At 51.7% G+C, this 275,442-nt stretch overlaps 14 protein-coding genes across 21 annotated transcripts in view; 5 read left to right on the top strand and 9 right to left on the bottom strand.

Moving 5' to 3' along the window:
- The first annotated feature begins 13,219 nt into the window (after positions 1 to 13,219).
- On the top strand, positions 13,220 to 56,203 carry Zc3h18 (zinc finger CCCH-type containing 18). 3 transcript variants are annotated; one of them, XM_059263882.1, is made up of 19 exons: positions 13,221 to 13,387; positions 20,320 to 20,924; positions 23,027 to 23,111; positions 23,994 to 24,065; positions 34,676 to 34,824; positions 35,123 to 35,215; positions 35,946 to 36,103; positions 38,297 to 38,414; positions 39,842 to 40,110; positions 44,980 to 45,171; positions 46,118 to 46,243; positions 48,976 to 49,080; positions 49,385 to 49,528; positions 49,763 to 49,828; positions 51,256 to 51,416; positions 51,527 to 51,726; positions 52,146 to 52,239; positions 54,910 to 55,006; positions 55,316 to 56,203. In XM_059263882.1, the coding sequence occupies exons 2-19, from the start codon at positions 20,334 to 20,336 to the stop codon at positions 55,512 to 55,514; spliced, it is 2,919 nt and encodes a 972-aa protein (XP_059119865.1). In that variant the 5' UTR covers positions 13,221 to 13,387; positions 20,320 to 20,333; the 3' UTR covers positions 55,515 to 56,203. The 3 variants fall into 3 exon arrangements, with proteins under 3 accessions (XP_059119867.1, XP_059119865.1, XP_059119866.1); XM_059263884.1 differs by lacking the exon at positions 48,976 to 49,080 and having other exon boundaries at positions 13,220 to 13,387; XM_059263883.1 differs by lacking the exon at positions 23,994 to 24,065 and having other exon boundaries at positions 13,222 to 13,387.
- Positions 56,204 to 61,087: 4,884 nt separating this feature from the next.
- Positions 61,088 to 62,520, top strand: Il17c (interleukin 17C). Its single transcript, XM_059263047.1, has 3 exons — positions 61,088 to 61,114; positions 61,274 to 61,662; positions 62,114 to 62,520. The coding sequence occupies exons 1-3, from the start codon at positions 61,088 to 61,090 to the stop codon at positions 62,370 to 62,372; spliced, it is 675 nt and encodes a 224-aa protein (XP_059119030.1). The 3' UTR covers positions 62,373 to 62,520.
- A 1,167-nt stretch (positions 62,521 to 63,687) lies between these two features.
- On the bottom strand, positions 63,688 to 73,945 carry LOC131910619 (cytochrome b-245 light chain). The gene is made up of 6 exons (XM_059262511.1): positions 73,774 to 73,945; positions 67,409 to 67,478; positions 66,930 to 67,004; positions 66,662 to 66,745; positions 66,064 to 66,145; positions 63,688 to 63,947 (listed from the first exon to the last, which is right to left on the bottom strand). The coding sequence occupies exons 1-6, from the start codon at positions 73,829 to 73,831 to the stop codon at positions 63,738 to 63,740; spliced, it is 579 nt and encodes a 192-aa protein (XP_059118494.1). The 5' UTR covers positions 73,832 to 73,945; the 3' UTR covers positions 63,688 to 63,737.
- Positions 73,946 to 74,568: 623 nt separating this feature from the next.
- Mvd (mevalonate diphosphate decarboxylase) lies at positions 74,569 to 85,152 on the bottom strand. The gene is made up of 10 exons (XM_059262510.1): positions 84,904 to 85,152; positions 80,767 to 80,837; positions 80,211 to 80,325; positions 79,809 to 79,955; positions 78,611 to 78,810; positions 78,174 to 78,248; positions 77,726 to 77,944; positions 77,195 to 77,310; positions 75,928 to 76,036; positions 74,569 to 75,179 (listed from the first exon to the last, which is right to left on the bottom strand). Exons 1-10 carry the CDS (start codon positions 84,974 to 84,976, stop codon positions 75,099 to 75,101), a joined length of 1,206 nt encoding a protein of 401 aa, XP_059118493.1. The 5' UTR covers positions 84,977 to 85,152; the 3' UTR covers positions 74,569 to 75,098.
- A 14,708-nt stretch (positions 85,153 to 99,860) lies between these two features.
- On the bottom strand, positions 99,861 to 106,103 carry Snai3 (snail family transcriptional repressor 3). The gene is made up of 3 exons (XM_059262508.1): positions 106,028 to 106,103; positions 101,211 to 101,816; positions 99,861 to 100,042 (listed from the first exon to the last, which is right to left on the bottom strand). Exons 1-3 carry the CDS (start codon positions 106,101 to 106,103, stop codon positions 99,861 to 99,863), a joined length of 864 nt encoding a protein of 287 aa, XP_059118491.1.
- Positions 106,104 to 112,134: 6,031 nt separating this feature from the next.
- On the bottom strand, positions 112,135 to 123,411 carry Rnf166 (ring finger protein 166). 2 transcript variants are annotated; one of them, XM_059263879.1, is made up of 6 exons: positions 123,178 to 123,411; positions 116,997 to 117,153; positions 115,216 to 115,328; positions 114,825 to 114,939; positions 114,533 to 114,640; positions 112,135 to 113,250 (listed from the first exon to the last, which is right to left on the bottom strand). In XM_059263879.1, the coding sequence occupies exons 1-6, from the start codon at positions 123,330 to 123,332 to the stop codon at positions 113,185 to 113,187; spliced, it is 714 nt and encodes a 237-aa protein (XP_059119862.1). In that variant the 5' UTR covers positions 123,333 to 123,411; the 3' UTR covers positions 112,135 to 113,184. The 2 variants fall into 2 exon arrangements, with proteins under 2 accessions (XP_059119862.1, XP_059119864.1); XM_059263881.1 differs by lacking the exon at positions 116,997 to 117,153 and having other exon boundaries at positions 123,178 to 123,284.
- On the top strand, positions 123,178 to 129,572 carry Ctu2 (cytosolic thiouridylase subunit 2). Of its 2 annotated transcripts, none has more exons than XM_059263877.1 (15): positions 123,178 to 123,587; positions 123,843 to 123,917; positions 125,240 to 125,318; positions 125,485 to 125,544; positions 126,565 to 126,625; positions 126,961 to 127,070; positions 127,242 to 127,528; positions 127,603 to 127,738; positions 127,904 to 128,035; positions 128,476 to 128,567; positions 128,682 to 128,785; positions 128,867 to 129,005; positions 129,118 to 129,184; positions 129,260 to 129,318; positions 129,389 to 129,572. In XM_059263877.1, exons 1-15 carry the CDS (start codon positions 123,520 to 123,522, stop codon positions 129,531 to 129,533), a joined length of 1,614 nt encoding a protein of 537 aa, XP_059119860.1. In that variant the 5' UTR covers positions 123,178 to 123,519; the 3' UTR covers positions 129,534 to 129,572. The 2 variants fall into 2 exon arrangements, with proteins under 2 accessions (XP_059119860.1, XP_059119861.1); XM_059263878.1 differs by lacking the exon at positions 123,178 to 123,587 and adding an exon at positions 124,083 to 124,827.
- On the bottom strand, positions 126,711 to 195,134 carry Piezo1 (piezo type mechanosensitive ion channel component 1). 2 transcript variants are annotated; one of them, XM_059263875.1, is made up of 51 exons: positions 194,900 to 195,134; positions 160,632 to 160,727; positions 154,360 to 154,482; positions 153,390 to 153,429; positions 153,123 to 153,270; positions 150,191 to 150,356; positions 149,861 to 150,074; positions 149,601 to 149,772; positions 149,391 to 149,480; positions 149,225 to 149,312; positions 148,206 to 148,306; positions 147,686 to 147,943; positions 146,577 to 146,688; positions 146,310 to 146,488; positions 146,080 to 146,228; positions 145,756 to 145,938; positions 145,382 to 145,512; positions 144,774 to 144,934; positions 144,456 to 144,632; positions 143,953 to 144,078; positions 143,669 to 143,869; positions 143,043 to 143,247; positions 140,791 to 140,895; positions 140,109 to 140,262; positions 139,776 to 140,019; positions 139,601 to 139,697; positions 139,336 to 139,507; positions 138,687 to 138,776; positions 138,511 to 138,611; positions 137,985 to 138,056; positions 137,526 to 137,626; positions 136,812 to 136,917; positions 136,682 to 136,741; positions 136,425 to 136,597; positions 136,183 to 136,292; positions 135,763 to 135,969; positions 135,299 to 135,557; positions 135,045 to 135,233; positions 134,581 to 134,890; positions 134,115 to 134,247; positions 133,879 to 134,026; positions 133,546 to 133,760; positions 133,243 to 133,401; positions 133,010 to 133,157; positions 131,292 to 131,480; positions 131,091 to 131,183; positions 130,827 to 130,999; positions 130,639 to 130,761; positions 130,485 to 130,564; positions 130,184 to 130,400; positions 126,711 to 130,099 (listed from the first exon to the last, which is right to left on the bottom strand). In XM_059263875.1, the coding sequence occupies exons 1-51, from the start codon at positions 194,961 to 194,963 to the stop codon at positions 129,850 to 129,852; spliced, it is 7,662 nt and encodes a 2,553-aa protein (XP_059119858.1). In that variant the 5' UTR covers positions 194,964 to 195,134; the 3' UTR covers positions 126,711 to 129,849. The 2 variants fall into 2 exon arrangements, with proteins under 2 accessions (XP_059119858.1, XP_059119859.1); XM_059263876.1 differs by lacking the exon at positions 137,985 to 138,056.
- A 14,433-nt stretch (positions 195,135 to 209,567) lies between these two features.
- Cdt1 (chromatin licensing and DNA replication factor 1) lies at positions 209,568 to 214,975 on the top strand. The gene is made up of 10 exons (XM_059262507.1): positions 209,568 to 210,493; positions 210,994 to 211,137; positions 211,214 to 211,365; positions 211,869 to 212,066; positions 212,159 to 212,304; positions 212,455 to 212,555; positions 212,970 to 213,158; positions 213,502 to 213,657; positions 213,740 to 213,941; positions 214,324 to 214,975. The coding sequence occupies exons 1-10, from the start codon at positions 210,278 to 210,280 to the stop codon at positions 214,482 to 214,484; spliced, it is 1,665 nt and encodes a 554-aa protein (XP_059118490.1). The 5' UTR covers positions 209,568 to 210,277; the 3' UTR covers positions 214,485 to 214,975.
- Positions 214,976 to 216,120: 1,145 nt separating this feature from the next.
- On the bottom strand, positions 216,121 to 218,137 carry Aprt (adenine phosphoribosyltransferase). Its single transcript, XM_059262506.1, has 5 exons — positions 217,970 to 218,137; positions 217,732 to 217,838; positions 216,627 to 216,760; positions 216,406 to 216,484; positions 216,121 to 216,293 (listed from the first exon to the last, which is right to left on the bottom strand). The coding sequence occupies exons 1-5, from the start codon at positions 218,047 to 218,049 to the stop codon at positions 216,151 to 216,153; spliced, it is 543 nt and encodes a 180-aa protein (XP_059118489.1). The 5' UTR covers positions 218,050 to 218,137; the 3' UTR covers positions 216,121 to 216,150.
- A 1,745-nt stretch (positions 218,138 to 219,882) lies between these two features.
- Positions 219,883 to 254,483, bottom strand: Galns (galactosamine (N-acetyl)-6-sulfatase). Of its 2 annotated transcripts, XM_059263871.1 has the most exons (14): positions 253,908 to 254,483; positions 249,349 to 249,472; positions 248,499 to 248,573; positions 247,694 to 247,796; positions 238,677 to 238,820; positions 236,436 to 236,502; positions 236,204 to 236,331; positions 235,659 to 235,798; positions 233,104 to 233,207; positions 229,623 to 229,759; positions 228,827 to 228,929; positions 224,628 to 224,749; positions 222,431 to 222,548; positions 219,883 to 220,739 (listed from the first exon to the last, which is right to left on the bottom strand). In XM_059263871.1, exons 1-14 carry the CDS (start codon positions 254,025 to 254,027, stop codon positions 220,653 to 220,655), a joined length of 1,572 nt encoding a protein of 523 aa, XP_059119854.1. In that variant the 5' UTR covers positions 254,028 to 254,483; the 3' UTR covers positions 219,883 to 220,652. The 2 variants fall into 2 exon arrangements, with proteins under 2 accessions (XP_059119854.1, XP_059119855.1); XM_059263872.1 differs by lacking the exons at positions 238,677 to 238,820; positions 247,694 to 247,796; positions 248,499 to 248,573; positions 249,349 to 249,472; positions 253,908 to 254,483 and adding an exon at positions 243,333 to 243,483.
- On the top strand, positions 254,000 to 258,271 carry Trappc2l (trafficking protein particle complex subunit 2L). 2 transcript variants are annotated; one of them, XM_059263874.1, is made up of 5 exons: positions 254,000 to 254,285; positions 256,087 to 256,259; positions 256,944 to 257,031; positions 257,149 to 257,228; positions 258,079 to 258,271. In XM_059263874.1, exons 2-5 carry the CDS (start codon positions 256,144 to 256,146, stop codon positions 258,122 to 258,124), a joined length of 330 nt encoding a protein of 109 aa, XP_059119857.1. In that variant the 5' UTR covers positions 254,000 to 254,285; positions 256,087 to 256,143; the 3' UTR covers positions 258,125 to 258,271. The 2 variants fall into 2 exon arrangements, with proteins under 2 accessions (XP_059119857.1, XP_059119856.1); XM_059263873.1 differs by lacking the exon at positions 254,000 to 254,285 and adding an exon at positions 254,447 to 254,566.
- A 3,596-nt stretch (positions 258,272 to 261,867) lies between these two features.
- On the bottom strand, positions 261,868 to 265,023 carry Pabpn1l (PABPN1 like, cytoplasmic). Its single transcript, XM_059262505.1, has 7 exons — positions 264,781 to 265,023; positions 264,325 to 264,460; positions 263,970 to 264,037; positions 263,293 to 263,399; positions 263,106 to 263,193; positions 262,518 to 262,660; positions 261,868 to 261,992 (listed from the first exon to the last, which is right to left on the bottom strand). The coding sequence occupies exons 1-7, from the start codon at positions 265,021 to 265,023 to the stop codon at positions 261,953 to 261,955; spliced, it is 825 nt and encodes a 274-aa protein (XP_059118488.1). The 3' UTR covers positions 261,868 to 261,952.
- A 7,723-nt stretch (positions 265,024 to 272,746) lies between these two features.
- Cbfa2t3 (CBFA2/RUNX1 partner transcriptional co-repressor 3) overlaps positions 272,747 to 275,442 on the bottom strand; it is a 20,931-nt gene continuing 18,235 nt past the window's right edge. Inside the window, exons 10-11 of the mRNA XM_059262504.1 lie at positions 275,106 to 275,296; positions 272,747 to 273,238 (exon numbers count right to left, since the gene is read on the bottom strand). Of these exons, the coding sequence (XP_059118487.1) occupies positions 272,969 to 273,238; positions 275,106 to 275,296 (461 nt within the window). The 3' untranslated portion in view covers positions 272,747 to 272,968. The remainder of the gene's footprint in view (positions 273,239 to 275,105; positions 275,297 to 275,442) is intronic.

Genomic DNA, 275,442 nt, shown 5'->3' with positions numbered 1-275,442 from the left:
TATGCTGCCAAGCTCTCTACCAAGAAAACTGAGGGCCCAGCTGCTGAGTCTACAGCATCCCTGAGCCTCAGCACACCCACCCACGCACAGAAAGGATGGACACCTGCTTCTCAGGGATGTTAGGAGCATAGAAACAGTGAAGCCTAAAATGTCCCTGGCCTTCACCTTGATACGCGATCTGTGTCTGTTCTTTAATATTATTTAATTTTTTCCTTTTTATTTTTCTATGTGCATGGTGTTTTGCCTGAATGTATGGCCATGTACCTAATACCTCTAGAAGCTGTAGGAGGGCATCAGATCCCCTGGACTGGAGTTACAGACAGTTGTAAGCTGTCGTGTGGGTACTGGGAATTGAACCTGGGTCCTCTGGAAGAACAGCCGGTGCTCTTAACTGCTGAGCCATTTTTCCAGCCCCCTTTAAAACTACTATTGTGGAAATCTAAGTCTCCGTTTCCCCATCAGTCTAGTGGGTGGTGACAGCAGCTTCTTTGCAGGGAAGGGTGTTGGACACATTACATTATGGCTCCAGGATAGATACTGGGTGACCACTGCTGAGTGAGTAAGCAGGGAAAAGGACCAGTTACAGCTCTGGGAGTCTCACAGGCCCAGGGGTCTTTTGCCGCAGGAGTCACCAATGGTTTTAAGCAAAGGAGCAACATGCTCTAATATGCAGCCTTAAAAGGGCTTCAGGGGACCCACAGATCCCAGGGAAGTCAGTAGAGGCACAGGTAGAGGTGAGGGGGCCAGGTTGACAGTCAGGTGGGACGGATCAGGGCTCAGCCAGGCAGTAGCTGGGGAGGGGATAAGGACAAATCAGGGTCTCTCTCAGGAGATGGCATGACAGGACATTAGATAGCATCAGGGCAGTCTATAGGGAGTGAGGAGATGCTAGGACAGGGCTCAGATGGAAAGACCAAGAAAGGAGTCGATGTGGGTCAGGTGGATGCATGTTTGAGAGACCATGGTTAAGGCCCTGTGGACCCTCACCGAGACGCAGAATGGGGAGGCATCGGGGAAGGTTCTAGAGTCAGGGCTGGAAGTGGAAATACAGCAGCCATCAGCATAGGGAGATGGATGGTTCTGCCACCATGTGGAGAATTATCTTGGGATGCAGCTGCTGCTGCAGTCCTATAACGTTCTAAAATGCACCATGTGTTCCCAGCCTATGACTGAGTGTGGGAGAGCTTGGCTGCCGAGCCTGAAGCCCAGAGCAGCAGTACCAGCCCTTGAGCCTCACGGACTCTGGGTCTTATATTTGCCTGCAGGAATGCAAGTGTCTGAGGCTGAGGGCATAGAGACTCAGATGAGCCAAGTGCAGGAAGTGGGTGTGAGTTCTGAGAACAATGGAGTACCAGCTCCCGGGGATGACTACGAAGGAGTTGGGCTGGGATCCAGAGAGGGCAGCCACCAACCCAGGAGCAAAATGAGCGTTCAGCTTGGAACGCACATACACATACATGCCACATGTGACACACAGTACAAACTACAGGCAAATACCACACTACATATACATAGAACACAAGATACAACACACTCAACAGACACAAACACACACCTTATACAACACATCTAACATACACACACAGTATATAATATACAATATATCCAACAGATACACACATACTACACCACACACTATACTCAGCCCTACATACCCACACACCTCAACACTTGTTCCCCATCAGGGTGATTGGCATGTAGACAAATGCGAAGCTCCCCATGGCATAAACCCTAAGATGACCTGGAGCAGGCAGCAGATCATCTCACCCAGGGGCAGGTGCTTATCCACTTCTGTTCAACCTGATGTACAGTCCCACAGCACTACTGGTCCAGGACAGGGACCAGAGCATCAGAACAAGGCAGGGCTTAAGGAGAAGCATTGTCTCCACAGATGCTACCCACATACAACACACAGTTGTACACAGGACACATGTCACACACAGCCATACACATGCAGCACAGAGCACATATCTGTACCCACATAGCGCACATACACACACAGTGCTCCTGTGCTTACACACATGCAATGCACCTGTGCTGAGCATACATCCAGGTATACACATGCACACACAAAAATACAAACCAAAAATTTTACCTGGCTCACAATGACTGCCCACACAGGCATTACAAACCTTACACACATGTGCAACATGCCTTCTGTGTACAGACTTGACATTCAGCTCTGATGTGCATGCCCTGTGCCCACAGTACAGGACACACACACATACACATACACACACACACACATCACAAGCTGACTTTCCACGGCCCAGGCATATACACTGATCACTTTCACATTCTCACATGGAAACATACATGATATTCCTGCCCCTACAGACGTTTCCACATGGCTGGGACACTCTTGAAAACCAGCCCTTTCCGGTTAGCTGGAGCAGAGGACCACAAGATCTGCAGGATCTGGCAGCTGCTTCAATCTGGCAGCTCTTTCTCTGCAGTCAGCAGGAAGCTGGTAACCAGGGCGGAATCCAGAGACCTCACAGGGCTCTTCCAGATGTGGGAGCCAGAGCTGCAGAGGTCCATTCTGACGTCTTGTCTCCAAGGACTCTCATCTGCTACTACACCTGTTCTGCAGATACCTCCATGGGAACCACTGTATACAGTCTCCCAGCCAGACCCCTCCCCTCCAGTAGCCCTTACACCTCAAGAGAAACTTCTAAGGTCAGAGAACTTACCCAGTGAAGACTCAATGCATTTTCCTCCTTCCTGGTTGGGAGGGGAGGGGGAAGAGAAGGGGGGAGAGAAAGGGAGGAGGGGGAAGGGGAGAAGGCAGAGAATGAGGGAAAGAAGGGAGAGAGAGGAAGGGAGGGAGAGAGGAGAAAGAGAGGAGGGAGGACTAGACAGAGAGAGAGAGAGGAGGGAAGGGAGAGAAAGAGAGAGAGAGAGAGAGAGAGAGAGAGAGAGAGAGAGAGAGAGAGAGAGAGAGAGAACAATGCCTGAGCCTCAATCATTCCGTGGAAGGAGGCTTTATGTTCTGCCGACTGCAGTATCATACATTATGCGGGTGTGCACCTCACACAGACACACACAGCCCCACCAACTTCTCCTGGCTCCTCAGCTCTCCTCTCCCCTTCCCTCTGCAGAGCTGAGAGCCCCAATGCCAACCTGCATCCACATCAGCAGCCTAGGCCTCTCCAGCAGGGGGACCCGGGAGAAGGAGCAGGGATGCTGTCTCCTACCCAGCTTGGGTGGGAGTGGTCCCAGGAGTTTATCTGGCTGGCAGGAACCTCCGCTAGCCAGCAGAGCAATCCTCTGCCTGACAGGAAGAAGACAAAGAGCCCAGAGAGGAACCTGGGGAGTGGAGCCAATATCCCCAGTGGCTAGATAGGACTGCAGCTCCAACCTGAGCCCTATGGATGAGCTGCAGTGTCCCTGAGAGAATGGACTGGGAAGGGGCTAGGCCTGGAAGGACTGTGGGATGGGGAGGGAGGACTCCATCTGTGTGACTTTGAGAAAGCCATTATCACTGCTGGGTAAAGACTTTCCAGTACAACCCTTTGAGGCTGGAAGAGAAAGCACCCACATCCCAGTGAATAACTCAGTCACCTATGCTCTGTAAGGAGGCCCAAAAAACTGAACCCCCAGAGTGAATTTTGGTGGAACTGTGCCTCAGTTTATCCTTGGGACCTGCAGAGGAGGAGATGTTTACCTCTCCTCCCAACCACCCTAAAAAGGAATTTTAGCAGCACAGGTGGGAGTTTTGGAAGAGCAATGGTATTGTCCATAATATGGGAAATGAAACAAACTAAAAAGTCAAGTTGCATGGAGGAGGGGAGAGATTGTTTACAGAGGACATTTTGACATGGTGGATATCCATATAGGGTTTGCGGGATGGTGACAAGGGGGTGGAGACTGAGATATCGAAGGTGAAGCCGCCTAAGTGATGGAGCCTGTCTGGGGGGAAAATCCCAGGCCGGTAGTCCTCTGGGTGGTGTGGAGCGGCATACCTGCTTGGTGGGTGGGGTTCACCCATGGAGTATGGAGATGCCTTGAAAACAGGCATTACAAGCCCAGGAATGGTGCGTGATGGGCAGAGATCTCAGCAAATAGCTGCAGAGGCAGCCTGGCCTCTGCCATGGGTCTACTCAAAGCTGAGGTGGCAGCCTGGAGGGAGAGAGGGAGAAGAGACTGGCCCTTCAGCAATGGCCGGAGACTTAGCAGGTAAGTTAGATGAAAGAGAAGCGTAATTGGAGGTACTGGTCCATTGTTTTTATGGTTGGGGGCCAAAAGGAAAGAGGGCCAATATCAGGCTAGTAATACAGAGCCTCTCCTAGAACCCCCAAACCTGGACCCTGTGGTAAGGGAGCAACCCAAAAGTGATAGAAGACATTACTTGAGTGCAAAGCTTCAATATAGAGAAAGGAAAAAAAATCTATGCTTTGGTGTGCAGAGGCCTTGATAATGGTCAAATGTGGAAGACTAAGGCAATCAGAATAGTGAGTGATTGTACCAGGCTTTTTCTTTTAGGCCGTCAACCAGCTCCCGAATCATGACACAGAGACATTAGTTTTGAATGCTCGGCCTAGCTTAGGCACGTTTCTGGCTTTTTTTTTTTTTTTTTTTTGTGGTTTTTCGAGACAGGGTTTCTCTGTGTAGCTTTGCACCTGTCCTGGAACTCACTCTGTAGACCAGGCTGGCCTCAAACTCACAAAGATCCGACTGGCTCTACCTCTCGAGTGCTGGGATTAAAGGCATGCGCTGGCCTCAAACTCACAAAGATCCGACTGGCTCTACCTCTCGAGTGCTGGGATTAAAGGCATGCGCCGCCGCCGCCGCCGCCGCCGCCACCACTACCTGGCACTGGCTCTCTTTTAACTTAACTTAACCTGTTTCTCTTTATCTACCATTTGCTTCGGGGCTTTTTACCTTTTCTTACTTTCTTGCTGTTTCTATGGCTGGCTGGCTGGCTGATGGCTACCTGGCTGTAGCCTCAGGCATGCCCCTCATTCTCTCCTCCTCCTCTTATTCTTTTCTTTTCCTCTCAAGCCTAGGTTTTTCCTCCTGTTTATTCTCTCTCCCTGCCAGCCCTGCCTATCCCTCTCCTGCCTAGCTATTGGTCATTCAGCTTTTATTAGGCCAATCAGGTGCCTTAGGCAGGCAAGGTGAAACAAATGCAACACACCTTTACATAATTAAACAAATGCAGCACAAACAAATACAACACACCTTTACATAGTCAAATGTTCTGCAGCATGAACAAATGTAACACACCTTTACATAGACAAATGTTCTGCAGCATGAACAAATGTAACATACCTTTACATAGACAAATGTTCTGCACTGTGAACAAATGTAACATACCTTTACATAGACAAATGTTCTGCAGCATGAACAAATGTAACACGTCTGTACATAGTCAAATGTTCTGCAGCATGAACAAATGTAACACATCTTTACATAGTCAAATGTTCTGCAGCGTGAACAAATGTAACATACCTTTACATAGTCAAATGTTCTGCAGCATGAACAAATGTAACATACCTTTGCCGAGTTAAAATCATATTCCACAACAAGTGACAGGGCTGTGGGAACTAGGGAAGACTTCCAAATGAGCAATGTAGGAGCCCCTTGTCACCTGGCTTGTGAGGCTGTGGGATATGGGACAGACAGATCAGCCTGAGTGCTGCTGAAGCATAGAAGCTGAGTAAGGAAACCGCCCGTCCCTCCTCGAGACAAAAGCTTCACATTATAGGGCAATGTGAGGGATCAGTCCCCAGTGGAGTGGCTCATAGGAGCCACTAGGGACATCTGGTTATCTATCTGTAGCTGAGGTCTCCCTGAATATCAGGGACTGGAAAACAGTAAAAGGGCATGCCCTACTAAGGGAATTGAGCATATGGGAAGTGGTGTTGGGTGCCCACTTCACAGGCCCAGACAAGACTTTAGTTCATGGGAGACCTAAGAAAGAGAGAAATGGATTCAGCAAAGACCGTGAGAGCGGTATGGAGCATTGGTAGCAGGTACTGAGCCTCATAGTAGGTAGGGACCTATACCTACCTACAGGAGGAGCTTTGGCCAACCTAAACGACTTAAACCTGAGCATAAACCCTGTTTCACGGGTGTTAAAGCCAAGTAGGAGCAAGTGAGAGGGGAGGGAGCCAGGCAGAAGGGCCTCTCTGTATCTCCTGAACACAGATGTAGCTGGACTTGTGCCTCACAGGAATCCCTAGGGACAAAATTGATGGGCAACCAAGCCCTGTGCTGGTTGGTTGATCTGTGGAGAGCTTTGGGGCAAACCAGCAATTCACCAGAGGAGTAAAGGGAAAAGTGACCAGGAGGTGCAGTTGATCCCCACTGCAGCCCTTGCCGATGAAGGTTTCTTGGGATGGAAGCCTCCCCGGCCACTCCTCTGTAGGGGTGGCCAAAGTTGAGCTCATAGGTGAGGGCCACACAGGGCAACAGGAGGCCCCATGTAGAGTTGATGATTTATTGATCTCTCACCAATAAATATACAGAATACACGGGCCCCAGTGGACATTGGAGCAGAACATACATTGATTCACGTTACCCCCAAAAGCACCAGGGTCATTGGGTAGTGGTGGATGGGTATGGAGGATAAAACCATATAGTCTAAACTCATTCTGAAGGTGGGTAATTATCCTCCCAAGAGAATATATTATGTGTGCATCTCTTCCCTGTGAAGGAACATTCTAAGGGTGCATGCCCTGCTATGTAGGACACACTCTGCAGATTACTGTCTGGAGTTCTGGCTGAGGGTTGAAATGGTAAATGCATTCGAGGGTGAGGTGGAAACCTGTACAGTTACCCATGGCCCAAACAGTGGTGAATACCAAACAGTCTAGGCTTCCCAAGGGCCAGGATGAAACTAAAGAAACCACCCAGCAGCTAGACAGGGTAGAGAGCATCTGCCTAGCCCAGAGCCTTTCAACAGCCGGTATGGCCAATAAAAAGGCTAGATATGGCTCCTGGAGAGTGACGGTGGATGACAAGGAGTTAAATGAGGTAGCACCTCCCATCCCTGCAGCTGTGCCTGCATTGCTCTGCTAGCTGAACAGCTGCTGCAAGTAGTGGGGTCTCCCCACAGCAGTGGACCTTGATAATATAGTTTTCATAATCCTATAGCTGCCGAATCCCAAGACCAGAGGTCCCCAAAATGATAAAGTCTATTGCCACTGCTGATAAGACCCTATTGCTGAAGACACTTCAGGCCGTGGGGGCAGAAGAGGGAGAAATCAAGCTAGGACCGAGCTGACCTGACCTGCTGAAGTCTGGTACATTGATGGCATTCACAGGGGCTCCAAGCAGGAATGGGTCCCTGTGGCAATACAAACGAACAAGGACACTATGTGTCTGGATTGTTCTGTTGGGTAAATATGATGCACCCACCAAGGTATCTTCCAGGAATGTGTGTTTACATCCACAGACTACCACCACAGCCACTGCTGTGCATGGCTACCCTCGCCAAACAACTACCATCTTTGAGAGTTCAGCTGTGCCTACTTGCAAAACTCATCCCAGCTGGGCTTGCTGACTGTTTAGATTTCCTCATAGGAGGAGGGACTGGGAGGGCCATGGGACCCTCAGCTGAATGTGCAGCCATTCTATGCTGCCTGTTATATACAATTCTGCCCTAAATTGCACGTGGCCTCGGGGAGGAACTCGAGTTTGCCAGCGTGAAGACTGAGAGTGATCCATCAGTGCAGCTATGGGAAAGCCATCCTCCTGCTAGATAGACTTTCTGGTGTGGCCTTTTGCAGAGGGAAAACCCTTACATCCCTGCAGCATGAACAAATGTAAACAGCTTGTCACCTATGCTCAAAGGAAGTCCAGTAAATTCACTGGGTCCCCAGAATGAACTTGAGTGAAATCATAACTCAGTATGTTGTTGAGAGCTCAGGCGTAGAGGGTAGCATTGCTTACATCTCCCCCTAGGAAGGAATTTTAACAATAGGTGTGCAGTGAACCTATCTGTGGGGTTCACATCCTTCTGTGAGAGCACCAGGATGCAGGGGAAATGGTAATGTGCCTCAAAGCCTGGCAGCTTTCTATGCCCTCTGGAGCCCAGCGGAGCTGTGTTACAAGTCTAGCTACTCTACTGCAGAGACCACGCAGACAGGCCAAGGCCCCCACACATCCTGGCCTTATCTCGTGGAGAAGAGCCACCTGCTGAGCCCGGCAACCCACAGTAAAGTGAGAAACAGGGATGTGGTTTGGGGAGGCTGGCTCCCCACAGCAGAAAACCAGCTCCACAGCTGACTGCAGAGTCTTCAACAGATTCTCCACCCACGAGTCTGCCCAACCTCTGTTAATATGGTCCCCACCCAAATATTAATTTCTCGGCAACCCAGTCTGCCTGGTGTCTTTATGCCGACAACTTTATTTCCCTGTATGCATCTGTCTTACGTAGCCATCACTGGAGCCTTGGTGAGTACATCCTCACAATTTGACCTGGAGCTGACCATGCCTCCAACAAGGGTTCAGCACAGCATACTTCCAAATGCATGGGGAAGATGTTCACAGTTCTTAGCCAGACAATAGCCGCTGACCCAGCTATAATACTCAGAGCTGTGGGACAGACACTAGCCCTTTGTCTTGGGCCTATGGAGATCGAGAGAGGGCTTTTTAAACGTTCTGCTTGCGATCTCTAAAAGCCCAAGACAATTTTATATGACCCCGGTTTGTAGGTACATAAAATACACATGTAAATCATTTACTGAAAATCTCAAGTTTATTTTTACAAAATTATTTGGAGCTGGGGGATGTAGCTAAGTGTGGTAGAGTGCTTGCCTAGTGAATGCATGAAGCCTCAAATTAAATCTCTAGCACCACTTAAAACAGGCATGGTGGTGCATACCTGTAATCCTAGAAACTTGTGAAGGCAGGAAGAGCAGAAGTTTAAGGTCATCCTAGGCAACATGGTGAGTTCAAGGCCAGCCTATGCTATGTTACTTGCAACCTTGCATAAATTAACTTCTGAATATGGATAGGAGCTGGCCCCACATAGGTCTTTTGCCTCAGTCACTGGCTCACCCAAACTAGTGGCTGAAGCTCTGCAAAGCAGAAGCGAGAGAAAAAGCCAGCAGAGACTTGGAGGTCTGGAGATCCTCTGTCCAACCTCCCTGGGGTGAGACCCTTGTAAAAGTAGGTGGGATCACAGCTGGGCACAGAGGATGACCAAGACCTAAAGCTGACAGGGCTGATAAACTCCTCCACTCCAGAGATCAGGCCCCCTGCTGATCCAGCCTGGCTCTTTCTTATTACCTCAGAAGTGGAGGTCCTACACAGTCTGAGTGAGTCCTTTAACAAGCTGAGTTCACAGCTGGCCAGCCAGATCAGGGCCAACCACAGAACAGGAGCTGGATTGCTCTGATGCACCCTCTGGTGACCACACGAAGAATCAGCAAGACTGTCCTTTCTCAAATGCTACCTTCAGACAAAAATGCTTTTTAGATATTCTTGACATTACAGACAGTAAAGGCTAGGCAAACCTGTATGGATATGTCCATGCATGCCTTGAGAATGTGGAGAGCAACATTTTAGGCCTGGGAGCCCATGACCCTGGAGTGAGGGGAATAGGAAGTGAGTCCTACGGTTTCCAACTTTCCCTCCTCTGGGGTTCAGGTAGACAATAGGTAGAACTCCAACCCCATGGTGTTTTTAGAGTTGCTATGGTCAGAGCTGGGGCCTTGTGGCCACATTAACTAGATCTCTTTTCTCTGCTTTTCACTCACTGTCACTTGTCTGATGAATTGGCCTATTGAGGAGGAGTGGCTGAGTCTATTGTTAGGGCTGCAAGACCCAGGCTTCTGACTCCATGTCTCATGTCCTGAGATGTGTGCCATACATGGCAACAGGTTGGGAAATTTTCAGCCAGGTGGGATTGTTTGGTGTAGACTTGGCAAAACTCAGATTGTACACTGTAGCACGAATCTTAAAAGTTCTTATTAATAAAAACAAACTCAGGGCCTGGTATTGGGGTGAATGCTGGAAGATCAGAGAAGCAGAACAAGCCACAGCCACCTCACCTTGCCAATTCCTCGGCTGATCCTATTTCTTCAGACTGGAAGCTTCTGAGTCCTCATCTGAATGGATTTTAGCTGCCTGCTGCTAAAAGCCTAAAAGCTTAACCAGGATCTAGATCCTCATCCTCACACCCTAAATACTTTTCTGCTTCCTGCCATCACTTCCTGGGATTAAAGGCTTTTGTTACCATGCCTAGCTGTTTCCAATGTGGCTTAGAACTCACAGAGATCCAGAGGTATCTCTGCCTCTGGAATGCTAGGATTAAAGGCGTGAGTGCCACTATTTTCTGGCTTCTATATCTAGTGGCTGTTCTGTTCTCTGACCCCAGATAAGTTTAGGGTGCACAATATTTTGGGGAACACAATATCACCACAGTACACTTTATATGACTTTTATCATTTGTACATTGTCTCAGTATAGCCCACAATTTAGAAACCAATGTCTCTCTCTCTCCCTTCCCACTCTCAAGAAGCAACTATTTTCCATGCTTTTGTCTTTCCAGGCATTTTTCTTAGCATTCATACTGATAGTTTTCCTGTGTTGTTTCCAAGATATATTCACTCCTGGCTGGCTTCGAACTCATCTTCCCGCCGAAGCCTCCCAAGTACTTGGATTATAGGCATACACCACCATTCCTGTTCATACTGATGTTTCTTGCCTTCTAAAATGACTACACCATGTAGACCCCTAGCGGCAGTATGTGTGTTTCACTTGCTCCACACCTCCAAAAATATTCATGATTACAATCTTATGTGAGCATGATTGTCCTGGTTGGTTGGTTTGGTTTTGGCAACTCGACACCAGCTCGAATTATCTGAGAAGAGAAACTCCAACTGAGAAAATGCCTCCATCAGATTGTAGACAAGTCTGTTTGGCATTTTCTTGATTAATGACTAACACAAGAGGGCTCATATCACTGAGGCAGGTGGCGCCCCTGGGCAGGTGGTCCTGGGTGCTATAAGAAAGCGGGATGAACAAGCCATAGGAGCAAGCCAGTAAGCAGCACTCCTCCAATGGCTCTGCTCCTGCTTTTGCCCTGACTTCACTCCACGATGGACTATAAGCTGTAAGCCGAAATAAACCCTCCCCCGCCCTCCAAAGTTGCATTTGGTCATGATGTTTTGTCACAGCAAAAACAATGATCATCTGCGTTGTTTTTTCTGCCACTTGACTTTTTGTTCAACATCATTTTTGAGCTTCGCCCCTACTTCCAAATATTATCTTTATGTATTCAAGATTTATATAATTTTTTAACCATTGCAACATGCTAAGTAGTGTATAATATTAGTCTTTTGATAAATATTTGGGTCATTTCCAGGATTTTTCCCTTTATTTTCCCAGTTGTTACTATAAGATCTCTGTGACTATTCTTGTCCATGTCTCTTGGAGCCTAAGGTCATTTTCCAGTTTCACATGCTCTGAACATCAGAATCACCTGGGCCTGTTAAAAAGACCAACGGGATTTCTGGTGTGGAACACACTGCCAAGGACATATACCCTGACTGGCAGGACTGAGTGGTACACGCAGGTGACACTTAGCCCCAGTGTGTCTGGAGTGTGTCTGGAAAGAAAGCCAGCCTTGGTAAGACCTAAGGATGAATAAATGTGAATCAGGCAAAGGAGTTTCAGGTAGTTGGAGAGGCTCATGTGAAGACTTGATGTCTTAGGGTTTTTATTGCTGTGACAAAACACGATGACCAAAGCAAAATGGGGAGGAAAGGATTTATTTAGCTTACACTTCCACAGCACTGTTCATCATCGAAGAAAGTCAGGACAGGAACTCAGATCAGGAACCTGGAGGCATGCTGTGGCCCAGCTAATTCAACAATGGCTGTCTACCAAGAGGAAGTCCAAGAATCCAGTAGGCTGGATGTCTCAACTGGTCTTCAGTATTCATTGAAATCGGGAAAGAAGACCCTAATGCCAGTGAACCAATGAACTTGCCAGAGTGAGGGCAAGCAGGCAAAGAGCAAGGGCTTCCTTCTTCCATGTCTTTTATATAGGCTGCTATCAAAAGGTGTGGCCCAGCCGGGCGGTGGTGGCTCATGCCTTTAATCCCAGCACTCAGGAGGCAGAGCCAGGCGGATCTCTGTGAGTTCAAGGCCAGCCTGGTCTACAGAGTGATATCACCAAAACTACATGGAGAAACCCTGTCTGGAAAAACAAAACAAACAAATAAAAAGGTGTGGCCCAGATTAAAGGTGGATCTTCTCACCTCAAAAGATCCAGATTAAAGGTGGGTCTTCCCACTTCAAATGATTCAGTCAAGAAAAATCCCTCACAGACACACTAAGCCACTCAGGTTTCCTGACTGGCTTCTCTCAAGCACCTTTCTTGAGTTCCTCTGTGCTTATAGCATGTGTCAGACCTTTATTCCTTTCTGTGGCTGAATTAATGTTCCACTGTTAAGAATAGGGCAGTTTATTCTTTCATCAATTTATGGGCATTTGAGCTGTTTTCACCTTGAGGTTGTCTGAGGAAGACAGGCAGCTCCCAACTACGTAAGCCCAAGATCAGCTCCAAAATTTGCAAGGGGCCAGTACCCAAAGATCTACCCTTTGTCAGTAGCGATGAGGGTGTTTAGGCCAGCAGCAGCAGCAAAGCCCCGCTGGATAGATGGAGGGGGCTGAAAAATGTTCCAATCAGCTTAAATCCTCCCCAGCAGTTTTACACTGGGTCATGGTAATCATATTTAAGGAGACCAGGAATATTTAGCGCCACTCTAAAATCTACAAGTATCTCCAAAAATCCCTTTTTTTTTTGGGGGGGGGGGCGGTTACCAGGGCCTCGAGCATACTTGCCAGGTGCTGTCTCTACTTCAGAGCTACACACTCCAGTCCCCAAAACAGTTTCGGTCAAGCATTGATATTTAATAAGACAGGAAATTCGCAACTGACGAAAACGAATCCCAAGTTTTCGGGCCCTGGAGTGTCCATACGCGCACACCAAGAGCCTCAAAGAGTTTTCTGTGCCCGCCTCACAATCCGTCCTCTGCCATCCGCTGCCCATTCCGAGAAACTACTATCAGAGGGCCAAAGACTCTGCGCACGCGCCGCTCGATGGCCCGCTAGAGGGAGGGCGGACCTGATGGGCGTGCGCAGTAGCGGAGACTTGCGAGCGCGCGCCACGGAGGAGGGACCCCAGAGGCCGGAAGGAAGCGCGAGGAGGGCGGGGCTAGCGAGGGAAGCCCGCCGGCCCGCAGTACGGCCGTCGCGGCCTGATGACGTCGCACAATGGCCGGCCCCCGCGGGTAGTGGAGCCCGTTTGTTCCGCCCGCGTCGTGCCTGAAGCCTGAGCCAGTGAGAAGCGGAAAGGCTGAGGAACGTCCTGTCCACGTTGCCCCCATCCCAGCGGAGCCGTGGCCGCCTCCCGTCCTCGCGCTGAGGTAAGTGGGGCTGGCAGGCGGTGAGGAAGAGGCCGCCCCAGCGGCGGCGGGAGCGAGGCCCGGGAGCCCGGCGCCGCCTCCCGAGCTCGGGCGCGCCCCCGGCTGTGCGCAGCCGCGGGCCGAGGCGCGACCCGGGACAGCGGGCAGGCGCGAGCCCGCTGCGGCCTGGGACGTCCTGGCGCCTTAGCGCGCCGCGGTCTGCCATGGTGAAGTTGGTTTTCCTGAAGCTGTCATTTCCCTTCCGGGCCATTCGGCGTGGCACATGTTCTCCGCCTACAAAGGGGAGAGAAGCACGCAGGTTGGCTCGAGAGGAGGCCCGCCTGGACTGTCGACGGGCTCTACGGGGAACTTTGAACTCTCGGGAGCCACCTGCAACTTGCTCTCGCAACTTCAAGTGTGCACAGATTGGACGTACCCACTGTACCCCGAGAGGCCTGGATCTCTTAGGAAGCGTAACCGCCTCGCCTCTTGGACTGGGAGCTCAGAGACACCGAGTCTTTGGCGTAAAGTTAGCCAAACAAGTGTAGTGCTGAAAGGAAATTAAACTAAGACTTACAGCCTCGCTATTGCTGGAAATTTAGTTTTCCTTGTTTACATTGACAGCTGAGTTTACCGGGCACAATAGTAGCTCTAAATGAGCCTTATTTAGCATTTATTTGCAAGAGTAGGGATTTCTTCAGACCCATTTGAGGATAATGAAAGAGGGCATTTGGTTTATCTTCACATTACCTATCCCAAGGCAGGGGTTGAGATTTTCAACCCCTAGGCTGATTCCCATTTCCTGGCTCCTGAGATGAGAATGTGTATGATCTGAGCACTTACGAAGCCCAGCCAGTTCTGGAATCAATTTAGTATGTCCCAAAGCCTGAAACTCCTCTCCAGTTGTAGGTGGGGAATGCTCAAACATTTTAAGAGAACTTGTGGATTTACTGCACAACACCCAACAGGTAAGCTCTTACCTTGCTTGTCTTTAAAGAGATTACCTTGTCATCTACAGACCATCTCAAGGTGACTACTCCTTATCAAAGAGTTTTTGGTTGAGCTTAAGTCGCTTTGGAGTGGTGTTTATCAACAATCCCGACACTCTTGCTGTAGACGTTGAAGCTATGAATGAGGATTTTAAACAGGCATAGTAGAACTTAGACATCAACATAGAATCTGCTCTGCTAATGGTAGTTTCCCACAGCTGGGCATGGTATCTCAGACCTTTAATCCCAGCATTTGGGAAGCAGGGGTAAGAGGATCTCTGAGTTTGAGGCTAGCCTGGTCTACATAGTGAGTTCCAGGACAACCAGGACTACACAGTGAGACCTTGTCTCAAGAAAGAAAGAAGTTTCCCAGGAGTTGTGTTTGTCTGTTATTGATCTTCCTTTGCTGAAGCTCACTTGGAACACCTGTCTCAATAGTAAGTCATGTGAAGAAATTAATAGTCACACCCCCCCAAGTTTGACCAAGAGTTGTTTTGTCTGTGTTGGCAGTTTACCAGGTCAGGCTCTTTTTTTGTTTGTTTGCTTGTTTGTTTCGGACAGGGTTTCTCTGTGTTGTTTTGATGCTCGTCCTGGATCTCGCTCTGTAGACCAGGCTGGCCTCGAACTCACAGAGATCCACCTGGCTCTGCCTCCCAAGTGCTGGGATTAAAAGCGTGAGCCACCACCCCGCAGCCAGGCCAGACTCTTAAGTAGTTTGTAGCAGTTCCTCAAAGGGACCCAACTGTGAGGAGAACGTGGCATTATTATTCTGCCATTAATAGTGTGGTTGGAGTCAGTTTGGCCTCCCAGAGCTGTTGCTGAGACAAGAGCAAAGGACACTGTTCTGGAGCTCTGGTTATAGTGTTTTACAAATTAGACAACTTTTTTGTTGTTGTTTTGTTTTGTTTTGTTTTTCGAGTTTCTCTGTGTAGCTTGGGAGCTTATCCTGGAATTGCTCTGTAAACTAGTCTGGCCTTGAAGTCACAGAGATCCACCTGCCTCTGCCTCCCTAGTGCTGGAATTAAAGGCATGCACCACTACGCCTACCTGAATTAGACAACTTTTCTTTCTGGTATGCAACAGGTAGTTCCCTGATTAATGAGATTTTTGTCAATTGTTTAACAAGCATTTTTCAGGTATGTCAAATGCAGCAGGGAAATGCAGCAGGGGACAGAAATAGTGAAAGACTTGTGTTATCCCATCCCTGAACAGGTTTACCACTGTGGATTGGAGGACTAAAGATTAGCTCTAAACCTTATGAAAATTCTACGTTACTGGGTGACTAAGACTGGTTGGTCAAAGATTGTGAAAATGGGAGTTTAGTGAGTTGGACTGGAGGATCCTTAATTCATTGTTTACACTTAATAGGGCATGTATTTCCCTGCATCCAGCATAGGGAACACACAAATTAGTCTCAAAACAGAATACTGGCACCTAGAGAAACAGTGACCCTGCCTAGAGCAGGCCTGGAGATCAAGCCATCTCCTGATTCCCAGTGTAATTTCTGCTTTAAAGGTATGATTTAGAGTGCTTCTAAAAAAAAATAAAAATGTGTAGATTTGTGGTTGTCCCTGAAAGATCCTCACCTGAATGTGGCCTCCAGTAGTGCACTCCCAGGAGGTCCCATGGGAAAGAAGACAGTGCAGTGCCTTTTCTCAGAAAACCTGTCAGGGCCTCTGCAAGGGAACCCTGCACCATGGCAGCTTTGGCCATGCCTCCTGTGGATGCTAAGAGTGACCACTGTAGTCTGAGAAGTGTCCCAGCCAGGTAGTGCAGTGTGTGGTGCATAGGCTACTGAGTGCCAGCCTTTTGAGAGCCTCCATCCTTTCTCACTCTGTAGGAACAGGAAGAGCGTGTGATTTCCATCACTGTGACAAATACCTGAGGTGATGAACTCATACAGAGAAAAGATAAAAGTTGATGTAGTGGCATACACCTTTAATCCCAGCAATCATGAGACAGCAGGTGGAACTCTGTGAGTTTGAGGACAAGCTGATAAGAGTTCCACACAGCCAGGGATACATAGAGAAACCCTATCTCAGAAAGAGAGAGAGAGGGAGGGAGGGAAGGAGAAAAGGAGAAAGAAAGAAAGAAAGAAAGAAAGAAAGAAAGAAAGAAAGAAAGAAAGAAAGGAGAGACTTGGGGGAGGGGTATATTTTGGCTCTCAGTTTGGTATATTCTAGAATCTAGACCATATTCAGTTGGTAAGGTAGACACCATGGCCAGAGTGTAACAAAGCAAAACCACTCAACCTCTCATTAAATGCCAGACAGCAAAGACTGGACTCCTCCTAGGCCTAACCTGCACCTCTTAGTAGTGTATCCCTAGGGACCAAGACTTTAACACTTGGGCTTGGGAAATTCAAGATCCCCACTTATAACAGAGGTGAGGAGACCTCCCAAAAGCCTTCAAATAAAAAAAAAAAAAAAAAAAAAACAGTTGGAGTTTGTATGGTAGGTGCAGTTAGATAAACAGAATAATGTACAGTGTAAGAAATAAGATTCCTAATGTAGAGTGGAATTTGGGGGTTTTGAACTGCCAGAAAGGAAGAGAGATTTTGTATGTCCGGGCTTGTTTATTCCTGTCATTGGTTGCTCAGAACAGCCTGTGGTCCCAAGAGTTATCTTGCCCCCACCCCCTACACACACACCAGGACAGCCACAGGTACTTTCAGGCCCACTCACCCCCACCACTTTATGACATGTGCCAAAAACTGCCTTCACAAATCAGAAGTTGACTTACTCCTTGCAGTTAAGGTAACTAAATTCACCTGGAGGGCATGAAGGCTCAGTGGGCATGTACACAGCACACCAGCCTTCCAAATTTCTCAAGCTAGTCAGCCCAACTATGTCTTTGTGTAAAAATGATATACTGTAATGAGTGTCTAGTGCATTGATATTTGGAGGGAAGAAAAGAGAAACAGAACCCGCAGGATTGTGGAGACCCTAGTTTATTTGTGGTCTGTACCAAAAAGGATTTGTAGTAGAAACTTCAATGGCTAGGAATAGAACTAATTCCGTCTATGGTCTGGGAACACAAGTTCAGAAGGCCTGACTGACAGTCCTGAGACATACACAGTACTCAGATGAAAGACAGCCTCCCTTCCTTTACCAGCCTGCTTCTTACTACAGTTCATGTTTAGTTGGGCATTCTGTCTCCACTTCTTACCATAGGATTTCATTTCAAGATTTTCAAAAATGTGAAAAATAACTCATTAACCAAATTTTGACTGAAACCAAAAGCAAACCAGCTTGTACCAGGACCCCAGAAAAGGGCTGTGACCTGGTTAGAAAGTCTTGTGAACCATACATAGATAGCATGTTACAAGGACAGTAGCATCTTGGAGCTTGGGCTTTGTCTTCTGTGATATCGGTTATATGACTTCCAAATTAGACAGGACATTTGGTTTTGCATAATGGTTGATTTAAAAGATAACTTTGTTTACAAGGTTGCCTTTAGCTATAAAATACTAGAATAGGAATTTGTCAGGTTTCAAGTAGAACATAAGACACTTGGTAACCACTTCAGCAGGACTGACTTCCTACTCCTAGGCAGCTGGAGAGATGAAAAGTCCCTGGGCCTCTATGGAGACTTAAAAATATACAATGTAATAAAAACTGTGCATAGCTAAGGATCAGATGTTACACACTGAGGAATTCATGTATTCCTTAATGTTGGTATATTAGGGGTGTTATCTTTGGCATTAGCTTGACTTAACTAAAACTCTACCTACCACACACACTAGAGCTTTGCACCAACTTTGCACAGAGCCCCCATCTGGCCATTGTCCTATATGATATTCACCATTGCCCCCTGCAGGACCCTCACAGCACTCCATAGAGATCAGAGGCTGTGCACATAGCTTCTGAACTTGCTCTTACTGCTTTTTGCTCTCACTCTTTAAACCCAGATGGGCTGCAGTTCACCACGTAGTCCAGGTTGGCCTCAAACTGTCAACAGTCCTCTTGTGTCATCCCACAAATCCCAGGATTCCAAACTGGCATGTGCTTACTATGCCCAGGTAGGACTGACTTCTTTTTTTTGGTTTTTCGAAACAAGGTTTCTCTGTGTAGCTTTGATGTCTGTCCTGGATCTCACTCTGTAGACCAGGCTGGGATTGAACTCACAGAGATCCACCTGGCTCTGCCTCCTAAGTGCGTGCGCCACTGCTGCCCAGCTTAGGACCAACTTTTTTTTTTTTTTTTTTTAAGATTTATTTATTTATTATGTATACAGTGTTCTGTTTGCATGTATCCCTGCAGGCCAGAAGAGGGAGCCAGATCTCATTACAGATGGTTGTGAGCCACCATATGGGTGCTGGGAATTGAACTCAGGACCTCTGGAAGGAAGAACAGCCAGTGTTCTTAACCTCTGAGCCATCTCTCCAGCCCAGGACCAACTTCTTAATATTCCTTTGATATTCCTTCCTCTGAACTGATTCTAGATGACCAGAAAATCTTGACTGCTGTGTATTTTTAGTGACCTATGATAGTTTTGGTTTTTTAAGACAGGGTTTTTCTGTGTGTTCCTTGCTGTCTCAAAACTTGCTCTGTACGCTTGTGATGGTGGCACACCCCTTTAATCCCAGCACTCGGGAGGTAGAGCCAGGCGGATCTCTGTGAGTTTGAGGCCAGCCTGGGCTACCAAGTGAGTTCCAGGAAAGGCGCAAAGTTACACAGAGAAATCCTGTCTCGAAAAACCAAAAAAAAAAAAAAAAAAAAAAAAGAACAAAAAACAAAAAAAACCTTGCTCTGTAGGCCAGGCTGGCCTCGAACACACAGAGATCCACCTGCCTCTGCCTCTTAAGTGCTGGGATTAAAGGCATGCACCACTCTGCTGCCCGGCAGGCTACAATTTTTTAAAAGTATGAATTTGGGATCTGAACTGAAGCTTGGAGATAGCGCACTTGCATGGCATGTGTAAGGTCCTGAACTCCGTCTTTAACGCTGTGCTCCCCCACAACGCGTGTAAGTTGAAGTGTACATTTTATCTTTAATAGATAAATATAAGTCAGATAAACTCCAAACCCTTCTTCCTTCATGTCATAAGTTGGTATCTGTTACTGATTTGATAGAAATACTGGCTACTGAGTGCTATACATGATGTCTACACTTACTCTCTAACCCCAGCTTAGGTGGCCGGGTTTTAAATCCAGGTGCAGCGGTGTGCTTTTTTTATTGAGTCAAGGTTTTACTGTGTAGTGTGGGGTAGCCTCCAGCTCCCAAGTGCTGTGATTACAGGCATGTGCTGCTACAACACCCAGCAGAGCAAAGTGCTTTCTATGAGCTGTGGAGGTGGAAAAACCAGAAAACATTTGCTTTGATTAAATCTGGATTTTTAGAAATAGAAGTGAGTCTTCTAAAAAGAAAAAGGTCTTTTATATAAGTATGTGACTTAAATGTCTAAAAATATTGTCATAGTCCATTTGTACAACAGATACCTGGATAGCTTTGGTTGTTTGGGCTCTGATATCACTGGTCCCAGAGCAGTGCCTTTAAAGAGCATGCTGGAGGCTGGATGGAAGGTCTGAAGGAGGTCTTGGAGTCTGAACCTTAGAGTACAGGGGAGGCATTGAAGAGGTGACAAGAAACTGTGCTTGAGAGGCAGGGTAGGAGAAAAAGGCTCAGTTGGAAACTGCTGCTGACCTAGGGTGCTACCTCATTCCACTATAGAAACCTTATCTTCAGAAGTCAGTTCCTGTGAATCCCAATAGCTGTCCTTTGCAGTCCATGGCTTATTATTGTTCACTTCTCTTCACTTGTGCTGGCTGCAGGCAAGAGGAAGAACTAAGTGGAGGCCAGCTGTAGCCTGTGGAGTTATGCTCTGGCACTTTACAGGGAGTTCTGTAGATTTGGGAGGAGCTGTATGGAGCAAGGGCAGAATGGGTCTTCCTTCCTCAGGGCAGAGGGCATATGGACCAGGAGGATAGACCCATGCTGAGTCTGTGCTGTCTGTCTTTTGCAGATCTGCGGGTCCTGATGGATGTGGCTGAGAGCCCTGAACTGGATCCTCACTCCCCAGAGGATGAAGAGCAGCCAGCGCTCTCAGATGATGACATTCTGAGGGAAAGTGGATCTGAACAAGATTTGGATGGAGCTGGGGAAAGGGCTTCCGATTTGGAGGATGAGGAAAATGCACCTAGGGTACAAAGCCAGGAGGAGACTCACTCGGATGAGGAAGACCGAGCCAGTGAGCCCAAGTCCCAGGACCAGGACTCAGAGGCTCATGAGCTGAGCAGGGGCCCAGCGGGATCTCTCTGTGAGGAGGGGGATGATGTTGAGGAAGACCGGACAAGTGACCTCAGGGATGAAGCCTCCTCAGTAACCCGGGAACTGGATGAGCATGAGCTAGACTATGATGAGGAGGTCCCTGAGGAGCCAGCTCCTGCTGCCCAGGAGGAGGAAGTTGAGAAAGCTGGGGCAGAGGACGAGGAGGAGAAGGGGGAAGGTGCTCCCGGAGAGGAAGGGAAGCCTGATGTTCAAAGTGTGGGAGAAAAAGAATCCACAGAGGCTGCGAAGGAGAAGAAGAAAGAGGATGACGATGGAGAGATTGATGATGGGGAGATAGATGTGAGTATGGAGGAGCAGGCAAGAACTTTGGCCCTTCAGCAGGCACATCTGATCCAGGAGAAGCAGGCTCAGCAGGGTTTTCAAGCTCTCTTGTTCCTAGAGAGATGGTCAGTGGTGGGCTGGGCCAGGCATGCAGGAAAATGAGAGCTTGTGTTGAGGCAGGCAAGGAAGTGCTCACAGTGGAGAATGGGAGGTAGACTCAGAAAAACCTCAGACTGGAAAGCTTCTGTCAGTAACTGCAGAGTTTCTGTGGACCCCAGAAGATGCCTTCTTTAAATCTGGCCTTTAAATCATGGGATCATGAGTGTGTCTGGGAGACTGGGTTTTCTTTACGTATGATTCTGTTGTAACCTTGAATCAGGAGGTTTTAGGGGACACAGCCCAAAGTTCAGATCAGTTGTGTTCAAAGCAGGCGAGGGAGGGGCAGAACAGATCAGCCATCTAGGGATTCTCAGGTGCCTCAGGAGGGGACTGCTCATCCGAGTCCTTCTGGTGGAAGATAGGTTAAACATCTGGGGTGATCGAGGGAGACTGGGCCACTGTCTGGGGATCCCACATTTCCATATACACCCAGTTCATTTTAGAGTGTCATGGATGGAGGATGACTGGCTATACAGGGTGGTTGGTCGTAGGGCTAGACCTGGGTGGATAGGGTTTGTGCGGCTGCAAGCATGAAGTAGCAGGTGTTCTCACCTCCTCTCCCGGCTGTGTAGTATATGGTCTCCGGAGTTAACTTTCTTAGTTCACCCTCATGAAGGACTTTGCTGTGCAGATTTTCTTGTGTTTTGCCATCGGTGCTTCCACTATGGGGAAATTGATCTCTACCTCAGTGTCGGTAAAAGGGAAAAGGTATGATGTTCAAGTTGAGATTATTGGCTGTGTTTTAGGTGTGCCTGGTGTCAGATGCTCCCTCTTAAATGCCCTTCCTTTCCTGCAGTGAAAGGTCAAATGGAGTTGAGAGTCTTCATAGGAATTATAGAGGGCCTTGACAGTGAGGGCGCTGGTAACTCTTACATTGTGCTGTGGGTATGAGCAATGGGGAAATGGATTGAACCAAACCTTCCCCAGACAGTACCCATCGTCTTCATCTGCTTGGTTCCCTTGGAAACAGAATCTGGGATGAATCTGCCAGTTGACTTTCTGGCCCAGTACAGTTCTAAAGTATGATTTTGTTTTTGCCTACTCTGCATGGTAACCCCATGTGAACTGTCCTACACTCCCTGGGAAGCAGCATGTTACTAAAAGACCCCAGCCCAGCATCCTTCAATAACAGGAGAGGCTGCTTCCTTCCTACCAGACTGTTCCTCTAGCCCACAGCACCCTACGGGTCATACTATTTAGAAGCCCTGGGCATCGGGGTCCCAGACATGTACCAGGTTCACAATAACATGCTGAAGATATAACAGGGCAGGTAGGCAAGTGGGCCCTGTGGATGATAGTTTGGGCCCAAGAGAGCACAGTAGCTCCAGGCCAGCAGCCATTTTCCCTGGAAGCTCCTCTCCTAGACCCTGTCTCTTCACTCCACTATATTGTTTGCGTGTTGACCTTTGTTGCTGCCTCTAGACTTATGGACCTCCACTGTGATTCTTGCTTAGTACGTGCATTGTTTTCATCATAGTCTCAGATGCATCCTGAACACTTAATGTAGGGGTACTGCCTGAGAGATGCTCATCCTCCGGGGCAGTCTGAAGATAAGTAGGTCTTTGGCCTAGGAGACTGTTCCTGAGGAGGGAGTCTGGTGATGTTCAGTTGCAAAGGGCATGGAGTAATAGGTTTATACACTGTTAGTGTACAAAGTAGTACAGACCAAAGTGTAACCATTGCTTGCTCACAATTCATAGAAACAGACCAAAGCTCTGTCCTGAAGTGTCTGGTGGAGCCCACTGTTCCCATAGTACTCTTCTGAGGTTTTAGGTGATCGAGAAACCATCTGTTGTTGTAGCTGAGCGTTTAAGATTGGGAAATGGAGGGTGAGCTGGTGAGGACACACCTTTGGGAAAGGTGGATGCTCCCCACACCCAGTTCTCTGCTTCTGGCCCGGTGAAGAGGTGTGGCGGGCAGGGTGGGTCGACTCACCTCCAGATGACTGTCCTCTGTTCCAGGATGATGACTTGGAAGAAGGCGAAGTGAAGGACCCCAGTGACCGGAAGGTGAGGCCTCGTCCCACCTGCCGATTCTTCATGAAAGGTAATTGTTTGCCTCCAGCCTTTTTGCAGCGATCTGTGTCGCCTCTGCTTTCCTGGGGCCGTGGTGGTAATTCATCCTCATGTCAGTGAGGCTTCATGGGACTAGACTGCAAGAGTTGGTGGTAGTGATGATGGTATTGATGGTAAACAATAGACCTTTTATTGGTTCTGTCCTCATTTTAAAAACTGCCTTAGACGAGGGCTGCCTGGTGTTTTTTACCCTGCAGGTTTCGGGTCCACTGTTTACAACAGACCCAAGGCTGTAACAGATAGTGGCAGTTTCTGAGTGTTCCAATGTTAGCATTCCCTACATCTGTAAGAAAGAACTACTTTTTACAAGAGGGATCAGAAGCAGGTCCTTTGGGATGAGGGGGTGGCATTGAAAAGACAAGGGAGAGCCTCTGAGGGCATTCCTGCAAAGGGTTAGCACAGTTAAGCGTCTTCAGCAGGGGTATTTGAGTCTTGCTTACTGATCAGGGTTGACCACATTACAAGTAATGTGATGCTCTGGTTTTGTAAAGCCTGGGCGGGATTCAGAAATGGAAGTAAGGCCAGGCCATGTTGGCGCACGCCTTTAACTCCAGTACTCTGAAGGCAGAGACAGGTAGATCTCTGTGAGTTCAAGGCCAGCCTGGTCTACAGAAGGAGTTCCAGGCCAGCCAGGGCTACACAGAGAAACCCTGTCTCAAAAAAACAAAGAGAGAAAGAAAATGGAATTAAGAGTCTCCAGTCTGCAAGACTTGCTTGGATGTTCCGCAGTGTTTTGGGTATATTTCTTGTTGAGCAGTTTCCTTGGACAGATAGGAAGGTGGATGACTTTGCTCACTGGCCAGCCTGTGTATGCAGTCTAAGTTCACAAGAGCTTCCTGTACTTCTTTTCCAGATGTTGTGACACCATTATCCACTCTTCTTCCACCAATACCAAATTCCATACCACTCAGAGGCCAGGTTAAAGGTACAAAATATCCTGTGTTCACTCTCTGTTGTGCCTTAAAGTCCCCTGCGCCAGAGGCCAGACTTCTTTCTCCTGGATCCAGAGCACAGCTAGGATGCCAACAGGGAGGAAGCTTCAGGGGCAGAGCTGCTGTTGCCCTTTCCTCCTTAGTGTCATTAGAGCTGGGGAGGAGATGCAGGTTAAGGCCATGGCACTATACTTGAAGAACAGGAGCTTCTACAGGTGGGCAGTGGAATCCTGTCTTATTCATGGGGAAGGCTGTGTCCAAGAGTAATCCACAAACAGCCTTGTCCCTAAGGCCAAGAGATGCCCTGTTGATGGGATATTTATGAAAATCCCGCTCAGGCTCACTTCTCTGGGAATATGCTTTTGGGATGCCAACAGAAAATAGTTGGCTGATCTAATTTGCACAGTCTATTGTGTACATTGGGGGTGGGGATTGCAGGGCAGTGTGCAGGTGACCTTCACTTGACATTGACCCAAGCACCCTAAGAATGAAAGGCTGTGACGTTATATCTTAGTTCTTCAAAAATTTTGATATTTAAAGTGCTAGTATTTCAAGAAATATAAGTGCAAGCAGGAGACTGTTTTGAAGTAATGGCATGAGGAATAAATGCAGTCATCCCCTGCAGATGGGTAGATTACAGCAACAAAAACCTGCGTTCAGTGTGTATCTGTACTTGGTTCTTATTAGTACTGCTCTCAGACTGCTGCACAATGCCTTTGCAGCTCAGAAGCTTGCCAGCTGCTTGGGACAGGCCGGCAGTATCAGCATGGAGTCTCTGGAGCAAGAACCAGAGGCTAACACCTTACGTAGTTCTCAGACCTTACCAAGCACAGAAGAGATGAAATGTATTAGAAATGCAGACCAGCTCTTTGGGAGACATCTGCGTACACTGGGATAGGATTGTTGCCTCACACTGGGTGGACACCTGTGGTTACACTAAACTGTGTTTGGGTTTTCGTGAGTGAAGCCATGCCATAGGGAGGTTTCTGCAGTCAAGAAATGGAGAGCAGCTTAGGTGTCTTAGAGTTTCTATTATTTTGATAAAACACCATGACCAAAAGCAACCTGGGGAGGGATGGGTGGTATCTCAGCTTACAGTTCCACATCATAGTCCATTATTGAAGGAAGTAAGGGTAGGAACCTGCAGGCAGGAAGTGGAGTAGAACAGGTAGATCCTGGAAGTAGTAACATTTCCAGGTCATTTTTAATCAGTGCTTCCCGTTCTCTCATCCTGTTATGGTGTGCAGAAAGAAGGAAAATGATGGAACTTGCAGTTCTTTGGGATGTCTTTGTCATCAGTACAAGAAATTTATTTGGATGCAATTTTTTTTTTGTTTGCCTACAAGTTATAAGCTTGGTGTTCAGTTGAAATCAGTTGATTTATCATCCTTATGATAGGGCTAAAGAGACAGTTTGTTAAGAGCAGGTACAGTTCTTGGAGGGCCCAGGTTCAGTTCCCAGCACCCATGTCAGGCAGCTGACAACTCCCTATAAATTCAGCTTTAGGGGGATCTGATGCCCTCTTTTGAACTCTGCAGGTATTGCACTCACATGTGAGAGTGTATACATACCCGCCCTAACCCCTCCCCTCTACACACAAAATCTTTAGCTGGATATGATGGAGTACACCTTTAATCCCAGCACTTGGGAGGCAGAGGCAGGCAGATCTCTTGAATGCCAGACCAGCCAGGGCTACAGATACTGACTCAAGAAAGAAAAGACCCTGTCAGTAATAAGATAAGTTACTTTAGAAATAAAACAAAACTTGCTGTATTATTAGCAAGGATGTGGACATACTGGAACCCTTGTACACTGCTGGTAGGAAAGTAAAAAACAGTCTGGCAATTCCTCAAAAGGAATAGAATGGCTGTGTAGCTCAGCAAGTGTCTTAGTTAATTTTAAGTTGCTCCCAAGGCAACTTAAAGAAAAAAAGTCTGTTGGGGCTTACAGTTTGAGAGAGTGAGTCATGAAATTAGTGGCCGAGGGAATGGCAGCAGACAGGCATAGCTCTGGAGCAGTAACTAAGAGCTTACATCTTTATCTGCAAATAGGAGAGAGAGGCGTCAACCAGGAATGTTTTGGGCTTTTGAAACCTGCAAAGCTGCCCCCAGTGACACACCACCTAATCTTTCCCAAACAGTTCCACCAACTGGAGACCAAGCATTAAAAGATGTGAGCCTGTGGGGATCATTCTCATTCAAACCCCTCATTCCATCCATTTGATTTGTGGCCATATCATAATGCAAAATGCATTTACTTCAATTTTAAAAGTCCTCAACAGTCTAAAGCAGCGGTTCTCAACCTGTGAGTGGTGACCCCTGGAGCCAAACTACCCTTTCTCGGGGCTTGCCTAAGACCATTGGAAAACACAGACATTTACATTACGATTCATAACAGTAACAAAATTACAATTATGAAGTAGCAACTATGCTCCGCATCCTCTCCAACATAGACTGTCATTAGTGTTTTTGATCATAGCCGTTCTGACAGGTGTAAGGTGGTATCTCAGAGTCGTTTTGATTTGCATTTCTCTGATGACTAAGGATGTTGAACATTTCTTTAAGTGTCTTTCAGCCATTTGAGATTCTTTTGAGAATTCTGTTTAGCTCTTTAGCCCATTTTTTAATTGGATTATTCAGTATTTTGATGTCTAGTTTCTTGAGTTCTTTATATACTTTGGAGATCACCCTAGGATGACTGTGGCTTATAGTAAGTTTTGGTTTTACTCAATCACTGGGCGAGCCTCAGTGAAACATTTCACTATTAGGATAAGAATTTGTACTATATCAAGCTGATAATAGGAAAAATAGATAAATAAAAATGAAAAAAAAAAAAAGAAGTAGCAACTAAAATAATTTTATGGTTAAGGGGATCACCGCAACATGAGGAACTGTATTAAAGGGTCACAGCATTAGGAAGGTTAAGAACCACTACATAGTCTATGTCTGATGTCAGAGAGCTCAGTTGCCTCTGCCCTTCCAGATTTGCTGACTGCAGCACACATCTCTTTTTTGGGCTTGTTCCACTCCCTGTCTGCCCCCAAAGCTTTGGTACCTCCGGCATCCTGGGATCTCCAGCACAATCCAGGCTTCACTTTCACAGCTTCATGCAATGGTCTCTCCCAGCCTCCATGCAGAGGCTCGCCTACCACATGCCTGGCTTCAGCCACTCTTCCCTGATTGCTAAGGAACATACCACCACCCCTTTACTGTATCCTTCATGACTCTACAGCCAGAACCATGCTGTCAAGTTTGGCTGCCTGCATGGAATGAAACCTGGTCCCTTCCTTAGATTACATTTGCATAAACTTTTGATTTGTTGCTCTTTAGAAACACATAATTTGTTAGGCCTTTCTTTTTACAAGTTATAGGACTAGATGTGTGGGATCTCACTCTGAGGGCCTACTCTCTTTATTCCCATCTCTCCTTATTTCTCAGCTCCTATGTGAAATTTTCTGGCGTTCTTTTTCTCTTCAAACTGCGTTTTGTATTTCTTTTGGAGGGGGTGTTCAAGACAGGGTTTCTCTGTGTAGCTCTGGCTGTCCTGGAACTGGCTCTGTAGACCAGGCTGGCCTTGAACTCACAGAGATCCGCCTGCCTCTGCCTCCCGAGTGTTGGGGTTAAAGGTGTGCGCCACCACCATCAGCTCTTTTTTTTTTTTCTTTAGGATTTTTCTTTGTTTTTTTGTTTTTCGAGACAGGGTTTCTCTGTGTATTTCTTTAGGATTTATTTTTATGCCAGGTGGTGGTGGCTCAGGCCTTTAATCCCAACACTCTGGGGGACATAGATAATCCGATCTCTGTGAACTCAGGCCAACCTGGTCTACAAAGCTAGTTCCAGGATAGCTATGAAGAGAAACCCTGTCTCAAAAAACAAAAACAGATTTATTATTTTTAATTGTGTGTAGGTGTGCATGTGAATGCGGGTAAATATTAGATCCCTTGAAGCTGGAGTTAACAGGCTGTGGTGAGCTGCCTGACATGGGTGCTGGAAACTGAACTCCAGTCCTCTGCAAGAGCAGTACATGCTCTTAACCACAGAGCCATCTCTCCAGCCCTCTTTTTTGTTTGTGGGTTTTTGTTTTGTTTTGTTTTCCAGACAGGGTTTTTCTGTGTAGCCCTGGCTGTCCTGGAACTCCACTCTGTAGACCAGGCTGGCCTCGAACTCAGAGAGATTCACCTGCCTCTGCTTTCTGAGTGCTGGGATTAAAGATGTGCACCATCATGGCCTACATTTTGTATTTCTTTTTGTTTCTGTGGCTCTTTTTTATTTGAGACCTGCATTAAGAGTGATGACTAGCTGGGCGGTGGTGGTGCACGCCTTTAATCCCAGCACTCAGGAGGCAGAGGTAGGCGGATCTCTGTGCGTTCGAGGCCAGCTTGATCTGCAGAGTAAGTTCTAGGACAGGCTCCAAAGCTACACAGAGAAACCCTGTCTCAAAAAAACAAAAACAAAAAAAAACAAACAGAAAAATCACTAATAAGCCACAGAGTCGGTATTGGGCTGTCTTGGAATTTCCTCTGCCACTGAAATTATTCCAAAACTCTTCAATTTATCCTGAGGCGGATTCTTAGGACAAAAAGAAGCTACATTCTTTGCCAAATATCACACAGCTGGTCTGTCGGCCAGTTGCTAATACTGTTCCCATATGAAACCTCTCGAGTTGGGCCTCTATAGTCCACATTGCTCTCAGCACTGCTGTAGTCTCCCGAGCTCCTCCTAGGATGGCCCATTAAGCCCTGCTTATATTATTCACAATCTCCTAGTTCAAGGTCCCAAAATCTTGCACATTTCTCAAAATCCAGCATAGTCAGGCCTATCGTAACAATAGCCCCATTCCTGGTAACCACCTTCTATCTTAGTTACTTTAAATTGCTGTGATGAGACACCATGAGGAAGGCAACTTGTAAGAAAAAAAGAGTCTGTTGGGGCTTCCAGTTTCAGAGGGTGACTACGAACATCATGGTGTAGAGAGCAGGCAGGCATGGTACTAGAGCAGTAGCTGAGTACCATGCTTATATCTGCAAGTAGGAGAGCTAACTGGGCATAGTGTGGGCTTTTGAAATCTCAAAGTCTGCTTCCTCCTCCAACAAGGCCCTCCAACTAGAGACCAGGCATTCAAATATAGGAACCTATGGAGGTCATTCTTTTACACATCACCACAGCAAGCCCTCCTCTGTGTTTGTCTAAGAGAAATGAAAATGTGGCCACCCAAAAGCTTGTGTGAGATGATCTTGATTGCCAGGGTTGGTTGATCTGGAAGTGGAGGTGCACATTACATGGTGACTTAGGAGATTGCATGTTGGGGATGAGACTCAAGAGCCTTGAGCCTGTAAGTTGAGCACTAGACCACTGAGTTAAACCCCTTAGGGAGCTCCACTGTGGTTGTGCCCTTTAATTTTTCCCATTTTATTCATATCGTTTCTAGCAGTGTCTGATGGTGTCTGAGTCATTGGATTCTCTAATGTTTGGGGATGTGCATTCTTTTCATGTGCTTATTGTAGCAATTTGTGCATCTTAGCTTGTGTTTGCTCACTTTTGGATCCATGTGTTCTTCGTCTTTATAAAAAAAAGTATCATGCCTCAGGATGGCCTGTAGCCTTTGAGAGTCCCCATTTAGGGACTCTGAAATTAGGGCAGTTTTCATAGTAACGTACAACTAGTGGTAAGTGAGGCACTCCTACTGGGAGCATGCATATGCAAAGGCCAGCCTTGCCTGTGTCAGTAAGACATAACTGAAATTTCGACAGGAATTTCTTGTTATTGTGTTGTTTTTGAGACAGGCTCACTATGTAGACCAGGCTGACCTCAAACTCACATATATCTATCTGACTCTGTCACACCTACACCCCCCAGGTGCTGGGTTAAAGGTATGCACCACCATGCCTGGCTTTGACAGGTTTGGTTTGGGTTTTGGTAGTGTTTTGTTGTTGCTATTATTTTATGTTGTTGGTTTTTGTTTTTGATTTTTCGAGACAGGGTTTCTTTGTGTACCTCTGACTGTTCTGGAACACACTCTGTAGACCAGGCTGGCCTTGAACTCATAGAGATCCACCTGCCTCTGCCTCCCAAATGCTGGGATTCAAGGTGTGCGCCACCACTCCCTGGCTTCAAGAAGGTTTTTTAAAGCAGTGGAGCACTTTGACTTTTATACACAGACTATCTTTCTTAGCTGTTTGCAGCTGCTTAGACTAGCTGAGCTGGAAAGGAAACCAGAGCATACTTAAAGAGGCCACTTTGTCAGAGTGTGTGCTCTAGACCGAAACAAGTGTTTTGTTTGGAAAGTGGACATTATAAAATTCTCTTTGCTGTTCTGACAGGTGTTTTGCCTGTAGTAGTGATCATGCAACTGATGATAACCAATCCAGCCAACAAATTATAGGCTTAAAAGTCTGCTCATTTCTGGACCTAACAAACACATGCATTTGCACACAGCCACAGTCTCTTGTTGGCGTCTGCACATGTTAGCGGAGATGGATTTTGGCCATTAGACATGGGGACTGTAGCCAGCAGGTAAGGGGGCAGCCGCCTCCTGCCATCTGTTTAGCTTCCTTGATTGCTGCTAAGAGACCTGCCATGGTCATGTATCAGTATTACTGATGCAATTTTAGATCTGTTGCTATTAATCACACAGGTTTATTTTTTCTTCTTAATTTGTTTGGGGACAGCAGTGGCAAAGATCACCCCAGAGTGTACAATATATTCACGAAAAATGGGATTGTAAAGCCGTGTGGTGGTGGCACACACCTTTAATCCCAGTACTCAAGGAGGCAGAGGCAGGTGAATCTCTGAGTTTGAAGCTAGCCTGATCTACAAAGTGAGTTCCAGGACCACCAGGGCTACACAGAGAAACCTTGTCTCAAAAAAAAAAAAAGCGGGGGGGGGGGGGGGCTGGAGAGATGGCTCAGCGGTTAAGAGCACTGGCTGCTCTTCCGAAGGTCCTGAGTTCAATTCCCAGCAACCACATGGTTTGTCACAACCATCTATAATGCAATCTGGTGCCCTCTTCTGGCCTGCAGACATACATGTAGGCAGAACGCTGTATACATAATAAATAAATAAATCTTAAAAAAAAAAAAAAGGGGGGATGTATGTTTGGTGATTACATGATCACCCCTAAGTTGGTAACTACTTCTGGCAGGAGGTTCTGGAGGTATAAGGTAGGAGAGACAGGATAGTGTGTAGCCCAGGCTGGACTTTAATGTGCCACTCTTGAGTGCTGGAATCAAAGGTCTGCACTGTCATACCCCACTCTACTGTATGCTCTTTAGAGAACATACTCTTTATTTACATATATTCCCACTTTTATTTTGTTTTCCTATAAAGTATTTCTCATGTTAAATGGTATCTACCCAAGCATAAAAATTAATAAAAAAAAATTTTCTCAAGAATTGCTGAGATATGAGCCATGTAGTTAAGAAAAAGATCATTTCTTTCCTTTGAAAACCCATGTACAGATAGCCCTCTGAAATCCAGAAATAGCTGGGTGTGGGTTGCCTACACCTTTTATATCAGCACTAAGCAGCAGAAGCAGGTGCATCTCTCTGAGTTTGAGGCCAGCCTTGTCTACACACAGTGAGTTCCAAGCCAGCCAAGGCAACATAGTGAAAACCTGTCTCAAAACAAAAAATCCACAAGTAACACTGACCCACTCAGCCTCTGGGTCTCCACCCTCCTGTTTCTTAGCACACTCAGAAGCAGATGATCATACTATTCTAAAATGCCTTTATTTTTTCTTCCATTTCATTTATTTCTAATTAAGAAATTAAGTTTGTAGGGGGCAGAGTACGTATGTATGTGGAGCTCAGGACAGTCGATAGGAGTGGACTATGGGGATCAAACTCAGGTGATCAGGATGGGTAGACAGGGCACTTAACCTGCTAAACCATCACACTGGCATGTTTCCTTTTTATTTTTCTTCCTTTTTTTTAAATTATGGAAATAATATTTACTGACAGTAGACCAAGTAAAAGATAGGGGTTAGGGATGTAGCTCAACAATAATATACTCCCCTAGTATGTACCAGGCCCTGAGCCATGCACCAGGTGAGGATGGTGTACCTTGAAGGCATTTCTCCACAGTCCCAGCAATAATAGTCTATGTGCCTCACCCCCATGAAAGGGAGTTTGCCTGTATAAATGGGATTCCTGCACTCCTTCATCATTTGTCCAGCATTTACAGGATATCTGCTTTGGCTATATATTGGGATGGCTGTTCTTGTGGTCAAGGGTTAAGAACACTATCAGCAGGGACCTAACTTTGCTCCGTCAGAGCTGGGTTCTGTCATCCTGACACTTTGTCAGGATGACACTCTGCACCCTCCTTACTTTTCCTCTGTTGTTTGTTTCTCCCTCCTGTGCATGTATTCTATTCTTCTTTCTGCCCAAAGATTTGAATGTGAGATTTGGGTTGGGTTTTATTTAGATTTTCCTTTTGTTTTGTTTTGACATTTAAAACAAATACTAAATGCCTACTTACCTACTAACTGAAATATATTTTAAGTATAAATCATATACTAGATACTTTTTTGTATTTTCTAACTTGCTATAATGAGCTTTTGTTACTTTTTTTAAAGATTTATTTATTGTGTATATGGTGTCCTGCCTGCATGTATGTATGCCTGCACGCCAGAAGAGGGCACCAGATCTCATTACAGATGGTTGTGAGCCACCATGTGGTTGCTGGGAATTGAACTCGGGACCTCTGAAAGAGCAGCCAGTGCTCTTAACCACTGAGCCATCTCTCCAGCCCCCCTTTTGTTACATTTTAATTATATAACCAAGGTTGAGAAGTCATGATGTAGAGAGTTGATCATGAAGAAGTGGATGGTGTTTGTCTGTCTTCCAGGGCTCAGAGGTTCAGATCTCTGTACAGTGAGGCTTCCAACCTCATTTAACTTAAATATGAATCCTTAAATAGTTTTAGGAATGAAAAAAAATACCATTTTTGTGTCTGCAGGGAAACAATATTGAGTATATTTTGTGCTTTATATCAATATGTTCTTACTTTATGTTGAGTTGTTTTTAAGTCATGGTATTTAAAGATGAAACTTGCCTTGTTTCATGATTTGTTAGCAAACATGATTTGTTAGCAAAAATGTTCAACTGGAATATCTGTTTCAAATTGAATATAGCTTTTAATTATTTAAGATTATATGTATTAAGCTGGGCGGTGATGGCACATGCCTTTAATTTCAGCACTCAGAGGCAGAGCCAGGTGAATCTCTGTGAGTTCGAGGCCAGCGTGGTCTACAGAGAGAGAGATAGGACAGGCACCAAAAACTACACAGAGAAAACCAAAAACCAAAAAACAGATAATATGTATTAAACTAGGAAGTGTGTTTAAATGTTAGATGCTTCTAATAGTGTGTACATAGGACTTTTTTTTTTTTTTTTTTTTTTTTTTGTACATCTGAGACACTTAGCATTTTGCACTGAAAAATTGGGTGGCTCCCTTCAGTAGTGCTGGGGTTTAGCTGATTATTGATGAGCAAAGTGTAAAAGCTCAATTGTATTTTGGTTGATTTGATAAGTTTAAGTAGCTTAATTTATCACATATTTTTGTTTTAAGTGATTTATTTATTTTTATTTTACCTGCATTGGTGTTCTGCTGTGTATCTGTGGTGTCAGATCCTCTGGAAATAGGGTTATAGACAGTTGTGACTTGCCCTGTGGGTGCTGGGAATTGAACCCAGGTTCTTTGGAAGAGCAGCCGGTGCTCTTAACCCCTGAGCTATCTCTCCAGGCCCCTCTTATTCACACATTTTTTAAGGATCAGAAATAATCCTGAATGGTTTGGAGAGGGCTACCCTGGGACAGAGTCAACAGAAATCTGGTGATATCTGTGCCTCCCATTGATTTCTACCTCAGCATAGTCAAAATAAATGTCCAGGTACCTGCTGAAGCTCCCTAGAGGCCCTAGTGTTGCCTCTGCCCTTAGCTCTAGAGACTCTCTGGCTTCTCTGCTTTAATCAGTGCTCAGATAGTTGATGTGCCCAGCTGTCCTGTAGTATCCATGGGAGATTGGATCCAGAATGTCCATGGATGCCAGATCTGAGGCTATCCAAGTCCCTACTACAAGATAGTGTAATATACACCCTCCTGTAATTTAAGCCCTCTTTAGGTGACTTACAATCCTGGACACAGTGTAAATAAGTCCTTTTTATACCGTATTGTTTAAGGAGTAGAAATACAAAAATGTCTCTACAGTGTCTCCACATGTTCAGTGCAACACAAAGAATATTTTGTATCTGTGGGTGGTGAATCCATGGATATAGAACCTGCAAAGTGACTGTGAATAGGCCCTGGGAGTCCAAGCAGGGACTCTCATCAAGGGCATTCCCATCTCATGGAAGTACCTGGCTTGACCCATTGGTTCAGACCTGCCCTGCTCACCTCTGTAGGACTGTAGGACACCTGTGTCCACAGCAGGAGAGGTAGGCTGGGCTGTTATTGGCCTCAGGCTCTCTGGGCGGAGGCCCAGTGACCTGTGGGAGCAGGAATGGGTTGATGGGTGCTTCCCAAATTGTCAGTAAGCACCCCAGCTGCCGCCCTCCAACAGTTGTGCTCTTGGCATCTTTTCTCACTGGACTTTTGTTTCCCTAGGGAACTGCACCTGGGGAATGAACTGTAGGTTTATACACCCTGGAGTGAATGACAAGGGGAACTACTCCCTCATCACCAAAGCTGAACCTTTTCCACCCAACGGTGCCCCGCCTCTTGGACCCCACCCATTGATGCCTGCCAACCCTTGGGTGCGTGAGCTCCTCTTTTGTTGCCACCAGATGGGATACCTGAGTTCTGTCTGAATCTTGGGCTGAAGACAAATGTGGTCCTTATAGAAAAGGCATCTTGTACCTGAGAGTCAAGGAGCACCTTTCAGGGTTCCTTGTGCTTGTGTAGAGGTAGCCTTGGATGTTTCAGGGCATGTGGGTGATGGGGCAGGAAAGCCAGGTGTGTGTGGCTGGCTGGCTTGTCTTTTAAGTGTTTTGCCCCATTTCTTAATAGGTTTTTAAGTACTTCCTCAGTATTTCTCTTCTTATTTTTTAATAGGGTGGGCCAGTAGTTGATGAAATTTTGCCTCCACCCCCTCCAGAACCCCCAACAGAGAGTGCCTGGGAACGTGGACTCAGACACGCAAAGGAGGTAAGAGTTCAATGCACTCTGGGAGGGAGAACACAGTGGTGGTCCCTCTAGTGGTCCTGGCAGGACTGGCATAGCTTTGATCCAGAGAGTATGGAAACTCAGTGAGGCTTCAGAAGCTATGAACATTTCTGGGCTTCCTTTAATAGAGAAGAAGAAGTAATATTTAGCCCAGGTCCAGTCACAGGTAAATCTTAGTAGGCCAGAGAACCTCCCTGGACACAGACAACATTTTTAGGTGTCACGGTCAACCCAAAAGATGAATTGTCTCTGACCGTTACCCCAGGCAGCAAGACAGTCCCTGCCATTCTGTAGGACCTCCTCTCTGTCCCCCTGAGGCCCAGTGCCTGCTCTTACTAGCTCTCTCAGGCCTCCTTTTGCTGCCCACTGTGGCTCCCAATACCCACCTTGTATCAGTGTCTGTTAACACCCAGCCTTATGTTCTCAGTGTCCAAGTTGTTCTCACTTGAAGGAGATTGAAATAAAGGCCTTGCTTACATGCCCTCTGGGGTCCCTGTGCTAGTCCCAGATGCTCACTTGTGTAGATAAGTCACGCAGACCTGTTTAGACCAGCCTCCTCTGAGGCCTGCAGGAGAAGACTGGAGTCCTGTGTTTGCCCGTACCCTTTGGCACTGGTGCTGTACTTTGCTGCAGGTCTCAGGTTCCCTGCGTTCCTCTCAGTGACTTTGGAGGTCTTTATTTCACACTGATGTCTATCTTCTTTTGGTGCTAGGTTTTAAAAAAAGCAACCATTCGGAAAGAGCAGGAGCCTGACTTTGAAGAGAAAAGGTTCACGGTGACCATTGGTGAAGACGATCGGGAGTTTGACAAGGAGAACGAAGTCTTCCGAGATTGGAATTCTAGGGTCCCAAGAGATGTCAGAGACACAACGTAAGGAATCCTCTGCTTGCCCTGGCCCGTTCATGTCCTGTCAGGAGTAGCCACACACAAGTCCCGAGGGTATGGTCTCCACCACTCTGGCTTCTGTGGAGGAGATGCTCAAGTTCCATCCTGGAAGGCTACCTCTGGGGTGCACTCCCAAAGTTCCTACAGGCTCAGTCTATGCCTTTGTCTCCTCACCTCTTCCTCAGTTACTTGGGGAATGAGGTTTTTGGTTTTGGTTTTGGTTTTGTTTTTTTTAAAGATACATGTGTGTGTGTGTATGTATCCATGGGGCCAAAAGAGGGCGTTGAGTCTGGAGCTGGAGTTACAGGCTGTTGTGAGCTGCCTAACATGAGAATTGAGAACCAAACTCATGTCCTCTGGAAGAGCAGCAAGCAAGTGCTCTTAACCACTGAGCTGCCTCTTCAGTCGCCTCCTCAGACATTTAATGCTGGTCTTTTAAAAATGTCAACAGAACTGGGAGTGGTGGCACACACCTTTAATCCCAGCACTAGGGAGGCAGAGGCAGGGGGATCTCGAGTTTGAGGCCAGCCTGGTCTACAGAGAGAGTTCCAGGACAGCTAAGGCTACATAGAGAAATCCTGTCTCAAAAAAAGGAGCAAAACCCCCTCAACAGAGGAGTTCTGTGGTTCTGAGGACTACGTTGAGTAGGGCAGGTACTGGGTCTGTGCGTGCCCAGATGGAATCCACTGGGAGGGTGAAGAGGTAAATTTTGGTATATGGCATAGCTTTGCAGTCTGTGGTTTGGCTCACCAAGTTCAGAAATATTGAATGAGAATTCTAAAAGTAAGCAGCTTATCAATTTTGGTGACTTTAGTTACATTGTTACAGTTATTCTACTTTTAATTAATTGCATACTTCCCCTAGTTTGTAAACTATCTCACCAGTACAGTGGCAGGATTTTGAAGTGAGAGTAGTCAGGTATCCACATTGTTCACTGGGACACTGAGAGATGCCACCTTAGTGTGTGTCCCCGGGCCTGCTGTCCCCCTGCACTAAATGAAGCACATAGGATTGTGGAGCTCTTTCAGGTGTTGGCGTGCTTCAGAGGGTGTCTTCTCTGTTGTGGAGTTCCCTTGGCTGGGCTTGTGTCTCCTCCTCACGTGAACCAGGCTGACAGCGTAACCATCTAGCCCATGAATGTGCTTGTTGGTTTTTACTTGGGATATGCTTATGTCCCAATGCAGGATGAACCAGCAAGGTGATAAGGAGTACCCTGTCATGTCTTCTCAATTAGTTGCCTCTTTGTGACTTTCTGGAGTGAGATCTGCATTTCTGGTTGAATATGTGTCATTCCCAAGCACCTTCCCTCTGCTGTTGTAAATGCATACTGCCTCCTTATTAGCTGGCGAGCTATATGTGAGGACATAGGTTTCCATGTTAAGCTCTTGTTCTGCTTTATTGAGGTGAGTGGGTGGATGGTTGTGTGATTTGGCTCTGTCATAGACGGTTAAGGTGTAGTGTCACAGGATGGCAAATGGAGACAGTTTCGCTGTGTTCGCACCTCTCTGGGCTCATCTTGCCAATCTTGCTATCAATGCCTGCACACACTGGCAGGTGGTCATAGGTCCCATGGTATCCTAATGCTCAGGGAACTCCTCGATGCTTCTCTCCAGCTTTGGTTTTAAAGGTGCTGCTGTTGTTGTTTTTGTTGTTGTTGCTTCTGCTGCTGTTGTTATTTTGTATGTATATATGCAATGATACATGGTGCGTGGGCAAGAGTGCCATAACACATGTGTGGGGGTCAGAGGACAGCTTTGTGGAATTAATGTTTATGGTTTCCCTGGACCAAACTTGAAAATCATCAGGCTGTGCAGCAAGTAATTCACCATCTGAGCCATCCTGAGGTCCTTAAAGTGCTTTTAAGACTATGTTTCTGTCTCATTAGAAAATACAAATTCCTATTTTGTTGAGTGTTTTCTCTGGAAATGCGTACAGGAAGTTTGTCTTTGTCTTCCCTCATGGATAGTCCCAGGGCTTTTCCTCCCCAGTGACTGACATGTGCGGTGGTAGTGGATGTCCTAATGCTGATGTCAGCCTTGTGTTCTTAGCTGGTCACTTGGTCACGGTGTATTATTTTCATCACGTGGGGTTGGAGTCTGTTAGCTTGTCTTTTATGTAGAATTTTTGCTGTAGCATTCTTAAATGATACGATTTCCTTCCTTTTGGCTCTTTTTTCAGACTTGAGCCTTATGCAGATCCTTATTATGACTATGAGATAGAGCGTTTTTGGCGTGGTGGACAGTACGAGAATTTCAGGGTGCAGTATACAGAAGCAGAGCCGTATCATAACTATCGCGTAAGTATGATCCACATGTTAAAACTCTCCTCTTCCCATAGATGGGGTCTAACTATGTACCTTAGGCTAGCCTCAAATTCATAATCCTCCTGCCTCAGCCATACAAGCAATGGTGTGCACTTCCTTACCTGGCATCAGTCAACCCTTCCTGTGGTATGTTTCCTTTGAGCTTATTCAGTTAACAAAATGTTTTGAGCCACAGTCCTGAATTTGAGCCACTGGCTGTGTTTGTGATAGTCTGATGTCTGGTGGCCTTTCATGGAATTATTGTTTTTGCCATGGTTTTGTAAGATTTGCTCGTAAGGCATCAATGCTGGTTTTCAGGAGACTGTCACCTTTGTGAGTGTGTCACTCTTGGAAATCTCTGAATAATGTCCTTATGTGTAGCACCATTCTTGTTCATCTAGCCTGCTGGTTAAGGATGTGCCTCTGGCTGGCCTTGCCATACTGGTCTGGTGAAGACTCCCAAGAACCTAGTGTGTACAAAGATGTGTGTGTGCCAGACTGCCTGTTCCCTCTTCACTGTCAGCCTGCTTGGAAAGTCTGCTTTAGGAAAGGCTTATTAGGAGCCCTTGAGCAGTTGTGTGCTGTGACTCATGTGGCAGCCCCAGCAGCCCATAGGTAGTGAGCTGTATAGACCCACACCTATCCCAGAACTGCCACCTTACAGCTTCCTCTTGGAGGTAGGATACAGGGTGCAGGTACTTGTTCTTTGGTGTATCCAGCGACACGGGTGGCAGGAATGGCATGGAGTGCGCATGGTGTCTCCTAAGGTCACAAAGGCCCAGAGCCTGACAGCCGGGCTGTGCCTGAACTGTTTGAATGTTGACTATTAAAGCAGGAGAACAAGTCAGCAGCGGGGGAATGCACTAGGGGTGCACACACTTCCTTCAATATATTGTTCATGAAGTACTGTGGTGTGGGCTTGTCCACACGGGCAGCCATTGAGACTTCCATCCTAAGAATGAGCTGGTCACCCATGGGAGGGCCTGTGGTATAGAGTTCATACCAGGCTGGTAGTGACAAAGTTCTGTATTTATTTGGTTGGGGTAACTTCACTCTTAAGTTGTATGCATTCCTGTTTTTTTAACATATATTATCGTGTGTGTGTGTCTGTGTGTGTGTCTGTCTGTGTCTGTGTGTCTGTCTGTGTATTATGTGGTACTGGGAATCAAACCTTTGGACATACTAGGTTTGTGGCTTTCAGATCGGCTCTCACTTGACCCAGGCTTGCTGTGAATTTGAGATCCTCCTGCCTTCGTCTCCTAGTTGCTGGCCTTTGCTGCCAGACACAGCTAAGTTGTCTTAAGGAGACACTTGGGAATAAAATGGCCTCCTGAGAGCATCCTCCTACCTGCTCCCTGTTTTCTCTGCACTTTTACCAAATAGTGTGTAATTCGGCATCTATATTTGGCTTTTTAACCCAGGAACGGGAGAGGGAACGGGAGCGAGAGAACAGACAACGAGAACGGGAGCGGGAACGGGAGCGCGACCGAGAGCGTGAGCGAAGGCAGAGGGAGCGCGAGCGAGAACGGGAGCGTGAGCGGGACAAGGAGCGGCAGAGGAGGAAAGAGGAGTGGGAGAGAGAGCGAGCCAAGCGAGATGAGAAGGACCGGCAGCATCGAGACCGTGACCGGGACAAAGACCGGGAGAAGGACAAGGAGAAGCCGAAGCCCCGGTCCCCACAGCCACCAAGGTAGACTACCCCAGTTCCCATCTATCAGCATGTCTTGCCCTGTGGCCTCTTCTAAGCTCTTGAAGCAACAGCTCCTTGCTTCCCTGAAACAGCCTGCCTGTTTAGGACTTGGTGTGGGTGTAGAGCCGTTCACTATAGGCTTTTGTGTATGGTTTTTTTTTCTTAAATTGTATTTGCAGAGAAAGCACTATGGCTGTGCCTCAGTTGCTTTTCTTGTCTGTCTGTTGGTGGACATTGGGTTGTTGAAACCTTTTGTTTTTGTTTTTGCTTTTTGTTTTTTCGAGACAGGGTTTCTCCATGTAGTCTTGGTGCCTGTCCTGGATCTTGCTCTGTAGACCAGGCTGGCCCCAAACTCGCAGAGATCCACCAGGCTCTCCCTCCCGAGTGCTGGGATTAAAGGCATGCGCCACCGCTGCCTGGGTTGTTGGCACTGTTTGACAGTTGTAGGTGTGAACATTTGTGTGCACTTTTGTGTGTGAATGTGGATTTTTCCTTCTTGGTTAGCTATGGGAGGAGCTGCTGCGTCATCTAGTAACTGTTGGAGGGCATGACAGACAGTTTTCCAAACAAGCCACTTTCTCCATGGTGCTGTCCCATCAGGCTGGATCTCTCCCTTCTGCATTCTCTGCAAGGCAGCGGGGTGGGAGTGGAGAAGTGAGATGAAGAGTCCAAGGCAGTGTGGATAACATTGTAAACGTCCAAATGCATTTTAGGTAGGCTTACCGACCCCTGGAACAATAAAAAGACTTTGTAGTGTTGTTTTGATCTGTGGAGCTCCGCCTTGAACTTGGGATCCTTCGTATCTCGGTTGCAAAACTGGTGCGATTCCAGGCCTGTGCTACTGTGCCCAGCTACTTTTGTTGTTCTTTCCACCCATCCCAGAACGCATGATCTGGGGCTGCATTACCTTTGCTGTCATTTGTTACCAGTTCTGTGTCTCTGGGTTCACTGGTTTATGAGTATCGTCAAATACCTTTTCAGATTCTGAGTCAAAGTGGTAGATTGTGGGAAAGTCTTGCTCCAGTCCAGCACTTGCAGTTCAGGACTGGACTTGGGCCTTCTGGTTTGGTCAGTTGGTCAGTAATTCGAGCTACAGGACAGGATTTTGCTCTTGTATTTTTATAGTGTCTCACTGTGTGGTTCTGGCTGTCCTGGAACTAGGTATGTAAACCAGGCTGGCCTTGATCTGTCTGCCTCTGCCTCCAGAGTGCTGGGATTAAGGCATGTGCTACCATGCCCTACCTGCTCTGGGTTTTGTTGATGTCTCATTCAGCTGGCATGTGTTGTCCTTCTGTGTCTTTAGGACACAAGGTGGAGAAATGTCAGTAAGAAATACTTAGATCCCTGGTGTCTGGTGTTATATATGCGGGGCTAGAAAAGAGGACCAGACAGCAAGTGTCAACTTTGGGAAGAGGGCCATACCATAAGAAGTAATGGTAAACCAGGATGGAGAATAGCTAGGACTTGCTCTTCCAGGGACCTTCCAGAGGAAAGAAGCAGTTATTGAGTTGAGAGTTTTTTTAGCCAGTAGAAGTCATCCATGTGTGGTGGAAACCATTAGCTACTCACATGGTAAGTGGACATGAAGAGATGTGGTGGGTACCGCCCACTGAGATGAGGGCACAGTGTATGCAGTGTGACCAGATGGGGCAGCCCTGGGGAAATCTGTACAGTTTCCTGGGAGATAAGCCAAAGTGCATGTCCCTCGGGTGTTGGCAGATTGAGGTAGGAGGGAAAAATGAAGGGAAGAACCCAGATGCTGTGAGTTCCCTCTTCCTGTCTTTATTAGATGTTTAGTCCTCCTCATTTTAGAAGTGACTTTCCATCTATTGCTCTTTATTCTTTGACCCCAGACTTGGCAGCTGTCCAGGTTGGAGTTCCCAGACACGTGGGGTAGCTACTTTGCTCATCAGCAGTTTACTTCCTTGTGCCACTCTTGGCCGTTTGCTGCCAGCCTCGGCGTTGACTGGGGCCGTGCAGCTGACCCTTGCCCCGCGGAGGTTCCGGTAGCCTTGAATGTGCAGTTGTGCTGCAGGGAGATAGGAGGGTGCTGCAGCTGTACAGAAGGTCAAGACCAGAGATCACCTGTGCCGTTATTTCTTTTCCTCTTTAGAAATACCTGTGAATGGCAAGTTTGTCCTTGTCCAGCAGGTTCCTGCTGTAGTTCCTGACCAGCATTCCTCCCTTTGGCACATACTACAGCCCTGAAACAGGCCACACTCAGTGAGTGGGCTTTGGGGCACCTGTGGAGAAGTGTAGCCTCCTGTGGTTTTGTGTTCTGCCCTGCTTTCTAGGTCTGATGGGATATCTGGGTGGTTGTCCCCCACTAAGAGGGGAGTTCAACATGGTTTTCTCAGGGTGTCTTGGGAAGCAAAGATACAGCCTTTGTCATTCCTGCAGACTCCCAAGTGTGGACCGTTATCACTCAGAGCACAACTCGTGTGCCAGCTGGGTGGTGTTAGCCTATTGGCTCAAAAGCTTGACACCTTGATGCAGGAGCTTGGTAGTCTAGATGTTCTCTGTCGCCAATCTTGTTGGCAGTGGTGGGCAGGTCAGTCTTGCAGCCTTTTCCTCTAAATGTTACATGAACTTTTTCATTGGGTGAATTTGGTAATGGATTCTTTAATGATGATTCATCCAGTCATTCCTCTGAAAGACCTACCACTAAATATGGGGCTTACGCTGGATACCCTGTCTAAAGCCATTAGCATTTCCCATGGTTTCATCCACATAGCCTCTTATTGGACCTTGATTGATTGTAGCCCTGACTGAGGATCAGAGCCCACACCCCGCCCCATCCTTGCCCATACTTGTAGTCCAGATTACCGCCTATTACTTACCTGCATGCTTTGGCTTTTTAAACTTCCCATATCTCTTTTTCTTTTTTGGTGATTGAACTCATGGTACACACATGCTAGGAAAGCACTCTACCACTAAGCTATATCTCTAACCTCTTAAATACCTTTTTTTTTTTTTTTTTTTTGGTTTTTCGAGACAGGGTTTCTCTGTGTAGCTTTGCGCCTTTCCTGGGACTCACTTGGTAGACCAGGCTGGCCTCGAACTCACAGAGATCCGCCTGGCTCTGCCTCCCGAGTGCTGGGATTAAAGGCGTGCGCCACCACCGCCCGGCCTTAAATACCTTTTAAAGGAAGTTTTGCATCATTGCTATAAAACACATACCAGATCATGTGCTTCACAGAATCACTGGAGTAATAACGTCTAAAGTTGGGTGTCTATAGTAACAAAATTCGGCATGCTGTTGCCACCATGTGCCTCTCACACGTGGACATGGTGGATAGCCCTCCTCCTTGGAGAGCCTTGAGCCAGCCACTCAGATGAAGATGGTACTACGAATGCCTCGGTTCAGATGCTCATCCTACAGGGATGAGAAGATCAAGGCCCATCCACAGCACTGTCCTTCACCTGCTGAAGGTACCTACCTGTTCTCAGTGGGACCCAGTGTCTATCTCTCGAGGTAGTGAAGGACTTCCTGCAGAGAGGTTTAAGTACTTACTTGGTTGCATCCAAAAAAGAAGGAACTCCACACTTACCAGGGTATTCCTCCCATTTCCTTCCTGTATGGAAAGGCTGCACTGGGCAGATGACCAGGGGAGAGGCTAGTGACCCTGGTGTCTGTTCTTCTTAGTTTAGATTTTTTGTTTTGTTTTGTTTTGCTTTATAATTGTATTTTTTTATATGTATGGTATTTTGCCTGCATGTATGCCTGTGCACTTCATTTGTGCAGTGACTATAGCAGCTGGAAGAGTGTGTCAAAAAATACCCTAGAACTGGAGTTACAAACAGTTGTGAGCCACCATGTGGTTGCTGGGAATATAACCCAGGTCCTCTGGAAGAACAGCCAGTGCTCTTAACTGCTGACAGTCTCTTCAGCCCCTCATCTTAGTTTTTAGAATGAGACTGTCTAGGAAGTATAAAAATTGACCCAGTGGCCAGTGACAGGGAACTGCTATGTCAGGTTGTTAGGTTCTCACTTCCTTCCTGCATTTCTTTATAGGCAGCACCAGATATACCTGGGGCATTAGCTTTTGGGGTTAGGGCTGAGATAACAGTGGCACAATCTGCATTTCACATGTCTTGTGGGATAGGCTTCAGCACTGGATATTGCTCTTACCTGGACCCCTCAGCAGGTAATGGTAATGGTACCTGCCACTGGCTGGTGACTAAATAGTAGCTCTAGAAGTATAAATAGGCAGGGTTTTTATTTCCATGGTGGTAGTGCAGCCTTCCTTGATGCCCTTTTTTTTAGCCTGTCTGAGCACTTGAGGCCAGTGCTGTTAGGGAGGAGGGCCTGGGATACTCACTCTTTCCATGCATTAATCAAGAAGTTCCCTGGCTGCAGTTGAACCAGACTCTTTAAATGTAAAGAAAATGCTTAAAGCATGGTGTTGGTAACTTTTTTAGTTAACAGGAATTTGAAAACACAGTGATTGTTGCTTTAATTTCATGAATATTGCATATCTACTATGTGCCAACACTAGATTCATGAGTATTGCATACCTACTGTGTGCCAACACTAGAAATAAGCATGTTTGAACCAGATGGACTCCATCCCTGTCTGACACTATAGTCAGAAAGATAGAAGTAAGTAATGGCACCCCCTAAAAGTACTTACTATTAGACTTAAGAGAAAATGGGAATGCTCACAGGAAGGAAAAAAAAATGGCACTAAGGTTAAGACCATTTCTGGAGGGAACTAACTGAGATTAGGAGGTGTGCTGTGTTACTTCTTCTTCAGGTATCTCTATAATAAACTCACTGAATGTGCTGGCTTTCCAAATCTCTTTCTTGAAGCAGCATTGCTGGGGAAGGGTAGCAGCCTGAGCATTGAGAACCCCTCTGTGATTCTAGCCGTCAAGCTGAGCCACCAAAGAAGGAGACCACCTCTGTGGGGCCACAGGTGAAGCGAGCCGATGAGTGGAAGGACCCTTGGCGCCGATCCAAGTCTCCCAAGAAGAAACTTGGTGTGTCAGTCTCCCCAAGCCGGGCACGAAGGCGTCGCAAAACCTCTGCCTCATCAGCTTCTGCTTCCAATTCCTCCAGGTAAAGAGGGGACCCTGTAAAGACAAGTGGCTTGTTGATGACCACTGGCTGCCAGGGGTGTGTGTGTGTGTGTGTGTGTGTCTGTGTCTGTGTCTGTGTGTGTCTGTGTCTGTGTGTGTGTGTCTGTGTGTCTGTGTGTGTCTGTGTCTGTGTGTGTGTGTCTGTGTGTCTGTGTGTGTCTGTGTCTGTGTGTGTGTCTGTGTGTGTGGGGGTGGGGTGGTCACTGCCCAAGGACAGGTCAAAGGGATATTAGGTGGGACTAATAACAGGAATTTTGGTAGGACTTCACATCCCCCAGAACATACAAAAGTAGTAGAGTGGGTGACCCAGAATGGTATAGACACTACTCTGGCTGGCTACCGGAGACATACATTCCCTCAGGTAGGGGAGAGGCCTCTCAGATCCTGTGGAAAAGGTGCTAGGTTGCTGACAGAGGAACTGCACACTCCATCCAGCTTTTCAGAGAATTTGCCTTAGTGGCTCTGACCTCTAGTGTGAGCACATGAGGAAGTGAGTGGTAGGTGATAAGAGCTGTGTCTCCCTGCCTGAAGAAGGAGTTCCGAATGGAGTCTAGGAGGAGCCTGAGGTGTTAATAGGAACCAGAGGTATGTGTATGTGGACAGTAGGGTCAGCTTGAAGACTCACATATGGCTATGTCCGACACTCAAACTAGTCTCTAGGTTACCCAGTGACCATGGGTACACCCAGGCCCCCAAGTATTGGTCTCTCCAACATTCCACTGTAGGGTGACGGTGCTGCAGTGTGTCTGTAGGTTATCTCAGGATCACCTCTGCCTCACTGTGTTGCTGTACATGTTTGTGAATATTCTCCTGTCTCTGTGTGTGCCGTCTCTCACTGCACTAAAAGAGGGATGGCTCAGCACACCCCAGCAGGTAGTAGTGAAGGCCACCTTTTCACTGCCTCTACTCTGTCCACTGGCCCACAGGTCATCTTCACGGTCTTCATCCTACTCTGGCTCGGGCTCGTCCCGGTCCCGGTCCCGATCTTCATCCTACAGCTCCTATTCCAGCCGCTCTTCCAGACACAGCTCGTTCTCAGGAAGCCGGTCCAGGTACGTCCCAGCCTCCTGAGCTCCTGGTAGGTACAGTGGGGACAGGCATTCTGGACAGATCGAGTGGTCTTGTTTCTCCCTGTAAAACATGGCAGGGTTCCTGGGTGCCTGCTTCCAAAATGGTTTTGGTAAACTACACACTGAGAAGCAGTTTGGACTGGGATGCCAGTCAGCATACACTGCAGGTACTAGACATAGGACCTGTATCTATAAGATGTCTCTCTGTTGAGTCCAGGTGTGAATATGCAGTGCTTCCATCATCCTAGAAAGCCCTAGGAGGGTCGAGCAAACTTTTGTTGAATTTTCCCCTTTGAAAATAGACACTTCCTAAACTTTAGACAAAATTCTACCAGCACATAACCCTGCATCCAGCTTGACCTGCCCCCATGGAAACCTGATGGCTTGGTCTTCCTCCAGTGGAAGTCAGGCTGGCCTGAGGGGTAGGGACTGCTCAGTGGTCCAGCCCTGAACTGAGCTGATGCTCTGCTGTGGACCCTCCCAGCACTCTCCTCACCGTAAGCTCTTGAGAGGGTTCAGAACTTTGGCATGGCATTCAGTAAAGCTGGAAGGGTATGTGGGTGGAAGTGCTTTAGTCCTAGTCATGAATTGGTGCACATAAAGACACGCAACCCTCTGCTTTAGGACATATTATCACTAGATATCTGTGTGAGAATAAAATGTTCTGTCTTCTGTGTCCCTTGCAATGTTACCCCTTACTGGCATATGGTTTTGCTTTTATTTCTTTCTTTGTCTGTTTATTTTTTAAAGGAAATTTTGAGATTTATTCTCTTTTGGAAGACAGGGTCTCACTGTGTAGCCTTAGCTGGCCTGGAACTTGCTATATATTAGACCAGGCTGGCCTCAAATTCCCACCTGTCTCTGCCTTCCAAGTGCTAGGAGTAAAGAAGTATGCCACCACATCCAACTGGTGTTGCTCTAGATGTGATGATAGAGGGGATTAGAAAACAGTTTTGAGAGGTCACTGAGGCTGTCTCATCTGATGCTCACTAAAGCTTTTGTGGGGTGTGGAGTAAATTGCATGTGGACCTATTTTCGTGGACATTGTAGAATGCAGAATAGCAAGCAACCAGGATGGGAAAAAAAGTAACCTTTCTCTGCAGGTGTGTGTAGGCCATCCAGAGGTGTGCTGGCACAAACCCCAGAGCCCAAACATTGGCAGGTTTCTTCTGCAAGTGTCAGCAGTTGGGGGGTGGGAGGGCACGGGCAGCAGACAGATGTGGCCATGGGCCTGGGTGAGAAAACCTGTGGGAGCCTCTGAGACAGATAAAGGTCATGTAGGGTACTGTAGAAAATATGAGACTCTGGAGAAAAAGTTGTGTATGGGATCTTTGCTCTGAGCAAGCAGCTGACAGTGTAGCAGAGGGTAGCAGGAAAAAAAGCTCTGTGCCTATCCCATGCCCTAAGGTTGGGGCAGTTGGGTCATGGAACAGGGTAGAGGGAAAGGACTCCAGGTTTCACTTTGCAGGTGTTTCTGATCCTTCCAGGTAAATCCAGCACAGCAGAGAGTTGAGTGGGTCCCATAGCAAGCAGGGCATGGGAGGGTCTTGCAGGTCAACCCAGGAAGTGAGCTGACATGCCGGTGGGGTGTCCCGCCATCCCACCAATAGCTCAGAAGCTTCATCATATTCTCACCATTGACCATAAACTTCTTAGCTATTTCCCACAGTAGCTGTGCCTTTCTTGGTAGCTTAGCCTCTCTTGGCACTATCCTAGAGACCTGCAAGGTCTGGGTAGCCTCCTTCAAAGTGAGTAAGGAGACCTGGAGTGGAGTCCCTGCCTTGGGGCTCAGCAGCTATCATTTCTGAAGTTCATCTGTAGCAGCCCCTCCCAAAGCTGCACTCAGGAGGGTACGCTGAGAGGGGAGAGGAGTCTGGTAAACTGCCACGAGACCAGTGCCTCTCAGAGGGTCCCTTGCTCGGGTCGTACTTTTTCAGGTTCTCCCATAGTAGTGACCCAAGAGGTGAGGCAGCAAATGCAAGGCCGCAAGAGTGAATGCTAGGTTTCCTGGGCACCTGCCTTTGAGCATGGAAGCATGAAGAACTGCAGGAAACTGACCCACTGCTTGCACCATCCAGCTAGAAGTAATGGGCATCCTGTGTGATGGTTTTGAGTAGGCAACATGGGCCAACCCAATCCCTTTCATCCTCTTGACGGAAGTGTGATCTCACTGTCAGAATGCCATCCTGGAAACTCCGCCTGGACCCAGCCCCCATTCCTGGCTCTTTGTCTACCCTGCTGACACACGATACTTGTGTGGAAATCATCTGGTCATAATCTCCTCCCAGCTGTACATTCCCTGCTTATGTGATGCTGTCACTGCTTAGGGACCTCTGTGCCTGTGCCTTTGCCTGCCAACCAAGTGCTTGGGACCCTTACCAGTTCTGCCACCTCCCAGCTACTAGGTGTCTCAGATCCCACACTTAGCCAGAGCCATCTTCACCTCATTTGGTCCCTGGCTAAGGCAGAACCATGTGCCCTCTTCTGCATACAAGCACCCACTCCTGCACACAAGCACCCACTCCTTCCTGAGGCTGCACGCTGCCCTTCCCTGTTTCCTCCTGGGTGTGTGTTTTATCAGATGATGAAGCAGCTGAGCTTGAGCCTAAATTCTCGGTGGATCAGAACCATTTCCTAGGGGATGTGCCAGCTCCAGCCAGTGAGGGAATCTACCAAGCACCAGACTTCCTCCTCACACTCTCTTTGTTCCCCAGGTCCCGGTCCTTCTCCTCGTCCCCATCCCCGTCTCCCACACCTTCCCCACACAGACCTCCAGTCAGAACCAAGGGGGAGCCGGCCCCGCCTCCCGGGAAAGCAGGGTGAGTCCTGAGCCCCCTCAGGTCGCTATGGTGCCCCACTTCGGTGGGGTCTCCAAGGCTTCCAGCCTCTTCCACTGTCTCTTCCCTTCCCATGCTTAGACTAGAGGTGAAGCAGCCTCCAAAGGGCAGCAGAGAAGGCTCCCAGGAGGTGGGTGGAGGCACGGGCTCAGCACCTAGACTTGGGTCCCTGTGGCATGGACCTTGGCAGCCATGTGCCATGTCTGAACTGCAGAGCCCTGAGATGTGGGTGCATTGAGCAGGGACCCCAGCCCTATCCTGCCTTGACACTGCCTCTGCCTCACAGGGAGAAGTCACTAAAGAAGCCAGCCCCACCCCCAGCCCCACCACAGGCCACCAAAACTACTGCTCCTGCCCCTGAGCCTGCCAAACCAGGAGATCTTCGAGAAGCCAGGAGGAAGGAACGGCAAACCAGGACTCCGCCAAGGAGGTGAGCATGTGGGCTTATGGTAATCCTGGTAAGGTTCTCCTGGTCCTTGATGCTGCCAGGGAATAGACGCTGATGAAAACTAGAGCCTAGGAGGTTGGTGCATCACCAGGGCAGCATCAGGGATGCAGAAGCCGGACCTGGAACACATCTTAGGCCCATGACCATGGTGTGCGGGAAGGCTTTGTCCCAGCAAGGTCTGCCTCTGAGGTGCGTGCACTATGGCTTGTGTTGCAGGCGGACGCTCAGCGGCAGTGGCAGCGGCAGCGGCAGCAGCTACAGTGGTTCCAGTTCCCGATCCAGGTCAGTTGCCTGGTCCCACCTTTTTCCCTCACCGACCATGTTAGGGGCTCCTCAGTGTCCAAAGGACACACAGCTCAGAGCGAATAAAGCCTCCCTTCACACGAGAGCATCTAACCTTAGGGGAAGAGAACTAGACCAGTACAGCCCAGCTGGACAAAGTAAGGCCAGTTCCAGGTTCTCTGTCCACACCTTCCCTAGGATAGACTGTTCTCTGGGCCTGCTGATCCCTAGGCGGTTGGGAGGAGCCCTTAAGACCAGAAAGGGCCGGGCAGTGGTGGCGCACGCCTTTAATTCCAGCACTTGGGAGGCAGAGCCAGGCGGATCTCTGTGAGTTCGAGGCCAGCCTGGGCTACCAAGTGAGTTCCAGGAAAGGCGCAAAGCTACACAGAGAAACCCTGTCTCGAAAAACAAAAACAAAAACAAAAACAAAAACAAAAAAAAAAAAAGACCAGAAAGGATTTAGAAGATGAAGTCTGCTTGATGTTCTTGGAATCTTGAATTGAACCCGAGTCCTCTGGAAGAACAGCCAGTCCTCTTAAACCCTGAGCCAGCTCTCCACTTAAAGCTAGGAAATTCTTAACTCTTCTGTCTTCTTCCTGCCTCTGTTCCTCTATTCTGGCCTCTGATGACCTCAGGAAGAGCTGATTGGTGTTTGTTGTAGGTCTGTCGTGACCCTGCACTGTGCCAAAACTAACCCCCACCCCCAGTCTTTGCCCTATGTTTACTGTCCCTGACAGTGAAACTATCACTGCTTGTTTAATTTACTGTCGTCCAAAATTTTTTTGGTGGTGGTACTTAAGGGGAAACCAGAGCCTTGCATTTTGCTCAAGTGCTCTACCACTGAGCTCCAGAGGTTTGGTTTTGGTTTTGGGTTGGAAGACTCCCTGTGTTTCCCAGATGAGCTTGAATTCCTGGGCTTAATCAATTTTCCCAGGAATCTGGGGCTATAGGGGCTCCAGCACATCTGCCAGCTGTTGTCACCTCTTTTGTACTGCTTTTGGTGTTTTAAAATAGGGTCTCACTATCGAACCCTGGCTGTCCTGAAACCCACAGAGATCTGCCTCACTTTCCCAGTTACTGGGATTATGGGTTGTAGCTGTTGTGTGTGCATCGTCAACTAACTTAAAAGTGTGTCCTTATCACCATTGGATAGGGCTTAGTCACATTTCCCTTCCTAGCATAGTATCACCCAGGTTAGTGAAGTAGAGATCTCAGCTCATGACATAGCTGTCCCTTCATTGTATAGTACCTCTGAAAGTCCCCTGAGATCTCTTACTCTGTTGGTGTGCGTTCCTTAAACATGGAAATCGGGTAAAGACGAGCCATAGAGACATTCCCCACACACACACACTGCCATCAGCCTGCGGCCCAGCCGTCTTGTAGTCGGCATGGGGCTGAGGGACACTGCTGTGTGTGTGTGTGTCTAGGTCTCTGAGTGTGAGCAGTGTCTCCTCGGTGTCCAGCGCCACCTCAAGTAGCAGCTCAGTGCACAGTGTGGACTCGGAGGACATGTATGCAGACCTGGCCAGTCCTGTGTCCTCGGCCAGCTCTCGATCCCCCACCCCTGCCCAGACCAAGAAGGAGAGAGGTAGGTAGGGCCCTTGCCCTGGGGGTGTAGGCTCAGGGGTGACTTTAAACAGAGACTGTTTCACTGTCCATGTGCACAGGAAGCCATGACTGAGGGTTTGTTGTTGACAGGGAAATCTAAGAAAGAAGATGGAGTGAGAGAGGAAAAGCGGAAACGGGATCCGTCCACACAGCCACCCAAGTCCTCCAAAGCTCCAGCAGGTGGGAAGTCCTCCCAGCAGGCAGCGGCACCTCAGCAGGCAGCCCCTGGGCAGCCCCAGCAGGGCTCCTTTGTTGCCCACAAGGAGATAAAGCTGACGCTGCTGAATAAGGTGAGATCAAGGGGACAGGCCAGTATTGCTGCACCCTGCCCCCGAGCCGAGAGAGGTCCAAAGGTTAGCACCTCAGAGTTACAGTTCATGTGCCTGTGGCCTGCCTAGCTCCCCACACAGTAGCCTTGGGACGGCAGGCAGGCCAGCCTGGGTTCTGCCTTCAAGGCTCTGTTGTCTGGAAGGGCCGAGGCCTGACAGGTTGGGGTCCTACAAGGCACTTCCCTATGCAGCACAAAGGGCCCCATCACGTGGTTAGAAGGGACACAGAACTGCTTTATAGGGGTGGGGGGAAGCAGGGCCAGAAAGAGGACCATGGGAGCAGAGAACCATTCGCCGGTGACAACGGATACACCACCACCCATTTCCTTGCCTAACGACCACTCAGACCCTACCACCCTCACAGTACTGTGCTGTTTCAGGCGGCTGATAAAGGAAGCCGGAAGCGCTATGAGCCATCAGACAAAGACCGGCAGAGTCCTCCAGCCAAGAAGGCCAATTTGTCCCCAGACCGAGGTGAGCCTCCCAGGTCCAGGGCCTGAGGCATACCATGGGTGCCACAAATAAGCCAGAAGACCCACCTGCAGGGCCTTGACACTGCATCTGTTCTGAAAACTATGGCGGACCCTGAGAACTCCATTGCGTGTGTTCTGTCATGCATACTATAGCACTAGAGATTGCAGCTGGGGTTTCATTTTACTTTTAAACATTATCTTGTTCTGTAGCCCAGGTTTATCTCCAACTCATGATCCTCTTGCCTCAGCCTCCAAAGTGCTGGGGTTAGAGGTGTATACCACTGTGCATGATGAGAAAGTTTTAGTATGGGGATGTAGCTCAGTAGTAGAGCCCAAGACCCTCTGTTTAACCCAGCACCATAAAAAGTTAGTGATAATAAGCCCCTGTATATTGACATACACAATTTGTTAGTGGTGAACAACCCTTCCAGTACAAACAAGATCGGGAGTAGGGGGATATGTGATTCAGTTTGTAGAGTGCTGGCACAAAAGCCCTGTATTTGATCCCCAGCACCACATACATGGTATGGTGTGTACATCTGTAATCTCAGCACTTGAGAGGTAGAGGCAGAAGGATTAGAAATTTAAGGCCGCAGGGCATGGTGGCACACACCTTTAATCCCAGCACTCGAGAGGCACAGGCAGGCGGATCTCTATGAGTTCGAGGCCAGCCTGGTCTACAAAGTGAGTTCCAGGACAGCTAGGGCTACACAGAGAAATCCTGTCTCGAAAAAAAGTAGTTTAAGGCCATCTTTGGCTGCATAGAGTTCCAAGCCATCCTGGGCTCCATGAGACAGCATTAAAACAAAAGTCAAGGGCAGCAAGCAAATGAATGCATGTGCGTTGGCTTTCTGAGCAAGTTCTAACACCCCAAGTCTTTGTCCGGGTTTCTGTTGCTCTGATGAACACCATGACCAAAAGCAGTTTGGGGAGGAAAAGTTTTATTTGGCTTATACATTGCTGTTCATCATGGAAGGAAGTCAGTAACCTTGTGAGCAGGAGCTGATGCAGTGGCCATGGAGGGGTGCTGCTTACTGGCTTGCTCAACTTGCTTACTGATAGCACCCAGGACCACCAGCCCAGGGGTAGCACCACTGTAGTAAGCTGGGCCCTCCTACATCAATTACGCATTAAGTAAATGCCCCACAGACTTACCTACAGCCAGATCTTCGGCATTTTCTCAGTTGAAGTTCCCTCTCAGATGGTTCTAGTTTGTGTCAAGTTAACATAAAAATGAGCCTGCATACCCAACATCCAAAGTCAGAGAAGCCCTCACTCCAGACTGATCAACTGTGCCTCTGCATACCTTAAGCTCATTGGGATGTGAGAAGGGTACAGTGTCTCTGAGTCATTATTTAACCTTGGAGCCCCCCCTCCCCCCCAAGATCTCCCGGGACACTCTATCTCAAGCCCAGCAGGAAAGATGGAGGCATCCCATCTTTGATGGGAAGAGCAAAAATCCATGTTTCCTCCCTGAAGCAAATATGAAGGAAGCTGGCTGCTGCAAGCTGGGGTTCTGGGGCTTATTTCAGGCAGGTTGCTGGGCCAGGACCCTAAGGCTTTGTACCCTGAAGGGACTTCTTTCCCCAGAGTCAGAGCCTTGGCCACTGGGTCACCTGCCTTGATTCATGCTTAGACCCTGCCTTCCACTCTGTGCTGCCTAGCCCCACCCAAGCTTGAGGCCAGTCTCCCACTGGTAGAATAGAGTGCTCCACTCTGGAGTTGGCTTCCAGTTGTGAACTGTCAGGTTCTGCTCATATTGTCAGACCTGTGTGCTGAGGAAGAAAGTGTAGATTAGAAAGTGTACTCCGGCCGGGCGATGGGGGCACACACCTTTAATCCCAACACTTGGGAGGCACTCACTCTTTGAGTTCGAGGCCAGCCTGGTCTACAGAGCGAGATCCAGGACAGGCACCAAAACTACACAGAGAAACCCTGTCTCGAAAAAAAACTAAAAAAAAAAAAAAAAAAAGTGTACTCCAGGAAACCGGAGAGATGGCTCAGCGGTTAAGAGCACTGACTGCTCTTCCAGAGGATCCAAGTTCAATTCCCACTGCCCACATGGCAACTCACAGCTGTCTATAACTCCAGAATCCAACAGACATACATGCAGGCAAAACACCAATGCACACAAAATAAAAAGAAAGAAAATGTACTCCATGAAACGGGATCCAGTGATGCAGTGATGTAAGCATACACCTTTAATCCCAACAGTCAGAGGCAGAGGCATGTGGATCTCTGAATTGCAGGCCAGCCTGGTCTACAAAGTGAGTTCCAGGAGAGCCAGAGTTACACAGAGAAATACTCCTTTACCCCCAAACCCCGCCAAAAAAATAAAACCGCAACAACTAGGCCCAGCTCTAGGCCTGCATGCATCATAGCTTCCTGAGCTCTGCTTTCTGAGGCAGCGCTTGCCTTGTCTGCTTCCCTGGTTTTTTTTTTTTTTTAATAAAAGAAGTGTGCCAGCCATCCTGACACTTTGACTTTTTGAGTGGGCCTCGTGGTAGCCTGGGCTGACCTTAAACTCACTCTGTAACCAAGGATAGTTTCTGATCTTCCTCTACTTCCCAGTGCTAGGATCATAGCACACCACACTTGGCCTCCTTGACACTTTGTCCTCTGGTGGCCTCAAGTACAGAACATTGGTTTCACTCTCTCCCCTGTTGACCAGGTTCTCGGGACCGGAAATCAGGGGGAAGAATGGGCTCCCCAAAGCCAGAGAGGCAGAGAAGCCAAAACGCTAAAGCCCCTGCTGCCCCAGCCGACAGGTAAGTCCCTGCTCATCCAGGATAGGCGATAGGCTTTAGCAATGTGGGAGACACGAGGCTGTGGAAGAACAACAGACAGCTGTCCCAGCCCACTCCTCTGCAGAGCCCTCAGGCTCAACCTGAGCATGCTGCTCAGTCCACCTTATCAAAGAGCCCTAGACAAGGGGCACTGAGTCTCAGGGTGGCCGTAGAGTGGGGGACTAGGAGAGGCTGTGGGCTAGCCCAGACCCTGCTTCTCTCCCTACAGAGGAAGTGGGGAGCCCTGGGTGCTCTTTCTCATCTACTCCCTCCCATTTTTCAATCCTACAGGAAGCGTCCACTGTCACCCCAGTCTAAGAGCTCTAGCAAGGTCACCAGCGTGCCCGGCAAAGCCACCGACACTGCCGCTGCCGGCACCAAGTCAGGGAAAGCCAGCACGTTGTCACGGCGGGAGGAGCTCCTTAAACAGCTCAAGGCTGTGGAGGATGCCATCGCTCGCAAGCGGGCCAAGATCCCTGGGAAAGTGTAGTGAGCCCAGCTCACTCCCTGGAGTAGACTCTTAAATGTTTTTATAAAAAAAATAGGGTAAGCGCAGCCATTTTGGATTTTCCAGTTAATGTCTTATTTTGGCTGTGATTCTTTTTAAAAATTAAAAAAGAAAAAAAAGTTTCTCAGCTGGAAAAGAAGCCACACACAAGATGAAGATGACGCTGAATCCCAACCTCTCCACCAGACTGAACCAGCTCCTTCCAGAATAGAGTCTCCACGGACAGACAGACAGATGGACGGACGGACAGGGCAGCACTGAGACAGGGAGCACCAGCTCTATAACTTAAGAGCTTTAGGCACGCAGGGCTGGGCTCACACTCTTCTGCGTCCGTCCTCACTTCTCCCAGCTGGCCTCCTGGGCTGCGTGTTTCCAGCAGAGTCTCCTTTCTGGGAACAGGAAAGCAGAATATTTCCTGGACTACGGGCAGTACCATCCCTCCCCTCCCCCGGATCAGAAGTATATATATATATATATTCTTGCCTAAAGTCTGATTGGGAAACATTTCCTGTCTTTTATTTTAAGCATCAAATTGTTTTAGTTGATTAAAAAGGAAAAAACAGAAAAGACAAAAAAAAAATAAAATAAGGCCAAGGGTATTGTTGGGGTGTCTGTCCAATGTGGAGAGTCTTTTTTGAGCGATCTCCTAAAATAAAATATTTTGATAAGCAGTTTCTGGTCCTGGTGATGTCTGCACGGGCCTGGGCTGCCTCCCCACTGGGCACCCATGCTTAGCTCAAAATGGACCAAGCGCTCCAGCAGAGACCCTAGCCCTGGAGTAGTTGATGTCATTCACAGGAGCCAGCAGGCACAGACTGCTTGAGTCTTCAGCCCCTGGAGTGTTAAACCTCAGTTTTTCCATCCTGTGGTTGAGCAAAGATAAGCCCAGCTCTTGTGGCTGACTTCTTGGAGTGAGTTGGTAGCTACCTCCCTGCAGTGAGCCCTGGCTAGGCTGCCCCCAGCCCATAAAGCCACTTGTCACTCTTTTTTTTTTTTTTTTTTTTTTCTTCTTCGAGACAGGGTTTCTCTGTGTAGCTTTGCGCCTTTTCCTGGAACTCACTTGGTAGCCCAGGCTGGCCTCGAACTCTGCCTCCCGAGTGCTGGGATTAAAGGTGTGCGCCACCACCACCCGGCCACTTGTCACTCTTGATTTGAATGTATCACCTGGCCCTGACCCAGGCATGTATTCAGGTCCAGGATATGCAAAGCCTAGTTAAGACTGGGACACTCGGTGTCCTCCATGGTGTTCACTACTCCCCATGAGAGCACTTCAATAAGGCCTGCCCAATGCAGACAGCTCCAGCGAGGCCGAGACCACAATGTCTTTTCAGGCAAATGTTCCTGGTCTATGGTGCTTCCATCTTGTTCTATCACCACCTTCCAGGAAGTACCATGCTCCAAAGCCCCCAAGCCTGAAGGAATCCTCAGATGTCTTCTCAGTAATGCCTTCCATCTCTTTCTGAGACAGGGTCTCATTGACCTGGAGCTCACCAGTTAGACTGGACTGGCTGGTCTCTTAAGTCCTTAGGATCTACCTGTCCACCTCCCCCACCCCACCCCCCGCCGCCCCCAGCACAAGTAGCATTTTACATGGATTCTGAGGATTGAACTCTGATCCTTCATCTTAGCAAAACAAGCTCTCTACCTTAGCTAAGCTATCTCAGTAACCCGAGCTCTGATCTTCACCCAGGATAGTCCAGTATAAACATTCCCAGTAGCCTTGCTACTGAGTCAGAGGAATAGTCTTGCTATTGACTGGACCCCAGGTCCAGGAGAGCTGCAGCCTCACCTAGCAACTCTAAATGGACCAACAGCAACCCCTGCCTGTGACCCCTCAGAGAAACCTGAGATCTCCAGGCCTCCTGCTCTTGCCTGACCCACACAGCCAGGGCAGGATCTGTGTAGAGGCCACTGAAGCATGGTGTGGGCAGGCATGCCTGCCCAGCCAGGACTGGCGGCTGCTCAGCATCATTCCTCCTGGGTGCTTTTCCAGTCTTGCCTAACCTGGGATAGATAGACAAAGACAAAGGCAACGAACGGGAGGTTGGGTGATTTCTTGATCTGTTTTTTTTTTTTTTTTTTTTCCCCTTCCTTTCTTAACTGGTCAACCTCGATACAGTATTGTACATTTTTGAAAAATCAACAATGAATGAACCTCAGGAGCAAGGCTACCTACCTTCTGCCTCCAACACTTGCATGTGTTCTAGCCCCCACATCCCACTCTATATGCTCATACAGCCCTAGGCAGTGTCTGCCAGGAGGGCTGTGTTCAGATCCCTCAGACTGCCCACCCAGCCACCAGTGGTTAAAATGAAATTCAAAACAGGCTTTGAGTGGGAAGACAGGTGGGCACTGAGACCAAAGGTTCCAGGACATAGTCTGGGACCAAGCTGGACTAGCGTCCTGCTGCCTTCTCAGTACTCCCATGGAATGTGGGAGCTCAGAGGCCAGAATGCTGGTGCCATGCTGGCCCAGGAGTGTCCTGTATTTCAAGGGCTGGGCAGAATGGATTGAATCTGTGCATGGGATTAGCTGGGCACAGGATAGCTGCCAGCCACAAGTGTGAGGCCACAGGACCAGCAAGGAGCTGCTGTAAGCCAAGGCAGGGGGCCCGGTCAACTCTTCTGAGTTCCGTTTGGAAAATGGTCATAGCAAGGTCCACAGATCCCAGCCTTAGGACCTGGCAGAGGAGGTGGAGCAGCTCATTGAGAGTAACTGCTGGGCCAGCTTAGCCCCCATGAAGTCCCAGGCTAGTACCCAGCAGGTACATGGGCCTCTTGCCTCTTGAGACCTTGGGCTCCACCCAGTCATCCCAGTGTCCTCCCTCTGTCTTCAGGATCCCTCTGCGCCAGTAAAGCTGAGGTAGAAACAGGAGAGACAATAGGTACTGTACTTAAGTACACCAGACACCGAGCAGGCTGATCCCAGCATGGCTAAAACTCAGCTCTGCCAACACATTTGCTGCTATACAGCCTGGGGTAAATTGCTGCCAGCCTGGGCCTCAGTTTCCCTGCCTGGGAAGTGGGGTAAGCTGGAGCTTGAAGAGTGTAAACAGAGCCTTAGTTGAACATGTCTCCAAAGCCACTGTTGATGTTCCTGTCTTCTCCTGGGCCTGAGGTAAGATGGCAGAGAGGTAGAAGGTGAGGCCGTCAGTGGACGCCCTCCCACTGGTACTGCCTTGACAGGCCTTTCCTTAAGGAGTCACGGGGCCCCTCTGGGCTCCTCTCTGGGAGAGGTAGCACTGGAGGGGCAGATGGCTGGTCTAGAGTGGGACACTGGAAGTGGGCCTTTCTTCCTGATGTTTCTTTCCCCCCATTTCTGATTCTCTCCCTCTCTTTCTCCCCTCTTTCCTCTCTCTCTCTCTCTCTCTCTCTCTCCTCTCTCTCTCTCTCTCTCTCTCTCTCTCTCTCTCTCTCTCTCTCTCTCTCTCTCTCTCTTTCTCCTCTCTCCTCTCTCTCCTTGCTCTCCTTCTGCTCTTCCCAGGGCATTGTATAAAGAAAGACTCAACCCAAGCAGAGGCTGGAATCTACTGACCTGGCCCTCTCTTTCCAGGATGTAGCTGGCCCAACTCTTCCCTCACCTGAAATCTACCTCCTTCCCACCTGTGTCTTGTGACTCACAGACTCACAATGCAGAAAGGCCATGGGAATCATGTCGGGGTGCCCATTGGTTAGGTAGAAAACTCGTGGCCTGGAAAACCCCACCTATGTCCACCAGGATCTCCTCCAAGGACCTGGAGCCCTGCAGCTACAGCGGATATGTGGGTGTTTACATGCATGTTGGTGGGCATATGGATGTGCCAGGGAGAAACAGGAGGGCAGCAGGCCAGGCGAGGGATGGCCTATGGCTGGGCTTTGCACAAAACACCTCAGCCCCAGCTTCAGGCTCCTTGAGGACATTTCAGAAGGGGCTTCTTGGGGCACTTAGCCAGTCTCAGCCCACTTCTGCCATTGTTCTATGTGGGGGGAGGGGCTGGGAATGGCCACACCAAATTCTGAGAGGCCCTGGGAACAGGCCAGCAGCCTGGTGCTCGGTGAATCTGGTGACAGGAACAGTCAGCCTCCAGTGACTCAACCGACCCCATGATGGCCCTTCAAGTCAGTGAGCAGAGCTGTCCCTTCATCCCTTTGGGATGTCACTCACAGGGCACCCCGATGTGCTGCCCCAGCTCTGAGGCTGAGCCACAGCCCCTGCCCTCAGGTTGATGCTGCTTCTAAGTGTGGAGGTTGAAAAAAGGATCTGTGGCTACACTCCCTCGACCTGCCCACAGCTGGACATTCTAGACTCTCGCAAAAACCAGGACAGACAGGCCCTTCTGCTTTGGAAGTAGCCAGAACCCCAAGGGGCTCAGGGTAGAGGCCTTCCCAGAATGACATCCAAACCTTAGGCATTCAAAACATCCCAAGATCTGGCTCACACTTGTCCTCCTTTTCAGATAAAAGCCCCCGCAGTACCCAGCCCCACCCTTGCCAGCTGAGCTATATGGGATTCAGTCAGGGAGGGGCACTTCAGGTGGCTCCAGGTTCGAACAAGCTTCCTTCAATAACGGCACTCATTTCCAGTAGGCTTACCCTTCCCCACCCCAGTTTTTTTTTTTTTTTTTTTTTTTTGGTTTTTTCAAGACAGGGTTTCTCTGTGTAGCTTTGTGCCTTTCCTGGAACTCACTTAGTAGCCCAGGCTGGCCTCGAACTCACAGAGATCCGCCTGCCTCTGTCTCCCGAGTGCTGGGATTAAAGGCGTGCGCCACCACTGCCCGGCCCGCCCCAGGATTTTTACCTTGAATAAAAAGACTGTAGGAGAGGAGACTCAGCAGTTAAGAGCACTGGCTGATCTTGCAGAAGACCCAGGTTCTGTTCCCAGCACCTACTTGATGGCTTACAACCAGCCGTTAACTCCAGTTCCAGGAAGTCCAAGGCCCTCTTCTGTTCTCCATGGGCACCAGGCACACACGCAGACAAGAGACTTACCCACTTCAAAGTTTTTTTAAAAATTAAAAACCTATAGAACCCTCGCTAAAACCTAAGGACATCCATCCCTAGCTACCATCTCTCCTGACTACTCAGGGGGGTACATTATGACCACCTTGGGCAAGAAGCACAACCTCGGTGTCCATTCACACACAGGTCCAGAGACTGAACCCCAGTCCCAACCGCAGAGTCAGTGAGCTCAAATAGCAAAACTGACACAAATCAATGCGGCAGGCTGCTGAGAGCAGCTTGGCTGAAATCCCCAGTTCCTCCTTCCAGAATGTCCCCCCAGTCAGGGTCCCTGGCTTTTCACAGGCATCCCACTGGGAAGGTCCCTTTGGGTAGAGGTTGTCTCCAAGGGGCTCCTAAGGATCTGTGACGGGGTGGGCGTGGCAGGGCAGGGCCCAGCAGCTGTCCTCAGGACCTACCTGGACGACAACTCTGATGCAAAGGGACAGACCCAGAGGAGGAAGCAGCGTCGGATTTTCCCCAGGCGTGGTCCCAGGTATAAAGACGCACACAGCCGGTCTCCGCCAGGTGCAGCGCTGGGACCGTCGCCAGGTGTGAGGCTGCTCCACATCTGCTGCCATGGCCACTGTCATTGCCACTGTGATGGTGAGCCTGGCACCTTGCCCAGCCTCATAATGACAGCCTGTCCCAGAAGGGTGGATGTTGGGGCCTTCTGTCTGAGCCTGGGTGCACTGGGATGCCTTTCGGCTAAGTCTCTTTCCCCACCTTCAGAAGGAAGTCTAAACTCCATCTTCTCAGTGAGAGCCGGCAAGCTTTGGAGGAAATGGGGTGTTCTCTGGGCTACCTCTAACCATACACCTGCCTGCTCCCCAGCATCTCCTGCTTCTAGCCTGGTTGCCTACTGGGATCACCCACCAAGATCTCTCATTCCGGGGGAGACCCCGAAGCCATGGGACCCTGAGGTGCTACTCTGCTGAGGAACTGTCTCACGGCCAGGCTCCCCCACACCTGCTAACTCGAAGTGCCAGGTGGGAGCAGGCCCTCCCTGTGGCCCTGGTGTCCACTTTGGAGGCCACGGGCCATAGGAGACAGTATGAAAGACCTCCAGCTGGAACACAGTGCCCTGTGCTGCGACCAGAGGATGTACTGGAAGCTGACACCCACCAGCGCTCCATCTCACCATGGAGATATCGGTGAGGTTGATGGGGTCCCCACTGGTGGGGTGGTAGGGTGACTGTATTCCTACTCTGGAGCCCTAGGTCCTCGTCTGTTCAATGGGCATGCCTACCCCACCCTCTAAAAACACATTCCCCTGCAAAGCTGTAGCTTGGGCCTAGTGAGACCAGGGGCCCCCATTAAAGTCCCTGCTTCTGTGTTCTCAGAGGCCATGGGTTAAATGTAGGCAACATCGTTTATTGAGCACCAACTGAATGCCAGCCATCTTGGTGCCTGCACCTTTGTCTGTAGCGTGTTCGAATCCTGAACTCTCAGATTGCCCATTCCAGAGCAAGCCATGCAGCCACGAGAGGGCGGAGCTCCAAGTGGGGCGGGGAGGGATGCTGTGCCCACCATGCTGCTTGTGAAAGCTCAGACGCGTTCTAGATAGGGCCAGAGTGAGTATTCTCACTGCTCCTGTCCCCACAGCATCGACACCGACAAGAACCGCTACCCACAGAAGTTGGCGGTGGCGGAATGCTTGTGTCGTGGCTGCATCAACGCCAAGACCGGCCGTGAGACAGCCGCCCTGAACTCTGTGCAGCTGCTACAGAGCCTGCTGGTGCTGCGGCGACAGCCCTGCTCCCAGGACGGGACAGCGGACCCTACCCCGGGATCCTTCACCTTCCACACTGAGTTCATCCGAGTGCCTGTTGGTTGCACCTGTGTTCTTCCCAGGTCTGCATAGCGAGGACTTCTGCCACGGCCCCACCGCGGTACGCCGGGCTCCTTCCAGGCCCGACAGTCCGGGCATCCCCTCAGAGGACGCCTGCTATTTATATGTATTTATTGCTTATTTATTGACTCAAAAGTGCAGCCGAGGCTACACCCAGCCCTTGCCCTGACCGGTGCCCGGATGCAAGCTGCTGATCTCAGGACTGGGGAGGTCAGGCATCCCCATGTCTAGAAGGATCACTCCCAGTGGCTCTCCAGCATTAGCTTACCCTGTTACCAAAGGGGAGAGCTGGGCGTGCTATAAGGCACATCTGGAGTCCCAGCCCTCCGCGGAGGCCTCAAGTTCTCAGACAGCCTGGTCTACCCAGTGAGTTTCAGGAAAGCCAAGGCTGCATAATGAAACTGTCTCAAAAGAGAGGGTGGGGTGGGCCTCTCCTTGAACCTCTAGCCACAGTGACAGGCAGGGAGATGAGGAGCTGGCTCTGTGTCGCCCCAGAGTCCTGGTTCTGCTTGATGCAGCCCTTCCAGCTGTTTTTAAACAATTATTTATTTTAACTGTTATTAAATGGACATAGTTCAGTGCTTCCTTTTAATTATTCCTGCAAGTCCACTTTTCTTCCCTCCTGGTCCTGTCCACCCAGTGGGTGCTCAGAGGCTACTGAAGCCCCAAATTCCTTCCCTAAGGAGTGAGTGCATGTTGAGAAGGTGCTGCTGGGGTGGAGAGGGCCTTCAACACAACATGCACAGCCATTAGCTTGGGACTCCACCTTTCTACAGGAGGCAGCTGCCGCCCCAAGCAGGCGATAGATTTTTCCTCAAGGTCACATCGTGCTCTCTATTCTTTATTACTTTGACCATTTGGGGACAGCATCTCTGCCGGAAGTCAATCCCCCGGAACACTCCTCTGCATCAAGACAGACAGGCAGGCCTTTCCAGCATGACCCTGCCAGGCCTCTCCGTAGTAGAGACCCAGGGCTGTGAGGCCAAACTGGAGACCTAGACTCCAGCCTAGAGCCAGGAGCCACTAGGACAGCAGCGTGTACTCTGGACCCTTGGATACCTTTGGTGAAGGGACTGGGAGCCAGTGGCTTCCACTATGGGAAGACCTGGACTAGACTCAGGCTCCCACTTGTAAGCATGAGCCCACCCAGGGTCCACGGGGCAGTTGTCAGGCCTTCAGGTTGCCAGACAGGACCGAGCGCATGACAGATCTAGTGCCGACCACAGCCCCTCCCCCAGCCTCACAGGAAGAACCACGTGTCCACACAAGCTAGTCACTATGTTTATTACAGTGGGCATCACCACCACCCCACCCCACCCCACCCCCGGCAGCAACTCCAGGAAACCTGAAGCGGGAGCTGCAGACAGCCCTTGCGGGTCACACAACCTCGTCTGTCACTGGAATTGGGTTGACCTGGGGGCCTCCAGCCGTGGCTGCCTCCTCCTCCTCTACACTTGGCTTCTTGCGGACCTCCGCTGGTGGCCGGGGTGGGGGGTTGGTGGGTGGCTGCTTGATGGTGCCTCCAACCTGTGGCCGCTCCTTGGGTTTGGGCTCAATGGGGGTCCATTGCTCACCCCGGATGGCTGCCTGAGGGGCAGAGAGGGGTGTTATGTTATGTATGCTTCAAGCTGCTTACTGTCACGATGGACTCCAAGCGGACCTGGGTCTTAATCCCTAAGCAGGGTGGGAATGGCTTACATTAATTGACTGGCCCAAGCCACACAGTCAGCCTGACACCAAACCCAAGCTATGCGGCTGTGCCAGGAGGGCCCTGCAGAGGAGGGGACATAGAGCCCCTGGACTTCTATAACACTCCCAGAAACACTTCCAGGTACAAATTCCATGATCCACACAGCTCCCAGGTCCCCTCCAAGGGATACCCATCCACACTAAGGCCTCCCCAAGGGTGTCCAGCATTCTGTAGGAAGCATGTAGGGCTGGGTGTTAAAGAATGCCAGCAGAGTACTTGCTGGAAACAGTGCTGCCATCCCCCACCCCACATGCACTTCCACAGCAGCTGGCTCAATGTATCTGGGAATGTGCATTTAAATTTAGTATCCCACAGGGCAGTGGTGGCGCACGCCTTTGATCCTAGTATTCGGGAGGCAGAGGCAGGCAGATCTCTCTAAGTTCGAGGCCAGCCTGGTCTACAGAGCAAGTTCCAGGACAGACAGGGCTACACAAAGAAATCCTGTCTCAAAAAACAAAACAAAACAAAAACAAAAACCATAAATAAATAAATTTAGTATCCCACAATGCTTGAGAGATGGAAACTCTGCAGCACAGATGGAAACGTAGACACCTGTGGCTACACCTTCAAACCCCTGTGGCTACACCTTCAAACCCCTGTGGCTACACCTTCAAACCCCTGTGGCTACACCTTCAAACCCCTGTGGCTACACCTTCAAACCCCTGTGGCTACACCTTCAAACCCCTGTGGCTACACCTTCAAACCCCTGTGGCTACACCTTCAAACCCCTGTGGCTACACCTTCAAACCCCTGTGGCTACACCTTCAAACCCCTGTGGCTACACCTTCAAACACCTGTGGCTACACCTTCAAACCCCTGTGGCTACACCTTCAAACACCTGTGGCTACACCTTCAAACCCCTGTGGCTACACCTTCAAACACCTGTGGCTACACCTTCAAACCCCTGTGGCTACACCTTCAAACCCCTGTGGCTACACCTTCAAACCCCTGTGGCTACACCTTCAAACCCCTGTGGCTACACCTTCAAACCCCTGTGGCTACACCTTCAAACCCCTGTGGCTACACCTTCAAACACCTGTGGCTACACCTTCAAACCCCTGTGGCTACACCTTCAAACACCTGTGGTTACACCTTCAAACACCTGTGGCTACACCTTCAAACCCCTGTGGCTACACCTTCAAACCCCTGTGGCTACACCTTCAAACACCTGTGGCTACACCTTCAAACACCTGTGGCTACACCTTCAAACCCCTGTGGCTACACCTTCAAACACCTGTGGCTACACCTTCAAACACCTGTGGCTACACCTTCAAACCCCTGTGGCTACACCTTCAAACCCCTGTGGCTACACCTTCTAACCAATAAGCTAGAACATTCTATACAGAAGACAAGAATGGAGCTGCAGAAGAGAATCAGAAAGCTATCTATATGATCTCAGAAAATGAAAAAAGACTTTTAAGGAACACACGCTAAGCTAGGTCAAGTAGCACACAACTGTCATCCAGCATTAGGAAGTGAGGGTAAGAGGAGAGTGAGTTCAAGGCCTCTTCAACTACATAGCAAGTTTGAGGCCAGCCTGGGCTACATGAAACCCTCTCTTTCTCTAAAAATAAACAGATAGGTAGGTAGATGATAGATAGAAAGATAGATAGATAGATAGATAGATAGATAGATAGATAGATAGATAGATAGACAGATAAGACAGGTAGATGCTTCTGTGTCATGAGCCTCTGGGAATCACACCTGACACGGCCCCAAACACAGGCAGACTTCGACGAGCAAGGTAGGACCTGGGCCAGTCACACTGCCTCTCTGAGTTTATCCACCTGCTCCACAGAGCTACAATTCAGCTTCAACAGGGAAGTGCCCCGTATACAGCAGAGGTGCGTTAACCAAAGCTGATGTGAGCAAGTATGTTGTCGTGAAGGCCGAGAGCACCAAAGACATGGGAACTGGGGGTGGAGGAGCTTACTATAGAGGGCAGCCACTTACCAGCAGGTAGATCACACTGGCAATGACCAAGCAGACGGTCCCCAGGATAGTGGCCAGCAGGAAGCCTGCAGGCACGGACAACCTTGAGGGGTAACAGGAGGAAGCCAGCAGACAACAGTCAGAGGGGATCTGGAGCCCTTGGTCACAAGGTCTCAGAGGGAGACTTCATCCCCAGGGCCCCAGAATGAGCAGAGGCTGGCTCTGCCCAGGTCCAGCCGAGGTTGGGTATGAACTGTCCTCTGCGGTGATGTGTCTTTTGATGCAAGCCCCAGCTACTGTGCTGGGGAAAGGGAGTGTGGCCACATGGGCGTGTCCCAGTCCAGGCTTAGCAAGAGAAACAGCAGGTGTAACAGAGCACGGGGAACCACCCAGCACCACACTGGAGCTCAGCTGCTAGGTTTGGTGTGCACCACACAACAGATGACAGATGCACGTTTGGGACCTTCCGCCCTCTCTAAAAGCTGGGCTTCTCTAGAGTCTGGACAAACATCAATGAAGAAGGGGCTTGGCTGAGCCCTAACCTCCTGCTCAGGCTACAGACCCACAGGATGTCTCCTTTTAGCCTCCTGTTACCCAGGGCATTGGCAGGGGGACTCACAGGAAGTGGAGGACAGCCCGGACGTAGTAATTTCTTGTGAGGGGCCCAAACAGCTTCACCACAGTCGTCAAGTACTTCTGTCCACTAGAGGGAAGACAGGTCATGGGGGCAACACCAGTCACACTCAGGACCCCTTGTCACTCCCTCTCCATCCCCTTCCAGGGAAGACCCTTTTCCTCCTGGTCACATGGGCCCAGCAGCTGGGCAGGCCTTGGGCTGGAAGCTCCTGACAAGCCAGCCCCAGGCCACTCAGGTGGGAATGACTTACCACCGCTCCATGGTGGAGCCTTTTTTCCTCTTTCCCCGGGGGTACTCCAGCAGACAGATAAGCGCACCCGCAGCGCTGTGGAGTGGTTAAGGAAAGCCACGCTTGGCCTAAGCTAGTGTGTACTTGTGCTGATAGGTAAACGGAGGCACAGCCACTGGCCCATACCCGCTCTCCAATAGCCAGCTCTCCCATAGCCCCCTCTCCCATCTGTCCTCAGGTTCTGTCCAGCAAGGTAGGGAGGAGGCAGTGGACTCCAATCCAAGCCTTGGGATCGTGGGCCTCAGCTCCATGTTTGCCCGAAACCCACTCTGTGGCCTTTGGCAAGTGGCTCCCCAGCCCTGGGCCTTGGCTTCTAAAACTGGTCCTGCTTCCTGAGGCTGTGGCCAAATAGGATAGGTGTAGCACTCTGTAAACTGTGAAGTGCTAGCCTTGGAAACAGTTGTATCACCACACCTTCCTGGTCCCCCGTAGAAGGATACATAGAGTAGGCACCGAAGTACCACTGTGTGAAGCGCCCGGCAGTGGCCACGATGCCCCCTGTGATGAGGACTAAGAATGGAGGGAGGTGGTCAGGAGGTGGTCGGGAGGTGGTCAGGAGATGGTCGGGAGGTGGTCGGGAGGTGGTCGGGAGGTGGTCGGGAGATGGTCGGGAGGTGGTCAGGAGGTGGTCGGGAGGTGATCGGGAGGTGGTCAGGAGGTGGTCGGGAGATGGTCGGGAGGTGGTCGGGAGGTGGTCAGGAGGTGGTCGGGAGATGGTCGGGAGATGGTCGGGAGGTGGTTGGGAGGTTGTCGGGAGGTGGTCGGGAGATGGTCGGGAGGTGGTTGGGAGGTGGTCAGGAGGTGGTCAGGAGATGGTCGGGAAGTGGTCAGGAGGTGGCCCTTGCTGCAGGTGTGAACCCACTTCAGCTTGCCCCTGGGGAAGGACCACCTCCAATTCTCTACTCACTGGGGCAGGGCACCGCCCCAGAAAGGAAATGCTTGTATTGCAGGGGGTACATGGGGCAGAGGGGACACTCGGTGACATGGCCAGGGCGAGCTGAACTTGCTGGTGGGAGTCCTGCCTCAGCTCCATGGCAGCTGTCTAGAGCTTACATTCTTGCTTGCCTGACAGCTACTGTCCTTTCTTTTCAGCTGCGGTGGTTCTTCTTGGTCCTTTTGTAAGCAGCACATACCTGGGTTCCATCCCCAGGAAACAAAAACCAAAAACCTGCACAGGGTTGGGCCACAGTCACATGGCCCTACCGTCATCTCAGCCAGCCAACCCACTCAAGACCTCATTAGAGCAGAATACGCAAGTGTGACACTTAGTTCCCCCACAGAACCACGTGACTTACAACCTCCCTCATTTCAGAAAGTTCTTGTGTCTGTGTCTTTAGCTCAGATGAAACTGAAGGATGGGCTGTGTAAATAATTAACAGATCACTCTTCTGTCGTTGTTGTTTTTGAGAAAGCCAGACATTGGCTGGTCTGGAACTCCCGAGCGCCCCCTCTCCATGCAGCATGGATCACCACACCCCACTGTTTACCTTTTTTCTTTCTTTCTTTCTTTTTTTTTTGGGGGGGGGTTATATGGGACAGGGTTTCTCTGTGTAACAGCCCTGGCTGTCCTGAAACTCACTCTGTAGACCAGACTGGTCTCCAACTCACAGGGATCCACCTGCCTCTGCCTTCTGAGCACTGGGATTAAAGGTGTGCACCACCACCACTTGGTATAATTTTCAGTTTCTTTTTTTTTTTTTTTTTTGTTTTGTTTTGTTTTGTTTTGTTTTACGAGACAGGGTTTCTCTGTGTAGCTTTTTTGCGCCTTTCCTGGATCTCGCTCTGTAGACCAGGCTGGCCTCGAACTCACAAAGATCCACCTGCCTCTGCCTCCCGAGTGCTGGGATTAAAGGCGTGCGCCACCACCGCCCGGCTCCTTTTTTCTTTTTAATTGACTGCTTTTCTGGTCCCTGGGTCAACCACAATTCATTGATTCATTTTTCTGTCCTTGGGATAGTTGGAGGCTTCTAGTCTAGAGCTGCAATGGATAAGGTGATGTGGCTATGTTTTTATTTTTTAACCAATAGTAAGAGTGAATTTGAGATATTTTATGAAACTGGCGAGATGATGGAGTGAGTCAAGACACCTGCCACCAAATCTGATTCATCCTGATGACAGGACCCACGAAGTAGGGGGAACTGACTCTAAACTGTCCTCTGACCTCCATGTGCTTACTATCTTAGCATGCTGATGCCCAACTATAATCTGAGTACTAGGGAAGTAGAGGCAAGAGGATCAGAGTTCAAGGCCAACCCAGTGAATCTGAGAACAGCCTGGGCTACGTGTGACCCTCTTTCAAACAAATGAACAAGCTAGGGAAGTGGCTGGGTTAGTGGAGTCTTTGCCCAGCATGCATGAAGCCCTCAGTTCAATCCCTAGCAATGCTTAAACTGGACATGGGGGGCTTGCATGTAACCCCAGCACTTGAGAGGTGGAGGTAGGAAGACCGTGAGTTCAAGGCCAGCCTCACTTACATAGCATGTTTCAGGATCAGCTGGGAGGCATGAGACCCTGGAATCCTGGCACTTGGGAAGTGGATGCAGGAGGGCAAGGAATTCAAAGTCATCTTTTGCTATGTAGTGAGTTTGAGACCAGCCTGAAACCCTGAAACCTGAAACCCTGTCTCAAAACAAACCAATAAAATACAGGAACCTGCTGGAGATTTAGAAAGATGAGTGTTTCACCAAACGTAAGAAAATCGTAAGATCTTGATACATGAAGGCTGGAGAGATGGTCAGTGTCAAAGAACACTGGTTGCTCTCTAAAGTATCATTTTCAGCTGGGTGTGGCCACACCTGTTATCCCAACACTCTCGAGGCTAAGACAGAAGGATCATAGATTTCAGGTCAAGACTCTATTTCAAAAAAAAAAAAAAAAAAAAAAGCAAAAAAAAAAAATTCCTTTTTCCTTTCCATTCTAGAAGTTTTCAGTAGGTTTTTTGTTTGTTTGTTTTTTGGTTTTTCGAGACAGGGTTTCTCTGTGTAGCTTTGGAGCCTGTCCTGGAACTCTCTCTGTAGACCAGGCTGGCCTCAAACTCACAGAGATCCGCCTGTCTCTGCCTCCCGAGTGCTGGGATTAAAGGCATGCGCCACCACCGCCCAGCTGTAAGTTTTACTCCGACTTCTAAAAATGTATTTTTCAAAGGTAGTGATTTGTAGTTCCTAATTTTCAAACTGAGATGCACATGACCAAGTTATTCTCTTTCCTGTCCTAATATTTGAAAATCAATTCTCCCAAATATGTAAGGCTACTTACTGCACCATTCTTCCTAGCCATGGGTGGACTTCCGGAAGCTCGGCCTCACTTCTGCTGCCTCGATTGCTACTATCTGACAGTTCCCACTCTCGCTCCAGCGCCGCCTTCCCTGGCCTCAGCTTCCCTCTTGCTGAAGCACATCCACCTTTGCACTGAGGGTGTGTTAGCTGAAACTCAGCAGGACAGTGCAAGTGGGGAGGGTTTGCCCTTTTCTCAGCACCTAAGACATCTGTCTTCTGGCCTCCGGGACATCATTGCTGCACTGTCTTCTGGCATCTACGGTTGATCTGAGAACTCTACAAGCTGCCCATGATCTTTTCCCCCTTGTCTAATGTCATTTCAATGTGTTCAAGAAGGGATTTGTTTCCATTAGTTCTGAAAAACACTTCTGACTCTCTTCAGCCCAAAGTCATTTCTGGGAAATGTTTGCCCCGCCTCCAGACCTCCCTTCCCCCACACTACGGACGCTCACATGTCCACTCTTCCTGTACAACGTATGACACAACTTCTATGTAGAAATCCCCATGTCTGTGTGGTTCCTCCCAACTTCCTTCTGGTTCCGTCTTCAGGGCTGTGCATCCTCGCTGTATCTACTACCACCAAGACTTGACCTATGTCCATCTGTAGACACCGCACGTGAATTCACTTTCTCAAATCCAGTTGGTCACTGATCTCCTTTGGCATCCAAGGCACACTTTTTCGCTTTCCAGTGGGACCAGCACCCCTGCTCTATGGGTGCCCTGCCCTATGGGTGCTGACTCCTCACAGGGTTCACTTCCTCAAACAGTGAGCTAATGTGAGCTCATGTCAGTAGGGCGTGCATTCCACAGCAGCCTGTGTGGCCAGCTGAGGGCTTCTCCCTCAAATCAGAGTTCTCTAGCTTCTGCATCTGTGGGTGAAGGCAGCCTCACTCCAGCAGCCTGCACAGGCCCAGATCTCAGGTTTTGACTGTTCATGATCCTTTCCACCTGACCCCTGGCCACAACAGCTCACGGCAGCTGCAAGGATATACGTCCTATGTGAGTCTTGTGGTGGTGACTCCTTCCTTCTCCAGCACAGAGACCCTGGAGCAGCCTCAGGAAACATGGCCATATTGTCCTGGGCATCCCCAGACTTCAGGCCCCTCTCTGAACCTTCAAATAGCACTGGTTTATTCTTATGCTTGGCTTGTAGCTCAGCTACATATTAACCTTCCTGTTTTGCTGGTCAGTATTAAGGTGTGCTCTGCAGGAGGGGTCTTTTGGTCATACATTCACTGAGCCTGCTGTCCACTAGTCCTCAGGGTGTCCTGTCTATTCTGAGCTTCTGCTCTGCTGCCACCATTAGTGGGAGGGGGCACCCTTTATCCACCAGGGACACGCAAGGACTCTTTTTTTTTTTTTTTTTTTTGGTTTTTCGAGACAGGGTTTCTCTGTGTAGCTTTGTGCCTTTCCTGGAACTCGCTTTGGAGACCAGGCTGGCCTCGAACTCACAGAGATCCGCCTGCCTCTGCCTCCCGAGGGCTGGGATTAAAGGCATGCGCCACCACAGGACTCATTCTTAAGCCCAACCAAGAACAACTACTGTATACAGGGATTCTGAAATAACATAAAGACCAGAGCCTATGGCTTGCTTAAGATGCTTTAACAGAGGGTCCTCATCCCAGGGAATCAGGCTACATGAGGTTGGATGTCTCTGAGCAGGTAACATCTGAGTTGAGAGAGGAGGAGAGGGGAAGGGAGGCATCCGCTAGCAGTTTGTGCAAAGGCCCTGTTGCACATTCAGGAAACTCAGAAGCAGAAAAGAAGCTGTATGAAGAAAAAAAAAAAAAAAAAAAAAAAAAAAGGCAGGAGAGTGCCCAGGAGGCAAGCAGGGGCTCCGGTAGTCAGAAAAAGGTCCTGGGATGGAGTCAGGTGAAGATGTGGCCAGAATAGATGGCATTTTCTGTGATTTCAAAACAAACAAAAACAACAAAACCAGCCAGGCAGTGGTGACACACGCCTTTGATCCCAGCACTTGGGAGGCCAACCCGGCCTACAGAGTGAGTTCCAGGACAGCCAGAGCTGTTACACAGAGAAACCCTGTTAATCAAATAAACAAAAACAAACAAACAAAACCAGGCGAGAGGAGGCTCGGTGGTTAAGAGGTGGTTAAGAGGCTCACTGCTCTTGCAGAGGACCCGAGTTTGGTTCTCAGCACCCATATCAGCAGCCCGGAACCACCTGTAACTCCAGCTCCAGGAGCTCCCGTGCCCTCTTCCAGCCTATGTCTGCAAACACCGCACTTGTTCACATGCCCATACCCAGACACACAATGTGAAAATAAAATGTTAAAAAGATTATGTTCCTGTTGGTTAGACCCAGACTGTCCAGGACCTTCCCAGGGTAGTTGTACTTTCCAGAAACAAGGAAAGTCAGAGGAAGTCCCACTTGATGGAGAAAGTGGCCACAGCCGGTGACTTCTCTAGATCTCCACTCTGTCTCTAAATGACACAGGACCGTTGTGTCAGCCTGGGCACTGTGGACAATTACACAGCACACGTAGACAGTATAGACAGGACGTGCTGGCACTCACAGGAGACTCCGGGTCTTCCCACCCCAGATGTGTCTCTGTCACCTCTGCTTCCTGGAGGGAACTTTTGAAGTGTAGGGAGTGTCCTCGGTATACTGTCCACCACTGGCAGGCAGGTGGGAAGTGGAGAGGAGTCTAAACTGGCCCACCATTCTCAAGAGGTTTCAGCTTCAAAGCCTCCCACCCCAGAATGGTGCTTCCAGTGTGGAAGTGATGGAGTCTTCTCCATCACCTTCCCTATGCATTATTCCCAGGTGAGTGGAGCTGAGTCTGGACTCCCACCCCCACCCCACCCCCTTGCAGGTCTTTCCTGGCTAGCTTTGGCTTTGAGGCATGTCTACAGTTTCTTCTAGTCTCAGGCATGAGGCTCCTGGTCTGTTCTACTAGGTTCCTTCCCTGGTGCAGAGAAGCCCCGGGGTCTCACTACCCCTTGGCAGACCTCCCAGGCTATCCTGGTTGTTCGAGCCATGGCCAGCGTCATTCAACCAAAGCCAAGTGTCCAGCACCTTAGACCTGAGCTAAGATCACTGAACGGTGTCCGGACTCTTGTGAAATAGTTTCTGCGCACATTCCGCTTGTGGGATGGAGGCAGCTGCTCCTCCAGGATGAGATCAACTCCTATCCCAAGCCCCTCTAAGAGAAGACGGAGCCCTAGCGACCCGCAAAGCCAGAGCCCCGACTCCAGGCCAAGTGGGCTATGCACAGAAGAGGGTGTTCCGGCGGGTTTTCCTAACCGGGCGGGAAACCACAGGGCGAATGCCTCTTCCCCAGCTGCGAGCAACTTCCTCCTCCGAGGTCCTAGCGCGGACAGAGGAGGGTGCAGGGCGGGGTCGCAGAGCAGGAGGCCGAGCAAGGCCAGCAGCGGCCACCGCCCGCTCCGAGCCCCGGGTTCCCCGGTAGCCTTCGCTGGGAGTTCCGCAGCGCCAGCGGGAGCTCTGCTTCTTCCGCTGCGCCCCAGGGGTCCTGACCCGCCACTCCGCCCGCAGCCCGCCTCACTCACTCAGGCCAGATGCCAGCGCCTGCTCGTTGGCCCACATGGCCCACTCGATCTGCCCCATGGCGAAGACCCTGAACACGCAGCCGCCAGGTCCAACTCTGCAGCCCACTCTGCAAGTCCTCACGGATCGGACCGCCCCCAGCTCAGGCTCCGCCCCTCCGGGTTGTGCCCCAGAGGCCTCCTCTGTGCCTTCCCTTTGAGCCTTGGTAGGTGGGACAGCCTCCCCTCGGGCATCCCTCCAGCTGGAAATGTGCCCGGGGTGCTTAGGACTTGCCTGTGACTTTTGATGGTTTATGCCCCCCTCGCCCCCAGGACCACTGGAGTAAGTTTCACACACACACCCCTCCCCAGCTCCTACGCTTATCAAAGACAAATCGGAAAGGATGAAGTTACTTCCGACCCACTGTGAGCTGGGGCAGGTGTGGCCTGGATCACATGACTAAGTGGAGGGAGGGGGGACATGATATGCAAGGCTGGGAAACCCCAGAAAGCAGGGGACAGCTGAACACTATTGCTCTGTTGTCTCTGGCCCAGAGCAGCTCAGCAGCAGCGGCATGTATGTTGGGGTACGGCATAGGGTGACAAGGAGGCAGGAGAAGGTCACAGGAGGGCACAGTGGCTGGGGCTGGCTGGTGGGCAATGGCAAGCAATCCTAGCAGAACCTACTTCAGGCCCCACCTCTCCGCTACATAAACAAGATGGAACTCAGTGGCAGGTAGGGACCTGAGCCGTCACTGAACTGTAGATCACGGACCCTAGAAAGCTAGTTTACAAAGAGAAAGCGGAGCCAAGGCAGGCAGGCAGGCAGCAGCACACTTTATTCTGGGGGCCATCAGGTCCATTACCTGCACCTTCATGAAGCACCCACACCCACAGTGGACCCCACCCTGGCGGCTTAACAGCCTCTACCCTCAAGAGGAGGGGGCACTGGTCTTTATAAAGAAATATTCCATCCATGGTGTGGCCCGAGCTGAGGAGTCTGAGTCTCAGCAGAGGCCAGCCATCACTCTCCAAGCGTAGCTTGTTACTGAGGCCCTAGGAGCCTCTTCAATGGGACGCCCCTTCCCTAATGAGCTCCCGTCTGGAATACAGAAAGATCCACGGAGTGTTTCAGGAAGCCCTTCAGAAACCAGCAGGGAATATGAGGCACTTGAAAGGGGATTCCCACCCCCACGGCTGCCTGGACAGATGCTCATCACCACTCATGGTCCCCCAGTCCAGCATTATTACCAAGCAACCCCACAGGTATGGCCAGTCAGCACACCAGCTCCCTAGTCCCAGTGAGCAACCCTTTCTCCAATGGCACGAGGGATTGGGCATGGAAGAGGTCAGGGGTCCTGTTGGGGCAGGCCATCTGGGCCTAGAAGATGAGCGTGTGAGTTGTCTAGGACTTGAGGCCCTGGTCCAACCTGGGGGAGAAAAACAGTGTCTAGTCATGGGTAACAGCAGTAGCCCTACCCACTGCTCCAGAGACTTTACAAACTAGAGACTCTAAAATAGGATTAGATTGGGGGGGGGGGGTCCCTTCCTGGTAAATCTACACCAGCTTGTCCATGCTAAGCCAGCTGAGCTGCTGGGTGGCCCTTACCCTGGCTGGGCCAGATCCTGGGGGTCTCTGTGGCCCTCAGCACATGGTTGGTGTAGAAAGCGGGGATTTAGAGTGAGCCTCTTTGAGCAGGATGAGGAGATGCAGGGATGCTGGCATGCTTGTGGTAGGGAACACCCTGAGGGCGGAGTCTTAGGGACCCCAACACCTACCTATGCTGGTGATAAAAGTAACCACCTTTTTTTTTTTTTTTTGGGCTGGAGAGACAGCCGTGGGTGCTGGGAACCGAACTCTTATATTTTTGGTTTTGAGCCTAGCCTTTAACTGCTGAGCCATCTCTCCAGCCCAAGTAACCACTTTTTATCTTCTCGGTTTCTCTTGGTCCCGAGTTACTAACCTTCTCATCCCAAACGCCCCACTCTCCTCCTATACTTCAACTTGTCCCCAAATGACCACCGAGAGGAAATGAGTGTCTGATGACACTGAGCCTAACAAACAGCACGTGGCTACTTCTGTACCATGGCTGATGTTGGCTTCTGCTTCCTGTCTGAGACACAGTGGAGGGAGGGAGCAGATAAGGAGGTGTCTGCCATGTATTGACTGGGCCTCACCTGAGTGGCAATGATGTACTGGATAGCTCCAGGGCTGGGGTCCATAGCCAGTGCCGCTCTCAGCTCATTGGAGAGAAGAACAGGCGTCACTGGCAGCCCCTTTAGGAACCTGGGAAAGAAAGCAGAAGTGTGCTCAGGATGCCGTTCGTGGAAGGCCCAGGTGGCCAGCTCTTCAGAGATGGCAGGCTCCCTGCGGATGGTAAGGGCGGAAGGAGGGCAGGGTCTGCTAGGAGGGAGGTTTCTTTTAGGGATGAGAGCATTATGAATTAGAGATTTTGCTAAGTGGCACAGAGCAGTCAGACCAGTCTCAGGAGACAGACCTGAGCCACGAAGAGACCGGGGACCACATGCACAGGCTCAACCCTGTTCAGTAAGGAAGAAACCGGGGCTGTGCTCGAATCCTGTGCTTCAAAGTATCAGATATTTCACACACCCATCAGAACACCTGATGCCTTTCCTGATAAAACTCAGTTCTGGGCTGGAGAGGAGGCTCGGTGGTTGAGAACACTTGTTGCTCTTGCAGAGGACGGGGGTTAGGGTCCCAGCACCCACATGGCAGCTCACAACCATCTGTAACTCCAGTTCCAGGAGACTGACGCCCTCTTCTGGCCTCCAAGGATACTGCACACATATGGTGTACTGACATTCACACAGGCAAAATACTCAGCCTAAAATGTTTTTAAACAAACAAAGTTGTTTTCTTTTTTTTTTGGTTTTTTGAGACAGGGTTTCTCTGTGTAGCTTTGCGCCTTTCCTGGAACTCACTTGGTAGCCCAGGCTGGCCTCGAACTCACAGAGATCCGCCTGGCTCTGCCTCCCAAGGGCTGGGATTAAAGGCGTGCGCCACCACCGCCTGGCCAAAGTTGTTTTCTTAAACAGCAAAGTTGACCTTTGCTGAGGGAGGACCCCTGACCTTCCAGGGGCATTATTTCTTGCCCTTAAAAAAAAAAATCAACTTTTTGATATAGGGTCTCATACTATAGCCCAGGCTGGCTTTGAATTCACCTCCTAGCACTGGTACTCCAGGTGAGGGCCACCTCACCTAGCTGAAATGTCATTTCTTAGGAGGGGAATATGGTATTTATTGACACATCTGCAGCCTGTGTGGCTATCAGGAGAGACTGTCGATGCTGCCATGTGTCATGGCTGTGTCCCTGCAGGAGGACAGTTCGCACCTGAGATCTCCTGTCTGAGTAGTATAACCATCATTTGGTCCTAGCAGAATGTTCTGGGCCTCTCAAGGCAGGGACGAGGAACACACACTCACTTGTCCCCATTTGTTGCAGGGGGAAAGCTGTGCCTCACAGCTGCCACAAACTCAGCCACAGTGTCATCCAGGGTGAAGATCACAGCATTGGGGCCCGCATCAAATGTGTACGCCACCTGGAACCCAAAGTGCACCCCAGCTGTTCACTCAGCACCCTTAACTCTGTCCCTCTACCTGCTGGGGGACCTAGGGTCTCCCACAGTTGAATAGGGCCCATGCAACCAAACCAGGGTGTGGTATCAGTTAAACACACCTGTGTGAGTCACCTCTGCCTGGAGCTGTGACCTGTGTGGGTCATACAGCTAGTGTGTATTAGACAAGACACAAAACACAGAACAAACCAGAACTGCGGGGTGGAGCTTGTCTGTGCCATGTCTGCCATGGTCTTGAGGCCCACCCTGGAGGCCACTCACAGCCCCGCCCACTTCCACAACTTTTGTCTGCCCACATATACCACATCCCCACTGTCGTCCATGCTCCTTGCAGCTGGACGCTCTGCTTGACTGCATCATCATACCCCCCGTCCGTCACCTTTGTCTGCCCGTGGTGTGTGTTAAAGCGGTGCACTAGCTGGATGATGCGCCTGGAGGTGTCATTGAGGTAGGAGATGGGCGGGAAGGTGTCAAGGCAGGTGGCATGAAACTGGTTGCTGTCCTTCATGGTCAGCTGGGCAAAGGCCTGGAAGTCCCGCTCTCGGATGCAGCGGGTCATCTCCTTCATGCGCTCAGGCACAACGGACTCAGCCCGGAACTGCAAAGTGAGCGAGCGAGCGAGCGAGCGAGTGAGTACAACACTCTCTGCCAGTAGGTCTGGGCAAAGACTCCAGAGCCTTCCCCCGACCAGGGGAGCCCTAGCTTGAGGAGAATACTTCACTCTCCCCAGTGGAGACTCACCTTGAGCAGGGCTCTGGTCTCCACCCTCCCCAACAGACCTGACCTGGAGCAGGGCTCTGGTCTCCACCCTCCCCAGCAGGCCCTACCTTGAGCAGGGTACTGGTCTCCACACTGGTCTGCATGCCCACAGTGCTGCCCATCTGCTTCTTCTCGGCACTCACCTGAATGGGAGATGGCACTGGGCCTGAGCCACAGGGGACCCAAAGCACAGCCCTATCACTTGGCCCTGCCCTCTGCCAAACCAACCCCAGGCTCCTGGTCAGGGAGGGGTGATGTGGGTCCGGGTCTAGCCACATCATGGGAAAGTGGGTCTGGGTCTAGCCACATCACGGGAAGGGGCACAGCCCTGCCATGTGGGCGTCACTCCTGATCCTACCACCTACCACCAACAGCCTTGGTCTATTGTCTAGCCTCTGCTGGCCTAGGATCCCGGCGAATCTCAGATAAATATGGTCCTTCCATCCTCGGCCCAGACCTGGCTAAACAGCCAATTCTCCCACTGGCTGCAGGTCCATCCACTTACCACAAGGATGAGGACTCGGAGTTGGGGCCAGTGCCACTCTGGGGCTATCTGCTGGGCGATGCTGTCCTTTCCATCTGCCTGCTCCCCCATCTGCCACTCCACGAAGCCCCCATAAAGACTGCGGCACGCGCTGCCTGAGCCCCGCCGGGCCACTTCAGAGAGGTCCCCCTCGACCCCATAGACCCGGGCCAAGGTATAGGCTGAAGGCACAGGAAAGAGAAACGGAGGCAGGGTGAAGGTTTACGTGCCACACAGTCCAGTTCTGCTAGGTGCTCCCCACTGCATAGGAAATGAGGTTCTGAGGAGGCAGAGCAGGGGCTCTGGCATCTGGGCTGGCATCTCCCAGCTCCACATCGCTTCACTCAGCATTGAGTTTGGAAACGTAGTCGGTCTCATAAACCACCTCAGGACCGGGGCTGGGAAGTTTCTTTGAGGAGCTGCACCCAAGTGGAACACTAAGGGAAGGAAGGGGTGGCATTCAGAAGGCCACCAGGAGCAGGGACCAAGGTGAAAGCCTGAGTAATGTGTCTCCAGGAAGAGAAAGGTAGCTCTGGGGGAAGACAGTCTAGCAGGTGGTGAGGCAAGCTTCTGCTCATCGGCATGAGGCCTTCTCTGAGTCTAGCAATCTCTAGAAGGTGACCCTGTGTCCACTTCAGGATGACGCAGGAGCCAGCTGGACCAGGAAGCTATCACCCCTGGAGCTAAGGGATAAGGGTGGCCTGAGCTCACCATCATGAGGACTCCCTGTGCCAGGGATGGGGTGTCATGTACAGGGACCCCAAGGAAGAAAGCAGGGATGAAACTGATGGGACTGAGTGTTCCTGACAACAGGGCCAGATAGCCAGAGTGCAGCTGTGCCTGAAGCTGGGCCAAGACCCCTGAACTGTTTGTCGTCCCCCCCCCCCCCCCGCCACCCCCACCTCCAGGTATTTTCGACCTTCGGGTGGCTTCAGTCACTTGTGTCACTTGGGAGTTAGAGGGCCCTCGCCCGAGTGCAGAGAGGGTCTGGTGGTCAATGCATCCTGGGAAAGGGCAAACTCAGGGAGGGTCTGGTGGTCAATGCATCCTGGGAAAGGGCAAACTCAGGGCCCACTTACAGCAAGCTCCAACAATGGGAGCCCTGGGTGCTGACCGGTCAGAGAACCCCCTACTACTACAAAGCAGAACCCTGGGTCCCCCGGGCCCTGTGAGTACCCACCTAGGCAGGCATAGCCCGCTGCTGAGGATGCCAGGCCTGCAGCCGTGGGGAAGTTGTTCTCGGAGGCCACATGCACCTTATAGCTGAGGCTGAGGGGAAGTGCATCCCCGTCCCCTGCACTCCTCCGCTTCCGAGCCAGGCGGCGAACTGCAGGGGAGAGGCCCTGGTGAGTGGTCTTGCCACCTGACTGACCCACTGGACCTACCCCGGCCACCTCATCTGCCTGGGGCTGGGAGTGGGGAGAGTATGGCTGAAATCTGTGAGGCAGTAACTCCCAGACTTCCCACATGGACGTCCTCCTGGGGTGCTCCAGCCCCAGCCCCTCTGTCTGCCACTAGAAGCTTCCTGTGGGCACTCAGCATCCTCAAGGGCACAGCAGGAGCGGCCGTCATCCCAACTCACTCTCCCTCAGGCAGGCCTGGAGCCGTGGCTGTCCCACATCTTCCTCCTGGCCATTCAGCCAGATGCGGTCCTCGGTGAAGTCCTTGCTGATGGCAGCAGTTGTGACGGTTTTTAACTGGGAAGGAAGAACAGGGGCCAGTGCTGAGGACCAATGCCCACAAAGCATTCCTTTCTGCCCAGGAGGCCTTTCCTACCTCTAGCTGTCCACCTGGGCTGGGACAAGCATGTGGAAGGTCAGGGGGCCACCGAGGTCAGACCTGGCTAGGTAGCAGGGAAGTCGGCAGGCCCCTCAGGCTGGCCACACTGGCCTGGCCTTCACTATGCGGGGTCTGTCTCACCCACAGCAGAACCAAGGGTACCAGATCCCTCTTGAGTAAAGGAACCTGCTATAAAACCGGCCCTGTGGCATTGGGAATTTGTGTGTGGATGAGGAGACAAGGGGACTGTGTGCTGGGCAGTCCAAAAGGAATGAGAAGGACGCAGGCTGGTTATGGTTCCCGTAGAAGCCACCCCATTCTAGCCATCAGAGCTCAGTGTCTGTGTGGTGCACAGTCACCTGGTCCTGATGCAGAGTGACACTCAGCGAGGAGTTGATGGGCAGGATCAGTGCTTCATCTCGCTTCCCCCCTGCAACAACAATACAAGCCAGTGAGTTCCCCGCACCCCACTGGCACTCCCCACAGCTGCCCCCACCCCTCTGTAGCAGCCCCCCACCGCCATCTTGCTCTCATTGCACTGCCTGTCTCCCCCCCCCCCCCCCCACACACACGTCAGGAACACCTCCTAGGTTGGAGGCAGACTCAGAGCTCAGGTCCCAGAGCACAGCTGGAGGCCAGCCCACCTCTGCCTCATCCTTCTTCCCTCGTTCTTTGACTCCACAGACACAGGGGTGGGCATCTGCTAGGTATCACCTGCTTGTCACCCAGAGGAGCCCAGTTCCTGCATGTCTAGATGGCACCAATCAGAATGGTCCCTCTCTGTCCAGTACGCCAAGCCCCACCTATTACAGCAAGCACGGTCAACTCTCCAGAAAGCCAGAGGAAATACTACCCGACAACACTCACAGAACTTAGCTGGTGGTATCACGTCTTTGTTGAGCATCCGCACGTGCTCGGTTAATTTGGGACGTTTCGGCAGAAGATAATAAAAAACTAACATTGGGCAGGTGAATCTTTCCATCCTTCACCATCTACAGACATCTGCAGACAGGCAGCTCTCGTGGAGTCATGAGGCTGCTTTGAGGAAGATGGAGCAGATGTCCTATCCCCTAAGACTGAAGCCCAGATGTCCTGCACAAGCCAGCAGGAGGTCTCTGAGGGAGGAAGGAAGACCCTGGGCCCTCGGCTCCAGGCACGGCTAGGGTGCCCGGCTTTGGGTGCACCACCTGGGTTTCTTTCTGCCCACCGGTCTCAGGCCAGCAACCCTTGCATAGCATCAAGGAGACCGGCAAAGGGCAGCTGAGTGAGACAAACTTTTTGCCACAGCTTGCTCCAGCCTCGCCCTCTTCCCAAGGCCCTGGGAGCCTGGCTAGATGGGAGCGCCATCCTTTCCGCCCAGAAGGTGTGGCGGGTTGCCCTTTCAGCTCAGCGGGCAGCCTGGACTTTATCTACAGGGCTGTTTGAACAGGTGCCTCTTTCAGCCTTGCTGGGGGGTTTCCAGAGGGGGCCCTATGGCTCCTGCAGGAACCCTACAGAGCCCCCGCAGAAACAAGTGCCACACAATGTGGGTGGAACCCCTCTATCTGCCAGAAGAGAAATGAAACCCCCTGCTAAAGGTTTTAATAGGACTCGAGTCTCAGAACACAACAGAAAACCATTAGATCTCACCCAAAACCTTTCGTCCTACCAAAAGGGAGGTTCTCAAACTGAGAAAAGAACAGAAGACACTAACTCCAAAGTGTCAGAGGTTGCCATGCCGACTGCCGTCAAAGGTTTTAAAGCAGCCACCATGAAAACACTTCAAGCAGCAGCCAGAAGTGAGTAAGATAGATCTTTATCTTCTCTGCAGAGAAGATAAAGAAGGAAATGGAAACCTGAACGGCTGGGAACTGAAACAAAAGCTCAGGGGTGAACTTAAAATGAACAGATGGAGGGAAAACCCAGCCAGCCGGAACATGATTGACATCCAAACACCAGGCAACCGCAAAGCATCCCACACAGCAACATGCAGAAGAAAAATAGCATGCATTTGAAAAGAATGTTGTATTTATTCTTCGAAAACTGCACACATGTATCCAATGTATTTTAATTATTCCCACCCTCCATTTCCCCTCCAAATCCTCCCAGGGGCCCCCTGTTTGTTTTTGAGGTTCTGGGTCTTGAACCTAGGGTCTCTCATACATGCTAAGCAAGTGCTAGACCACTAAGCTACAGGCCCAACTCAAGATCATGTGATCTTTTGTTTTGTTTTGTTTTTTTACAACAGGGTTTCTCTGTGTAGCCTTGGCTGTCCTGGATCTTGCTCTGTAGACCAGGCGGGCCTTGAACTCACAGAGATCCGCCTGCCTCTGCCTCTGCCTCCTGAGTGCTGGGATTAAAGGTATGCTCCACCACCCAGCCAAGATCATGTGATCTTATCAACAGAAAAGATATTTGATAAAATCACAGCCATTTGTGTTTTAGGGAAGAATTATCAGAAAAAAATTGGAAAAGATGAGGGCCCTTTTTTGTTGTTAAGACAGAGTCTAGTTATGTGGCCCAGACTGGCCTAGAAACTGTAAAGATACTTTCATGGACCAAGGCAAGAATGTCCACTGCCAACAGCCCCATCCTCTTACCTGACACAGTGTCGTTCACCAACTGTAATCAGGCAAGAAAAGAAACACAAGACACCCAGGTCCTAAGGCAGAAACTAAAGAACGCTACTCCCAGCGGCGGAAGGCTTGTTTGTCTACATAGAAAAATCTCAAAGAACCTGCAAAAGTTCTCAAAAGGGAAGAGTCTGTTCAGCAACACTGCAGAACACAAGATCAACACACACCTTTAATCCCAGCACTTAGGAGGCTGAGGCAGGCTGATCTCTGTGAGTTCCAGGCCCGCCTGGTCTACAGAGCAAGATCCAAGACAGCCAGGGTCATACAGAGAAACCCTGTCTCAAAAAACAAAACAACAAAAACCAAAACCAAAGGCATGGGGCTGGGATAGAACAGGCTCAAGGAAGGGACAGTCCATACCAGTGGCCATCGGGAAATGGAGACTGAAACCACACTGAGCTGTTGGCTTACCTGCCAGACAGACTGAAGTGAAAAATAGGCACTCCACTGGAGTGATGGCTCAGTGGTTAAGAGCACTAGCTGCTCTTCCAGAGGACCTGAGTTCAATTCCCAGCACCACATGGTGGCTCACAACTATCTGTAATGAGATCTGATGCCCTCTTCTGGCCTGCAGGCATACATGCAGACAGAACACTGTATACATAATAAACAAATCTTTTTAAAAAAAAAAAAGAAAAAGAAAAATAGGCACTCCACTGAAATGGGCACTAGAACATGGAAATCAAGACGGCCTGTACCACCAGTGGGAATGCATGATGGTATGTCACCCCGGGGAACCCACAGTTCCTTAACAGAGTAAAGAACAATTGCCATTCATTCTTCCAGAGGCTCTCCAGGGCCTTCTTCCTCCCGAGGATGAAAGTTCACACAAAGATCTGCCCATGAACGTGGGCAGCAGCTTCACTGGTAGCAGAGCCCCTTGGGGTTGCTTATGCTGTGGACTAGGGCCTAGCACCAGTGGGCAATGAACCCTCGCTGCATGCACCCGGATAAGCTTCCAGAGAAGTATGCTGGGTGAAAATGAGCCAAACTCAAGACTCTACAGGCTGTGTGGCTCCACTCACAAGACCAGTTCTAAACGACCACTGTGCAAGGAAGAAGAGCAGGTGTGAGGTTAGAGTGAGGGGCGCGGCTCCCTGCGATCCCTCCTTAGTTTACAGGCGGAAGAGCAAGAAGCTGCTCCTCACAGCAGCAGGTGCAGCGGCAACCTGCGTCAGTAGCAGAGCTTCAGGAGTGACAGTCGAGGCCAGACCAGGAGTACATAGCATGTGAGGCTGAGGCTGGCCACCGAGGGACCCGCCCCTCCTTAGCAGCGAAAAGCCTTCATTTCACCATCCCAGACCTGCAGTGGTGTACCCCTCTCCAGCCCTGAGTCCCCTATCACCGCCGTGATGATACTCCCCATCTCCAGCCCCGGGATCTCCGATCCCTGCTGCGATGATCCCATCTCCAGCCCAGCGCCGGTTGATCTCGGGTGTGGTGACGCCCCCTTCCGCCCTGAGCCTCCCCCCCGCCACCCCGTCCCAGCCGTCTCTGGCCCAGCTTCTATAGATCTGGGCCATGGGCCTTTCCCCTCCAGCCCTGGGACCCTGAATCCCGGCAGCAGTGACCCTCATCTACAGCCCTTTGCCCATCGATCCTGGCCGCTGTGGTCCGGTCTCCGACCCCCCAACCCTGGGTGCAGTAACTCCCGTCTCCAGCACTGTGCCCATCGATCCCGGTGGTGGTGACCTACCTCTCCAGCCCTGTGCCCCGACCACCCCCACTCCCCATCCCAGCCTGGATGATCCCGTTCTCCAGCCCAGCTACTCTGGAACCCGGCCCTCCAGCCCAGGGGCTCCTGGTTCCAGTCACGGTAACTCCAGCCTCCAGCCCTACGCCCCGATGCTAGCCGAGGTGACCCCTGACTCCAGCACTCACAGTACTTGATAACCGCGATGTTGACCGGAGCGGTGCAGGTGACGACTAGGTCCTGAGGCTTCTCCGAGGCCATGGCCGAGAGGCTAGAGTCAAACCTGCAGAGCCCAGCACCGGTCTCCGACCGGTGTCTACAATCTCACGCGCTGCCATATGATTGGCCCATGGGCCGGCCTGCTCCCGTGCCGTCCAATAGGCTGTGGGCCGAGCCCATGATCCACTTTTTAGCCAATGGACAGAATCGAATGATGTGCGGCCGACCCTGAGCCCGCCCCCAGTGCCCCTAAGCTCGTGGCCGCCAGCGAGGGGCGGAGTCTGCTCAGGGAGTGGAAGCTGCGCTTGCGCCTTGTGCATGGGTGGAATTTGCGCAAGCGCGGGAGGCCTCCTTCCGGCACCTGCACCCCGGGATCCTCGGAGTGACTGTCGGGACCATGGAGCCATCTGCTGCTGGAACTGTGGAGCTCAAGAAGGACGTGCATCCATCCTCTCCGCTGCACACACAACGCACTACACCGCGCTTCGGGAGGGATTCCCTGATCCGCAGCCCGGGGTCGTGCCAGAGCCCCGCATCCTGGAGTCTTCTGTATCCACAATCTGGCTTCTCTTGTACGCACAATCTTGAGTCTCCTGCTCCCACAGTTTGGGGTCCTACAACCTGTCTGGGCCATCCAGCTTGCCTGAGGTGTCGGGCTGCAGGTGGATGTGCTGCATTCGAGATGGGCGTTTTCAAATGCTGTCCTCTTTCCCAGGCTCTACACAAGCAAGAATTTTGTCACTTTTCGTAGTTGAAATGGATTAACACATTTCTGTGTTTTGTTGTTGTTTTATTTTTCGATAAAGGGTTTCCCTGTGTAGTCCTGGCTGTCCTGGAACTCACTCTGTAGACCATGCTGGCCTCGAACTCATAGAGATCCGCCTGCTTCTGTCTCCCAAGTGCTGGGATTAAAGGCGTGCGCCGCCACCACCCGGCTTCTTTTATTTTTCTTTCATTTTTGTTATGCCAAAATGTGCATAGCAAAAATCTTGCCGTTTAACCTTTATGTTTTTAAGTTACAGTTTAGTATCATCTTTAAGTGGCATTTAGTATCTTCAGTTGGTACAGCCATCACCACTTTCCAGAACTTTCCATTCATTCTCCAACAGAAACAGATGCAACTTCCCAGTTCCCCCATCTCTTAAAATTCCTGGATTTTGAACGGCTCAGACTTCAGAAGATGCGAGAGTACACGATATGAAATATCCAGGCCACCAGTTCTGTTCCCAGGCGTGTAGATGGTACCGGTTCTTTAACAGCCTTTGGTTGACGTTTTATGCACAGTGAAAGGGAACTGCTCTCCCTCCATCTTGCTTTTTCCACTTGTGTTTCTTGAGCAATTTTCAGCTCCACACCAAAACCTCTTCCTTGTTGGTCTACACTGTCTGAAATTTATCCCAACTGTTCCCCGCCTGAAGCCATGCACAGTGCGGCCCTTGCACTTTGTGCAAGTGCGCTTCTGTAGGAAGATTCCTGGAAGTGGATGGCCCAGCCAGGCAGCTGTGTGCCTGGGGCAGTGCTGATAGCTGTTGGCACGCTGCCGTCTTGGAAGCTGAATCGATTGTTCGCCTCTCTCCACGAGAGTGTGAGAGTGTGAGCAGGCCTTCAGCAACACGGTGGACAGCCTGTCACACCGGAGTGACATCTACCCATGGGGTCCCACTGTTGTTTCCGTGCTGGACGTCAGACGGCTCTTATTTTCAATTTCTCTTGCAATCACTTTCCTGCTTCACAAAAATAGCCCCTAAGACTTCTCCAAAGGTGCTGTCTGGTTGCTCCAGGGGGAAAATTGTCTCGGGGCCTTCACTGAGCTACCTGGCAACGAGGATGGAGAGGGCACCCATGCCCCTTAGTAATCTGCACCTGCCCTTCTTGTGATGAGGAAATGAAGGGCTTCCACAGAGCCTCCGTGTTAGACTCTGAGCTGGGCAAAAACCTGGGTTCCTGGGCACCTCACTTGTTCTACTGTTTATAATCATACTATGACATGGCATAGAGCCAGTGAGCACAGCCAGGCCACACAGTAGAAAGAATTGGCCAGGTGGCGGTGGCACATGCTTTAAATCCCAGCACTTGGGAGGTAGAGGCAGGCAGATCTCTGAGTTCGAGGCCAGCTTGGTCTATAGAGTGAGTTCCAGGGCAGCCAAGCCTGTTACACAGAGAAACCCTGTCTCAAACCAAAAGAAAAGAGAGAGAGAGAGAGAGAACTGACTCCTGTAAATTGTCCTCTGACTTCCACATGTATGCCACAGCATGTACATGCCCACACAAACAAAATAAATACATAAATCTAAGACGGGGGAAGAGAGAGAGAAAGTAATGGAGCTGAAGAAATGGATCTTCTGGCCAGGCTGCGGTGGCGCACACCTTTAATCCCAGCACTCGGGAGGCAGAGCCAGGCGGATCTCTGTGAGTTCATCTACAGAATGAGATCCAGGACAGGCACCAAAATTACAAGGAGAAACCCTGTCTCGAAAAACCAAAAAAAAAAAAAAAAAAAAAAAAAAAAAAAAAGAAAGAAAGAAAGAAAGAAAGGAAGAAAGAAAGAAAGAAATGGATCTCCTGGAACTGGAGTTACAGACAGGTGTGAGCCTCCTTAAAGGTGCTAGGACCCAAACCCAGGCCCTCTGTAAGAATACTAAGTACTCTTTTAACTACTGAGCTATCTGTCCAGCCAATGGTGCAAGGCTTTAATCCCAGCATTTGAGAGAGAGAAGCAGATGGATCTCTGTGAGTTCATCACAAGTTGCAGGCCAGACATGGGTATGTAAGACCAAAGCTCCAGAATAAAATCAAGAGTGTTCTGCATGCTAGACAATCACTCTACCAACTGAACCACATCCATAGCCCCACAGGAGAGTTCCACACCAGCTCAACCTTTTGTGATGGTCAGACAAAAAGCGGACTCAGGGAAAGTGGCAGGCAGACTTCCCTTCAGCAGATGTACATTGGGCACAGAGGAAGCCATTTATCCAGCCCCTGTCTTTACATGTTGAGACAAAGTCAACTGTTGACTATAACCCAGCTGTTGACTTTGAACTCACTATATAGCCTGCACCATCACTGCCTGATAGAAGAGAATGCTTCTGGTTGTAGAGGTAGCTCAGTGGTTAGGAGCATGTACTGCCTTTGCAAAGGCCCTGAGTTCAGTTCCCAGCACCCACATGGAGTGACTCACAAGTGCCTGTAACTCCAGCTCCACAGTATCTAATGACTGCTTCTGGATGCTGTGGGCACCTGTATGCACATGTGCACCTGTACACACACACACATACTTAAAAATAAGATAACCTGCCAGATGGTGGAGGTGCACCTTGACTCCTGCCTGCAACTTTCCCTGAGTCTGTTTTTGTCTGACCATCACAAAAGGTTGAGCTGATGTGGGACTCTCCTGTGGGGCCATGGATGTGGTTCAGTTGGGAGAGTGAGTGCCTAGCATGCAAAACATTCTTGTTTTTTTCTGGAGTTTTGGTCTTACATATTCATGTCTGGCCTGCATCTTGTGATGTAGACCAGGCTCGTCTTGAATTCACAGAGATCCACCTGCTTCTGTCCCTCAAATGCTGGGATTAAAGGCTTGCACCATGGGCTGGAGAGAGAGCTCAGTAGTTAAAGTACTCTTGCAGAGGACCTGGGTTTGATTCCCAGCACCCTCAAGGTAGTTCACACCTGTCTGTAACTCCAGTTCCAGCAGCCTTTAATCCCAGCACTCAGGAGGCAGAGAAGTCGGATCTCTGAGTTCAAGCCCAGCCTGGTCTACAGAGTGAGTTCCAGGACAGCCAGGGCTACACAGAGAAACCCTGTCTCAGGGGGAAAACAAAAACAAACAAACAAAAAAAAAAAACCTAAACTAAAAATAAAACAAAAAACTTAAAAAAAGAAGAGGGACAGGTAGATCTTTGTGAATTCAAGGCCAGCCTGGTCTACATAGCAAATTCAAGGCCAGCTGGGGCTACACAGTGAGACCCTGTCTCTACAAAATAAAAGCATTCAGTTAAAGAAAGGAGAGATGGAAGAGAATGCTTCAGTCTGGAAGGAACAGTTACACCCACGGGAACCCTTGTATGTTGTTATCAGGCACAGAGGCCAAGATCGCCTCACAGGCTGAAGGACCTCAGTGTCTGACATCATCCTGGAACCCTGTGTGCCTTAAAGCTAAGAGTCTACGGGAAGTCGTTTCTCTGTTCATCAATGTTATAGTGTCTGTCATGTGTGTGAGGTTCCTTGTTAGGTCAAGGATACACATGTATGAGACACAGGAAAGAAGGTCCTTTGGAGAAAAGAGATGTGAGGGGAGTCCAGCTCAATACTGGGCTGGGAGGGAAATCCACCCAAGGCTGAGCATCGCATCCATCTGCTGCACCTTGGAGCTTGGCCTGGACAGGCCAGCAGAGGGGACCAAAGTGCAGCTGTGATTTCCATACAGGCCTTTCTCCAGGCCAGGCACTGGGGACAGAAAACCTTTGAAAATTACCTAAAAGGGGAGGATACTGTTTGTGGATTTCTGTGTTCCTGTTCCTGTCCCTTTGAACTCGGGTCCCCAGGTAAGTTTTCAAAGGTCAACATCTTTCCAGAGCAGTTGGCCTGAGCAACTGGAGAGACATGGAGAAGGGCAGATTTCATCCAGAGGTTCTGGTCCTGTGTGAAAAACAGCACAGTGCAGGGCTGAACACATACAGCCCATCAAGTAGGTGGCTATTAGCTGCCAGGTGTCGCTGTGTTCAGGAGGAGCTAAAGTCGGAAGGGACCCAGAGCGGAGGTGCAGCCTGGGTAGAACATGGGGAGGAAGAAAGATGGGGTTAGGGTGAGCAGCAGGGAAGGAAAGAGGGAAGGAGACACGTTGGGGCTACCCTGGGCTGGAATTTCCTTACCCTCCCTTGAGAAGAAAATTTCTTTCTTAGGCCAGGCCAGGGTTGAGAAGTCCTTAATCCCTCCTGTGTTCTGGGTTGGTACCTGGCCATCAGCCTGCAGGACTCTACCCCTGCCTCTCACTCCCCCGGTGTGTTCTTTGCCTGGGCTTTGGCCCTTGTTACTTGGCCCTAGCACATCAGGCCCCTGCATTGGGTGACCTCTACAGGCCCTTCTTTGTTTGAACTCTGTGACCACAGCCCAACATGACCTTTAGAACAGGTATGAACCGGACTTCCTGTAAGGGGCCAGTGAGCAAACGCTACTCGTGTGTTGGGATGCAGGGTGTTGCAGGAAATGCCCGCAGCCTCAGACAAGGAGCAAATAAACAGACGTGGTTCATTCCAACACACCTACATAGACACCTTGGAGTGAATTTCATGTCCTCTCCGGGTATCACAAAGAATTCTTTCAAAATTTTTTTTAATTGTGGCCAAATAAGTATACCAGCTTAGGTTAGAGGTCTTGCCTAGCATGTCATCCCCAGCACTGGATAAACAAGGTGTGCTGATACACATCTGTAATCCCAGCACTTAGGAAGTGGAGACAGGAGGATTAAGAGTTCAAGGTCATCCTCAGCTATATAGCAAATTGGAGGCCAACCTGGGATAATTGGAACATTGTCTCAAAAACAATTACAAACCATAAAATCAGCCACCATGGCTCGTTTACACACAATAGGTGATGCTGGACACACCCACATCCTGTGTAACCATGACCTGCTTCCTTCCCCACAGCCCTTCAGTTGTGAAGGACTGTCTTCTGAACCAGACTTCCACCGTCTTCAGGAGTGACCCTTGACCTTCACAAAGATCATGGAGCCTTCTTCCCCGCCCCCCCCCCAGTCCCAGTCGTACCCACTCATTCCAGCCAGTTGTACGCAATCCAGCCAGATTTGCATGTGGCTTCACCTCTTGGAGAGGGGCTGGAGTATATAAGTGGGAGGACTAGGGGAGGGGCCTCCATCTATACATCCACAGCCAGGATGGAGGTCAGGGGTCATCATCTATGCTGGTGCAGACCTTCCAGTATGGCTGCTTGAAGTTCACCTGCTCTCCTGCCTGTAACCCCTCACCCACTGCACCATCAGTAAGACAAATAAACTCCTTAGTTCCCCAGAGTGAGCTTTGATGGAATTTTACCTTAGTTTGTCAAAGGGACCCTTAATGAGTGGGGGTAGATATTGTTTATGTCTCCCCCCGGGAAGAATTTTAGCCACACAACATAGCCAACTGGCAGGACACAATGAAACCAAGGATGAGTTCTGGGAGAACAGCAGTGTTGTCCCTGAGATGGTTGATGAGACACAGCTGAAGCTGTGCTGCTGCAGGATAGAGCATGGCCGGGTGGTAGTGATGCATGCCTTTAATCTCACACTCGGAGGCAAAGGCAGGTGGATCTCTGTGAGTCTGAGGCGAGCCTGGTCTACAGAGTTAGTTTCAGGACAGCCAGGGCTACACAGAGAAACTCTGTCTTGAAAAAACAAAACAAAACAAAAAAACAAAGAAAAAAACCAGCCGGGCGGTGGTGGCGCACACCTTTAATCCCAGCACTCAGGAGGCAGAGCCAGGCGGATGTCTGTGAGTTCAAGGCCAGCCTGGACTACCAAGTGAGTCCCAGGAAAGGCGCAAAGCTACACAGAGAAACCCTGTCTCGAAAAACCAAAAAAAAAAAAAAAAAAAAAAGAAAGAAAAAAACCAAACAAACAAAAATCCCCAAACCAAAAACTAACAACAACAAAGAAAAGGGTAGAGCATCTGAAGAGGGAATTTTGACATGGCTTTCCATCCCATGTGGCTTGTGGTAATGTGCCTTTTGGATATAGTGCAGAGGGTAGTAAGAATCCGTCCCTGATGGGCTGGCTCAGATGAGACATTAAAGATAGTTTTGTGTCAACCTGACACAAGCTACAGTCATCTGAAAGGAGGGAACCTCAGTAGAGGAAATGCCTCCGTAAGCATTGGGCTGAAGGCAGGCAAGCCTGTAGGGCACTGGAGCAATTCCTTCTCCTTCTTCCCCTCCTCCTCCTCTTCTTTTTTGAGACACAGTCTCTCTGTGTAGCCCTGGCTGTCCTGGAACTTGCTCTATACATCAGGCTGGCCTCAAACTCATAGAGATTCGCCTGTCTCTGCCTTTGGAGTGCTGGGATTAAAGGCGTGCGCTACCACCACCAGCAGGCTATGGGCATTTTCTTAATCAGCAATTGATGGGGGGGACGGGCAATTTCATTGTGGGTGAGGCCACCCCTGGGCTTGTGGTCCTGGGTTTTATAAGCAAGCAGGCTGAGCAAGCTACAAGGAGAAAGCCAGTAAACAGCACCCCTCCACGGTCTCTGTATCAGCTCCTGCCTCCAAATTCCTGCCTGGTTTGAGTTCCTGCCTTGGCGTCTCAAGCTGAATAAACGCTTTCCTCCCCAAGTTGCTTTTGGTCATAGTGTTTTATCACAGCAATAGAAACATTAACTAAGACCCTTGGCCATCGGCATGGGGGTCCTCGTGGATGTCAGGGGCTGGAGGACAGTAGAGAATAGAGTTAGGTGCTACTTCGGGAACTAGATACGAGGGAAGCAGTGTATGGTACCCAGGACACATGGCCTGAGAGGACAGTGTTCACTGATACTTAAGGAAGAACTGGGCTCAGCAGGGACCTTGAATCTGGCTTGGAGCTTTGCTGTCTTTGCTGGCCCCTCGGTGGGGTAGGATCTTTATGAAGAAGGGAAGTGTCTTAGGCTAGTATGGTAGAATGTTAGTGAAGTGGGAGAGTGGCCTAGAGGAGATAAGAGAGAAGCAAATTAGAGGAAAAGATCTATCTGGGTTATTTGGAGCAAATGAGTCCAGATTTGCCTGAGTTCTAAGGAAAAAAATGACAAAAAGACAAATTCTGTACTAAGAAGCTGCTGGAAGGTTCTGAAGCATGAGGAGCAGTTTACAAAAGGCATCGTGATAAAATCATACAGGTGAAGAAGAGCAAGCCTGTCCTAGGGGTGGGTATTCTATCCCCTGACTAATCAGGGTACTTGTCCCTCTTGCAAAAAGTTACAATAAGGTCAAGACTGTCTACCCAGCCATGACCTCCTCCAGTAGCCAGATGTGGTGGATGCAGAGGCAACAGCTGCCGCTACAGCCAGTGCCAATGACGCAGAGCCTCTTAGACCCAGGGAGCCAGGAGCAGGGGGGAGCAAGGCATGGGTGGGGCCACTCGGCCCTGGGTAGAGCTGAGCAACTTGAGCCAGCCCCACTGGGTTCATCAGGGGTGGAGAGATACAGGGAGGCTGCACAGGGAGGGGAGCTTCAGCATATGGAGGCGCAAGGGCTTGGAGATTGAGGACTGTGGAGAGCTAATTTAGTGCCTCCTACCCACACAGTTGTACCCAACCTTGATCTGTGGAGGAAGCAATTGATTCTAATGTGTGGAATCTTCCCATGCTGTTAGACCTTGCTCACCTTTGACCTTACTGTCTTTATTAGCTGTGAACTTCTGTGATGACCCAGCACTTACAGAGTGCTTTGCCAGGGTTATCCTTGTAACCCCACTAATCATTGAGTGTTTTGCAGATTTGGAAAACCATTTGAGATGTGTGGATGCACCTGAAGGAGCAAGTATGGGAAATTAGTTCAAAAGGGTTCAAGGGACATATTCAGCCATGCGTGACATTCTTGGGAGCTTTAAGGCTGGGTGAGGTGCAGACACTGCCCACCAAGGTGATTAAGACAAGCCTGCAATAACTTGGGTCTGTAAATGTTAAGGAGTAAATGGGAGGGGGCGTATCTTGTGAGAGGGGAAACAGATGCTGCCTGAAACCATGTTTTGTTTTTTTTGTTTTTGTTTTTCTGGGTTTTGTGTGTGGATGGTTTGTGTTTTTTGTTTTTGTTTTGGTGTGTTTGTTCTGTTTTGTCTGAGGCAGGTTCTCACTATATAGCTCTAACTGGTCTAGAACTTGTTATGTAGACCAGGACGTCCTTAACTCACAGAGATCCTCCTGCCTCTGCCTCCCAAGTAAAGGTGTATACCACCACGCCCAGCCCATAAAGTTGTTGATTGAGAACTCAGTGCCAGTGACGGATTACCTCCCTAGCGGTTGTTGGCTACAGAGGCTTTAGAGGCCCTGGAAAGGTAACACCTATTACCACAATTGCTGGTTGTATTTCAGAACCAAATGGTAAGACCTTATTGCTGAAGACATTTTATGCTCTGGTCGCAGGACTTGGAGAAATGAAGCTAGGACTCAGTTGCAAGTGTCTCCTCCCTGCCAGCTCGCTCCTGGGTGCCAGAAGCTGCTGCTAAGGATGCTGAGGAGGACTAGGACCACAAGTCCTACTCAGTTGTGGACCGGCATGCTTCACAGTGTGCCAGCTAGTGCAACAGTGGCCCAAGTGGTTGTGAATAAACCTTTCTAAGCCAGGTGTGCTGGCACACGCCTTTAATCCCAGCACTCAGGAAGCAGAGACTGGTGGATTTCTGTGAGTTCCAGGCCAGCGTGGTCTACATAGAGAATTCCAGGACAGCCAGAGCTAGCTACATATAGAGACAAAACAAACAACCCCCCAAGTTTCTGAATGGCCTTAGTGCCCTTCCAGAGGAGGAAATTCACATCTGGTACTGGAACCTTAGACAAAACACCATCACTAAGGAAGTCATGGGCACCAGTGGAGAGACAACTGACATTGGTTTCTTAAATGATGCACCCAACAAAAAAGTGCTTCCTGACATTAGTTTTTACTATTATAGCCAAAGATCACCAAAGCTGGCCTTGTTGACTATTGACCATCACTCTTGGAAGGAGGGGGCGAGAAGGGTCATGAGAACATCACCTGAGTATCAAACCATCCCTCCCAACAAATTGTATGCAATTTTGCCTTATCTGCATGTGACTTGGGGTCTCTGGCTGGGGCTAGAGGATATACTTGTGGGGGAAGGATTTGGGAAGGGTTCTCCATCTACAAATCCATCGGGAAGTCATCTGATGGCATAGTACCTTAGTTTGTTACTGGGATCATAGGAGAAGTCGGGTAAGTGCTGCTTCTGTCTTCCAAAGGGAAGGAATTTTAGCAACAGAAGATAAGGAGCGAGGGAGAAAGAGAGGAGTGGATGGAGGAAGAGAGAGAAAAGGAGGGGGGCAGAGAGAGCTTGAGTGACTCCCCAGAATGATGTCCCAGGCAATCACCAAAACAAAAGAAGTATCAGAGTTTTGGGGAATTGGTGGAATTCACATCACATGATTTAGTTCAACATAGCATGCAAGACAAAGAGTATAGAGCAGGCAGGTGTCTTAAATTAAGAGATGTCAAATGGGGGGAAGATGGATCAGCAGTTAAGAGCATTTGTTGCTTTTGCTAAGGATCAGGGTTCGATTCTCAGCTTCTACATGGTGGCTTATAATTCTCTGTAATTCCAGGAGCTCTGATGCTCTCTTCTGACCTCCATGGGCACCAGGCACACATGTGATGCACAGATAAACAACAGGTTACTTCTTTGTGGGTTTTTTTTTTTGAGACAGGGTTTCTCTGTGCAGCCCTGGCCATCCTGGAACTTGCTCTGTGAACCAGGCTGGCTTCAAACTCAGAGATCTGCCTGCCTCTGCCTCCCAAGTGCTGAGATTAAAGGCATATGCCACCATTGCTCAGCTAACAGACTACTTCTTAGCTCTGTCCCAAAGAGAGCTGCAGGGAGGTGTGGCCTGATTTATTCAGGGTATGGGATCTGGCCTTTTAGAGTGACCACTGTCTTTAAGGGGCAGAACTATGTCCTAACAGAGTTTAAGGTACAGTCACACTGTGTTTTAAATGCCCTAAGGATCCATTTATCTTCCCTCCTTCCTTCCCTTTCTTTTCCCTGGGTCTTCAGTCATGCTAGGCCTGTCTTGTACCACTAAGCTATATCCCCAGCTAGAGATATATAAATAAGATATAAAATTCAGAGTCAGCGATAAACCTGGGCCTTAGATGTATTCTTATACCTGACATAGAACGGTAGCCCAGGCTGGCCTCGAACTCACAGAGATCTGCCTGCCCCTGCCTCCGAGTGCTGGGATTAAAGGTGTGGGCCACCACCGCCGGGTTTAAGGATTCTTTTTTACATATGTGTGTCTATATGCCACATGTGTGTGGGTGTCCATGGAGGCCAGAAGAGGGCGTTGGATCCCCGGAGCTGGAGTTACAGGTGGTTGTAAGGTGCCTGACGTATCTGTCTTAACTCCTAAGCTGTCTGTCTCTCCAGTGCCAGCGTTTCTTCTAGATATGGAGAAGCCAGCTATAGGATTAACTCAGCAGACACTGGATGTTCAGGGCTGGGCAGGAAGGGTGTGGCTGCTTACTTCAGCAGCCATGCACTCTCCTTGGATGTTCCACAGCCGCAGCACCCTGGAAACTTGTGTTCCATCAAGCTTCGCCAGAGAGCTATACTTAGCCATGTGGGTGTGGCCAGGAATGGGTGCTCTGAGTATAGATAGTAACAAGTGAGCTATTTCAAGCATCTAGAGAAGCCCCTAGAATATTCCAAGGCCAAAATGATATTTATAGAATCCACTGGGCTTTTGGAAGCAAAAGCCATAACCTTAGCACCTCTTTGGCTTTCTGAAGAGGCTTCTTTCAGCAGGTTATGGGGAGGAGGACTGGGTCACCCAGAGGCCTGCTGTCCCTCATACACCTGTTTCCAGAAAGCCAAGGATGATCTTTAATTTCCACCCTGACTGGAAGAGCAGTGGAGACCCTCAGACCCCAGACATTCTCTCTGCAGGTACTTGTCCTGTGAGCAAACGGCCACACACGGGGAGAACGGCCTGCACTTCAGAGGAGGCAGCTTATAGATGTTATATATTTATCTTGTTCATCACTGAGCTTGGAGGCTTCTGCTTTCAACAGACACAATTGGTCCGTGACTAAATTACTGCTTTCCAACTCTCCTGGGCCCATGTCCCTCCTTGTTCCCTGCTCATGCTTTGGAGAGTGGTTCTAACAAAACGACCAGGTTTCTCAAAAGATCCTTCTGGGAGCAGGGCAGTGATGGTGCACGCCTTTAATCCCAGCACTTGGGAGGCAGAGCTGTGAGTTTGAGACCAGATCGAAATCCAGGACAGGCACCAAAACTACACAGAGAAACTCTGTCTCAAAAAACCAAAAATAAAATAATAAATAAAAAATAAAAAAGACCCTCGTGGGAAAGTGGGGCTTTGAAGAGTACTTTGGTAGAAGGGGACAGACAGGAAAGGCAAAAAAGAAAAGAGGTTGGCCAAGCACATTGTGGGACCCCCCACTTCCTGACCCTCGTTCTGCAGAAATCAAGTGAGAAGTAAACACCCTCAGTTCCTTTGCTGTGCTGTGTAAAATAAGGAGAGACTTTGGAGGAGGAAGCCGTGGAGCGCCAGGCTGGTTGAGCAGGCACAGGTGTCCGCAGGCGGGCTTGCTCAGCCGCTGTGGCCTGCCTTGGGCCTGGCCTGCTGAGTGGAAAGTATCCTCCATTCATTCCGTATCAGTTCCCTGGCAGGTGCCCCCTCCTCCTGCTCCTCTGCCAACCCCCACCCTCCGCTACCTCAGGCCTCCACCAGCCCAGATATAAATACAAGAGCATTTTCCATGGGCTGGAACCAAAGGGGGAAAACATTCCGCTTTATTTTAGGCTGTGAGATTCCCTGCTTCATACCGACAGGTGCGACAGCCCCATTTAGACTTGAGAAACCAGAAATAGAACACAATCTACAATATAGCTTCCTTTGGGCATCTGGATGCTATTTTAAAAGAACGCTCCTGTGAGAAATCCAGGCTCATGTTGGTTAGCTCTGAGGGCCCCTCTGCCTGGGGACTCTTGACCTGCTTACAGAGGGCCAGACATTTGGGGACAAGGTTCCTTCTTTTGCTTTGACAGAGAGATGAAGAGGAGGTGGGGGGAGAGGGGTTTCTTACCCAACCTTTGAAGCTTTTTCAGGTAACTGACTATCCCATGGTCCTGGGTAGATTTTTGAGAAGGGATCATTTAGACCCCTTTGCCTTGCTCCAAGAGTGAGGGTCAGTCATACGGAAGGTGACTTGTCAACACACGTTCTCGGATGTTTGGGCCGAACAGCGGTCCTTCATTCCAAATCCATGTCAAAATCCTAACCCCTACAACCTTAGACTGCAACCTGAAGTGGATCTTTGCAGATGTTAAGATAAGGTCACTCTGGAGAGACTCACAGGACAGGGCAGTGTGGTGGCCAAGGTAGAAACGGAGGAACTCCTCCTACAAGCCAAGGACAAGATTCACCTCCTGCCCTGAAGGTCTCTTTGGGCTGGGACTTCTGGCCTGCAGAACTTTTGGTGGGTGCTTTTCCATTCAGAGGATACCCTCGTGTCCAGTTCCTACCCACCCCCTGGAAGGCAGTGCTCTTGTCTGAAAACATGAGGGTGTCTGTCTCCAGTGTGTCCCTCCACCAGCTGGCACAGGCCTCGTGCAGTCAGCCTGCGGCCATCTTTCTCACAGGAGTCGGGGTGGGGTGTTTATGCATTTGCAGCCACTCCTGGTCTAGAAGCCCAACCTCAAGGTCACATTCCTAAGCCGGGAATGGTGCTCACCCCTATAATCCCAGCACTTGGGAGGCTGAGGCAGGAGGACTGCTGTGAGCTCAAGGCCAGTGTGAGTTATAGACTGAGACTGTTTGAGACTTTCTCCAAATAGGTCAAGTTTCCTCTGGGAGGTCCCTAAGGCCTCTTAGGGAGCTATCCCTCACACCAGCAAACCACAGTCTGGCCTGAAGCAGCTGCAAGACCAGAGGTGAAGGTACCTGCATGACCCATGGGCTTTCTAGCAGGCTCCTGGAAGCCCAGAAGAAGCTGGGCCTTTGTTACTGGGCCTGAACAAAGGATGCTGGCTCATGTCCCTTGGTCTGGGCCAGAAGTGGATTGCCCGATAGCCTCTTACCTAAAAAGGTGTCAAGAATTCTCTCTTGTGGACTCTGTGGGTTTCCTTTCTCTGTCCAAATGCCAACTAGAGTCAATCAGATCCAATGGAAGAAGCAAGTCCTTCCCTGTATTGGGCTCAGGATGCTACTCAGCTGCACATAGTATTCCTACCAGTTCTCAGCCTTGGTCCTGTCCAAGCATCCTCCACGGGCCCTTAACCCTGCTGTTAGTTGTAGGCTCATCTCCATTTTCCAGGCCAAGCCACTTTGTGCAGCCTCTCCCTCAGGTTCCATTTCCAGTGAAGGCCCCAGCCTCACAGGGCTCTGAAATGCTCCCACAAGATGCCCTCAGTCTCCTGCCTGCTCTGTGCCCAGAAAGGCCCAGGTTATCTGGAATCCCATTGCCCCTGGAGAATTCTATCTCCTCCATAGATTCGAGTGCATTGGTAAAGACTCAAGACTTCAAGGCTCAAGACAGGAGGCCTGAGTGTGGAGGCTCTTCATTCATTATCTCACAGCTGCTCTCCTGAGACATTTAGCAGTCACTGAGGCCAGCTCCAAGCAGGACAATGGAGATGAGGCAGGACCTGGCATCAGCCCAATCCTCCCTGGCCCTGCCTCATCTCAGGGGGAAGAGCCGGGACATATGCATGCTCATGTGTGCGAATGCACGTGCACATAAGGGGCAAGAGAAAATGTGTCTCCAACCCAAGGGCAAAGGCAAGTGAGGCTGGCTGAGAGGTAGCTGTGCTTCCCAAGGTTATACAGACCTTGTGCTCTCCTCAAGTAAAAAAATGATCATTTTAAGTTGCACACTAAGGGACCCAGATGGCCAGGCTCACTGGTGTCATGGTGGGATTTGTCCGGTGTTAGCCACTTCCCAATAGTCTCTCCTTCTTGGAATAGGTCCAGCAGACAGGCCAAGCTGAACATGAAACTGTTGGTTCTTGTTTTGGTGAATCTTGTGGTAATACATCTGCTCTGAATGTAGGCCTTGGGGAAAGATGCCTCAAGGCTCCACTGGGCTTCTTGGTTCTGGCTGGACCCAGGCAACAGTGGGTTGGGCCCTGCCTCCTCTGATTGTCCTGGATGACATAGAGCCACTGAGACTACAGTCACTCTTGGTCCCTCCACTCTGCTGTGCCTCTAAGGGCCAGAACAGCAGCCGGCTTCCTCATGCCGAGCCAAGAGAGCCATGCGGGAGAAAGCCTTGGTACAGACGGTACAGCGGTACTTCTTGGTACCAGCATGGGTCTGCAGGTGAGCCCGCAGGTTGGAGCGGTCAGCAAAGGCCCTGCTGCAGTGAGGACAAGTATAGGGCTTCTCACCTGTGGGAGGAAGATGGGAAGTCAGGTGAGTGACCACGGCCAGCACAATCCCACAGACTGTGGCCAAAGGTGAAATGTCCCTGTCTATTAATGAGTAACTTGCCTCTGCCCTCCAAATGCTCATCACAGCCCTAGCACCCAAGGTCAGAGCCCTTTAGAAAATCAGAATGTCACTCTGGGCAGAATCACAGTAGCAGAGGCTCTTCTGAGGCAAAGGCACAATGCGGTTGCTCCTCTGTCTCTACCAAGCCCTGGCTGCTCAGTTCTGACCATGAGAAGTACTGGGAGCCTCTGGCAGCCCTTCCTGGCCACTGGCCAGCATAATATTGAGCCACTGTGAGGGCAGAGCTGGATGGAGTAAGCTAAACTCCTGGACACAGGCACCATCTCCAATCAGGGCCACCAAGGATTGGGACAAAATCTTTCTGTTGGGACCTTGGCTTCCAGGATAACCCTTCCAAGTGGAAGGGGAGGGGTCATGGAGTATTGTCTGTCTGGTCTGCAGCCCACAAGGGGCACTTGTGTCCTAGCTGGTTACAGTTCTCCAAATCCAGAGTCTGCCCTTCCTGCTGGAGTCTCCACAGCGGCCAGGCTTCCTCACCTTCACACACCTTGCTGGCCCTGAAGCCACCAAATGTGGGGACAGGCTCCACTGGAGCCCTGCAATCCTCAGACTCATCTTTCGAGAGACACCTGCTTCCTGACAGCTTCCCTGCTCAGAAAGAAAGCCTTTGCAGAGATGATTGAGTTACAATGAGGCCACGTGGGTGGACCCTGGTTTTATGACTTGCAGGGGTCTTCTTCCCCTTACAGCAGAGATACAGACACATGAGGAGAAGATGTTAGGCGGACAGAGGCAGAGACACAGGTGTGGTCAGTCGCCAATGAGTAAGGCGGCTTTCGGGAGACAAGAGAGGCAAATAAGTGGCATTCCTATAATCTTTGGGGAGAATGTGGTCTGGCCATGCCTGGATTTCAGGTTTCTGGCCTCAGGACCTTGAGAGGATATGTCTGTGGTGTTCTTCATCTGTGGAGCTGTCTGTCAGCATCTGCAGGAGGTGCAAGGACCCTGCCAATGATGAGACCAGCCTCTCTTTTCTTCTGCCCATGGTCCAGCCCCTTCCCCAACCTGTATCCCTTTCCTGGATTGCAGCCTTGCCCATCCTACCTGTATGGGTGCGGATGTGGCCCTGGAGCAGCCAGGGCCTGGAGAAGGCCTTGCCGCATACCTTGCAGATGCAGGGCAGCGTGTGGGTGCGGATGTGCATCTTGAGGGCCCCCAGGCTGGCATACTCCTTGTCACAGTACCTGCAGGTGAAGGCGGGCCCAGCCGACAAGTGGCAGTGTACCTGCTGGTGCCTGGCCAGGCCGGCCAGTGTGTGATAGGGCCTGTGGCAGTGGATGCATTCAAAACTGCCCGGGACTCGAGATGTTCCCTCAGCCCTTAGTTGTTTATCTAGAGCTCCATCTGGGCCCAGGATTGGGGGCCATCGTGTGGGCAGCACCAACAGTGAGGGCAGATTGAAACTGTCTTTGAGGGGAACACTGGGGGCCTGGCCAGCCCGAGGGCCCACCCAGCCGGTTTCCTGGGGTTTGGGCCCAGAGGCTCCCAGTGCTTCCCCATGATGTGACAGAAGAGGCAGAGAGATGCAGGCAACGGCAGACGTGCTGTCCCAGGGCTGCAGAGGGTCACGAGGAGTGGAAGGGGCCTCCTCATCTGGCAGGTGGCAGGATCCCACCGGCTCCTCACAGGCAGAGCTGGAGCCATTAGCCTCTAGAAGGGCAGTGGGGGAGAGAGAATACATCGTGAGACATGAGGCCATAATGCCTGGGCTTCCAAACCTCTGCTCATTTATGTAACTGCAGTCTGGCCTGTCTTATCAGCAGCCAGCAGGAAGCCAGAGTTACAAGTGCCTACCATGAACCCATCGTACCTAGAGAATCAGGCTTCCCCACCTTCGCCTACTGTTCTGGTCCATCCATGCAAGCTGGTGATGATGGGAGGCAAAAGCTGGGGAAGGCATGAACTAGACAAGTCCAGACACTAGAAAGTGAACTGAACTTCCTTGTCTAAAACGAGGAAAGGGAACTATCTTCTAGGACCTCCAGGGCCTAGGAACATCAACAGTCGAGCAGCCAGGCATGGTGGTACACACCTGCAAACCTAGCACTCAGGAGACTAAGTCAGGAGGATTTTAAGTCTGAGCCAGCCTGGGCTACCTAGGACACCCCGAGAATCAGCTCCTCACAGGAGTCCTTGCTCTAAGTCTGTGTCTGGGCAGCTTGTCTAAGGAGACTCGGTCCCACATCTGGACAGTGGGCAGCAGCTGGGGCTAGCACCCTTAGGCTCCCACACAGATGAGCTCAGAACAAAAGGAACCTGGTTAAAAAAAAAAAAAAACAAAAAACCAGTCACCCACCCCCACAGCAAATTAGCCTCCAGTCACCACAGGGTCACCCACCCCTGTGGCGTCTCCTTGAGTGTGTCATGATATGCTGTGTTCAGACACATCCCTGGCCACGGCACAGCACATACTTGCTACTTGTCAACATGCATGAACATGCCCAGCCAGGCAAGTGGCTGGAGCTGGTGGCTGCTGCTTTACTAGGCAGCATCAGATCTAGTCCTGGCTTTGTGTGTCTTTTGGTTGTGGCTCCTGCATATGTGGCCAGAATTTCATGTGTTTAATCAAACAATGCCAGTATCCCTCCCACACGCTGCAAATAAGAAGCAAATTTTGGATTCTCCAAAGACAGAAGCACCGATCAGCCCTCATCCACTTCTTCTACATGTGCTCAGACAAATCTCTACCCTTGTTTTTGCCTTGACGACAAGGCTTTGGGTAGAAGTGGCTGTCCACAGGTTGGGAGGGAATATTCCCAAATGAAATGTGTTGTGGAATATTAATTTAAAATGTGTTATTATCTGTTTATGCTGTGGAACGTTTGTTTAATGATGTAAAGATGTGTTACATTTGTTTGACTAAATAAAATTAACCTGCAGCCAGGAGGCTGAATCAGCAACTAGCTGACAGGAAGTGGTAGGGAAGAACCATGTGTAGCTAGGGTTCTTAAGTGGGGGCGAAGCAGAAGGAGGCTGGGTTTTGGGGAGATGTGAGAAAGGAGAGGAGGCGAGCTACTTGCTATTCGGCCTCTCTGAGCGAGCAGAATTCCACCTTAACCTTTGAATCTTGAGTTCTTTAGAGGGAGAGAGATCTAGATAAAGTTCCCTTTGGCAAGTGTGATAGAGCTGGTGCCCGAGGGAACAGAATTCCTGCTGGCTGTGGCCCTTGTGGCTGAACCACTGCTGGTAGCTGTGGAGTTACAGTTGCTTATTAGGACAGCCGTTGCTTAAGGGCAGCCACTATATTTAGTGAAAAACAACAAAAATGCTTGATTAGAAACTAGTATATGTACAAAGAAAGTTTCTACAGCTTCACGATGAAAAGTCTAATGGCACGATTTAAAAACAGCACGAAAGGGTGCGGGCATAGCTCAGTTGGTAGTGCTCGCCTATCGCAAGAAGCCCTGGGCTCCTTCTCCAAACTGGGTGAAGCATTGCACACTTGTAATCCTAATTAGGGGGGTAGAAGCAGAATGATCAGAAGTTGAAAGTCATCCTCAGCTACATAGAGTTCAAGGTTAGCCCGGGATACACGGGCCATCCCCTCTCAAAAATAGTGTGTGTGGGGGGGATATAGGAATATCTATTTCTCCAAAGACAATACACAAGTGAGGCTGGCAAGATGCAAGTAAACATGTTTGCAGGGAAGTCTGACAGCCTGAGTTTTGTCCTGACCCACATGATGACAGGAGAATGGCCACTCTTGCATGGTATGCTCTGACTTCCACGTACATGCCATGACACGCACATGTTCACACCCACCCACAAATAATAATTTAAAAAAAGACTAACATTTTAAAAAGGATATACAAGTGGGCAATAATCACACAAGAAAATGCCCAACATCATTAAACAGAAAAATGCAAATTAAAACCACATGTTAAGATACCCCTTCTTAGTACAACGATGGCTAGGACTTAAGAAAAAGACACCAACAAGTGTTGGTGAGGATTTGGAGAACCAGAAAGTTAAACCCCTTTACTCTCTCCATACCTGAGCTCTTTCACACATTTTCCCATAACTATGTAGCCAGTATATCATACTCCGAATTAGGGGAGGAGAGAGCAGTTTAGCTAAGAGGCTCTCGGTAGAGTTCTGGACAACAGAATGGGGCCACCGTCCTGGAAAGTTTCACTGGGGTCCGGTCTGCAGGCAAATCTCTACAGCCGAGACCCAGGCACTACCACATTTAAACCCTGTCTGTGTTCTGTGCCCACTCCACAGGCAGAGGAAAGGGATCCATGGCAGTGGCGGCGGCGGCGGCGGCGGCGGCGGCGGCGGCGGCGGCGGCGGCGGCGGCGGCGGGGGTGGGTGGGTGGGGGTGGGGGTGGGGTGGGGTGTTCCAGGAAGATGAGGGTCTCAGTGTTCTCTGGCTCATGGAATCTCTGAGGCCCCTAAAAGGCATTTACTTAAGAGGAGGGAGGGGGCCCAGGCCCCAGCACCTCAGGTCTTATTCTAGGGTAACATCGTGATAGGAAGAGAGTCACTGGGGCCATGGGGTCCTGGGAAAGCCAAGAGGGAATGCAAAGGCGTCAAGGCTGTCCTGGATAACCCCTTATCCTCCAACAGGGCCCTGCAGGGCACCTGACTTGTTCATTTAAGTGGTAAAGCTGGGGTGTGCTGTAGGAGTGAACCCTAAGGTTTTAAACTTTGAAAGCTATGGCTTGAGGCTAGAGGTGTGGTTCCATGGTCTAGTGCTTGACTGACCGTGTATGAGGCACCGACTGCATCCTTAGTACAAGAAAAACACCACATTCACTGTAAATACAACTTTCCACCTCCTCCGGAAGGAGACCCACCACCCAACTAAAAGGAGACTTTTAGCGCACTCTAGTTTCTCTTCTGTTACAAAATTACAGGTGGTGACACATCAAGTTGAGTTCAAAACATTCCCCCTGGAGAGCAGGGTCCTAGATAGCACCCCCTAGTGGCAGCATGGCTGATAGGGTCTGATCCAAGGAACACCACCCCCCCAACACACACACACACACACACACACACACACACACACACACACACACACACACACACTGGGGTTCTGGGTAAGACTCAGGGGTGCTGGCCTGAGCCCTGAGATCCACGGTACCCACCAGGCTCTGCGCATATCCCTAGTGGGTCTTTTCCAAGAAGCTGCCCACTTGGGTGGGGATGGCTCTGACCTACTGCAGCAGGGTGGCTCTGAGGGCTAAAGGGTGCTTCAGACCTCAAGCCCTTGAGCCTAGCAGGAATGGTGAACACCTGAGCCTGCGTGTGGAGGATGGCTCTACCTTGGTCACTGCACCAGGAGAGCAAGGGGGTTTCTGGGAGGAGGGAAGGGCACCAGAGGTTCTGCTTGCTCTGTCAGTGAGCTCACCACTCCCAAGTAGGATGCTCTGGGTGGGGGGTGGGGGGGAGTCCTGCCTTTTCTCACCAGCCACCCTCTGTGGGTAGGACAAATTTCCTGGCTGTGGTCAGTGAGGCCTTCTCTGGGTGGGTGTATACAGCGCCTGGGACACAGTTTAAGTTTGGACCCTTCCAGGCCTGCGCGGAGTGGCCTTCAGGGTCTTAGCTGGAGCTGTAGTGTTGGCAGTACACAGGGAGAGGAGCTCCAGGGAGACCCGGGGCTCGGGAAACTTTTCCAAGTGGGGAGAAGAGCCTCCAGGTGTGTCCAAGTCTCCCGAAGCAGAGAAGTTGCCCTGAGCACATCCCTCTTGGAGCCCTAGTCTTAGCCCAGAAGGGAACCTCGTCCCTTGGTGTGCTGGAAAACTTTACCCGCTTCCCCTCTCACCTGGGAGAGGTGTGACCCAGCTCCCAAGGACTTCCCAGTTGCCTCCTTCTCCGCAGCGCTGAGAGCTGGGGACAGAGATCCAGCCAACCCCTACCTCTCTGTGTCTCCAGTTGCCCGTAGTTGGGGACCCTGTGACTGGAGTGCGTTTTCACCAGGAAGGAGCGCGGCATGGTCTCCTCCCTAGAGGCGGCAGGATCTCGAGCCCGCAGCGGGATACGGGTTGTAGGGTCCGCGCCGTGCCCGCGGGCAGCGCGGCCGGCAGGTGCGAGAAGGGTCAGGTTCATTAGCATAGCGCCCCTCCTCGGCCAACCAGCGCGGAGCGCGGCGGGGCGGGGCCGCGAAGCCACGCCCAGGACAGGTGCGCGGGCGGGGAACCCGCCGCGTGGTCGGCGGTGTCTGCCCCACGGGACTTGGCTGGCCCGCGCCGCGGTCACGCACCGACCCCGCGGGGGCTGGCCATCGACCTGTCATGGATGAAAGAGCAGAGTTCAGGGTTGGGTGACAGTGACAAGCCAACTTGGACAAGCTTGTCCCTATCCTCTACAGCATCCTTTATGCTGCCCATGGCCCGGAGAACTGGAACAGCCCTGTCTGGTGGTTTAGGTTCTCCATGAGGATGTTTACGACTTTCGGGGTAGTGGACATAGCACCACCTGGGTGTGCCTGTGGCTGAGTAGTGGACATAGCACCACCTGGGTGTGCCTGTGGCTGAGTAGTGGACATAGCACCACCTGGGTGTGCCTGTGGCTGAGTAGTGGACATAGCACCACCTGGGTGTACCTGTGGCTGAGTAGTGGACATAGCACCACCTGTGGCTGAGTAGCAGGGCTGTCTGGCCAGAAATGAGCTTTGCCCTGTAACACGCCATTCCTTGGCATCTGTGGGCTGAGGTGGGAAGAGAAGGTGAATCTTCAGAGTCAGAGACAGTGGGGGAAGAGGGCTGAGTCACTCCGGCATTCAGAGCACAGTAGATGGAGCCATTTTGTTCTACTTGCATAGAAAAAAACCAAGGTTCTCAGAGGTCTGTGGACAGCAGAAAGAGGCCTAGCCCACACTTCTGGCTGGTTAGATGCGGCTGTGAGTACTCATTTGTTGATCTGTAAGAAAGTGTGGAAATAGGGCATCTGTAGGGAGGCTCTCTGAGGACACATGCCTGCTGGCTGCCCATTCACCTGTTCTTTGGACTTGTAAGAGTTCTATTTGTAGTCTTTCGTACTTCTCTCCTCCCAGGCATAGATAAGGCCTATGGTTCCTGAACCAGCTCCCAACCACCCATTGTGTGGTCTTTGGCCAATCATCCAAACTCATTTCCTAACACCCTTAATGAGGGATGATCTGGCACACCTGAGGGGAACTGCCAGCCTCAAGAAGAGTTCTGGGCCCACCTTTGAGGCATTCACAAGCTGTTACCCTGAAGGAGGTTGGAGGTCCTCACTTCTCAGGCCCCTCACCTTGTGGTTGTGCAAGGTCTTTCTTTAGCTGTGACTCACAGTTACAACCACAGGGCTCCATGCAGGCCCAGGAAGAAGGAGTAGTTGTCTCCATTACCAGGGTTTAAAATTCTAAGTCTTGCAGTGGGAAAGCCTCCCCAATGGGAAAGAGATTTGCCTCAGCCAGCCCAAGTCTCTTCAGGGAGACATGCTGTTTAGATACCTGGGCCTTACTTACTGCCTACATGCTGTGCTGGTCATTCACCTCCTTTAGCAGAAACTCAGGTTTGGGAACCAACTCATAGGCTTCAGCCATGCTCTGTAGGTCCCATGCAGCTCCCAGCAACCCCAAGAAGCATGTGTGGAGCAGGCCGCAGGAAAACCAGCAGCCCTGACAAGAATGAGGCAGACACCCACCCCTTTATCACAGTGACAACTAACTCCAAATGCTACCTCACTGGGGCCTCCACTAACATGCCCACAAGAGAAGTCGTGGTTTGCCCATGCCTTGATCCCTGATGTGTTGACTGAACTGGTAGAGGGTGTCATGGGTTGGACTATGTCAATTCAATGGGATACAACTGTGTGATTTGATTCAAATGCTGTCTTTGCAGATGTTGCTGATTCAAGAGGAGATCATTAGTTTGGGTTCTAATCTAATGATTAATGTCCTAACAAAGAGGGTAATTAGACTTAAGTGTGCACAGTGTAGGGAGCCACCTGTTGTTAGGACCGGGGTTGTACAGGGTCAGCGGGAGAGTCAGGATAGAGTCCTAAGGCCTGAGCAGTGAGCAACTGGGGAGTCCTTGCCACCTTCCCTCACAGCTCTGACACACATCTATGTGGGACTTCTGGCCTCCGAACACGCTCTGGTGTTCCCACAGAGAACCACTTTGTGGTACTCCGTCCCAGCATCCCATGACACTTGCACAGATGGCATCCTGAGAAAGTTGGAGCAGCGGACTCCAACATGGCAGGTTTGTGGATGAGCACACCCCAGCCCTCAACTCCACAGTGCATTCCTGAGCGCTCGTGGGGGACACAGTACTGTCACTGCCCCCTGCTCTCAGTGTCTCATCCTCCCAGGACCACAGCCTCCCCTGTGGTCTCTCAGTGTTTCTGGAGTTCAGAACTGGATTGAGCACACGAGGGAGGTGTGGTCTGCAAACAGTCTCACCAACCCATCTTCTCCCTGTTCTTCCCTGAGAAAAAGCTCAGAATGAGGGAGCTGGCTCGCTCAGTCTTCCCACTTACTACCAAGAGATCTCAGTTGGAGACATTCTTTGGCCTTTGTAGAGAGAGTCCGTGAACCACACTAGGCCTTGACACCTACTATGTGTGGATGAAGCCTTTTCCTCCAGTGTTTTGAATGTTCAGAGAGAGGGCAGAGAGGGCTGACATCTCACAGGGGAGGGCCCAAGAGGAAGGCAGCTCACTGACAGACTTTGTGCTACCATCTCTCACCTGCCTGGCCTGCCCAGGTGTTTCACATACAGGGAGCCTTTCTCCTGACATCACATCTCAGCTGAGGGTCTGGGTGCTCTGCAATGCCGTGGTTTCCAGGTGAGCTGAGCAGGAAGCTGGAAGGCTCCACTCACTCCTCTCGGACAAGCTTGGGGCAGGGTCTCCAAAATCCTTTCATCCAATGGTAACAGTGGTTTCTGACTGTTTCTCCAAGGCCTCATGAGCTCAAACAGGGGTGTTCCTACACTAAGTAGGTGAGCACCAAGCACACCATACAAATGTGCTTGAAGAATCACGGGAAGGCAAGACTCCTGCAGCCAGGCGGGCTGGTGGGTGGGTGAAGTGCAGCTGGGCACGGGTTGTTTGGTTCAGAAGTGAGGTGTAGGGGCATACAGTGCTGAAGCCTTGAAAACCATACAGGACGGACACACACACACACACACACACACACACACACACACACACAATCATACAGCACTGTGTTCCAGTGCTGTGGGGGAGCACACAGATCTCCTAAGACATAGACATGGAGATCACTGAAAGTTCCTTAGAGGCCTGAGGCTGAGGATCCCTGTGCTCTGATTTTTGCCTCTAGTTGACTACCTAGCCCTTTCCTGAGAGGAAGGTCCAGGAACCTGTGGTCAGGTTGCTTTCTAGGAAGCAGGGGGCTAGCTTCTGGTGCTGTTGCATAACGTGAAACTAAGGGCATGTTGCTGCCAGCCCAGGCTTCTGACGCCTTGGATGCCGCAGGGCGTCATGGGCTGGGGGAGGATGGTTGAGTGTGTGGGTGGGTGACAGGGGAGACCCAGGTAGCTTCTACTATTCCTGGAGTAGTCCAAGGTGGGAAAAGAGCCTAGCTTGCTGAACTTTCAGCTTAGAGGTGAGCCACATCGAAGGACAGGGACTACCCGATTGCAGACACTGTGTTGATTTGCTCACAGACTGGGGAGACTATTCCGTCCCCGCCTCTGGCAGACTTTATGGCAATAGGTTCATGTGTGACACTCTCAAGAAGAGTGGTGGCCCCTCTGTTCTAAGGGGTATCCCACTAGGATCGCAGATTCTAGCTACTTGTCTCCAAAGATTTTTTTTTTTCTCCAGAAAATACAAGGGAATGGTTGGCTGCTTTCTGAATCTAAGACTGCTTCACTTGGGTATGGGTCTGCTGACATCCGCCTTGTCTGGGTTTCCTGCCCTCCTCGGGGTTTACTCTGATGTCCCTCCAGAGACTCCTAGATGTGGAGCCATCTGAAGGTGCCAAGACCAATGGGGGAAGAAGACTAGGTGGTACCTTCAGGTGGATGCTGCCTCATGGCTTAGCTAAAGGGGTAACTGCCCTCAAAGCCCAGACACAGCTGAGGTGGGTGTCAGCCCTCCTGGGCACAGGAGGTGTCTGTCACATCCCATCCTACAGCCTTGAAAGGTAGCCTTAGGGCTTCCATGGACTGAATCAAAGAAAGGAATCAGGAGTTCTACAAGCCCAGAAAGAGAGGGTATGGGCTAAATTTCATCATGGGGTGGAATGTTCTAGATTAAATAATGGACCCATTTGGGGAGGTATGTGTAAATGATAAGACCGACACCTCCTGCCTTTGTTGTTTCTGTTCACTCAGGGATTGCTCTGCCTGTGGTAGGTTAGGGCTTTGTTTGTTTTGTTTTATTGTTGTTGGTTTTTGGAAACAGGGTTTCTCTGTGTAACACTTCTGGCTGTCCTGGAACTCACTTTGTAGCCCAGGCTGGCCTCAAACTCACAGAGATCTACCTGCCTCTGCCTCCCATGTGCTGGGATTAAAGGCGTGCGCCACCACACCTGGCTAACCTGTGGTAGGTTTAATTATCATCTATCCAGGCAAGTGGGAACCATGTACTCAAAGAGTAGCTAGTCATGTGGGACACCGGAAAGGGACCCCTTCCTGCCCCTTGCTTCTGCTCCTAGTAACAGCAGGAGCAGACGGGTGTGGTTCTTCCTCACCCCCTCCCCCAGTCCTCTTGAGGGATGAGACCAGACACCACAGTGTACAAGGGGCTAACGAGACCACACTTGATCCGGTGAGCCCCAAGATCTACCGGCTGCACTATCCAGGAAGCAGAGCACAGCCCGGGAGATCAGGCTGCCCTGTACCCGACCTAGATGTAACATGTGACCATGATGGACAAATGGCTTTACAACCTGCCATTCTTCCTCTTTCCCTACCCCCACAGGTGTGCAGGCTCTGCAGTTCTGAGGAGCCTTAGAGACCGGCTTGCAGAGTGGCCTCCACAACGCCAGCACAGAGGAAATCAGGAAGCATCGCATGTGAAGGTTGGGGCTGAGGTCACGGCCTGCTGTGACTGGTCTGCAGCTGCCTCCAGGGTTTCCTGGGCACCCAGAGATCATGCTCTCTGATGTATCACTGCGGTCAGTCATAGCACAGGCCTGGGCCTGTGAGAGCACCACTTCAGTTCCTGTTGGACAGTGAGTGCCTGTCCTAGAAGCGGCAGGCTTAGGTGGCAGCCAGGGGATGAGCACACAGCAGCCTTGCTCTGAGGGCTCTCAGACGTAGCTGACAGCTCAGAGGGTCCACATCTGGGTCACCAGGGAGGCCAGCCTTGCTGCAGCACTACTGACCCCAGAACCCGACACTGCCTGTCAAGGCCCCCCCAGCCACGGGAACCTCCCAGATGGAAGTCTGAAGGTGACTTTGCTTCTTACGGGGTATTTATTCATTGGTCCAGCAACCAGTCACTCTCAAGTTACAGCCTGTGGGTGGGAGGCTTTGACTTGCCTGCCCATGTCCCACTTAAGTGAGACCTGCCACTGGGTGCCACCTGAGAACTAAGTGGGACAGTAAGGCACGCAGCAGTCTGCCCCTATCTGCTGCGGGGAGCTGGCTGCCAGGTGACTCCTCAGCTCTTCGTTGTTTTGAGACAAGGTCTTATTTGTAGTCCTTACTCACCTCCTGGAGCTTGCCATGTAGCACAGGCTCTTGAGTGCTGGGTACTCCCTGCGTGAGCCACCATGCCCAGCTCTCCTCAGTTAGGAGAACCCCTCAGTGGGCTAGAGGGCAGCAGGGAACCCCTCCTGGACAGTTACAATAGCTGGCCTGCCTCACAAGACCCAGGAACCAGCCTCGGAATGGTAAGATACAGGGGCCAAAGACTATGCTAATGTCTCCACCATTCTGTAGGCCACCCAGAGGCCGGGAAGAGGTGACCAAGGGCTCGTGGTGGTACAACTACCAGAGAAAGAGGCCCTTGAGGTGAGGAAGAGCTGCGGACCCTGAGAGCCCCCAGCTAACACCGACAGTAAACCCAGCACCAAGGCTGCTGCGGATGCTTGGAAACAATTTATTGAAACTCTTTTGAAAAGACAGCAATTTATGTCATGAACAGAACAAGATGCCGACAAATATTTTCTAGCCTGACCTCCCACCAAGCAGGCTTCTCTGGCCTCTGAGGGCTCTACCTGGTAAGGGCAGTCCCTGCCTGAGGAGGGATGTGGCTGGCTCTGGAAGGTGACAGGGAGCCATGGACAGTTCCTGGGGCAGGAGAAGGGCCCCCTTCTGCCTGGACTGTCTTACATCTGCCGGGAGTAGCCACAGCAAGTGGCCAGGAGTGCTAGGATTTCTTCTGGGGCACCATCAAAAAGAAAACAGCAAACAAGAACCTCCTCCTCCTCCTCAAAAAGCAAGTGGCTTGGGGACACCACCTGCCTCACACACGGACGAAGCCCTGGCTGTGCCCTCTCCTTCACTGTGTACCCATCGATCTTACACAACTGTTTATTTTTGACTATTTTTTTTAAAAAATATAACTTTGTAAATGCTCCATAAAAATACTGTTCTTCCTAGTCAAACACAGGTATTGCGGTATGAAGAGGAACTGCTTTGTCTTTGCTCTATAAAACGTGAAAAGATTATCACACAGGATAAGATAGAAAAACGCAGGGTTCCTAAATATCACAAAAGCCAGTACCAAATGCTTACAGTAGAAGCAAAGCAGGGGACCGAGTGGGCTGGCAGCCTGGCTGGGTGCCTCCTCCCCTGGTCCTGCTGGGGGCACAGCTTAGGGCACCTCATCCTTCTCCACACGAGGACATCATGGCTGGGCAAGGCAGCCAACTGCTCTAACCCAATGGCCAGCACCTGCCTCTTGAAGCACCGATGACCCAGTGCTGCTGGCCAGGACCCAGTGGTCCTGCTTGATGACAGGGGGCCAGCTAGCCAGCATCCCGGCCCTGGGGGCTCTGAGACCAGCTCTCCTTGTGTGAAATTCCACTCAGCCCGGTAAGGCGCGTTCCTACGCAGGTGCCAGGGCAGGAGGGCCATCGCCCTATCCCTTGAGGCCCCAGACTTGAGGCGGGTGGCCAGGCTGTGCCTCAGTTCTCAGAGAGGGACAGAGCCAGGGCAGCCTGGAAGGCGGCTTCTTCGTCGATGCTGTAGTCCTAGAAACAAGCAGAGGTGGGTGTTGGGAGGTTCCCAACAGTCTAGTCTACCCAACCACCATTCTGTGATCCCAAGCCCCCCTTCAAAAAATGCCTCAGGATGCCAGAGGCCTATCTACCTCCCCCATTTCTCCCCCAGCAGGTTCCCAGAGTTATCCTAGGATCATGCTGCAGGCCAGTAGTCTGCAGATTTGTGACCATGAGGGGTGGTTTCACGGCTAGGTTGTTTTTTCCCTTCAGAGAGTAAGAATCAGTTTCTTTGTCCAGCTTAGGTTCTCTGCGTGTATGTGAAGGCATGTGTGTGACATGTGTGGATATGGAGGTCAGGGGACTTCTTGTGTGTATGTGAAGGCATGTGTGTGATGTGTAGATATGGAGGTCAGGGGACTTCTTGTGTGTATGTGAAGGCATGTGTGTGACATGTGTGGATATGGAGGTCAGGGGACTTCTTGTGGGTATGTGAAGGCATGTGTGTGACATGTGTAGATATGGAGGTCAGGGGACTTCTTGTGGGTATGTGAAGGCATGTGTGTGACATGTGTAGATATGGAGGTCAGGGGACTTCTTGTGGGTATGTGAAGGCATGTGTGTGACATGTGTGGATATGGAGGTCAGGGGACTTCTTGTGTGTATGTGAAGGCATGTGTGTGACATGTGTGGATATGGAGGTCAGGGGACTTCTTGTGGGTAGATGAAGGCATGTGTGTGACATGTGTGGATATGGAGGTCAGGGGACTTCCTAACATATGGGTTCCAGGGACTGAGCACAAGGTGTCAGGCTTGGCGGCAGGAGCCTTTATCCACTGACCCATTTTCCTGGCCAGGAACTGGGGTTTCTGAGATGAAAGGTCAGTCAGGGTAACAAGATCTCCAGCCCTGGGGACCAGGAAGAAAGAAACCCTAGTTGGCTGGAGGATGCAGGAGGTGATGGGATACATGGGGGATGCCTAGAAGGAATAAGTCTAGGTGAGGGGCCTGCAAGTGGGCTGTACCCCCTGACCCAGCTAGGGGTGGACAGATGCTCCTGAGAAAGTCCTTCCGCTTCTCTTCAGAATCATCTGGAAGTAAATATCTCACCAGGGACTCAGCCTCTGGTGCTGCTACAAAACCAAGGTACTGCCTCAGGTGGCCCAGAGTGGTGACCAAAGGACCCAGAGCAGCTGGCCTGATGTAAGGCTAAGCCCGAGACAAGTCTGGGTGCCTGGTGCCCTCCAGTGGCCACTGAGTCTTGGCGCTGTCACGCCCGGCAGGAGACCCTGCGGGGGCAGGGCAGGACACCTACCACGAAGGTATCGTAGGAGAATTTGTGCCGGTGCAGCAGGTGCTGTAGGAAGTTGGCGCTTTTGTAGCTGGGGTCCCCCCAGGGCATCGCCGAGCAGATGGGGCACACCTAGAACAAAGAAATTGGGGGTAGCAGGGAAGGGGCCTCCCATGTCTGCCTGCCCACCCACTCAACCATAGTATGGTCTGCAGAGCACCACCACCTAAGGTGTGCACTGGTATGTCCTACTCCCCAGACCAGGCCTGACCCCCACGTCTCCCTCAGGCAGAAGCCCTGTGCTGCTGATGCTCACCACACGGTTGGGGTCACTGCGGTGACTCTCCACACAGTGCTTCACCAGCTCCTGCTGATCCAGGTTGCGGGCTCCGCAGTACGGGCAAGCAAAGGTAGACCGGTTGGGGATATTGCTGGGGGTGGGAGGACATTGAGCGAGGCCAGGGCTGAGGGCACTCACCCCAACTCCTCCCAAAACCTGCCCTCCCCTCTGTGGACAGGCTGGCCCTAACTCATCCCCTGCAGCCTAAGGAGCACCATATGCCTTGTAAGAAAACTGGTCCTCTCCTTTACCCCACCCACTGGACTAATGGGATATGGCCATGACAGAGGGGAGGGACTATACAGTCCTTGGCCTAGAAGTACCCTCACTCTGCTCATCTTGGGTCCCCATCCTGAAGGCTGCCTACCTGGGGATGGGCTGGGATGTGGGCAGCACAGGAACGAACTTGGGGCAGTTAGCCATCTGCTCCTGGACCTTCAGGCAGGAGGAAATGTGCACTCTCATTTTTGCCAGAGTCACCTATGAGATGAGAGGAGAAAGCAGAACTGGGCAGGTCATGACCTCAGGCAGCAGGGACAGAGAATGACCGGCAAAAGCAGAGATCCACCCCTTCTGCTCTGAAAGCAACCAGAGACTCTGAGCAGCAACCTACACCCGAGGCTTCTGGAAGGGGCCCTGGTGAACAAGAGGTCACACATGAAGACACACGGGTCTCTACAGAGCCACACAGACACAGCAGTGTTCGTGGCTCTCAGGGTAGCTATACAGAGCAGGTGTAGGCCACTGACCCCCCAGGACAGGACAAGCAAGCGCCATGCCTGAGTCCCTAGGGAGACCTGCAAACGGGAAGCTGTTCCAATGAGTGGGAAGGATCAACTCTTAATAGGTAAAAAAAAGCTCACACCCCTAGGGAGAAACCAATGAAAGATCTCTCCTCTGACAAAATACTTTTTGTGGTGAAGATCACAATGTAGTGTGATAATTACCACCCAGCTGGTCCCATCAAGTCACCACAGTCATGCCAGAGTACACTGGCCAAGGGCAGCAGCCTAGCCTGAAGGCAAGGGATGGGGGACTGGCAGAGGATGCTCACCAGGGAGAGCTCAAACCAACCTGGGCTCAATGAGTAACCAGAAGAGAACAGAATCCATGGCCAGCCTTTCCCTGCGGGTGGACACAAGGTCCTGAGCCCTGGTGCACGCCAAGGCTGGGGGTAGACATTTCACAGGACTGAGGGGGAAGGAGGACATGTTAATACACCAGCCTTGGCAGGTGGGTATAGCACATGTCCTCAGCATCCAGAGTTTGTGCCCAAGACCAGCAAGGGTCCAAGAAGGTCCTCCTTGAGTCACAGCCAAAGCTGGGTATCCAATGCAGGGAAATTTGCTTCCCAAGACAGCTTGAAAACTGAGATGTTCAAGTAGTGGGGCTACTTCACACGTGACACTGACCGGCTCTGACCCCCAAGTCTCCCTCAGAAAGTCTAATCAGAGCACCCAGGGGGACCACGGCAACTGACTCAGCCTTGCTACTCCAGACCCAGGGTAGTTCCAGTTCATCCACCTGCTGATCTTTAGGACACTGTGACAAGTTAACACAACACACCGTATTAACTAGAGACACAGGGATGTCTGCAACACAAACTTCAAGTGTACTCACAGCTGCTTATTTTCCTGGAAACAAAGGGAGATGGGGCGAGGCAGGCTCTGGGGACAGGACGGAAAGAGGCCTGTAAGCCCCAGCACAAGTGGCAGGCCCTTGTGTGATGACACAGAGAATAGAGCCCACGCCATCCTCCTCAGGACAGATACTGGCATCGGGTGCAGGAGCTCAGACTCGGAAGGCCCTGTCTGTCGGGCTGCACTTGCCACCTCAGAGCCTCCAGAACCTTCTTGGCTTCCCCAGACTTGTCTGTCACAGCCTGAGTGCTCAGGCTGCATCTGCAGAATCTGCATCAGCCACGATGCATAGCCAGCTGAGCCTAGGTCAGACACCTGTGACAGCATTGCTTCCCTGGAGCTCTGAGAGCGTCTGGCAGGTGGCTTTACACTGGAGCAGATGTGGTTACTCAACAGCCAGGGGTGTGAGCCCATACACCCAGTTCCTCTACGGGAGAGTGGAACCCATGGGCGGAAGCTGCCCCACCCGGAGCCCCCCAGCCTCAGGAAACCCGAGCAGGGCGGGTACCTTCTTGTTGCAACCCCGGCAGGGTGCCTTGTAAGATGAGAGCTGCTTCTCTACATGGGTGGCCTTGTCCACTTTCTTGGGGTCGAAGGGCAGGCGGCAGAGCGGGCACAGAGGGGATGGCACCTGCAGACATGGCTGGAGGCACTCCCCGCAGAACCTGCAGGTGACATGGACCTGAGGCTACTTCCTCCACGCCAGCACATACAGAGTGGCTCCCCAGTCGCTACTGATAGTTCTGGAGACAATCTTATGCTCATGCCCCTACCCCCCAGCTGGACATAGCTAAGAGGTGAGCTGTCCCTTCCGGCAGTACAGCCCTCCTGTATTCGGTAGATCCCCTGCAGCCTGTACCCCAAAAAGAACATCTCTGGGGCAGGGTGCCCATTTCTTTCCTGAAAGTCTCAAGATCATGTGGTGACTGATAAAACTTCAGGAGTAAGGGTATTAGTCCAGGGGGCCAGGGAGTAAAGTGGACTAACAGTTGTGGGGAACAAAATGCCAGGCCTGAAGCCGATTTACCACATGGTCAAAGCTGGCCAGGCAAGTCTCCGGGGACAGGGTCCTAGGGAGCAGGGCAGGGGTTCTTGTATCCTGTGAGTCAAAGCTTGGTGACAGGAGGGACCGTGCTTGGGTTGGCTTGGGTACTGGGCACAAACTTGGGACACTGAGGATCAGTAGGGGCCAAGTCTCTTGCTGGCATGCTCCCAGATGCCAGGAGCAGGAGTTCTGTCCTTGCCTGCCCACACCCCCAGATGGTGTCTGCAATATCTTCCGCTCATCAGATGCACACCAGTGGGTAACAAAAAGGAATGGGGCAAAATTGTGCAAGTTGATGGCTGTTCTTGGTTGCCAACTTGACTACATCTGGAATTAACTAAAATCCAATGGCTGGGTACACCTGTAAGGGATATTTTACTAATTAAATCATTTGAATGGAAGACCCATTTTTATTCTGTTTTGATTTTGTTTTTCAAGTCAGGGTTTCTCTGTGTAGTCCTGGCTGTCCTGGAACTTGCTCTGGTAGACCAGGCTGGACTCAAACTCAGGGATCCACCTGCCTCTGCCTCCTGATTGCTGGGACTAAAGACCTGGTAGATATTTTGAGGTGGGTAAACCCACCTTTAATCTGGGCCGCACCTTCTGCTGGCAGCCTGTAGAAAGGACATGGGAGAAGGAAGCTTCTCTCTTTGTCTGCTTGCTCTTGCTGGCAAGTGCATTTCTTTACTGGCATTAGAGCCTACTTTTTTGGAATTCTGGCATATGCTGAAGACTAACTGAGACATCCAGCCTTGTGGACTGAACAACTACTGGATTCTTGGACCTTCCATTGGTAGACAGCCATTGTTGAGATTAGCTGGACCACAGTCTGTAAGCCATCCTAATAAATCAATCCCCTTTATATTATATATACATATGTATGTATATACACACATGTCTATGTGTGTGTGTGTGTGTATATATATATTATATTCACTCTATAAGTTCTGTTTCTCTAGAGAATACCGACTAATACAGATTTTGGTGTCAGAATTGGTTCTAAAGCAAGAGAAGTATAAGGAAGATTTTTTTTTTTTTTTCAAGACAGGGTTTCTCTGTGTAGCTTTGCACCTTTCCTGGAACTCATTTGGTAGCCCAGGCTGGCCTCAAACTCACAGAGATCTGCCTGCCTCTGCCTCCCAAGTGCTAGGATTAAAGGTGTGTGTCACCACCGCCTGGCAAGGAAGAATTGTTTTTAAGTATCTGGAATAGGCTTTCCAATTTGCCAACACCTATAGTTACTAAAAAGCTTGGAGAGTACTGAAAGTTCATTGTGTGAACTATTTTATAAAATTAAGGAGATAAATGGATTTGATTATTCTGATTCACTAATTTGAGAGGTGACTCTGTATATAAAACTTTTGACACCTTGTGGAAAAATAAGGGAAACGATGCTGCTGGTTGGTTGCTCCTAGCCTCCCTAGATAACTGACAAGGGGAAAGAATGAGCTAGCTCTGTGATAAAATTAACCAACTTCCAGCATCTCATACAGTGAAGAACAACAATGATTATCAGCGACAAAACTCTCCAGCTCCAGATGTGCATAAACAGTCTGAAATTTCTAACTGTGTCCTGGAAGAGATTCTTCTCTCCGGCAGCCACAGAGCTCAAGTTGCAGAAAAATTATAAGGTTGGCTGGATTACAGCAAAAATCAAGTCCCAACTCTGAAAGTGTCAGCATTAATTGATAGAGTGGGATCCTGTAATTTGGGATGGAAATGTGTAGGAGGACCCTATTAAAGCTGAGGACCTTGGACCCTCAGATTCTCAAGGGTTTATCTCAACTGAGGAAGTAGTCTCTCCACCCTCAGCAGATCTACTTCCACCCCGACCCCCTGAAACACTGCCTTTTCCACCTTTGACTAAAGAAATCCTTCATTGTCTGCTAACCCAGCAGTGACTTTCTCTGAATGAGATGCCAGGTAAGACAATACTGATGTCCCTCAGGGCCCATCGACAGCCGCCTCTAGACCTATAACCAGACTTAAGTTTTTAAGTACATACAAATGTAATTTACATGCTCCTAGAGGGGAGATAGGAAGTGTAGTCCATGAGACGGTGCACTACACTACTAAAGAGCTTAATGAGTTTGCTAACTCACTCAAGCCGAAGTCTGGAAAATACATGTAGGAATGGATTTGAAGGGTATGGGATAATGGTGGAAGAACATAAAACTGGGTCAGGCGGAGTTTACTGACATGGGCCCTCTGAGTGGATTCTAGTTTAATATAGAAGCTCACAGCTTAAAAAAGTTGACGTGTGCACAAAATCACAAGTGCTGGGGGCACCGACTCAGCCTCCAGAAAGATGGCAACTTCAAAGACTGTGAGGGGCTGCGAGAAGTCAGTGTCAAGTTTTACTTTTCCCCTGGGACTTCTCAGTAGGCTCTGGGGTGGAGATGAGGAGCCATGTTGGTCAGAAGGGATGAGAGAATCTTCTTGAATTTGCAGATGACTCAGCCAATGTCCCTTTGGCATTATGAGAGCTCAAGAAGAGGTCCCTCTGCACTGAGGACGGCAGGCTAGAGCTCAGGCAGTGTCAAAACTTCCTGCACTCTCGTTCTTGATGGAGCCGCCACCTGGCAAGACCTGTTTCACCAAGCTGAGAGAGAAGCAGGATCAGCCTGAGACCTGACACTAGCACTGTGAAAGGATTCTCAGAAGCGCTTCTCTGCAGTCAAGTGGCTCCCTGTCACCTACCTCACCCCCACAGAGCAGGGCGAGATGGCACCAGCAACCACACACAAAGCCCTTGGGACTCCAGCAAGGAGTCCAAGATGGTCTCTGTCACCGGCCCTAAGACTTGGTTAGTTGGACAGCCAGCCAATTCCTGGGTCTCGGAAGATGGTGTATACAATGGGGCTCAATGACCGCCTCCAGGCAGTGTTCACAGCGGACCCAGGAGTGCATCTGCAGGTGGTGGGTGCACAAAGCTGTGTGAACGTTACTCAGCCATGAAAGGGAGTGGTGCGCCGACACGCACTACCTGGAGGCGACCTCGCAGTGGAGAAGAGGACAAGCCCAATGCAAGGGTCATGTGGTGCACAGTACCATTTATATGAAATGTGCAGCATGAACCAATCCAGGAAGAGAAAAAAACTGGTGAAGCTGCTGGGACTGTGGAAGGAGGTGAGCACTGGCTTCTTTTTTTGGCCTGGGGAATGTTCTAAATGGTGCTGAAGGTTCTGTAACTCTGTAACCAATAGGTTCTATTAAACTAATGGGCTGAATTTTTTTTGAGACATGGGGCTGGAGAGATGGCTCAGTAACTCAGTGGCTAAGAACACTCCTGACTTTTCTTTCAGAGGATGTTGGTTTGACTCCCAGCACCCACATGGCAGCTACCAAATGCCTATAACTACAGTCCCAAGGGAATCCAACACCATTTCTGGCCTCCACAGGCAGCGCGCGCGCGCGCGCGCGCGCGCGCACACACACACACACACACACACACACATAGGCAAAACGCCCATAAACAAAAAAGTCAGTTTTAATGTAAGGTTTCACTTTGTGCCTCACACTGGGCCTTATACTCATATTGTCCTATCTCAGCCTTCCGAATACCAGGAGTGCTACCAACCTCCAGGTAGGAGCCACCAGGCCTAGCTTGGTGTCCACACTCTCAATGAGCAAACTGTGCAACACTGAATTCTACCTTGAAGAAACCCACAGGGAAAGCAAGGGGGTGGGGTGTGGGGAGAAAGTGTCCCAGGCAGAGCTGGGAAGAGCAGGTCTTCAAGGAAGATGCTGGTGTAGACAGAGAGGAAGGGGCTCATTCTCCTCTAAGAATGCAAGAAGTCTCAAGGACACTGCTTGTCTACAGGGTGACTCTCCCTGAGTCACAGCCCCTAAGGAGAGGAGGTAGAATGAAACATCGGTACAGCTCGTGGCCTAGTTTCCAGGGCACACTTCTCACACACAGAGTTCCTGCCTGCATCGACAGAGTCGAGAGATGAGCAGCTTCCTAAGACTGTCCTCATCCCAGTCACGGCTCCCGTGTGGCCTCAGGACAGCTCCTTGAGCACACTTCTACAGGTGCTCTTTTGCAAGTACCTGCAGCCTAAAAGCCCTCCCCACATCCTCTCCCTCTCTGGCCCAGGTACGAGGGCGGCAGTTCTGCAGGGTTTTACTCACAAGAAAACCTCAGGAAGGAAACTGCTTCTGGTCAGGTGGTTCAAAGATGTGAATTTTTAAAAGGTGATGCAAAAGCTTAAACCTCACACTTACTTGAACACAGGCTACATCCAACAGACACTGTAAATTAAAGGTAGGTGAGAACAGCTGGGGAAATGGAACCCGCAAAGAAAGTAGGACTACCTTTCCAAGCTGAAGGCTGTCTGGAAAAACGTTTGCAGAAGCAGCAATGGGAACAGTTTTACAGGAAAGATGCTTCTCAATCCTATGTTCTACCTTGCCAGGAGGACAGCATATTAAGACTTGGGGAAGGGGCGGGGGGCAAATATTGCTTGGTGAAGACTGGGAAACTGAAAACATAGTGGCCTGTGTGCATTCAATGAAGGGGCTGGAGGCAAGGCTTTCAAAACTGACAAGCCTCACAGAATATACCGTAAAATGCCTACTCATGCATGCGAACAACAACAACAAAAAGGGTCCCGATCAAAGGCTTCCTGCTAGAATGTCACAGTAGCATTAGACTGAGTAGGAGCTATATGCCCTTACAAGACAGTTCAGAACTCTCCATTGGGAGCGGGACTCCAGTTCAGCCTGACACGTGGGGGTGAAATAAGGAGGTGGGGAGGTTGGCAGGATGGAGACAAGGTCCTTGCCACCGCCCTGTATGACTAGCAGGCACCCACCCACCCAAGCAGTTCCAGTTCCCTCTGCATCAGAGCCTCCAAAATCAGCTGCCTCTGTTTGCAAAATGCCTCCCACCAATCTGGGTGCACCTTGTCCATTCCCAAGCAGTGGTGAGCCCCACATTCTCGGCAGCGTGGCCCTCTACTGAGAAGTCTTCCTGCCCTTTTCCAACTGCTAATCTCAAGAGCTGTACTGTGGAGAGGTCATGGAGCAGACGCTCTATCTTGGCTCCCTCCCAACCAGGCTGGAGCTGTGAAGGCCTTGAGCACCGCTCCCTCCCTTGAGTCACGTCCTCAAGTTTTTGTTCCTGAAACACGGAGGAGGAGCCAGATTGGGGGAGGTCCTGGCTCAGCTGGGCACCCAACAAGGTGTTTGGTGTCCCGGTCCCGTTAGGCCCTGCTGCCAGGAAGCTTCAGGTTCAGAACAGGCCAAGTCCTTCAAAACAAAACAGCATCAGGCTCCAAACGAGCCCCTCTCCTAACTTTGGGGAACTCATTTCTTTGGTAGTCAAAACGAGCAGACATGGGGTGGGTAAAAGTGGATTGCAAAAGCCACAAGTCATTTATTTACAACGGCGCGCCCGATCTCTACAAGCCCGAACGCCCGCGCTTGGCGCAGCGACCGCGTCCGCCACCCTCGGAGCAGCCGGCGGCCGTTGGCAACGCTCGGGGCCGGGGCGGGTGCAGGGCTTCCTTCGGCCCGGGTGCGGGGCGCGCGCGCGGCCGGCGGGTAGGGGCATGGCCTGCTTCCCGGTGTTCCCGTGCGGCCGCCCGCCACGACCCCGGCCCGGACCCCCCTCCCGCGGGCTCCCGGCGCGCGCGCTCACGTGTGGCCGCAGCTGCCGATGGCCACCGGCCGATAGTACACCTCCAGGCAGATGGGACAGCTGAACTGCGCCTCCAGGCCGCTGTCGCCGCTCGCGGGCCCAGCTGGCGGCTGCCGCTGCTGTGCCGAGGCCACCAGGCTGCGGAACATCGCCATCCCCGGCCAGGCCGCCGCCGCCGCCCCCTATCCAGGCCGGGAGGCCGGCGTCACTGTCGCGACGGCGCCGTGCTGGCGTCACGGCTCGCCCCGCCCCCTCAGTGTGGCGTCATGACAGCGTCCGCTTTGGGCTAATGTCATATCGCCGCGCCGACTCTCCATTACTGCGGGCCTGCCGAGCATCTTCATGTGTCAGGCCGGTGAGGACTACGCGGGGCTGGCTCACCGGGAGCCTCCGCCCGTGCCACGGCCGGGGTAAGAGCCTTCTATACCAGGCCAGGGACAGCCCTCTTCGGCCCGCGTAGCCACCGACCGGCCCCGCGCCCTTAGGGTCACAGCGACCCGAGGGCCTCTTTGAGTCGGCAGCTAGAATTAAGCATAGGCCCTGGTGTGTGAGCCAAGCGCTTTTCCTGCTCTTTCCCAGCGCTTAGGCTGGGAAGCGAGACTCCGGCTCCCCCAAGTTCGCTGCGGTGGGAGAATTTGCCATATACGTTCTTATTCTCTCCAAAGCCGGGAGCAGAAATGTGTGAAGTGCGCAGAAGGCCAGCCGGTGGTGGTGATACGAGCGGGAGATGCCTTCTGCAGGTGAGACCTTGGCAGCCCTCCTTTCCAGGCTTGCTTTTTCCTTGTAAGGGAACGGTTACTTTGTATGAGCTCGTCCCATTGGCCCTGACCACAAGTAGTGGTGGGAACCATTGGTAACGACCCCTATCCTTCAAACTAGGCTCACTCCTGTATTTCCAACATTAGGGATTCCGTGACAGGTGAATTACCTCAGATTCGAGGCCAGCTTGGGCTACAGAGAGATCCTGTCAAACAGAATCCCACAAATTTCCTTGATGGGCCTAGTGGTATAGGAAGATCTCTGGGGAAGCTTATGGAGTGCCCAGACTCGAGGGAAAGGTGCAGTGAAAGACAGGTATTTGGGGCAGTTGGAATCCGTCCAGGGCAGGTCAAAACATCCTGGGAGCTTGGGCAGGAAGCTCTGGGTGGGAGTTGTTCCTTCTTTCACGGGATGCCTGTTTATCTGACTGCCACAGCGATTTGGAAGGAGAGCTCCAGGCTTCTCTCAGGTCTTTGGACAGGAACAAGGGATTATTCCCATGGGGGCCACAGCAGGAGGACTCACATTTTATCTGTGACTTTAATGGGTCCCTCATACCTCTTTTGGATTACAACTGTTTTAATGCTTGACTGTTTTAACAAGATCTTTAGCTCCCCAAAGGCAGGAACATGGATCTCTGGTGTTATTCCTTTAATACCTAGTGGTATTAGCAGGAGCTTTGTATAGTGTATGTTTGTTGAGTGAATGGTGATTTCACATTTCTAAGTCCCTTTGAATATCTGAGTCTGTTTTTTTTTAAGATTTTCTACAAAAGATTCTGGTGGAGGGGGCAGAAACTGATTTCCAGAGTCTTTCTTTTCACCTACCATGTTTGGGGAGCCCAGATTTGAAAGAGAATGTAGTGTTACCAGGAATTATAACCTGGGCAAGGTAGGTACTGATTTAACAGCTTAGGAGTAACTGCAAACAAGGACTGTTCTGTCAGAGAGGGTTCTGGGTTCTCCCTGCTTCCCCTTGGCACCTCAGAGAGGCAGTGCTTCCGTCTGTAGGGGCTGAAACAGATCAACAGGTTTTTGAAAAGGCTTTGGTGATTTCACCCTGCTCTAATCTCGGTCCAGCCTTTCTTTTGCCGACTCCTTCCTATGCACCTGTGGGGCACTCTGCAGCTCACATTTGATGGGGTCTAGGTGGAGCCCTGGGAGTCACAACCAGGAAAGCTCCTCCGTTCAACTCCCCCACCAGGCTCTGCCGGAGTGTCTGTGTGAAGATGTTGCCTCTGAGGGTGGACACTGCCCAAGAGGGACAGTATCACCCATGGGGTCTTGGGCTGCATCTGTTCCAGGGATTGTTTCAAGGCGTTCTATGTCCACAAGTTCAGAGCCATGCTTGGGAAGAACCGACTCATCTTTCCTGGAGAGAAGGTACACATGGGGACTGGGTGCTTGGCGGGCAGCCCCTGTCGTCTTCCTGTGTGCACAGTTCTTCAGCTGGCCTGCTGTCTCTGGACTTTGGGACTGTCTAAGAAATGAAGCAGACTTGCTCACACTGAAGATGCATGTCCTTGCTGATGCTCTCTCCCCACCCCAGGTGCTGTTGGCGTGGTCTGGGGGGCCTTCATCCAGCTCCATGGTCTGGCAAGTTCTTGAGGTACGTCTATACCATCCTCTGGGCCTAAGCCTCTTTCCTCAGCCTACACTACAAAGTTTTTGGTTGACACTAGACAGAACACCCCACCCCGGCTGGGACACCCATAGGATCTCACATGTATATTCAGCAGGTGTGCAGTCCAGAAGCCCTGTGCAGGGTACCCAGCTGCATCCCTGTTTAGCTGTATTTGTTAGGACATAGTATCACAGTTTGGTCAGTTATGACTTGTGGGCAGAGAGAAGTATTTGCTGAAAACAGGGAGGAGTGGCCTAGGTAGAGGGGGTGGGGCAGATAGACAGGGGACTCAAGCTGAGAATGCCTGACACTGCTGAGGGTATGCAGGGTTTCCTTGAGGGGCCCTGGCACAGAAGAGGGACCTACATGCTCTTTTTACTGTGGGACACCAGCTGGAGGGGCCAGAGTAGAGGCTGTAGTTGATAGAAGTCAGTGGTCTGACCTGAACTTGGTAAGTGGCAGTGCATCCCAGTGTGAATATCCTGTGTGGTACTTGGTACTTGTGGGGGTTTTGTCCTACCTGCTAGTCCCCTAACCCTGCACATGTGGAGGTGAGATACCTCACCGTGGAGCCATTTGTCAGTGTCCCAGCTCCTCTTGGGACTCTGCCCCCGCCTTCCGTGGGTTGTCACCTCTGTTCTTACATACCAAAGCACTTTCTGAGGGTTCTAAGGTGCCCAGAGGTGGTAAAGTGCCCCCACCGCCCCATGGTCCAGCTGGTTGTCTCAGGCTGCTGTCTGTCAGAAACAGACTGGAGAGGGTGGATTCTGAAGTTTCTGATACAGACAGGACATGCCCTCATATGGGAGGGAAGACTTGCACCCACATCCCTCCTGTGAGGAAGGAAGACCCAGATCCACACTTTCTCCTGTGGGAGGGAAGACCTGGGCCCATACACACCCCTCTGAGGAGGGGAAACCCAGGCAGTATTGGCCACTGTCTGGAGAGTCTGAAGTTGAGAGAAATGCTTTTGGCCAGGTCTGAACCCTGACACTTTTCTTCCAGGGCCTGAGTCAGGATTCTGCAAAACGGCTACGCTTTGTGCCAGGAGTTATCTATGTTGACGGTATGTCTGGTCACTCCTGTTCAGTCCCCAGCAATGGGTGAACCCCAACAGGCCCTTCAGGGGACAGAGTGGGGACAGAGTTGTATTGAAGGGCCCAGGGATTGAAGAAGGTGAGTTTAGAGCTAGTCTTTGGGAGTGAAAGACTAGGGAGTTTCTTTAGCTGTGAGGGGAGCCTGTTGGAAAACACCCAAAAGAAAATGCCATTCCTGCCCTTACAGAAGCTTTCTCTGAAGAGCAGACCTGGTGGGACTTCCATGTGTGGCACTGACCACCTCAGCTGGTCCATCAGGCTCTTCCTCCGTGACTCCTACATACTTTCTACCTGGGTTTTACAGAGGGAGCAGCCTGTGGCCAGAGCCTAAAGGACAGAGGGAAGACCTTGGCTGAGGTGAAGCTGATCCTGCAAAACACTGGCTTCCCATGGCATGTGGTTGCCTTAGAGGAGGTAGGTGGGTCTGCCCCTGGTGGGACCTTGGAGGGGATACCCATCAGAGCCACATGCTTGCTTACTGGAGCCGCCATCCTTTGGGCCTCTTGCCCTGGGCCTTGGTTTTCCGGCCGTTCTGGAGGGCAGGTATGGGCCTTGGACTCAGTGTCCCTTCTTCCATCCTGGAAGGTGTTCAGCTTGCCGCCATCGGTGCTGTGCTGTGCTTCCCAAGAGCCAGCAGGGACAGAGGAGGCCTACAAAACGGCAGTGGACAGCTTCCTGCAACAGCATCGTGTGCTAGGGGTTGAGGGCTGTGCCAGCCCAGCTCAGGGGGAGGATCAGTCACACCCATCCCATAGCCAGGAACCCCTAGGCATGGCTGGGTCCCCCATAGCTGCTCAGACTGAGGCCTTGTCTAGGTTGTTCAACTCCATAAAGACACTGACAGCCAAAGAGGAGCTGCTGCAGACGCTGAGGTGAGCGCACCACCCCCAGCCCTCCCTGGCTTGTAGGACTCCAGCTCCAGCTTCTGTAATTCACCCCATCACAGGACCCATCTGATCGTGCATGTAGCCCGAACCCATGGCTACTGCAAGGTGATGACTGGGGAGAGCTGCACCCGCTTGGCCATCAAGCTTATGACCAACCTGGCCCTGGGGAGAGGAGCCTTCCTTGCCTGGGACACGGTATGCAGGGCCTGAAGGCCAAGGTCTTTGTCCTCCTTCATTTGAAAGCCCTGTTGGGTTATCCTGGGGCCTTCCAAGTCGAGAGGCCTGGGACCCAACTTAGATGGTGGTGGCAGTATGAAGAGGTACTGCGAGGATTTGAACCATACAGTGTCTGCTCCCTAGGGCTTCTCAGATGAGCGGCATGGGGATGTGGTATTGGTGAGGCCCATGCGGGACCACACGCTAAAGGAAGTGGCCTTCTACAACCACCTGTTTGGTGTTCCCTCAGTCTTCACCCCAGCCATTGAGACTAAGGTGGGTCTCTGGAGGAGAGCTGCATGGGCTGGTTGGGGGCATCTTCTCCATACAGGGTCAGAAATCCCTGGTGCATTGTTGGGGACTTGAATCCTTGCCAGCCAGCTTTAGCCCTTCCCTTAAGGCTGGCCTCGAGGCCCCAGCTGGTTCTCTGTGACCTTAGCACCTGCTGTCCTGCCTCTGAAAAGGCCAGTAGCAGTGTCTGTGTATCCAAGGGTCCTCCAAGCATGCCTTGTATCCTGGAAGACCAGGCTGGTACCCCTAAGGAGGTGGTGTGGAGGGAGAGGTGTCCCTGAGGTGAAGGGGTGGCAAGATGACCTGTCATCCACACTGTGAATCCTGTGCTGGTCTCAGTCTCCTCGGGCTGGCCATGTGAAGCCCATGGTACTTGCTTTAGGTGCCCCTTGGCCTTCTAAACACCCCCATCTGATTGTCCCTAGGCTCCAGAAAAGGCTAGCATCCACCGGCTGATGGAGGCCTTTATCCTGAGGTTGCAGACTATGTTCCCCTCTACAGTCAGTACTGTGTACAGGTGTGTGTGCCACTGGGGTGCTGTTGAGCCTGCTGCCCACTCTTGAGGGGAGCAGAGCCCATGGCTGGGGCATACTTGTTACCTGTCCCTGTTTGTCTGTGCACCTGCCAACAGGACAAGTGAGAAGTTGGTCAAGGCTCCCCGGGAGGGCTGTGCCACTGGCCCCTCAGGCCACAACTGCCTGCTCTGCATGTGTACACTGGACATTGACACTGCTGGTATGTGCAGGGCCTTCTTGGAGTGCTGTGTGGGGTGGTTACTTGGCTGCCCCAGGGTCCCTCAGCCCCTCTCTATTGCAGACAGTGCCACGGCCTTTGGTGCTCAGTCCTCCTCACATGTCTCCCAGACGCTGCCTACTGAGACTAAGATGCCTACCCCACCCTGCTGTGGTGCAGGGGAGGGTCAGGCCCAGAGCTACCACAGGGGTGTTGGCAGGAGGTGAGACCCTGCCTGTGTCCTGCCCTATGGATGGGTGGAGGGGGCAGGAAGACTGGCCTTAAACAGGGTTCAGAGTGAGACCAGGCACACAAGTTCAGTTCTGCTTGTACAGGGGGGATGTCCAGGCCTGCATCATAGAACAGCTGTGTTATAGCTGCCGGGTGAACATGAAGGACCTGGTGAGTGGCTGTCCATATGTCCCTGTGAGCTGTCCCCACTGTCCCATTGGCTTCTCACACTGCCATCTCTTGTAGCCTTCCCTGGACCCACTGCCACCTTACGTCCTGGCTGAGGCTCAGCTCCGCAGCCAGAGGTAATGCCTGCTCTCTGGGGAGACCTCTGGGGAGACCCCGAGGACTGGTTCTCACTGCAGTCTCCCTTAGGGCCTGGGTCTCTCAAGAAATCCAAGAGTATCTGATTACAGACAATGATGAAGAGGAGGAGGAGGAAAACAGAGCTGAGCCTGGGCATACCCAGCCCTGCAAACCCATCAAGCAGGAAAGCGGGAACACTGGGCTTGGTCTCTGACTGTCTGTTTGTATAAATAAAATGTTTTTACTTAGAAAACTCTACAGTACTTGTGGGAAGGGAGAGCCAGGCCCCCAGACCCAGTGTGGCTAGCCCTGAGCTACACTGGGCTCCTAGCCCAACAGGCGGGGACGCAACAGGTAGGGACACAGTGTCCCTTTGACAGCAGCATCATCAGGGCTTACATGGGCCAGGAGGATGTGTCACAGCTCGTGGCCCCAGGCAGCTCCACTCCTATCCAAGGAGCTCTGTCAGCCCTGGTGGCCATGCTGCCCTGGGGCAGCTCCTTCATTCCCGGTGCCCAGGAGCCAGGCTCCTACTCCTTCTCACGTGTCCACTTGATCATGGTCTCTGGTGAGCGGTACAGGAAGATGAGCTTGGCATATAGCTCCTCCTCCAGCTCCAGCTCCCGGGTCTCCCGTACCAAGAAGATATCCTGGCACAGCTTGAGGATGCGGTCCACACATGGCAGCTCCTCGAACATGATGGAGTGTGAGATATCACTGAAGAAGCCCCGCATAAACTTGCCAACAACCAGCACAATGGACACGTATAGCCCCACGATCCTGTTGGGAGAGGCATGTGAACTAGGACCACTCAGAACTGCCCTGGGGGAGGCAGGCTGTAGGAGATTCCTCTGCAGTACTCACCCATAGCCAGCCAGGAAGCCGAGGCTAGGTGGGCTGACCTTGTCACTGAAGATGACCATGGGCAGCAGGTTGCAGTCAGCCTGGCAGTCCTGCAGCTCAATCACCCACCACTCCAGGAAGTCAGAGGCCTTTGTGTCTGCTTGCCCCCCGGAGGCCCCTGTGCCCACTTGCTCCCTCCGCAGCTGGATGCGCACACCAAGATAGTCGTCTTCCTCATCTGAGTTGAGTGGGGTAGTTAAGAGTCGGGCTACCACCCATCCCTGGCCTAGGCGGTATCCCAGCACCCTGGTCCCACATTCACCTGGCTGCAGCTGCTTCACCGGATTGGCTTCAGGCCCATTGGGAGCACGAATGTACTTGGGGAAGAGGTGAGGAATGACCCTGTGGAAGGAGTCAGCAAGTCAGGGGCATCTTAGGCTCCCCTGCCCACCTGCCCCACGGTGGCCTCCACTCACACTGACTGGTCAGGTCTGCCCTCGAGCAGTTGGGCCAACTGCCTCCGTTCTGTACTGTTGGGGGCCAGCTCCAAGGTGTGCTTCTCATTGGTATACTCCACTCTGCCACCCTTGGCCAGGTCCCTAGGGGGTGGGCAGTGTTAGGCAGTGTGGGGCATCCCCCAGACCCCTGTAAGCACGGGACCCACCTTTGGAAATTCCAGGTGAAGCGTAGTGTGATGTCAGCTGTGCCATTGTACAGCTCCTGCTTCATCTGGGCCCGGCTTGGGGGGCTGATGCGCCACAGTGCCCCAGAGCTGCCCTCGATCTGTGCAGTGACGATGTCCTCGGGACTGTACTGGCTAATGAACTGCATGGCTAGCTGTGTGGAGCATACCTCGGTTAGAGGCAGCGGGTCACCTTTTCCCTGCCAGCCCACCTCACACCACGTGGATACAGGGCAGGGCACTTACTGGGTAGGGGTCAAACTGCTGGGACAGCTCCTCATAGGCCTGCTGCGTGAAAGGCACTATGGAAGGCTGCTGGGCGCTCATGGTGAACAGCGGCTAGGGATGGGATGGATGCATGATCAGCACGGAACCACCCGCAGCCTGCAAGGAGTGGGTGTGTCCTTGCTAATGGGGGAATGGGCAGGCTGGAGGCTGGCTACTCACCTCATAGCCGCCCAGCTTGAGGGTAACAGTGACATCAATGGGCTGGTTGACGACACCCACCACAGAGCGTATCAGTGACATGAAGAGCAGTGGGAACCAGATGATAGCAATGAGGAAGAGGATGATGAGGCCACCCATACCATACTTGACGATTTTCTTCTTCTTCTGTCCTTTGGGTTGTGGGTATTTCTGGAAGGGAGATACTGGTCACCCTCCCAGCCCCTTGGCTGCAGGCCACAAGCCTCAACCTGGTGACACTGAATAGGCCTGAGGTCTGAAATAATAGAGTCAGCTGCTTTAGTGAATGGGGCTGGGACATTAGCTGCATGCCACACTCACAAGAGAAGGGAGTCTACTTTCTGCACAGCTGCAAGCAAGGACATTGGAGCAGAGAGCTTGCTGTGAGTTTAAATGCCCAGAAGACACATCTCTGCAATCTTATAGACTTTTGGGGAACACCAGAAGTGAACACAAACAGGAAAACAGTATTTTTTAAATTAACTTTGTGTTTCAAAAGTGATAATGGCCGGGTGGTGGTGGTGCACGCCTTTAATCCCAGCACTCGGGAGGCAGAGCCAGGCGGATCTTTGTGAGTTCGAGGCCGGCCTGGTCTACAGAGCGAGATCCAGGCCAGGCACCAAAACTACACAGAGAAACCCTGTCTCGAAAAACCAAAAAAAAAAAAAAAAAAAAAAAAAAAAAAAAGATAATGAGAAAGCACTACTCTTGTAGAAGTCCAGAGTTCAGTTTCCAGAAGGCATGTTGGCTGGGTGGCTCACAACTGCCTGTAACTACAGCTCCAGAGGAATCTAGTGCCCTCTTCTGGTCTCCACAGGCACCTGCACTTATGTGTACCCACACATAATTACGAATAATGAATTTGTTTGTTTGTTTGTTTGTTTTAAGCAAGGACAACCAGGGCATGAGAGAGTGTAGAGCAGCTATGAGGTGGGATGGAGTAGCCAAAGCCTACACAGAATGCTTACAAATCTAACAGATGACTTGACCACACCTAGGATGTAATTTGAATAGATGTTTCTCTAAGGAAGATAATCGGGCAGCAGCACATGAACTGTCAAACATTGGAACTTCAGTTAGCTGGTGAGAGAGATGCAGCCACTTCAGAAACAGTTCACAATGACAGAACAGTGACCTCCTAAGTGCCATGTATAAGCAGACACACAGTGAAAACAGCAGCAGTCCACCGATGGAAAGGTAGAGACACACTGGGGTCTCCGCACTCCATGGAAGCTAAGGAGTGCTAAGGTCTAAGGGGTGGAGTACTGACCCACTACAAGGAGGAACCTGGAGAACACGGCTGAGGGGAGGAAGCCTGGTACCAAATGGTTCTGTGTTAACAAATGGGCAAACCACAGACAGGAAGTAGACTGTAGACCACCAGGGGTGGAGAGGGGAAGTGGGGAACAATTAATAAAGGGGACAAGGTTTCTTGGTGGGGTGGTGATATCCTAAAGCTGGCTGCAATGGTGAGTGCATGTACTTTGTGAATATACTAAACTAAGAAACAGCCCTGGTAACAAACAGCTAACATCTGCCTGCTGCCACCTCCCAAACCCAAGGGCCCAGTCCACCGTCCCCTGCTGCCCCCTAGACCCACTGCAGCTGTCCATGAGATCTACAAAGCTCCTTTCTCTGGGCTGCTGTGCATGTGGGTTGTAAACTCCCAAGAGATATCCATCCATCCTCTACCCTGGCACCTTCTCTGTTTCTCGACTGCATTTGATGATGAAGATGTTGGCATAGATGTCTTCTACACACATCCAGTTCGACAGGGACAGTGTGGTGTCAGTCCACACCCAGTCCATGACGGCCCTCAGCTCCACCAGGAATGGCACTAGACGGAACCTGCCGAGGCCAGGGATCCATTAGCAGGGATAGCCTACACTGGCTTCTACCTGCTCTTCATGATCCCTAGGCAGACCACACTCACCCCTGGAAAAGGAAGAGGTTTACATGATTGTACTTCTTGGTGAGGAAGTTGCCCAGGATACGGGTGGGGTAGCCACAGCGGATCTGGTAGGCAGACAGGGCAAAGTAAATGCACTTCACGAAGTACCACAGCTGGGCCACTGCATTCTGGCTGAACATTCTGAATGGAACAGGGACAGGATGTCAGGGAGGGTGAACCCGACAGAAAGAGTTCTGGAGGCCAACTCAAACTGTGCCACACCCAGAGCGTCTAGTGCGTCAGGGCAGACTGAGGCCCCTGGGGGCAGTGCCTCATGTCACCTACCTCTCAGTGACGGCTGGCAAGATAAAGAACATCCAAAAGTGAATAGCCACCACCAGGACCACCTGAAAGGCCAGCTTGCCCAGTACGGTCTTGCGCAGGTAGAGGGCACGGTCAATGACCATGGTGCTGAACTGGACCAGCAGCATGAAGAGGAAGGCCTCCGGCACCTGGTCATCTGACAGTGAGGATGCGATGTCCGTGGCTGCGGAGTGCTTCTGTAGTAGAGAACACAGGTTGTGGAGATGGAGCCGTAGCGCACCTGAGAGTTCTGAGCCCGTGCTCTCCAAAGGCCTAGAAGCCAGTCATCCACTCGGGGGTCCTAGGTCCACTTACCCCAAAGGCCCAGAAACCAAAGATGATGATGATGAAATCGACAATGTCAGCCAGGAACATGAGAGCGTAGACATCTGTGGCTGCTCGGTACTTGGTGTGCAGAATGTCGTGGAAGAAACGCCGCAGGGGTTGATAGATGCCCTGAGCTCTGTGGATGGACAGCCTCGGAGGGTGGGTATCCAGCGAGGGACTACCTTCCTGCCCCAGTGCCCACCATTCCCAGCCAGGTTGCTCACAGTGACAGGCAGAAGCTCTGCAGCCGGCGCCCCGCTGCCTTCATTCTTTCCTGAATCTTCAATCTTCCTCGAGCGTGATGTGGGCTCTTCCTCCCTGCAGCTTCTTTTTCTTCCTCCTCCTCTTCCTCAGCCTCTGTGAGTGTCCAGGGAAATGTCACTGAACCCACCAGGGTCCAGCTGTCCATTCCAACAAGCTAGCATCACCCCACTTTACGGACAGCACAGGAACCTCCCCCCAGTCATCAGTGAGAGAGCAACTGCTGCTGTGTCCTTTCTTGGGGTAGCCTTGAGACTTCAGCCCAGGCCCATAGATATCTCATCCTGGGTATAGGGACAACTCCAAGGACAGATACAGGGAGGATACTGAGCAGTTGTGTGCTTCCCAAAGGATTGTCCCTGTGCTGGGCTGGCCATCTGTGTCTCCTCCCCTCCTAGGAATCTGCAGGGGTCTAGCCTGGACTCTCACCCATAGCCGCTGCTCCTTTGGGTCCCGGAGTCTTCTTCCTCCTGAAGCGTATGCTGATGTGCCTCTTGTGCTGGGGCTTAGGGTCCTCTAGGGGCTCTTGGATCCCATCCTTCGATCTAACATTTCCTTTCCCTTGGATGTGGTCCCTGGGGGTACCAGCCAACACCAGCTCCTCGGGATGCCCAGTGCCTGCCTCGGGCTGCGATTCCAGCATAGCTTCTGACTCTTCCTCAGCCTCCTGGTCCTTCTCACTATTCCTACAGTGGTCCTTGGAAAAACTGTCCTCCTCATGGTCCCACAGGCCATAGCACTGTGGGGAATATGGAGGAGCAGTCAGGACGCCAGCCCAGGCCATATTTAGACCAGACCCATGCTGGGCCAGTCAAGCATCCAGCCTCTGGGCTCAAGAACGCCTGGAGTTTCCAAGGAGCCCCGGCCACCCCAGGACTGGCTTGTGGGCTCACCAGTAGCTGGGAGCGGTGGAAGAAGAGGGCCAGGAGCTGCACCAGATCATACTTGATGTAACTGTCAGTTTTCTCAAGACCCAGGATACGTGGAGGGAAGTAGGGCTTGTTCTCATAGCGCCGCAGCACCACGTAGCTATTCCAGGGGAAGAAGCCAAACTGGAACAGGTACTTGGTGACCACCATGACCTGCAGAACAGGGCACTCAGCATGGGCCAGGTGGCCCCGCCCCAGCCCTACAAGCTGCCACCCACCTCAGTGAAGACAATGGCTGTCATCCAGAAACGCTTGCTGGGCCTTGGGATGGTCAGCATGGCCCACAGGAAAATGAGCATGGGGAGCACCAGGGAGGCAGCCGAGGCTGTCACCATGTGGTTGAGGATGATGATGAAGTAGCAAAGCAGCTCTGAGTGTGCCGCCACACACTGGTACACGGCTCTTAGCAGCCGCAGAGTCCGGCCCTGCTGTGCTGCAAACTCCTCAGCCTCCTCCAGCTCGTGGATGCGTAGGCGCCTGCCACAAGACCACAGGAGTTTGGGGGCAAGAGCCAGGAGCACCCCTAGGGTGCAGAGCCCAGCCTGCAGCCATGGCAACAGACAGACTCCAACCCAAGGCCTAGCCAGTTCCTGCCCCACCCCTCTCACCCAGCACCTCCCACTGGGCTTCCTGCTCAGGAGAATTCCCTTGAAATCCCGCACTCAGCCTAGCCCTGTCCCACCTGTCCAGGAGCAGCTCACTGGCTGTGCGCATCCGTGTGCGAGCATTGGCTAGAAGCTCCTGGGAGCCATGCAGGGAGGTCTCAGCCTGCAGGTCCCCAGTGTCAGTGATAATCTCCTCGCTGCCACTGCGGGTGTTATAGCCTGTGCTCAGGGGGCTGCTGGTATCGTCTGTCATGCTACTCAAAGGCTCTTCAGCTCCCAGCCCACTGTGGGAGAAAAGGTCACAGAGGGCCAATCCTTAGGCTCTGGGGAAGGATAGAGGAGTGATGCCTGGAGAGTAACCAGAAGTAGCTGAGACTGAACAGTGTTAGACCCTGATGATCTGTCAGCAGCCCAGGGATCAGTCCCTGCTTTGGGCCAGAGAACAAGCAAAAATGGGGACCCTGGCTCACCCCAGGCCCCCTGGACCCTGCACCAACCTTGAGGCTGTGCTGGGTCCATCACGGGTCTCCGTGGGACCTGCTGGCAGTGTGGTCTCAGCTTCGCTCACGTAAAGCTGGTCTAGCACCCCTCGGCGTACCTCTCCACCCTGCAGAGAGCATGGAGAAACTCTCAGGCCCTTGAGATGGGCCCAGCTCTGCTCCACATGTGCTCAGCAGGTAGTAGGTATGAGCATGGCCTTGATGAGGTATAGGAGAGGCTTGGCCCAAGTGGCCCTTACCCGCAGAAGTTCCTGGGTGAGCAGGTAGCGCTCTGCACGAAGCACGTCGCTCATGGTGTGGTGGTGCTTTGTGAATGTGCACAGCCAGCGTGTTAGCCCGTCTACGGAGGCCTGGCCCAGCACCCACAGGAACTGCATGGTGTTCAGGACACGTTGCATCATATGGCTGCGGCCTACAAAGAGCAGGATGGTGCTGGAGGGTTGGCTGGCCACACAAGCCTTCAGCCCCCTGCCCCCTCCCCAGAAAGCCCACATACCTGCTGGCATCTCATCCTCTGGGGCCTCTGCTGGCTCCACCTCCTGGCTCAAGTCACCTCCTGGGCACAGGGATAATCAGCATCAGGTGGCCCTGCAGCTCCCCTACTGGAGCCCCCAAGCACAACTCACCAGAAGCCAGTTGTCCTGCCTGCTCCTGCCGTGCCTGTTCCCGTGCCTGTTCCCGACGCTGCCTCAGCACTGTCTGGGCATTGGTTACCCATGCCTGGTATGCCATCTGCCAGCCAGATTTCTTGGTTAGGACCCTGGCATCTCTAGCTGAGATATCCATTCAGCCTGGCATCATAGTCCCCTCCCAAGGAAGCCGATGGAGGGACAGCCATATATACTAGATCTGGTCGGTCATGGACCAGATCCTAGCTCTTGCTCTCTATCCAGCTGTGGGTCTTCACCTCCCCAAGCCCTCTCTGGAAATGGACTCCAGAGACTGTGATAGGAAGACAGACATGCAGCTGCCCAGCATGACCTATCCCTCAGTGCCAGGGCCTCAAAGATGGACAAGGGCCTCTCCAGGTCCCAGGACACCAGTATCCATCAGACACATGTAGCCTTTCTCTCAGACCAGGTGCAGTCATAGAGCCCAGGAGGTAAGGCCGAGGGTGTCAGAGCCAGAACTTTCATGAAATGTAGCAGAGGGGCACAGTTGGCCACCTCTAACCCTTGCATCTACAGCCTGTCTCCCTAGCTGCCTGGACAGGTCTGATGGGCTAGGTGGACCTCTTCAATATGCAGGAGCTGGACTCCAAGGCCCTCAGATGCCTGTCCCCCCATACTGCCCCACTCAGGAACTCCATCAACAGAGCAGGAGGCAAGGCTCCAACTCACCTGGAAGGCATTCTGCGTTGCAGGTCTGGGGTCCTCAGGTAGGGCCTCCTCTTCCTCCTCGCTATCCGACTCAAACAGGAAGTAGTCCCCAGAGTGGATGACTATAGTCAGCAGGGGTAGGAAAGTGGATGTGTATGTGAGAGCCAGTCTCCATGGCAGAGCTGATTCCTCCCCAGCCAGACCCTGAAAATCCTGGAGTTCCTATCTTCAGTTTTGAGTTGGGTGGTAGCAGACCCATTGTTAAGGATGATGTTCCCCCTCAGCATCTTTCACCCACGTGGCCTGGCTTGAGTGCCTCCCTTCCCACTAGAACTATCCCATCCAGGGTTCAGCAGGATGAGGAAGGTGGTCCATGCACAGAACACAGGTCAGAGAGCCTGACACGACCAGACAGGACAAGGAAAAGCTAGTAAGCATCAGGGTCAATAGCAGAAGTGCAGAGGGGTCAAGGCAGGGTACCTGTGGCGTGGTCCAGCCAGGGGCGCCACCACTGTCTCCGTGGCGGGGAGGAGCCCCCTGGGCTGTCCGGCCCTGTGGAGGGGCAAGGCAAGCGTGAACAGGCAAGGGAGGCTGTAGGGCAGCCTATCTTGGGCACAAGGGCACATGGCAGAGACAGAAACAGACACAGAACTCCTGCAGTGACAAGGTTCCATGTGGTGCCACATGTCTCAGAGCCCTGGAGGGATGGAGAGGGGTCACAAGTGCAGGGGACAGTTCCAGGTGGCCTTCTGGCCTGCTGGGACAGAGGGAAACACATCACATGGCACAGGACTGGGGGCAGGGTCCTGAAGCATGCCACTTACACATAGCACAGGACAGGGAGCAGGGTCCTGTGGCACATCACTTATACGTAGCGCAGTACAGGACAAGGGTGTGGGGCCCACTTGCACAGGTGCAGGGAGGTTCCAGCAGCATGAACATGCCTGGATGCAGTATGTGTGTGTGGCGGGCATCCTCTGAGGTTCTGGGTTTTGTCCATGCTTACCTGGCTCCTGGCTGGGATCCTGGGAGTCTGTGGACTGGAGTTGGCCACGGCTTGCCTGGCTCTGCCTGTACTTCTCCTGTTTGGCACGGATGCGCTTCATCCTGCAAATAGGAAGGAGCTCTGAGTGCCAGGCTGGCCAGAAGGGTCAAAGGGTCCCTAGCCCAGATGACACCTACTGTCTTTTCAGCTGGGCCAGGGACTTCTCTTCAATCTGGCGGTGGAAGTTGATGCTCTTAAGGTTGGCTGCGTTGTAGAGGGCAAAACCCCTGCAGGGAAGACTGAGATTTCAGCACTCATCTCCAGATGCATGGGTTTTCTCTACCTTTGGGATTGTCTAGGCTCAAGCCCCTGCCCCTAGGGAGCCCGCCTGGTCCTCCTACTAATACTGAGGCATGTGCTGGGAGACACCGGCCACCCGCAGCCATGAGGGAAGAAATATCTTCTGCCATCTCTTTTCCTGGGGTGGTAAGCCATCACAGGAAGGGGCATTGGGTGGCAACTCTGGGGTAGAAGATGAAAACGCTGACCCTAAGTTCAGCTCCAGGGGCAGAGGCCTCTGCTGGGAGCATGATACCATGTCATAGCCCTCCAGCTGGTGGGGGACACTCAGGCCAATCTGGGCCACATGCTGGGCTAAAACACTGCAGGGCCACACTGTCTTCTCAGCCATAGGTAATAAGGCAGCTCTGATGATACCAAGGTGCTAGGAGTCCTTTGCTCTCCCTTTTGGTGACAGGGTCAAGAGGAGATGTTATTCTAGGGGAAACCTGTGCTGGGATGAGGGAGGGACTCTTCCCCACCCCAGGGTGAAGCAGCTAGGCAGACCTGGAGGCCTGCAGGGCAGTGGCCTTCAGCTCAGCACTGACATGCAGGAAGTAGTGGCTGAGAAAGACGCGCCGCTGCAGCAGCAGGAAGAAGAAACAGACACTGTCCCAGATGATACCAGCCTCCTCCACAGGCAGCAGGCAGTCCCGGTCTCTGCTCATCATCTCTTTGGCTGCGAGGCAGAGACCAGCATGGCTAGGGGTCAGTGTCAGAAGCAGTGGGAAGTCCTGTGCCTGCCCCTCCCCCACGCTTCTTGCCCACTCACGATTGTAGTAGCCTTTTACTGTGCACACGAGGCTGAAGAGCTGGATGACCCAGCAGAAGTTGCTCTGCATTTGCTCCACGAAGACACAGGACAGGAGCTGGGGTCAGGAGAGGGGACAGGTTAACCCAGGGCTCCCGGGGAGGCCTGGGGCAGGTTGGGTGGGCAGTCTGCTCACCGACAGCATATTCTTGGAGATGATGACTGTGACATTATAGAGGATGAGGCAGTCCCACAGCACGAGTTGGGCTCGTGTCTCCTTCTGGAGCAGGGTAGTGCCGAAGAGCAGCAGGTAGAAGCAGGCCAGCAGGTACCCCAGCCCGAAAATGCTGATGCGGGTGGCCCCTGTGATAAACACCACCACAAGCACCAGCCAGAACAGGTAGCGGAAGATGGCCACCTTCAGCATATCCAGATAGGACCTGGCAAGTGGGGACATCACTGAGGTTGCTGGGTCAGCCCAGCTACGCCCTCTTAGCAGGTGCTTCAGAGCGGGCAGTGTGGGACCTACCTGCAGTGGATGAAGTTGGGTACAGGGTTGGGCTCCCCACGCAGGGGCTCCAGGTGGTCGGTGTTGATGCCAGCCATGCGCTGCCACTCCTCTGTCCGCTCGGCCGAGAATACCTGCCACTGCTGGGAGGCGCAGAGCAGCAGGAGGAAGTCACCTGCGGGACAGGAGAGCTGCTGCAGGGCTCGCAGCTTGCACATGAGGAAGAATGTACTGCCAGGGGCCGAGGGGCCGCTCCCATTTCACAGCTGAGAAAGTGTCTATACATAAAAGCTGGAACCAGGAAGGTGTCAGACTGAGGACACACCGGTCTGTATGTGTGCTGTACACATGCACACGTGTCAGGGAGCGTGGGCTGCTGTAGCTCTCCCTGCACACTGTAGGGCCGTCAGTGTGCACACCTGTGACCACACAGGTCTGTATCACTGTGTTCACCCATACACTCTTGGACATGTTTTCCTTGCGTAAGGGTCAGACCTTCAGCCCCATCAGGATGAGGCTGCGCAGTAGCAGGACTCTCCTATGGAATGACGCACCACTCAATTGTCAACACCTAGACAACGTGTCCCTTGCTGGTTCCGGGCAAAGGTCCCCGCATATCCAACAAGCACCCCGCCTATGGAGTCCTTACACTCTCCTGTGGGGTGAGCGGGTATCCTGGGGTGAGTGGTGGGATTGCACTTACTGATAAGGTTGGTAGAGTTGGGGGCTCTGAAGAAGTCAGGCAGGTACAGCCACTTGATGAGAGCAGAATTCATGGGGATGGCCTGGCTCCAGCGCCATGGGTAGTCTGTGGGTAGGGGACACATCAGAAAGAGCACAAGCTGTCCTCACCCCCCTCTGCTACCAGGAGTCTCAGAGGCCAGTGGCTGTGTCACACTTCCAGCATGGTTAGAACCTGTTCTCAACACCACTCACACAGTCTCAAGAACACTGACCCACAGATGCAGAGAGTCCAGCAGGACATGATTTCTAAGCAGAAACTACACCAGGCTTGGGGGGTTGGGGAGGGCAGAGGAGCCCACCAATGGGTCAGAAGGCAGACCATGGTGAGCCTCACCCGAGACAGGGCAGGTACCTCCCAAGGAGATGCCAGTACTTGGAATGAATTATGGTTCAAACAATTTCATAGCATGAAACATATAAAATAATAACCCAAAGCCGGAAATAATCCAGAAATCCTTCAACTATTATGGCACCATACACCCTGAATATTGTTGCTGAGGCAACAACACCCAGAAGAATTCCACCTAAGTGAATATGTACCCCTGAGAGACCCTGTCATCACCTGCTAACAGAAAGCAAACACCTGAGGAATTTTGTCTGCACACACTAAGAGAAAGAAACCAATCACAACAGAGCACACTGCACCCTTCTACTCTGTGACATTCTGGACTGCCAGAAGATAGACTGATACCCGAGGAAGGGCAGGGCTGACTTCAGAGGGCTGCATTAAGGAGTAATCAGGGTGTTTGGCACACTTGTCAAGAACCAGGACCCAAGCTTGGCAGTGGTGGTGCATGCCTTCAATCCCAGCACTCAGGAGGCAGAGGCAGGCAGATCTCAGTGAGTTCCAGGCCAGCCTGGTCTACAGTATGAGTTCCAGGACAGCTAGGGCTACACAGAGAAACTCTGTCTCAAAGAACGAAAATAAATAAAGAAATGAAAGAACCAGGGCCTTCTGTGAACTCATCAAACCTGAAGGATGGAATACCAGAGTACAACTAGTACTATATCAAACCAAAATGGTCACCAATCTGATTACAGTAGATGGCCAGTTCAGGCATCCTCTCCACTATTGCTGGGAGTCTTAGAGACATAGGATGGGAAACTGAGGTCAGTACGTAAAATAAATGAAAAAAGTGCTATTTAAATAAAACAAATAAATAAAAAATAAAATAAATAAAAGAAAGTGGTCTAGGTACTGTAGGGAGACAGTGACAAACTGGAAGATCACTGAGTGAAGACCCCAGAAGGTGCTGGGAAGAAAGGAACCAGTAAGAGTCACAGAAAACCATGTTTCAAAGGAAGGAGGAGACACCACTAGTCATGTGGACCATAGATAGTGACCTAGTCACAATAGGTCTGTCCTAAAGTCCTGTCTGAATAGGACTGGGGTATTTGTTTAGTTACGCAAAGACGTGTTACATTTGTTTATGCTGCATTTGTTTAGTTACGTAAAGATGTGTAGCATTTGTTTTACCTTGCCTGCCTAAGGCACCTGATTGGGCTAATAAAAAGCTAAATAGCCAACAGTTAGGCAATAGAGGGATAGGCGGGGCTGGCAGGCAGAGAGAATAGGTAGGAGGAGGAATCTAGGCTCCAGAGAAAAAGAGAGAAGAGAAGAGAAGAGGAGGGAGAAATAGAGGGAGATACCCAGGGCCAATCAGCCAGGCAGCCACCAGCCAGCCAGACACAGAGTAGGACATACAGAAGGAAAGAAAGGTAAAAGGCTCTGAGGCAAAATGTAAATGAAGAGAAACAGGTTAATTTAAGTTATAAGAGCTAGTGGGACAAGCTTAAGATGAGGTGGAGCACTCATAACTAAGAAAAAGTCTCCGTATCATGATTTGGAAGCTGGTTGGTGGCCCAGCAGAAAGCCTGCTACAATACAGGGCAAAGGCCAAAGTGAAAACAGCTACAAGAACGAACTGGCGCCATTTTAATACAGACATTTTAATACTTGACATCGGTGCTGCTGCAGTAGGCTGCCACGAGAGGCCACAGCCCTGCAGGCGCACGGTCACCTCAGGAAGCCAACTCAGGCCAGCACTGTGTGAAAATGTCACAACTAGGGCTCAAGTGGCCCAGAAAGAAGGTGCAGGTCACAGAGGATATAATGAGTGCCCTTGACAGGAATCTAGATGTGCCCAGGAAGGAAAAGCCCGTGAGTTTCCATGCAACCACACGTACCAAGCCCCTCAACCTGTGGCTTACCAATGCACAGTGCAGGTGGCATGCCCAGGCACAGCAGGTATTGGTACAGCAGGAACAGTGTGAGGAACAGACAGTAATTGGGCCAGAGTTGGGCAATGGCCTCACGGCGCCTACGCGTAAGGATGGCCACCAGCCAGCAGCCATGTACGATCACCATGAAGTTCATGCGCTGCCCGATCACATTCACGGCCATCAGGAAGCAGATCTGGAGGGGATACAAGGGATGGACATAATGGTAGGAAGGGACTCTTTGACCTGCTCCAGGTCCACAGGCTCAGAGGACCCCTGCCTTGAAGTCATAGATTGGCCAGTCACCCAGACTACTGTCCTAGGAGGGCAGCAGAGGCGAGACACATCTCCACCATACTTCTAGGATTAGGCCAAGGCTCAGGGATGAGGGGCTCCATGGCTGGGGAAGACTTTAACTTCAGACACTGGCCAGCCTTGGCCTACTCCTGCAGGGGGACACAGTTTGAACTCTCTGGCCTTCCTGGGCACTGTGGCGAGCCTCTCAGCTAGATCAGGGCAGGCTGTGGTAGAGCACTTAGACATCCTTACAGATGCTCCGGTGAGCCTCCTGCCATCAGTCCCGACAAAAGGAGTGACATGCGGACACCCAGTCTCACCTCCAGCCCGAATTTGTAGAAGAAAAAGTTGATGAAGTATTTGAGGCAGCTGAGGAGGTCCTGGTCCAGCCTCTGGCGGGTGCCGTCTGCACACACAGCCTGGGCAGGCAGAGGGGCCCGCTGGTGCTGGCGGCGGTAGTGCTCTTGGCGCCGGTACACCACAGCCTCAAATACCAGCAGCAGAAGGATCTGCAGGTGGTTCTGTGAAGGTGGGGGTCAGCAGTCAGTGGGGACCATCAGGGGCCATCAGGGACCATCCGCCCTGGCTGCCAGTCCCCACTCACCTGGATATAGCCCAGGTTGGGGTAGCCCTTCCGCACCCCGAACCAATTGGCAGGGTCAACAGGGCCACGGTACAGCAAAGACTGGTTGATCTCCATGGGCTGCAGGTTGGTGCTGTTGGGGAAGGGCTACAAAGAGGGGTGAGCACGAGCCTCAGGCCCCAGGTCAGGATGGAGTGGGGACTGTGGGTGCTATCTTAAACCCATCCCACAGCTGAACCTCCAGTTGGGTCCAGGGTAGACAACAGCTGCCCTACCAGAGGTTCACAGGGCTGTGTCAGTCTTGGGACCACTTTGATGGGGAAGGGAACAGGCCAAGGCCAGGGGTGTAAATAAACGCCCAGAGAGAAAGGATGGAGCCAGGTGAATATCTAGGCACAGCTGTCCAGAGCATCTCTCTACTCTCATCACTGGTCCAGTGTCTCCACATTCCAGGAGGAATCACTCCAGTTGGGACAACTCCTCAAAGGCCCCTGGGCCCTAGGGATGCCTCCCCACGCCTGTACCTCAGTGCAGTTGCTGGAGTACTCGTGTGGGTTGACGATCTTGAGCTGATAGAGCATCTTGCACACAATGATGATACAGGTCCACACAGTGGAGAGGCAGGAGGCCATGGGCCGGAAGCGCGGGTAGGGCAGGGCAAAGGCCCACAGCACCACCAGCAGCAGGTTCATCACAGACACCTGTGGAGAACAGAAGGCAGTGGGCTAGATCCAGGACAACTGCCACAACCCATCAGGCCTGGCTCTAGGGCAGCCAGCCAAGCCAGGCCACCAGTGACCCTGCTTCAGACAAGGAAACTGAGCCCAGGATGCTACACTCACTTCTTTCAGGGCCACCCAGACGGTGTAGAAGGCTACCAGCTTGAAGATGTGCAGCTCGAGCAAGCGCCGCACAAACACCTGGATGCGGGTGAGGACGTCAGAGAAGCTGGCCGCTAGGTCCAGCAGCCGGTCAGCCACCAGGCCCCATTTGCTGGCTTCACCTGTGAAGGTGGGGGCTCTGTGAGGAGGGGTAGAGCTTGGTGAAGGGGTGGGCAGAAGTGATAAGGGGTGGGACTTAGTCAAGAGGTAGAAGCTCAGTGGGATTTGTTAAGAGGGTGGACTGTAAAAGGGGGAGGGACTCAGTGATAAAGGAGAGAGTGGGGTTCAGTCAGGAAGGGTAAGGCTGAGAGAGAGGGACATGGCTTGGTGAGTGGATAGGGCTTGGTGAGGAGGATGAGGCTTAGTGGGGATGGGGTGGGGTGGAGCTTGGTGAGGAGGGGCTTGGGCTCGAGGACAAGGGTGGAGCCAGAAAGGAGGGTTGAGCCCTTGGGGCTCAGGTGTGCCTTCCTCAAATCCACATCCAGGAGGTGGCAGAACTGAACAGGCCCACTCCTTGACACCCTGTGTGCCTTGTGGGGCTGTGTTCTGCCCACCCTTTCCAGACTCACCCTCGGGGACCTGTGTGGCCTGGTGGGGCCCATCCATGCCTGGCCCATCCATGCCCAGCCCATCATCCCTGAAGACTTCCTCTTCCTCCTCCTGCTGCTGTAGCAGAGGGGCCTGGCTCACTGTGTCCTGCCTGGGGGAATCCGAGAGTCACTTCCTGCCTGTGCTGCCCTCTCTTCTCTCCCTGGGGGCAGCCCCCATCTCTGCACAACATCCCCACTGTGTTTCATCTGTGAAACATGGACCAGAACAGCACCACGGCTCCTCTTCAAGCTGAGAAGGCTCAGCTAACCCTACGACACAGCTCCCAATGTCACCCCCCAGCCCCACAAACTAAGAAAACACGCAGCACCCGTGGCCCTTGAAGGCAGTGAACCTGTGAGCCCATCGGGGGCGACGGGTGCCCGGTGGGGGCACGTGCTCCAGGTCAGTGAGTTGCATGAAGGGCCGGTGGAAGTAGTGCAGCTGCAGGATGCAGGCCAGCAGGAAGAAGCCCGGGATGAGGATGCTGGAAAAGAGCTCCGACACGCTGAACTGCTCCAGGCCCAGGTCCCCCAACCTGGCAGAAGATAGCCATCAGCACCTCACTCTGCCCTGCCCCAGACCCACGTGAACAGGAGCAGAGCCGAGGCACAGGCTAGGAACCAGAGAAGGTGCCACGGCTGCCCCGAAGGGAGCAGCTCGGCTGCGCCCGACTCACTGCTCATCTGTGAAGCCGGTGAGGTTGCGCCAGTAGGTGGGGAAGTCCTGGAACTGGAAGGTATACACCGCAATGAGCACCAGCATGGTGTAGGCTACCACCAGCCACCAGAAGACACGGAGCAGCTTCCTCCACAGGCTGTAGTAGACCTACAGGTGGTAACTGGTGAGCAGGGCAGGTGAGGGACAGAGCCCCACTCACTAGCCCTGCCTGCCCATCACGGTGGGCACCTGGAACAAGGTGAGGCACAACAGGAAAAGGAACATGTAGACAATTTTGTAGACCACCAGGCGGCCTGCGAAGCTGACCACGATGAACATGCCAGCGCACACGTAGATCCAGTACTTGGCATAGATGCCTGTGACCAGCTCCCCCAGGCTCCGCAGCAGTGTCTGAGTCTGTGTGGGCTCTGCAGAACAGGACAGAAGGCAGAGTGACGGCCTTGGCAGAGAGAGGACAGTGGGGGTGGAGGTCGTCCCACCCCACATGCTACTCACCTGTCTCTGCCACTGTGACCTCCAGCAGTCCAACAGGCACCTTGGCCTTCTTCAGCAGCTTCTCCTTCACAAATTGGCGCAACAGGAGCCAGAATGTGAGCAGGTAGAGCAGCTGTGGGGAGCAGGGGTGTCACCGAGGACCCAGTCCGTGACATAGGGCCATGGAAAGCCCTCGGCCCCTCCCATGACCACGAATCCAACCTCACTCACATGTGTAGGCTTACATGGCCACAGATCCACGGATCCACATGAAAGCCTCACAGACCCAGGTTCACAATCTTACATACTTCGGCCAAACTCACGTGTTGACGCTCACATGCATACAGATGTTCATACTAGTACACATATAGGCTCACAGTCTCACGAGATACATTACAATCCATCAGCCCACAAACAGTGGGCAGGCATCAAGACACTGTTAAACACCTCCTCATGCAGGAACACCTGGGTGACTCAAGAACCAACTGACCAGACACAAGTCACGGACACCCAGAGTCACATAATGGAGCCCTGTCAGGCAGGCAGAATACACAGGGACTCCCACAGCATCAAGGACATGGAGGTAGCATCTGCAACAGCACATGCCAGTCACTCAGCAAACAGGTTTTGAACACATACACCACATACGTGTATTTGGTTTTTTTGAAACAGGGTTTATCTGTGTATCCTGGGCTGTCCTGGAACTCACTCTGTAGACCAAGCTGGCCTCACAGAGCTCCACCTGCCTCTGCCTCCCCAGTGCTGGGACTGAAGGCATGCACCGCCACACCCAGCACAACTTCTATATTCCAGGGTGGACCCATAGTAACTCAATGTTGACCTAAGACATTCTCTCCTACGGCTGGACGGTGGTGGTGCACGCCTTTAATCCCAGCACTCAGGAGGCAGAGGCAGGCCTGGTCTACAGAGTGAGTTCCAGGACAGGCTCCAAAGCTACACAGAGAAACACTGTCTGGAAAAACAAAAACAAAAACAAACCCCAAAACCATATTAACCATATTCTCCTACAGTCTCTACCCAATTGAACAAGTGACCAGTTAACACTATTATCCTCTTGGGTTCCCAGGCAAAAATCCCACCACTGCCCAGATGTGGCAGATGGCACTCACCATGGCACCAAGGTCCAAGCAGGGGTAGCGTGTGTGCTCCAACCCCAGCTGGTGCAGGCTGACAGGGCCCAGGGTGGTGGGCAGCTCGGGAAGTTCCATGGCCCACACATAGCGCAGGCAGCAGAGTGTCAGCCCATACAGCAGGATGCAGGGTGAGCAGAGCATGGCCAGCTGGTGGCGGCTACGCACGGTCCAGATGAGGCAGGCCCAGAGCAGCAGCACGAAGGTCAACCAGCTGTGGTATGTGATGCTCCACACCTGGACAGCCAGCGTCAGTGAGCAGGGACTGCATGGGACACCTGCCAGCTCCTCAGCTGTAAGGCCCCCATGAGGTAATCCACATACAACATTGTGTATACATGCACTGCACACACATATGTGGGACATTGGTGACTTCCATGGACAATTCCAGCACTGTTTCTAGTGACGAGACTGTGGGCTTCAGTTTCTGAAATTAACTACATCCCACCTCCCTGCATTCTATAAGAAAATGGCAGTGGCCCTGGGGGCTGCTCCTTACCATCATGGCAATCAGGGCACACACATAGCTCTGGTCCATGATGAGGCGGCCCAGGCCATGTAGTGGTGACATCTCTTTTAGCTCAGCCAGCCTGGAGCGTGCTGGGGGTGGGACTGAGATTAGCTACCACATAGGAAACCTTTGGACTCCCTCCCCCATACTCAGTGTGGTCCTAAAGCATGGAGCGGGCCACCTGCACTTGGCTGGGCCTTATGGGTGGGAGGGGGTCAGGCCCACCAGGCAGTCATAGTGGATACTGGCCAAAAATCATCATAAGAATCTGACCCTTCTGGAATGTCATGTGTCTCTGGCCGGACCCTACTGGCCTCACTTTTTAAGACTCTGGTGCAGGAGATAGCCCTTTCAGATCTGTGACTCCCATGCATCACACAATGACAAGTTGCAAAAGTGAAGGTCAGGAGATGTAGCCCAGTAGTACAGTGTAAAGCCAGGCACACAAGGTCCTGCAGCCAATCTCCAGTATCAGAAAATAATCTCAACCCCAGAGTTTGAAGCAGAGGTCTGCAAGACGGCTCAACAGGTTAAGGTGCCTGCCACCAAGCCTGAGGACCTGAGTTCAAGACCCATAGTAGAAAGAGGGAACCAAGTCCTGCAAATTGCCCTCTGACTTCTACATGCATACACTCCCCCCCTACACACAATAAATAAATAAATGTAATTAAAGAGTTTTTTAAAGTTCAAAATAAAGAAGTAAGAACCCAGAAAAAGATCTAGCAGTCTCCACAGAAATGCCAATCAGTGAAACTCCCAGGCCCATACTCCCAGGACAACAGAGGCTCTGGGACCCTGGAGGGCCACCCAAAGGGTCTTGGGGATCAGCTACTGAGCCATAGGACTGGCCCTGTGAGGTTTGGGCATAAGGCAAGGAGTGTGTATAAGACCTATGACCACCAGGGGGCAGTCCTAGACTTGCCCACAGAGAGATCAGAGCAAAATGGGCCCCTGCTAATCAGTGTTCACAGGAGGGCATCCCCCTGGCCACCGGGCCTCTGACTCACCGGGACGCTGGCGGACAGGACTCTGGCTGGTTAGGACGTGCACAGTGCAGTTGTCAATGTCAGGTCCTGTGGACGTGGGTATCACAAACTGCAGAAGACATGTGGGTGAGCTAGTGGCTGCAGGAGGTTCCCCATGACTTTGGGATACCCATGACCACCTGCTCACCTGGCTGGCATCCCTAGCCTGGGGCTCTAGCTCCAGCTGGTCCAATTCCAGTTCATGCTCCTCATCCTCCCTAGGCGCCTCCTTCTTCCTCTGTAGAGACCAGAACCCTGAGTACCAGTCCTGGAGCTGGGAGGGCCCCAGGATATCTGCCTCAGGACCTCCGCCTCACCAGCGTAGCAGATGCCAGCAGAGGTGGTGGCAGGGACTTACCAGGTCTGAGGGACGGCTCTTACGGAGCTTCAGGAGAGAGGTGGCTGTGTAGTACAGCAGCAGCAGGATACCAGGGCTCACGTAGATGGGCCAGGAATGGTTAGTGTTGAGCACCAGCACGTTGGGGCTGGTGCAGTTAGGGAGGTCTATGAAGTTCTTGAGACCGAACACCCTGTTCAGAGAGAGGGCATGTCACTCACTGCCAGCTTTGAGGGCAGCAGAGCCATGGCTGGGTAGGAAGGCCCCTATGGAAGCCTTACCTGGCCCAGATGCTGCCAGGTGGCAGCACACCCTGGACAAAAGCTGTCTGGTAGCAGTAGAGGCAAAGGAGATGGCCGGCGCCAAAGCAGCTCACCATGACACAGAGTGTGTTGAAGCCCAAGGAACTGAGAGGGAAGTGGCAGGCCCACCACGTGCAGATGGCCAGGAAGACCAGCAGGTAGACACTGGAGAAGGCCGAGGGGTGGGCTATACCTACAGGGTGGGGGAGCACAGGCCCTCGGGGTCATGCTTGGCCTGGCCCATCAGGGAGCTCTGCGTCACCTCCCCATGCCAGTCAGTGTCAAGACTCTATCCCCTCTCTAGAGTACCTGCCAGCGCCAGCAGCACAATGGTCAGCATCCTTCCAAAGGCCATCAGCAGCCAGTGGGCTGTGACCCGGAAACGGGAGCTCAGCCACGGCCTGTGTTTGGTTGCCAGGGCAGGGGCTCCCTGGAGCCCCACCGCTGGGGCAGCATCCATGTCGTCATCATCCTGCTAAAGTCATGGGGAAGTGACATTATGGTGATATTTTATTTGTACTGAAATGTGATTTTATTTGTATGTTAATAAATAAAGTTGCCTGGGGGCTCAGAACTAATAGCAAGCCATCGCAGAAGCTGGGCGGTGGTGGTGCACGCCTTTAATCCCAGAACTTGGTAGGCAGAGCTAGGTAGATCTCTGTGTGTTCAAGGATACATCCAGCATTGGAGACACACGCCTTTAATCTCAATACCAACCATAGAAGACCTGGAGGTCTGTACAGACAGGCAGTGACGAGGCGGTCATGTGGTTGGGTTTACAACCAATGAGAGAAGGCAGAACAGAAAGTCTTTATAAAGACAGACACACAGGAAGTAGGTCTCTTTCGGAGTGATAGGACCACCGCGATAGTGAAGGGTAAGGTTTTTAGCTCTTAGCTATTGCTCTGACCTCTTGGCTTTTATCTCTGTATTGGCTCTGTGTTTCTTATTTAATAAGATGGTTGGTTACTTCTACATGACATCATCACCCCAAGGCTGCTCCAGCCTCATCTGCCTAGCTGAGGTAAGAGATAAGGCCTGTGCCACTGCTGCCCCTCTGATGTTGCCCACAGCCTGACACCCTGGCAGAGCTTCCTCTCTGCCCAAGCCTTTCTCCCTTCTCACTAGAGCTCTGTCACTAAGTGTCACCCTTAGGGCCCCATCCACAATCCTGGCGGGCCAGGCACAGGATGACCCAGCTATTCTGGAACACTTCAAGCATCTCTTTTTGTCCCATCTTGGGTCACGATGCCCTAGAAGCCAGGACAGCCTCCCAGACCCCAAATCTGTCCCTGCAGACCCTACGTCAGTTTTGTTCGGCTCCTGGGAAGAGACTTTTAGGAAGCAGGGAAAGAACATGTACACATGCATACCACATGCCCTACACTGCAGTTTTTAGAGCACCTGCAGACCCACAGTCCTTGACCCAGAGGTGACAGGTGACTGCCCCAATCCCACAGGTCAGGGAGAGCAGGGCTACATTTCTATCTTATGGGGCCTCCAGGGAGTGGGGGTAGGGGGCCTGGGGGGCACAGCAGCATCAGGACCTCCAGCTCTCCAACTAGTCAGTTCCTAGTCTTCCCACACCGCAGAGAAAGTGTGCCATGTCCTGAACTGCTGCTGACCTCTTTGACCCTCCACAATGACAGCAGTGACCAGCTACCTGAAAAGAAACAACACAGTCCCTGCCTGGGGCAGGAGACCGAGACCTGACGGGATCTGTTTTCCCTGGCACTGACGGAAGGTTTCCCAGAACGGAGCTGCATCCCAGGCCTCGGGGAAAGCCAGAGTATGGTGGAAAAGAACACAAACTGTCGTCAGCAGCCCTAGCTCAAGCCAGCCGCTGGCAGCCCATGTCCCCAGCTGTGCCTGTGGGGACAGCTGAGGGGTTATTGGGGACTTGGGCTGAGTGCGCTGCTTTGGAGCTAGATGGCATGGGCACCTCCCATGCTCCAGCTGTCTCTATGCTGGAGAGCCTGAGGAAAGTTGCTCAACCTCTCTGAGTCTGCTTCTCTTCTTGCAAAGAAAGCTGTGGAGCCTGGGCATGAAAAGATGAGGCAGCTATCAAGGTCCCAGGGATGTACTATTTATCATCGACTAGAGGCGGGAGGGCTGGAGGTCAGGCCAGGAGACAGAATAGCTAGTCCCTGAGCTCCCCTCTTCTACAAGCCCTTAGAAGCTGGAAGTAAGGCCAAAGAGGACCTGGAGGAGGAGGAGCTGAGGGAGAAGGTAGAGCTATACTCTGCTAGTCAAGGGGAGAGGAGATGCCCCTGGGGTAGAAGATATGATGACCTGGCCTAGTCCTGGGAACCCCTTTTTTTGCTTTTGTTTTTTGAGAGACAGGTTTTTTTTCTGTGTAGCCCTGGCTGTCCTGGAACTCACTCTGTAGATCAGGCTTGCCTTGAATTCACAAAGATCCACCTGCCTCTGCCTCCCAAGTGCTGGGACTAAAGGTGTGTGCTACCACCGCCCAGCTTATGGATTTTATTTTTGAGACAGGGTCTCACTGTGTAGCCCTGGCTGGCCTCCAGGCTCTGGGAACCTCTTGAGAGCACTGTAATAAATGAGCAGTTCTAGGCATAGGAAGACAAGGACAGCTGTGACAGAGGGACAGATGCCCCCAAGCCACCTGATCCTCACAGCTCCACCCAGCCCCCAACCTCCTGAGGCTTCTGGAGTCCCTTCCACTCTCTGGTTTCCTCTAAAGCCTAGCAAGTGTCAGGTGTTGATAAATGGATGCTGGGACCTGGTGTCTGAGAGCAGGGTGTGCCTGCACCAAGACACCTGGGTGGCCATAAATCCTATCTCAGCTGGGGGGATGGGGGGACAGGCTAAGACTGGCATGGTGTGGGAGAGCTGGACTGCAGACCTTGAGCAGGGCTCAAAGGTGCTGAGTGTCCAGCTGTGGTGCCGGGGAACAGCGGCAGGCCCCTGTCTCTCCCTAAAACTAAGCTCGATGAGCGCCCCGGGTCATGCAGGGAGGCAACCGCAACCTCCCAGGTTCTTACCCAGCATATTTCAGCTCGGCTGATGCCCACAAGTGACAGTTGCCAGAGTACAGACCCACTTCAGGGTTCTGTTGATTGAGAACTGGGGTCCTGCAGAGCAGGCCTCCCGTGAACAAAGCCACATGACTGAAAGTGGAAGAATGTGGCAGGACATGCTTTCCTCATCAAAACTGTCAGAGTGAGTGGGACTTCAGCACAACACCCTCACCACGACAGCTGCTGCAGTCCCTTACCAGCTCCTGGGTGCGCTGGCTCTGCCGAGCCTGCCTGGTGAAGCGCGAACAGAGGCCAAGGCAAAGAGAGGACACCACTAGGACTCCCAGGTCAGGCGCCACCAGCCTGGTGGTGTTAAGGATGTTCTTTAGGTCGTTCAGGCCCAGCCTGTGAGGGACAGGGAGGACAGAGTGGGACGAGGGGATGGGGACATGCCCAGGCTATCCTTAGGACTGAGAACCCCAAAGGGAGGCTGGCAGGGGGTGAGGAAGTAATGAGGATCTTACCTTGTAACTCCTATGTGTCGAGACACCTCACAAAGGCTGCCTGTAGAGAAAAGAGTTGAGGAAGAGGTTCCAGGCCAGGCAGGATGCCCAGTGGTTGCTCTGGTGGAGGCCAAGGGGCCCCGTGGGCATGGCTGCTAGGGAACTCACGTAGAACAGAGGATCAATGATTCAGGAATGCTGAAAATGTCAACCTCTTTTGTTTGTTTATTTGTTTTTGAGACAGGATCTCTCTTGTAGTCCTGGTTATCCTAGAACTTACTCTGTAGACCAGGCTGGCTTCAAACTCACAGTGATCCTCCTGCCTCTGCCTCCCAAGTGCTAAGATTCAAAGTGTGTGCCACCATGCCACCATTACAGATAGAGAAACTGAGGCCAGTCAGGTACTCATGCTGCTTGGTTGGTCCATTGGCTGTGAGTGGCAGGACAGAGACTCTCAATCGTGGGGGGAGGGCTGGAAATGGCCTGTGAAGCTGGACTGGGCTCCAGAGTGGTAGGGACCTGAAACCCAGGGCTTCTACACACAAAGCTGGTGTGCAGGCATCAGCCCCTCCCTGACTAGAAGTGGAGACACTGTCCCTGGGTATAGGGCAGGGACACTGAGGGTGAACAGGGACACTGAGGAGTCCTCGTGTCATACAGCCACATGACTAAGCTACAAGTAGACACAGGAGGAAGATGATGACAGGTGGGGACACCAGAAAGCCTGAGGCTGTTCCCACCCGATGCCACTCTGGGACTGGCCTGGCCTCACTGACCACATCACTGCCAGGAATATGCAGGCTAGGCCATCTGGGTCACACATAAATGGTGACCAGGCACCAGGGGCTGCCCATGTTAGGTGAAGGCTGAGTGAGGCAGGGTGGCCCAATGAGGCTGGAGGCCTGAGGTTCCAAGCTGGCACCTCATCCCCTCTATCCCAGGACTGTTGTCCTCAAGCGCCCCTCCCCGGCTCTGCTCCTCAGTCACTTACAGTTTTGTTCCAGAAGCTGTTTCAGGTGAGGCATTGTGTAGAGGCATATCTGGAAGGCAAGGTGGGCCACCAGGAAGAGAAGGCTGAGGCAGAGTAGTGCACGAAGTAGGCGGCCTGTGTGACCTGTGGCATAGTGGGCAGAGCAAGGATCAGTGTGGATACTGCCTAGGCTAGTAGCCTCCTTGTCCGTGTGCCTAAGACATACAGTCAGCATGGACACAGGGTCTGGGCAAGGGGACCAGCCGCAAGGAACCAAGACACATGGCACCTTCCAGGAGGCAGCGGGAGCCTCCAGTGACAAGAATAGCCCACAGAGGGTACATGTTCCCTCCTGGTGCCTGGTTGGTGGACACCGTTGTAACCCTGGTTTATAGATGAGGATGTCATCCCAGAATGGGGAAGGGACTGGCAGAGACTGTTTAGGGGTCTCTGGGGAGCAACTCTGGACAGTTGCTACACTGGCTTTGCTCCCTACTGTCCTGTTGAATGCAGAGGCACCCTGCCCCTCAAAAGACCAACAACTGAACAGGAGAGACACGATTTAATCTTCTTATTTAGCTATCACAGGGATGTCAGTGCTAGGTCTTGGAAACAAGGAGGAAGAAACAAGCAGAGAATAGGAAGCCATTATCTACCACAGCCATGCCCACTTGCCCCTGCACGGAGGCTGGAAATAAGGGCATGAAGAAGGTGATACCCAAAGAAGGGGCCTGGGTGGTGGGGGCCAGATGTCCCCAAAGAAGTGGGTCTCCAGCTGCCTCCGTCTGGGGTGTTGTAGAGCAGAAGCTTCCACAGTCATACAAAGTCATGACAAACAGGACGCAGGCCCCAGCTGCAAGCCCCAGCCTCAGGCCACACTGAGTGAATACCTGCCCTCAGAGATCTTATTTCACTGATTCCTTCATGAGAAAGAAATAGGCTAGCAGTCAGCCATCAAACCATGGGACCCTGACACATGGGGACATATTGTGTTTGTCAGGCTATACACGTACACTAAGGACGTTCTGCAGCCCTGTTCTGCCTCTAGCCACCCTAGCCAGCCCAGCCAGCAGGGAGGCCCTTGGCTGCAGACCAGGCTAAGTGACCATAGCTGGTCAGGGAGGACATAGGGCCCTGGTCCTTGCCTCTGTCCTCTGAGAGTGGGTGGGCAACTCACATGTGGACAGAGACTGGGGCCAGCTTCTAGCTCTTCACCTGCTGGCAGTCAATCCACTCCAGCAGTCCTGTCACACCAGGACACAAGGCTACTGAGGCCATCAGCATGGAAAGCCTCAGAGCCACGTCTCCCATGAGTCTCCCATGAAGGCAGGCCCAGCAGCATCACACCTGTCCTTTCTCACCATGGCTACCACTGCCAGTATGTCTGTCCTGTGCAGTTTCCTGGGCACAGTCCAAGTGTGTGGAATAGACTTAGAACTGACCTTGGTCCCTGCTGGGATAGCCTCATGGGTGACACCCACTCCTTTTTTTTCTTCCCTGTAGTTCCCACCCAGAAGGTTCTGGGACTCAGCCACATTGTGCATATGGCCAGGTGCCCCTCTCTCACTGACTCCCTGGGCTAAGCCTTGGGCACCAGAGAGCAGGGTGGTACTCCAGCTGTGGCCCAAGTACTCTCCAGTGCCCAACCTCTGGGAGGGCATCGGAGGACAGAAGAGACAAACCTGACCACAGGACAAGACCAACACCAAGAGCAGCCCTGACATCAGGGCTGGGAGGATCAGGCCCACATACTGCTCCAGTAACATTGAGAGGCAAAGGTGTGGCTGGTTTCTGCCAGAAGAACCAGAAAAGAGGGTCCTAAGGAACCTATGGTAGGTCCTGAGTGCTAGGAAGGACAGGCGCCATGTGCAGAGGTAGGAGCTGTCCCAGCTCAGCTATGAATAGTACAGCATGCACTGTGGAAGATCTGTCCTACAGGGCACGGTCCTTCTTGGAAGCTACATGAGAACAACTGCAGGGGTTCCACCATGTTGCCACATAAGGGCTCGTCAGGATAGATATGAGTGGGGTGGGGGGGGGATCAGAAGTGGCACCCACTGAGATGGCATATGAGGGGAGAAGGCATGTGGTAGAGGGTGGTAGGTGATCTCAGTAATGGAAGAAGCCCCGTGGCAGTTAGAGGGCAGTGGGTCTCTGGGAGAGTCCTCCTGGGCCAGACCTTACAGAGGCAGTGGTCACAGTAGGGGCTGGAAGTGGAGTGAGGATGTCTAACTGCATGTGGGGCCCAGCACCAGGAGAGGAAGAGGTGGCTCAGTGTGGCAGCCTCTGCAGGATAAACCCTGACCTCTAGAATAACCCTGACTCCTGGAGGTGGCTGGATGGGTAACTCTGGAAAGAGCTCTCCACCACCACCACCAACCAGCTGGGCAGAGTCCTGCTGAGCCTGGGGAATCTCCACTCTCACCTGAGAGGCAGCCCTTGCTCGGTCCTGGCCACAACCGTGAGGTAGCAGTAAACCCTGCCCATCTGACAGGAGAGTAGTGTAGGTTCCAAGAGACAGGTGAGCTCCCAGGCTTAGCCACTCCTCCCACTCACTGTCAGCACCCAGGTCCACACTGGGTCCTTCACAGACCCACGTGCCTCCATGGGCCCAGAGTCTCAAAGCCCTGAGTTTCCTATCACATCACATCTGACTCCTTTTCAGGCAGGGCCTCCTCTACCAGCCTGACTGCCCCCAGCCGCTCCCCTGTCCTGGGGAAGAGAGTGCATTGGACTTAGCCAAGCTCATCCAAGGCCCAGGATGACAGCCACCTTTGTTCCTGGTCACCTTTCTTTCCTACCACACACTGGGCCCTGACCCATTGGCTAGATGGAAGAAGCCCATCGTCAAGGAAGGGACTGTCATCCCATACTAGGGAGGTAATACCCCTGTACCATTCAGGCAAGGAAGGGGCTCAGCACAGCAGCGCATATCCACCAGCAGAGAGAGATGGACTATTATGTGCGCTTCCTAGAAAAAAACAGGAAGTGAGCTGGGGGAGAGGTATTCTAACAGCAGGGAGGACAGCAGACCAGGCACCTGACCTATGGCCTTGACCCTGCTGGAACTCCTACATCCACTGATCAGTCAGTAGAGGCTCAGAGGTGCTTCCCCATATTCTTGCCTCCTTCCCACCTTCTGGAGCCTTTCATGCCCTGCCCCCAATGACCGCAGCCCCCACTAGACCTCACTCAGAATAGACTCCAGCACTTCCCACCCCTAGGCAGAGGCCCCACTCCACAGTATCTCATGAGCTGTTGGCAAATACTACCCTTCTAATGTGAGCTGGGCCAGGGTGGGCTGCCTAGGGTCCTCGGGAGGGAAAGAATGTCTTTGGTACATCTGACTTCACACACTGAAATGGGATGAAGACAGGATAGGGTAGGGATCACACCACAAGTCTGAGCTGAGGATCACCCAGCAAGGGGAAGAAGCTGGGGAAGGCCTCTCTCATCTGCTCTGGAGCAAAACATGGATAAATCCAGAGACCAAGAAGCCAGTTGTGACCCAGCAAACCTAAGCCCCAGTCTCAGGGTGCAGGTTTCTGTCCTGGGAGGGCAAGGCAGTCTGCTCACAGGCCTGGGATCCCAGTGTCATGTGGTTACCTACCGATCAACTGTATGTCACCCCACTATCCCTCTCCCAGTCATAGGCCTAGGAAATTCACACGGTACCTAACAGCTAAGAGCCACAGAGGTACCTGCAGGGCAGGGCTCAGCGGAGTGAGAGGGCTTTGTAGCTTCCCAGGGCTGAGCAGCGAGACAGTGCATCCAAAGCAGGGGATGGAATCTACACAGGGTGTGTGTTGCAGGGGATGGGGGGGAGGGTTACCAAGAGACCGGTGAGGTTAAGACTTGAGCAGGCCCCCTTGGGAAGAGTAAGGAATCGGGGGTCAGAGATCAAGGGCAGCCTGGGAGGTGAACTCTGCCAAGGCAGGCAGTGGGCTTCCTCGCTCTAATTACAAGCAGGTGTCTGAGAACAGATCCCACACAGCCTGGGTTCTGATGCATCCCAACTCTGTCCTGTCCTGCCTGGGACACCCAGCCCTAAGCCGATCCAGCATCTCCTCTCTGTGCAGCCCAGCTCAGGCAGCCGCCTACGTGGGAAACAGGGCCCAGCAGTGTCAGACCTTCCAGGGGCCAGTGCCAGGGCAGCAGCTGCACAAATCATAAACGCACACAGGGCGCTCCATTCTGCACCGTCGGGCTTCACATTTTCCTCTCACACCCGGAAAAACTAGGCAGCAGCATGTCCCTGAAGGGCCTCTGAGGCTGGACAGACAGACGGATGGAGGGTCGAGTGGGAAAGACTTCCCACCCTGCCTTCCAAGTCTCCCGCGTGATCCCTCCTGCCTGGCTGGGAGTCTGTACCTCCCACGGTTGATCAGGAGTGTTTCCAGCTGCTCACAGGGCATGAAACAGTATCAAGACAAGTGGTTTCCAGAAAGGACCTGGGGACAGAGGAGCTGGGTTCTGTGGTGAGCAGAGTATGGAAGCTAGACCTTCACCAGAGGCTCAACAGAGGAGAAAGGGCCCAGCACTTAGGCTGTGTGTCTTGGAGGGATCTGGCCCAAGGCCCCAGTGGTTGTCAACGCACTGCTCAGGCTGAACTCGCGAAATACCTGTCCCCGAATGCCCAAATCCTACCCATGCTCTACGACCCCTTCTGGTTCCAAAGCACACTGAGCTGGGCAGGAGTTGCCCTCCCTGCGATGCCCTCATTGGCAGAATGATGGACCCAAAGGCATCCCTGCCCAGTCTCTGCCCCCATGCACATGTGACTCACACGGCAAAAGGGACCAAGGCAGAGGTGGGGCTGATGTCACAGCTAACTCAACAAGAGGAGACTGTCTTGGACCATCAGTGACTGTCATCACAGAGCATTAGGAGTGAAGAGGGCTGCAGGGCCACGGGACATGGAAATGATTCAGTTGGCCATGGTGGCTTTGAGGTAGACTGTGTCATGAGCCAAAGATGCCCCAAAACAAGAAGAGACAGGAAGCTGATCCCTGGAGCCCTCTAAAAAGGCACAGCTGGGCTCACATCCTGACTGCAGCCCCAGAAGCTACTCGGTCTGACTTCCAGCCAGTGGGTATGGCTCTCAGCAGGGTGACTTGTTCCAGAAACCACTGTAAGCTCACTCTCACTGGGGGCCCACACAGCTAGGCACACTGAGTCCAGCACCTCTGAGGGCAGTGCTGAGGATGTAAATGCCTTTCCTGGGCCCCAGGCAGACACAGCCAGCTCTGATCCTTGCTGACCCACAGACACTGGCTACTACACTTGCTGTGTCTCCTGGGAGCAGGGTCACTCACTCTGATGCTAGCTCTCCCCAGGTCACTGCCAGAAACTGCAGCTCTGACCTCTCCACTCAAGCCCAGGAGACAACAGAGGGCCTTCTCTACTTCAGGAATGCAGATCAACTTGGGGAAGGGTCACTGAGCACTTACTGCTACTGAATACCACAAAACAGACTCTGTACGCCAAGAGCATAGGTGACCAGAGCTAGTATGAAGGGTCTCAGGAGGTCCTGCCACTCTGAGACCTGCCTGGCCTGTGGTCTTCTCTCCAGGACACAGTGGCCCTCCCCTTCCCACCTCACCCTATGTGGGAACTTGAGGCATAGCAGCAGCCTCTCCCTAATTTGCTGTGATGCCATTGTCCAATCCCTCCATGGACAGGACTCTGGGGCTGGCCTGCATACTGTCTATTGTTTGGAAGGCACAAAACAGTGAAACATATCCCTGCCCAGCTCAGACCCTGATGGAGTCCACAGCCGTCCAATTCCTTACATAGCAAGGTGGTGTAAGTTAGGGCCTGCCTTTACAGGGTGATAGAGTCAAGCTGGCCAGAACCTCCCCAGACAGAAGAAGCAATGTAGTCAGTCCTGGGAGCTTAGCTAGAAGATGGTATGGACCCCAGTGCAGATCCCTAAACCTTTTACCTAAATGGGACACCAGGACCCACTAATTCCCTCTGCCTTCTGATGGGGATCCACATACAACCCTTCCCGTCACCTTCAAGAATGATAGAGCCCACCCGCCCCACCCCGCCGCTGCCTCCCCTCCTCTGTGACAAGCCATCAGCAGGAAAACAAAACAAAACAAAACAAAAAAACCTAAACTGGCTACGAGTCTGCAGTGAAGAAGAAGTAACTCTCGGTCTGCTCAGTAGTTACCAGGCTGCTAAAATGGAGTCAAGTCTGTCCAAACACCCAGCCCCTTACCCTGTGGTCAGAGTCCCCCAAGGAGCTGGGCTCCGCCCCCACCCCCGCCCCTGCCCCTGCCCCTTACCTGGTATGCTGTGTCTTGAGGGGCCTGGAAGCCAGGGCAGCAGCAGCAGAAACAGCAAATAGACCAGTGAGAGGGCATTGAAGCGCAGCAGGGAGGCTAGAGGAGAAACAAACGGTTAGTACGTACGGCAGCAATACGGGCACCCCTCACCCTGAGGGGCGGGGATGGGCAGTGCTGCCCCAGCGCCCCTTTCTCACCCCTGTAAGCCTGCATACACAAGGCTTGTGCACCAAAGACAGAAAATCCATGTTCCTGTCACCAGGCACACAGGTTCCATGATACCACACGATTCTCCCAACACAATACATGTATTCAGACATGTACACACACAAGGTTCCGACCACTCAACACACTCCTACACACACGGAACTCTGGTGTATGCTCCTTCTTAACTTGCTTTTCCTTCTTTTTAAAGTTTTGTCTATTGATTGGCAGGCAGCTCAACTGATGTCTGGGCCCACAAACCAACATGTGGGAAGTTACTGGGACACAGAGACTTCTGGCACCCCTCCTGGGTCTCAGGGATGGAACTAGTTGAGCAATACTTAACCTAGCTTCCCAGCACTCTGCTGGCAACTGCATCCCTACCCATGCCAACACACAGCACAGCTTCCCTCTGGTAACTTCCCTAACACCCATGCTGCCCTACACTGTCCTGGTGAAGTCCGCCAGGGAAGCCAAAGAACCTGAGGTAGAAAGCAGAAACGTGGCTGGCCACTTACCAAATGAGTAATTTTCTTCCCAGAAACATGGGGTTTTCCAGGAGACAAGGTTCTAGGACCCTATGCAGTTCTCAGCCCCAGAGGTACTAGGCCATTCTACCTGTCCTTGGGAGTACATAATGAGCCAAACCAAAGAGATTCTACATTCTGCCAGACCCCAGCCACACACAACTCTAAGCCATCTCCTTGCCCCTTCTACAACTCAGGCAATTTCAACCTATAGAAACTGACTGCCCTAGATGGGTAGGGATAGCAGAACATGAGCTAGGAGCCAGGGTGCATCATGAACCTTGATCCCCTCCTGGACAACACAATCCTAGCACTGGACTGCCCAGCATCATCAACCCTACTTCACTATCCCACTGAGTGGTCTCCTGGGGGTATCCTCCATACTCACACTCCCCAAGTGTGAGAACCATGAGCCTAACAACAGCTCTGGACAGCCAGGGTGGACCTGAACTTGGAGACAGAAATTGGCCACAGAAACAGGCTCTGCTGGAAGGATGTGGCAGGGACCCAGAGTGTGCAGTGCATTAAAAAATAAGCTGAGCCAGGTCACCTCCTCAGGGAATGGAGAACAGAGTGACATTGCTCACTTTGGGTCGGTGACTCCATGAAGGACACTCCTCTGTAAGCACATCTGAATTCAGGCTGCACCCTTCCCAAAGCCCCCCAGTCTTCCTCCAGGACCACAGTGGACATAGGATGTATCCAAACTTCCAGGGGCACCTGCTGCTTCAAGGAGGCTGAGGGTTTTGGCAATGGGCAGCACTTCTCTTGGCTCCGAAGGGCCTCCCTGGAGTCAGGGTGCGGTCTTTCTCCACTATATATATATTAGCAACCATGCGCAGCTTAGCTCTCTTAAATCTGAAGTTTTCAACAATAACACATTTAAAAAAAAATCAATCTTCCTGGCCCAAGAGGCAGGAGGGAAGTGCATTTATGGCAAAGCTTTCCAAAATCCCTCTGCATTTCAGCCGCATCAGGGCAGTCCCGCCCATCTTAAGAAGGCAGCACTCTCCCCTCACACCAGCCGGGATGGCTTCTTCTCCATCTGTCCACCTATCTTATCCAGCCGCCTGCCCACTCGTCCATTCATCCACAGGTCCCTGAGAACTTTCTCCAGACACTAATGTTACAGGTCCTGTGTCTGAGGACATTGGTTTGTCTGATATACCAAGAATGTCAGCATTGAGCCAGTCCAAGTACATGAGGGGTGGTGATCAAAAACCCATGACAGGGAGCTGGGGAGAAGAATCAGTCAGTAAAGTGCTTGCCACATAAGCATGAGGACCTCAGTTCAGATCACCAGAACCCACATAAAGAGATGAAAAGCCAGGCTAGGGACATGTCTCAGTGGCTTGCCACACAAGCCTGATGACCTGAGTTTGGATTGCCAGGAGCTGTGTAAAAGCCAGATGCATTACTACATACACCTGCAGTCCCACTGTGATCCTAGAGGAAGACCGGGGGGGGGGGGGCCCGCTTTGGGAAGGGTGCAGGCTGAATTCAGATGTGATTACAGAGGAGTGTCTTTCATAGAGTCACCGACCCAAAGTGGGCAATGTCACTCTGTTCTCCATTCCCTGAGGAGGTGACCTGGCTCAGCTTATTTTTTAATGCACTGCACACTCTGGGTCCCTGCCACGTCCTTCCAGCAGAGCCTGTGATCCCAGTGCACCTGTAGTCCCGGTGCACCTGTGATCCCGGTGCACCTGTGGTCCTGGTGCACCTGTGGTCCCGGTGCACCTGTGGTCCTGGTGCACCTGTGGTCCCGGTGCACCTGTGGTCCTGGTGCACCTGTGGTCCCGGTGCACCTGTACCAGGAGATGGGCAGCAGAGAAAGGAGAATCACCAGAGGCTGTCAAGCCAGCTAGCCTGGGCAAAAGCAGCAGTGAATAACAGAGAAACCATGTCTCAGACAAGGTAGGAGATGAAGATCAACATGCAAGGTTGCCTTTTGACATCCATGTGCATGCTGTGACATGCACGCACCGTGTTCACACACACATAAACTTACAGATACACAGACACACTTAGATTATACAAGATAGATCGATAGACAGAGGCATAAAAAGCTGTGTGGTGGTATAGACCTATAACTTCAGTGCTGGGGAGGTTGTGGGAAACAGCGATAGGTCGATCTCCAAAGCTTGCTGGCCAGTCTAGCCAACTGATGAACTCCAAAAATAAATAAGGTGGAACACGGATGAGGAAGACACCTGGCTTTGGCTTCTGGCTTCCACAAGCAGAGCCCATGAAGAGCAGCCAACATGGTGTGAGTACCAGGAAGGCTCCTGGAAGCAGAAGCACAGGCCCTGGGGAGCAGGAACAGCTGCTTTACCCGACAGCCTGCTTGTCAAGCTTAAAACACAAACCCTGAGGCTCTCTGTGTGTAGTGGTGGTGGTAATGGGGAGGGTTAGAGTTCAACTGCTATAAAGTTTGATGGCCAGTAGTGGCAGCATCATGTGAAGATGTGCCTAATGCCACTGCACTATACACTCAAAAATAAGTTAAGACAGTAAACTTCATGGATGCATGTTTTACCCGAGTAAATGAATAGTGTTCAAAATCTGTGAAGGATTCCAGAAGGCAGAGATCCAAGATGGCAAAGGGTAGGAACAGGTCCATGCCTAGTCTACTGGCAATAAGGAAGTGTGAGATGGGCCAGCCAATGAACTTGAGGTCTGGCCTCCCCACCACTCCCCAACCCCAGGTGGGGCCAAGAGAACCCTAAATAAATAACTATATGTGCCAAAGGTAGGAAATTCGAGGTGAGGCACCAGATACCAGGCGGAGGGTAATGCCCTGCCCTGAGGGCCCTATTCCCTGCCTCAGCCACACAGGTGAGCTTGGGAGAGGTACAAGCCCTGAGTTCTTACCTTTCTCCTCTCTTTTCCTCCCTTCCCTCCAGTGCAGAGCTGGCCCATCACTGCACATTTAAATAAAGGCTACCTCTGGAGACTCACCTTCTACTCCAACACACGAGCAAACAGGCTCAGAAGGGTAGGGGGCAAAACATGAGATTCCAGTGTCTTGGGTGCCAGGGTGTTTCGGAAGGTGGCCGCCCGTACCCTGACAGCAGCCACCCTGCTGTGACAGACTGTGAGACTCAGCTGCCTGGGTCTGGCTAGTCTTCCTGATTCTATCTCCTGCCACCAGCCCTGTGGGGAGGCTGCTCTGAGCAGACAGGTAGCCATCTCTGGAAGATGTCAACAGGGAAGGTTGGGCCTGCGGCTGTAGGGCCTGCTATGGACGGAGCAAGGAAAGGGGCTTTGTGAGCTGATTTCCAGCCATCGTTCCTCACAGATTACCATGCCTCAAGAGCTGTATGCGGCAAGAAGCCCGCCAGGAGAGTGACCCCTGGGCCAGCATGGAGCGAAGGCAGAGTGGTGCATTCAGACGAAGCCCTGGCTTCTGGGAAGGGAGGAGAGAATACTACCATAGCCAGGCTGTGACAGGGTACCCGTGTTCCCAGGTGCTCCCCTGTCCTGGTGGGGTTATTGGCTGAAGCACACTGTTGGGACTGTCATAGCCATGACTTTAACTGTGCCAAGGCCAGAGGTGAGGCACTGTTACAGGCGGCCTGGAGGGGCCAGCCTTGCTTTTTCACTTGAAGGTTAGCTGCAGCTCCATTGCGGGAGGGGTCACGGGGGACAAAGACATTCCTAAAAGGGTATAGAGCCTAAGCCTGCTCTGGTGGAGCTGCTGAGCAAAGCCTGTGATTTCACAGGAAACAGGCCTTTCCTGAGCCAGCAACAATAGGACAGACAGAGGCAGGAAGGGCCCCTTACAGGCCAGCACATGCTTAACCCTTTACAGACTCTCACCCTACAGCACAAAGCTGAAGACCCTTGCTAGCATCCACTCTGGGGTCCTCAACCAATGGCTGGGGGTATTAAGTCCGCAGGATGGTCCCCCTGGCCTCTGAGTGACCCAGAGCAAAGCTGACCTTTGCTCTTAGTGGGAACTGAGTCAGGAAGGGAGGGTTAGGGGGTAACAGGACCACACACGACTCCTAGAGTGTTCCACACAGAAGGCTGATTACTACCTCTCCTCCCACTGTGTGCCGGAAGACAGGCCTGCAGACAGGGCTGTGAAGGGGACCTCAGCTACTCAAGATCCTGTGACTATGTGGTTCCTAACAACATCCCTCAGCCTGGCCCAAGTTCTAGGTAAGAGATGAGAATCCATTGGGCCTCCTGGATTCACCACTCCATGCAGGCTCTTTGGGCAAGCTGCTCCCCACTCAGTTCTCAGTCTCCTCTGCAGTGCAGCGTGGGCCAAGCAGGACAGCACAGAGAACCATCATGCATGGACATCTCACATGCCTCTGCTCAAAGAAGTCTCATGGTGACCCCAAGGCAAATGCCAGACTCATTTGTAAATGGCTCCGGAAATGGAATGCAGCCTGAACCATGAGGCCGAACTGCTGGGAGCTTCCTCTGCTACAGCCAGTGCTAGACAGACAGCAGAAAGGGTGCGGAGAGGCAGCAGCCAGTGTGGTTGAGACAAACGGGTCCCTTAGGGGGCTGGGCTGTAGCAGCAGGGGCAGAATATAGTGAAGGCTCACACGAGGTATCCTAGTCTGCACTGACGTAGGAAGCTAACTGGCCCAGGCAGAGACAAGCTTCTTGTGTGAAAACAGTATGGAATCCTCAAGGGAAGGTTGGGTGTGGAAGACACTTCAGCCTTAACACCGCGGCCCAGCAGGGACACAGGGTTGAGTGCCTCATATAATCCCCCACCTCACCTGCAGAAGAGAGGGAACGAGGTACAGATGGCCTACCCTCCCAGCCTCTAGGCTACCTGCCTCTGAGAACAAAGCAGAAGGTACATGGGAGGAGAGTACCTCCAGGCCAAAAGAAAGTGCCTATGGGAGCTGGGCAAAGGCCCTGGCAGAAGGGACCAGGCTAACCTAAAGAACTGCAACCCATTTCCAGGGCAGGGCAAGGCAGGGCCTGTCTGGGACACTGGGGCAGCCACAGTCTCAGCCCTGGAGGGAGTGGTGTCTAGGTTGGCAAGGAACTGTAAGGCAGATCAGGGTCTGGAGTCAGCCAGCCCTACGGGGTCTGGAGTCCCTAAGGACAGCAGTCTAGCTATGTAACAGCCTTGTCCAGGGCTGAATGGAGCCTCTTCTAGGAAAACTCGGGTCCCATAGATGAGCATGCTGTCTAGAGAGCCATATAGCTGCCAGGCTGAGAGAGCCTCTGCAAGGTGTGTTTGGGGCCCAAGAGTGACCTATGCCCTCAGAATACTACTTCTTGGAGGGAGAGCATCTGCCCCATCCCACGGCATTGCACAAAGGCCTGTACAATGCCACACTCAGCCAAGCACCTGGCATAGTCCAGGGACTATCCCCAAAAGCTGGGGTTTTCAAGGATCAGAGACAGGGATCAGAGGAAGCAATCTCCATGCTCCAAAGTCCATCTGATCAGTGTCCGGACACATCAGTGGCCAGCACTGACCACCATTGGAGCTGAGCAGCTGATAGATCATTAGGACCTCTGAGTGCAGTCCTGCCCTCAAGCACTGGGCATCTGCCCACACAGTGTACCACAAAGAGCCTAGTCACCAGTGGCTGGGGTGAGTCCCTGTCCCTAGTGTGGTTTGTGTGTACTTGTAAGAAGGAAGAAGAACTGAGACAGGCAAAGGATCTTTCAGGACTAAGGAAAGACCAGGATTTTCAGTTCAGACCCACAGAGGCCAAGCAGAGTCCTGGGACAGGAGGAAAGCACACACGAGACGAGGAACCACAACAGCCCAGGAGCCCACAGTGTGTCTTTGGGGTGAGTGGGACTGTGTCTAAATGGCTTCTGAGAATGGCCACTAGAGAGGGCTCTGGTCACTGTAACCTGCCATTGGGTGAGGCTTGCTGGGCCCTTCAGTGTGGAGGTGAGAATACAGTACACGCTGGACACATCAGGGAGGCAGGAGGTCAGAACAAGGTGATAGGAAGAGGTATGGAGAGCAGGACTACAACACCCAACTGGGACCCAGCCCTTCCTTTTTCCTCTTCTGTAAAAACTGCCAAAGGCATGGTGCCAAAAAATAGCTGGGCTTTGAACCTGGCTGTGCGCACCCCTGGGGCTGGGAGGCCTGAGGGGGTAGGAACAGGGAGCTTAGGGGGGAGCCCAGGACGTCTACTCCGGAGCAGTCCATGTCAGTGTCACAGACTCCAGCCCACCCCAGAAGACGCCTCAGGGAGGGCCTGCTCAGCTAGCTCAACCATCTCCACTTCCCTAACCAGCCAGGTGGGATAGGGCAGGGTCGGGATAGAAATACGTCCCCTCCGTCCCTTGGCCTCATGCCCACAACCAGGCTGCTTCCCCAGGCAGGGGCTGCTCTGGCTTTTCCTCCTATTGTCAGTAAGGGACGATGGTGCTCACAGCTCCAGGACAGGTGCAGGCCTGATTTCCTGCCCGGCATTTAAGATCCTTACTGTAGGCCCCCATGTGACCACCAAACCTTGTGGGCTTTCTGTTGCTCTTCTACAAGCCAATGTGCTGTCTGTAGCCCAACCTTGGCTGGGGCAGTGCCCTGGCCTCTCCTTTGTCTTCCTGTTGTCTATCACGCAGCTCACTGAGGCTGGTGTCCATCACACTGGCCTATAGAAGCTCATATACAACTGTTTCTCCTCTAGCCTCTGCCAGGAAACAGCATTTTGAAAACAAACAGCTCACTGTCACCACTCTAGGAGAAACACAGCTGTGGACCTGCAAGAGGTGACAAGCCCGGCAACCAGAGCAAAAACTCCAGCAACAGCCTTCGTGTCCACCAGCATCCCAGACCGTGGGGCATAGAGCAGCAGGGCCCCCCACAAACGGGACACGCCCTGCAAAACTGACGCCACAGGGCACGTGGACTCCTCACAACTGTTTGACAGCCACAGATAAGCCCAACCTATCTCACACTGCTCAGTCGCTCTTCAAAAGTCCCACCTGCCCCTACCTGGGGGACTCCTGCAGGCATACTGTGCTAGGCACAGCACCTGAGAGGTGGCACACACTTCTGAGCAAACGATACAGACAGGGTGAGCCAAGTTCATCCATTGAATCCTTTATGTGAAAGCTAAAAGTAAACCAGAGGGCTGGAGAAATGGATCAGCATTGGCTGCTCTTCCAGAGGACCCAGGTTCAGTCCCCAGCACCCACATGGTGGCTCACGACCATCTGTAACTTCAGTTCCAGAGGTCTGATGCCCTCTTCTGGCCCCTGCAGGCACCAGGAATGTATATGGTGCAGAGATATATATGCAGGCAACACATCCATACACTTAAAACAAAAATTTGAATTGAAAATAAATAAATAAATGTAAACAAGAAACTGCCCATGTATCTGATCTTTGTAAGTAGACAGGAAAGCTCAGAGGGTCCCCACGACCTCTGCAGAAGGGGGCTGGTAAAATGGTTCAGTGGGTAAAGGCCAGGCCTGATGACCTGAGTTTGATCCTCGGGTCGCACACAGTGAGAGAACTAACTACCAGAATCTGTCCTCGGACCTCCACAACCATGCTGTGACACACCCATACCACACACCTATACATACACACGACAAAATAAAAATAAGTATAATTTTTTTAAAAGTTGGAATCTGACATCTCCTTTTCTCAGGAAAAGAATGTTGCCACAGATTACTAGAGTGGTTCCCACATGAACTGACTGGGAAAACAGTTTTGTGGTCAGGCTGAGCCGTCTGGCCCTGTCTGTCCTTCATAGAGGTGGATAGGGCAGGGAAGGCCACAAACTGTCTTCCTCCCAGAGCACACAGTGGCTACCAGACTGGCGTCCTTCCTAGTTGGGCCTGGTGGCTCAGGCCTGAGATCCCAGCTACACAGGGTACTCAGGCAGGAGGCTCACAAGTTCCAGTCTAGCCTGGGACACCCAGCAAGACTCTGCCTCAAAATAAAAAAGGGCTAGAGACCAGGTGTGTGTGCCCATAACCTTAGCACCTGGGAAGTCAAGGCAGGAGGATCGGGTGAGGTCATCCTTAGCTAGCCAGGGAATTGAAGACCAGCTTGGGTTATACAAGACCCGACTGGAGACGTGGCCCAGGGTGTCAGTGGTCCGGTACTCGTCTAGCATGTGTGAAGCTCCAGGCTCAACCGCCCAGTACATGAAATACATATTGAGTAAATAGAACACACAAGAACCCAGATCTCCAGATCTAGGTGAGCACCCTGCTAGATCCTGCCTTCCGCTATGCCAGTTGCACATGGGGTGCAAGGGAGGACCAGATAAGTGCTGCTGAGCAGTACAGCTACAGGACTAGGGGTCCTGATCCACACCCTGGCTGCTCCCCGCAACCGCTGGAATTCCCGGTTGCCTGTGTGCCTTATTTGGCTGGGCTGCAACCATAAACACGTCTGTGTGAGGCTTCTGCCAGTGGGTGGGGCCAGGCAGAGGAGGAAGAGGAATGGAGAGGACGTGGCAGAGGATTCCGGAGGCAGCTAGGTCAGCTCTGCTCTTTGCTGGAGCAACTCAGACTATGGTGTCAGTGGAGCCCAGCGGCCACACCTGCCACCCCCAGGGAGGCAGAGGACAAAAACTTAAGCCAAACCAGGCCCAGAGGGTTCTGGTCAATCTCCCTTCCTGGAAGAGGAGGGTTAGTTCAGTCAGCTGAGGGCACATGAGGAAGCCAACTGCCCGGATATGTCCCTAAAGCTTGGGATTAAGGCTCATATCTGGGTTAGTATGTGCAGAATGGCCAGATGTCCTAGCCCCTTGAGATCGGGCCCAGGTGGAGCTAGCAGGAAGGAGGGTCAGGCCTACTCTGCAACTTCCTCTGGTCATTTGAAGTCGTCCTCATTCCTCACCTGTCACCTCTCCAGCCCCAGGCAGACACAGCCTGGCAGTCATGTCAGCGCCCCATAAGAAGGCCACGGGGACCCGGGCTCTACCTTCTACACCCAAAGCCCACCCCACCCACACCAGCAGGGACCTCAGGCCCTTGGATATTTCAGAGCTGCCTACAAACTGTTCACAGATCTATTTGATCTGGCTGGCCCATCCATGGTGCTATTCCTGACCTGCGCTAGAGATGGCTGGAGACAGGGAAGACAGGGGCGTTGAGAATGCCTAGCTCTTCAGGATACAAATTAGCCTTGGTGGTGCACAGGAATGGTTTCAAAGCACATTGGGGTTATGGAGCTCTAAGCATGCCAGGACTGATGCCCACGGGAGAAAGCTGAGACAATAGGGCAGAAGGAGGAGGCACGTGGACCAGTCCTGGATGAGTGAGCAGAGGGGTCAAAGTGGGAGCTGCCCCAGCCTGGGCAGCGAGGGTGGAGAGAGGCACAGGAACACGGTGTTACCTACTTGGAGCCCAGCCAAACAGCCCAGGGCTCTTTGGAGCATTTAATTATCACGGGGTTCCGGGGGCTTAATTAATGCCGTGTCTGGAAAAGGCGGTTTCATGGCTCATCTGACCTGCACGGGGCAGGTCGAGTCATTCTGGTTCTCCCTCCACACCACAGTTCAATGGTCAAGGCTGGGGGTGGCCTGGTAGCAAGAGTGCAGTAAGCAGAGGGACCCATAGTCACACACTGGAGTCTGGACAGCTAGCCACCTTCCTCTGTTTCCCTCAGCCCACGGTGACCCTGTGATACTCTGAGGAAGCTGCAGGGCCTAGAGAGGACTGGCCGCAGACAAGGTGGCCGTGCAGGTGACAGCAACAGTAGTCCCAAGCTGAAGATGGACACACGGAGGAGGTGGGAGGGGTGGCCACGGCCCAGGGAGCTGGACGTGGCCCACAAGGCGCTGGTTACTAGCCTCTCGGCTTCTCACTAACCCGGGGCAGCTCCACAGCACCCACTCATAGGTGACCAGAGCAGAGCTGCTGGAGGAGGTGGTTCCCCAGGAGACCAGCAGGAAACGGCTTGGCACTGAGTCCCAGCTCACAACCAGGGCTGCGTCAGGCAGAGAGGGTAAAGATAACACAACAAGCTACTGCTGGCAACCTGGCAGCAGAGACTAGTTGACGTAGGGCTCTTTGCCTCCCATCCCAAACTTCTCAGGCCAGCCAGAGACCAGAGATACAGAAGACGGGAGGGGAGACTTGACCGTGATAGGCTCCCTTACAGCAGAAGCCAGGTTGGTCCCTGTTAGGCGGCTATGTCCTGCCCAGGGACTCTGCCCACAGCCTCCCCCGAAAAAAACCACACTGCCCACCATACAGAGGCATTGTCTGTACTCCACCTTGGCCCCTTGGAGGTTTGGGACTGGAGCCACCCCAAGCTGACCTACCCACGGGAGACACCCATCCACAAAGCAGAAGAGAACTTCAGGGTACAGGGTGGGCCATATTCCATATCAGCCATCCAATCCTCGCCACCCACCTGTGGGTCTTTCCCTTCCAGGAGGGAAGAAGCTGGACACATCCACAGCCATCTCTACGGGCTGCCACAGGTAAACAGGCCTGGTGCAGCATGGGCAGGGCCCCAGAAGTACATGGGTCCCGGACAGTCCTTATCCTAGCTGGGAGGGAATTAGTTCTGCAGAACTGTCTCTGCTAAAGGAGACACCCTCCTCCCAGCACACTTGCAGCTCAGTGGTCTTTGGTCTCAGCAGGAAGACTAGAAAGGAAGGGGCCACTGCTAGCCCTGTACAGTGTGCCATTAACAAATTTAGCCTCAGACCTAGAACTGTTCCCTTAACATTCTGTGAGTTCTCCAGAGCCTAAAACAAGCACAATAAGCCACTCCCAGAGCCTCTACGAGGGTCAGCCCTGTCCACAGCCCTCACCTGACCACAAGTCACCCCTTCCCAGATCCTCGCTACTCAAGACTCTCAGGGAAAAGAGCTCCCACTACCTTGAAGGAAAAGTGTGTCTGGGCCTCAAAGCTGAGCTGTGAAGGGTACAGGGCTGACCTGCAAAGGCATCACATGATTTACACAGGGCAGAGAAGTGAGGACCCAGCAGTCTACAGAAGGCTTTTCTGGGTAGAGCCTTCCCTTCCCAACCCAATGCATTCTGTCAGATGAGGGAAACTGAGGCACAATGGGCATGGCCCCTCCACAGCTTCAGCTGCTCTTCTAGACACTGAACTCAGACTAGGATTGTCTGAAGAAACAAAATTAAAACAAACAAACAAGAAACAGGCCAGGGCACTATCAGTTCCTGGATCCACCGGCAACAAGCACACACGTGCCTCGGGCTCTTCCCTCGGGACACACAGACCCTGGGACCCCACTATACACAGCCCACCTGGACATTCACACAGCCCCGGGTTATCGTAGTCAGTGGTCCATTCCAATTCCATAATTCTCCAACTAGTGCCATCCGAGAGCATCACAGTGGGTGCCATGGAAGAGACACTGCCCCAGGACCTGAGTTTGGGTGTGGGGCCTGATGATAACCCATGTCCCAGGTTGTGTTCAAACCTGCCCAGGGCCCAGCTGGTAAGTCCAGCACAGTGAGCAAACAGTAGCTCTTGAATGCTCAGTGATGGCATCAGTTGGATCCCAGGAGCCTCGGGGGCTTTGGTGACGGCTTGCCTGAGTATAAGGGGCTCCTTGGTGACCAGAGCAGGCTCCAAACTGACGGGTGAGCCCCTGTGTCTCCATGAACCTGGAAAAGGCAGCTGTAGCCCCACCCCTTCTCTCTCAGGGAGGGGGTCGTCTAAGAAGACATGTATGGGGAGGTCTCCTGGGCAAAGTGCTGAGCACCTCCATTCACTTGCTGGGCGGGGAATGGGTCACCACAGGCAATTTCCCCATAGAGTGGACAGCACATTCCAGAAGCCTCTTGAACCACACTGATTAGCATAGAAGGGCTGGCCTTGAGCTCTGGGTAAACAACACAGCTCCTGATCTGGAGGCACGGCCCCCAGAATTCCAAGCTGCCAGAAGGCAGGATTCCTCACTGCCAGCTCTAAGCAGGGTACCTGAGAAGGGCGGAGAGGCTTTGAGAACCTAGTCAACAGTTGGGGTTCTGCAGCTCCAGCCCCAGCCCTCTCTGAGCCATCCATCACCACACCCCATACTCATGTTCTGAGGCTGCAGCATAAGCCTGGGCCTCACAACCCTCACAGCAGAACCCTACCTAAGGCTGACATTAGGGTCTATGAGTCAGTATGGGAGCCAGATCGGCCACAAACACAGGTCAGGTGTGGTGGTGCACATCCATCATTTTGGTACCAGGGAAGTTGAGGCTGGAGAATTATCATGAGTTTAAAGCTAGCCTAGTTTACATGGAAAGTGCCAAGCAAGCTTGGGATACAAAGTTGAGACCCTGTCCCAAAACAAACAAAAACAATGAGAGTAACCTCAATACCCAGGGCAGACGGATTCTGGGACCCCTGAAGGCCCAGAGCATGGCGCTCATGCCCTTCAATAAAATGGTTTGCACAGAACCTATGGCCACCCTCCCTTCTCCGGTACTCCAAGTCACCTCTAGATGACTTACAATACCTAACACAACACAAACGCAGCACAAACAGTCGTCAGGCTTAGCTGTTCAGAGAATAATGACAAGAAAAACAATCTGAACAGTTTAGTGGAGAGGCAATTACCATAACCTCAGAGCAGAGGAATGAGACTCGAGGTTCACAGATGCAGAATTTGCAGATCTGAGGCCTAACAACACAGGAGTTTCCCAGTGGGTCATGTGGCTACATGAAATAAGGAACAAGGAGAGCCAGGCCTGGTGGCACATGCCTTTAACCCCAGCACTTGGGAGGCAGAGGCAGGCAGATTTGAGTTTGGGGCCAGCCTGGTCTACGGAGTGAGTTCCAGGACATCCAGGACTACACAGAGAAACCTATGGGGGGAGGGCAAGGAGGAGCAAGACCACCCACCTTTAGGAGTCCATGGTTTCCCAGGACCATGGTGGACAATAAACCAGTACATATAGGGAACGTCACAAGATGGGCTCCCTGGGGACACTGAAGCGACACATGGTGACAGGATGGGCCTGGACTGTGGGACTTCAGCAGACAAAGCTTCAAGTTTGAAGGTGATGGGGCAGAACTTGCAGTGAGGCACGTCGATCACAGAACAGGACCCCTCCCTGGGGGCATGGCCACACGTCCCACTATCTGTTCTGCTTTGCCCAGGTTAAGCATCACCCATCCTACAGAGCATAAGTCCTCAGGGTGAGGTTTCCAGCCACGTCTCACATGAGAACCCGTGGAAATGTGGAATCTCAAGTGTCTTCGTTGCTTTTCTCTTGCTGTGATGAGACACCATGACCGAGGCAGCTTACAGAAGAAAGTTTATTGGGACTTACTGGGGGTTAGAGTCCCTGACCATCCAGGCAGGCATGCAGGGATGGCGCTGAAGCAGTAGCTGAGAGCTTACATCTGATCTAAAAGCATGAGGCAGAGAGCTGCCTGGGAATAACCTCAAAGCCCACCCCAGTGATACATCTCCTCCAACAAGGCCACATCTCCTAATCTTTCCCAAACAGTTCTACCAACTAGGAACCAAGTATTCAAACACGTGAGTCTATAAAGACCATTCTCATTCAAACCACTAATCCTAGGGTGCTCTCCCTGGCTCCCTTGAGGAAGAGAGACAGGGTACAGGCTACACTTCTAACCAACTAGTTCTGCCTGCTACAACCTGTATAAATGCATGGTATTACCAGCACATCCCACAGCAAGCTGCCCAGAACCACAGCTGCTGGCAAGACACGAAGACTACAGCCAGCTCTGATTAACTGCACTAGCAATAACCTGTAGCAGTTTGTCCCAGAAAGGAAATGGGCTCCACAGGAGCTCTGGTACCTGGAAGCCCTTTGGCCAACACTCATTAGGGCCATGGTTTCCTTCAAGATATGGTACCTGGCCTAAGCAGCTCTAGCCTCCTCATATTTCCATGGAGCTTTGGCTGAGACTCCTCCAGGTTGTACACTGACTCAGACCACTGAATCAGCCCTGTGATTCACCATAGTACCTCTTGGCCCATTCAGTCCACCTTATGTAAGCTATCCAGGGTCTGGTCATAGGCCATCCAGCTCTCCGGGGCCTCCCCTGCACCTTGGAGGAATGTTACCTGACTGCCTATTGCTGCTAGCACAGCAGGAAATAGCCACTGGCCCAGTAAGTCCCTGGTGAGGGAAGTCCCCTGGCCAGGCACTCCTTCCCAGCCCTGTGTTTACATCTACATCACTTCTGTGTTTCCAGCAGGAAAGTGGCATCTGGTTCCCTCACCTCCCAGCCACGCCTTGGTAAATGGCAGCACAGGACATATGGACAGACAACACAAACAGAGATGATAGGTAGCAGATGTAAAGATGATGAATGGATGGACAGATGATAGACAGACGACAGACAGACAGACTATAAGCAGATAGATGATAAGGATGGATACAGGCAGCTGGAACACACCTTTCTGAAACTGCAACAGGTGACCCCCCCTCCCTAGCCCCAGCACCCCAGCATGGCCTCAAGGGGGAACAGCATGAGATGGGCCCAAGTACGGCCACCAGCGGGAGGCCTGGACCCAAGTGCTGCTCTCAACAGCTGTGACCACAGGCAGGGTGGCAAAGTGCCGGGCCCGCATGTACTGTGGAAAGTGGATAATCTTGTAAAGTGACCAAGGAAAAAAAATCAACAATATCAGCTCTAACAACCAGATTGGTGGCCATACCTGGTCCCACCCCAACAGTGCAAAGAAGATGGCCACTGAAGGCCTGCTGAAAACCTGGGCCCAGCAAGCCTTAGTTTCTCCCTTTCATGAAAGACCCCTGACCAACTCTCAGAATACTTTGTGGTCTTAGTTTTCAAGATTTTAAAATAATGAAGAAAAGAGAGTCGGACACACTTCCTGCTGTTACACCTTCTCCACCAGAACCAACTGAAGCTGGTGCTGTCTACCTGCCTCCCATAGTCTTCTTGCCCCCCTAGAATCCTCCCAGGGAACTGCTTCTTGCACTGAGATTTTGCCCAGGGTCCCTTCCAAGGGCATTCCAGGCCTGTGGCTGCAGGATGTTTGGGACTGGAATAGATGAAAACAGCTGGATTCCTGGCCTGAAGAGAGACCTAGCAGAGCCTGGCAGGAGAGCTGTGTTGCCCAACCCTCAGTAGCCATTCCAAGACCAGGATACAGAGGCCACAGGAGCCCCAGGCCTGCAGGGAGGGGACTGGTGAGCAGCCCAGTCCACCACAGCTACAGAGAGGCTCTCTCCGGCTCTGATCACCATCCCCTTGAGGATGCTGGGGTGCTGAGTGGGTGCTATCTATTTCTTGGGAAGCTCCACCCCTCCCCTCAAATCTCAGAGGCTCACAGCAACATTACCAACTCTCAGCCAAGGAGCAGGTCTCGCACTCACAGGACAAACCTGGGATACCCAGGAGGGGGGCACTACTGCTGTTCCCACCCGTGGAGAATGAACCATGCCAGGAAGGACAGAGTCATCTAGAAATATACCACTATGCCAGCTTCAACTTGAGGGACCTTGCCCACACCCTACGGAAGTCCGAAGTGGAGTGAGGAAGACTGGAACTCGGCTTCTCCTGGCTTCTTTTGTAGGACCCACTCAGCAGAACCCTCACACCTAACACACTCCATGCCTTCCGTCAAATGGCTGGACTCTCCTAACATGGCCGGCAACCCGTACACATCACTTTCTGTCACTCTCTCCGGGTTCAGGCCATAGCCTGGAGATTCTTCCTCAGAAATCCCAGTTGCTCACAGCAGGCATTGTTACTCTCAGTCTGTGACCTCTGGAGCAGAGGCTCACAGAGGGGCCCATGAGCCCTAATTCTGTGCCCAGTGATGTATCCTGGGAGGGGGCTAAAGTATCAGAGGCATGAGGTCAGTCATGCCCAGTGACCCAAGCCCTGCCTCCCACACTACACCATGGCTGGCCCTTGAACACTGCCAGGAGATCCCCACAGAGGCTTACTGGCTCCAGGAGAAGCAGTGAGCTCCGCTAGCCAGCAAGAGAAGCTGATTAAGAAGCCACTTAAGAGCGGAGTGCGGGCTGTTCCCTGCATAGGCAGGCAGGGTGGGGACAGGGACAGTGCCGGCCAAGGGCTATATGTTCAGTTCCTGGAAAAAGGGGTGAGAAAAACGACGGGCAGGCAGTCCTCCTACCACCACATCCTGTTTTTATGGAAAACTAATCTAATTCCTGATGGTGAAGCCAGCAGCAGACATCCCCTGGGGTCTCCAGGGGCCTCGATGTCAGCACCATAGGGTGAGGCCCCTCTACGCAGTGTCCAGAGTGGCCACCCTCCCTGCCAGCCCCACCCTGGAAGGTGGAGTTCCCATCTTAGCCATATTCTCCCCTCCCAGAGAGAAGCTGGATCAATAGGCTTTCCTACCAGTGAAATGCAGGCTGGTTTTCATCCTCAGCCCAAGCTTGGGCTAGACTATGTCTCACATGGCCTCAGTGAGTCTAGGGATAGGGACAGCTGTCACCTGGGGATGTTGCTCAAGGCAGACAGGTCAAAAAGTACTGGGGACATTGTGTGTTCCCAGGACCTGGGCTGTGTATGGCAGCCTCATAGGCTTGGCCAGAGTCCCGGCTCAGCTCCTGAATGACCTCTGGGCCTTAGTTTCCTCATCTGTAAAGTGGGTCAACAATAATCCTGTCTGCTTCAAAGATTACAAATGAGAATCACTGTATACACGGTGACATGCTGACAGCATGCTGTTGCCTCTGCAACCACACCAAACTTGCTTCTTCACCTCCTGGAAACTGTTCACTGGGCACGCATGTGGGGCTGCTGAGCCCCTGAGCAGCCTTAGAAACACCAGGCCATGGAATTCTGAGATTGACTACTGACTCACATGGCCTTTGACCACAAAGGGCCTTTCTTGGCTTCCTGTGGGCCTCTACTGGTCACTCGGAAGGGTCAAGGCTGAGCTTGGGCCCTTCACAGGAAAGAAGAGGCCTGAAGACAACAGAACCTGCTGCCCTAGCCCTGGGCCAGGCTGCAGTGGTAACAGAAGAAACAGGTGAGCTTCCTAAGGGCTATCCATGGCAAGAAACCTGTGGGGTGGGTGGGGCCACGGCAGGCCTCCGTTTCCTCTACTCCTCGAGTAGATAGAAAGGGGGTGACTGGCTAAAGGGCTTACCACATGCTGCTTCCACCGAGGCTAGTGTGGGCAGAGGGTCATGGACAGGTCACCGGGGGTTCTGGGTCCTACTCACCGTTCCCAATAGCAGACATACTATAGTTTCTAAGACCTGTTCCAACATCAGGGCTAGTGGGCAGGGATGGACTCTAACTTCACAGCCAGGCCTCACTAAAGGGAGTCTGACACCTCTGCCTCCTTCCTGCTGGGCAGGAAATTACACTCCTGCTAACCCTGATGGCTGAACATCTACCCATCACTTTCCCTTTCAAAGGTGCATGGTTTGGTCCTCACAGTCTAGTATAGATTGAACCTGCTAAGCTCAGAGGGAGCTTACAGTGCAGACAACCATGAAACATTCAACACTCCGTTTGCATTGTGTATCTCAGGGCCTCTGCAGCTAATGCCAGTTGTACCCAACTCCCTGTGGCTGGCCACATCCTGTGGACAGAAGACCTTGCTCAGCCTCCCAGGCCTGTGACCTGCACAGCAGGGCCGAGGACAGCAACTGCTATCTGAGGCTGCTCGGACAATGTAAGGATAGCACAGATGGAGTTTAGAGCAGACATTTGGCCAGAGGGCCTCAAAGTGGATGAAGCCATAGAGGGCACCATGGCCTCACTACCTGCTCAGTCAGTGAGTTCTAGCTCAGTCTCTGAACTGTGGGCTGCCTTGAGCAAAGAAGTCATCAGACTTGGCAGCAAGTTCCCTTAGCTACTGAGGCATTTCACTGGTCCAAGCCCATTTTTAAAGATGAAGGATTCAAAGTGTAGAGAAGCTGTGTAACTTGCCTACAAAGGTACCCATCAGCAGATGTCCAATACCACCCTGTCTCCAGGTACAGAGACACCAGATGACCTCCTCACCCGGCCAGCCATCAGATTGCCCCAAGGCACATGCTGCCAGCAAGCAATGGTATAAGCATGTGGCTATTCTTTGCCATCCTCAAGATGCACAGCTAACTAAAGCACATGCAACCTGGCCTGAAGAGCGAGAGATCTGGCCCATGCACCAGCCCTGCCTCCTCTCAAGATGGATTTTGTAAGGCATTTCCACCCATGTCACCTGAAGGGCTGTCCCAGAGAGGCGTGGGGACAAGCATTGCAGCTGATGATCTTACAAGTGGAGGCTTAAAAAGACTGGCTGGGGGAGGGAGTCTCCACCACAGAATTGTTACTGTATAAGGCACCTGCTCCAGGTACTGCTGGCCAGGCACTCGGCCCCCACAGGCTCTGTGAGAGGCGTCCCATATTACAGGCAATGCAGCAGACAGTGTTTCTGTTTGCTGTTGTTGTTTGTTTGGAGACAGGGTCTCATTATATTGTTCCCACTAGCCTGGAACTTGCTAGATATACCAGGCTGGCCTGGAACTCACAGAGATCTACCTGCCTTTGCCTCCTGAATGCTGGGATTGAAGGCATGCGCCACCACACCCAAACCTGCAGTATTTTTTGTTGTTTTTTTGAGACAGGGTCTCACACTGTAGCCCAGGCTGACCTGGAATTAGGCAGTCCAGGCTGGTCTTAAATTAGCAGCAATCCTTCGGCCTCACCCTCCTAAGTGTTGGAATTATAGATCTGAGCTGCTATGCCCAGATGACCAGCCCCACTTTCTTTTTTTAAGAAAAGATTTATTTATGTATGCATATGAGTGCTCTATTTGCATGTATACCTGCATGACAGAAGAGGGCATCAGATCCCACTATAGATGGTTGTAAGTCACCATGTGGTTGCTGGGAATTGAACTCAGGACCCCTGGAGGTGCAGCCAGTGCTCTTAACCACTGAGCCATCTCTCTCCAGCCCCTCCCCCCAACTCTACTTCCAAATAGGTAAGGTTCATGGACAAGAAGACGGCTCAGAGGGTAAAGGTGCTTGTAGCCTAAGTTTGATCTCCAGGACCTATGTAGCAGAAGAAAAGACTGACTCCCCCAAGTTGTCCTCTGACCTCCACATGCACACCTTCCATCCACACACAATCACATATCAAATAAATACAATTTAAAAAATTTGAACAGCTGGCGGTGGTAGTGCACACCTTAATCTCAGCACTTGAGAGGCAGAGGCAAGTGGATCTCTGATTTTGAGGCCAGCTTGGTCTACAGAGCGAGTTTCAGAACATCCAGGGAAAAAACCTGTCTCAAAAAGCCAAGAATAAATAAATAAATAAATAAAATAAAAAATGTAAACAAGGAGGAAGGAGAATCTACTAAAACATAGTTTGTTCAAGAATGCAATAATGATATATAATACCTTATGTGCTAATTTGAAGATTTTATTTTTATTTTAAATTATGTTTATACATGTGCATCTATGTACGGGTTTGTGCACATGAGCGGAGTCCAGAAGGAAGTGTTGGATCCCCTGCAGCTAGAGTTACAGGTGGTTGTGAGAGGCTTGCTGTGGGTGCTGGGAAGTGAACTCGGGTCCTTTAGAAGAGCAGAAAGTGGTCTTAACCACTGAGCCATTCTCTAGCCCTGTATATGAATTTAAAAAAAAATAAAGATTATGTTAATTTTTTAAAGGGATGAAGGGTTTGAAACTCAGAGAAGCTATGTAAATTGCCTAAAGGCATCAGCTGCACAGTCAAGAGTCAGAATATCTGAGGACAGAGGTGGGGGGATTCAACAAGAAGCCAAACCTGGGGACAGCCCTCAGCCTGCCGCCTACCTTCCAGGAGGAAGAGATTATACGGCATTGCCAACCACAGTTCTAAAGTGCTATGCAGAACCCCAGGGGGCATTTGTGGCTAGCCCCCAGCTGGAGCGTAACTCAGAATACAGTTCAGTGAAGAAGTGACTCTTGGGTCACAACCAAAGACCTGGGGATAGCAGGGGAAATGGATGGCCTTTGCTTTTATACTCACACCATCAGGCCCTGACCACAGGCAGGTGGGCTGTGTGATCTAGGATATCTCAGGATGGTACCTGAGCCTGAGTCTGGTAGAGGGTGAAGTCTCTGGCTTCTGCTCCGTAAGATGGTTGGAGATACCTCCTCACCATCTCCTGAGACCCCCTGCAGTTCCCACCTAGGTCTATCCCCTTACAAGCTGGTGAGGCCACTCAGCAGGGCCAGTCTTCCTCCAATGAGTGAGGGGAAGGACCACTGTGTCTCAACACTCCCAGCCTCACTTGGGGCCAAGAGCACCTACTCTTCCTCCCTGGTCTCCCTGGAAGGGCCTGCCATCTCTGGAATGTAACTCAACCTGCTGGTCCAGAAGCTCCAGAGAGCTCAGAGCCCCATATCCTTGAGAGCAATGATTATAGCTCCTCCCACAGCCCCAAGGCCAAGGTGTCTTCAGTCACCTGGGTCTCTCTGGTTGAGTCACAGCTTTACCTTTGACTTCAAGCCCTGTGTTTTATACAGTCGAGGGGGAGCTGGAGGATGCAGGAGAGGTGCAGAGGGGCCTGAATGGGGGTAGAGGGAGAGGTTTGCCCACCCATATGAGACAAGGGTGAGATGAGGAAGAGGAGCCTGCCTTGAAATTCAAGGGGAAAGGTCTTCACAGCGAAGACTCCGTGCCGTATGGTCCTGCAGAAACCCAGCTTCACCCCGGAGTGCACAATGAAGATGATGCTGGTGCTTCCCAGGCTGAGGGAACACATCCCAGAAGGTAGGGGATGACCAAGGACCATCAATGTAACAGCAAAGGAGACACCTGGTGTCCACCTAGGCTGTCAGAAAGAGGGTCCAGCGTAGCCCAGGAACATCATCCCATCCACAGCAGCCCGACCACCACACAGAGCTGCCCCACCGCATACTTCATGTGTCTACTCTCTAGACTTGTCTTCACTGTGAGAACTGGAAACTGAGGCAGGAGGCTCTTACAGAGATCACAGATCAAACTGTTCAGAGGCTGCTCAAGGGATCCAGGTTCCTCCAAGCCTCCCCCAGGCAGTACCACCCTTTGCTCATCAACAGCTTTCTTAGGTCCCTCTTCCTACAATACTGTGAGCCTCTCCCCCACACTCCTGATCCTTAGAGATTAGGGCCTACCCAGCTGTCCTCCCCCCACCCGATGGGAAGGTCTGTGCCCATTGATAAGGTCTGTGTGATGGTTAGTTTTAACTGTCAACCTGACATAAGCTAGAATCAATCACTCGGGAAGAAAGTCTTAACTGAGGAGTTGTCTAGATCAGGTTATCCTGTGGGGTTTGTCTGTGGGGGACTGTCTCGATTATTACTTGGTGTGGGAAAGACCCAGTCTACCGTGGATAACACTGTTTCCTAGGCAGAGGGTCCTGACCTGTGTGAGAGTAAAGAATCAGGCTGAGCACAAGCAAGAGACCGTACATGTATTCATTTTCTCTGCTCTTGGCTGTGGAGTTGACTTCCCTACAGTGATGAACTATAACCCGGAATCATGAGCTAAAAATAAACCCCTTTCGTCCCCAAATTGCTTTTTTGTCTAGATACTTTATCACAGCAACAGGAATGAAATGAGGGCAGCTTGAGATGTGGTCACCATGGGACCATGTCACCAGGCAAGCCTGGACCTCTGCTGACAGTCCCTTCCCACCTACAGGATGGCAATTGACCCCACTAAGCCAACACAGGCAGGAAAACACAGATGCCTGGTGCCAGGCACAGGCGGGAGTGCCCTTTGGGGCTGTGGATATTCGAGGCCCAGCCACTGTCCCCAGGTCCAAGCTCCAGGCAACATGTCCAGTCACCTTCACAAAGTGGAGTAGAAACAGGGACAGCCCTGCAGGGCCAGCCAAGGACCACGCTGGATTGGAGGAGACAAAAAAGGAGGCAAGAGGTTGCACTCAGACCCCACAAAGCATGCCTTCCCAGATAAGCACAGGGCCTGAGGACTGAGGGACGGCTCAGGTAGTTAGCACACAGCCTCTGGGGAGACTGGGGTCCATGGACTGCTTGGGCTCCCTAGAGGACCCACAAGACATGGGTCATCTGAGTGCCCGGATGACAGGACAAAACCCATACCTACGCTTTATGAGCCCCTGGTGCAGCATCTGCCAAGCACAGGAACTACCCTGTCCTTCAGACTGATGCCTGGGGGGTCTGCACGGGCACAGTGCAAAGCAGGGAACACAGGCAGGGAACCAGGACAGCCACTGCAGTCCCTAGGAGCAAGGACAAGCGGAGTGAGGACATTAAAACAGAAGGCCCCAGGCCAGGAGAACAACAGGCCACCTTGCAAGGATGGAACAAGCGCCCTCCTCAGGCCTATGAATTTTAGAACAGGAGTGAGAACAGGGATGGAAGGAGCAGGCATTCTGACAGCAGGACGAGGCCCCTGGGGAATGAAGTGTGACCCAAGGACTGAAGGCTGAGCAGGTGGAGGGGGTGGGGGGTGAGGGAGGAGTGGGGGGGGCAGAACAGACATTCCATAAGGCATCCAGGCAGGTGGTAAGCAGGACAAGGTCCAGCCCCACAGCAAGGCAGGGAGAGCCACATGGCCAAGGAGTAAAAACACTCTTGTGGAAAAGTAACCATCTACACAGAGCAGGCAGCAGTCCCACAGGTTAACTGGATACCATCTGGATTAAAAGAGCCTGTCCCTAAAATGACACCATGAAGACTGGAATAGGTATGCCACACAGGCACAAAAACACTCACAGTTGATGGAAGGCTGAAATGTCCAAATTCGTAACAAACTCCAAGGATCAAAAATAGAGGAAGCCAGGTGGGATGCACAGACCTGTAATGCCAGCCCTTGGGTTTGAGGTTAGCCTGGGCTACTTAGTGAGATCCTGTCTCACAAATAGAGCTAAGCACGTAGCTTAGTTGGTCATCTGCTTACATAGCATGCATGTAACCCTGAGTTTGATCCCAGTAATGTATAAACCAGGCAGGGTGGCACACACATGTAATCCCAGAACTCAAGACGATGGTTAGGAGTTCAAGAACATCCTTGGCTGAGACCCTGTCTCAAATATAAAAAATAGGGCTAAGGAGATAGCTCAGTAAGCATGAAGACCTGAGTTCAATCTCAAGAACCCACATTTTTAAAAGCTGGGTGTCCTGGTGTGGCAGCAAATGCCTTTAATCTCAATACTCGAGAGGCAGAAGTCGATGATCTCTGTGAATTTGAGGCCACCCTAATCTATACAGCGAGGTCCAGTCGGGCCAGGGCTATGATATAGTGAGACCTTATCTTAAAAAGTAAACAGAAAAGTTTAAGCTGGGTACAGCAGTGCACAGCAGTATGGAGACAGTGAGGAGCAGCTTCTTGGAGCTTGCTGGTCAGGAGTCCTAGTCTAACTGGGACGTTACAGACTGCTGAGAAATCGCTCAGAAAATAAGGTGGCCAGCTCCTGAGGACAAACACTTGATGTTGATCTCTGTCCTCCTTGAAGACACACAGGCACACAGACACACAGACACACAGACACACACACACACACACACACACACACACACACACACACACACACACACACCCTAGAAGAGAGTGAAAGAAAGAGAAACCAAAACAGATACTCAGTTGTTTTTTTAATGGCTGGAAGACATGAAAAGACACTTCACGATGAAGTCAGAAAGGGTAGCACTCTAGGCCCAAGTGACAGCTCAGCAGGTGTCACAGGAAACAAACTGAAGCCACAGGAGTCCCCTCTGCACTAACTTGTACCTAGTTGCACCAGGGCCTCACTCATGTGTGTAGGACCCAGAGGCTGGAGGCTGCCTCTGAGTTTACGCACATACCTTCTTCTCCGGCGAGGAAGGGTGGCCCTGTGCACCTCAGAAAGATGAAGTCCTCTCCCCACAGCCACTTCACGGCATACACAGAACAGTGAAGAAATGCATGTGTGGAGTGTGATCAGAGGATTTGGAGTTCCAGGCCATCCTGGGCTACGTGGTGAGGCCTTGTCTACAAACACAAAAAAGGAACGGTAGCACACAGCAGCTGGGATGCATCTCACACACCTGAGCAAAGATGACAGAAATGCACATGACTTGTGGGCTTTCTGCACCAGAGCTGGAGGGCAGCGTGGGGGTCCCTTCGCTGCCTTGTTTGGCATGGTTGTTTGGAAATCTTCAGCTGTTGAATCTCACCAGGCAGCACTACAGACCTATGGGTTCCACTGGGGGCTGGTCACACTTCAGGTGGAAGACACTCAGGGCTCTGTGCAGGCCTCAGTGTTCACATGCACCAGAAACCGGGAGTGGCAGAGGGACCCCAAGCCTAAGACAGCCTGGGCCAGAGCAGGTCTTACAGATGTTTGTCAAGTGAATGCCAAGGGCAGTGACCAGATGTCTAGAGGACAGGTGAGTAGATACTGGGGGAGGGGAGCAGAGTGACCCAGCCCTGGATGAGAGTGAGATGTCTGGAAAGACATCTTAGGGGACCCACCCAGGAAGGCACAGCAGGAGAATTGCTGGTGGGACACACTGAAGGGGCCAGGGCTGGAAGACAGGGCTGCTGGAGCAAAACTTTGGCTCTCAACAAGGGCTACGTGTCCCCAACAGTGCTACACACCTTTTCATACTCTCCTTAGAAACCAGGCTACTGCCGGGCGGTGGTGGCGCATGCCTTGAATCCCAGCACTCAGGAGTCAGAGCCAAGCCAATCTCTGTGAGTTCGAGGCCAGCCTGGGCTACAGATTGAGTTCCAGGAAAGGCGCAAAGCTACACAGAAAAACCCTGTCTTGAAAAAACAAACAAACAAACAAACAAAAAAAAACCAAACAAAAAAAAGAAAGAAAGAAAAGAAACCAGGCTACCTGGGCTGGGGAGACGACCCAGTGGGTAAAAGTGCTTGTCACCCAGGCCTGACAACCTGAGTTCATATCCTTGGAATCCATGTAAACTGAGACACGTTGTCTGTAATCCCAGCACTCTATGGTGAGAAGAGAGACAGAGACAGGAGAATCCTCCAGAAGCTCGCAAACCAGCTAGCCTGGAGTAGGCATACGCTGGCAAACACAAGGTAGAAGGTGTGGACCAACATCCCAGGCTGTCCTCTGACCTCCACATACTCGCCATAGTACACACACAACCTCACACATGAATACGTACACACATGCACATTCATACACAAAAATAACTTTTTCAAGGAAAGCAAGGGCTTGCCCACTTAGAAGTCACTCTCACACACCCTGTGGCACATGCTGCCATGGCTTGGGGAGGCAGGCGAGACTGGAAAGTCAAAGGCCCAGGGCTCTCAGAGTGGACGACACTGCTCTGGGGACTTCTCGGAGGAAAGGACACTGACATGTGCCTGGGAAGGCAAGGACAGCAGTGGGTGCCACGAGCCTCAGTAGCCACAGGCAGGGGAGGACCTCTGGATTCCCATGGAGCTAGGAGAAACCATGCAGAAATGCACCCAAGAGACTGGCCACTTGAGGCAGCTAGACTGTATCAGAGGTGAGGAAAACAGTCCTGGCCCCACTCACACACAGAGCAGATAGGGCTGGGCGATGGGCCTCAGCCCACAAGGCTGTTGTAAGCCTGCATGTGACCATCTCACTGTAGGTGATGTAGGGAACAGGAGGCTGGCCAGGACTGGGTGTACTCAGCTGCCCACAGAGTGACTTCACCTGTCCACAGAGTGATCTTGGGCAACTGGGATAACCAGTCAACTTGTTCCTTCATAAACAGGACAAGAAAACCCTCCCCAGGACAGAGATCATGGCACAAAATTTAGCACAGAGCATACAGGAGTCATGTGGGTCACTGCTGTCACCAGCCCTCAGACATGCTAGTGAAGGAACAGCTGTCAGGCTGGTGATGGTTTCACTTTCCTTTTAAAGATTTTGTTATTTTTTAAATTTGTATGTGGGGGAGTAGCGGGGGGGGGGGGGAGCGGGGAAGATGACGACGGTGAGTGCAGGTGCCTCTAGAGTCCCGAAGAGGACGTCTCGATCCCTGGAGCTGGAGTTCTAGATCACTGGGAGCAGCCCAATGTGTGCTGGGAGCTGAACTTCAGTCCTCTGCAGGTATAGTACATACACACTCTTAGCTGCTGAGCCATCTCTCCAGCCCCTCACTTCCCTTTAAAACTCCCTGTAATGTTGTCAGGATGATGCTGTTAAACAGTGTCTTAACCATAAACAGAAATCAAGTAAATGAGAGAGAGAGAAGGGAAGGCCAGGAGCATGTTGGAGCCATATCCCAGAGGCGGACGGGCATGCTGGGAGCTGGGGTGCAAGGTGTCAGCAGACAGACAGCGGGTTTTAGGTGTTCCAGGAGGTGAATACTAAACCCTATGCTTGCAGTCTCCAAGGCTCACCTCAGACCATTTGTCCAGAACCCACACCTCATCCTCAGGTCCCCAACAAGCACAGGCCTTCAGTGCAGACCCTGGGGATTTATTTCCTCAGCAGTTTTAAATCTCTTGCTGAAGAGTTTTTGGAGGATAGCCAAGGCTTGGAGGATGGAGGTGGCTGCTTCACACTGGAGGAAAACCAAGCAGCGGGGAGGAGGCCTAACACACACCCTCTTAAGGCCTTAACCAGGCTGATCAGGAACATTACCTGGAAGGTTCAAGGCCTGGATGGGAGGTGTGGTGGTTTGAATGAGACTGGCACCCACAGGCTCATGTATTTGAAGGTTTGGTTCCCAGTTGGTGGACTGTTTAGGAAGGATTAGGAGGTGTGGCCTTATTGGAAGAAGTGTGTCACTAAGGGTGGGCTTTGAGGTTTCAAAAGCCCACACCAGGCCCAGTCTTATGCTCTCTCTGCCTCCTACTTGGTGGATCAGATGTAAGCTCTCAGCTACTGCTCCAGCACCATGCTTCCCACCATGATCATCGAACCCTCTGAATCTGTAAGCAAGCTCCCAACTAAATGTTTTCTTTTATAAGTTCCCTTGGTCGTGGTGTCTCTTCACAGCAATACAACAGTAACTAAGATAGGAGGCCACCCCAGCTTCACGTTCCTCAGAGACCAGCAGCTACTCCCTGGGCCCATTTTAGGCTTCCATTCAACGGCAAAGAAAACCACAGGAGGCCGAGGTGGCCACCATCCCTCAGCAACCTGAACCCAGAGAAAAAAAATGGTCTCGGCTATATATACTTACAGAGAAAAATAGCGTGCACATTGCAGCCTGGTAAACAGTCGTGGCTGACCCTGTCAGCCTGTTAGAGAGGACCAAAAATACCCCCTATAATTATGCTATTAAAACATGCCAGAAGAATGGACCCACCCCACTCAGCAAGGGTTCCTGGGATGACTACAGGGGAGTCAGGAGGCCGCACATATTGGCCAAGGCATCTGATTATCACCCAGGAGGCTGGTCTGCTGGTCAGGTACCCTTGTCCCCTACAAGGGGATGCTTGCTTCCCCACTGTGGCCAGTTCCCCAAGGGACCAGTGTGAGTGGCTACCTGGGTATATGTGATCTTCATGTATAAATCCAACAGGACTCAGTGTCCAGCCCAGAGAAACGCACGAAAGGACAGAGGTGCCCTTGACACCAGAAACCGAGAAGCAACTGAAGGGAGGGACATAAGGGGGAACCCCAAAATAACCATGGATGTTCCAACCCTAAAGGACAAGGCGAGGTGACAGGACAGTAGCAGGAGGCCACGTGCAGCAGATGCCACTCAGGCTGAGACAAGAAGGACCCAGGGCAGGACCAAGTCCTCCTGGGAACAGGGATGGGAGTTGGAAATTAAAAGGGTTAAAGCGGGCTGAGTGGTGGAGGAAGCGGTGGCAGTGGTGGTGGCGGTGGTGGCACACTCCTTTAATCCCAGCACTCAGGAGGCAGAGGCAGGTGGATCTCTGAGTTCAAAGCCAGCCTGGTCTACACAGTGAGTTCCAGGACAGCCAGGGCAACAGAGAAATCCTGTCTTGAAAAACCAATGAATAAATAAAAGGGTTAAAGTGGAATTTACGCTCAGTTGACCTGAGCTTTCAACCTTCTTACACCCAGTCACAGTACAAAAATATTAGATGAAAAGTTCCAGAAGGAGGCATTTCATCAGTTTTAAAAATATTTTATTTACTTGTTTGTGTGTGTGCACACGAGTGCACATGTACTACAATATATGTGTAACTCAGAGGACAACTTTTGGGAGCCTTTACCCACTGAGCCATCTTGCCAACCCTTACATAACTGGGTTTTTTTTTTTTTTTTTTTGAGACAGTGTTTCACTATGGCTGGCCTGGAACTCTGATATGTAGAACCAGGCTGGCTTTGAACCCACAAAGATCTGTCCGTCTCTGCCTCCCTAGTGATAGGATGGGAGGCTTGTGCCATCATGCCTGTTTTAAATAACTGTTAATGCCGAATATGGTGGTAATTATTTAATCTTATTATTAGCTCTTGTGGTTAACCTCTGTGCCTAATATGTAAATCAAACCTTATCACAGGTGTATATAGAGAGTGATGGATGACATAAAGAGTTAGTTTGGTACAATGGTAGGTTTCAAACATCTACCATAGGTATTTGTTTAAGGAAAAACAGTTCACTGACTATACTCCAAGAGGTCCACCAGGGTTTTTTGTCTGCTTTCCTGGTACTAGGGACTGAATCCACAATCTCACACATCCAGGCCATCACTCTATAACTGGACTATTCCACCAGCCCCTCCTTTTGCTTTTCACTTTGAAACAGAGTCTGGTAAATGATCCATACAGTCCTTGAACCTGTGATCCTCCTGTCTCAGCCTCCAGGGTAGTTGGGATTATAGGCCTTGGTCACCAAGACAGGCTCCACCAGGAGCATGTACCATACAGATAAGGAAACAACTATAATTGAAAATTTGGCTGGGGGGCATCCTCAGGTTCCACCCAGCCCCCCTCCCTGGCTCTTGCCCCTGGAGGCCCCTCTGCAAAGAGGGGGCAGGCACAGGGAGGGCTCTTCTGGCCTTACCCAGCCCCAGTACCACTGATTCGAGCAGCTCACCACCCACCAGGCCCTAGCTGGTCTCCTTCCAAGGAGACAGAGGGCCCTGGAATGTTACAGTGACCTCATCCTCTAGCCTGGCTACCTACTGTCTCCCTCCAGACTAGCTAACCCTCCATCCTTTACCCTCCTCTTCCTGCAACTCATGGGTTTCCTCAGACTGCCCTGTCCAGATAGACGAGGGAGCAGACCACTTTGGAAGGCACTTCTGGAGTGCTCCACTTAGAGGGATTGATTGTTGGGGAGACCTGTTTGGAATATCACTATTAGGAAGTCCTTTGGGATGGCACTGTTGGGGGACCTGTTTTGGATGCCATTCCTGGAAAAGACCATTTTGGATGGTATCACAGAGCCCCTTTGAGGGGAGCTCAGGGAGACTGTTTGCAGGTGTAACTGCTGCCTTTGAGCCTCGCTCTACCTATGAACAGCTGCAGGGGCTCACAGCCCTCAGGCCTGGTCAGGAAGAAGTGAACACTCTTACCTCTACCACATTCATCAGTCCCGTTCCCCACCCCCACCCCAATGCCCAGGCACCACTGGCCTGGAACCAGAACTTGGCTCTTGGCTGCTACCCAGTACTTTGTCCCACAAGACCTAGATGAGAGGACGCATGAATGAACTCAGAGCGTTCAGGAAGCTGCAGGCTATCTGAGTGTGCGGCTTGGTGTCCCATGCAGGGTACAGGGCTGTAGACCCCCTTGGGGACAGGGCCTCTGCATAGAAAGTGAGGGCACCAGTGCCTACTTTTCCCAAGAAGCATCATCTGTGCTGAAGGGAAGCCGGCAGTGGGAAGCCCCATTCTACTTAGCTCCCGGGAGACCTGACCTAGCCACTGATGGCCAACGACTGGCCTTGCACAGCACACATGGGAAAGCGCTCCGGGGCCCCTAGCCACCAAGACCAAGGAGGAAAGCGCCGGATGAAGGACTGGCCTTCCTCCAAAGGCAGCTGACCCATCCACCTCCCCAGCCTGGGTGTGAGAGTCACAGCCCAGGGACCAGAGATCAGAGTCTGGAAGTGGTCTTAAAACTTTTATAGCTCCATTTACAGGAGAGATGAAGCCTAGAAAGAGGTTAAAGGCCAGGCAAGTTCAGAGCGGGACGAAGGCACGGGCTGCTATCTGCTGTATTTCACCCAGACTCCTCCACCCTCGGCACATGCTCCAGCAGACTCCCTTTGTCCTCCCAGCGACCTTAAACAGGTACCTGCCAGCAAAGAGGGCAGAGGAAGCTTCATGTTGGGGTTGTCCCTTCCCATGCATATCCTCTCGGGCCTGCGAATCAATTCCATTCCTCTATCCTAATCCTAAATAGCTGCATTCTGACATGGAGTGCAAAACAGTGCAATAGCAGGCAGGCATGGAAGCTGAGCTTTAGTCACAAGAAGAAATGTATATGATGAAGTACACATCTAATTACACATTTCTAAAATAGGTAACAGAACTGAAAGGAGACCCAGAGCTGCGTGGCGGCAGCTCACATGGCGCCCTGCCCTCCCCAACTCCGACGGTAAGAAAGCAAACTCAGAACTGTCAGTACATGCAGGCAGAGACACCGCCCAGGAAACAGCCCGGGGCCAGGATCAGAAGCTAGCACTCTGCCTACCCCAGCGAGGTCACTTCCTCTGCTGGACCCTCCCCCTGACTGCCAGGGACCACCTGCAAGAAGACGACGGTCTGACGTGTGATCTTTTCTCAGTTCTCAGAGGGTCCCCAGTTCCTCCCCTAAACATACTGGGACCTATCCTGCTTACTCATTCCCTCCCAGACCCAGCATGGAGGCAGGGGCCCACCCCTCTGCCAGGCCCAGTTGCCAAGGCTCAGCAGGGAGTCCCCCACAATGCTGCAGGGGGAAGTGGGACCTCACCCATTCTGTGACTACCAAGACTGCAGCACCAGCAGCGGGAAAGGCTCGGTTCTCTGCCATCTTACTGCCCTTTCTGGCCCTGAGTTTCAGCAACAGAACTGACCACTGAGTGAGGACTGACCAGTTCCTGTCTGAGGTATGTGTGCTGGGCAAGCCAGATACGTCCCCACAGTGGACAGTTAAATGGTGACAATGAAAATATTCTGAGAAGAAAGGCATATGCCCACTGTAAACAGTGATACTTCTCAGAGACATCACTCAAGCCCAGGGGCCACTCTGTCATGGATGTGACAATTCCCCCCATGCTATGGCGGGTGCCATGCGTTGGACCCTGAGAGCAGAGACCATGTTGTCTCACCACAGGTCTTTCTCATTGGCAACCTCAGTGAGCTTTCTTACTACCTGGTTCTGGCTTGGTATTTAAGTTCCTGGCTCCCCTGTGAGGCCAAGAGTCAGGAGACCTGGTCCTTTCTCTCCCAAACACAAAACACCTCTCCTAGACCCCTCTGGAAGCTTCCATCCCTGGGCCCTGATCCCTAGGTCTCCAGGTCACCAGGTAAGTCTGCCTGAGCTGGTCACTGTTCCCTTGAGGCTGCGGCAACCTGGCTTTTCAGGTTGTCATCCTGTTAGGGACAAGGGGGCTGAACCCTCCAGGGTGACTCAAACCTCTGCGAAGGCCTGAGCCAGCACCCAGCATACAGGATGACTAACCCTCGAAAGCCTGATTTCCAAAACACAGGATTCCAACTGTTCAGAGGGTGGAGGGCGAGGGAGCCCGCACAAGGGATGGAGTGAATGTCCCACCTCCAGCACGAGGTCCCTCAGAGACGGCTACGCCCCATATCAATGAACAGAACGTCAGCATCTCCTGTGGCACCATGCAGTGCTCTTGGCTGACTCTGTGTCCCCTGCCCACCTCCCTCGGCATAAAGGAAAGTGTTAATGGCCAAGCCCACACCCAGGCTCAGAGTCAGGGTAGGTGTAGCCTGTGCCTGGGTATGTTCTCATGAATGAACTTTATTGGGGGGACAGTTTGGGCCTAAGGAAAGACAGGAGTGTTAGTCATCGATATTCTTTTGAAAGCTCCCTAGGTGACTAACACACAGCCTGGGTGGGAACCCCCTGAGCTGGTAAAGCCTCCTTCACATCCTCACCAGACTCAGACTGGAAGCTTCCCCTGCCACCCACACACTGCCACCGAAAAGCTGGGCCCTGACTGATCCTCAGGGGTCACTGGCTGCAGGCTGGACCGGAGCTCATAGTCCATTTCAGTACTGCCCATGCGCTAAGAATGGTTTGTGCATTTTTTAATGGCTGGAAAAAAAGATGAGTATTTCATGATGTGAAAACATTCACCATCTGGTCTGTCAGAGAAAACTCTGCCAACTGTGTTTAAGAAGGCCCCTGTCTGTGGAAGAGGACCTCTTTGATGAAGAGGAAACCTTTCTCCCCACACAAGCCCACCTATTCCCTGCCCTGCTTTTCATGTCCCCAAGCACTGACAGACAGCCTCAGGTGTCCTGAGAAACAGCTCCTGTTGCGGCTATCCCCTTAAGAAGGGTACCTGTCTTCTACACTGTCCTCCACCCATTCAGCTTATTTTTATAGTCTACAGGCCAGTGAGGAAAACAAGCCACCCATGTGGGCCCTGGACCTTGGCTCTCCCGAGGCCTGGCTGAGCTGAGGACAGTGTCCCCTGGCCCCTCCTTTCCAAGCTCAATGGTTTTCATTGATTCCTGCCTTGAAAATTTTCCCCCATGTCTCACCACATTCTGGTGCTACAAATCAAAACTCAGCCTGTCTGGAAGTCACAGTACGGTTTGCCCAGGATGCCTGACACCCCAGGAGCCTGTTCCTAAGACATCTACCTAAAACAGGGTGAGCAAGCACCAAGTGGTGTCCCTGGAGGAACTGAGGGGATCAAACACAGTCCCCCCACCTCCAACAGAGGGATTTCACATAGGCTGATAAACTTTCACAACGCAAACCGCGCCATCTCTCTGTGGGCTAACTTAATCTGAGCATGGAGAAGGTCACATGTTGGGGTGTGTGTGACTGCTCCAAAAGGTGGTGGTGGGGGGGTGAACAGTTGGGCACGGTGCCCTGGGTGAGGCTGGGAGAGCTGCAGAGGAGCCCAGCACCTATGACACAGAAGAAGAGCAACTCTTTGCAAGCAAGGGACACATGCCACGGTTGGGGATCTCCAGTTCTGACACCAGGCCAGAGACTTCTGGGGTGCCCTGTGTCCCAGTCCCTCTGGAAGGTAACCAAGTAGGGCATGAGAAAGACAGGAGCTTTTTCCAAGGCAGAGGGCAGACAGCCTCGGAACTGGGGACTAAGAACACTGGGGACTGCGTCTAGGGCTGGAACATTGTCAGTTCTGGTAGGAAAAGTCTGACTTGAAAAGCTCCAGGCAGAACGTCGCCTTCTCCCAGATTGGTCAGGAAGTCGTGATGCAAGTTTGACTTTTTTTTTTTTTTTCTTTCTTTCTTTCTTTTTTAAACACGAAAGAGACTAGAAATTCGCGCTCCCCTCACGCTCAGACGCGAACAGCCCCTCGCCTGGGCCTCTCCTCCTAGCCCGCGCGGAAACGCCCAACGCTAATCTGGGGCGCTCGGGGACCCGCGCCTCGCCGCTGCCGGCCGCGATTCCACCCGGTTGCCCGGGCCGGGCCCGCCGAGGTCGCCTGCGCGCTCACGCCTCAGGAATGCGGTCGCCCTGGGCCGCGAGTCCCGGGGGATCTCCTCGCCTATGCTCGCCCGCGCGGACCCTCGCGGGGCTCGGCGGCGCAGCGCAGGGGGCCCCCCCGGACGCAGCCTTCCGGCCCGCGCCCTCCACTCACCCGCCAGGAGCGTGCAGGGCAGCAACAGCCAGTAGAGCCCGGCGCCCAGCACGTGCGGCTCCATGCCCCGAGGCCCGGGGACCGCCCGGGGTCGCCCCGCCGTGGCTAAGGGGAGATGCGGGGGCCGGAGGAACCACGCGCCATGGCACTCAGGGCGGGTCTCCACACGTGGGGCGCGCCGCTGCTAGGACCTCCCGCGGGCCTCGTCCTCTGGCCGGGACCCGGGCCGACCGCGCCCTCTGGTACCGACGGCCGGAGCCCGCGCGCGCTGAGGTGTCAGCCCGCCCCGGGCGGAACTCCGGGCGGCTCTCGTAGGGCCGAGCTGGGCCGGACGGCGACTCGGCGGCTCTCTCCCTGCGCCCGCCTGCGGGCCTTTATAAGCTCGGCCCCCGCCCTCTCCGGAGTGCCCGCCTCCGCGCTTCCCTCGACGGCCTGGCGCGCCCAGGCACCCCTCGCTGCCCAGCGCAGTCCGCGCGCGCCGGCACCACCCCCCCCTCCGGCCCGGTTGGTGCCGGTGAGCCGGAGACCCCGGTCCGCAAGTCTCCGAAGACCCCCTGCAGCCCAGTGCGGTCACTCGCACGGTGCCGGGGTTGGGGGGCGCTTCTCCCCGGGATAACCGGAGCCTGGGACCCGGGGTTGGGGCAATACAAAAAGACTTCCAAGGCCTGACTCCCCTGACCCTCTGTAGCACTCAGCGCAACTGCGCCCCTCGTAGCTGGAGTAACTTTGCGCTTTGCTCCCCAAGTCGCGAGGGCGCAGCGCCCCCTGAGGGTTGTCTGTTGTTTCCAGTTCTCCACTGTGGCAGCGGCGGCCACGCTGGCCAGGACTTGGTGGTTGGGATGGAGAGACACTACTGCCGTGGCCCTAGACAGCTGCATCGCACTGTGGTCTGGATTGGGGCTTTGGGACTGCTTCCAGTCATACCTGCCCCACTGAGTGGTTTGGCCTTAATCAGTGTGCTATAGATGGTACCAAATGCTGCCAGAGCACCTGCTGTCCCCTTGGTGCCCAGACCAGGTCTGGGTCCTGCACGTGCGGGGTACCTCACCCAAGCCGTCTTGGTTTGGCTCAGTCTTCCGTATTAAGGCGGACAGGAAAGAAGAAAGGGGAAAAGGCCCATGATTGTACAAGTGGCCCCAAGTTCAGCACGCCCAGACTCAGCTGTACTGGGGAATAAGTGGAGTTAGGAGCAGAGGCTTAGGGACCAGGAGAGATGGTGTGACCACTATTGAGCCTCAAGGCACCAGCGGGCTAAAGTCAACCAATCACCACTTTGGAATCTTCAGTTCTCCAAACCCAGCAGCAACGCAGGCTTTCCTGGACGGCTAGTGTTCAAACATTTACATTGTCTCCAACACTCCCCTCTAGTCTGGCTCTGAAGGGGGAGTGCTAGGGCTGCCGAGACATGGGAAAGGTTCTGAAATCCATCCAAGCCTTCTTCTAGAGTAGCAGTTCTAAACCTATCAGTCTCGACCCCTTTGGGGGGTCGAAGGACCTTTTCACATGGGTTGCATATCATACATTCTTCATATCAGATATTTACATTACAATTCATAACGGTAGCAAAATGACAGTTACGAAGTAGCAATGAAATCATTTTGTGGTTGGAGGTCACCACACCATGAGGAACTGTATTAAAGGGAGGCAGCATCAGGAAGGTGGAGAAGCCCTGTAGAACTGAAATGTTTGTGTCTCACGGCTGTCAAAGTAGCAAAAGGTGAAAAAAAAAAAACGAAAGGCAGAAGCACAAGAACTGTCAAAGAAACTAAAATGTATCCTCCAGTGTCGTCCTCTGTAGCAGTTACAGAGCAGCTAAAGACTCCCTGCATTGTAAGAGGCGGTGTTACCATTGGAACAAGGGTGCCACCCTCACATGCAACCAGCATGCCGCCTCAGCCTGCATGCAAGCCTCCTACCCTTTGGTGTTATAGTCAGTCGCATACATGTGTTACCTAGGCCAAATAAAATGGACCAGATCCTTAGTATCGGAACTTTCCTACTTGCTGCCTGCCAACAGGGAGAGGCAGAGGAGGCAGGACCAGGAAGAGCCTGTCTGGTCAGCAGCCCTAGCACCTCTGTATCACTTTTCTCCCTCTCCCTCTTCCTCTTTCTTTAGACATGGCTTTGAACTTGCTAGGGAGCCAAGGGTATGGAACCTCTCATCTTCCTACAGCCACTAAGAGGTATGTAGGATTGTTGGTGTGCCGGATTGCCGTGTGCTGTGCCGGAGTTTCTACAGTGCTAGGGATCGGTCTCCCAGGTGGGGAGGATGGAACAGGGCCAGAGTAGACAGAGGGATTCAGCTCTGCCGCTAGGGTTTCCACTTTGTCTGAGAGTCGATCCAGTCATCCCTACGTGTCTATACTGGAATGTTAATTCTATGCAGAAACACTCAAGTGTCTATCAGTGGGTGAATGGGTGGGCAAACATGAGCCGTCATGCAGTTGAGTGTTACCGGGTTATAGCAGGGAACCCAGTTATGGCACCACTGCAAACTAAACATCTGGAAAACACTGAGCCAATTGATGGGCGTCTGCCACAAAGGATAAATAGTGTGTGATTCCAGGGGTTTGTGTTTGTTTGTTTAGTTTTTGATTGGTTGGTTGGTTTTTGATTCTTCAAAAACCAGTTTTCAAACAGAACTTGGAATTTGAGTGCTGAGAACAAAATTATCCAAAAAGTAGAAACAGACCAAAGATCCATCAGCTAATGACTGCTAGACAAACTGTATCTATCCAGTGTCATCTGGCCATGTTTTATTTTATTTTATTTTTTCAAGACAGGGTTTCTTTGTGTAGCTTTGCACCTTTCCTGGAACTCACTCTGTAGCCCAGGCTGGCCTCGAACTCACAAAGATCCACCTGCCTCTGCCCCCCCCCCCCCCGCCCCCGGATTAAAGGCGTGCGCCGCCACCACCCAGCTTTTTTTTTTTTTTTTTTTTGAGACAGGATCTCACTATGTAGCCTTGACTGGCCTGAAACTTGCTGTGTAGACCAGACCGGCCTCCAACTCAGAGAGATCTGCCTGCTTTTGCCTCTGAGTGCTGGAATTATGCCTGACTTTATAAAAGTATCTAGATTAGGTCAGTTCAGACACAGAGAATAGAAGATTGCCAGAGTAGAGTGTGGGGAGGAAAGAAACGGTTAATGGGAACTTAAAAGGTTCTAGAGCTAGGCATGGTAGCACAAACCAGTCATCCCAGCTCTCAGGAGGCAGGAGAATTGCAAGTTTGAGGCCAGCCTGGGCTGCCTTATCTCCAAAAATGAAGAAGGAAGAGGAGGAGGATTTTGAAAGTCCCTTAATTGCTTACTTTAAAATGGTTAAAATGGTGGAGGGTAGTGGTCCATGCCTTTAGCCCCAGGTCTCAGGAGGCAGAGACAGGCAGGTCCCTAAGTTCGAGACCACCCTGGTCTACAAAGCAAGTTCCAGGACATCCAGGGCTACACAGAGAAACCTTGTCTCAAAGAAAGAAAAAGAAAAATGGTTAAAATGCCAAGTTGATGCGGTGTGATTTACTATAGCAAACAGGTTTAAGAACTACAAACCTGTTGACCCATTTTCAAATAGCACATCCTGAGCCCCCTCCACCCACCCCTAGAGGCAGCCCGTGTTGCTGATTTCTCTAGCATCTTGCTTCCTTGACTCCTGGCCAGCAACTGTGATGTTTGGGGAGCTATTATTTCAGTTCCCTGAGTACATTTCTGTCAAGTGCCAGTCCTCATTCCTGGAAACAGGAAAGTTCATCAATCCCTGGAAAGGGGGCTTGTACCTGCCTTTGCCTGCAGATCAAGGACTCTTCCAAAGGGCTGTTTTGGCCTGGACACAGAAACAGACTCTATCAAGATGCCACCCTAGCAGATGGCATTCCCATCTCCTGCCTCCCTCCATCTAGGGTCAGCAGCTGGTGGCCCCAGAAGGTCTCTCCAGATTGGGAGGACTCATGTTGGAGAACATACCTGGAGCTCTCACTTGCCCTCCTGCCTTCACACAAGCCAACCACCACACATGGTTATAGACACCCTCCCCTTCCAGAGCCTGGCAGTAGTCCAGAGGACTGGCCTTTCCCACTCTTTCCCACTTGGAGACCTATCCCAACTCTGTTCCTGTTTGTCATGACAATGGACAAGGGTCTTGAGGACCCCAACTCCATGTCTATTATTTGAAGTTGTATCTAGAATCTGCCTGCTGCCTAAGTGTCAGATGGAGTTAGAAGGTTGGCCATTGAAGTTGAGCATAGTGGTACACACTGTGAGCCCAACATTCAGGTGGCAGAGGCAGGAGGATCACAGCAAACTCAAGGCCAGTCTGGGCTACAGAGTAAGACCATGTCTTAAAAGAAGTGAAAAAAGCCGAGTATGGTGGCACATGCCTTTAATCCCAGCACTTGGGAGGCAGAGGCAGGTGGATCTCTATGAGTTCAAGGCCAGCCTAGTCTACAGAGAGAGTTCCAGAACTGTCATGGCTACACAGAGAAACCCTATCTTGAACACCAAAACCAAAACCATATATATATACCAAAAAGCTGAGCTGGCTTATAATCCCAACACTTGGATATTGAGGTAGGAAGATCAGGAATTCAAGGCCAGCCTAAGCTACCCAAAACTCAGTCTCAAACAAACAAACAGTTAAGGTTCTAAAGGCCAGAAAGATGGCTGAGCTCAGTGAATAAAGATGCATGCAATGGGACCTACCTCAACTGAGTGTGCCAGGCTCTGTTGACTCCCCGTGGGAGTCCTTGCTTTGGAGGAGGTGGAGATGAGGGGTGGGTTGGGGGGGAGGCTGCGGGGCAGGAGGGAGGAGAGGGACACCTGTAGTTGGTATGTAAAGTGAACAGAAAATTTCTTAGCAATAAAAAAATGAAAAAAAAAAAGACCATTAAAAAAAAAGATGCATGCAGCTAAGTCTGATAACTCAAGTTGGACCCCTCAGAACCCACACTGGGAAAGGAGAGAACTGGCTCTTAAAAGTTGTCCTCTGACTTCAACCTACATGCTGTGGCACAAACACACACACATGCACACACACACACACACCAAATAGAAAACAAAGAAAAATAAGGTTGGTAGTGGAGACCCTCTGGGAAGTGTGCCAGCAGGGCGTGTGGCCAGGAGCCTTTGGCAAATTACTAACAGGAGTGGGGTGGGGGCAGGGGCGAGTGTTCAGCCCACACTCATGTGAGGAAGATGGGGGACGGCAGCCAGATTAGTCATCGGCATTTTCCAAATGAGTTCGGCACCAGAAGGGTGTCTGTGGTTACACTAGCCCGATCTAGGCAGTGAAACCAGATCAGGACCGGAGTGGGGATTTGGGAAGGACAAGCCCAAACCAACCAGAGAATGATGGCCCAGACCCAAGCCCAGAGCTGCACTGAACCACACAAATGTCCCAGTGAGGTTGTTTCTAGACAGGCCATAGAGGAGCTGTAACAGATGACCTCTGTCCAGCCTTCCATGGCCCTGAACTATTGCACTGTCTCTAAGGAGTAACAGTGGCCCTCCCAGGGAGGGGGCGGGCTTTCCAATAGAGGCCAACACTGGACCCAAGTGAGCCAGAGACAGTGTTGCTGTTAGCTCTACCACCTCTCTAGCCTGGTAAGTGTTCTTGGCCTCTCCACGGCCCCACCACACCCCATCTCCTCAAGGTCTGGCTCCCCCATCCTGGCCCTTGGAGGCAGGGAACCACAGCATGGCCTCTTCGGGGCCTGATCAGAGCCAGGAGGGAAGGGACAGGCCTGTGTGCAGATGTGGCTACCCCTGCCACTCAGCCTTTTCCTGCCCACAGCTGGGTGTGGAGGCGGGGCCCTGTGCAGGGGTGGAACTGCTCACGAACTCAACCCCTTCCTCCTTTTCCGGAAGCTCCAGGAGGGTTACAAAGAAAGGCCCGTCCCCACTCTGGAAGCCTCTCCTGTCTCTTCATGACCTGGCTTTCTTCAGGCTGAGGGTGCCCAGGTGTCTCCTGGCCCCTGGGGAAGAAAAGTTACCTCCTTGTCAGGGAGGGGCAGAAAGTACACCCATGCTGGCCACAGTGAGGATAGCCTTCTTCCTGTGCCCCAGGGGCCCAAGTCAGGAGCAGAGATGAGAGGTTAAGGACTTGGGCATCCAGGCCCTAACTATCCTTACAGGTGACAATGACTAGTACTTACAGATCTCACGGTAACCAATCTTTACATTTAATTACTATGCATCTGCACAGTAGCACCTCAGAGAGCACCCAGAGTGTTTCCCTCTGTCATACAGTCACCTGGATGCCATTTATGAGCCCCTTAGCTGCCCTGGTCACCACCATGTCTGGACATCTAAGGTGGATGAACCCTGTGTCAGCCCTACCTACTAGGTGTAACCATGATGACCATAGATCCGAGAGCTCCTGGGCTATCTCAGTGACTTGGCATGCCCAGGGCCAACACAGAGAATCACAAGTTCCGGGCCTTTGACACCACTGCAGATGCTAACTACCAACCCCAACCAACAAGCTGCACACCTTGTATCCATAGACAGTAATGAGTTCATACCAACCCCAACCTTAATCATGCCCCTCCTATACCTGCTTTCTGCTATAGCTCTTTGTTGGCAGGGAGAATAAGATGGCTGAAACACACTTGTACCCACATGCCCATTTCTAATGGAGCATAGTTGCCCTTTGATAGCTATGGGTAAATACCCAAGTCCTGAGTGGTGGCCAGCTCTTTAGAGTACCCTTGAGTGTGACTGAGTGCCCGGCTTCATGGAGATCGCCCAGCCAAGACCAGCCTCTAGGGCCCTGTCTGTCCTGCTTGGTCCTCCTCGCTTCTCGCACTGTTCCCTGAAGGACTGGCCTCAGAAGAATCCTTGCCAAAGCCTTCAGCTCCAGCTCTGCTTCCCTTGTGTTCCAGGTGAAGAGTCCCCAACCCTTGGCTTGGGTGTGACTCAGTGGTCCAGTGTTTGCCTGACACGTGTGTGACACTGGCTTCCGTTGGTAGGTGTATACACTGCCCTGTCCCCTGACACAGTCCCTACTGTTAGGCGTCAAAGAAACCGGGGACAAGTCTCACTCTACCTGTGGCTTCTCTCAGCACTTCTCCCCCCCCCCCCCCAATCTCCCTCCTAGGGGCTGGCTCCCCCACTCCCCAGGCTTCTGATCCTATATAACCTCAGCCATTTTGGTTACACGCTCTCTTGGCCTCCTTCTCTACCCTTTCCACTCTGCGACACACACACACACACACACACACACACACACACACACACACACCCCACCATGGCCCAGTTCAGCCTGCTGTCCTGGTTCAGTCTGGACCCTTCCAGACGCCTCTGGCTGTCCTCTCCTTCATATCTACAGTAAACCTCCTCAACCATACCTAGGGGCGGTCATGTCCTCATATTTTTTCATTCACCTACTACAGCGGTTGCAGAGGAAGGGAAAAATAGACCTCAAAGCCGGGGTCCCTGCAGGTTCAGCACCTCACTCCTGAACGTAGCATTCCCCACTACCGCTGTCTGTGGCCTCTCACTCTCCCTGAGGACCTCTTTCTCACCTCTGGATTCTTTGAGCCTTCCACGGAGCTGGTCTTTAATTATGGTGGGTTTGTTGCTATGCAGGAGAAAACAGGACCATCAGTCATCAGGCCCAGTGCCTCTGCCAGCACCTGGCATGCTTCACTCCTGCTGGCTGTGAAGGTTTCCCTACTAAAGAAAGATTGGCTAAGTGAACACCCATTACCTCAGCCCTGAACTGGCCTTTAGACAGGTCACTGAGAGATAAAGTTCCCTGCAGGCCTCCTTCATCACCTCCTTGTGCAGGGGCACATCTGAGGGCTGAACCAAGTCAAGATGAAATATAGATACCCTCTCAGAAACCTCTCAGGCACAGCTTGGTGCAGGAATGCTGAGAATCCCCTCCTAGATTCCAGGTCGGGGATGGACAGCCTGGAAGACCAGAATGTGCTCTCAGGGGTGGGGCCCACGACTGGCTCCTTCTGCCATCTGCCTGTTTATGTCCCTCCCAGGGCCTGGGACCTTCCTCTTTCCCTCAAGTGTGTCTTTCTCTTCCTCCTTACCACAGACAAGACTTCATCAAAGGCTGCTAAAGGTCACAGGTCCAGCCACATGACTTCAAAGCTCAAGTGTCCCAGCCTAGAAATTGTGCTTCTTTCCCAAATGCCTCACTTGTCACTGTGGCACATCACACTAACTGTGGGTGGGGTCTGTTCTTCAGCACTGCCCAAGAGGCAGGCCTACACAGGCTTATAGATCACCTACTGAGGCGAGTGGGTGAGCACTTTTTCTAAGAGGGGTTGTGTTTCACATGCAGGCCCTATACACATCGCATCTGACCTCAGGTTTGTTTTGGGTTTTTTGTTTTGTTTTTTTGAGACAGGGTTTCTCTGTGTAGCCCTGGCTGTCCTAGAACTTGCTCTGTAGACCAGGCTGGCCTCAAACTCAGAGATCTACCTGCCTCTGCCTTCCAAATGCTGGGATTAAAGGCATGCATCACCAAAATGTCCTGCTTTTTTTTCCCTTTGTTTTTGAGATAAGAGTCTCACACTGTAGCTCAAACTTGAGGCAATCCTCCTGTCTTAGCCTCCTGAGTGACTTTGTCTTAAATGCTATCCACCTGTGAAATAAATCTGTGGGCTTTTTCAGAAAATTATATCAGCTGCTCTCTAGCTCCCAGATCCATGCAGATTCCCTGCCAGAAACAGGAAATCAAGCACTTCATATGGACTGGAATGTTCTAGGAACCAGCGGATCATGGGAGCTTCCTATAATGTAATAGACCTTATACAGCCAGCCTCCCAGAAGCTGCAGATACATAGGAGTTGGCTATTTAAGCTTGCTGGGACATTTAAAGCAGTACTCTAGAAAGGTGCTCTGTGAGGTCTTCTGGGCCTCCGGGAGCTTCTGCTCTTCCTCCGGGGACTATGAAGGCTTGGGCAGAGGAGCAGCAAAGCAACAGCGGCCCAGGAGTTCCTGTTGGAAAGGGTGCAGGGGAAGGGACGTGGGGATGAGCCTGCTTGTCTCACATGCTCAGGCCCTGGCTTCCTTCTAGAAGCTCTGTAGTTTGGGGAAATATTGGAATTACTGCCAGGGCTTTATTGAATTATTCAGACAGTTTCAGGGTTTGTTTTTTTTTAATAGTTTTTTTTATTTAAATTTTTTTCTCTCCTTTTACATACCAATCCCCGTTCCCTCTCGCTACCCCCCCCCCCACCTCCTCTCATCCCACCTCCATCCCCTCCTCATAGAGGGTAAGGCCTCCCTTGGGTAGTTAACACAGGCTGGCATACCAAGTTGGGGCCAGACCTAGCCCCTCCCCCCTGCATCAAGGTTGAGTAAGGCATCGCACCATAGGGAATGGGCTCTAAAAAGCCAGTTCACATACCCGGGATAATTCCTGGTCTCATTGCCAGGGGACCTACAAACACATCAAGCCATGCAACTTTCACCCACATTCAGAGGGCCTAGTGTGGTCCCATGCAGGCTCCCCAGCTGTCAGTCCAGAGTCCATGAGCTCCCACTAGCTTGGGTCAGCTAGCTCTGTGGTTTTTCCCAAAATGATCCTGACCCCCCCCCCCCTTGCTCCCATAATCCTTCCTCCCTCTCTTCAACTGAACTCCAGGATCTTGGCCAAGTGCTTGGCTGTGGGTTTCTGCATCTGCTTCCATCAGTCACTGGATGTAGGTTCTATGATGACAATTAGGGTAGACACCAATCTCAGTATAGGGGAAGGCTAGTTCAAGCACCCTCTCCACTACTGCTATGAGTCTTAGCTGGGGAGTTTCTGGGGTTCTTATAATTCAAAGACCCCTTGCCAAGAAGGAGAGGCTAAGTATGTGGTCATTGGTGGGCAGTGATGGGGAGCAGGTGGATAGAAACAGTGGGGGACCTTAGCCCAGCTGACCAGTGGTCCTAAAGCAGGGCACCTGCACCCAGAGCCCTGAGATCCAATTGCTGCACCAAGTACGTAAGTATGTGACCTTCCACCAAATTGACCAGGCTCTGCAACCAGGGCCCTGTGGCATAGTTGGCCCTGTGCCCCTAGTGAGGATTCTGTGCCCATGGAACTTTTACAGCTCCACCTGTGGTCAGGGTGGGTTGCTGTCTAGGCTGCCACCGTAAGTCATTTCCTGCTGACAAGAGTCTAGGCTAGGCTTATCACCATGCCCTACTTCCACCAAGCTTTACAGCGCCATTTGGAATAGGAGGTACAAGAGAGGAACTGAGCGCCAGGAGGTTCAGCGTTCTGTTGAAGGCTATTCAACCAGCAGAGATGGAGCTATAAACACAACCAGGATGATAATGGCAGTGGTGATGATGGTGGACTGATGATGAGGATGGTAATGGCAGTGATGGTGGTGATAATCAAGATGATTTTGGTGATCAATAATAGAGAAAAATGTCAAATGTCTCATTAAAAAAAAATTCTGTTATCCAGGTATAGTGGCGCATGCCTTTAATCTTAGCACTTGGATGGCAAAGGTAGGCAGATCTCTTGTGAGTTTGAGGCCAGCCTGGACTACATAGTGAGTTCCAGGACAGCAAAGCCAACATAGTGAGACCCTCTCTCAAAAATAAAATAAAATGAAAAAGGTGTCCACCTTTAATCACAGCATTCTGGAGGCAGGTCGATCTGTGTGAGTTCAAGGCCAACCTGGTCTACACAGTGAGTTCCAGGACAGCCGGGGCTATGAAGAGAGACCATGTCTCAAACAAACAAAATAATAAATTATTTATTTTGAGGGACACTTGGGGCATAACTGATACAACTTAATTACTATAAGTGTTGGGGGTTTTTTTGTTTTGTTTTTGTTTTTGTTTTTTTTTAATTTTTTTAATTAATTAATTAATTAATTAATTAATTTTTTTTAAGACAGGGTTTCTCTGTGTCGCTCTGGCTGTCCTAGAACTCACTCTGTACTTCAAGCTGGCCTCAAACTCAGAGAGCCATCTGCCTCTGCTGGTAGGAAACGTATGCACCACCACCACCACCACCAGGCTATTACAGGTATTGCAACCTAGTGCTAGAGAGATGGCTCGGTTATGAATCCTGGTTACTCTTTCAGGGGGCCCAGTTTTGATTTCCAGCACCCAAACGGCAGCTCACAGCCACCATCTGTAATTACAGTCCCAGGGGATCCAACATCTGGCCTCCACTGGCAATGCACGAATGTGGTACACAGACATACAAGCAGGCAAAAGACCCATACAAAAGCAAAAACAAAACTTTGACAAAATGATTGCTACCTGATTCTTGCTACGTTTTGTAATGTACTAGGAAAACTTGAAACCACACAGCTCACACTGCATTTCTATTGAAGAGGGCCATGTTAGATGCCCACATAAGGAATGCAATGGTTACTCGTCAGCTTGACAGAATGCAGATCCACCTGAGAGGCAGGCCACTAGGCATGCCTATGAGCAATCTTGATTACATTAATTGGGGTTAATTGGAAGACCCACCCACTATGGGTAACCTCATCCCCTCGGCAGGGGATCCTAGGCTGTATAAGTAGAAGAAACAACCTGAGGACAAGCATCCGTTAATTCTTTGTTCTCTGTGCTTGACTCAGATGTAATGGGACCAGCTCCCTCTCAAGCTCCCTACTTTTGTGACTTCCTGTCATGACAGACTGAAACCTCAAGTTGTGAGCTGAATAAACCCTCTCTCTCTTGAGTTGCTTTGTGTGAGGGTATTTGATCACAGCGACAGAAAGGGAACTAAGAGGGCTAAGGGCAGAGTCAGCCCTCTCCCCATCTGATACTTCCCGAAACCAAGTGTGAGAAAAGGGCTTTGTCATCACCGAGGTAAAAAACGAGGCTCAGTTCCTCCTCCCCCAGGTCCTGCAGGAACCTTGCTGTGAAGCAGGTTCCACAAGACAAGACGCCCTGGTACTGGCCAGGAGACTGAGTCTTGGAGGGAGAAGAAACTGCTGGTGTCGCTCAACCTGTGGCCAGCAGTAGCATCTTCTCCATGGATCCTGCTCTAGCTCATCCATAATGGATTCTAAGGTTGTCTGGCAGACAGGGAGCCAAGCGCAGATCAATCCTGGCTGAGACCCAAATGCCTTCATTGAAAGTGAAAGCTGCCTGTCTCTACATGGCCTCAAACCTTGAGTTAAAAGCCAAGACCACAAAAAGCTCCTCCGTGGCTGCAGGTGACTCACAGATCCTCAGCACGTCCCCGAGGGGTCCCACGTTGGTCCAGCCATCCGTTACAGTGTCCTGTCTGGGAATGTGAAGGAGAGCAGCAGATGGGGAGCTGGAAGTGGGAGGAGAGAAGGTCCAGCTCCCTGGCTCACCAGCTGTATGCCTGGAGCCCCGGCTTCTTCACCTGCACATCGGTATGACCCAGGGAAGCCACTCCAGCGACAGGAAGCAGGGCTCTCTTCAGCAAACCTGGACAGAAGCCATTCTCTTTCATTAAACAAAGTTGAAGCCAGTGAAATGCTGCAGTCACACCTTCTTGTCCTTGTTCCTCAGGGATGGCACTGGGATGTAACCGAAGAGCAGAGCCCGCAGCCATTCATTCTGTGCCTGTGCTGAGGTTGGAGCTTGGCAGGGAGCAGGGCTCAGGGGACCACAGTGGGTTCTAGGGAAGTTAGGCAAGGCCAGCGTTAGGATCCTGCCCTCACTCCCGCACATGTGCAGCTCCGGGTCTTGCATCTTACATCATCAGCGGGTATTGGCGACTACGTATCCGCCTTAAAAAGCCGGACTCGGACCCCCACCCTCTCTGTGCGTTCTCTCTGTTCCCACTCTGCTCCCGCCACCTTCCTTTCTCTCCAGGCCTGGCTCTCCTCTCTCCTATCCCCTCCTTCCTTCTAATAAAGCTCTCTGGAACTCTGGTAGTCGTGGCCATGGCCTGTGACTTTTCTGCTGGTAACCAGCACCATTTATCATAACCATCAGCCAGAACATGGCTATCATCAATACCGAGGACCTATGGCAACGCTAACCATCCTCAGGTGGTGAGAAAAAAACAATGATGGTCTTGATGATGATGATGAAAGTGGTGATGATGATGATGATGATGAAACTTACTTTTTCCGCTGTTGTAACAAAATACCCATCAAAAGCAACTTAACAGGATTGAGAATCACCATGGACACACACCTTTGGGTGTGTCTCTGAGGATGCTTCCAAAAGGGTTTAACTGAGGAGGAAGGACCCATCCTGAGTGTGGGGGACACCACTGTATGGACTCAATGAAAAGAAGAAAACTGAGCATCAGTACTCATCTCTCTTGACTGTGGCTCACCACACCCAGCTGGCCTCTTGTTCCCACTGCCATGCTTTCCCTGCCTTGATGAACGGTATCATCACACCATGGGCTAAAAAAACAAACTCTCCCCTCATCAAGTGGCTTTAACCAAGCCTCATGTGGATTGTTGTTTTTTGTTTTTGTTTTTGTTTTTGTTTTTTTTTTTGGTTTTTCGAGACAGGGTTTCTCTGTGTAGCTTTGCGCCTTTCCTGGAACTCACTTGGTAGCCCAGGCTGGCCTGTTTTTTTTTTTTTTTTAAAGACAGAGTCTCAGCCGGATGGTGGTGGCGAATGCCTTTAATCCCAGCACTCGGGAGGCAGAGCCAGGCGGATCTCTGTGAGTTCGAGGCCAGCCTGGTCTACAAAGCGAGATCTAGGACAGGAACCAAAACACCACAGAGAAACCCTGTCTCCAAAAAAAAAAAAAAAGAAAAAAAAGAAAAAGCGTGTTTGTGTGTGTGTGTCTCTCTATGCAGCTCTGGCTGACATGGAACCTGGTCTACAGAGCGAGTTCCAGGACAGCCAGGGCTGTTACACAGAGAAACCTTGTCTGAAAAAAACAAGAGAGGAAGGAAGGAAGGAAGGAAGGAAGGAAGGAAGGAAGGAAGGAAGGAAGGAAGGAAATCAATCCCTCATGGACATGCCCAGAGGCATGGTGACTCTAAATCCAGCCAGGCTGATGATGATTAACCCTCACAGTTCAGATGGTCAAGTGCTGCTGCTTTGTATGTAGAATGCTTTGGGTCCCATTCCTTATCACTGCAAAAACAAAACAAAGGGAACCTATTCCAAAACACCCGAGTTGCTGTGTCTGGAGCTACACCTGTTTGCTTGCTGTCTTACCTTGAGAGGCCACTAGCACACAGGGTGGTAGGTAGTTCCTACCCCCAGAGCATTCTCTAATCCTAGAACATTTGATTGGCTCAGCCACGCATCACTTATCTAATCAGCTGTGGCCAGGAGGCAGCTGGCTTTGTCCTGTCACTGAGGCAAATCAAGACTTTCTGAGGGGCTCCAATGCTGAGTCATCCCAAAGGCCTACTTTCCAGGGGTGGCCATACAAATGTAGAATGGTTACTATGGCTGCTCCTATGCATCCAGAAGGGACGCTGGCTATGAGGCCTCCAGGGCATACCACATTCATACTCAACTCATGAGTTGAGAGCACCAAGTCTCGAAACTCTCACTACTTCAAGTCCTGGTCCTTCATCCCACAGCCGCAGATGCATTTTAGACTGATGCTCTGGACTGTACAAGCCCCCACCTCCCGGGAACTATCTTTCGGTCCTTACAGCTAACCAGGTCTCCCAGGTCCTGCTTCAGCGCTGTCCCCTCCCCTCATGCCCTCCCTCCTCCTTGGGAGCCACCTTTGCCTAAAACGGGCATGGCCATTCCCTCCAGGAGTGTTGGGAGCACTGGGTGGCGGTGACTGAGGAAAACAGATGATGAGGAAATCAGTCCTTCGGCGTGGCCTTCCTGATTGTCCATGCCTCTAGTCCGCTTCCTGCTCTGGAGCCCCTCCCAGAGCCGACCTCTGCACTCCATAGCCCGGATGTAGCAAGAGAAACGAGATGCTTCTGGAGCCTGTTCGGCTGCGTGAGCCGTCCAGGGTAGATTCATCGCGCGCCTGGGACCAAATATTCAGCAGTTGCTTGTAACTCAGATCCAGCTACTTTGCTGGCTTGCGAGACCAGGCTATTACTCTGCAAACAGGAGCAGAAGTGTCTTCTTTCATCCGATCGCCTCTTTGCCTGACCAGGAGCCACTGGCTCGTAGCCGCCCCACTTCGCGCTGCGAGCGACGTGGATTTGAGACCCGTAACGGGCCAGAGCCTAGCTAGCGCGAGCAAATGACGGAGAGCGCATGTGCTGTGCCGCACGTCTGCGCGTCAGCGGTCAGGAGTCCAAGCCATTCCTGCCCACCCCCACCCCGGGCCGCTCCCTTTCTCGTTTGCTCTATCCAAAGGTGCGGCAGAGGTCCGGCGTGACGCATGCGCGTCTTGGTGCAGACTAGCGCGCATGCTCTGGAGTGTGCACATTTTCTCCCCTCCGAGAACTGCGCTTGATGGTACGGCCTGGGCGGGGCGAGGCAGAAGCCGCGAAATCCGCGCGAAATCCGCGGGAACTAGCTTTTTGGCGCCATGGCGCAAAGTCGTGTTACCGATTTCTACGCGCGCCGTCGCCCGAGCCTTACTGCTCCGCGGGCCAAGTCGGCCTGTCTCACCCCGAGCCCCGGTGGGCTTGTGACCCCCGAGTGCACCCGGAGCAGCAGCCGCAAGCGTGCTCGTCCCGCCACCGAACCCAGGAGCGACCAGCCCGCACCGCCCGCGCGCCGGAGGCTGCGGCTTCCTGGACTGGTGAGGCGTGCGTGGGACCCCAGAGGACCCCTGGTTAGGAGAGGAAACCCTGGCTATCGGGCACTGAGGCAGGGGACTGGGCGCCAAGCCCGAGGGAGGAGTAGAGTCTCGATCAGGCTGGCTACTCCTTTCTTTCCTCAAGGGAACCAGCAGCTGCGTGCAAGAGGGGTGTCCTGGGCTTGCTGGGAGGCTGCAGCAGGCAGGGGTTAGGGGTGGGTGTTCCGCAAAGAATTGGGCTGGAGCTTCTGAAATGGAGAGAAAACACAAGAGAGTCGGGCCTGGAAGCTGCTTCAAGGAGGAAGAGGCCCAACAAACCAGGTAGATCTTTCCTGTGTCATTAGACGCCTCAATTGTCAGGCATTCCCCTAGAGCCTGGCTCCAGCCCTCCGGGTCTAGTGAACTGACAACCTGGTTCTGGCTCTGCAGGCCAGTGCTCTTCCTGCAGAGCAGGTACCCCCCCTCCCCCCCAGTGTATTGATCTGTGGCTTCTTAATTACCAGGACTCCTGCTCCAGTTCCCCAGCTGATCCCAGCTCTCCAGCTGACCCTGGCTCCCCAGTAAGCCCATCTCCTGTCAAGAGAATAAAGATCACCACTGTTTCAGAAGGTCCAGGCCTTTCTGCCACAGCTCAAAAGCAGGACAAGGTAAGGCTGGACTGAGGGTGGGCTGTGGGCAGGGTGATGGATAACGGGTAGAACTGACAGCACCTCTTGTCCCTAGGTCTCCTCAGAGGACTCCATCTCTGAGCTCCAGTCCTGTCTGAGGCGGGCCCGTAAGTTGGGAGCCAGGGCTCGGGCCCTGAGGGCCAAAGTCCAGGAGAATGCTGTGGAGTCTTGTACGCCAGATGCCAAGGTGCCCACAGAGCAACCATGGTGAGTCCTAGTGGGCCACGAGACAAGGTCCAGGGGAGGACAGGGCTGTTACGCACTGTAGGGCTTGAGTGGGTGGGTGGCCTGGGTGCCGTGACTTCCGGGGGGACGATTAGTGTGGCCACGAAGCTGGGAGCCAGATTGCCTAGACATAAATACACCACATATCTACTCCTCACCGGCACTATGCCCTTCTCCCCCACCTGAAAAGGACATGGTCACTCCTGCCTTTGGCTCATTCTATAAATACTATGGGCAGCTGTGGACGCTGTGCCTGTCTGTGTCTTTATCTGCTTCTCCAAGCTGAGGGTGCTGGGCAGGCAGGTGAGGCAGGGATGATGTGTGGATACTGTCCTCGCAGGCAGCAGCAGAGCTGCGAGGACTTTGCAGATGGGTAGTTAGTTTTGAGGCTTTGGTTGTAAAGGGCTCTGTTACCTCGTTGTCTGGTGGTGGTGGGGTCACATTGTGTGGCTTGGTGGTCTAATGAGACTGCTTCCCGTCAACAGTGTCGAGAAAGTCCCTGCCTACCAGCGCTTCCATGCCCTGGCCCAGCCTGGTCCCCCTGGCCTTATCCTGCCCTACAAGTATCAAGTGCTGGCCGAGATGTTCCGTAGCATGGACACCATCGTGAGCATGCTTCACAATCGATCTGAGACTGTGACCTTTGCTAAAGTCAAGCAAGGTGTCCAGGACATGATGCGCAAGTGAGTGGTGAGGGAGAGTGGCTTTGGTTGCCCTTGAAGTCTGATGCCGGTCTGCGTGGTCCTTCTGACCCAGCCCTCTCTTTCTTCTGTAGGCGCTTTGAAGAGCGCAATGTGGGCCAGATCAAAACCGTGTACCCCACATCATATTGCTTCCGCCAGGAATGCAATGTCCCCACTTTCAAGGACAGCATCAAGAGATCTGATTACCAACTCACCATAGAGCCCTTGCTGGACCAGGGTGAGTCTTTGTCGAGGCCCTGGGTGTGCTCACTAACCTTGGCCTTGGGGGTGAGCATGAGGTGTTGGTGTCAGGCCTAGTTTTGGGATTTCAGTCGCAGGTGGGCAGCTGGACGGACCTGGGCTCACTCACCGTGTTTTCTTCTTACAGAGGCTGGTGGCGGTGCCACGCAGCTCACAGCCACGTGCCTCTTACAGCGCAGGCACATCTTCCGACAGAACCTGGTGGAGCGAGTCAAGCAGCATCACAAAGTGAGTGCTGGGGTTTGTGGAGGCCATTGAGCAGGTTCAATCCCTCTGTAAGTGGACAGTGGCCTCGAGTGCCCTGTTCCCCCTTCAGTGGCTGTCCTGACTGCAGATACAAAGATTTCTCTTAATCCCTTGCTATGGATATCTTAAAATGTGAGGGGGTTGATTCCATTGCTGACACCTTCTGTGCTATAGGCTGGAGCTGGGGCAGACCTGCCTGGAACCCAAAAGCTGGGGGGTCAGGATTTCCTTGAGACCCTGAGATCCTCATGTCACTGTCAACCATATCTATATGCTAGGAACACGCCTCTTTATACCTGGCTGTGTACCTAGGCAGAGAAAGGCTAAGTTGTTTGTTTGCCCGGGGGTTTTTAGCTGGAATTGAATTGAGTAGCCCAACACTCTCCTTCCCCCCAGGCTTTCCTTGCTGCATTGAACCCCCCCATGGCCGTGCCTGAAGACCAGCTGACCCGCTGGCACCCCCGCTTCAATGTGGATGAAGTGCCTGACATTGAACCAGCCGAACTGCCCCAGCCTCCCGTCCGGGAGAAGCTCACCACCGCCCAGGAGGTGTTGTCCCGAGCCCGCAGCTTGATGTCACCCAAGGTGAGGCTCTCTAGCCTCTAAAATTCATCCCTTTCTTCTCAGGGAGTATGGTCAGCAGTGTGACCCCAGTGGGTGGAGGTAGCAGCTGAGTGCCTCTGGGTTTGTTACCTGATCACTTTCTCAGCTAAGGGCACAGAAATAAGATGTGCCCTGTACCCTCTCACACTCACGTGTACACACACACCTCAACAGCTCAGCTGGCTGTGTATATCTGCTAGTACTCCAAGACTAGGGAACTTGGCCTGGAGAGAAAGGGGATTCCTGGATGGGCAAAGGGCTTCCGCTCACAAGGCTGGGGCAGTTAGTCACCATTTGTGACATCTGTCCTGTGCCTACTCTGCAGATGGAGAAGGCCTTGAGTAACCTGGTCCTGCGCTCAGCCGAGCCTAGTAGCCCTGGGTCGTCCTCTAGTCCAGCACTCCCAGCCACCCCCCCAGCCACCCCCCCAGCTGCCTCTCCCAGTGCCCTGAAGGGTGTGTCCCAAGCCTTGCTGGAGCGGGTAAGTCCCCGGTAATGGGTAGGGGGTCTTGGGGACAAGAGGGGCCCTTGGTAACCATTTGCTGCTGACCCCCTTCATACAGATAAGGGCCAAGGAGGTCCAGAAGCAGCTGGCACAGATGACCCGGTGCCCGGAACAGGAGCTCCGGCTGCGGCGGTTAGAGCGCTTGCCAGAGCTGGCCCGTGTGTTGCGTGGTGTCTTTGTGTCTGAGCGCAAGCCAGCGCTCACTATGGAGGTGGTCTGCGCAAGGATGGTGGACAGTTGCCGAGCTGCCCTGAGCCTGGGTTTGTACAGAGCAAGAGAGGGCTGAGGGTGGGCGTGGTCAAGCTCACTGTGTCCTTGGCAAGAAGCTGGGTCCATTTCTGACCAGGGACAGTTTGCTTGCCACAGACTTGTTGGAATCCCAGTTTGGCCACCTAAGGCCTCATCTCTGCTTTCAGGCCTGCTCACCAGGCTTGGTGTATGTGTGTCTTGCCCTTGCTGTTCATTCCCCTGGTGCTTGAGAGCAGTGCCCAGGGACCCCCAGGCCTCTGCTTGGCTCCACTGCACACAGCCGTGGTTAAGCCTTGAGAAAGGCCTGTTGGGGGCCGGGGTGGGGTGGGCTGGCTAATTGAGCTGAGCAAGTCATCCAGGCCCCATGCTTAAACCCACAATGCGCTTCTGCAGGGGAGATGGAGAAGCACGTCTTGCTCCTATCTGAGTTGCTGCCAGACTGGCTCAGCCTGCATCGCATTCGGACTGACACCTACGTCAAGCTGGACAAAGCTGCTGACCTAGCCAGCCTCACCGCCAGGCTGACCCACCAGGTCCACACTGAGGGGCTGTGACCGAGTTCTTCACCGGCTGGTCTGTTCCCTTTATCAGTACAGCACATACGAGCTTCCCTGTCTCTGTCACAGGCCCCAAGGGCCTGCTGCCAGTATGGGCAGCAATTGTGCCCATGGGTCTCAGAAAGTGTTGGTGTTAAATTGGTTCCCGAGGCTTTGGTACCCCAGGCCCAGCACTTGTGTGAGTGTTGGGGAAGTAGACTGGGGGAGCAGAGTATGTTGGATGTCCATCCCACGAACTACTCATCTAGTCGAGGTCCAGATGGAAGCCCTAGGCTAGCCTCGCCTGCTCCTCCGCGCTCGTGATAGCTGTCTTGCTTAGAGCCTTAAGACCCACACAGAGAACTTGGACTTCTGGCTAGGTTTCACAAGGACAGTGAGTTCTGAATGGCAGAGTGAAATTGGGCCTTCTGTATATAATAAAATCGTGTAAATAAAAGTACTACGGAGACTAAACCGAACAGGTCTCCATAAAATCCCTTTAAACAATGCCCTGCTGTTGTGCCGTGTTTTCTTCTATGACTAGCAAGACCAGGCCAGTAAAAATCTGGGTGAAAGCAATCGTGCTGGGGGTGTGGATGAATGGCAGAGTACTTGTCTGGCACGTGCAAGGCTAGTTCTGTCCTAACAACCTGGTATTGCTGCTCAACAAAATAGGATTTTAAGGTGGTTACTGTACAGTGCCCTCAGGCCCCCAAGGAATGGCCCAGAAAACTCACAGATACTGGTGTAATTATTAAGGCCACTCCATGTAGTTAAAAGGGTTTATTTAGTGGCATAACTTACAAATGAAGGGATAGGTAGGTTGCAGGGTCTGGGAAAGACGTAGCGCAGTCTGGCGGTGTTCTCTGGAGAACTCTGCTCGGTCTACCTCCAGGGTCCAGGAACCAAGAGAGGTGGCCCATCTGGATCTCGGGTCTTCAGTGGGCCTCTCTTGGCCCCGCCTTGTAGGTGTGACAGTTACCGAAGCCTCAATGGGGTTGGAACTTCCAGATCAAAGCTGGAATGGCTACCCACTACATCTCCCCCTTTTGTCCAAATAAGAAGGTTCTAACCTAATACAAGACTATATACAAAGGAATGGTTATCAAATATTGTCCAGGAATAATGAGGGATAATGACCTAGATAAAATGCAGCTACAACCAATGTGAACAATATCAAGCAAGAAGCATACTAATCCAGAGAAGTCTAGAGCGTACATAAATGGCATGTTACAAAGAGCATTCCAAAAGGTGTCCTATCCTAAAGAACCTGAATCTAATACTTAGTAGTCAGCATCAAAGGGAGACTGCTTCCTAGGGGGCTGTGGCTTCTATACAGAGCTGAGCCTGCTGGTTTCTACCTGTTCTGAGGTCCATAAGCTGACACTGAGCCCCATCCCCCGACATCACGTCATCTGTGGAATGGGATCCATGCAAGACAGTAAGCACCGTATGTAACAAAGCTGTTTATTGATCTTGCTGTGTCATAACGTACAGCAGCAGCACAGCTCTGCTTCAGGACTCAGCACATACAGAAAGTGCAAGGGCCCAGGTAGTCCAGAGGCATGGTGACCAAGGAAAGGGCAGCTGGTGGCTCACAAAGGTCACTTGGGTGCCAGGGCCGAGCTGCTGTCCAGTCATAGATGCTGGGGGCAGGCATATAGCAGCTATTCCAGCCCCTTGGTCATTCATACTGCAGAAGAGAGAAGAATGGTATGGGCCCTAGCTTCTCTCTGCCCTTCAGCGAGGTCAGCTCCACCAGGCTCACACACTCCACCACCTCAGCCCGTAGCTGGCCCAGCAGCTCACAGGCCGCACGCATGGTTCCTGGGGGCGAAGGGACAAGGAAAAGAGAAGGTAGGGTGGCTCTTGGCTGAGTCAGCACTCCAGATAAGGCTTGTCCCTTTGGAACCTGTTTATGCCTTAGAGTGGCTCTTACCTCCAGTGGCCAGGAGATCATCTACAACAACCACTTTCTGCCCAGGTTCTAAGGCGTCTTTCTGGATTTCCAGTTCAGCCTGCAGACAGGAAGCGTAAGTCTAGGAGCTAACCAGTGACCACCACCCCTAGCCTTTCCATGTTTCCTGGTGGTATAAACCTGGCCCAATGTCTCAACCTCTCTGAGCTCTCACATTAGACAGCTACCCACTGCCCGATTACCTTGCCATACTCCAGAGCATAGGAGACTGACACTGTGGGGCCCGGCAGCTTTCCGCGCTTCCGGATAATCACACAGCCCAGGCCCAGCTCCTGAGCTATGGAGGGGCCAAACAGGAAGCCCCTGGAGTCTAAGCCTGTTAGGGTAAGAGGACAGTATTGGCTGGGAATACTAGGCCTTACTAGCTACAGCTAGAACGCTGATGGCTATTGGGCAGCTTCTTAGCATTGGGGGTGTTATTTGCCTTCTGTACAGCTCAGGGGCACTTACGGTGGCTTTTGCCACCTCTCAGAAACATGGGCCCAGGAGCACTCTACAGTACGGGGGTACATGACTCGGGTCACCTCTGGGGAGGCCTGAGCTGTAGCGGGGAGGAAGCATGCCCTAATTCTTGGAGCATGGTCAGGGGGTACCAATAGGAAGTGAGATGGGCATCAGTACTGTGGCTCCTGAGCACTTGCCTGGGCTACCCTCTTCTCTGGGGTTCTTCTCACCCTCGGGACATGTCCAACTTCCCTGGTGGACATTCAGCTACCCTAGAGTGTTTCTGAAGTCCAAGCACGGAGCCTGGTATACGGCAGGTGTTAAGCACAAGATTGTGTAGGGAAAGGAGAGACTCTAGCATAGTCCTGAAAGAAACAGCCCCGGAGGCTACCAGGCACTAGGCCTGCCCAGGCACGCCCCGTCTGTCCCAAGGCTACCGCATTTTTTAGCATCTAGCTCATCCTAGAAGCTGCCCCTAGCAAGGATGCCCATTTGGAGGTTCCAGGGCCTTCCTCAAAGTTCTCCTGAAACACACATATGCTCCTTACAGTCCTGCAGCCAGGCTGCTAGCCAGACTCCTTCCCTAAGGGAGGAAAGGCTGGCCCTGAACAAGGACAGAGCAGAGTCCATCTCTAGTAGGAACAGGCACTGAGGGCGGAAGTCAGGACCTAGCAGGGGTAAGAGATGTAGTAGTCATCTAGGGTCAACAAGGGACCGACACAGGGAGGAACAGGGTGCTAAAGGAGAGTCAGAGTGGGTGTGGGGTAGGCTGTGGGTGACACGAAGGGAAAAAGGGAGGGTCTAGATAGTGGGGGACCAGCACGGCCTAGCGTGGCCACTCGCCTGCGATGTAGTCGATCTTGCCGCCGTGCGTGGACTTAAGGTGATTGGCCAGGAGGTGGATGGAAGCTCGGAAGGAGTCGGGGTCCTTCAGGAGGGGCGAGATATCCCTGGGAACAAGGACAGGCTTGGTGACCGGGGAAGGCTGAGAGGAGGCCCGGCAAGATCCGCGAGACTGCCCAGGCGCCTGCGCCAAGAGCCGAGCGCTGGGCGCCAACGCCTCGCGGGCTCGTGACCGCACCTGAACAGCACGCCGGGGATGGGGAAGTCGGGGAAACTGCGGATGCGCTGCGCCACTAGCTGCAACTCAGGCTCCGCCATATCCGCGTGCACTCGAGAGAAAGGGCGGAGGGTTGTCCCAGGTTAGGGTTAAACTAGTCCCGGGAACAAGGGCGGGGCATCCTTGGTGGGCGGGGATTCTAGGGCGGGGCGTCCTTAGGGAGAGGTCCAGCATGAGGGGCGGGAGGGGCGGGACCAGGAGGGGGCGGGCCTCTGGGGGAGTTGGTTGGGGGGCTGGTGGCCTCTGGCAGGAAGTAGCACATTTGCTCGAACCCTAGGTGACGTCAAACTGGAAATCTAGGGTTATTTCTGGGTGGAAAAAGAATACGCGCCTTGGTACCCTTTTTGGGTTCTGGCTCCTGCACTCTTTCAGTCCCGCTTCTCCCAGGGCCAGCCTTCTGGACCTGGAGGGGCCGGTGCCCATGTTACCACAGTCCCTTTGCTCTGGCAGGCAGTGCGAGGGGACTGAAATTCAGCCCCTGCTTTCCGGGAATTAGCCGGGAAGGGAGCTGGTGGACAGTTTCAAGCACAGAGGAGCAAGTGCATTGTGTATGGCCTGGAGTGGAGAGGAACAGCAGGGTAGCACGTCTGGGCGAGGGGTGCTTACCTAGAGGCCACAGACCCTCTTGGGCATCTGTACCCTCTTCGTTTGGGGGAGAGGATCTGAAGATCTGGACAGCCAAGGACAGAATGGGATCTACCTGCCCAGATACAAGACTGTCCTCGGAGTATAATGGCCATTATCATCTTCAGTGTGGTATAGTGAATAAATACCCCCAACAAAACATATCTGGGATCAGAGGACAGAGCCAGCCACTAGAGTACACAGAGAGGACAGACAGTGGTGGCACACACCCTTAATCCTAGCATTTAGGAGGCAGAGATCTGTCTGGATCTCTGTGAGTTCAAGGCCACACTGGGAACTGAGCCAGGCAGTGGTGGCACACACCTTTAATCCCAGCACTTGAGATCTCATGCCTTTGCTTGGGAAGCACATATACCTTTAATTCCAGGAAGTAATATGGCAGGACCCAGAAAGGTATATAAGGCGTGAGGAAACAGGAACTTGCTCTCTTTCAGTGGAGGATTTTGTAGGGGTAAGAACTAGTGGCTTGCTCTCTGCCTCCCTGATCTTTCAGCTTTTACCCCAATATCTGGCTCTGGGTTTTTTATTAATAAGACCTTTTAAGATTTGTGTTACAGTGAGGTTGTAATTACTCAAAAGCAAGCCTCCAGATTGGACCTATGTTCTGTCAGAGAGGGTATGAGAAAGGTCTAATAGATTCCAGCCATCCCTTTCCTCACCCCCACCTCCCTGCCTGCTGCAGTTCTTCCATCTGTGGCAGTCTCTGGGGATGCTAGAGTATATTTTATATATATAGGGTGGAAGGTTAACTGAAGGGAGGCTCCACCATGCATCTCTAGGGAAGTTGTCATCCATGCTGGGTTGAGACTTTTCAGTTAGGATGATGAAGCTGCTTTGGAGTCATCCATGCTCCTGTAAGCAGTGAACTCATTAGATGCAACTGTTACTTTGGTCTGTCGTTGGTATTCTCTCTGAGACATATAGATGATTATGTCTCTCCAAGGGAAGTCCATGCAACAGGTACATGGGACATCTAACATACAATGTCTCCCATCATCTGTATTTTAAAAACCAGGATAGGTGGGCATGGTGACACACGCTTTTAATCCTAGCACACAGGAGGCAGAGGCAGGCAGATTTCTGAGTTCAAGGTCAGCCTGGACTACAGAGCCAGTTCCAGGACAAAGCTACACCACAAAGAAACCCTTGTCTCAAAAAACCAGAGAGAGAGAGAGAGAGAGAGAGAGAGAGAGAGAGAGAGAGAGAGAGAGAGAACAGGATACCAGAGCTAACACACCTCCTGTTCCTTTATTCTTGGTCTCAATCTCTCTTCGTTATCATTTTCCAACCTTTACAATTCAGCTTTGGCACTACAATCATCGCAGAGATGTGAAAACTTGTTCATGATGGACAGGCAGCTCCCATGAGCCTTCTGGGAAGGGGTTTTGGAGATTATATCTCGTAGCCTGCACGTGACAAGGGCAGGTACAGCAGAAGTGGATCCATAATGTGCTGAGCCAGAGCCAGAAACTTAGGCTGTCACCTTCCTGTTTCCATGGGGCAGTAACAGATCTCACCTTGGGCTTGGATGAGGTGATATTTTTGTCTCTTGTTTGTAGCCAGTGGGAAAAGAGGGAGGGTAACCCAAGGGAGTTGACATGGGGGTAAGGACTGATGGCCAGGCAGATGGTGGCTCCATGGCATAGCACTGAAATCTTCACCTCTGTCTAAAGCACCAACTTGAAATATATGCAGAAATAGTGAGAAGGCAAAGTGACAGCCCTTTGGACCCTGGGCTGGAGCACTGAGTCATGGTCAAGAGCAGCAGGGCAGTAAGAACTGCTTCTTTTTCAATAGCCAGCTGGGAAGATGGGCTGCAGTGCCAGAGTGGACTCCAGAGTCAGGTCTCCAGGATACAGTCTTGGAACCTTGTTACTGGTTGCAGAGGCCATCCAACCAGTAGTGGGTGAGCAGAGGGCAGCTGGTCTCTTTCGTCCATTAGTCCCAAGGCCAAAGCCTTCCAGACACTTGCAGGGCTGACTGGAGATTCCGGTCTTGGCTAATGGGGCCAGGAGCACTTCTCAGGGACAGACTCAGGAGGTGTCAGACACTTCCCTAACTTTTCACAGCCTGGGGGTGCCCAATTCTAGAAAATGAGATTTAAGGAAATAAACTGCAGTTATTCAGACTTGTCTGGGCACAATCAGCAAGATGTGGACCTCCCGCCTCACCCACCCACTTGGCTGTCCTGCAGAGACACTGCTATCTGCATGCCTTCCAGAAGCCTGGGAATGTGGAGCCCCGGACCTTCTACAAGCAGCAGCTCTGGCTCTGCAGAAAAGGAGGTTGGTGGGGCTGGCTGGAAAGCACGTGGTAGCCAGGAAAGCGAGGCCCAGTAAGGGAAGCCTCAGGGCAGAGCATCCGTCACCCAACTGCCTAGATCTCAGGCAGCTTCCAAGTGCGGGAAGCCAGGAAAAAGAGGCTGCCACACTACTGAGAGACTAGGCGGTGGACAGACTCCCTGGTAGATAGACAGACAGGGAGAAGGGCCATGTTTAGGTGATAGAGATGGTGAATTTCCACGATGGCCAGCTTCTTCCTCCTTCTCCTGTCTTGTTACAAAAGCTTGGCAGCTTAAGACATGAGCTTTGTAGACTTCTGTCTCCCACCAGCAGGCCCCCCACTTAGGGACTGGCTCAACCAGTTCAAGGCCTGCTCATGACACGCCACACATGGGTTCTGGGCCTATCACATACCCTAGTTTTCTTCAAACTGACTAACCCTAAATTAGGGGAGGAAAATCTTGCAGAGACTTTAAAGGCCCAGCTCTCAGGAAGAGACTGGAGTTTCGCTTCACAGAGGGTTTGTTGTTCTCTGTGTCTGTTACATGTGTGTGTTTCCTCACCCCCACTGAACGCCTTCCTTCAACTGCTGATCCTTTGTGCTGCTTGGTCTTCCTCTGCTGCTACCTGCTGCATTCCAGATTTTCCCTGACTTTTAATTATTTGATTGGCAGAGAAAATGAAGTTGATCAAAACCCCTAGACTGTGTCCCAGCAGCTTGTTAGGAAAAGACCCATACTCTCCTGAGGCCCTCACTGGACTAAGCCTGTGCTACAGAGCAGCTACAGAGCAGACAGGATGAGAACAGCAGTGCCCCACCGGGAGGACACTCAAGCTCTTGAGGCCCCAGAAACCTGGTAGTCCTAAGAAAGTCCTGAATACCACTATCATTTAGAGGTCAGAGCACCAGTATGGTAGGGACTGTCTCCTGAGCCAAACCGCTGCCATCCTCAGGAGTTTAGCTGGGCTTGCTTGCAAAATATCATGACAGCTTGGTTTGTTGACTATTGCCTTTCCTTAAGGACCACCAGGAGAATCATGGGACTCTCACCTGAGTATCCAGCCACTCCTAGTCAGGTACATGCAATTCTGCCCTAAGTGCAAGCAGCCTTAGGGGCTTGGGGAGGGGCTAGAGTATACAGCGGAGCTCTATCTACACAGCAATGGGGGAGCCATCTTTGCTGGGTATAGACCTTCCAGTATGGCTGCTTTAAGTGACCCCCTCCTCTTCTATGTTCCTGCTGTACCCAGCCCAGTCCTGAACAAGGCTACCCACCCTCCAACAATCCTAAACACTAGTGGGATGTTGTGCATTTCCCTCCCATACTGCCCAGAACAATGATTTCCACTTTGGTGCCTGAGTACACCTTGCCAGGCTGAGCTGCATGTGTACAGGGAGCCAAGATGTCCCCAAAATTGGATGAGACCAGTGTCTGGCATGGGTAGCAGTAGCCAAGCACAAGCAAGCCCCAGCATGCACACATAGACCACTCACCATGACAGCCTGGCTACACACATTGAGCTGGGGCTGTCCAGGGACCAAGGACTTCTGGTGCTGCTGGACAACCTGGGTAATCCTGCTGAGGACATCCTGGTATTCATCACTGGCAAAGCTGGAGAGAAGAAGGCTCTGGTTACAATGCTACTGTGTCCAAGGCCAATCATCTGGCAGGCAGCTTAGGAGGTTCACAGACATTCTAGGACATGAAGTGGTCTAGCCTGGAAAGCCTGAGACCTTGAGTTGTCTCTAGAGGTGGGAAGAGCAAGGATGGCATTCTGAAGTCGGAGTGGGCTATGGGCTCCCACGTGGTGACCCTTGAGCCTCCGTGGACAGCTGTCTGTACTGTGAGCTGCTCTCCTGTTGTCAGACTCTGCCAGGGGAGGAAATGAGGGCCTAGGAAGCTGAGCCATGGCAAGGAGTCCTCCTCTGTCACTGCCAACATGACCCGTGTGTGATGAGAACCCAGGACTGTGGGTTGGAGACTGGGCCCTGAGGACTGGGGCCTCTCCACGGGAACCGCCACAGCAGTTGGTACTGTTTTGAAACACGTACACATATGACACGTGCTGTTTCCTTAGAAAGTCCTGTCTTATGTTGAGAAGGGGTCAGGTACAGATGGAAAGAAAACAGCACACACAGCCCTGAAGTTCCAGCATAGGCACCTTCAGAATTTGATTCATTTTTCACTAAGAAGACAGGTTAATGGATGCACCATGCAGATGGCACATAACCAACCTCTGGACTGTCACCAACTGTGGTACTAAAATGAAGCTGCAAGGATGTCAATGGGGACGTCTTTTTGTCATTTTACATCATGTGTACTGTTGCCCACACAATGTGTCCTCAGGGAACTATAAATGAAAACCCATGAGCTGCTACATCCCATGGAACAAGTCTGTCCCTGGGCAGCATGGGGAGGTCATGAGGAGCCAAGGCCTCAGCCCTAGGAAGTGACTGGTGGTTCCTTAAAGGTTAATGCTAAGGGGAGCATGGTGGCTCACACCTTTAAAGCCAACACGCAGGAGGCAGAGGCAGGCTGATCTCTGTGAGTTTGAGGCCAGCCTGGGCTACATAGTGAGTTCCAGGACAGGCTACATAGTAAGACCCTGTCTCAAATAAATAAAAATTTAATGCTAAATTTCCCTCCCAGATAAGACCAGTGAAATATATTTTTCTTTTCTGGAGGTGCTAGGGATGGAAGCACTAGGCAAGCACTCTCCACTGAGCTATATATCCATCTGTGTCCTGTCCTGTCCCATTCTGTACACTCCCCCTTCACCTGACCATTCCAACAAGGTCCATCCATCCACCTGTACCATAGCAACTGCTGGACTGTCAGGGAGCCTTTAGCTGAGCGTGAAGCAAACCACAGCACACTCACTGTGTGGTGCACGGCTCAGCACAACACACACCTCTGATATGCCCACAACGGAGTAAAGTGGGCGGAACCTGGGGCTGTGTACATGCAGGGTGCCAAGCTCAGGCTGCAGACGAATCTCAGATATCTGCAACTCAGGATCTAACAAGACACAGGCAGAGAGAATTCTGCATGTGAACTAAGTCCTCAGATTTCTTCATGTCTCAGGATGACTGGTAAGATGACCATCTGGTCCCTACCCTGCAAGTACCCCAACCACCACTGTGATCCCAAGGGAACTGAAGGCCTTCAGAGACTTAGGCTGTACTCCAACCTTGTGCTAGGTTTGGCTGTTCCCTTGATGACAGTAGGGCCATTCCCAGCACAGAAGCCTTCTAGGAAGAGGACTAGTCAGTGTGGATAGATGTATCCTAAGCCTGGATCCCTCACTCATGCCCTTGGCCATCCCTGAAGGTAGCTCAGAGTATAGGATCCATTGCTGGGGGGTGTAAGTGGACAGAACCTAGAAGGGGCAGAGATAAGAAGCAACCAGGAAAGGAAAACAGGAAGAGGGCTCCTAGAGAGCAAGGCAGCTATGATCCAAAGTGGAGATGTAGGTTTCTGGGAATTGATAGCTTCAACATCGGCCTTGGATGAGTACCGGGGGTTCTGGTTCCATCCCTCTGTGTGGTTCACATCTTCACAAAGGCATACATTCCCTCTGAGACCAGAAGAGTAACTCCATGGAAGACAGAGCACCCAGACATGGTTCTCACCTTTGGCCTGTCTGGCCAATGTCTCCTCTGGAGCGTGGAGACCCTGCCCCTGCCTCACCTGAGTGGGAATCTCTCCCCTGGGTCACGTCCCAGGTGGAACATCAGGGGTAGTTCCGTGTGTTCTTCCTGGGTATGGGTTGTGACTCCTGAGACATTCTGACCGGGACAGAAGTCAATGCCCTGCAATGAGAGGCATAGGGCCCAAATGAATACCCCAGGGCCAGAGCCCATGTCGAAAGAGATGCCCTACTGTCCTGTTCCTCACATCCACCATACCCCTGTACCTTCTAGCACCAGAGCTTTCTGCCTACACAGATGGAATGCTGCAGTGTTCACTGATGAACGAACATGAGTCGGGTAGAGTATGCCATCCAGCTGAAGGGAAAAGCTTCAGGAGTTAGAAGTAGGAATATCATGAGTTTGAAGTCATTGTGGGCTACATGAGACCCTGCCTCAAAACAAAATGAAACAGTCTAGGCAGTCCCACATCTTGACTTTGACCAGTGGCTCAGAGGAGAGCTCCTGAGCTCCATAAAGCCCTCTCAGTGTGTGGCCAGGGAGAACAGTGTACTTCTCAGAAGGAGATGGATGAGTCACTAGACCAGGCAAAAAGAAGGGCCTTTTGCTTGAAAGCCTAGAGAACATGTAGATAGACCCAGAGCTGAACGTGGGAAGGTAAGGGACAAAACAGTCGTGACCAACAGACTCAAGAGAAGAGCACAGACTAGAAATAACCACCATTTCTGCATTCAGAAGCAGAGGGAAGGCTGACTATGTACTCTGGTAGCATGGAGCCAACCTCTGCAGCTTCTTCTCAGGTAGCTTGGCTGCTGAGGCTCTCTCTCCTAGGTACATCCTGATTCCACTACAAAGGTTCATGTGTGCAAGCCTGTCCTTTGCCCTCCCAGATCTCTCTGGTTACTACTCAGGGTGCACTGATGGGGAATGTCCCCAATCAGGCCTCCAACAGTCCCAGACAGAACTGTGAGGCAGGAGCTCCCGCTAAGTACCATGATTCAGGTGCCCTCGTGTCAGTCATGTTGCCAGTGGGAGACAACATTGTAGGGCTTGCTTACATTTGAAATGGTGCCTGGGCTGGAAAGTGCAATGCAGTGCAGTTCACTAACAAATGTCTCTAACACCAGTATAAAACCCTGTGATGGTGCAGCAGTTTAGCTTCTAAAGCAGGGAGGCCGTAGACTATGAAGTTCCATTTGCACCGAGCTGCAGAGACAAACAGGGGCTGGAAGGACAGGCTACCTTCCAATCACCGTGGGTTCCAGAATCTGGACCTCCTGGAGCGCCCTGCCAGGGAACAAACAAACAGTGCACGGCAGGGAACCACCACAGTTAGCAGGAAAATGTTAAGCAGTGGAGAAGTACCCAAGTCTAGATGGAACACATAAATTATAATTTGGATGCAAATCAAATAAGATATTTAATTAAGATCCCGCTAATTGGTCTAGGATTTCTCTTACAGCTGGGGTTGTCTGAACACCTCACCCTCAGGGCACTGGCAGGGAAGCCAGCCTGCTGTACATTATGCTTTATCTTCCCCACAGAGCTGGACTCTGGCCTGGCTCTGAATGCACAGGGGACAGGCAGGCTGCTAGAAATCAAACACTGATTTTGGAGAGATGGTGAGGGACACAAATCCTCCGGTTGACTCACTCTCCTGGGATGGTGAAAGTTCAGGTGTTGTAGCAGCTGAGGACTCCATTTTAGGTCTGAAGCTAGTCCTGTGAGCAACCTGAGGCCATTAAGACACTGCCAGGAATTCCAGGAACAACAGACCTGCAGCTCACATCAGCAGGGACAGATGGTGGCCCTTTCCTTTAAAAACATCCCTCCCCTTTTAGCTGGGCTTCAGTTCTAAATCAGACCATGGGAACTCAGGACAGCCGCAGTTTAATTAAGTAAAAAAGTCAACTGATTTAAAAAAAAAAAAAAGGTCTGGGTCTTTAATCCTAGCACTTGGGAGGGAAGCAGAGGCAGGCAGATTCTCAGTTTGAGGTCACCATGGTCACAGAGTGAGTTTCAGGACTGCTAGGGCTACACAGAGAAACTCTGTCTCAGAAAAACAACAACAACAACAACAACAAAAAGCCCTGCTCCTAATGAGTCTGGCACTCTTGTCCATCTCTGTATTTTCTCCTCACCTCCCACCAGGCCTGGCTGGTTTTTAGCACTGGGTTTCGAGGAAGGGATGTTAAGGCCTTCACCAAAGGGTGGGGCCTACTTGGTACTGCACTGAGGACCTGCCTATCAGTCTGTATGGAATAGTCACACTAAGGAATCCTGGGTTCCACTGGTCCTAGGCCCAAGTAGGGAGTGGAACAGGCTAGCCTCTCAAGTGACCTGGAGTAGAATATGCAGGCTATAATACCCTCAGGCCTGGCCTTTAGAGTAAGTGTGTTTAAGTTAGGACCAACTCATACCCACCATGCCATGTAGATATGAATTCTGCCTGGAGAATCTTCCAGACATTCAAAGGTGCTGACAGGATTTGGTGTATGCCTTCTTGGATGGGGCCTAGTCTGGTAGAAGCAAAGATGGGTTTCTCTGGACCCTGCCTTAAGGAGACCAAAGTGGCAGAGTAGCCACCTTATCCCCATGTGGCCCTGCAGGGACCTGGAGAGAGATCCACACAGGCATGAGAGGGGATTTCTTCCTTCTGACTTTTAAACTACCCAGACTCTCAAGGAGCCAACAATGGATATCCCAGAAAAAAACCCTGAGAGTACAAGGGCATGTGTGGCAACCCTAACGTTCTATTCACTGTAGCCTCAGATCCCTTGAGGGAATTCCAAAGGCACTCCTTCCTGGGTTACAGGGACCAGGAGCATCCATGAGCACCTGGGAAACAGGTCTCTAGGATACTGGCTGCTTGTGCCGGACAGTTTTGTCAGCTTGTTGACACAAGTTAGTCATCCGAGAGGAGGGAATCTCAACTGAGAAAATGCTTCCATAAGATGTGATTAATGGAGGAGGGCTCAGACCACTGTGGATGGTGCCATCCCTGGGCTGGTGGTCTTGGGTTCTATAAGAAAGCAGGATGAGCAAGCCATAGGGAGCAAGCCTGTAAGCAATACCCCTCCATGGCCTGTGCATCAGCTCCTTCTTCTAGGTTTCTGCCCTGTTTGAGTTCCTGCCCTGACTTCCTTCAATAATGGACTACAATGAGGAAGTGTAAGCCAAACATACCTTTTCCTCCCCAGCTTGCTTCCTGGTGTTTCATCACAGCAATAGAAACCCTAACTAGAATAGTCTTTGATGGCATGGCAGGCCAATGGTGAGGATGGCCCTCAGGCAGTGTGGGTCAGGAAGGGGATGGGTGAAACATGGGTTTTGGACACTGTCCTAGGCTGTCCCAAACTTCTAAACAAGGCACTGGGGAATTGTGCCTTCGAGTTATGGCCACATGTTCACCTGGGGATATGCTGTTCACCTGCCCACACATACCCAGCCCAGCCTGGCATACTGCCCAGCCCAAAGCCCTGCCTAGCTGAAGCCTCCTGAGCAGAGACATTTATAGTTTGCTTCCTCGTTGGTTCAGAATGTTCTAGTATTTGGGTTTTTCATTAAGTAATTTTCTTCCCTATTAAGGCACATTAGTAGGTTTTCATGTGTTTAAGAACCTTGCAGAGCCTGAGGGGATGGAGGAGGTAGGACCAGTACCTTGCAGGACACAAGACCTACGGCAGCCCCACGTGGGCTATATGTGGTGTGGCACTTCACCTTCAGACCTTGAGCAGGCACCAGGATGTAGATACTGATGCCTCCATTTGTGGGCATTAGCATCTGGACCTGGGCAGGCCACCATTGATGCTGCCTGCCTTGGAAGGAGCAAGAGAGGGGGTGCTAAGGAGAAGCTTAGTTAGGGGCATGGTAGATAGTGAGGCCCTCCGCCTGAACCTGGACCTCATGCTCTCTGAAGACCTCCTGTGCAGGCAGGACACGCCAGGAGAGAGTATTTGTCTGTCCCCTACCTTCTTTCTCTGTTGGACACCACTCATGCCCCCAGCATTTTCCAGGGAGCCCATATCACACGGGAGAAAGAAGTGTGCCCAGCCTTTACCTCTGGCCATCTATACATGAAAACTGAGAATGGGTAGGGCCCACAGAGCCACATGAGGGAGTGAGGGAGGCTGCAGGGCCATGGTACCTCCCCTGATGGTAGCTTAGAAGTGGTCAGATCAGTTCTCCAGGGATCTTCTAGTGGTGCCCCTCCCAGGGCTTGTACTCAAGGGCCTGTACCTTTCTGAACTCCTCCCAGGAGTTGGTCCAAGTCCAGAAGTGGGCCTTGTACTGGCCAAGAGTGACTGCCATCAGTGTGTTGCCACGGTAGTAAAATATGGGCCTGTTGTGTTGAGGAGAGAAAGAATCATGATCAAGTCCTTGTATTCACGTGTGGGGCTTCTGGAGTGGTGAGCTGCCCATGCCTCCAGACAGGTGTTGGCTAACACTTTAAAGATGTACTAAGGCCACATAGTATAAAAAGTAGGAGGGGACAGGGGTGTGTGGCTCAGTAGAATGCTCTCCTAGCATTCATGAGGTCCTGGGGTCCCACTTGGCCCTTTGTGTATGGTAGTCAACAAGGCTATAGGGATTGGCCCAGATCATTCCCTGCTTGTTTCTGGCCTTTGATGAGGCAAAGCCAGACCCTAGGAGGTTGGGCTGGCAAAGGAGTTGAGCTGGTGATAACGAGATCCCTCTTCTTGGAAATCAGTTGGGTCTGGGACTGGGAGAAGCCTACATATGCTAGGACACCCCTTCCCCCTAAAGCCTTAAGATGTTTTCCTAAGAGTCAGGGCTTCTCAGTGCCCCAGTGGGCCCAGGCTGGTCTCCTTCCCAGGTACATACTCCATAGCTACAAGGTTCCCCATACCATCTTGTCTCCCTCTGTTCCCGCATCTATACTCCTGCTTCCTTCCATATGCGTCATAGCTAGCCAATGAGGAAGTTATAGCCTGTGAGCAGCGCTGGGCCCCATCAGAGGAGCAGGACAAGGGAGGGAGGACTGGGACTGAAACGGATGTTGTCTAGCACCAACCTGTCCATGGTGTGGCCCTGAAGCATGCTGGGGAGCAGGTCAAGTCCGTCGATTACCCTGTCACTGGGTGGCTTCAGGCCTGCAAGGGACAGGCTGGTGGTAAAGAGGTCCATGATGCTTCCCAGCTGGTGGCTGACCTGAAATGGATGTAGTACTCCTTGAGACATCCTGAGCAGATGGTGTTTGGGGGCTGGAGCCTGGGGTGATGAGCACCCGATTCTCCTCTGGGTCTGCAGATGTGCACACATGCTCCAACATGTACATATTTGCCACATGCCATGGGGAGGGGGGGTCACAGCCAGGGTTGAGTGGAGTCATAGGGATGGTAGGAGGTAGATGGGACTTAGACTGCATATCTGACCCCAGAGTCAGGCCACATTCATGCCCCACTTCTGCTACACATGGATCAGCTGTCATAGCTAGACTCAGAATGCTAGCATCTCTTCCTGGCTCTTTACAGAGAAACACAAGGGTCCCTCCTTTCAAGGCCCAGCTGTCCCGAGAGAGTAGGCAACGTTCATTCTAACACTTGACACCTGAAAGCTACTATGAGCTTTGTACATCGAAAGAGAACAGGTCAGGAAAGTCCCAGAAGTAGCAAGGAGGCCAGGTGGGGAGGAACCAACCCAAATGGTGCTGCTCCTGCCCCACCCGGTGAGAAGTTCCAAGAGAGTCAGGGGTACTTGCCGGGTCCCCTACTGTTCATCTGTGGATGTATGTATTAGCCCTGTGGGAAGCGTGCGTGACTGTTTTCTGCTCATGTTCAAGGGCAGCCCCAGTCAGTAAGTGGCTGGGGGGTCTTCTGTGGCTCTGCCTCTTCAGTAACACTGATCTCCTTCATGGGCTCACCCACCCCCAATACCCTCTAAGTGCTGCTGTGCTGGAGACAGGCAGTGTGCATGTCTTTTTCTTGACCTCTGTGGCTTGGGAAGGCCAGCGTACAATGAGCACAGTCTCTGGAAAAGGGCATCTGTGGTCCTCTAGGAAGACATGACTCCACAATAGCCAGTCCGGACCTCAGCCCAAGTTCAGTTTAGACAGCACTGCCCTTATCACTCCTTGCTTGGCCCTCATTCAATTGTGCCAGCTCGAGACACCGTTTGAATAAACCTCGAAAAAACTCAGCCAGACCCTGACCACGGAACCTCCTGTTCCCCTAAGGCTTGCTGAAATCCTCTACCTCTATGATGAAACTCCCGTCCCTTCCTGCATTGCTTGACTCAGTCACGGATCACCCACATCCTGATAGCTTGGGGGTGGGGGCAGTTTTTAAAGATAAAATGGCCTTGTCTGGACAAACAATCCAGGAGGGACCCTTGCAATCTGCATGTACTCTCTGCTGTAGCACCCAGTTCCTCATTCCCAAACCCCACAACCAGTGCCCCTGCCCCACACAGACCCCTCCTTTCCCACAGGAACACGGCTGTCCTTCACTGCTTGAAATAAAAGTCCCATCTGTTGAGGTCGCTCAGACTCTCGTCTCTTTCTGAAATCTGACAGACATGACTGTTACCATGCAATAAGGTCCCTGTTGACATGGACACGCTTCTATAGAGCCTGATTGGGATCCTTCTTACAGGTGCCAGGGTCTCCCTACCTATGGCAGCAGGGGAACAACAGAGGCCTTCCGAAGCCTTTGCAGGGAACAGAGTCTTCTGAGTGGTTCATGGTCCCTGCTATGTATTTCCCTCCAAAAAAGCAGGGGCTGGGGAGGGGGGAATCCAGAAACTTTCATCATTAGGAAAAAAATAAGGGAAGGGAGCATGTTCCATGGCGGAGGTGACTGGGAGGAGGGGATCTGCCAGCTCTGCCAGTGCAGCTGAGCATACACGGGCTGTTTGTGATACTGTACTGAGCAGCAGGATCTTCAAGATGAAACGGGATCAAAGGCTGCAATTACACCACCGCTGCCAGGGGCGGCAACAGGAAGGCTGCGTCTGCTGCAGGGTGCTTTAAGTTATTACAGAGCACAGCCTGAATCCCATGTGATTCCATTCCAGTTTGTTGTCTTGTGGGAAGCATAGTGAAAGAAAGCCGCAGCTCTGGAGCACTGCTGTTTCTCTCCCTAGAAGGCAAGGCTGTGCGTCTTTGACCCCAGCGTCGTGCCTCCGGAGGGCACATCTGTCAGGAACAGCTGTGGAAGCAGATGCTCTGACCCAGTGGCCACACGCACAGAGGTTAGACACCCTGGGCCGCAGGCAGCTCCAGTTCTCTCTTTCCAGTTGTCCCTCTGAGCTGTGCCAGTGCCAGGTGGGGGCGGGGTCTAACCTAGGATTAGGTTAGACCTAATGTTCATGGGGGAACAAAGGCTATGATGCCAAATGTCCCTTCCCAGGAAAACCTCATGTGTCTCCCATTCCCCGCCCGATGACAACGACATGAGAGCTGGGAGTGATGGCTTTAGGAAAGGAAGGTTGGTACAGCTGTGGGCTAGGTCCATCTGAGGGTCAGATGGCCACGGCCAGTCTGAGCGTCCATTAGTATCCCAGTAGCCATGTTTCTTCTACATATGATGTGTTTACTGCCATGGGCACTCTGTTCTACAGAGGGAGCTGGCCAGATGACAGGCAGGCCTGTTCAACAAACTCTGAGATCCATCAACCTGTGAGGCTCTGGGATTAGTGTGACCTGGAAGTCCCATGTCAAGAGGCCCTAGGCAGAGGGTAGTGAGGGACAGAGGCTCAAGCAGGTCTAGGTTTAGAAGCTAGATACTGAGGGTAAGTCTCATGGCTGGACACCTGGGGGTTGTCGCCAGGTCTGCCGTAGTAGCTGGCAGACTGGACAGGCGACCTCTCTGGGCCTCACTTTCCCAACATATGCAATAGAGGAAGCGTAAAGACTGTGTCTGGCAGGATGGTAGCCACGAGGGACATCTGTATTGCAATCCCTGAACTCTGTGCTATAGGATATCACACCGCAATAGACAAATAAGACAGTGGGTGGGATTCAGGATGTGCATCATCTGGTCTCTAGCAGGAGACTGGCCTGTACTGTCCATGCAAGCCAGTATTTGCTAGAGTCAGCTATTCTGTCCACTCCTAAGAATATGGAGGCTCCCACTGCAGGGTGAACTGAGGAACCCAAAGGGAGGCACTGTCTCCAAGATCGCTGGAGGAAGAGGTCAGCTGAGAACAGTGACAAGAATGTTAATCTCAGCAGCGAGCACTTAGCGTGGTGACTACAAGTTCCGCAGTGGATTCTTAGACAAGGGGTGGCCTACCTGGGCCAGAGCTGGAGGTGAGGGTGCTGCATGACATGAAGGTGGCCAGACTGGGCAAGATACACACTCACCCACTTGAGGCCCCACCTCTGGTCTTTGCCACAAAGGCATCAGGGTCCCATGGAGGGCTGCAGCTGTCCCTGGTGGTAAGTCCACAGAACATGGGCAGTCAATTGACTACAGAAGCCTCTTTATCATCTGGCACCAGTGTCCCCAGAGACCTTGCAGGAGATACAGCTTCAGTGTGGAATGCTGACTCACCTGGCCTGCAGCAATGTGCCCCGGCCACCAAGCGATCGCAGGTTCCCTCATCCCACCTTCAAATGTAGTCTGCTTCCCACACAGGAAGGGACCATTGCTGCCACCTGGGGATGAGAGTCACCACCTATCAGCCTCAAGATCTCAGGGCTCAGATCCTCTGGGGAATGAGGGACACACAGCACCCCTGCTGACAAGTGGCTTACCCTGACTTCTGAACTCCTGGTTAGGCACCTTTGAGTCCTGAGGTCATCATAGGGACAAAAGACCAGGAGGAGGAGGTCAGGTTGCAGATACAAATCAGAAAACCTGGGTGGTTCTGACCCAGACAGCTAAGATGCTCTGGCTACAGCTTTCCAGAGAGAATAGAAAATTCTTGCCTCACTAGGAGCCACCAGCCTACTAGGAGTCACTGCTCAGGAATAGAAAGCAGTCACAGAAGCCCATTCCTATCACAGCCATAGACACTGATGTTTTTCAGTTAGTGTTATTAGATGCTAATATTCACAGGCATCATGTAATGGGTGGGTCTTACTTAAAATGCAGCCTCTCCCAGATTCCCTCTTGTCTTTACACCGTCTGTAGGGTAGGGTGCACAGCTAGATTTTGAAGATACTAGCCCCCGAATAAGCCTGTGGGAAGCTGGTAGGGCAAAGTCCTTTTACATCTTTATCCTAGACACAAGGAAGAATCCCAAGGGTCTTGGAGCTGGGTGGGCCTGTTCCACAAGGACAGATGCCATAGCATGACCTGCTGAGATTCTACCTCAGGCCCCAAGACACAAAGGTAGGGAGAAACAAAGTGTTTTCCCAGTGAAAAGTCACACAAGACTCATCCATGGAAACGGCAGTCACTGTGCTCTGAAGCTCCTATGGAAACCTACTTCTTCTCCATAGGCAGCAGACATAGCAGTGTGAACAGAACTCAAGCCAGAAGCCCCAGCAGCTCTTTTCACCCCTCACCAGGCTAATAGCACTGAAAAGAAACAGGCACGGATACCATTAAGAGATGGTAGGTAGCAAGAAAGTTGTGTCTGGGGAGGATACCTGGGGCCTGAAGGTGACCATGACCATATTCTACCTTTTTTTTTTTTTTTTTTTCCCCAAGACAGTGTTTCTCTGTGTAGCCCTGGCTGTCCTGGAACTCACTCTGTAGACCAGGATGAGGATTAAAGGTGTGTGCCACCACTGCCCAGATCTATTTCTACTTCTTAAACTAGGAATGGGAATGTGGGTTTTTATTTTAAGGTTTTTTTTTGTGTGTGTGTTTTAAAAACAAGCTCTGACAAGTTTTATTCAAAAACAACTTTCCTGGTTCAGTTTTCATCAGTCTGCTCCCGAGTGACTCTAGTAATATTAGAATCACTGGGTCAGTGATAGCCAGCACGCATACTCTGTAGTATTTTCTGCATACTGTGTCCAATTCAATATTATTGCCACTATAGTGGTGGACACTAGTTTTGGTCAACAGTGCATAGTATTCTATTTCAGATTTCCTCAAAGCTGGGCAGTTGTTGGCAAGGATAACCAACTTCACTTTGCCTTGTCTGGTTATGTTCAGAGTCCACTTGTATTTTTCCCAGCATGTATTTTTCTACTTTTTATAACAAATTGGAGCCTAGACTTGACAGACTCCAGGGACTTTCTTCACCTTCTTTATGGCCACCATCTGCTACCTTAGGTGCAAGAAGGTTCTTGCTCTCCAACCTTAAGCTGCCAAGATCTTAAGGTAATCGTTAGAAATGATACCATTTCCCTCTGCCTAGCACCTTCTGTCCCTGAGAGTTGGCCAAATAGGTAGCAGCTGAGCTCTGGGTATCTGCTGGGAGGGGAGGGAGTCCTGCTCTTTTCTCTGAGATGTATGTGTAGAGCTTGTATGAGAACTAAGGTCATTGTGGATCACAGAGCAGGGCATCAAGAGCCTCCAGGTCAGCCTGGCTAGACTTGGTGGTCTTTTCTATTGCCAAACCAGCTTTTCTTTGGTTTATGATGGTTGTACTGGGTTTCTTCACCTGAAACCAGGAAGCCCCCAGGACACTCGGTAGTAGGACTGCCTGAGCCACTTGAGGTATCAGAGCCCAAACTGCCTAAGGACAGTACAGGCTGAGGAGATTACTGGGCCCTCAGCCTTGACAGGTAGCCTCATGTTAATAGTTGAGCCCCTGCAGCACCAAGGGTGACTGTCCCAGGCTCACTCACTGGACGGCTCCCAAGACTGAGGAGGTTTTCCTGCCACCTCTATAGCAGCCAAACAAGCTCTAACCCAGCACCACCAGGTATTCTGCCAAAGCCCTGGCTGCCAAAATCTCCTGTAGCCTGAGTCTGCTGGAAACTGGCTTCTTTCAGGTAAGGACTGTCTTGAGAGAGCATCTCTTCCCCCTGACACTTGCCTGTTCCTTTCTCTCAGAGGATTCAAATTCATGTGAACCCAGAACCCAGGCCAGACCTGAGTCAGCAGGGTCAAGACCTTGCTGCTAGGTTCTCTATTTTGGGAGGCTTCTGTCTGTGAGCCACCTTCTAGTCATGACCTGGGGCCAGAGGACAGGAAGCAGAACTTGCCTTCTTTGGGAGCAGAAATGAGGGCTGCACCGTTATCAGATGTGAAGAAGACAAATGTGTTCTTACTGATGCCCAAGTTCTGCAGAAGGCTCAGGATTTTCCCAACACTGTCATCTATTTCCCGAACAGCATCACCATACCTGCAGGGGAAGATGGCATTCTATCAGGCAGCCAAGGGCATCAGTGTGACCCAAATACTAATCTTATCACTTCAGAGATGACCAGTGGGGCAACGGGCTACTTCTCAAAGAGAAGTTCCAGCTCAGGTTCAAATGGTTCATTGTAAACAAAGCAGATATAATCAACATAACTTTCTTTTCACCACTGATCATGGGCTAGAGGAGGTTAAAGACGGATGTTTTGTATCTTTCTTTCTTTTATGGTGCTGGGGATTGAACCCCCTAGGGTTCAAGGGCCTCATGTATGCTAAGCAATTTTCACCACTGAAAAACATCCCAGCTGCTTTGGACTTCCCATAATGGCTCAGAGCACCCACCCAACGATACTGAGCATAACTGAAGGCCCCAGTGGAGCTTATGACTCACCGCCCTCGAAGGCTGGTACCCAAGAAAGGTCTTGAGGCATAAACTGGTGCATGAGTGGCGTCGATGGCCCAGTAGAGGAAGAAGGGGCTCTGCCTTGCATGCTGTGTCCTGATGAAGTCCAGAGCTTCCTGTGGGAAAGGCCTCCATTATCCTCTGCTTCAGGGCAATTTATTCCCCCTGCCTCCCCAGCTTCCTCCTGCCTCCTTGCCTTGACTGGCCCACTCAGTCTTACCTGTAAGTAGAGTTGGGTGAGGTTAGCTTCCCCGGTCTTCAGGTTAATTGGGAATTCTTCATAAAATCTGAAAACAAAAACAAAAATCAGAATTTAGTCAAGAAAGCCCCTTCCTCAATTTCACTGCAAAGTCAGAAATGTTCCGAGTGAAGCTTGCACAGATCTTAGGTGAAGATCCTGTCTGAGGCAACAAGGCTCGGGTGGCCCCAGAATGTAAGAGGAGTATAGAAAAGATGGATGTGTGTGTGTTCTGTAGAGATCAGACAAGGCCCAAAGGTGTAGCTGAGGACATAGGCTTTAAAAATAAATGCATGTGTGCACAGGTACACACGTAAGTGCAGGTGTGCACACAGTGGGTGCACGCATATGCAGAGGAGGGAGGACAATCTCCTCTGAGATGGCCCCCTCTCTCTCTCTCTCTCTCTCTCTCTCTCTCTCTCTCTCTCTCTCTCTCTCTCCCTCTGTGTGTGTCTTATTGCTGATTCTTTTTTCTTTTGACACAGGGTCTTACTGTGTAGCTCTGGCTAGGCTATGTAGACCAGGCCAGGCTGGCCTTAAACTCATAGAGATCTGCCTGCTTTTGTGTCCCAAGTGCTAGGATTAAAGGGGTGTGCCACCAAGCTGGGCCAGAGTCTCTTATTGGTTTGAACTCACCAACTAGACTGGTGGGCTAGTGAGCCCCAGGAGCCTCCTGTCTCAGCCTCCCCAGCACTGGGATTACAAAGGCATGCCATCCTGCCCAGCTTCTTACACTAGCACCAAGGACTAGACTAAGGTTCTCATGTTTGTGAGGCCAACACTTGATTGGCTGAGCCGTCCTCCCAGCTCCCAGAGGCTTCTTTTGGAGAGGTGAAGATGTTCTATAGCCTGTTGTGGGGATGGCTGTCTCTGAGTACACCGAGGGCCCTTGAACAGCCTACTGCAGAGATAAAGCACTCATTTTTAAAAGGGCAATGTTTGGCTTAACCTTTAGGTTCGCTGATATAAGAACTTCCACCCAAGGGGGACCTGTAGGGCCCTGACCCTGTTTTGGGTAACTGTTGCCTTGCTTGATGACCTTGACCTTGATATCCTCCCTATGCTAATTCCCTGCCAGGTTCCACCCTCCTGAATGCTTAAGGGAAGATCCTTGTCTGTGTGTCCTGCATAATGGGCATTAACAGCTTAGATGCAAGATTGTAAAACATTGGTAGTGAACTTCTGCCTTCCGGGGTTCTCCCATTGTGCTGTAAGCCTGTATTTAAGACCTCCTCCCTCCTTCAATAAACAGCATTCGGCATTTAATTAAAAAAAAAAAAGACTTTCTATTGGAGAAGAAGAAGAAGAAGAAGAAGAAGAAGAAGAAGAAGAAGAAGAAGAAGAAGAAGAAGAAGAAGGAGAAAACTTTAAGACTCCTATTCAAGGGGGCTGGAGAGATGGCTCAGTGGTTAAAAGCACTGGCTGCTCTTCCAGAGGAAGATTCCCAGCAACCACATGGCAGCTCACAACTGTCTGTAGCTCCAGTTCCAAGGGATCTGACACCCTCACCCAGACATACATGTGAGCAAAACATCAATGAACACAAAAAGAAAAGATAAATGAAATAAAAATTATCTTTAAAAAAGCAAAAAAAAAAAAAAAAGAAAGAAAAGAAAAAGAAAAAAAGAACTTCCACCCAAGGAAAAAATGAGGAAGGAAAGAAAAATTAAGCAATCAAAATTCAAGAAAGATGAGTCAGGTCCTTGACACCAGAGCTATAAGCTGAGGTATCCCTCCCTCCAAGGCCTGATCCAGGTGGTCTCCCCTCCAGAGCAGACCTCTTTCTGTGGTGATAATGGGCAGTCCCTGGAGTGACTCTCACATCAATTTAGCCCCACAGTCTCCTCTCTTGTGTGCAGCTAATAGGCCAACTAAGTGCCCGAGGATGACAGTTACCCCACCAAGAGGGCACATGGGTCCTAGACGCCCCCTCCCAAATATAAGCTATGAGCACTCCTTGGATGTAGGAGGACCTTTGAGTCACATGTCTGAAAGGAATCTATGACTCTGGAAAGGTTAGAGATGGCCTCAGGTGAGACTCGAGGTCCTGGGCAAAACTGCTTAAGAGCAGAGTTCTCACTCTCAGCACACAGGGTACCAGATGCCAGCTGGTAGTTCAAGAACATCAGCCTGTTCCTGGGCAAGCACTAGAGACAAAGGGCAGGGGTGAAGGCAGGCCACAGGGATGGGGCAGGAGGGAAGGGAAGGGGCTCTGTCTGTTACCTGCCGACCATCTCCCAGTCCCTGTACACAGGGATGTTGGGCTTGACCTTGTTGTCGTAAGGTCCAAAGTGACAGTTGGGGGATCCAAACCACTCATCAAATCCGTGTTTCAGGGGGTGGAACTGGGGTCTGTGACCTAGATGCCTAGGAACAGGAACCAAGACACTTCAGAGACCCCCTTACTGGGGACACTCCAATGTTTTGATCAAAAACAATCCATCACCATCACAATTGCTAACCAATTGCCAATATTCTAGCACCCCAGGGTCTAGAGACACCAAAATACAAAAGGTCAAGACCTTACTTCAAGAGGGAGCACAGGAACCCATCCGTCCTCCCCAGCGCTCTAGGCATATCCAAGGGCATCCAAGCATAACTGAGGGCATTTCAGCAAGCAGAGAGTGTCCTGACAAAGCCAAGGGCTTCCAGGCACAGCCGAGGGTGTCCCAGCACAGCCAATGGCATCTGGGCACAATGAGACACAGAAGAGGGTTTAGGGGTCCTTCAGGATCTGCAAAGAAACCCTGAAGGATAGTGCCTGGAGAGAAGTCTCCCAAATGCCTTGAAAGCAGCTGGATACAAATGCCCATTTCAACTATCTCCAGACTCAGCAGCTTCCGCCTGCCTTTCTTTACCCTCAGGGACACTCCAAGGACTGTGTTTCTCCCTTGGGTTTTTAGTCAGGCAGGTCACTGCTCCATCTGTTAACACAAACGTCAGAGTATTATCCCAGCCAAGGAAAAACACCAGGAAGGTGGCTGGGTGGGAAGATGATACAGTGCTTAGGACTGTCCCCTCATCCTCAGAGCCTGGGGCAGGAACTGATATTGGAGAGAACAAAAAAGAACACGGCAGCATGCCTGCTCTGGTGATAGTGCAAGCTATGTGGAGACCTAGAGATGAGAGGGGTCCACGGAGGAAAGCTTTACAGGGTAAGGGCCTTAGGCAAAGCTGCAGGATCCCTTTGTGAGCCGCGCCCCCTCAATGCCAGATATTACCCCATGTTCTCCCATCCGGCCTCCTTTTCTTTCAGGGACACTTAATCATATTCCCTCCATCCACTAATAACCACAGGAAGGCTGCTGAGAGGTGCCACGATCCCAACTCCAACGCCAAGCATCAGTGGGTCAGCAGTCCTGAGGTATCCTGGAAGAAGAGCCTGTCCTTCCTGGGGACTCCAGCTCCTACCTGCCCTTCAGAGCACATGTTAGACCACCACTAACTCCAAACTAAGCTATATGTGACATTATCATCTAGCCTGGGACACAGACCTGTTTATCTGTGTTGTACACGCACACCTGCAGAAAGCCTTTCTCAGGTACAGCTTTAACACAGCATCCGTGAGGTGGAGTGTCCTCCTCCCAGCTGTACTGGGGATAGGCTATCTTCAAGGAGGCTCCACCTTGACCTTTCATCCAGGTACAGAGTGTGCAGATCCAAGGCTACCACTCCATGGGTAGGGTTAGAGGGCAGCAGAGAAGTCTTGGGGATAACTGGCTGGTCAACAACTACTCTACCTGCTCTTCGGAGAAGAGCATCTCTCTAGAACCAGTTTCCTCACTTCCTGGGGAGATTGGCACAGCATGGCTGGCTCTGCGGTGCTTGGTGTGCCTAATGGCTACACAGTGAGCTTTTAGAGCTCTCCTCTGACCTTCACACACTCAGTCTGTAATTACCCCTTTAGGGACTAGTGCACCACTATGGTACAGTGACATCTCAGATCCTTAAGCCAGCCTGCACTACATCCTCCATGTTGAACCTGCTCTCAGGCCCACTACAAGATACTGGTCCTTTCTGAATACTGCAGGGCAGATGGGAGGACCCTTGTGTCCATGTCCAGCATTTTATAGTCTCTGTGTAGGAGAAGCATGACCAGTGCCCTGCCTGAACACAGCTATAATTCTGTACACTTGGTCCTTACAGTGGTCGGTACCAACCAGCAGGGGAACAGGACTGGAGAGTGGGCTGGCAGTTGCCTGAGATTTGTATTCTAGCCTCATTCACCCACATTTGGCTACTGGCAGATTATGCAGTCTACTTGCAGGAGTCTAGTCTCTGTCCATGCAGGACTTGGTCAGGGAGATGAAATCTAGACCCTCAGTGCTGAGGTCTGCATAAAGGACACAGGGCAGTACTGGCTGCAGCTGATAGCACCGGACTAAACCCTGCTCACAGAAGAGCAACTGAAGATCTGCCTCCAGCCTCTGAGAGCCTGGTCCCACACGGTGCCTCTTTCAGAGTCTATCAGAGCTGTTCCTCTTGGTCTCCTCTTTCCTATCAGAAGTCACCCAGGAAGATCAGTGGCTCTGTGGAAACCTGATTCCTGTTCAGCTCTGGCCTCTTCAGCCCTGACAGCAGGAAGCTGTGGACCTGGCAGAACTGTCAGGCAAGACACAGGCATCTCTGGTTACTGAGGGGCCTCCAGCTCTTCCTTGCCTGCCTCTGCCAGGGTTCCCTGGACTCCTTGCCACCTGCTTGGGGATTGTGCAGATGAGGAGGGACCCGATGCTTGTCAGCTCTTCTCTGCCACCACCCCCTGGTTATGGCCAGGTTTCATTTTTTTGCTTGCAAAGTGACAAATGTTTCTTAGGCAGCTCTAGGTTGCCTAGATTTCCTAGTATCAGGTTTTCCACCCTGTGACTAGTAACAGACTCAGAGAAACCAACCCAAGGGGAGCCACGTGCGGGGCCATGAGCAGTGAAGATCACAGAGAACAGAAAACGGGGGAAGGGGCTGGAGAGATGGCTCAGAGGTTAAGAGCACTGACTGCTCTTCCAGAGGTCCTGAGTTCAATTCCCAGCAACCACATGGTGGCTCACAACCATCTATAACGAGATCTGGTGCCCTCTTCTGGCCTGCAGGCATACATGCTGTATACATAATAAATAAATAAATCTTTGAAAAAAAAAAAAAAAAAAAAAAAAAAGAAAACGGGGGAAGGCTTTCTGAGGGAAGGGATCTGCTTGGCTTTAGGCTGGGGAGAGCTCCATCAGGGGATCATGGGATGCTGCAGGAGTAAAAGAGATGGACGTCAGTGCTAGAAGCCAGCAACAGTGAAATGACAGAAGCAGCTATGGACATGTTCCGTCTCACACTCAGCCACCTGCTGCTCCCCTGCTCCTACCTAGCACTTCTTTGTGACTTATGATAAAGTTTGTCACTAGGCAGAAGCCCTCTGGTGACTAGCAAACTGTCTCATCTGTATGCAAGAATGTGGTTGGCTCACTTAGTGACATTTTACTGTGGCCACAGGCATGGGTCAGAGAGGGCAGAAAGTATGGTGGGAAGCGGGAGGATGGGGACGACTGCGTGCTTGCTCAGTGTCATGCTGCGACAGCTTTGCTGGACGCTGGTGTCTTGACCTCCTGCTGGACTTTAGATTTCAATTTTTTAATTTATTTTATTTGAGACAGGGTCTCACTTTGACTATCCTGGAGCTTGCTCTGTAGACCAGGCTGACCTCAAACTCACAGAGATCTGACTGTCTCTGCCTCCACCACTACACTTATCAAGTTCCTGACTTTAAACACCAAGTTCTTTTTTTATATTTAAAAAGATGTATTTATTTTTATTTTATGTTCATGGGTGTCTGTGTACTATGTGTGTGCCTGAAACACCAAGTTCTTAAAAGCTCCCTGCAGATAGATGCCAGGCGGTGGTGGAGCATGCCTTTAATCCCAGCACTCAGGGAGGCAGAGGCAGGTGGGGAAAAAAAGCCCCCTGCAAAGATTATAGACGGCACACAGCTATAATCTCAGCATGTGGAAGGCTGAGGCAGTGGATCGTAACACCTCACTGTTGGCATTCTGGCCCACCCACCTGCAGTCCACCCCCCCTATTCCCACGAGTTGTGCACCCCTCCCTTCCCATCTCTCTTTCCCACTCTTTCCCTCTCCCCCTCTCTTCCCCCACCAAATAAAACTCTCCGCTGAGCGCTGCTTTCATGGAGTCTCTGTCTCTCACCGGCTGTGGAGCGCCCTGGCCCAGCCCCCCATCCCCCCTCACAGGCCATGTCATTACATTGATGCGGTGTGACTTGGCTGGTTTCCCCTGGTGTTTTCTCTTACACGCAGGCAATGTGAGAAACGCTGGGACCCTGTATCCTCTAACACCGTCACTTTTCCAACTTCCAAATGGAGGACCCCTGGGACACCCTATCGGTAAGATTCCCCCCTTTCCTTCTGGCCATTTTCCACGAGTGAGGATTCATCTTCTCAACCATGAGCTCTCGCCTCTTGGCCCCGTTCAAGACCCAGTACCGGGCACCACGCTTCTCGGGCCCTCCAGCCCGTTTCTATGCGACAGCATGTGGCGACAGCTTGTGCCCACTCACTCCATGGCCCATAGCCTTTGGATGACAGTCCACTGGCTATTTTGAGCCATCATTGGTCCTCGCTGACCCTCTGGGACGCCGGAGGTCAGTCTGTTGGACCTTGTACCTCACTCTGGAAAACGCGCCTACTCTCCTATTCCAGCTCCTTCCTTACTGCCCGCTCCCTCATGATCCTCCATCAGTTACATCATCCATCACCTGTCGCCAGGTCCCTTTCCACGGCATGTGCACCTTTAAAACTGCCCCTCATCCCTCCCCTCTGTAATCTCACCCCCAGCCTCTTTGCTCTTTCTTGCTTAACTCTGTTGCCGGGTCTCACCCACCTGTTGCCCCGCAGACCCCGGCACCGCCATTTCCTGCAGCTGCCTGGCCCCTTCACCCTCATGCTTCTGCTCGCAAACTATGTCACGCTGTCTGTCTCTGTTCCCTGTTTCTCACTCTTCTCCCTCCTCCTGCCACCACCACTTGGGGCAAGCCGCTGGGAGCCAAGCCCCGCCCCCTCCGAGGGTAGCCCCTCCCCCTCCGAGGGTCCGCCTTCCCTTTGCCACTAATACCGCTCGGGAGGTGGCCACATAAATATGTTTCTGACTGACTTTTTTGTTGTTGTTGTTGTTGTTTTCTAAACAGAGTTTCTCTGTGTAGTTTTGGTGCCTGTCCTGGATCTCACTCTGTAGACCAGGCTGGCCTCAAACTCACTGAGATTCTCCTGGCTCTGACTGCCAAGTGCTGGGATTAAAGGCATGTGCCACCACCACCCAACTCTAACTTTTAAATGCTTCAATTTATCTGTTCAGTTTGTCTTGGGAAAAAAAAAAGAAAACCCATGTGAACATGTGGTCAGGTGCCAGATGGTGGTCACATGGGCAGGCAGACATCATCTTGACTAAGGTCAAAGACATACAGATCATATGCTCTGTCGCCATATTTGATAAGGGTAATCACATGGTCAGGTAGGCACCATCTTGGCTAAGGTCAAAGAGGGACAGGTCATATGACTTCACCACCATCTTTATTAAGGGCAGCAAAAAAAAAATCACTTTCTGTCAGTGGCTCAAGCATGGGCGGGGTGCCTGGCACTTGAGCCATTTGTAGGAGGGTGGGGAAAAAAAAACTCCACCTCGAGTCAATGCGCCCCACAGGTCTAGTCACAGCCTGGCTTGCTTTCTTCTGCAGCCACCCTCCGGGGCTCTTGGGCATCAGTGGAGCTGCATGCTGGCGATAGGGCCAACTTGTCAGCTCATTTTATAGATTAAAAAAAAAAAAATCAGGGCTGGAGAGATGGCTCAGAGGTTAAGAGCACTGACTGCTCTTCCAGAGGTCCTGAGTTCAATTCCCAGCAACCACATGGTGGCTCAAAAACCATCTGTAATGAGATCTGGTGCCCTCTTCTGGCCTGCAGGGATACATGCAAGCAGAGCACTGTATACATAATAAATAAATAAATCTTAAAAAAAAAAAAAATCAAGCCTTACTTTCCCTAAAGCTACTAGGTCTCTCAACATAAATAAATGATTTAAATGCTTCAGATTACTTTCCCCTTCTATAAATTAAGATTTTAAAATTTCAGATTTTAACATTAATAGAGTTCTGATGCAGTTTGGGTCACAAACTCAAGATTTTGGATTTTCTTTGGTTGTCTTCCAAATAAAAACTTATAGGTATGAGTCTACTGCTGTTTTTCAGATTCTTGCTCCAGATAAGGGAGTTTTCCTCATCTGTCTATTCCTGAGGATGGTATTTTTCTTTCTCCTGGTCTCTCTTTCACAATTACTAAGACCATGGGCCTAAAGGCTCCAAATAAGTTCATAAATTTTAACTTTTGTCTCTGGTCTATCTGCCTCAGCAGGTTTCCACTTGGCTGGCAGATGCATCCAAGCGTCAATGGCTGACTACAACCTGCTCCAAAGGACTACAAGCTCTAGACTTGCTGAAGGCTGATACGATGTGGACCAGTCCAACCAAACGTAATTGTTCCCTGTCTCTACAGTCAGGTCAGATGACCACATACTTCCGATAAATAGCCCATTGCCTGGGTTCCCTCCTTATCTTTCTTTGACTGGCCTTTCAGCCTCCCTGGGCTCTGACCATCTGTGCCCCATTTCAACCTGAAGCAGCCATAGAAGAGCATCATCCCTGTCCCCGCACCACCTTCAAAAAAACCAGCTAAAGGGCCAAGTCAAAGAAAAACCCCTGGCATAGGGGACAAATTGGCTACCTAATGCCCATTGACATACCAGGAAACTGGACCAAATATTGTCAATTGATAGATTTATTAACTAAAATAATCCTGTAATAGAATAAAATACTTGGCCTTCTTTATGCAGAACCAAAGAGGTATTATATGACCTTAAGAAATAATTATTTCTATATAAATCATTCAGGATTATAATCTGGCTGTACTCAAAGATCAGAACTACAGGGCCTTAAAAATGGTAATAGATGCAGACATCACTGCCAATGGCTTAAAAAATGTCTCTCCTTACTCAAGGTCTAGTCAGGCTTAAAATGTAAGCCTCCTTGTCCTTGCTAAATTTATCTGTTCAGATTAACAAAAGCTAACTTAGAGATTTACACCTCTAGAAAATTTAAATAAATGATGGCATATGTTTGATAAATAAGATATTTGATAGGCAAGATGTATATCCTGTGACGAAGTTTCTGGTCCCCTGAGAGAGTCCTTTTCTCGGAGTTGGTCACACCCTGACTCACAAACCCCTTTTGTCTTGTTACCATTTGGCTCTGGGATCTTTCTCCTGTCTCTCTTGTGGAAGCTGCTAAGATATGGGAGACTTGGGGAATACTAGCTGATAGTCAGCCATTCATATCTAATAGACAGGCAGTCCTCAAATGCTTGGAGATCTGCAGAATATAGCATTTAAAATGTTGATCAAAAAGCTTATTATATTAGACAGAGACTCCTAGAGATCCTAACAGTGAACCAAGGTCTCTGAAGAAGATTATGAGGCACCACAATGTCTCCACCTGGATTATGGCAATCCTGACTTCTGGGCAAGATGCTCCAATGTGACACCTGCTGCCAGGACCCAGCCCAGACTGTGGACAAACAACAGGACATTGGAGAATTGATTGCACCCCTTTTGCCTAGACAAAATTAAGGTCAGTCTTCCTATGTCCTTCTTCCATTGGAAAAACTCTCACTTTATGGGTCTGGTGGCAAAAGACAGACTCTGTTCTGATACTTCTGCCTCCAACGATGTGGAGACCTGGATATGGCTGACTGGGTAAGGACTGGTCCCTGTCATTTTTCAAATAGATTCAAAAGCTGCTTGGTCTGCACTCAGAAATGATTTATCCTTCTCAGATCTCTGATTCCATTTGATGACCAGGCTTTGCTTCTGCTGCCTTCTCAATTCTCTATGTAAAATTCACAGATCTTACCGGGCAGTGGTGGTGCATGTCTTTAATCCCAGCACTCGGGAGGCAGAGGCAGGTAGATCTCTGTGAGTTTGAGGCCAGCCTGGTCTACAGAGTGAGTTCCAGGAAAGGCTCCAAAGCTACACAGAGAAACCCTGTATCAAAAAACAAAACAAAACAAAAAATTCACAGATCATCCTCTCTTAGGGCTACTACTAGGTCTAGACACAATTTACCTTGTTACCAGATTAGAAAAACTCAGAACAGATTTCAATGTAACTTTTTACTATTGACTGCTCTCAGTATATCCTGGTTTGTTTATATGAAGATAGGAAAGCTATCTGATGATGTTCAAGGAAGTCTCCCTCCTCCTTCACTCACTCAACCACTTCCATTCAGTAAATTTCCTCTGGTTATAGATTTAAGAATGTGTTTCATTGGACTGAAACCAGGCCTTAAAAATGTTCATACCTTCTAACCCAAAGCCACAGCCTTTTGCTATGACACTAAGATGTAAATCTGTTCCAGTTGTTTTACACACTTAAAGGTTCCTGCATGGGTCCACCCTTTCTGCCAGATTTGTGCCAAGACCAACCCTCAGGAGCTCTCCAGATACACCAGCCCCTGCACCAGCTCCGAGGATGCCAACCACCAACATGGATGCACCCCCACCTCCAGAGAACAACAGATGTGATGGTTCACGTACTCCTAAAGAACACATCATCCCTCAATTCACTGCTGGTACCACCTCTCCAAGCTCAAGCGGGCACCTGCCCAACAATGATAACTATTTTTTTCTCCTAGCAACCTGCCTTCTCACCTCCCTCAAGGAACAGATGCCTGGGATCTCCACAATAACAGCCAACTAAATGCTTCTTCCCTCATACCTGCTGCCTTGTGTGACCCTGAATCCTAACTTCCCCCTCCCACTTGGCTCTAAAATCAGCAGGAAGCAGTTTTGAGAACTTAGCACTCTTCTTCCCCCACTTGCTATCCATAACTCACCTTTTCATAATAATCAAAATGGAGGGATGCTGGAATTCTGGCCCACCCCTTGGGGACTCACCCTGCTCGTCTTGATGTAAACCCCACTTTAAGAGAAAACTCCTCCTCCCCCACCTCTATTCCCATAAGGTGTGCACCCTCCTCCTCTGCTTCTCTCTCCCTATCTCTCTCTTTCCCTCCCCCTGTCTCTTCCCCCCACCAAATAAAACTCTTCACTGAGTGCTGCCTGCATGGCGTCTCTATCTCTCACCCGCTGTGGGGCATCTTGGCCCAAAGGCCCCGTGTGCTGTATCATTACACTCACCACTTGCCCACAATCTTGTTGGTATAGCCTGCCTTCTTCAGGAGCTCAGGCAGGAGGTGCTCTGAGTTAGGGATGCCACCCACGATCTCCTGAGGTGTGTAAGCTGGAAGAACAATACTGCATTAGAAATATCACATCTCTGTAATGGATACACACACTGCCCCATCAAGGTGGACGGGCAGACCTGTGGTCAGGCTAGAGACACTTCCCATGATACTCCCAGGTACTCTCCAAGTTAGTACCAACATGGTGGGGATGGTGTAATGCTGCCCCTCACCACCACCCCCCCCACCCCCCACCCCACCCCCCTGTCTCTCACCTCTCCAGCCTGGTTTGGCATTTGATATCATGCTGTTCCCTGTAGGCTATGATCCTGGTTCTTCCCATACTCCTTTTCTTCAAAGCTACTTGAAATCTCATCTCATCTGGGACCCTATCCTTAGAGAAACCATCCAAGCTCCTGAGCTTGTTTCTAGAACACTCCCTGCTCTGACCTGAAACCTCATGGCTTTCCCAGTGGAATAGGAGCCATGCCAGGCAGTACCCAGGAGCAGGCCAAGGGTGATGGGCGAATGCTGTGTGGTGTACCTGAGGTGCCCCAGGCCCAGCTTGGTTCTCAGTGGGCCAAGTCAGGGAGGAAGCTTGTGACACGGGGGCTGCACTGTGATACTCAGTTCTGCCTTAGGTTGCCTTTATTTACCGTTCCAGACCCCAATCCTCTCATACTAAGGCCTAGGACACCAGCTTTCCCTAATCTAGATAGAAGTACCTACAGGGTTATGGGGGTGGGGGTTGGGGGGCATACCATTCCTTGCATGCGCGTTGGATGTGTAGAAGCCATTGCGGATGGGCAGCCGTCCTGTGAGCAGGGCTGCCCTGGCTACATAGAAGGATAAAAACAGACACTGTGACACAAATCCAGATAGGACCTTCAGCCAGCTCTGCAGTGCCTCCCACGTCCACAGTTCCTGGGAGGTGTCTGTCATGAATGCATCAGGCTGACACCCAACTGTTGCGTTTCAATCCCCTCCAGCCTCTGTGTTGCAGAAGTCAGGCACTGGGAGATGGCCCAACAGCCTGTTGACGGATGGAGGTTTACACAGCAGGCTCTGCTACTCAGCTCTGTTTTGTGCTCAGTCCCTAGACTCGGGGACAGCCACCAGACTGTAGACCCATATGGCCTGCCTCCTACTGACCATTTGCCCCATCTACTGTTCTTACTTAAGGTCAGCACTTCTGTAAACACCAATGTAGTAGGAGTGACATTCCTTGGGACGAGGACATGGCCTCACTGCCTCTCCACTACACCCATGTCCTGTGTCCAGGAAGTACAGACAATACTCTGAGGGCAGTGTGGCAGTTCTGGGAGACAGACAGCAGCCCTCCCCTGGTGCAGAGTGACCCCTGCCTGCTGGGAGGCAGATAGCTATATTGAGGGCACACTATTGCCCTTAAAGGGCCCTAATAAGCTCCAAACTTATGGTGACTCAGGGCTTGGAGTCAGGGGCCAGCATGATAGCAACAAAGTACTCATTCCACCTGCAGCCTTCCTGACACCTGAGAACAGGTTGTTTACCTAGATTAGGGGGGGAGGGGCAGATGCGGCAGACTCTGCTGGCTAACTGGGTCCAGGGCAGAGGGCAGCAGCAACTTACATGGTGAGCACAAAGGGTTGGCAGAATAGAAGTTTGGGAAAAACATCCCTTCTACAGCCATCCGGTCCAAATTTGGGGTCTCTCTGGAAGGCTCTCCATACACACCCAGGTCACCCCAGCCCATCTGCAGGGAAGATCAAAGAGATGAGGAATGAACCCTTTCAACAAATGGTTCTTTTGTTACAAGGAGGAGCCATAGAGTTTACCCAAACTCTGTAAGCTTCTGTGAGCTGCTCCAGGACTTACAAGAAATTTGCTGGCTTTCACCTCATATCAGTTTGACCACCACCAGGAATATATCTGTGTTTGCCTTCCTCCTCAGCTGAGATCAACCCCCGTGTGCTCCTAGAGTCTTGGTGTCTAAGAATACACATCTATTTTCAGCATAAAGCTGTTATGCAAATTGAGATTTCAAAAGCAAGTGGTGAGGTTCCTCAGAAAGCCGAGCCTAGAGTCACCACATGGCCTGGCGGCCTGGCTCAGTGTACCTCACAGAACTGAAAACCCATGCTCCAAAACTACATGAGTGTCCATGGCAGTCGGATCCCAACCATCAAGGGCTATGGCCAGTCCAAGTGGCCACCAGATGATAGACGAACGAGTTGTAGGCTATACTGTCTGGGTGGAATTGTATTTCTCCAAATTCGTGACCATCTGAAGCTCATGAGTATGACCTTAATTCACTTCCTGGAATGTTATTCAAGGAAACCTGAACCCATGTTTCTAGGCCGTGATCACTCAGATTTGGTTCAGAATAAACTCTCACTCCCTTTGAGATATGAACTGTGCTTTGGATCAACTATGGCAAACTCCCATTGGAGGGAGGACATGCAGTCAACTCCCAGCTATGGTTCATCACAGTGAAGGGATGGCCGGCAGCAAAACAAGACAAGGACGAGGATGCACAGGGTGGTGTTGGGAGTCTAGACCAGGCAGCTTCCAGTGTCCTGCCCCATGGCTGTATGCTACAAGCCTGCTTCCCTCAAGGTCAACTTGTGATAGCACAGGTGGGTGGAATCAGCCTGAGAACTTGTGAGAGGTTTAGGCTCTAGAGTTCTCACTTTGGGCTGGTCATGAAGGCACCTTGTACTTTACACACACCAAGATGACAGATGCACAGGGGTATTAGAAAACTAATTAGATATTAGCAGGCTTGGAAGTTATCGGGATGGACCCTTAACAATCAGCTTGCAAAACCAAAACCTGAAATTGTGGGACTGATACTGGTTCATAGGGTGTGACTAGAGTTGTATTTATAACCCTGGGTGGAGTTATGACATTAATAGATGCGGGCATGTACAATTCTTGTCTTTGTGATATATTGTTGTCTTCTACAAAGTTCATGTTTGAGAACTGCAATCAGTCACAAAAAAAAAATCACAAGAGTATGTTTTAAGTAAGTTCATGATTCTTGTGTTGGGCCAAATTTATGGCTATCCTTGCTGTATGTGGCTGCAGGTTGGATATACCTAGAAGAGTTGGAGGTCTGTCTGTCCTTCCTTCCTTCCTTCTTTCCTTCCTTCCTTCCTTCCTTCCTTCCTTCCTTCCTTCCTTCCTTCCTTTCTTCCTTTTTTTGAGACAGGGTTTCTCTTTGTAGCCCTGGGTGTCTTGGCACTCACTCTGTAGACTAGGCTGGCCTTGAACTCAGAGATCCACCTGCTTCTCCCTCCCGAGTGCTGGGACTAACATGCGCCACCTCTGCCTGGCTTGGACCAAAGCTTGGGTTTTTAACTTCTTGGGTTGTGTTTGTCTTTCTCTGTTCCACTCAGCTCCCCATGTTAGGAAGGTTATGTAGAAAGCCACCCCAGGCACTAGGCCCATGAAGCTGCCCATACTTCCAGCCCACATCTACCTCCAATGACCATGATTATTTTGCTCTGCAATGGTCCTTTTTGGTCCTTTTCCACTCTCATTCTTTGACTATGCTCTGCTCTACAATGGTCCTTGTGACCATTATCTACTCTCTCACACACTCTTAATTATGCTGTCCTTTACACAAACCAGCCTCTTATGCTGGCTGTAACTCTTAGGACAGGAGTGGGTATGGAGTCTTTTGCAAGTCAATGTGACTGGCAGGTGAGTAGGTCTTTTGTATGGTTCCTATGCTAGTTTTGGGAACCCATCCCCTGTTCTATAATGGTGGCCTCTTAGGGAAAGGGGCTTATTTAGGACATGCCCTCTGGACACTCATAATATAACCAGGGCAGGACAGGACCATGATCAACCAGTCCAAAGTCAGTGGCAATCCTTAAAGAATTTAAACTAGAGACAATCTTAGACAGTCAGACAGTGCCAAGCCTGGAGCTGGGAGCCGTGTTATCCTAGGTAAGCCAGACATACATAAGCACATGTTGCAGATTCAGACATGATCAGCCTGGCAAAGGCAGCTGTAGAGAGCAAAGGGAGGGGTTTGCAGAGGAGAAGAGATTAGCATGGAGGCTCCTGTGCTGCTGAGGCTGTCCTTATCTGCCATGTAGGGGGCACCTCAGGACTTTTCTCCCCTTCTGGCATTCTTGCCTCTTCCAGCACAGGCACCCTGCCCTGGAATAGGTCAAGTATGAACCAAAGAGGCCTCCCCACCCAGGGTGTCCTTTCCAGAGGTGGGCTCAGCTTTCCTGGTGCAGAGTCCAGCATATTCTTCTCACCTTATGCTTGGGTCAGGAGTGGGTCCAAGTCAGCAAAAGCCACTGTCCCACTGGGACTGCTGACAGTAGGGTAGGTGAGCTGGGAGTTGCCTAGGGCTGTCATGAGGCTGTCACGGGGCCACCAGGGGCCAGCTTACAGACAGCAGCCTTATGAAAGGGGAAGCCTAAAGCCTACTTGCTTTAAGCCAGAGTGATCTTTGGTAAAGCCAGGGATTCCCAGTTTTATTGACGTTAACTGAGTTCATTTTCAGTTACATGTATCAAAAGTCTCTACACGACAAGACCCAAGTTTTGCAGAATGTTCTTGGACAGCCCCAGGGTATTCAGAAGGTAGGTAGTGGAGGTTCCTAATCAACCACCTTCAGGTAGACTGATCTGGTGCTAGCCACATCCCATTAGCTAAAACCCCTGTACTCATCTGCAGCTGCCCAATGGAAATGCTCTCTGAACTTTACATGTAACTTTATATTTTTTAGTCGCCATATTAGAAAAGCAATTAGGTTACTAGATGTTGTGGTTCATGCTTGTAGTCTTAGCCCTGGGGAGGCTAAGGCAGGATGATTGCCTTCAGTTTGAGGCCAGCTTGGGCTACAGAGTGAGTTTCAGACCAGCCAAAACAACATAGCAAGACCATGTCTCAAAAAATCTAACCAACCAAGCAAATAAACAAACAAATAAACAAAACAAAAAATAAAAGTAAGGAGTCGAGATGAAGGCTAATAGTACATTCACTTAACTCAATTATCCATAGTCTATCATTTCAACACTCTTTAGTCATCTAATAGAGTGTTAGAGAGGACCTTTCACTCCTCACAGGCTGTCATTTGGAAAGGAGAGAACAGAAAACTGACAGACAAGCGCCTCTAGTCAGTACTTCTGATCAAAAACAAACCAACAAAACAACAAACCAAGCCAGTGTGACTTAGCTCTAAAAGGACCTCATACAGAAAGGCACTATATATGTATGTGATATATATCTTCAGTACTACCAGCCACCAGGACAGGCGCAGAAGGAGCCGGGCACTCAGAGTAGAATTAGTCATCATCCACATAGAATGGGAAGCTGGAAAGAAGCATTCAAGGTTTCCTGCAGTGGATTCTGGGTAGTGGGATTATGTACAGGATTTTTCAGGCATATATTTTTCTTCATAATAAAGAACCACTAACCTAAGGATTACCAAGTGGGATGTTTACTTTTTCTCCTCCTAAGTCTCTAAAATCCAACTTATTTTACATACATGGCACCTCTCTATTATGATGGGCACCACTTTGAGGAGTTAAGTGTGGGTCAGCACAGGTCTGAAGGCTCTGTGGGGAGGGCTGGGTTGGCTATTAGCCTCTGGGGTGCCCAGGACTGTTCCAAATCAACCTGAACTGGATGTGACTCTGGTTCAAATAGTAGCCGACAGGTGCCACTCTGTAGTGTGTGTCTGGGGTGGGGGCTGGTGGGCTAAGGCTCAGAGGAAGATAGGGTCCAGTCCAGTTTGGATCAGACCCAGTGCTGATTTCTAAGCTTTCATGTCACTTTCAGGGAGCCAGATTCCTCAGACTGGGACACCGAGGCAGATTAGCCCCGGGGCTGAGTTCATAGATGGCTGCCTGCAGCACACCTGCCCCCTCAGGTGACATTCTTACCTTTCAGCTCTTCCATGCCCGGCTTTGGTCAGAATTCCCCAGAGGCCCAGGCTGGAGGTGGGCACCGAGGGCAGGGCCACCTTATGAGGGGAGGGGGACGCCAGGCCCCTTCCCCGGGGAGGAAGGGAGAGAAGAGCCTCCCTGAATACCGACTCCCACTGCGGAAACAGTAAGAGAGAGAGGTGACAGCGGCGTCTGAGCCTCCCTCGGGTCACCCCTCCACCGCAGTGTGGCAGCCCTGTACCTTCCGTGTCCCCCCCGCCGCGCGGCCCCACTCACATCGTCCATGAGCATCAGCACGATGTTGGGGGGTTGTGGAGCACCTGAAGCCAAGAGTCCTAGGGCGCTCAGAACCAGCAGCAGCGGCCGGCCTCTGGTCGCTGTGGCAGATGCCGCCATGGCAACCAAGCATCCGCAGCGGAGCTAAGACCCAGTCCCGATTTCGCGGCGTTTCCTTTCGGACTGCAGGGCGGGCCCTCGTGGCTGAGTGACAGGAGAGGCGGGGCCTAGGTCGCCTGACTGACAAGAAGAGTGGGCTCGGCCTGACCGGGAAGGGCGTTGGGTCTGCGATGCCCCAGGACAGGATGGGCTAGCAGAGGAGCCGGGACCCCACCAAGCTGAAGCGTGAGAGCCAGGCCTGCCAGGCTGAGTGACACGGTAGGTGGGGCCTGACAGGAAAAGTGGGACGGAGCGACAGAAGCAGGGGCACTGCCAGCGTCCGAACCGGAGAGGTGGGCCTCGTGCCTGACAGGAAAGCGGTGGGAATCAAGGTCTGACCTGAAAAGCGGGGAAGAGCCCCTGTAGAGAAGGGCGGGGTCTGAGCCACAGCGGGGTGGGGTTGGGCGGAGGGATGGGCGGGGCCTGACTCCCGTCGGGTCACATGATGCGGCGCACGGCCTGCCAATATGGCGGTGTGCATCGCGGTGATCGCGAAGGAGGTGCGTGTGAAGCTGCGAGCGGCGGGCGGCGGGCGGCGGGCGGCGGGCCTCCTTCCAGCCATGCCCTCGATCTGCTCAGCTCTAGGCTCCCAAGCCTCCGCCAAGCCCTGTGATCAGGATCCCTCCTGCCCTCTCTCGCTGTCAGCCGCCCGCCTGCCGCCACCTTGCAGGCCGCGGCCTCCGGGTTTTGAGACCCACCGGGAAGCTTGGCTGCCTCTGCAGCCCTCCACCCTTCGCGCTACGCGTTCTTCTTTTCATGGCCTCAGCTGCCTTCCGCGTCCGGTCTTTCTGTCCCGCCTTCCCGACCGTCCCCTGGCTGCCCCGCCGGTGCTATTTAAATACAAACCAGGCGCGCCGCGAGTCAAGCTAGAATTCAAGTGCTTTTCTTTGCTTTAGGATAGCCCCCTTCATGCCACTTGCATCCTTCTACTCCAGTCCCTGTGAAGGCCTGCAAACTTCTTGACAGTTTCCCTCACCCCTTATCTTCTCTTCCCAACTCTTGTCTTGCTGGCCACCATGTATATTCATTTCCTCTGGAAAGCTGTTTACGAATGCTAAGACAGCATCAGAGGTCCACAAGATCCTGTTGCATGGAGCCTGTATCCTACCAGGTCTTCCCTGAGACCTGCCATTAGGGATTGGGCTGCTGTGAAGCTGTCAGTATGAATGAGAGAGTTACGCCCCCATAAGCCCACCAAAATCAAAACTCCATTAAAAATGCAGCTACTGCTTTGATAAACTCACGATGAAGTCCATTATCAATGCTGAGGTGTCCTGATTTGGAGACTCATAACTGCGGTAGACCAGATGATTTCTGGACGACATAGTTGAACAATGGATGTGAGAGGCCAGGAGTGAAGCTTTTGACGGTGGGCTTAGGATGGTCAGATGTATAGAGGTGGAGATTTGAGCTGAGTCTTGAAGGGCTGAGCAACAGACCGCTGCCCTTGTGTGGCACATTAAGAAATAGCCAGTGTGCCTGGTGTGGGGAATGACACTTCAGAGTGTGGTGGTGGTTGAGGCAGGGATGGTTCTAGGACGAGGAATGACTCACCTTAGTGTCAGGCTATGTTGTTAGACTGTGCTCGTTGGCATTCCTGGGCCATCTCATTTCTGCTCACCTTCCTGCCCCTGTGCAGTCCTCTTCTGCTGCCATCTCCTTGTTCCTCTCCTCCTCCTTTCTGGTTGAACTAGGGCCTAATGCTGCTACTCAAGTGCTCTACCATTGAGCTACATCCCTAGTCCAATATATATTTTTTTCTTTTTAGTACTGGGAATTGAAGTTAGGGGCCCTGTGCACATTAGGCAAGTGCTGTATCACTGAGTTATTATCTATAGTCCCCTCTCTGCATATGGCATACAGTCCTCCTTAGGTTAGGTTATGCCCCTGAAGGCAATGTCTGCCACAGTGAATTTTAGAGCACGTGAGTGGTTGGCAGACTGAGAGCCCACCTTAGGAGTGCTTTGACATTGTCTTCGGAGCTGGGACTCACTAGGTGGATCACCATCCCTTCTTGCAGAATTACCCTCTGTACATCCGAAGCAGTCCCACAGAGAATGAGCTCAAGTTCCACTACATGGTGCACACGTCCCTGGATGTGGTGGATGAGAAGATCTCTGCCATGGGAAAAGCACTGGTGGACCAGAGGGAGCTGTACCTGGGCCTGCTCTACCCAACTGAGGACTACAAGGTGTATCCGTCAGTGCTCAGCACTGTTCTGCACTCTCAGAGTGGGATATGGGAGGAAACACAAGAAAGGAAAAATTGTAAGGGGTTCCAGCTGGTCAGGTAGGCAGGTGGCCTGAAGCTAACCAAGGCCTCCTAACATTTTTTCCTCCCTTTAATGGGAAGAGTCACTGGAAAAGCAAGGCTGAACTTCCAGGAGGGTGAAAGTTGACATGGCAGGGATCTGGGCTTCTCTGTGCTCGTTAGAGGCGACCAACTTTGAATCAAGGGTGATTGTTCCATGATACTGTTGTTAGGCTCAGCCTCATGTGGTACTGTAAACTCTTGGCCATTCCCTTGGATAAATTCTTTAGACCACAGAATCCAAGAACATTCCCATGGGGACTAACTATAGCCTATCCACAAGGACATTGGAATCACTCTGTTAACACAGTGATGGCAAAAGTTTGGCTTTGCAGCTAACATCCCAGACCTCGCATCAGTTCAAAAGGAGGCTGAGCTGTTCCCAGTTCAGGTACACATCTGCATGGTTGCTGCGTAGCCTCCCCAGCCTGGGCACTTCCTGTGATTCAAGGTTGTCAGGTTCTCTCAAGTGAGGGTTCACAAAGTTCTCCAGGCTTGCATGCTCTTGACTGCCATATGAAGTCATACAGCCCCTGTGCCAAAGCGTGTTCCTTAACAGCCATGCAGGTATGGCTACGTGACCAATTCCAAGGTGAAATTTGTCATGGTGGTGGATTCCTCCAATACGGCCCTTCGAGACAATGAGATCCGCAGTGTAAGTGCAGGGGCTTGAGGTGGGTGTCTGCTGCTTCCCTTTCCTCGCTGAGAATGTAAAAGTCTGCGGCAGCCCTGTGCATGCACTCTTTAAAACTACTTTCTGTTCTTTTTTCAGATGTTCCGGAAGCTGCATAACTCCTACACGGACGTGATGTGCAACCCCTTCTACAACCCCGGAGACCGCATCCAGTCAAGGTGGGGCCCTGCGTGTTTGTGTCTCTTTGTGAGACTTGCTTTGTGATAGCATGGTCACTGGGGAAGTGAGGGAGCCATGAGTACTGTCCTAAGGCCACTGTTTCAAAGCAGCCAGCCCTGTTTTGCTAAATTAGTGCCGACACAGACCTTTAGTGTGCATAGGCAGATTGGGCCAAGGTTCACCCATGGGGTCTCCCAGGTGTGTCTGTGGGTAACTGAGGACCTCCAGAGGGCTCAGCAAGCTCACAGCTCATGCTGTGACCGTAGCTTTTATGGAGGCAGTGTCCTCCTGTTGTATCCCGGTGTGCCTTTTGTGTTGGGCTTAGGTGTCTCCCCTCCAGCTGGATGGACCTCATGCAGGTGCTTCATCAGGAGGCATGGCCTTCATATGCTGGCACTACAAACCTGCTTCCAGATTCTTTTTCTGGGACTATTCCCGAGGAGCTCCTTGCAATTGACAGGTGCCCCAAGCTAGGCCCTTTGGTGGCACCTTCCTTTGGCTGAGATATCGAGAGTACTGCATCCGCCTAGATCTTAGGAGAGAGCACACTGGTGTCCCTAAGCTGTGCAGGGCAAAGGTAGCACTGCCTGTTCCTGGGGCTCAGTGCTTACCCCTGCCTGCACCCTGTGTGCCTTACCCTGGGAGGGATGCTGAGGAAGTCTATGACGGAATAGGCCTGTGGGGGCTGTGCAGGGATTGTGGAGTCAGGAGGTGGGTGTCACTGCCTGGTATGGTGGGTATGCTCTCTGCTTCCCCGAATAGTCCTGAGGACCTGGCGCGGCAGTGCCAGTCTCTACCAGCAGAGGGCAGGGTCATAGCCTGTCCTCTAAATCTGGGTTCTTTTCCCAGGGCCTTTGATAACATGGTAACTTCGATGATGATCCAGGTCTGCTGAGCTGGACCTCTGCCCTAGTCACCTGGAAGAGAAGCCTGTATTCACCCCTGTTTGATGATTATTTATTCCCTTTCCTCTCCCTGAATGTAACCTATGGGCAGGGCTGTGTGCTCTGTACCTTCCTACTAAAGGCCTCACATGATGAGATCTGCTTTGTCCTGTGTCAGCAGAGAGGGTCAGCTGAGGACCTGCTAGCTGGTCTCAGAGACTGTGGAGCCATGTAGGAGCTGTGACCATAGCCAGGTGGAGTGAGAGAGAACACTGAGTACAGAAGGCTGTGGGCCTCCATTGAGTGGGTGGGTGGTCCAGAAGGGTGCAGGGGATGGGGAGCCCAGAGCTAGCTCCAGAGGATGGAGGCAGTGTAAGGGAAAGAGCCACATACATTTCTTCTTGGACAAGGGCTCTCAACGTTCTGGACCCACCATTCATTTAGCCCAGCACTTGTGCTCAACCCCAGCCTCAAGAGGTGGTAAAATCTGAAAGGTTCATGGAACATAGCATTAAAGCAGCTGCTGCTTCCCATGTGCCAAATGAGAAACTCTAGGAGCCTTTCCTGGCTGTCAGTGAGCATGGAGGTCAGCATGGGTCCCCAACGATGCTCCTAGGCCACACATCCCCAAGGACAAACCAGGCTCTCCCCAGATAAAAACTCTGTGGCTGTGTGGAGGTGGTGACTGGAGCTGGCTCCTCTGTGCCACTGGACAGTGTGGTGTCCTGGGAGATGGCAAGGCCTGGAGGACCTGCCCCAGGTCTGAGTCCCCTTCAGATGTTGCCGCTCCATGCTGTCTTCAGAGTCTCTGGCTTCCCCAAGTCATCAGCCCAGGACACCCCCCTCCCCCCCTTCCCTGTACAGTTTCTCATGCCTGGGCCCAACAGGCAGTGACTTGTCCACATGAGCTGGGTGGAGTAGCAGAGGAGACAGCCCATCTCCATTGTATCAGGGCTTCGCTCCAGTGAGCACAGGGTTATTAAAAAATGCAGGAAGAAGCCAGACCTTCCAACCAATCGACAGAAGTGGCAGATGAAGTCGGACTGAGAAGTTCAACAAGCAGCTGACTGACAAGGACAGCCCAGATGTGCTTGCGTTAAAGGCTTTAGCAGGAGGTTGGGCTTGGCAAGAGAAGGCAGGCACACCGGTGAGGTGAGGTGGGATCTTGGGATCTTGAGTATTTAAGGAGGTCACTGTACCTGAGTATTAGCTACGCTGGGAACTGCATCTCGTCCCCAGTACTTCCCCCTTTCCTCCTTACAGACAGAACCTCAGGTTTACTGGAGGAACTTGGCTAAATGCCATTTGTTTCCTCCCCTTCACGCCAGGGCAGGTGGTTAAGGCATGTAGCGGGTGGTTTTGGGAGAGACCTACAGGACACATCTTTAAAAGTAGCTTCAGCTGATGTTCAGTACTCAAGACTTTCTGCTTTTCTCCTGCCTGGAACTTGAGTGTAACAGTGGGAGCTTAGGCAGCCCTCTTAGGATCATGAAGATAAGAGGATATGCAGACATGAGGACGGAGCAGAAAGGAGCCTGGTCTGGGCTAATGGGCTGGCCCTGGACTGTTCATAGGTGAGACAATAAATTGTAGCTCTCTCCTGTTTAAGCTGCTGCTGTTCGGGTTTTCTGACCGGTATAGTCAGATTGTGTGTAAGTGTGCTGTGTGTGTGCACTATGTGTGTGCACTAGGGAGTCTTCTCACTATCAAGCTCTAGCAAACAAAGCTTATGATGCCATCTGCTTGCCTTGATGTGGCCATCAGACTTGTGAGTTTGAACCTGAGGCTGCCCTTGGAGACCACGGTCGCTGCCTGTCTATTGTGAGGCAGGCTTTCCACCCTGGGGCCAAGATGGCCGCTCTGGTTAGCTTGTGACTTACTGCAGGTAGTCTGTGAGGCCATTGGCTGCTTACCTTCCTTTCTGGTACTGTCATGCAGACCTGGGGCCAGGGCAGCCTGGCCACCCCGCCCTACACTAGGAGAGAAAGCCGTGGACTGACGGTGGCCACGCACACGGCAGGGGGCTGTGGTGCTGGTGGGGCCCTCACTACCGTGCAGATGGCGTGCTGGGGGTGTTTGTACCTCAGTCTTCTGTCCTTGGTCCAGACAGACCTGAGTCCATCAGAAAGGATGGGCCCCTCCCAAGGAGAGAACTTACTGTATGTATAAGAAGAGGACCAGAAGCCACTGAGCTGAGGTGACAGCAACAAGACCAAAGCCATCCCCTTGGCGGGAGATGCCCAAGGTTCAGGGAAAGCAGGGCAAATACCCTGCCAGGAGACCAGGGCCAGGGCCTTGGCAGTTCTGAAGCTGGAATGTGATGAGACGCAGGCTTCACCCTTGGCGAAGCCCTGCCAGGCCACTTTGATACTGGGGAGTCCCCCCCAAGGCCGCCCTAAGGCAGATTTGCTGCCACATTTGCCCACTGGGTGGCATTCACCGCTGGCTGGTCAGGACAGAACCAGTCACTTCCAGAGGTGAATAAGGCTGCTCAGACTCCTGGGGCTACCCTACAGGTGCCACAAACAGACTTGGCCATTAACACAGTGGCTGGAGGCAGGGCTGCTTCCTACAGGCCTGGAAAGAGTCTACTTCAGGCCTTTGCCTTGACCTCTTTGTCTCATGCCTCACCCACTGTTGGGTTTGTGGTCCACTGGCAGTCTGGGATTTTTTTTTTTTTTTTTTGAGACGGGGGTCTTACTGTGTAGCTCTGGTTGTCTTGGAATTCACTATGTAGACCAGGCTGGCCTTGAACTCACAGATCCGCCTGCCTCTGCCTCCCAAATGCTGGGATTAAAGGCATGCACCAGTATGCCTGGCTTTGAAGTTAATTCTTATTATATGTCTTCAGAGACCCTTTTTCAAATAAGGTCACAGGCTGCCTTCAGACTTTGGAGGGGAAGATGTGCTTGCATTTTCGGGGGTACGGTCCACTCCACTGAGGACAAGGGATGTGTGAAAGTGGCTTGGGGAGGCCAAGCATTGATGGAGTCTAGAAAAGGGCAGCAACCTGTTCCCAGAGCAGTCTCCTGGTGTTGGGGGTCGTTTACTCAGCAGCTCTGCTTAAGGAATGAAGGAAGTGAGCATAAGGCAAGGAATGGGGGTGGGTGCACGCAGTGTCTGCACTGGACAAACCTGGGCCTGACCAGCCCTCTTCCTGCTGAGTACAGTGGCGGTGCAGGGTGGCTTGTCTTACACACACACACACACACACACACACACACACACACACACACACAGAGTTTAGAACAGAGGCTCCACCTCTGCTTCCTGAATTGACCAGTTCAGACACCTTCCAGGGCAGGATGGAGGTGAAATCCAGCTATGTCTAGAGAGCCAACTTGGGGCATAGAGGCAAAGTTATGGGGTGGAATTCTGCTCACTGTCTATTGAATCCTAAGGCAGAGCCAGAGCCCCATTTTCTGGACTCAAGGTCACATCCCATTACTACCCTCTCTGTGGAGCTCCATGGAGAAAGGTGCAATGTAAACGTGTGTCTGAGGGAGGATCAAGCAATGAGATTTGTTACATGCTCTTAAAACAGCCAAGTTTAATAATTTATGCTTTACTATTTACTTTATATTTACTATTAACACACATGCCTATTTTTCTTTAAAAGTACTTGAGTATGCTGATCCCAGCTTCCCTGGGCTTTCCTTTCCTCTCCTGCCCTCTGCATCTCCCTGCCCTGTGCCTTCCCACTGTGACCTGGGGGTCTAGGCCACCTTCAAAGGCCCTTGTGGGCTGCCAGGCTTGAAGACCAGTTTGGAGTAAGTGGGAAGACCGCTGTTTACTTCTGACCCAGCTCCTGGCCCCACTTTGAAAACTGGGCCATCTTTTCAATATGGTGAGAACCATGGTGAGACGCGTCCACGGCCCCTGCAGAGAGGGAGGGAGACAAAGGCAGCTGAGTTGCCTTCAGAGGGATAGGCCCGGAGGACACCTGGGCAGGGAGCCTGTGAAGCTGCTCAGGGACTGTGGGAGGCACCTTCTCAGGCTCCCTGCTCTCTTGAGGGAGTGATTCCAGGGGAGGAGGGAGGTCTGAGGCTAGAATTTGCCACACGTGGCCCATGGGCTCAGCTACAGCCTTACCTGTACTTCAGGCCAGAGGAACCTGCTGTGGATCCTACCCTCTATGGCCTATCACCTGCAGAGTCCTAGTGACCAGGAAGGAGTATCCCTACCAGGTAGGAAGGTTGCACAGAGGCTATCCAGGCTAGTAGAAACCATGAACTCTGACTCAGCCCCTTCCCAAGTGCCCTAGCCAGTTAAGGTTCATGTGAGGGGACAACAGTCCTCTCTTAGCATGATGCTGTACAGACTGACTATAGCCAGCATCAGGGTCAGGCTCCAGGAATCTTGCTGCTCAGATCTCCAGACTCAGACTCGCACGGGCCCACTTACCGGCTTTGTCCATGGGGTCGGAACCGAGATCTTCGATGGAGGCTGCTGTGCAGGAAGGGCTGAGCCCTGCTGCCCAAGTGTGTCCGCAGCCCACCACGATCTGTGGAGCTGATTCCTGGGAAGTTCGTCCTTTTGGGAAGTACCTGGATGGAACCCATGCCATGGTCCAAGACACTGTTCTGTACCTTTCTTGCCAGGGTGGCCTGAAGCCAGAGTCCAGACTAAGACCAAGGCTTTGGGTTCCTGACCTAGACGTACCATTTAGGCTGAAACTGTCCATCCACCTTCACTTGGATGCAGCTGTGATCACACGGCATGCCTGGTCATGGCCAGTATCCTCTGGCAGAGGAGTCTGGCTCATCTCCCCAAGCCACACCCACACCAAGCTCTACCCTGGGTCTGAGGGTTTCCATCATGCCCTAACTTGAGCAATGCCCACCCAGCTAAGATACCCAAAGGGTCAGGCTGGGTAGTTATGTTTTCTGGGGCAAGTACTCTAACCTCTCTGAGCCTGAAGAATGTGAGTTAATGTGCAAGCAAGGCTCAGTGGTGACTCACAGGTGCATGGAGACACCTGGGGAAACATACCTTGATGATCCGCCCTCGGAAGGTGCTCTCATCCAGATCCACAGCAGCCTGGACAGAGCTCTGGGAAGCGAACTCGATATAGGCATAGCTGGGGGGGGGGGGAGAAAGGTGGGGAACGATAGGGTCAGCAGTAAGAGGCCAGCCCCGCCCTCCCTGCCCTCCCGCTATGCTATAGCCCCACACTGACCCCTTTGGGTGTCCAGAGAACTTGTCGCACAGGATGGTGACCCGGTGAATCTCCCCACAGGGGCTGAAGTAGGCCTCCAGCTCAGCAGCCGAGCCTCCATAATCCACCTGCTCTCAGAAAGGGCACCTGCTGTAAGTGCTGGGCTCTCTCTGTCGACCTCCTTCCGAGGCAGTTGTGTCAGAAAGGGGTTAGAGGGACCCCCAGGGTTGGTTGGCCCCTGGCTGGAAATGGGCTGAGGTTTTACCCACTCCTGCCCAAGGCTGATTGCTGAGAGCCAGTTAAGGGCTTCCTGTGTGGGCAGCTGGTTGTGTCCCAGGTATTGGCTCATGCCAGGTGTGTGGAGCAGTAAATCTCAAGGAACTTCAAACTTCAGAGCGTGTTGAGAAACCAGAATTCTTGACCTTAGCTTCAGCTGAATGGTCAAGGACTGGCCACTACGTGCCTCCATGGGTTTTGCCCAAGAGCTACAACCCACCCTTTCCTCTGCTGCAACTAGCATCAGACCTGCCCCTTCAGTCTAGCCTTGGAGACACTTGAGTTTACAACCCTACAGCCTCCTACCTCAGTCTCCTAGCCAGCCCCATCCAGGGCAGACGTCGATGTGTGTACCCAGCTGAATGCCCTAATTGGAGCCAGATACCACGAGAGGGCTGTGACCTCCCCTATCTGCTACTCACGTTGCCCACATAGACAGATCTGTGGTCAGCCTCCACCTTTTCCTTGGGGGTCCCAGGGAAGAAGTAGCCTGTAGAGAAAACCTCAGGACTATAAGGAGGACCTCATTGAAGAGCCCATTCCTTATGACCCCAGGGAAGGTCACCCAGGCTTCCAAGATCACATTGTGGGTTTGCAAGGCCTGATGCTGTGGGGTGATCTGGAATACTTCCTCAGTAGTCTTCATGTGGAGTCTATGCTGAGTACTTCTCCATTGAGAGCAGTGGGGTTTAGAGTCTTAGCTCAGTGGTCAAGGACTTGGGACAGTTGTCCATCTACCATCTGGGGACAGGGTCAACAAGGGTCCCAGGTTCCTACCTATGGTCTCAGGGCTCAGCAGCTGTCTGACCTCAGCCCCCTCTTCCTCTGTGACCCTTCTTTGCACATAGGATGGCTCCAGTCGGGTCTCAGCATGCTCCATGGCCCACAGCTTCAGCTTGATGGCCTCCAACTCCTGCCGGTTATCCCACAGTAAGCTTGGGGTAGGTGGCCTGCAGGCCCCTCTAGAATGGAGGGCAGGTGTGGCCAGCCCGCCCCGGAAGAGTCATGGCTACTAAGGAATGACCTAGGTCATCCTGTTCTTCCCGTAGCCATAGTCCAGACTAGGGGCTCAGGGCCCAGAAGCCCCTGACACCTCCACCTCAGGACACCTCCTCCTAGTCAGAAAGGCCCGTGTGGTCTGCAGCATTGGCTCTTCCACCTCCTAGTCAGCTGTGCTCCTCACCCCCATGCCCAGGCCCATCCCTGCCTCCATGGGTCATGACGGGGTGCTACCTGGTTGTATACTGGAGACTTGGCCAGGTTTTCTTGCTTCAGCATGGACAGCAGGAAGCCTGCGTCTCCATTTTCCTCAGCTTCCTCCTCACTCTCCACTCTCCTCTCAGCTCCTGGCCCCAAAGGGGTCTTTTCAGCCCTGCCCCAGGCCCCCCAACCTTGGGCCTCAGGATCTGAGGAGACCTTCTGGAGCCAGGCTTCAGTAGGGGGCGGGAAGAGATCATTGCTCAGGAAGGGCCACATGGTATGAAAAAACAGCGGGCTGGGCGAACCTTGGCTCTTCCGGTCTGCTCACCTCCACAGCTGCATCTGCCTTGTGGCTCTCCCTTTAAGTCCTCATCCTGACCAGCTGCTTCTACTAAAGCACACAGGAAGGCCTCCCAGCTTGGGCCAGGCTGTTAAGGGAGAGGTGGTACTATGGGTGTCTGGATACGTTGGGTCAGTTGGAGCAAGGGCCCCTGGGGAGCTAAGAGATCAGGCCTGGCCTCATCCAGAGTAGGGTTCCATATTCTGCCCTAACCATGAGTTCCTCCAAGACGTTTCCCTCCCCACCTCTACGCAGGGCACCTTTAGATGGGAGCCTATTAAACTCCGGCACTATTTAGATGATTCCTTTTGCCATAAGGGAGGCTCAGGCTGAACTGTTCAAATTGGATGGTGGGTACTTGGCGGATGCAGGCAGGCACAGTGGTTTCCAGCCCTGCTCATCTGCTGCTACCCCTCTGCCCTCACCCTACAGGACTGTTGCCAGCCTGCATCCATTGACTCCTTCCTGGGGCGTCCAGAAGAGGGGCGGACCTACTAGCATATTGCTGCCTTTTAGCTAGACACAGGCACTGAGGCTTCTTGAGTCTACTCTGCTGAGCCTCATGCTGTGCGTGTTATTGTGGCGCTGAGGTTTCCACAGGGACCTTCAGGTGACTCCACGTCCTCAGATGCACAGCCACACTTCTGTGACCATGCCCCCAGGCTAGCCAATGGGGTCTTTCTTAGAACCTGGGCTGGGATAGGAGATAGGTTTAGTGGGCTACACTGTATATGTGGAGTTTGGTGACTGACACTTCCCACAACCTGGGGTGGGTGTTGAGGTTGAGAGGCAGAGGTGGGGGGTAGCTGTGGCTGTTGAAGCCGCAGGAAACTGGGCTTCTGACTCCTAACCTGACTTCTTATGTGCTCATTCTGTTCTCCAAAGTAGCTGAAAACTATCATGCCTCATGCAATGGCCCATACTTATACTTAGCACTTGGGCCTCTGGGGCAGGAAGATCACAAGTTCAAGGCCAGATTGGGCTCCAGAGTGAGGCCCTGTCATAAACAACTCCACAATAATAAAAACTGCTGTGACCTCCATGCCTCACAAGGGAAGGGCTGTGGGACAGTCACATGACCTGAGATAAAGTAGTCCTGACCAGAGAGTGAGTGGCCACTGGCCTCTTCCCAGTCCTGCTTCTGTTACTTCCCTAGGTCCTTTCTGGCAGACCAGGGCTACTCAGAGGTAGCACCCATGGCTACGCAGAAAACAAGCTGGCCATACCGGACGATCTGGACAGGGATAGACAAGGGATAGACAGACTGCCATCCTCCACCTCTGTGTGTGAAGCTCTGCTGGGGTCCTGTCTGGGTCTTTCCTCTACTTCCATGTAGGAGGTAGGACATGGCAGGCTGTGTCCAAGCCAAGACCGTCTGGATGGAGCCCAGTCCCTGGCCAGTCTCCCCTCTGAGCTCAGTGTCTGCAGTGGAAAAACCTTGTCACTCTCCTCCCCCTGGTGCTATCCTGAGATTGCTGACACACCAGGCCCAGTGGGGCTCCAGCCAGGCGCCTGGCCTAGGGACAGCGAGCTCACCCCCATGCTGGCCTTCCCCACAATGCTTTCAAAAATACCCCGTGTTCCAAGTTGGGACAGTATTAATGACAGTCGCTTTCTCCAGCAAGCTACCAGTGCACCCTGAAGCACTATGGCCAGTAGCTGGTTCTAGAAGGATTCCCCTTTAGCCAGGACACAGCTGCCACAGGAGCAGACTGAGAGATGGGTCTTTCTGCTGTGCCTCTCTTAGGTCCTGAGTTTCCCTCAGGTCTTAAGTATCCCTTTAGGGTTCCCTCAGATCCAGTGTCCCCCTCAGGTCCTCAGTGTCCCTCAAGCCTTTAGTATTTCCCTCAGCCAGGTCCCACTGTCTCCCTCATGTGGACAGCTCAAAGAACTTGGCCCCAAGAGTAAACCAGTCAGCTAGCTATAGGTCAGGCCCTTGAAACTCCCAGGGTCATTCTTGGGGTCCAAGATTTTCCAGAACTCCCCAAGGCCCAGCCTTCCAAGATGGACCCCATTCACATGGAGCTGAAGTTCCCTTCCTTTGCCCACCCCAAGTCTTCTGTGGTACAACTGAACACCACATCCACCCTCGTCTATACATCAGGTCTTTCAACATGGTGATCGTGTGTGCGCAACGGTCTGGAGGAGCAGCAAGCCATCATAGCAAATGCTCACTTTATTACACAGATGTAATTAACCTGATCATCATGTCCACGGCCCACGGGGCAAACATAGGACAGCCGAGGACAGCGGTGGGTGGTATGGCACACCACCCAACACGGAGGGCTGTGGACCACAGCTTTTCACGAAGAAAACATCCAGTACCCTCCTCCCAGCTCATACAGGAGGAAAAGCAACAGTTCCCCCAGCAGGCTAGGTGAGCCTGTGCTCTGGGCCCGACCCTTGGCCCACCCCAGATACGGTGTGAGCTGAGGGATGCTGGGCCTTGTCTGGGTGGGAGCAGGGGCTGTTCCTTTGAGGATGTGGTGAGTAGGCCACACTTTGAGTCAGATGCCACATTCTTGTTTCCCAGTCTGGGTTGCTACTCTTAAGGGCCAGCTGAATTGGAAGAAAAGGAATAGAAAATAAGATAGAGTTTTCTAGAATTTGGGGACTTGTGCAAGTTGTTGACAGACTGTCCTGAGCTTTGTCTGTGAGCTGTCTACAGGAGTGGATGGTTCCCCTGAGCCCAGCTCATCTCAAGTTTCTCTATTTTCTCTTCCTCTTGCCAACATGATGGTAACCCAGGGGTCTCCCCCATGGCTCATTTCAGAAACTTTTCTACATGGTAGGATATAGCTTCAGGAAGAACAATGAGTTATCAGGGGAGCCTGTGGATGGCCCCAAACACCTAGCAAATCCCCCCCCCCCCCTACCATCAGTGCATCAGTAGGGGCAGACTGGACAGGTTCAACTCTGAGCTACTTGGGATCCTAACTGAGAAGATGGGAATGGTACCCAAGTGTCTTGAGGAACAGGAGCCTAGGAGTGCCACTGTCTCAAGGGAGGCAGGCATTGGCTTGCTCTCTTCAGAGATCCCTCTTCTGGGCAGCTCCTGGTATCAAGGACTGCCTCTACTTTCAGGGAATGTGGTTGCCTAACAGCGTTCCAGAGCTCCCAAGCAGGTGTGGAGACCTTCTCCCAGCTCACATACTTGGCCCCTTCTCTCTCCAAGTAGATCCAGATGTGTCACAGCTGCTGTAAGAACTTGTCCAATCTGTCCACAATGCCTGCAGTTGGAACTAATATTTCTGGAGACATCAAAAGCAGGCCATGGTGGGTCAGAGCACTGAAGGGCTGTTGACTCATGGATAGGTATTCTTAGGGCACCCATGGCCAGTTCAGGGCAAGCAGAATGGAGGGCATGGGAGGACCTAGTGTCTTTGGTTCACTGAGGGAGCTGATACTACTCTGAGTACAGTGAGTAGACAGTATAAGAAAGATGGACTGAGGGGTGGTTGTGTGGGTGTGACTGGAAGACATACAGACACAAGGATGGTAAGTTGGAATGGTAGGGTGAAGAGTTTGGATGGCATGGACAGGTAGGGTTGGACAGGTGGACAGATGGGTGAGCAGGTGGGTCAAGGTGGATAATGGGGGTAGTTAGATGGAAGGAAAGGTGGAGGAGGATGAATGGGTAGAGGTGCATGGGTTCATGGAAAGATATCTGGGTAAGTCAGAAGGGTGAACTCAGGAAAGTGTCAATCTATCAGTGTGGTTAGGCTGAGGAGCAGAGTAATGGACAGACGGATGCCAGAGATGATACTTTGGTGTTAGCCTAATGATTTATTTGGAGAAACTAAAAGAGAACTTTGGGGCCCATCCTGATTCCTGTCCACTGTGGCCTCGAGTGCCCATGGCCCTGCGTCCTATTCTGTCTCTCTCTACCATCAATGACCTGAGGTCTTCTGACAGATGTCCCTGTTGACTGAATCCTTCTGGGGGCTAGCTCTTCTCACCTTGGCACCCACCAGGCAGTAGGACCTAAGCTGTGGTATATCCAGCCTGTTCCGATACACCTGTGACCATGTGTGGAACAACAGCCATTGGCCTCCATTCCTGCGCAGGTCTGTGGATGGAGCTGGAAAGACTCCTTAGGCAGCCGGTAGGCAGCAGACTGGAGAAAGGCCAGTCCGAGTTTGGGGCAGGGTTGGGCAAGGAGATGAGGAAGGGTGGGGGAGGCGGAAGGACACATGACAAGAAGTCCTAAGGTCATGAGACAGGATCTGGGATAGGCCTTGGGGGTCGGAGAGTTCTGCCTGCCAGCTGCCCTCCTCACTCAGCCTTCCTGGTTTAGCTTTGGCCTCAGAACAGGAAGTAAAGTTGCATTTTGATTTGGGGTTTTGGGGAGCAAGGCTCTGTGAGAGCCACATCCCATAGGGGTTTGGTTCGTGTTTGTCTGTGGTTACCAGGAGGCCAGGTCCTGGCAGCTGTTCTTGGGTCCATGGTTTGTGAGCTGGAGAAGGTAGCAGGAGGGGCCCTCAGCAGGAGTCAGGGATGGGGGATCGCCCTCCCCCAGCTCTGTGCAGAGCCCCAGGCAGACTTTAGGTTGAAACCAAGGGCATGCCGTGGTTATGGCCACCCAGGGTATACCTCCCAACAAAGAACACCCATGCACCCTGTTCTTTCCAAAGCTTTGAGGTTGTTTGGTTCTGCTGTGACGTCTTTTGGTGGCTGAAGTCTGAGCACAGCACCCACAGCTTGTCCAGGGCCTTAGCCCCTGGTTTAGGACCCCCCAGCCTCCCCTCCTCGCCTCAGACGACACTGCTGACATCCAGCTAGAACTCAGCAATGTGCCTGGGTTCCCTCCTGCTGTCTCCAGGCCCAGTCCCCTCACTCAGCCCTCCCCAGCCCCACCCTGCAGTAGCCACCCTGATTCTGCAGCTGCCTGGACTGCTGAGCTCTTCCTCTCAGCCTCAGTGTCTGTAGTTGCTGGCCAGACCTCATGCACAAGGGACTCACTGTGGTTGAATGGCATCTGACAGTTGTCTTGGGCTATCCCAACAGCTAGGGACTCTGCTGAACCCTAAATATGTAACCTGGTTCATGGAGTCCAACTGGGCTGGGCAGCATTTTGTTGTCCCTGGTGGGCCTTCGTGTTCTTAAAAGGTCGATAAGGGTGGTATGGGTAGGGCAGGAGGTAAGTGAAGCTAAAGCACACTGGTGGGTCTTCAGGTAAGGGACCCTCTGTGACCTCCCTCAGAATGGCTGGACCACATAGGAGCAGGCACTCTCAAGTCCTGACACCAGGGACATGGGTCATCAGGGAAGCCACCTCAGGACTCCTGGCCCAGACCTCTAGAGGCTACAGCTCTTAAGCACAACCCGAGGGCCCAGCTTTATTTTCATCCCACAGACATGGTGCTCACCACCTCCTGCCACCCAGAGCTTTTTCCTATGACTGGCCACTGGCCGGTCCTCCTGGAAGGGCCAAGGATGCTGCATGCCACAGAGACAAGAAGCACTGCGTGAGGTGCATCTGGGAATGGAATCCGGTGATGCTTCCTGTCACGGGAGGCAGGTCTCCACCAGCACACAGACTCAGTGTTCACAGGCAGACGCTCAGGGCAACTGGTCCACTAGAAGGAAGGGCAGGAGGCCGCCATGTGTCCTGGCTTCTCTGAAACCCACAAAAATGCATCTCTGTGGGCTTGGAGGGCTGTGGCCTCAGGAACCTTGCAGAGGATGAGCTCTACCTTGGCCTTCAGAGCGAGGATTGCTGTCAGGCTCCATTCAGGGTAGCACCAGGTTGATAGTGCCTAACAGGATCCTTCCATATAATGTTCTCTTAAAGAATGAATTTTACAGTTGTGAAGAAATACCAGCCACCAAACAAGCCCATAGGACCACAGCTCAGATTCCTTCCAAAATGTTCCCTAAATTTCACATACTTCTGTGGGTTGTCTTAATTTCTTTTTATTTGGCAAACATCTCCTCGGTACTGATGCCGTGGTTGGGACCTCTGTGGAGACTATTTACATTCACATTAACACACGCTGCACACCTTGCTCTGGGCAGGGCCCCCGGGGCCCAGGGTTCAGGAGCAATTCCCCCATATTGCACGCTAGGCCTGCAGCTTACTGCAGCCACACACACAGGTGCACCCGGACTGTATCTGCTGTCTTTCTGTTGGGTACAGGCATGAGCCTCCTTCCTTCATCTCCTCCTCGAGTCCTTGAGGGAGTCGAGCGGGTAGAGGGCAGGGTGGGCAAGGGCTGGAGTGCAGGTGGGCAAGCATCACCATCACTGTCAGGGCTGGAGACGGACACTGGGGTTGTGACACAGAGAAATGTACAGCTGGGCGTGAGTCTTCCAGGTGAGGTGACAGTGGCTGCTGGCTTTTATGTGTGGTTTTTTTTTTTCCTTTTTTTTTTTTTTTCTGTAAAAGTTTGAAAGAAATGACGGTAGCCACAGCAAGACACTGGGGATGGGGTGGTAGGGCTGAGATGGGGGTGGGGTGGGGTGGGAATGGGAGCGCAGAGAGGTAGAGGAGGAAAAACCAAGAAAGCGTGATTCGCTGTCACCTTATGCTTTCTAAAGCAGTCAAGAATCAAACCAAAAGATTGTCACAGTTTCATTTAGGAATTGTGCTCTCTCTGGGAAGAACACTTTAGCACTTTTTTTTTCACAAGTGGAAAATGAGTTATGAGAAGTCACAGAAGGTGTGAGGACAGATGGAGGTGTCTCCCTTGCATATAGGGACACACGGACATGGCCCTAGGGCACACAACGCTCAGGCTCATGCTGACTGGGGCTTCTGGATATGGTGTTGAGGGTCATGTGGCCTTGCCGCTGAGTCCTCTGCGTAGCAAGGATGCTGCCCACTAGTCAAAAAGGAACGAAGGGCTTCTTCTTGGCCCAACCCACCAAATCCCAGTGACCAAACACCCCCCAATAAAATCAAAACCAAAATAAAAGACCAACATCCAAACAAACCCAGGAATGGAAAGACCATGAAAAAATACTTTGGCAGTGATAAAAATAAATTTTGGATTTTGATTTCTTGAGTTTGCTTTTTGGATTTCCTTTGGAGCGAGGTGTGTCTGGCATCCTTGGCTGGCTAGCTGGCAAGGTAGTTTACAGGTATGTTTCCTTTGCTTAAAAAAAAACTTTTTGGATTTTTTTTTCACTTAAAGCCAAAGAGTTTGACATTAAAGAAAAGAAATAAAACCTGAAACCAAAAAATGCTTCTTGAGTTGGAAATCGAAATTGTTCTCACCATCTCTGCTGTGTGCGCCGATCCCCCTGGGGTTGGCTGGGTGAGGCAGCAACTCGGATAGAAAATCACAGTTTCTTCTCTTTCTAATAAGGAATGGGGAGAACCCCACAGTTCTTTGTCCATTTCTAAGTAGCTTTTTTGCCAACAAAACAAAATCTCCAAAAGTTCTTCACTGAAAAGAAAAGCCACCGATTAGGTTTCTCTGATTCCAGAGAAAGCATGTGGACTTTACAAAGACAGAGAGGGTCAGAGACACAGGGAGAGTCAGGGCAGGGAAACAGAGGGAGACCAAGACATCAAGAAACACAGAGGCAGACACAGAAAGAGAGACAGGAACAGAGAGACAGACACGGGGGGGGGGGGGGGGGGGGGGGCAGACAGCAGCAGAGCCGGGCCGGCCATACTCCGCCGGTGCCGCTGTCTGCAGCTCCGCAGTGGTTTCTGAGGATGCTTGTGAAGAGAGGCTGTGGGAGGTCCTGGCAAGACCTTGTCAGGTAGCTGAGGCTGCATGGATGCAGTTTCGTTGGATCTGTGTTTTCTTTTGGAGAGAAGCAGTAGCAGCAGTGACCCCACCTGGCCAGCTCCAGGCATCTGGTGGGCCAAGGTGGGGCCAGGAGGTTGGCAGGGCATGGCGTCCACGGGCTGGGCGTCAGATCTGGAGGTCAGCGGGGCACAGCAGCATCCAGTGGGCCTGGTGGGCCTGGAGAGCAGGGGCGAGAGGGCCCTGCTGAGCCGGCTTCACTGGGGCTGGCAGTGGCATCAGGCTGTCCAGGCAGTGGGTCAGCTACTGCCGCTGCGGGGCCCTGCAGACTCTGGCCGCAAACATGATGGTGCTTCTCCCAGTCCTTGTGCTGACAGAAGGACCCGCAGTAGCGAGCTGCATTACAACCGCTACAAGTCTCACTGGCCTTGCGCCCGCAGTTCCAGCAGCTCTGGATGTGGAGGAGGGTAAAGGAGATGGTCAGAATGGGACAGAATGCACATGCCCAGATAACCTGCCCACTGCTGAAAAGGAGAGAGACAGAGACGCGGGGGGGGGGGGGGGGGGAGTTGCAGGGGAGAGCTGTGCATCCACGCCCAGCTGCTAAAACCCAGTTAGGGTTTCACCCAGGAAGAAGAAAGGAGGCAACTGAGCTGTCAAGCACTGACTGAGCTCTTTTGGGAGGAGAGGCGCTCACTGACCAAGATTCCCTTTTCTGACTGTATTTCCCTCAGGGGATGCCTGGAGATCCCTGTAAGGTGGCTGGGCTGTGGGACTGGGAGGCTGCCCCTGCTGCAGGAATCAAAGCCTACTTCTTGTCTCTATTTGGCTCCTAAAGTCTCTGGCCTCACCCCTGCCTGCTGTTCCCCAGCTTACGCTGCTCCGCCCAGGAGGGCCTTGCTGGACTCTTCATCAGGATGGCTCTGATACTTGATGGCTCCCCTTCCTCAGGTCTGCTCGGATGTCACATCTAGTGATGTACTTCCCAAACTATCCCCACCTCCAAATACCCAACACTCTAGTTGGCTCTTTGCCCATCTCATGACAGCTCTGAGATCCTGTGTGCATATGCATGTGTGCATGAACACATGAGTGTGTGGGTACATATGTATATGTGTGCGTGTGGAGGCCTGAGGACAATCTCTGCTATTATTCCTGAATGCTGTCCACATTATTTATTTATTTATTTATTTTTGGTTTTTTTTTCGAGACAGGGTTTCTCTGTGTAGCTTTGCGCCTTTCCTGGAACTCACTTGGTAGCCCAGGCTGGCCTTGAACTCACAGAGATCCACCTGCCTCTGCCTCCCAAGTGCTGGGATTAAAAGTGTGCACCACCACTGCCCGGCCTGTCCACATTATTTTAAGATAGGGTCTCTCATTGGCTAAGAGCAGTGGTTCTCAGCCTGTGGGTCTTGACTCCTTTGGGGGTTGAATGACCCTTTCACAGGGGTTGCCTAAAACCATTGGAAAGCACAGATATTTACATTATGATTCCTAACAGTAGCAAAATTGCAGTTATGAAGTAACAATGAAGTTGGGGGGTCCCCAAACAAGAGAAACTGAAACTGTGTTAAAGGGTCTCAGCATTGGGAAGGTTGAGAACCACTGACTTAGAGCTGACCAGTTAGGCTAAGATGGTGGCCCAGTGAGCCCCAGGAGCCTCCTGGCTTTGTCCCTCCAGTGTTGGAGACCTGGCCCTTCCTAAGGGGCAGCCCATGAGTGACTTTCCCCGAAAGGCTTTTCCTTTCTTCCCGATGTCCTGCCAACCAAACTCTTGGAGCAGAGCAAACAGTCTTCAGAAAGTCCTCCTGCACCCACCCTGCTGGGTGGCGCACAGTGCCCAGACACCCAGGCACACTCATAGCACAGGTCATAGCTTTCTCCTTCCTGTTCCTTGAGCTGCCAGAAGCTGAGGGAGGCCCCAGGGTCCTGAAAAGTCTCCTTAAACCTCTTGCTTTCACAAGTTAAAGAACAGAGGGCTTGATATTGACAGGCTTCAATGGAATATGGGCCCTAATGTGCCAGGCCCCCCAGACAAGACATTACTCTCTGGACCTTCAATTATTGCTACTTGCAGATGGGGAAGGCCTGAGAGACACCTTACCAGTCCTCATGGGTCTCCGCATTTACTGACAGGCAGTGCTGAACAGACTGAATGGTTGCCTATGCCACCGGTGACAGTCGTGACCACCGAGAACAGAGAGCTCAGTGGCCTAGAGGTTGCACAGGTGTGGTGTTCTAACCCAGGTTTGGTCAGCCCTCGGAATACAGTGCACCTGGAGGCAGCAATGGAGTGTAGAGGTGGCCAGTGGCCCTACCTCGCTGGAGTCCTCTTGCTGGTTGATGACAGTCAGGGCATCCTCTGAGGCCTGCCGCTTGGCCTCAGCCAGGGCTCGCTCCATCTTGGCACGCTCTGTGGTGATGAGTTCATGGGCTTTGCGCTCTGCATCAGACACAGCTTTCTGCAGTTCTGACATCGCCTGGCGCTTCACCTCATTCACGGCTTCTTCTGTAAAGCACAGAGGTGGGCTGGTGGTCACACTGGCCAGTATCACCCAGGCCAGCTTACCTAGGGTTCTGGACCCTCCACACTCACAACTTTGGTAGAAGCCTAAATACAGGTGTATGCATACAGGCCTACCATACATTGCATGT

This window comes from Peromyscus eremicus, chromosome 5 (genome assembly GCF_949786415.1).
Source record: "Peromyscus eremicus chromosome 5, PerEre_H2_v1, whole genome shotgun sequence".
Classification (NCBI taxonomy): domain Eukaryota; kingdom Metazoa; phylum Chordata; class Mammalia; order Rodentia; family Cricetidae; genus Peromyscus; species Peromyscus eremicus.
This window is presented reverse-complemented; position numbering and strand designations above follow the sequence as displayed.

Excerpts from the sequence above, each read along its gene's own strand:
- Zc3h18 (XM_059263882.1), top strand. The coding sequence starts at position 20,334 with ATGGATGTGGCTGAGAGCCCTGAACTGGATCCTCACTCCCCAGAGGAT. Across the intron at positions 24,066-34,675 it reads ACTCAGAGGCCAGGTTAAAG|GGAACTGCACCTGGGGAATG; the intron begins GTACAAAATATC and ends TTGTTTCCCTAG. Across the intron at positions 45,172-46,117 it reads TCTGCTTCCAATTCCTCCAG|GTCATCTTCACGGTCTTCAT; the intron begins GTAAAGAGGGGA and ends ACTGGCCCACAG.
- Il17c (XM_059263047.1), top strand. The coding sequence starts at position 61,088 with ATGGCCACTGTCATTGCCACTGTGATG. Across the intron at positions 61,115-61,273 it reads CTGTCATTGCCACTGTGATG|CCGGCAAGCTTTGGAGGAAA; the intron begins GTGAGCCTGGCA and ends TCTCAGTGAGAG. Across the intron at positions 61,663-62,113 it reads ATCTCACCATGGAGATATCG|CATCGACACCGACAAGAACC; the intron begins GTGAGGTTGATG and ends CTGTCCCCACAG.
- LOC131910619 (XM_059262511.1), bottom strand. The coding sequence starts at position 73,831 with ATGGGGCAGATCGAGTGGGCCATGTGGGCCAACGAGCAGGCGCTGGCA. Across the intron at positions 67,479-73,773 it reads GGCGCTGGCATCTGGCCTGA|TCCTCATCACAGGGGGCATC; the intron begins GTGAGTGAGGCG and ends CTCCATTCTTAG. Across the intron at positions 67,005-67,408 it reads TACTTCGGTGCCTACTCTAT|CGCTGCGGGTGCGCTTATCT; the intron begins GTATCCTTCTAC and ends ACCACTCCACAG.
- Mvd (XM_059262510.1), bottom strand. The coding sequence starts at position 84,976 with ATGGCCTCGGAGAAGCCTCAGGACCTAGTCGTCACCTGCACCGCTCCG. Across the intron at positions 79,956-80,210 it reads CCAGGCCTGCCTGAGGGAGA|TTCGCCGCCTGGCTCGGAAG; the intron begins GTGAGTTGGGAT and ends TCTCCCCTGCAG. Across the intron at positions 76,037-77,194 it reads CCTGCAACAAATGGGGACAA|GTTCCTAAAGGGGCTGCCAG; the intron begins GTGAGTGTGTGT and ends TTTCTTTCCCAG.
- Snai3 (XM_059262508.1), bottom strand. The coding sequence starts at position 106,103 with ATGCCGCGCTCCTTCCTGGTGAAAACGCACTCCAGTCACAGGGTCCCC. Across the intron at positions 101,817-106,027 it reads GCAACTGGAGACACAGAGAG|AGGCTAATGGCTCCAGCTCT; the intron begins GTAGGGGTTGGC and ends CTGCCCTTCTAG. Across the intron at positions 100,043-101,210 it reads CCACATCCGCACCCATACAG|GTGAGAAGCCCTATACTTGT; the intron begins GTAGGATGGGCA and ends TTCCTCCCACAG.
- Rnf166 (XM_059263879.1), bottom strand. The coding sequence starts at position 123,332 with ATGGCGATGTTCCGCAGCCTGGTGGCCTCGGCACAGCAGCGGCAGCCG. Across the intron at positions 115,329-116,996 it reads GCCGGGGTTGCAACAAGAAG|GTGACTCTGGCAAAAATGAG; the intron begins GTACCCGCCCTG and ends CTCATCTCATAG. Across the intron at positions 114,641-114,824 it reads GCAGTGACCCCAACCGTGTG|GTGTGCCCCATCTGCTCGGC; the intron begins GTGAGCATCAGC and ends TCTTTGTTCTAG.
- Ctu2 (XM_059263877.1), top strand. The coding sequence starts at position 123,520 with ATGTGTCAGGCCGGTGAGGACTACGCGGGGCTGGCTCACCGGGAGCCT. Across the intron at positions 123,588-123,842 it reads CCGCCCGTGCCACGGCCGGG|CCGGGAGCAGAAATGTGTGA; the intron begins GTAAGAGCCTTC and ends TTCTCTCCAAAG. Across the intron at positions 128,786-128,866 it reads ACTGGACATTGACACTGCTG|ACAGTGCCACGGCCTTTGGT; the intron begins GTATGTGCAGGG and ends TCTCTATTGCAG.
- Piezo1 (XM_059263875.1), bottom strand. The coding sequence starts at position 194,963 with ATGGAGCCGCACGTGCTGGGCGCCGGGCTCTACTGGCTGTTGCTGCCC. Across the intron at positions 153,430-154,359 it reads ACAGCTTCTGGAACAAAACT|GCAGCCTTTGTGAGGTGTCT; the intron begins GTAAGTGACTGA and ends TTTTCTCTACAG. Across the intron at positions 136,918-137,525 it reads CAACGCAGAATGCCTTCCAG|ATGGCATACCAGGCATGGGT; the intron begins GTGAGTTGGAGC and ends TCTGGCTGGCAG.
- Cdt1 (XM_059262507.1), top strand. The coding sequence starts at position 210,278 with ATGGCGCAAAGTCGTGTTACCGATTTCTACGCGCGCCGTCGCCCGAGC. Across the intron at positions 210,494-210,993 it reads GGCTGCGGCTTCCTGGACTG|GACTCCTGCTCCAGTTCCCC; the intron begins GTGAGGCGTGCG and ends CTTAATTACCAG. Across the intron at positions 213,159-213,501 it reads GCAGCTTGATGTCACCCAAG|ATGGAGAAGGCCTTGAGTAA; the intron begins GTGAGGCTCTCT and ends CCTACTCTGCAG.
- Aprt (XM_059262506.1), bottom strand. The coding sequence starts at position 218,049 with ATGGCGGAGCCTGAGTTGCAGCTAGTGGCGCAGCGCATCCGCAGTTTC. Across the intron at positions 217,839-217,969 it reads ATCCCCGGCGTGCTGTTCAG|GGATATCTCGCCCCTCCTGA; the intron begins GTGCGGTCACGA and ends CCTTGTTCCCAG. Across the intron at positions 216,294-216,405 it reads TGATCTCCTGGCCACTGGAG|GAACCATGCGTGCGGCCTGT; the intron begins GTAAGAGCCACT and ends CTTCGCCCCCAG.
- Galns (XM_059263871.1), bottom strand. The coding sequence starts at position 254,027 with ATGGCGGCATCTGCCACAGCGACCAGAGGCCGGCCGCTGCTGCTGGTT. Across the intron at positions 229,760-233,103 it reads GGCACATTGCTGCAGGCCAG|GTCAGCCACCAGCTGGGAAG; the intron begins GTGAGTCAGCAT and ends CATCCATTTCAG. Across the intron at positions 224,750-228,826 it reads CCTGGGAGGAGTTCAGAAAG|GGCATTGACTTCTGTCCCGG; the intron begins GTACAGGCCCTT and ends CTCTCATTGCAG.
- Trappc2l (XM_059263873.1), top strand. The coding sequence starts at position 254,534 with ATGGCGGTGTGCATCGCGGTGATCGCGAAGGAG. Across the intron at positions 254,567-256,086 it reads TCGCGGTGATCGCGAAGGAG|AATTACCCTCTGTACATCCG; the intron begins GTGCGTGTGAAG and ends CCCTTCTTGCAG. Across the intron at positions 256,260-256,943 it reads CCAACTGAGGACTACAAGGT|GTATGGCTACGTGACCAATT; the intron begins GTATCCGTCAGT and ends ACAGCCATGCAG.
- Pabpn1l (XM_059262505.1), bottom strand. The coding sequence starts at position 265,023 with ATGTGGCCCTTCCTGAGCAATGATCTCTTCCCGCCCCCTACTGAAGCC. Across the intron at positions 264,038-264,324 it reads GCTGAGCCCTGAGACCATAG|GCTACTTCTTCCCTGGGACC; the intron begins GTAGGAACCTGG and ends TTTTCTCTACAG. Across the intron at positions 262,661-263,105 it reads TCCGAGGGCGGATCATCAAG|GTACTTCCCAAAAGGACGAA; the intron begins GTATGTTTCCCC and ends GGTTCCATCCAG.